General features: G+C 43.5%; 8 protein-coding genes and 1 pseudogene across 18 annotated transcripts; 3 read left to right on the top strand and 6 right to left on the bottom strand.

Annotated features, from left to right (window-relative positions):
- Window positions 1–4,043: 4,043 nt before the first annotated feature.
- On the bottom strand, window positions 4,044–19,779 carry LOC309805374 (uncharacterized protein; the record flags this gene model as incomplete). The annotated part of the gene is made up of 5 exons (XM_082623297.1): window positions 4,044–4,506; window positions 6,835–7,050; window positions 17,743–18,092; window positions 18,951–19,184; window positions 19,648–19,779. The coding sequence occupies 5 exons, from the start codon at window positions 19,777–19,779 to the stop codon at window positions 4,413–4,415; spliced, it is 1,026 nt and encodes a 341-aa protein (XP_082479423.1). The 3' UTR covers window positions 4,044–4,412.
- Window positions 17,939–26,996, top strand: SHROOM1 (shroom family member 1). 2 transcript variants are annotated; one of them, XM_082624025.1, is made up of 8 exons: window positions 17,939–18,030; window positions 21,482–22,492; window positions 22,584–22,639; window positions 22,810–23,073; window positions 23,274–23,831; window positions 23,920–24,061; window positions 24,142–24,414; window positions 24,515–26,996. In XM_082624025.1, exons 2-8 carry the CDS (start codon window positions 21,524–21,526, stop codon window positions 24,845–24,847), a joined length of 2,595 nt encoding a protein of 864 aa, XP_082480151.1. In that variant the 5' UTR covers window positions 17,939–18,030; window positions 21,482–21,523; the 3' UTR covers window positions 24,848–26,996. The 2 variants fall into 2 exon arrangements, with proteins under 2 accessions (XP_082480151.1, XP_082480152.1); XM_082624026.1 differs by having other exon boundaries at window positions 22,864–23,073.
- Window positions 26,997–32,100: 5,104 nt separating this feature from the next.
- On the bottom strand, window positions 32,101–33,810 carry SOWAHA (sosondowah ankyrin repeat domain family member A; the record flags this gene model as incomplete). The annotated part of the gene is made up of 1 exon (XM_082624031.1): window positions 32,101–33,810. One exon carries the CDS (start codon window positions 33,808–33,810, stop codon window positions 32,101–32,103), a length of 1,710 nt encoding a protein of 569 aa, XP_082480157.1.
- A 27,820-nt stretch (window positions 33,811–61,630) lies between these two features.
- On the top strand, window positions 61,631–88,195 carry SEPTIN8 (septin 8; the record flags this gene model as incomplete). 6 transcript variants are annotated; one of them, XM_082624036.1, is made up of 10 exons in its annotated part: window positions 61,631–62,106; window positions 73,420–73,540; window positions 74,590–74,785; window positions 75,134–75,314; window positions 76,318–76,479; window positions 77,050–77,146; window positions 77,344–77,512; window positions 77,716–77,848; window positions 77,950–78,140; window positions 87,039–88,195. In XM_082624036.1, the coding sequence occupies exons 1-10, from the start codon at window positions 62,077–62,079 to the stop codon at window positions 87,202–87,204; spliced, it is 1,446 nt and encodes a 481-aa protein (XP_082480162.1). In that variant the 5' UTR covers window positions 61,631–62,076. The 6 variants fall into 6 exon arrangements, with proteins under 6 accessions (XP_082480162.1, XP_082480161.1, XP_082480163.1 ...); XM_082624035.1 differs by having other exon boundaries at window positions 61,636–62,106; window positions 75,128–75,314; XM_082624033.1 differs by lacking the exon at window positions 61,631–62,106 and adding an exon at window positions 62,708–62,777.
- Window positions 88,196–95,504: 7,309 nt separating this feature from the next.
- KIF3A (kinesin family member 3A) lies at window positions 95,505–172,029 on the top strand. Of its 4 annotated transcripts, none has more exons than XM_082624028.1 (17): window positions 95,505–95,672; window positions 98,926–99,199; window positions 117,344–117,488; window positions 117,620–117,704; window positions 134,418–134,523; window positions 138,676–138,815; window positions 139,446–139,643; window positions 139,948–140,122; window positions 145,045–145,143; window positions 159,838–159,994; window positions 160,240–160,420; window positions 161,184–161,294; window positions 161,655–161,780; window positions 165,783–165,836; window positions 166,200–166,268; window positions 166,860–166,984; window positions 171,382–172,029. In XM_082624028.1, the coding sequence occupies exons 1-17, from the start codon at window positions 95,667–95,669 to the stop codon at window positions 171,389–171,391; spliced, it is 2,061 nt and encodes a 686-aa protein (XP_082480154.1). In that variant the 5' UTR covers window positions 95,505–95,666; the 3' UTR covers window positions 171,392–172,029. The 4 variants fall into 4 exon arrangements, with proteins under 4 accessions (XP_082480154.1, XP_082480155.1, XP_082480153.1 ...); XM_082624027.1 differs by lacking the exon at window positions 171,382–172,029 and adding an exon at window positions 168,933–170,016 and having other exon boundaries at window positions 95,507–95,672; XM_082624030.1 differs by lacking the exons at window positions 95,505–95,672; window positions 171,382–172,029 and adding exons at window positions 95,905–96,046; window positions 168,933–170,016.
- LOC309804946 (14-3-3 protein beta/alpha-like) lies at window positions 112,623–113,671 on the bottom strand (annotated as a pseudogene). The gene has a single exon. The product of its transcript is annotated as a 14-3-3 protein beta/alpha-like (transcript).
- On the bottom strand, window positions 156,296–157,204 carry LOC309805707 (proteasome subunit alpha type-3-like). The gene has a single exon (XM_082623845.1). It carries the CDS (start codon window positions 157,151–157,153, stop codon window positions 156,386–156,388), a length of 768 nt encoding a protein of 255 aa, XP_082479971.1. The 5' UTR covers window positions 157,154–157,204; the 3' UTR covers window positions 156,296–156,385.
- Window positions 172,030–177,011: 4,982 nt separating the features above from the next.
- IL4 (interleukin 4) lies at window positions 177,012–185,695 on the bottom strand (the record flags this gene model as incomplete). The annotated part of the gene is made up of 4 exons (XM_082621282.1): window positions 177,012–177,104; window positions 179,786–179,911; window positions 185,241–185,288; window positions 185,561–185,695. The coding sequence occupies 4 exons, from the start codon at window positions 185,693–185,695 to the stop codon at window positions 177,012–177,014; spliced, it is 402 nt and encodes a 133-aa protein (XP_082477408.1).
- An 11,030-nt stretch (window positions 185,696–196,725) lies between these two features.
- IL13 (interleukin 13) lies at window positions 196,726–198,822 on the bottom strand (the record flags this gene model as incomplete). The annotated part of the gene is made up of 4 exons (XM_082621698.1): window positions 196,726–196,833; window positions 197,181–197,285; window positions 197,522–197,575; window positions 198,649–198,822. 4 exons carry the CDS (start codon window positions 198,820–198,822, stop codon window positions 196,726–196,728), a joined length of 441 nt encoding a protein of 146 aa, XP_082477824.1.
- Between the last annotated feature and the right edge of the window lie 27,100 nt (window positions 198,823–225,922).

The raw sequence follows: 225,922 nt of genomic DNA on the forward strand, positions 1-225,922 counted from the left end.
ATTGACTAGCAGGACTAGTATTAACTACCTGCCAATAAATAATCTGAAGTTTTGTCTAAATGTAGGAAAACTGAGTTCAACTGTACCTGTAGAAAAGGGAAAAACAAGCTTAAGAGTTTATTAAAGTCGAAATAAAGGTGAATGTGCCTAGCTTCCATTGCATCATTTGCTAGGAAAATTTGTACTTCAAACCTTGCAAATCATTGCATGATTGGAGAAGAAAGTAATCAGGATCATAAGTTTTCATTGTGTTCATACCCTTGACCATTACCAGCTTGTGAAATATTTGTAAAGGGCTAAGGCAGGGTTGTGGAGATTAAGGAATCTCGGGGATTTTCTGAGTTGATGTCACACATTGAGCACTTCCTGGAATTCATGGCTTCATCTTATCCAGCTCCTTCTCCATCAAAACTATAGGCAGATGAGGTAAAAAGAATCCCCAAGAGAGCAGTACTTGGTTTATTACTACTCGTCAGATCATATTCCAGAGAGGACAGTAGGCACGCCCCAGGGAACAGAGCATGAGTTCTGGAACCACCCTGGCTGTAACTTCAGGCAAGTGAGTTAACCTCTGTGAACCCAGTTTCCTCATCTGTAAAATGGGGAAAAAAGAGTACCTATTTCATAGGGTTGTCGTGTGGATTAACTAAATTAATACATCTAAAGAGCTTAGAACAATGTCATGCAAATAGACTCTCACTAAGTGCTGCTTTTATTAATACCACCATAACTAAGATGCTCCGAAGCTGTGCTGTCCAATACAGTAGTCACTTGCTACGTGTGGCTATTGAGCATTTAAAATGTGGCTTATCAAAACTGAGGTGAGCTGTGAAGGTAAAATACACACCAGATCTCAAAGACTTAGTATGAAAAAATGTAAAACACCTAATTTTGTTATATTAGTTACATGTTGAATATATTTGGATAAATTAAATATGTATATATATTTAATATATATTAACATTTATTTCACCTGTTTCTCTTTTACTTTTTAATGTGGCTATTAGATAACTTAAGACTACATTTGTGGCTCATTCTATGTCTCTTGGACCGCACAACAGCCTCTTCCTCATGTGATTTCACTCTAAACTCCACCCTGATATTGCCCCCACCCCAAGGTAGAGTTCCTGACACTCATAAAGTACACACATTATTCAGTCAACCCTCAGTATGGATGGCGTTCTGCACCTGGATTCAACCCACCTCGGGACGAGCAAACTGTGGATAGGGAGGGCTGACTGTACTACACTGCTTTATATAAGGGACTTGAACATCATGGAGTTTGGTATCCGCAGGGGGTCCTGGAACCAATCCCCTCGATACCAAGGGACGACTATATATTTATCACTTAATCTGATACAGTTACTCCTCCTAGCTGTCTTTTGAATAATGATACTTGAATGTACTTCTTTCCCACTATGGAACTGCCCAATCCTGGTAGAATCACTGTTGGTAAAAGATGAGTCACAGCTCCCACTGATGAGAACAGTGACAACAACTTGAGGAGAGAGGCACAGATTGAAATGTACAGAAGCTTGCATTAATTTTTTGTAGCTACCTTTGGAGTATAGTTCTCAGGGTCTGTCTGATTATCTGCCCCATCCAAGTCAGAAGAACTGATAAACTCTGTCCACCAGAAAGACTCTGGACCTAGCTCTGCTGATGTTCTCTTTCTTTGAAGAAACCACACGTGTGAAGCTGAGAACTACCATGTAGATACACATATGGTGTCAGGATTGGAATATGCCTTCACTTAATAGGTCCTGACAATAATTTAGGTATTCTGATTATATTTTCAAGTCAGATCAAAATTTGTTAACAGGTAGCACTAGGCTATATACTTTTATATACTTTTAAAAAATATATTTATTTATTTATTTAGGTTGCCCCAGGTCTTAGTTGCAGCATGCAGGATCTTTAGCTTCGACATGTGGACTTCTTAGCTGCAGCACGCAAACTCTTAGTTGAGGTATGTGGGGTCTAGTTCCCCGACCAACGATTGAACCTGGGCCCCCTGCATTGGGAGCATGGAGTCTTACCCACTGGACCACCAGGGAAGTCCCTAGGCTATATACTTTTGATCAGACTCCTTTTGTATTGCTGCTAAAGACTCTTTTAAAAAAAAAACTAGTAGACTTTAATTCATCTTCAATAGTAATTTAAGTCATGTGACATCCATGCATGTGAATATTGAGACTTGTGGCCCACAGATAAACCTGAGATCTCCTGGCATGCAAGATAGTTTTAGGTCTGTGAGCAGATGGTGCTCTGAGCTAGTGGGTAAATTAGTGCAAGAATACATGAGCTTTCTTTCTGCATTTAGGGACACACACTTAAAATGTCAGAGAGGTTACAGCCCTTAGTAAAGACCATTTCTTGCTTATATATGAAGATCTTGAGCAAGAATAGGCCAATGTCAGCAACAACTGTTAACTCTATGCGTACATTGTGCAGCCGTACTACATACACATACAGAGAGAAAAATTCACATACCCTAAAATTCATCACTTCAAAGCGTACACTTTAGTGATTTTTAGTATACTCACAAGGTGGCACAACTATCACCAATATCTATAATAATTCCAGAATATTTTCATGGTCCCCAAACAGAACTTCATACCAATTAATACACACTCCCCACACCCACTCCTCTAGCAGCCACCAATCTGTTTTCTGTCTCTATGGATTTGCCTCTTCTAGACATTTTGTGGTTTTTTGTTTTTTTAATCTGGTTGCCCCAGGTCTTAGTTGTGGCACGTAAGATCTTTAGTTGCTGCATGTGAACTCTTAGTTGTGGCATGTGGGATCTAGTTCCCTGACCAGGGATAGAACGCAGGCCCCCTGCATTGGGAGCACGGAGTCTTAGCCACTGAACCACCAGGGAAATCCCAATACATGGTCTTTTTGTCTGGTTTCTTCCCCTTAGCATAATGTTTTCAAGGTCCATGCTTGTTGTAGCATGTATCAGTACTTAATTTCTTTTTATGGCTAAAGAATATGCCATAGTATGGATATGCAACATTTTGTTTATCCATTCATCTGTTGATGGCCATTTGGGTTGTTACCACTTTCTGGCTATTATGAATAATGCAGCTATAAACATTCATGTACACGTTTTTTGCATGAAACATGTTTTCAATTCTCTTGGTTATATACCTAAGAGTGGACTTGATGGCTCATATGGTAACTATGTTTAATTGTTTGATGAACTGACAAAATGTTTCCAAAGCAGCTGCACCATTTTACATTCCCAGCAGCAGCGCATGAAGATTCCAATTTCTCTACATCCTTGCCAACACTTAATGTCTGTCTTTTTGATTATAGCCATTCTAGTGGATGTGAAGTGGTGCCTCGTGGTTTTGATTTGTATTTGATGTTGAGTATATTTTCATGTGCTTATTGGCCATTTGTATATCTTCTTGGGGGGGATGTCTTTTCAAACCCTTTACCCATTAAAAAAACTGGATTGCCTTTTTATTGTTGAATTGTAAGCTGTTTAGCATGCTAAGGTGAATCTAGTTTAGATAAAGCCCTCACTGCTCCAGGAAGACCAGAGGGTTGCAGTTTGGCTTCATTTTTTTTTTTTTTTTTTGGTGGTACGCGGGCCTCTCACTGTTGTGGCCTCTCCCGTTGCGGAGCACAGGCTCTGGACGCGCAGGCTCAGCGGCCATGGCTCACGGGCCCAGCCACTCCGCGGCATGTGGCATCTTCCCGGACCAGGGCACGAACCCGTGTCCCCTGCATCGGCAGGCGGACTCTCAACCACTGCACCACCAGGGAAGCCCTGGCTTCATTTTTAATTCTTTTCAGGCACTTACTACATTTTCCAAAAGAACCTCTGTTCACAGACTGTGAACTAGGACTTATTGCCATCACTAGTAAAGATTATTAATCTACTTCTAAGAACCAGTGCAAAGGATTTGAAAACCCAAATGAACTCTTAGAAATCCTTGCTTCCATCCATGGCAGCAGCTCCCAGACCTCTGTTTGCTGTGCTCAAGTGAGTGACTGAAGCAGTCTACTCTGAAAAGAAAGTAGCCCCTTCTAATATGGTAAGTGACATCGTTTAGTTAAAACCGCCAACAGGAGAAAGTGAAACAAGAATTGTAGGTAAACTTTAAAGCGTGCACACACACTCTAATCACTGAGTCCTGGGGACCAAGGCTATCCTTAGGATGTTGCTACCAGCTGTGAATTCACAGAAAAGAGGAGTGACTCAGATGTTCACGTGGGGTCAGGTCTCCCACTTGCATTCATTCAACAATCACTGATAGTAGTTCTGAGCCTGGTACTGCCAGGCATGGTAATTTCCTTCAAGAGTTCACAATCTGTTTTATGGGGCAGACACACAAGTAAATGAGTATATATTCTACAATATAATGTTAGGTGCAGGAGGGAACAATGAACTCTGCCTAGGGATAACAAGGATGTTTCACCGAGGAGGCAGCACTTGGTTCAAGGGTTGTATAACTCAGCATCACGATGGGTCCTTCCCACGGGCGTTTGCTAGTAGGAAAGGGAAGAAAAGAAGAAGCTTCAGCATACGCCTAACCCTCTATGGGGGGGGTGGCTATGGGACGGGAGCCTATGCTTCAGGGTCTCCAGCCAGGCCCACCTTGGCCTGACATCAGCTTAGTCTTTTGGTTCATGCTGGTGTTTAAAAAAAAAAACGAACAAAAAACAGGTAGAATCCAGGTCAACTCTCTTTTTTTTTTTTTTTTTTTTTTGCGGTATGCGGGCCTCTCACTGTTGTGGCCTCTCCCGTTGCGGAGCACAGGCTCCGGATGCGCAGGCTCAGCGGCCATGGCTCACGGGCCCAGCCGCTCCGCGGCATATGGGATCCTCCCGGACCGGGGCACGAACCCGTATCCCCTGCATCGGCAGGTGGACTCTCAACCACTGCGCCACCAGGGAGGCCCTAGGTCAACTCTCTTTAGTGTAGGAATAGGAAAAAGCAACCAACCGATCTCCAAATTTTCTTGTCTTTGATTTTATGTTTATCAAGGGAAATCTTGTTTTCATTTTCACAGCAAATGTATGACTTTGAAGCAGGAACTTGCCTGCCTTGTATTTCTCCTGTGCTGCTTTATCCTGTTTCCTGAGTTGCTAGTTTTGAGCTTGTGTAAGCCTTGTTAGAGGATCTCCAGACACATCAAAGGGCAGGGACTGCATCCCCTTAGCCCCAGAGCAGCTATGGGAGATCTCTCTTGCCCTCTTGCCTAGCGGTTGCTTCTTCCAAGGAAAGAGTACCTCTGAACACCCAAGTCTGCCCAGATTTTCCTCCAGTCTAACATTGGCATCCCAGTATTAAAAGGTGTCTTGGCTCTATATCAGAAACTTCTTAGGTTCAGGCAGCAGCAACCAGCTCTTGCAACTCAAAAAAGGGATGCACTGGAAGGAGGTCTGGTGGCCCACAGAACTAACTAAAAGGCAGGAGGACCAGCCTATGGTCCTCCTCCTCCTCCTCCAAAGGAGGCTGTATAGCAAGATCAGGAGACAGGTTAGGACCACCACCATACACACCCCCAACTACTGATGGTTTCTCACCTGTCCCTACATCACTATGTCACTCACATGAGAGTCCCAGTCCCTGGCAGGAGCATCACATTGGTCAAGCCAGGTCTGAAGGCTTGCACTGTGGCAAGCTGGCTTTCAAGTGGGAGGAGGGGCTCTGTCTCCCCAAGACCTACACAACGTGGGTTCCCCCAGGAAGGAAGAGTTCAGATGCCCACCACGGCCCTGTCTGGGGGAGCAGTAAGCAAAGCTTAGGAGAGGACCAACACTCATTGGAGACCTCTGGTGTATAAACCAATCCTTAGAGATAAAATTGAGGCTGGAATTTAGTCAAGATTGTCTTCCCTACAAGAGAAGCTGAAGTGAGGAATTATAACTAACACCACTTATTGATGGTCTCCTGTGAGCCCACTGCTGAGTATATCTGATGAAATCTCATTTAATCTTTACCTGCCAAACATATAGTAGTATCCATTTTACAGATGAGGAAATGAAGGTTCAGGAAGGTTGGGATATCTCCAGGGTCATACTGGCATTCATACTTAGGTCTGCCAGGCTGTGGACTCATGCTTGCTTTCTCACTGCTGGTTTTCTTATACCTGGGATACAGTGAACTGGAGAACAGCTCCCTGTCCTCCTTTCTTAAGCTTCTCTTAATACTTCCCTTGAAGCACAAAAAACTGCCAACTAGATTGTATGTGTGTGTGTGTTGTCACATTCACTCCTGGCAGGGTCCCAAAAACTCATGAACCATGATGGATGACAGACATACGCACCCTCAGGTTTTAGAACAAAGTCTCTTCCATGTGAGTAACTGACCAGACACATCAGTTAAAATCAGCAAGATTTTCTCAGTGAATTTTAAGAACATGCATTATCTGCTTCCATAGCCAATGACCAAAATCCATCCCACGTACATGTGGCATGCTGTGACCCAATCCTGCACTAACGCTTCCGTGTGCAGCCCGAGGCCCAGAGCTCTAGAGTTAGAGTGGCCTCCCGTTGCAAATGCTGATCAGATGGCTCCTTGGTGAGCAGAGACCTGGTGGATTTAGCTCAAACAGAAGGCAGTTTTAGGAGAGGGGCCTTTGGAGACCATCTCATCCCTTTGTTAGTGCCTGAACACAGAAGGGGCAGTTTGGCCATTCCCAGGCTTGAGCCAGCTGTTGCCCTCCCTGGGGATGCCACTGGGGGTCTTGTTCATAGTCTTGAGTTTATTTCTATTCTTGGGGACCAAAATGAAGCATAAGAGACATTTTCCATCTGGGTCCTGGGAGGCCAGCAAAGCAAAGTGGAAAAGCTCACTTGGTTACCACTTACGTGTCTTGAGTCCACTGGAGTAGGTAGAAGAGGAGAGAGGCCTGCATCCAGCTATCTCCTTGAATGTCTCTTGGCCAGGGATGTGTCGGTAACATCGGAATGAGGGAAGACCAGGAGGATGGAATGGTCCCAGGCCTGGAGCTTGGGGCCAGGCTAGAGAAGAAAAGCTGAATTCTTATGGCCAAATCAAACAGAGGCTGAGGAGTCACCCAGTGTCTGTAGGGAAAAGGTGATATATGTGTACTCAGTAGGAATGTGACAGCCCAGCATTCCTTCCCGGGAACTGCTGATCTCAAAGGGAACTTCGGTTCAATCCCTGGGACATCCAGTCCCTACCCAGGCTCGCCCAGAGGCCTTCCTGCCAGATGCCCCCATAGAAGAGGGGGTGCTCCATTCTCCCTGTACTTTTTCTTGTGGCTGCCTTCCTATTTATAGGAACAAGTGTGGTGAATTCAGTGCATAATTAAAAAGCAAACAAACTTGCTCTAAGGGAACACTTACCATTTAAGTAGACACTTGTGTAAAAACAATGCTTCGTGCTTTATTGGATTTCCAAAAATAGACAACATGATTTGTTGAATGATTTCTGGCCTTTAGTGTATTTTAACCTATACATGACAGTCTCTGAATTATCAAGACAGCTATGTAGTTACTGTCTACAAGAAAGAAACATCTTTTGCCTCAACCACAGGTTATAAATTCACTGCTACCACAAACAAAGTCAAAAGATACAAACTTGGGAAAATATTTGCCACATATTAAAAAAAAAAGTTAATTGCCTTAATATATAAAGAGATCTTACAAGTCAATAAAAAAGACCAATAGAAATACAGCTACACGTGGAACAACTCCTACAGAACACCTACTGAACGCTGGCAGAAGACCCCAGACCTCCCAAAAGGCAAGAAACTCCCCACATACCTGGGTAGGGCAAAGCGGAGAGATCCGCACACAGAGGATCGGTGCCGAGCAGCACTCACCAGCCCGAGAGGCTTGTCTGCTCGCCCGCCGGGGCACGCAGCGCTGGAAGCTGAGGCTCGGGCTTCGGTCAGAGCGCAGGGAGAGGACTGGGGCTGGTGGCGAGAACTCAGCCTGAAGGGGGCTAATGTGCCACAGCTAGCCGGGAGGGAGTCCGGGAAAACTCTGGAGCTGCCGAAGAGGCAAGAGACTTTTTCTTCCCTCTTGGTTTCCTGGTGCGCGAGGAGAGGGGATTAAGAGCGCTGCTTAAAGGGGCTCCACAGACGGGCGCGAGTCGCGACTGAAAGCGCGGAGCCCAGTGACAGGCGTGGGACGCTGGGGCTGCTGCTGCCGCCGCCAAGAAGCCTGTGTGCGAGCGCAGGTCACTGCCCACACCGCCCTTCCGGGAGCCTGTGCAGCCCGCCACTGCCGGGGTCCCGGGATCCAGGGGCGGCTTCCCTGGGAGAACGCACGGCGCGCCTCGGGCTGGTGCAACGTCACGCCGACCTCTGCCGCTGCAGGCTCGCCCCGCACTCCGTGCCCCTCCCTCCCTCCCGGCCTGAGTGAGCCAGAGTCCCCGAAGAGGCTGCTCCTTTAACCCTGTCCTATCTGAGCGAAGAACAGACGCCCTCCGGCGACCTACACGCAGAGGCGGGGCCAAATCCAAAGCTGAGACCTAGGAGCTGTGAGAACAAAGAAGAGAAAGGGAAACCTCTCCCAGCAGCCTCAGAAGCAGCGGATTAAAGCTCCACAATCAACTTGATGTACCCTGCATCTGTGGAATACATGAATAGACAACACATCATCCCAAATTGAGGAGCCCGGAGTCAGTGCTGTGCCTCTGAGGTGGGAGAGCCAACTTCAGGACACTGGTCCACAAGAGACCTCCCAGCTCCACATAATATCAAACGGCGAAAATCTTCCAGAGATCTCCATCTCAACACCAGCACCCAGCTTCACTCAACGACCAGCAGGCTACAGTGCTGGACACCCTAAGTCAAACAACTAGCAAGACAGGAACACAACGCCACCCATTAGCAGAGAGGTGGCCTAAAATCATAAAAAGTCCACAGACACCCCAAAACACACCACCAGACGTGGACCTGCCCACCAGAAAGACAAGATCCAGCCTCATCCACCAGAACACAGGCACTAGTCCCCTCCACCAGGAAGCCTACACAACCCACTAAACCAACCTTAGCCACTGGGGACAGACACCAAAAACAACAGGAACTACGAACCTGCAGCCTGCAAAAAGGAGACCCCAAACACAGTAACATAAGCAAAATGAGAAGACAGAAAAACACACAGCAGGAGAAGGAGCAAGATAAAAACCCACCAGACCTAACAAATGAAGAGGTAATAGGCACTCTACCTGAAAAAGAATTCAGAATAATGATGGTAAAGATGATCCAAGATTCTATTTCCCAGATACAAAATCTTGGAAATAGAATAGACAAAATGCAAGAAACAGTTAACAAGGACCTAGAAGAACTAAAGATGAATCAAGCATCGATTAAAAACACAATACATGAAATAAAAAATACTCTAGATGGGATCAATAGCAGAATAACTGAGGCAGAAGAACGGATAAGTGAGGTGGAAGATAAAATAGTGGAAATAACTGCTGCAGAGCAAAATAAAGAAAAAAGAATGAAAAGAACAGAGGACAGTCTCAGAGACCTCTGGGACAACATTAAACGCACCAACATTCGAATTATAGGGGTTCCAGAAGAAGAAGAGAAAAAGAAAGGGACTGAGAAAATATTTGAAGAGATTATAGTTGAAAACTTCCCTAATATGGGAAAGGAAATAGTTAATCAAGTCCAGGAGGCACAGAGAGTCCCATACAGAATAAATCCAAGGAGAAATACGCCAAGACACGTATTAATCAAACTGTCAAAAATTAAACACAAAGAAATCATATTAAAAGCAGCAAGGCAAAAACAACAAATAACACACAAGGGAATCCCCATCAGGATAACAGCTGATCTCTCAGCAGAAACTCTACAAGCCAGAAGGGAGTGGCAGGACATACTTAAAGTGATGAAGGAGAAAAACCTGCAACCAAGATTACTCTACCCAGCAAGGATCTCATTCAGATTTGATGGAGAAATTAAAACGTTTACAGACAAGCAAAAGCTGAGAGAGTTCAGCACCACCAAACCAGCTTTACAACAAATGCTAAAGGAACTTCTCTAGGCAAGAAACACAACAGAAGGAAAAGACCTACAATAATGAACCCAAAACAATTAAGAAAATGGGAACAGGAACATACATATCGATAATTACCTTAAATGTAAATGGACTAAATGCTCCCACCAAAAGACACAGAGTGGCTGAATGGATACAAAAACAAGACCCATCTATATGCTGTCTACAAGAGACCCACTTCAGGCCTAGAGACACATACAGACTGAAAGTAAGGGGATGGAAAAAAATATTCCATGCAAATGGAAACCAAAAGAAAGCTGGAGTAGCAATTCTCATATCAGACAAAATAGACTTTAAAATAAGGACTACTAGAAGAGACAAAGAAGGACACTACATAATGATCAAGGGATCGATCCAAGAAGAAGATATAACAATTGTAAATATTTATGCACCCAACATAGGAGCACCTCAATACATAAGGCAAATACTAACAGCCATAAAAGGAGAAATCGACAGTAACACACTCATAGTAGGGGACTTTAACACCCCACTTTCACCAATGGACAGATCATCCAAAATGAAAATAAATAAGGAAACACAAGCTTTAAATGATACATTAAACAAGATGGACTTAATTGATATTTATAGGACATTCCATCCAAAAACAACAGAATACACATTTTTCTCAAGTGCTCATGGAACATTCTCCAGGATAGATCATATCTTGGGTCACAAATCAAGCCTTGGTAAATTTAAGAAAATTGAAATTGTATCAAGTATCTTTTCCGACCACAATGCTATGAGACTAGATATCAATTACAGGAAAAGAGCTGTAAAAAATACAAACACATGGAGGCTAAACAATACACTACTTAATAACGAAGTGATCACTGAAGAAATCAAAGAGGAAATTAAAAAATACCTAGAAACAAATGACAATGGAGACACAACGACCCAAAACCTATGGGATGCAGCAAAAGCAGTTCTAAGAGGGAAGTTTATAGCAATACAATCCCACCTTAAGAAACAGGAAACATCTCGAATAAACAACCTAACCTTGCACCTAAAGCAATTAGAGAAAGAAGAACAAAAACATCCCAAAGTTAGCAGAAGGAAAGAAATCATAAAAATCAGATCAGAAATAAATGAAAAAGAAATGAAGGAAACGATAGCAAAGATCAATAAAACTAAAAGCTGGTTCTTTGAGAAGATAAACAAAATTGATAAACCATTAGCCAGACTCATCAAGAAAAAAAGGGAGAAGACTCAAATCAATAGAATTAGAAATGAAAAAGGAGAAGTAACAACTGACACTACAGAAATACAAAAGATCATGAGAGATTACTATAAGCAACTCTATGCCAATAAAATGGACAACCTGGAAGAAATGGACAAATTCTTAGAAATGCACAACCTGCCAAGACTGAATCAGGAAGAAATAGAAAATATGAACAGACCAATCACAAGCACTGAAATTGAAACTGTGATAAAAAATCTTCCAACAAACAAAAGCCCAGGACCAGATGGCTTCACAGGCGAATTCTATCAAGCATTTAGAGAAGAGCTAACACCTATCCTTCTGAAACTCTTCCAAAATATAGCAGAGGGAGGAACACTCCCAAACTCATTCTACGAGGCCACCATCACCTTGATACCAAAACCAGGCAAGGATGTCACAAAGAAAGAAAACTACAGGCCAATATCACTGATGAACATAGATGCAAAAATCCTCAACAAAATACTAGCAAACAGAATCCAACAGCACATTAAAAGGATCATACACCATGATCAAGTGGGGTTTATTCCAGGAATGCAAGGATTCTTCAATATACGCAAATCAATCAACATGATACACCATATTAACAAACTGAAGGAGAAAAACCATATGATCATCTCAATAGATGCAGAGAAAGCTTTCGACAAAATTCAACACCCATTTATGATAAAAACCCTGCAGAAAGTAGGCATAGAGGGAACTTTCCTCAACATAATAAAGGCCATATATGACAAACCCACAGCCAGCATCGTCCTCAATGGTGAAAAACTGAAACCATTTCCACTAAGATCAGGAACTAGACAAGGTTGCCCACTTTCACCACTCTTATTCAACCTAGTTTTGGAAGTTTTAGCCACAGCAATCAGAGAAGAAAAGGAAATAAAAGGAATCCAAATTGGAAAAGAAGAAGTAAAGCTGTCACTGTTTGCAGATGACATGATACTATACATAGAGAATCCTAAAGATGCTACCAGAAAACTACTAGAGTTAATCAATGAATTTGGTAAAGTTGCAGGATACAAAATTAATGCACAGAAATCTCTGGCATTCCTATATACTGATGATGAAAAATCTGAAAGTGAAATCAAGGAAACACTCCCATTTACCACTGCAACAAAAAGAATAAAATATCTAGGAATAAACCTCCCTAAGGAGACAAAAGACCTGTATGCAGAAAATTATAAGACACTGATGAAAGAAATTAAAGATGATACAAATAGATGGAGAGATGTACCATGTTCTTGGATTGGAAGAATCAACATTGTGAAAATGACTCTACTACCCAAAGCAATCTACAGGTTCAATGCAATCCCTATCAAACTACCACTGGCATTTTTCACAGAACTAGAACAAAAAATTTCACAATTTGTATGGAAACACAAAAGACCCCGAATAGCCAAAGCAATCTTGAGAACGAAAAATGGAGCTGGAGGAATCAGGCTCCCTGACTTCAGACTATACTACAAAGCTACAGTAATCAAGACAGTATGGTACTGGCACAAAAACAGAAAGATAGATCAATGGAACAGGATAGAAAGCCCAGAGTTAAACCCACGGACATATGGTCACCTTATCTTTGATAAAGGAGGCAGGAATGTACAGTGGAGAAAGGACAGTCTCTTCAATAAGTGGTGCTGGGAAAACTGGATAGGGACATGTAAAAGTATGAAATTAGATCATTCCCTAACACCATACACAAAAATAAGCTCAAAATGGATTAAAGACCTAAATGTAAGGCCAGACACTATCAAACTCTTAGAGGAAAACATAGGCAGAACACTCTATGACATAAATCACAGCAAGATCCTTTTTGACCCACCTCCTAGAGAAATGGAAATAAAGACAAAAATAAACACATGGGACCTAATGAAACTTCAAAGCTTTTGCACAGCAAAGGAAACCATAAACAAGACCAAAAGACAACCCTCAGAATGGGAGAAAATATTTGCAAATGAAGCAACTGACAAAGGATTAATCTCCAAAATTTATAAGCAGCTCATGCAGCTCAATAACAAAAAAACAAACAACCCAATCCAAAAATGGGCAGAAGACCTAAATAGACATTTCTCCACAGAAGATATACAGACTGCCAACAAACACATGAAAGGATGCTCAACATCTTTACTCATTAGAGAAATGCAAATCAAAACTACAATGAGATATCATCTCACACCAGTCAGAATGGCCATCATCAAAAAATCTAGAAACAATAAATGCTGGAGAGGGTGTGGAAAAAAGGGAACACTCTTGCACTGCTGGTGGGAATGTGAATTGGTACAGCCGCTATGGAGAATGGTATGGAGGTTCCTTAAAAAACTACAAATAGAACTACCATATGACCCAGCAATCCCACTACTGGGCATATACCCTGAGAAAACCATAATTCAAAAAGAGACATGTACCAAAATGTTCATAGCAGCCCTATTTACAATAGCCCGGAGATGGAAACAACCTAAGTGTCCATCATCGGATGAATGGATAAAGAAGATGTGGCACATATATACAATGGAATATTACTCAGCCATAAAAAGAAATGAAATTGAGCTATTTGTAATGAGGTGGATAGACCCAGAGTCTGTCACACAGAGTGAAGTAAGTCAGAAAGAGAAAGACAAATACTGTATGCTAACACATATATATGGAATTTAAGAAAAAAAAATGTCATGAAGAACATAGGGGTAAGACAGGAATAAAGACACAGACCTACTAGAGAATGGACTTGAGGATATGGGGAGGGGGAAGGGTAAGCTGTGACAAAGTGAAAGAGCGGCATGGACATATATACACTACCAAACGTGAGGTAGATAGCTAGTGGGAAGCAGCCGCATAGCACAGGGAGATCAGCTCGGTACTTTGTGACCGCCTGGAGAGGTGGGATAGGGAGGGTGGGAGGGAGACGCAAAAGGGAGGGGATATGGAAACATATGTATATGTATAACTGATTAAATTTGTTATAAAGCAAAAAAAAAATAAAAAATAAACACTTTATTTTGGAATATTAAAAAAAAAAAAACACAGTTAGTAAAAAAAAAAAAAAAAAAAAAAAAAGACCAATAATTTGATAGAAAAATGGGCAAAGAAAGTTAACAGATCACAGAAGTTAATACAAATGGCTTTAAATGTACAAAATGATATGCAATTTTATATATAAAAAAGAAATGTAAATTAAAACATATTATTTTCACCTTTCATATTTCAGAGGTCAAAAGTCTGATAATGTACTGTGTTAGTGAGGATGTAGGAAAATGGGCACTCTCATATATATTAATGGGATACAAATTGGTACACACTCATTGTAAGAAATTTGAGATTAACCAAATTTGAAAATTTACATACCCTGTTACAGTTATCTATTACTGTTTAACAAACAACCCCAAAACTTAGTGGCTTTCCCATTTACAATTATTTTCCTTGTGAAATTGAGGAAGGGCTAGGTTGGGTGGTGGTTCTCTGACCCGTATAATGTCAGCTGAACTCTCCCAGGCCTGGGAAAGTACTGAGATACTGAGGGGCACAGGCATGTCTTTTTATGTAGTAGAAAAACATGACTAATATGTGCACGTGTCCATCTTCTCCATGGCCCCTGCTCCCCAACTACTGCCACCACTAAAGGAGACTCCAACTTCACAGCAGTTTCGTCCCCTTCCTGCCCTCTAAGATTCTTTGGGCTTTTGCAATAATGAAATGCCCTCCAGTCAAAGACCCTGAGGAACACACCTATAGTTGAAAAAAATGGAGTGTATTACTTGTTACAGTGAGGGGAACACACAGGATGGGGAACCATGGAGCATTTTGGTAAGAGGGCATTAGAGGGGACTTACAGGATTTGGGCTTGTATTAGTGATTTTGGAGAGAATTAAAGAAGCAGGACTTTTCTCAGTGTTTGATGCTGTCGGGAAGCAAGAGTAATTCTATGATTAGGTACCTTAAACCTTATCTAGAAAAAGGAATAACTAAAGCAAAGTTAAAGCTGCAATTGGCAAGGAAACAGCACTCGCATATTATCCAGGATAGAAAGACATTTGGTCATTTTGGGGACTTGGACAACGTTCACGGTTTGTCTGTGTTTGGATATGATTACAGAATGGTCTTGTTTTTGTCTTGACCCATCATGGTTACAGATGGCCTTGTCCGATGTTGATGTCCTGTGAAATAGTTTATGTGCAACAGGAGAACTCCAAGGCCTTGGCTGTTGTCAGATCAATTTCTACAACACCAAGGTCTAACTGATAGTCCCAGGCCAACATCCAGATGTCAGGGACTGCTTTCTCTTTCTCAGACGAGAAGAAGAGGCAAGCAGAGAAGTGGGTGGGCGGGATTTCAGTTTTGGAGGAGTTAGGCAGAGAGTTTCTGCAGCGTGTGCAAAAGAAATTAAGGGGGCGGGAGGAGGAGCGGGTTAACAAGAATTGCTGTGGACACTGTGTCCACTTCATGGTTGTCAAGAAATATACTTTTTAGGGACTTCCCTGGTGGCGCAGTGGGTGAGAGTCCGCCTGCCGATGCAGGGGACACGGGTTCATGCCCCGGTCCAGGAAAATCCCGCATGCCACGGAGCGGCTAGGCCTGTGAGCTATGGCCGCTGAGCCTGCGCGTCCGGAGCCTGTGCTCTGAAACAGGAGAGGCCACAATACTGAGAGGCCCGCGTACCGCCAAAAAAAAAAACTTTTAAAAAATATAAATTAAAATCTTGAACAATTTTGAATTGGCTTTTGGTTGCTGGATTGTATTCCCTCTATTGTAATACTGCTCTGAGACCAACCATGCGGATCAGGATCTTAAAAGGGCAGGTATTCAAAGCCAAGAAGTTCTGAGCCATTGTCTTAAGAGTCCAGAGCTCCAGCTCAAGCTGAAGCTGATGCCTGGGTCAGGATGGTGTTTGAAGAAGAACCAGAGCCAGGAGGGTGCCAATCAGAAGCCAGGCTCAGGTGCCTGCGGCCTCCATCCCCTAGAAGACCCAAGCATTCAGAGCTCCCCAGGCTCTTAGTGCCCCCAGAAAGTGGCAGCCTTGACCTCCGGTCTGGGTTTCTTCCCCAGGCTCTTAGTGCCCCCAGAAAGTGGCAGCCTTGACCTCCGGTCTGGGTTTCTGGGTCCTGGTTTTTACCATAACAAACCTTGTCAGCCGAGGATGCAAATATAGGGGGATATGGTCCCTGCCCCCAGGCATGCTGATTCTGTGGGAGAGTGAGGGCAGCCACAGCAATAGCTGGGGCTCAAGACAGACGAGCACTGAAGGCCCAGCAAAAGGCCCCCAGCCCCTTCCAGGGAGGGAGCATTTCTTGGCAGAGCCAGTATCCACAGGATAAATGTTTGGAAAGCAGGGGCAAGGAAGGCTGAGGACAGAGCAGTGAGGAATGCACAGTGACAGATGAATTCAGAGCATTCTTTGGAGCCTGGAGATCCCCAAAGGTGAAAATCTCAAGAGCCAAACTCTATGGCTGGCGTAAATCCTATCGAGGCCGCAGGGGATACGCATAGTCCAGCACCTAAAGGACCCACTGAGGGTAGCAGGAGTGAACACAGACGTCAGCAGAGCCTCCCCTCTCCTTCCCTTCCTCTCCCTCCCCTTTCAGGTGGCTGGCCAGAAGGGCCCAGACTATGTGGGGTAGTGGGAGAAATGAAAAGAAAACGGGCAAACATGGGAGAAGAAGAGCCCACACTGGGAATCAAAGAGCTGGAAGAGTTCTGGAAATGGAGTATCTGGAGGGAGAGTTGGTCAAGGGATGATGCATTAGCATCCGAACTGTACTCAGAGGGACAAGGACAGTGGCGGGTCTGCTTACTTGGCCAAACTTTCTGAAAGGAATCGGGTGCCCGTGTGGGCACCCGGCCTGGGCTTTCCCACAGAAGGGGTGGCCTGGACCCTCGGTGCTCGGGCCCGCGCGCTACCGGCGGTAAGAACGCGCTGGGCGGAGGCGGGCGGGCGAGCGCCTTGGTGGCCCTTCCCCTACTTTCCAGCTTCTTCAGCTGGAGCAAGAGGTCTGTGCCCGGCGGGGGAACGAGCGTCCAACCCCTGGACCCAGGTCTAGGCCCGCAAGCGGACACTACGAAGGGGCGGGCGGCTCCCGGGGCAGCGCCGCCGTTCCGCGCTCCCGCCCCCGGGAGCCGGACGTGGCGCCTCCCCCGCGGCAGCGGGAGCCTGGAGGTGGGGTCGGGAGCCCGAGGCCGGGACTCTGATGTCACCGCGCGGCCGCGGGCGCCCGGGAGCGCGTCTCGGGTTGGAGCTCAGGTACTCGGTGAGGCCGGGGGGGCCGGACGGCCGGGAGTGGGCGGCGGAATCGCCCTTCCCGGGGGCGGCAGGGCGAGCCCCGCCGCTAGGAGCGGGTGGGGTGGCTGGGGCTCCGCGGAGCAGCCCGCGCCTCGTTGGGTCTGGAGGGGTTGGGCTCCGCGCGGAGTCTGGTCTGCGTGAGTCAAGGCCCTGCGCGCTTGGCCCCTTCGCAGAGGGGTGGGGGGCGCAGAGCCGGCAACAGCGGGAGCTGCTGGGGAGCGCGCCCGGGGGACCCGAGCACGCAGTGGGGTCTCACCCTGCAACCTCCGGCTCCCGCCTTTCGACCGCGCAGCCACTGGGGAATCCTGGCCTCTCCGGTCCACGATCGCGCGGTCCCCTCCGCGCGTTCTGAGCCCTCCTTCCCCGACGGTGAACCCAACCAACAGGAAAGGCCGAGAAATGCGCCGGCCAGGGGCCATCCGCTCTCCCAGCGTTCCCGAGGCCTCGCTCTCCAGCCGCACCGCGTGACTTTGTCGCCCCCTGTGGCCGCCAGGCCTGCGCCTCTTTCTTCCCTGGAGCGCCTCGACTCAGCTTGAAGCCCCAGGTATGTGGTACGATCTGGACCGCGGCTTCCTCTCCCCAAGTGCCGCCAACATCCCGGGTTTCCTGACCGTGGCACAGAGCTAGAGTCTACGGAGACTCTACGTGTGCGCGGGAGCGAGCTGAGAGCAGACGCTTCGCGACGTGAGCTGTGGTGCTGACAGGCCGGGAGAATGGGGTGCCGGAGGGAACTGGGAGAGCCACGGAACTTACCAAAATGCCTGCCCTTCTAGACCTGGTCTGGAGTGGTGGAATTCAAGACACGGCCCAGGACCTAGAAACTCAGTCCGGCAGGGAGACTGCCATGCAGGCAGCGCGGCAGTCTCCCTGCCAGACCATCCAGGTGGGGTGGCCTGGACAACCTCTCCATAAGAGAGGTCAGACGTGAGGTGGCCTTTGGGAAAGATATGATTTAATTCCTGATCATTGTTGATAATTTGAGGTTGTCTGCCTTTCTGGTCACCTTACCTGGATCTGCTTCCGTTGCCTTTGTGTGATTTTACCCACTGGAAGCTGTCTTCGTGGATTTCCCCACGAACCTCTAATTAAAAACCTGGGTCTGCTTTCTTGCCTGGTCCAACCTCTCTCCTGAGGTCCAGACACACATCTCAACTTACCACCTGCTTGCCAGACTTGCCACAAACACTGCAAAGCCCACAGGCCCCAGACTGAGCACTGGATCCCTTGGCTAGTCCCCATCTCAGCTTCCTCATTCCTGGGACCAGCACCTCCACCTCCCCAGCCCCTAGCTCTGAACACGGAAGTCATCCTTGTCTCCTTTTCCTCTCTTGCTCTTTGATTCAGGTGATAAGTTTATCGCAAATGACCCCAATCTGGTGGTTTTCTAGCCGGGATTCCACTTTGCTCCCCCTGCTCTGACGGGGCTTGGCAAAAGGTTCTTTGAGTTCTAGCTTCTGGACTTACATTCAATGCAGGCACTGGCTCTGCAGCCCAGCCCACAGCTGACAGTAATGCTGATGCTAGGGCTCCTGGGGTGTGGCTACCCCCAGCCACAAGGACTGGCTGAACTGCAAGAGGCTCCCTGCAGCCAGACAAGTGTGAAAACTCTTTGCTCTTTGGGCTGAGGTCCCAAAACACACTAAAGGAGCTGGACCCTCCTGGCATAACAGGTTCTACAAAGGGCACAGTGTGAGCATCCTGCATGGGTATCAGGTGCTTGGGTTACAACTGCAAAAGCATCCTCGAGACAAGTTAAGGTCAATAAGAAAATGTACACACATTTTAGTTATCCATTTGAGCTGTTTTTATTTGGTGAACTCAGAATCCTTTATCAGTCAGTAACTCACAAATAAGATAGAATTGTCAAGGCCTTTTTTGAGGAAACATCTTTGTATTAGAACAGTTACCCATGCCTATAGATGCAGCGAAAGTCAAGAATGGGTGGCATGAGCCAGGGTAAACAGTGCTCCCAAGCTGGGCTCAGAAGGATAGGAAGAGAGAGAGCTATTGTCTGGGTGGCTGGCGGTGGGGGCGGGGTTTACCAAGAGGAGGTGACTGTCCTCCCAGGGGCTGCTACTCAGAGTAGCTTCTTGTCTTTCTGAAGTTCAGGGAGTATAAACTACTTTGCAAAAATGGTCCCCAAGCCTGAGTGAAGACCAACCTGCAGGGCTGGCCTTAGTGGGCACAAAGATGCCTCCAGGTGGGTGATGTCAAGATGTTCTGGTACCAGGTCAGCTGAGATCCCCTCCTGGGAATGTTGGAGGTACTGCTTCGCCCTTTTAGGAAACATCATATCCTCCCACCGCTAACCTCCCTACCTGCCCTATCCAGCAATCTGTAGCATCTGGGGTCTCAGGGAATGGGGTAGAGGGTGATCCTGAGCTCCAAAAAGTGTCTAGAGGCTCACATAAATCTGTTTTTCAGTTTCCACCCAACTGTGGGTCACCCTCCTCTGAAGTCCCAACCAAGCAGCTTAGGAAAGGCAAGCCCGCCCCCCACCCCACCCCCAAAGTCCCTATAGCCCATAGGGAGCCCTCAGTTCCCAAGACTGAAAGCTGCTTTCACCCCTGACCCAGGCACACCCACCTAGCTCCTCCCCTTGCTCCCCCTCCTGCCACTGGGGAAGTATTGATTTCTGGCCATTCCTGTTCCAAGCTGTGCTTGCCTGCGCTTTTGGTTCCTAATAACCTGAGTAACCTGGTCAGTGTCCATGGGTGGCAGCTGCCTCACCCATTCTGTCCCCTTTCTCAAAAAGACTAATAGGGAGAGAAGAGTGGGTGGAAGCAAAGAAGCCCTCAACCTTCTCCACCAAAGCCACCCCCATCTACTCCCTGAAAGGCTGCTCCTTTCCTTGTCATTCAACAAATACTTAACATCCACTACGTGCCTGGCACCGAGGGTACAGAGATGAGTAAGTGCAGGGCCTGTCCTCAGGAAGCTCAGGGGTGGGAATGGGGAGAGGGAATCAAAGCAAGCCAACAATCACAATGCAGGGCGATGAGTGCGGTGATGCAGGAAGCTCAGGACACTGTAGGGATCCCAAAGGGTCAGAAGACCTCTAAGCTGAGCCCTGTAGGAGGAGCAAGAGTGGCAGGACAAAGAGGGGGTGAGCCTGTGATTCCTAGACAAAAGGCAGAGAGTCTCCCAAGCAGGGGCCATATTATCCTGGAATCTGCCAGTATTTTGGAGGGATGGGGGCGATTGTTTCCCATAGTGGAGGCTGGGCTTTGTTGGAGGCTCAGGCCCCTGGCGGCTGGGGGTGAACTGGCTTTCAGCAGGGTTTGCTTCTAGGAAATTGATTCTGGCTGCAGTAAGCTTGGAGGCAGGCCCAGATTCCAGGCAGGGCTCCCTGCCCCTTACCAGCTGTGTGCCTCTGGGCAAGTCATTCCCCCTTCAGAACTTCAGTGTCCTCATCTGTAAAATGCAGACAGCAGTTGTGCGGTTCAAGACAAATATTTATTCAAAGCACCTGGAACATAACTGGCCCAGAGGGAGGGAGGAAGGCTGTGAAGCTGCCCCTGCCACCTGACCTGGGTCTTTCCCCCTCCTTTCTTGTCTCCCCTGTGATCTCAGACCGTTCTTGACCATTGTTTATCAGGGAAAGATCACATGGAGAAGCTAACAAAGCAGCCAGGAAGCAGCCAGGGTGGGACAGGGTTGGGGAGGGCAGGAGCATGGGTACATTCTCAGAGCTCCAGGAGGTGCCAGGGTAGAAGCCGGGGCTGCGGGCCAGAAGAGCCCCAGCGGGGGATGCGCTAGTCGCCAGTTCCTTCCCCTGAGCTAAGGCCCTCAATCTCCAGAGTTGTTCCCCTGGTCCTACTGCCCTTGCCATTCCAGACTAGGGAGGTGGGGGGTGTGTGTGTGTGTGCCAGCGCTAATAAGGGTCGTGAGACTAGGGAGGGGATGTGTAAGCATGTCCGTGTTGGAGGTGCCAGAAGGTTGTCCTAACCCTAACCCGGAGCGCCTCACCCACCACCCCGTCTATGCTTTTCCAGGCCCCACAGAGCTGGCCAGCCTCCGCCCGCGTCCGCGCAGCCATGGAGGCTCTGGGTCCTGGAGGCGACTGCGCCTCGCCGGCCTCGTCCACTCGCAGCCTGGACCTGCGGCGGCTGTCCGCGCGCGCCGACTCAGCCTACAGCTCTTTCTCCGCCGCCTCCGGCGGTCCTGAGCCGCGCACACCGTCGCCGGGGACCCACCAACTTCCCTACCTGGACTGGGACTACGTGCGCGTGGTGTGGGGCGGCCCGGCCCCCACCGCCGGGCTTCGCGCCTCCCCGCAGCCCCGGCCCGCGGCCGCCGCACGCAGTGGGCCTCGTCCCCCCGAGATCCGGGGGACCCCGGGGCCGCTCAGCCGCCAGACCACTCCGCTGCTGTACGCGCTGGCGGCCGAGGCGGAGGCCGCGGCGCGGGCAGCCGAGCCGCCCAGTCCGCCTGCGTCGCGGGCCGCCTACCGCCAGCGGCTGCAGGGCGCGCAGCGGCGAGTGCTCCGGGAGACGTCCTTCCAGCGCAAGGAGCTCCGCATGAGCCTGCCCGCCCGCCTGCGGCCCGCGGCCCCCGCGCGGCCCTCAGCCGCGCACCCTCGCTCTGCCTTGCTCAGCCACCCCGGCGGGGAAGCGGAGCCGGCGCGCCCCGGGGCTCCCGCGCCGGGAACCGCCGGCAGGGGACGCCTCGCCAACCAGCAGCGGAAGTGGTGCTTCTCAGAGCCGGGAAAGCTGGATCGCGTGGGTCGGGGCGGTGGGTTGGCGGGGGAATGCTCGGGGGAGGCCTGCTCCAGCTCTGGCCTCGCCAGGCCGGAGCCCCGGGAATGGCAGCAGCGGACGCTGGCAGAGTTCGAAGGTCACCAGATCAGATGGCTGCCTGCGACCCAGCCCCGAAGCATAGAGGACCCGAAACCCCGGTCCTTGAGGCTCAGCAATGCCTATAGGCCTGCCGGTCGGAGTCGGAGCGCTTCGGGGGAAGTCTTGTCCCCCTGGGGAAGTCCAGGAGGGGTCATGCCCATTGCCCAGGTATGGAAGATAGGGGCTGCAAGCTTGGCTTGGGGGCATCCAGAAGATTGAAAACTTGAGCAACATTTCATCCAACTGCTTGCCTTTCCAGGCTGTTCCCAAAGGAGCAGAAACCCCCAGACCATTGTTTCAGACCAAACTTTCCAGGTGAGAGACATGGACCACTCTGGGGACTGAAAGCTGGGGGAAGGCAGCTTTCATAGCTCTTGCTCAAGAAAGAAGAGGGCCTCCCACTCACCCTCAGTTGGAGCCTTCTGTCTTTTGCAAACCACATCCCCTAATCCCACCCCCAACACCCTACTGTCTGTCTGGTGCAGAACCAGAATCTTCCTGCCTGGTCCCTGTGGTCAGTGTAGGGTCCCTGCTTCCAGGTTCCTGACTCAGAAGGAAGTTGCAGTGGTGTGTTCTGCAGAGGGCCCCCAGAGCAGTCCCTCTGACTGGGAGCAGAGGGCCTCAGAGAACTGCATTGTGTCTGCCCGGCTCCCATCCCTTCCTGATGATGAAGTTTTCCTGGAAGAAGCCCCGCTGGTCAGAATGAGATCACCTGCAGACTCCCATGCTCCTCTGGGGCTCCCAAACAGGTGAATTCCCTCAGGCTTTCAAGCAGAGTGAGATACCCCCTTCCCACACACATCTACAAAATGCTGGAGGGGCAGGGAACCCTCTCCTGGCTGGTGGCTGGGAGCCAGGGGGGTGAGGTGGGGGAGGTGGATGGCCGTTGGAGGCCACCATTTATCTTTGGCCAGAGCTTCTTCTGATTTAGTGTCTCTTCCACTTCCAGTGTCCATGCCTCTGACCAGCAATATGGAGCTGGCTTGGGTCAGAGGGCTGACCAGGCTATAATCCCCTCGGAGCAGCCCCTTCATGAGCACCCAGAGACTGCAAGGGCGGATGACTGTTGGTCTGTGAGTGTCTCCAGGCCTACATGCTGTAGTCCCCCTGGGACTGCAAATGGTGACATTGCAACCTTTGACCCCACTGGACTGCTGACCACTGATCCCCCCACAGCTGCAGAGACTGACCCCCTCAAACCTCTCCCAAGTGATGCCCTGAGACCCCCAGGCAATGATACCCTGGGGCCTTCTGACCACACTGCCCTGGCTTGGGGCACTGGCCAGACTGGTTCAAGGTCAACATGGCCCAGTCCACGCCTCGAGGAGCTGGTTCAGGAGCTGGCCAGATTGGATCCCTCTCTGAGTGACACTCTCACCTCCTATCCCAGCCCAGAGCCATCCCTGGGCCTGCTGGATGGGCTGATTCCTTTAGCCGAGGTCTGGGCTGCAATGAGGCCAGCCTGTGGAGAGGCTGGAGAGGAAGCAGCTGGTACTTCTGCGTCAGGGTGAGTGAGGGGTACCAGGGACTCAGGGGATTCTAAGCCCCTGCAGCCTGGGGCAGGACGACCCAAGGAACTCTGGTTTTGTCCCCAGCTCTTACCTACTTAACTCCACCCAGCACCTGCCAGCTTCTCAGGAGGAGACAAGGCCTGAAAACCTTACCACCCACGCTGTGCCTGACAAGCCATGCGGCCCGGGTCTCCCCGAGCCAAATAACAGCATCCAAGCCAAGAAAGTGAGTGTGGAGGGGCTATTAGAGGCTGGGCTAAGTCAGGGCCCTGCCTCCAGACTTAAGTACCCACGCCCTCCCTGCAGGTGGAGCTGGCGGACCTCCTCCAAAAGACGCTAAGGGAGCTTCAGGCCGAGCAGGAGCAGCTGCAGGGAGCGGCCCAGGCTTGGGCCAGGCGCGGGGCTGCCCTGGAGGCCTCTGTCGGCCAGGCCTGTGCACCCCACGAGCTCGAGCGGTTCAGCCGGTTCATGGCCGACCTAGAGCGCGTGCTTGGCCTCCTGCTGCTGCTGGGCAGTCGCCTGGACCGCGTGCACCGCGCCCTGGCCCGGGCGGGCGCAGACGGCGACCCTGACGAGCAGGTAACGGGTTTGGGCTGGGGGAGGGCGGGGCGGTGAGGGGCCTGCGGGCTCCGGCTGGAAGCCTCCCGCGAGCGGCGGCGCCCTCGCCCCGCGTCTCCAGGCCTCTCTGCTGCAGCGACTGGGGCTCCTGCAGCGGCAGCAGGAAGACGCCAAGGAGTTGAAGCAGCATGTGGCACGGCGCGAGCGGGCCCTGCGCGAGGTGCTGGCGCGCGCACTGCCCGCTGACGAGCTGCGGGCCTATCGCTCCCTGTTGGTCGGCAAGGCCGCTGTCCTGGCCCAGCAGCGCAGCCTGGACGAGCGGGTCCGCCTCCTTCAGGACCAACTGGACACAGTCAGGACCGACCTTGGCCGTCGTCCTGCGACTCCCAGGCCGGCCTGGCCCCCAGGCACCCGTCCTCCGGATAAACCGCCCTTCCCCCCTCCCCTCATCTAGTTACAGGGGTGTGGGGATGAGGAGCACTGCCCCTGCCTCTCACCCACGTGATTGGGATGACGCTGGTTTATTCGGTGCTTTTCCCTTGGGGTGGGGAAGACCCAGGCCCGGCCTTCCTGGGGTACTTTTTCCAAGTGTTCTCATGTGGCCTTACCCAAGTCTTAGGAATTATTTGGTAATTAACTTATGAATTTTAAAGTCTGCAGTATTCCCCCTTTTCGGTCAGGGTTGGTTGGAGGGAGAGGAGACAAGTCAGAGGAGCACTTCAACTTAAGATGCAAAATGGCCATTTTTTTCCCTCAATAAAAAATTGATGTGAGAAGTGTGCGTATCACCTGGAGCCTGGCTTGGAGGAGGGATCTTGTTTGCAAACTACAGACACCTGCCAGACTAGAGCAGAAAAGAGATTTGTTGGAGGACATCACTCGGGCCTGGGGATCCCTAGAAAGACTGAGGAAACAGGCTTGAAAACTGGAGGGGCCAAGCAGATGCTGTCACCAGTAGTCCCTAACTATTCTGGTGACTGCATTATTACCACGGAGGCCTAGGCCTGATTGGCTGAGGCCAGGTCTCTTTTGCTGGTTTTTACCCAAGCCCCCGACATGAGTAGTATAGTGGAAGTGGGGGACTGCCTCCCTTCAAGACTCAGGGATAGGGAACTTCCCCAAATGGAAAATGGATTCAGATGCTTTGCTGCCTTAAAACCCTGATGAATGTCGAGTACACTTGGACATTTGGGGACATTCATTCCAAGACCCAGAAAGAACTTTCTTCCTCTTCCAATTATGTTGGATAATTGGATAAACTGAATTTATCCACCTTTCCTTTGGAGTTCCCACTAGGTCACCCAGGCTTAAGGAGGGCAGTTGGGGGGATGGGAGCTGAAGGTGAGTCATGGGGGACCTGGAGACCTATTATTGTGGGGGTGGTGCTGAGGAGCTGCAGAGGCAGCTTTTCTTATGTTCTGGAGATGCCAGTTTGGGTATGGGCTAAGGTTGGGAGTTAAGGGCTAGAGTGGTATGAAACAGGACACACATTCCCCTCTGTGTGTCAGTCCTGTGTACATAGAATCAATGTTCAGTTCTCAAATATACATTGAAAATCTGCCTTAATATTTGTAGCTGCTAAGGCCAGGGACAAGAACATTGTTCATGTAAATGTTCAGTGTATTTTTGGAAGCTGGGCACATTAATAGGCATGTGTATGTGTATCTAAAGCCAACAGACCTCAAAGTGAGAAATGTCTGCTTCTGGGCTCGTTTTCTGATGCATATTGTCACTAAGTGCAACTGGTTGGGAATTTTAAATGGTCGTATTCATACCAAAAGCATTAGTTATAACAGTCGCGCTATTGAGCACAGAACAATGCTCACATTGTGCCTTTTTATAAAAAACATATGGGGCTCCTGCTGATTCTAACATTATGTTTTGCTTTTCTCCTTTGAACGCTGTGGGCGGGGCCTCCGCTCTAAGATCCTCTGCCTAGCAGGGCAGCTCTCTTCCAGACGCGTTCTGGATGGAATCTACTTATTTCTGGCTTTTGCCCTGTACAGTCCCCATTGCATTCTCCCATTGTGATATACTTAGAAACACACTTAACGTCGTCCATTAGGCCAGTGAAAATTGTGTATATCAGACAAAACACTCCCAGCCCGGGATAGGTATGAGAAGCAGCGTCTGCCATTGTCTGGTTAAACTGCACTTTGGTTCTTTGCTGGTTTTTGCCATGGGGAAATATGAGGCTTCTGTGCTTGTCTCTACCAGATCGAGAGAGCCCACAAAAGTAGGGCCACAACTCCTGCGCCTGTCCTTCCATTTTGCCTCCGTCTCCTTCCTGCCCCAGTTTATCTCCCTTCCACACCCCGTTATTCCTTCAGAGGGCAAGAATGAGCTCAGCATAGGTGTTCTATATTGGCAGCACGGACTAAGACTAGGGGTGGGGTGGGGGCCAGTACCAGAAGTCCGGTGAATTCCATCCTCCTGGACACTGCCAGCAGAGGGCACTGTTTTCCTCATGATGAAAGCTGCTAGCCACGCTTTACCACCCGCCGCCTCCCCAGCTACCAGGCCCTCTGGGCTAGCCACAGGGACGTTGCCTTGTCCTGAGCAGTGTCCCTGTTGGACCTGAAGGCTGGGGCTAAGCATTTGTGTCTGTCGGAAAGAAATCCTGGCCCGCCAGTTATGGGAAGGTTGGCTCCCTTTCCTTTGCCACTAGGCCTTTGTTCGAAAGTCGTTGGCTAATGAGGAGTGGGGAGGGGGAGGCTGGGGGTGTTGATCTCGAGGATCAGTATCAAAAAGAGCCTTACGTAGTTCCCCACGGTGGAAAAGAAAGTTTCTTGGGCCTCTGTTGGGGTTCCTGTCCGCACCTCCCCAAGCCGCCTGCGCCCGCCGCCGCCTGCTGGTCCCGCCCCCAGCCCTGAGGCCTGCAGCGCCCCGCCCCGATTGAGCAGAGCGCGGTTGTTGCCTGGCAACTGGCAGCCCCGGGGCCTCCCTCCTCTCCTACTCGCCTCGTCCCGCCCCCCCCCCCCCCCGCCGTTCCTAATATGGATGTAATTAGTGCACTTTTTACCTTCTGACTGTAAATTGGAAACAGAGTAGGGAAGCAGGGTTCCGTGGTGCCCAAACCGACGCGCAGTCTGGCTGGAGCAGCCGGCTCCTCACACCACGTACCTCGGCGAGCGGCTGGCGTGAGCCTCAGGAATCCTCACGAGAACAAGTTACCTTGCTGTTCAGTCACGTGTAATTCAGAAGCTTATGAGGACATTTAGGTCAAATGTGGTCGAGGACCGCAGAGAGAAGAGGTGAAGTGCTGTAAAGCAATCCTTCCAACGACCCCGTAGCGTTACTGTCACAGCCTAGCTACAGTTTAGACAGTCATGATGGGTGTTTACCTGTTGTCTTTGAAACTTAAGTCAGCACTGACTTCTCACTAGGAGGACTTTTTCCTCCCCTTCTTGAGGAGAGGTCCAGACATCTCTCTCTCTCTCTCCCCTTCTCCTCCCTCTCTCACTATCTCTTCCTTATTTCTTCCTCCCTGCAGTAATATCTGAGGCCACCTCTGCTCCACAGGTTCAAGTCCAGAGGTGTGGCAGTTCTGGAAAGGTGACGCCAGCCACAGAGGTTCAAGGCAAAAAGCTATCTGGAGAGCGACAGAGTCTATTTATTAAACCATTTTAAAAGGTCAAATAATTTCTTCCAGGAAAAGGCAAAGAAAAGGGGGGAAATATGGGTCCTGGGTAGGCCCAGCTTTAAAACCATGTGTGGAGGGGTGCTCTCAGTCCAGAAGGCTGAATGACTGCTTGTTTAAGACTGGAAGTTGGGGGGGGGTGGGGATGCTAGAGGAATGTGCATTAAGAAAGGCATTGTGGGGCTTCCCTGGTGGCGCAGTGGTTGAGGGTCTGCCTGCCGATGCAGGGGACGCGGGTTCGTGCCCCGGTCCGGGAGGATCCCGCGTGCCGCGGAGCGGCTGGGCCCGTGGGCCGTGGCCGCTGGGCCTGCGTGTCCGGAGCCTGTGCTCCGCGGCGGGAGAGGCCGCAGCAGTGAGAGGCCCGCGTACCGCAAAAAAAAAAAAAAAAAAAAAAAAGGCATTGTGATATTTTAAATAAAGTGATATTTCCCTTTTGTGGGGAAACATTTTTCCTAGTAGAGTCACTGTTGTTGTTTATATATACAAATACTAACATGGTAAAAGAATGGTGATCATGTAGAGCAACGTCACGAATCAGAGATATTTGGTTTTGGAATGCAGCCAGATATCCCTTTGGGACCAACTCGGCACTCCTGGTAATATTACAGGATGGTGTTGCAGTTCACAGACGACTTTACCTACTCGTTCCCTGTGTTCCTTCCTCCCCACAGCCTGTAGGGTATGTACTGCCAGTTCCACAGAGAGGGAGGTGGAGCTTGGAGACTTGGGTCACTTGCCTAAGGTCACTAAATGAATAAAGAGCTGAGATGAGACCACCTTGCTTTTCTGCAACAGGACACTGTAATGGAAAAGAGCAAGAGGATGCCATCCTGACTGTGAGAGTTACTAGCTGTGAGGCCTGTACAAGTTACTTACAGTTTCTCTAAGCTTCAGTTTCCTCACTTTAAAAATCAAGATACTAACAGTGCATACCTTGTAAGGTGGTAGTTAATACCTGCAAAGTGTTTACAACTGTGCCTGGCACTTAGTAAACACAGGTCATATGTGTGTTACCCATACCCTGGTCTCCATTAGGTAGGTAACACATGCTCAAGAACAGCCTCCAGGGACTTCCCTGGTGGTCCAGTGGGTAAGACTCCACGCTCCCAATGCAGGAGGCCCAGGTTCGATCCCTGGTCGGGGAGCTAGATCCCACATGCAGGCTGCAACTGAGAGTCCACATACCGCAACTAAAGATCCCACATGCTGCAGCTAAGACCCAGTGCAGCCAAAATAAATATTTTTTTTAAAAAAAGAACAGCTTCCATCCTCCTTAGAGGAAATGTACAATTGTATTAAAAAGCTTGCTGTGGGGGCTTCCCTGGTGGCGCAGTGGTTAAGAATCCGCCGGCCAGTCCAGGGGACACTGGTTCAAGCCGTGGTCGGGGAAGATCCCACATGCCCCGGAGCAGCTAAGCCCGTGCACCACAACTATGGAAGCCTGCATGCCTAGAGCCCGTGAGCCACAACTACCAAAGCCTGCGCGTCTGGAGCCCGTGCTCCTCAACAAGAGAAGACACCGCAATGAGAAGCCCGCGCACCGCAATGAAAAAGTAGCCCCCGCTCACTGCAACTAGAGAAAGCCCGCGCACAGCAACAAAGACCTGGTGCAGCCAAACAATAAAAATAAAAAGCTTGCTGTGGACATGACTCATACACATCTACATCAGCAATTAACTCTTCCCGCATTAAGAGGAGTGATTCTCTTCCCTGTGATAATTTTAACCAGGTAAATTAGCTTAATCAATGAATAACTATTTTTTTTGTCAGTTGTTGGAAATATCCTTCCACAGGTGTACCTCCTCTTAGTCAGATATTGTTCTTGAAAACTTTCCATATGCATATCAACTGTAATTTCCTACTGACTTACAGTTTCAGAAAGTTTTAGCCTGCAAGGAAAAAGCAGTGGTTTCTAACACCTGAATTTTAGGCTTATTGATCCTAAACTCTTGCCAAATGTTTTTACTTCACTGGGCAGGCTTGCAGCACACCCTTCTGAAACACAAAGATTCATCTGGCGGTTCAAGAACCCTCCTCTGATTTAAGTGTGCCGTAAACATTAGTTATTGTTATTACTACTTTGCTGGTTTACATTTTGTCTTTCTCAAAGCTGGTCATACCTGTGTGTGTGACCTTTGTTACCCGTCTCAGTCAAGCCTCTCTTTTACCATGAAAAATCTCTAATATTTTATCCTGTCCTAGACCTTCAGCTACTGAGGTTGCTTTAATTATTGCCTCCTGCCTTTTATTTTATTTTTTTGCAGAGGCAGAAGACTTTAATTTTCATTTTGAAATAATTTATGCAGCTTAGAGTTCCAAGCTAGGAAGGTGGGAGAGGTCAGATCCAGGCCTATATTTACCTACAGTTTTTGGCTACCATATCCATGTTTAGTTGACTCCTTTTTTTTGCAGAGAAATCCAAATTCTTTCAATAGTAGAATGCTTGAAAGAGGCAGAAGGATGAGGAGAAAAGAAGTGAAAAGAAAAGCAAAATACAGTAGCAAGTGCTGTAGAATGTTTAAGGGAAGTACGTCATTACACAAGCAAGAACAAAATGGGGGACTTTATTTCATTGCTTAAATCAAAACATTCCATGAGAGACTGCCTTAAATAATTTCAGAGGCCTCACTGATACATACATGGGAGGGGAGCCCCAGTACCCTGTGCCACAAAAACTATTTGGTATGACTAATGACATGCAAACCCAATTTGCAAAAGCAGAGCATTATTACAATATGATATAAAAAGGTTGGTTGAGCAAATAGATTCCACATCTTTAAAATGGGAAAAGAGCCATTTTAATTACACTGTGTTGAAACTGGGAAATCTTGGCAATACTTAAAACCTTCTCAATTACAAATAGGAGCAAAGATACAGATGAATCAAGCCACCCCTCTCTAAGGTCACTGAGCAAAGAGATTCTGCATTTGCTATTTTGGAATAAGTTGTTTGCTTTCAGATGGCTTTTTAAAATGGATATCACGTACCTTTTGCTTGCACAGAACTTTCATATAAAATAGTTGCTCCTTAATTGTATCTGTTACTATTTAACCAGAGATTTTTCTAGTGTTTTGCTATGACATTTTTTTCTTTGAATGTTCACCTACTGCACTGAAAGGCTCAGCTGGTTTGAAAGCCACAGATTCAGAAACATGGCACAATGGTGCAATTCACAAATAAATCACACTTTAAAAAATTAAATATTCATGCCATATCAAAGTAGCCAGCCACCAGTGCCAAAGACACATGTTTATATTTCACCATAAAGACAACCACAAATTAAAAGTATTTGCCAAAGTGTCTCTTTTCTTTTCTCTCATTGTTAAATCACTTTTGCTCCCAAGATGTACTTGTTTTCTAATATTTAGCATTCTCAGTATAACTGAAATTAATTACATTCACAATGGTCACATTCTGTATTCAAGACTCTCTGGAATCTTGATTGCCTAAAATGAGGTAGATAACCATTCAAGGGTTTTGTTGGTTGGGACTAATTTCCTTTAGATTTTGATCATCTTTTTTTTTTTAAATAGAATTCCAAAATATTTAGCAAAAGATTGAAAATGTCTGAGCATTTTGGAAAAATATACTTTCAAAAGTTTTTTTTTATGAAAGTTGTTTTACCTCATTTCAATTTAAAAACAGGATAAAAGCATCAAATTACAAAAGCACTACATATCTTAAAGCTGACAATCCATCATCACACAAAGCTCTAATTCTGGCTTGGGAGTATATAGATGCAGAGGCATCGGGTTAAATCATTCAGGGGCCAGACCAGCTGCTGCCCCTTAACCTTTGATCCTAAATTTCAAATTTCCTCCAAAGTTCAATCCTGACTTCTGTAGTTCTTCATAGGAGGCTCTCACTGAGATCTTGAATCCCATCTCTGGAGAAAGATCAAGCTTCAGACAGAAGCTGGAAACGTAGGCCCACTTGGGTAAAACAGGCTGCAGTGGACAAAGTTGGAAACAAGATGGAGCCGAAGGTGTTGGACCGCCGTCTTGGGCAGGCTTAGACTGTGAGAGGCAGGCCCGATTAGAGCAGCTAAGCCGTAGCCTCAGGAACCGTCAGGTGGCTGGGGGTAGACTGGGCACTAGACCAGCCAAGGGCCCCGGAGTGGGTCGACGGGAGATTTCTGAAAAGACCTGCAGACTACTACGGGTTTTTGTCTTTTTACGAGGAGCCATGGGCGAGGCACCCAAGAATTTGCTTAAGGAGCCTGACTTCCTCATGCCTCGAGCCAGATCCTGGAGCATCAGGTCGTCGGCCAGGACGCCCAGAAACGCGCTGGTGGTGGAACTGAGGATGGTGGCGGCCACCTGCACCGGGCGCCGGGCCACAAAACCGCCACTACCACCACCGGTCGCATCGGGCTCGGTAGAACTTCGCAGGCTGGGGTCGCCAAGTAGGCGGCGCAGCGCGTACGAGGCGCCGCACGGCAGGTACTGGTAAGCGCGCCGCCCGCTGTGGTCACGCACGTGCACCTGCGCACCCAAGCGGACCACCAGCAGCACAGCTGCATCCTCGTGGCCATGCAGAGCCGCCAGGTGCAGCGGCGTGTAGCCACCGTGTGAGCGCGCGTTCACGTCGACCCTCGCACCTCCACGCCGCGCGATCTCCACCAGCTGCTGCACCATCTCGAGGTCGCCACTCTTGGCGGCCCAATGCAGGGCCGTGAAACCAGACATGAAGTCGCGTTTGGCCGCCAGGCCGAGGTCGCGTAGCAGCAGCCCGTGCAGCTGGTGGGTCCAACGGCCCCCGGCAGCCCGCACTAGCCACTCGTGTTCGGCCGGCTCCAGGGGTACGGCGGACGGCGGCGGGGCGGCGGGCACCTCCTCGGTGTCCGGGCTCAGCAGGCGAGGGCCGGCGCGCGACAGGCGCCTCAGGTGCGGGGAGCGGCCGGGGCCCAGGCTGAGGCCCAGGCCGGACTCCTCTACTGAGAGCCGCCGCAGCAGCAGCGGGGAGCTCCGTGGGCTGGGCTCCTCCGACAGCTGCCGACGCAGGCCCTGCTCCTCCGCCCGGATCCGGAGCGCCGCAGGGCCCGGGACGCAGCGCACGGGCAGCATGCAGGGCTTTTGCGGCAGCGCGCGCGGAGGGGGTGGTGGCGGCCCTTTTATCAGCCCAGGCGCAGGTTCCGGGTTTGGCGGTTCTGCATGGGGCAAAGCTGCCTCCGACGGTGCCATGGACGGTGGGGCCACGTCTGCAGAGAGTCCCTCGGGGGGCTGGGCCAGCTCAAAGGCTGTAATCTGGGGGTCCGACGGCATCCCTGCCTGCCGGGCTGGGACTAACAGCAGCCCCTTTGTCAGCTGAGTGGGCTCAGAGGCCGGAGCCCCGGGGGTGTCCTGTGGCTCTGATGGCGGAGCCGGGTCCTCAGGTGGTTCCACCGCCCTCTGCGCCGAGGCCAAGGATGGAGCCCCCGAAGCAGCGGTTTCCCCCTGTGAGTCGGAGGTGATCTTCGACGGCGGGGCTGATGCCCCCAGGGTGCTCGGGAAGCAGGAGGGAAGGGACTCTGGTCCCTCCTGGGGCCGCGGCTTCTTCCTCAGCACCACATATTTGACGCCGTCGAGCTCCTTCACCACGGCCACGTCGTTGACAAATTGCTTGAAACGGTCCCTGCGGGCGGCGCGGCCGCGTGGGTCGCCGGCATCCAGCAGCGGCTTGAAGCGGCTCAGCAGCTCAGAGTTGCGCACCTTTCCGCCGTTCTCCTGCAGAAAGCCCAGCACTGCCGCCTGGCTCACGCCGGCGGCCGCAGCGGCCGCGGCCGCGGCCAGCGCCATGGTCAGTCCGGTCCCGCAGGGGAGCCGGGGCCTCCCCCTCCCACCGACCAGCTGTTCCCGGTTGCTGGGCAGGTGGACGTCGCGGTGCCAGCTGGGACGCACTGGAGCCGGGGTACCAGGAGTCACGTCCGCCTCGGCCAGGCTCACCTGATCGTTTTCAACGAGGCGTAACGGGCGTGTCCCTGAAGCTGGACCTCGGTCACGCCCGCGCCGCGGGGCCCGGGAGTCTCCTGGAAAAATGAGCTGGGGGCCGCGGCGCGCGCGCCCCGCCGCCGCCCCGCCGGGCTCCCAGTCTTCGGGGGTAGGTTTCTGCCTTTATATTCTGTCCAATGGGCGCTGGGCTCCATCCCCCGTGCGCGGTGCTCGCCTTACCGGTGACAGCTGCCGCCAGGGACGCGGTGGGAGTGGGGGAGCGGAAATTCTCCACCGCCCCTCCCAACACGGGAATTAAAGGCGCAGTGCCAGGCTCGGCTCCGGGTTGCTAGGTGGGTGTGTTCCCCAGGGATGCCGCGGTCGACAGGCGAGGCAAGGATTTTTATTCCTTTCAGAAATATTTAACCACCACAAAATACCGGGCGATTGCTTAAAAGCAATAATTTATTTAAAGATCATCAATACCTCTTGAATTGTTGATTGCGTTTCACATAGGAAACCGGCTTCATGCAACTTGCAGTAAAGACAATTTGCTGTGCGTGGCAATGCATGTCACCCGAGGTCTGGAATTTTCTTATGATAAAATAATACATTTTCACATTGAGTTTGGGGAATAAAACCACAGGAAAACATAAAAAAGGAAAAATATCACCTGAAATCACCATTAACATTTTGACTATTTTTCTTCTCCCTCCCCCGTACACATGCATATACATGTTTATGCTTTAAAATACAAAAGTAAAATTGGAATCATGCTATGTTTTTAACAGTTCACTTACTCCACAAGTATTTGTTGCTCACCTAGTTTGTGCCTGTACTTTTTCAGATTGTGATACATCGATTAGCAAGACAGATAAAAACCCCTGACCTAATGGTGCTCCCATAGTGGGCTGGGGGGAAGGTGGAGAGGGACAAAGAGAAGTGATATGGTAATCTGAAAATTGTATAATATGCTAGAGAAATACTATGGAAAAAATAAAGCAGAGTAAAATAGAGGGGCAGGTTGCAAGTTTGAACCCTGTGTTTAGGGGGTAGGACTCACTGTGAAGGCCACAATTAAGCAAGGACTTGAAGAGATCAGGGACTTAAGTAGCTGCATAGGAGAAGCTTTTTCAGCAGAGGGACCAGCCAGGGCAAAGGTGGGATCAATTTCTTAATTTACAAACAGTACTACAAGTATATAATCAGAGGCACCGTAGTACTTGAAGAGAGCAAGACTCTGGAATCTTGCTCTCTTACACTTTTTTTAAAAATTAATTTTTATTGGCGTATAGCTGCTTCACAATGTTGTGTTAGTTTCTACTGTACAGCAAAGTGAATCAGCTATACGTACACATATATCCCCTCTTTTCTGGATTTCCTTCCCACTTAGGTCACCACAGAGCACTGAGTAGAGTTCCCTGTGCTATACAGTAGGTTCTCTCTCATTAGTTATCTAGTTTATGTATAGTATCATAGTGTATATATGTCAATCCCAATCTCCCAATTCATCCCACCCAAAATGCCACACTTGAGTCTTAGGTCTACATTGAGCTACTTGCTTGACCTCTCCGTGCCTCAATTTTCTTACCTGTGAAGGGGGAGAATGACAATAATTACACTTACCTCAACAAGTTGTTGTGAGGATTCTGTGAGAAAGTAAACATAAAGCACTTAGAACAATGCTTGGCCCACAGTAAACGTTCAAATTATTTGTAGTAGTATAGCCACTACTATTTTTCTTACTCATTGGAAAAAAAAAGAAAAGAGAGAGAGAGAACGGTCTTCCCTGGTGACGCAGTGGTTAAGAATCTGCCTGCCAATGCAGGGGACACGGGTTTGAGACCTGCTCAGGGAAGATCCCACATGCCATGGAGCAACTAAGCCCATGTACCACAACTACTGAAGCCTGCGCGCCTAGAGCCCGTGCTCTGCAACAAGAGAAGCCACCGCAACGAGAAGCCCGTGCACCACAACGAAGAGTAGCCCCCGCTCGCCACAACTAGAGAAAAGCCAGGGCGCAGCAACAAAGACCCAAAGCAGCCAAAAATAAAAATAAATACATAAATTTATATTAAAAAAACAAAAAGAGAGAGAGAACATGTGAAAGGTCCTCCTCTCCCCAATCCCATTTCCTAGAGGTAATTTCTGTCTTTTTTTTTTTTTTTTTTTTTGGCTGCATTGGGTCTTCATTGCTACTCATGGGTTTTCTCTAGCTGCAGTGAGCAGGGGCTAGTCTTCGTTGTGGTGCGTGGGCTTCTCGTTGGGTGGCTTCTCTTGTTGCGGAGCACGGGCTCTAGGCGTGTGAGCTCAGTAGTTGTGGCACACGGGCTTAGTTGCTCCGCAGCATATGGGATCTTCCTGGACCAGGGCTTGAACCCTTGTGCCCGGCATTGGCAGGCGGATTCTTAACCACTGCGCCAGCAGGGAAGCCCAATTTCTGTCTTCAGTTCTGTTTCCAGAATGCATTCAATTTAATCTTCTTTGTAACCTCGTTTTATACTATATTGTGAACATTTGCCCCAATGACAGTAACTATTCTTTAAAAATATATACGATTTTTTAAATGACAGGATCACGTATATATAGTAATACACTATTTTTTATCTTTTTAACATCTTTATTGGAGTATAATTGCTTTACAATGGTGTGTTAGTTTCTGCTTTATAACAAAGTGGCTCAGTTATATATATACATATGTTCCCATATCTCTTCCTTCTTTTTTTTTTTGCGGTAGGCAGGCCTCTCACTGTTGCGGCCTCTCCCATTGCGGAGCACAGGCTCCGGACGCGCAGGCTCTGCGGCCATGGCTCACGGGCCCAGCCACTCCGCGGCATGTGGGATTTTCCTGGACCGGGGCACGAACCCATGTCCCCTGCATCGGCAGGCGGACTCTCAACCACTGTGCCACCAGGGAAGCCCTATCTCTTCCCTCTTGCATCTCCCTCCCTCCCACCCTCCCTATCCCACCCCTCTAGGTGGTCACAAATCACCTAGCTGATCTCCCTGTGCTATGTGGCTACTTCCCACTAGCTATCTATTTTGCGTTTGGTAGTGTATATATGTCCATGCCACTCTATCACTTTGTCACAGCTTACCCTTCCCCCTCCCTATATCCTCAAGTCCATGCTCTAGTAGGTCTGTGTCTTTATTCCCGTCTTACCCCTAGGTTCTTCATGACCTTTTTTTTTTTCTTAGATTCCATATATATGTGTTAGCATACGGTATTTTTTCTCTTTCTGACTTACTTCACTCTGTATGACAGAGTCTAGGTCCATCCACCTCACTGCAAATAACTCAATTTCGTTTCTTTTTATGGCTGGGTAATACTCCATTGTATATATGTGCCACATCTTCTTTATCCATTCATCTGTTGATGGACACTTAGGTTGCTTCCATGTCCTGGCTATTGTAAATAGAGCTGCAATAAACATTTTGGTACATGACTCTTTTTGAATTATGGTTTTCTCAGGATATATGCCCAGTAGTGGGATTGCTGGGTCGTATGGTAGTTCTATTTTTAGTTTTTTAAGGAACCTCCATACTGTTCTCCATAGTGGCTGTATCAATTTACATTCCCACCAACAGTGCAAGAGTGTTCCCTTTTCTCCACACCCTCTCCAGCATTGATTGTTTCTAGATTTTTTGATGATGGGCATTCTGACTGGTGTGAGATGATATCTCATTGTAGTTTTGATTTGCATTTCTCTAATGATTAATGATGTTGAGCATTCTTTCATGTGTTTGTTGGCAATCTGTATATCTTCTTTGGAGAAATGTCTATTTAGGTCTTCTGCCCAATCCAAAAATGGGCAGAAGACCTAAATAGACATTTCTCCAAAGTAATACACTTTAATTGTTTTCTTACATTTAATAGTCTACATTGTTTCTGGTTTTTAATTCTTACGGATGGTGTTGCTTATATATAAAACTTTGTGCACATTTCTGATTAATTCCTTAGGATAGAATCCTACAAGTAGAATTACTAGGTCAACGGGAATTAATTATTTTTTAAAACTCTTGGAAACTTTTTGCTGAGTTGTTTTCCAGAAAAGTTACAGCCCCATGAAATTCCCTTGTCTTCCCCTCACTGACACTGAGTAATATCTTTTCGTTTGTCATTTTGAAAGTCAAAAAATTTGTATCTTATTCTAATTTCCATTTATTTTATTACTAATGAAGTTAAACTTTTCCCCTCGTATTTATTGTCTTTGTTCTTTTGTGACTTGCCCTTTTCCCCATTTACCCATATTTTCTTGTTAATATGTAGTTATTAACCCTTTATTATATATGTCGTAAATATTTTCCCACTTTGTCGTTTGTCCTTTAATTTTGTTTTCTGATGACACTTTCATTTTTAGACAACTAGTTTTTAATTGCAAATATTGTATCCTTTTAGCTTAAGAATATAAGTGAAAAATATGAAGGTACATCTCCCTTTTAAAGAACTTTAAAAAAAAATCAATTAATTAATTTTTTGCAGTATTTTGGCCTCTCACTGTTGTGGCCTCTCCCATTGTGGAGCACAGGCTCTGGACGCGTAGGCTCAGCAGCCATGGCTCACGGGCCCAGCCGCTCCATGGCATGTGGGATCTTCCCGGACCGGGGCACGAACCCGTGTCCCTTGCATTGGCAGGCAGACTCTCAACCACTGCGCCACCAGGGAAGCCCCTTTTTAAGAACTTTTAGCATCAGTTTACCCTGTAGCATCAAGCAGTCTACAACAGAATGACAACAATGTCCTTGGGAAAAGTCCTTGTGTTCTTACCATAGAATTATAAATGTAATCAGCTATCATTTCTCTTTAAATATTACCCCTTCTTTAAGCCCAGCTCAAATCCCACCCCAGTCAAGTCTTCTGCAACTGCCCCAGGTGTATCACCCTCTTCACTCTTCTGTAGTTTATTTCAATGAACATCTATTGGCTATCTTTGGGTGCAAGGCAGTGAGCCAAGTCTTCTGGGAAGAAGACACAACCTTCCTTTGAACAGCTTACTGCTTAGTGGAGAGAAAAACACAACTAGTTGTGTTACGTGTACAAATGAAATGAATGCTCCATGTGCTTTCTAGCAGGTAGATTCTAAGAGAGGCACCTGGGAAAATCTTCAAGAGACAGGCTGTGAGAACAAGATAGGGGAGGGCTTGGAAGTTGGACTGTGAAGGCTGAATTCAGGGTAAAGAGTGTCTAGTGTGTTTTCTATTTAGGGTATGTGTCAGAGACACAGAAGAAGATAATGTTTGAAAAGTAATCTGGGGTCATGGATGGAGGACCTTATATGCTAGTTTGGACTTTATCCTGTTTGCAGTAGAATGCCATGGAAACCTTTCTTCTTTTTCCTTTTTAAAAAGTAGCTTTAATTATTTCCTGATTATAACATTAATAATGATGTTTTCCCAATTCCCAGTAGTTTCCAAAACATGGAAAGAACAGATCACATGTTAGAGAGAACCACTCTTAATATTTTTTGGTTTACTCTCTGAGGTTTTCTATTTATATCCATAGATATATAAACAGCCATATATACCATTCTACACAGATAGAATTAGACCACTAATTGTTCCATAACCGATGCTCCCTTAGCCTGTTGTAACCAGTACTGATGTGGTGAATGGGTGGAGGAGGGGGCTCTGGAGAGGTGATGACAGGGTCCCTCTGAGAGATGGTGAGGGTCATCCAGCTAGGGCAGAAAGACAGGGATGGGTGACAAAGAAGTTTCAGGAGGAGAACTTGCATTATATTGCCTGTTTTCATTTTTAAAGTCACATTTCCTTCGTTGCCATTTTCATGTCAGTAGCTACTTTTTATGTTTTATTTTCTTAGCTTTTTCAGGACAAATTGTTGCGTCCCTTGGAAAAATCATTTCCATGATCTCATAGGTAGTGGAGCCTCAATCAACTTGGAATTTTGTTACTGCCCCCTCTCTCCAAGGGGAGGAGGGAGAAGATGCCCCCGTTAAAGATCATTATTGACTTTTGTGGTTTGAACTCATTCTGACTATGATCACTAAGAATAGGCAAGAGATTAAATACTTTGCTTGTACTGAATTGCTGGTACAAGCCAAGTTTACTGACAATGCTTAACAGGCTTCAGGCTCTGAGCTATACAAAGAAATGTGCCCAAGGTCACAGTTAATCATTGGCTGAGCCCAAACTCGAACCCCAGCTTGTCTGATTCCAAAGCTCATGCTCATTCACTGTGCAAAATTGGATCACCAGTACTTAAAACTGATGTCCTGTATGTTTAATAAATAAAGTAGGGAAGAAGTCGTCAGGTAAAAATCTAGCTTAAACCTTTATACCGTGCATCTGAACGTACTCTGCTTTAATATTTTAAATGATTAGTTTATAGTTTGAGGAGACATTAGGATGAGGACGTCAGTGGCATCCAGTTCCCCAGGCTGCTTTTAAGGCCATCGAATCAATTCTTCCAGTGACCCAGAAGTTTGCCAGTAAACATTAGGAAAATCAAACGTAAAATGTATATTTATAGCAAGGGTAAAATTCTATAATGTGTTTTGAACATGGGAGAAAGCAACAAGGACATTTTTTTCCTATCTCAGTAACTTAAATTTGGAGGAGGTCAGGGAAGATGGCCCTTTGCACTTTTAAAGGCACATTTAAAAAAATGTATAAAATTAAAACCCTTCATAACTGTATTATATTATGTTATGTTACATTGTTATATTATGTTATATTGCACTGCCTGTTCCAACCCACAATCTGCTCTGAACCACACGTCTGAGTCCCATAGAGAGCCGTAGTGGAGGCTTTATGTTTCCAACTGTCTTGTCCCTGTCATGGTGGTGTGAATAGGCCCCTTCCATTAGGCTTAGTCCACCACAGCCTGTCTCTTCTGCCCCCTGCAGGCTCACCAATGCCTGTAAGGAAGAGGAGTGTCTAGGTCTCCACCAGGCAGGGACACCAGGGACAGAGGGGGATGGGCTACCCAGAATGGCTGTAAAGGGACTTTGTCCGGATATCAAGCTTTTGCAGTACTGACTTCAGGAACAAATCATGTTTTGTTCTTGCTTACCAGCCCAGGGGAAGCAAGAGGGCCTCTTTTTTCTCATGTCTGTGACTTGTTAAGCCAGTCCTCTCTGAGGTCAAAGGGACTTTCTTTATGTCTAAATCTTGGTGACAAATGTCAGATCCTTTGCCTCTGTTATAAACTGAGTTTTCCTATCTGTGATTCATTTTTCAGGCTTCTTATCTGACTCCTCAGACTGTTGCTTGGTTGCTTGATAGGGAACAGGAGACTTGGTCCGTGAAGACTTGGAGAGCTGTGTCCCGGTCAGGTGTAGCACAAGAGGATGCCCTTTGCTGCCTTTCGTCATCCCTTCTTGGCCTGTTTTATTCTCATAGACAAGTTTTGACTTAAAAAATTATATATTTTTTTAAACCCCCGGAGAGACCTTTTGGGGCTTTCACCTGGGTCAATGTCTACATTAGGACGGCTTAGTTTGAGAGGCCTGCAAAATGTTGTTTTAAACAGTTCCTTAATTGTAAAGTAGAGTCCCTGCTTGGGTCAGGGTGGACAAATCAGCAACCCGGAGGCCGGCCTTCCATTCTATTATGGTTACCCATTCAGATGGGCTTGGAGATGACAGCACCAGATGTTTGGATATGTGAAATCTACCAACAGCGTCTGGCTTTAGAGATGGACGGGTGGCAATAGCTCAACTCTTCCCTAAACTCTTGTTGTACTAGCATGCCGTGTTTATCTTGCCTTCCATGTGGCAACGTGGGTAAAGGGAGAAAGAATCCTTAGATATCAACTTATCCAACTTCCTATTCAACGTTTCTAAGAGCTCATTAACAGAGAGCTCAAAATACAATAATTTGAAGTAAGTTATACGAAAAGGCTGAGAGTTATATGTTGATGGAGACCCTCCCTTCTAGAGGGAATGTGTTGCGGGGAGGAGTCTAGCTGAGGTCTGTGTAACAGAGGGAACAGCAAGAGGTGATGTGGGCAGGCAGTAAAGGGCTAGTTCCAGGTCCTCAGAAGATCTGCTTGCTTGCCACTTTGAGACTATCAGCTAAGTAAATATTGAACAGTTTTATTAACAGCCCTCAGAGTAATAATTCGTGACACTGAACAAGGAGAAAGAAATGGAAGATGAGCTGTGCCTCTGAGGCTGTGTGGTCTGGGGAAGGAGTCGGTAGCAGTACTGGTTTTACTATTTGATGAAACGTCAATAAAACACCAGCAGTGTTAACTGAAAACAAGGGTGATATAGGCCTCTCTTCATCTACCTATTCCCACAATGGCTCAAGCTCCCAGGAGCAAGATGCTGTGTCCTCATCAGTTAGGATATAGCTCTATGTTCAATTAATATTGATAAGGATAGAATAGCAACAGTTTGTCACTAATAGTGACTTTCATTGCTTTGATTTTTCTTTTTCAGAATGGGCTAGAGGGCACTGTCTACAGTCACTATTCAGTAGTTATTCAATATGTTCAATAACTACTGATAATGACAAAACAGTAACGATTTGTCATGCGGTAGTGACTCTCATCACTTTGTTCCTTCTCAAAAATGGTGTCAGTAAACAGCTTGGATATGTTACAACAGGTTACCATGGTTCAATAGCCTCATAATTTCAGGAGCTAGGAGTGAGGCCATGGAGAGGTCTGCCTTCCTGGACTTTTCTAAATGTAAACTTCTGGTTACCTTCTCAGATGTTGATCAAACGGAGGTGAGCACAGCATAGTAAGCAACAGAAACATCTATGCTGACCCTGTAGGACTTCAATTCCACATAGAATGGCTGGAGCAAAAGCAAGGAACAAAAATACAGAGGAGCTTGGGGCGCTCAGCCAGATGAAAGCTTCTGCATTCCCAACCAGTCTCTGAAACACAAACTATTGGGGGTTTCTCTCTCAGTGGAAAAAGGATGGAGTCTGCAACTTGGCTCTTCACACATGGCGCCGTGTTCCTTCCTCTCTTCTTCCTCTTCCATCTTCTCTTCTTTGGCAGAGATGATAGAATTTCCTGGACAAAATAATCCTTTCCTTTTTAAGTGGAAAACTTTTGGCAAAATGTCACAATGTCCTAATGTCCTCGGAGCTCAACATACTGGGCCTTAGAAAGTTTCCAGGGCAGAGACAATAAGACCACAGTCTGCACAGAGCCTTCTGTGTGGCTGCGACAGCGAAGACAAAAACCGTCATGTTCATGTTGTTGTTTAGGATTGGGCTTTTTTGCTGCTGCTTCTCTGTGGTAGTTTTTCACTATTCAGTCTAAATTTTTAAAGAACATTGTGTATGTCTCCATTAAGACAAATTGTTTACATCTCAAAGTTAACAAATTCTATGTCCTCTTTGTTATTTTCTATTTAGAAGATGTAGTGGGTTGAATAGTGGACCCCGCCACCAAAGATATGTCTACATCCCAGAACCCATGAATGTGACTGTAATTGGAAAAAGTGTCTTCGCAGATGTAATTAAATTAAGGATCCCAAGATGAGAACATCCTGGATTATCCAGGTAGGTGTTAAATCCAGTGACAAGTGTCCTCATAAGAGACAGAAGTCACAGAAGAGGAGAAGGCTATGTGAAGACCGAAGCAGAGATTGGAGTGATGCAGCCAAGGAAGCCAAGGAATGCCTGCAGCCCCCAGAAGCTGGAAGAGTCAAGGAAGGATTGTCAAGTCAAGGCTCCCCTAGAGCTTTGGCGGGGGGGGCTACAGACTAATGACACCTTGATTTCATTTATTTTTTTTATTTTTTATTTTATTTGGCCATGCCACACAGCTTGTGGGATCTTAGTTCCCCGACCAGAGACTGAACCTGTGCCCTCAGCAATGAAAGCGTGGAGTCCTAACCACTGGACCAGACGACTGGAGAATTCCCGACACCTTGATTTTTAGACTTCTGGTCTCCAGAGCCGTGAGAGAACAAGTTTCTGCAGTTTTAATCTACCCAGTTCATGATAATTTGTTATGGCAGCTCCAGAAAACTAATACAGAAGGATAGGAGGACATGGGAGATTTATCCAAATATTACTGGAATGGAAGATTCCATCCTGAAGTAGCATTCCTCAGGTTCCTAGGTCTCAGATAACCCAAGGGTATGACAAGATCTGGCCTAGGCACGTCTCAACTAAAACCCATGGCTGTAGCTGCATGTTGGAGAGTCCTGATGTGTACATCAAATTTGGGGAGCAAAAATTCCTTGACAGTATAAAGGTATCCAGACCCAGAGGAAGACTCCTCATTCTGTGAGGTATTTTATGTGGCAAGATGGTAGACCAGCAGGGTATTTTCACTCTGCTGGAGAGGTGTGTTTCTTGTTAGTTCATTCACTGAACTGGTTTCTGTCTCCTCCACCCATGACAGACTTTCACTGTCCCAGAACCTGCCACCACCTTGCAGTGCCTGCATCCCTTTGGAGTCATCTGCAGTGTGGCATTCCATGTTGTTATCACCAAGCTAAGAGTGCTGGTAAACAAGACGAAATATCTTCATACTTCTAGTTTAAGAGATAAAAATATAAAGATAATAAGTGACAGTTCCCCTATACTATAAACTGTAGCCTGGTGGGGAAGATAGACATATAAACAGACATATAAATGGAGATCTATGGGAGGATGTGCTTAGGGCCAGACAGAGATCTTCTAGCCTCCTGGGGCACCCAGGGGAGGGAGCACTTCTTCTTGGGAGAAACTAAAAGCTATTTGAGCTAATGACCAGGAACTCTGCAGGCTGAGAAGGGAGAGGTAAGCATTCTCAGAAGAGGCATCAGCATAAGCAAAGGCATATAGTATGTTTGTGAAATAGCAGGAAGCTCAGGGTGGCCAGAGAATGGGGGCGGTGGTGGTGAGAATGGAGGTGAATGAGTGCAGACACAGACTGGAGAAGGTAATTGGGGCCAGACTATTAAGGGCCTCACACAACCTCAATAACTCAAACCAATGTGTCTAAGCTGAACTGGTATCTTCTTCCCTAACCCTTCTGTCCCTCCCCCATAAAAGGGACAATCAACCACCCGGCCGGGCATGCAACGTGATTCTTCCTCACCCTCTTTAGTACTTCTTCAATCCATCCAGCTCTCTCCATTCCTATGCCAGGCTGCCATCATCTCCAGCCTAGATGTCTGCAATGGTCCTCTCGTCCCCTTGCACTCGATGTCCTTGGCTCCCAGTCGGCCTCATCTCCATTCCATTCTCTATCTGCAGCCAGAGCAAGCCATTTAGAACACAGGTCTAATCACATCACTTGGCTGTCTTTGTAAAATGCTAAACTATTTTAAATGGCTTGCAAGACCCTCTACGATATAGCTTCTAATCAACGCAACACATGCACAGAGGAGCTTATAACGGGAAGCACTTGTACCCTGACATGGCATTCCCCATCCCCAGGCCCTCTCCCTACAGAAACTCTTCCGGCTAGCTCTGGGTTTTGGTACTTCTGGTGGTCACATCCACATCCCAAGTATTATGCTTGTACTGAAGTCTCCTGATTTATCAATCTTGAATATCTTAATAGAATAAATAGGGGTTTAATTGACTTCTATTACTTTTTGTCTCCCTTCTCCATCCCCAGATTATTCCTAGTTCCTTCTCAGGTCTGTTCTGAAACCTCAAAAAATATACTTAAGCCCTAATTTCTTTCTTTATCAATCTAGGGCAGATTTACCCCTAACTTACGGCTTTGTAAGATGGGAACATTAGTGCTCCCATCCTACCATCCGCCTTCCATTGCCCAGCCATTCCTTGCCTATACCTTGACTTATACATTTGCATTTTGATGACATTTATATTCCATTTAACCATAGTGAAATCTTCCATAAGTGCTTTCTAAATTGATTCTAAAAGGCAAAACACTTTTTATTTTATTATAACCATGAAAACCCATTCACTGCAACTCACCTCTGTGCTATGTTTTATTTTGCTTCATATTTGAGTCCTGCCTTTTTGTCTATTTTTGTTTGTTTGTTTGTTTTCCTGGGAGTATAATTGCCTTTCTTCTTCTTCTTCTTTTTTTTTTTTTTGCATTCTGTGGGTTTCCCAGGTCATCAGTCATACTCTCAGTCCTATTGGATCACTCCCACCAACCTCTCTCTGAGAGCCCTCTGATCAGTCTGGCTGGTGGCTCCAGGCTTGCTGCACAGCTGTCAGCCCTTATCCCGGGACTCTCCTTGACTGCTGTCCTGGCTTGGATGCACTGTTTCTGAATGTCATATCTTTCTCTTTCTCTTGGTACCTGCTGAAGCATGCTATCAAGTAACTTCCTAAGAAAAGAAAAGATGCTTAAGCAGTAATTTTTTCTTACCTTTTTGTTGTGGAAAACTTTAAACACGTATAAAAGGAGAGAAAATAAAATAATGAACCCTCATATACCCATCAACCAGCTCCAGTAATTGTCAACTGATGGTCAATCTTATTTCACCTATATTCCTAGTTACTTCCTACTACTCCCAGATTATTTTGAAGCAAATTCCAGATATCATATCACCAGTAAATATTTAAGTATACATCTTGAAAGGTAAGGGCTCTTTTTTTTTTTTTTTTCCTCAGCCATGTCACGTGGCTTGTGGGATCCTAGTTCCCTGACCAGGGATCAAACCTGGGCCCTCAGCAGTGAGAGTGCAGAGTCCTAACCACTGGACTGCCAGGGAATTCCCAGGTAAGGGCTCTTTTAAAAACCATAATCACTATACCATTAACACACCTAAAAATTAGCTATAACTTCTTAGCGTCATCAAATAATCAGTCAGTGTTCAAATTTCCCTGGTGTATATAAATGTTTGCTGGTTTGAACTGAATCCAATTACAGTTGTTTGATATGTCTGTCTCTTGAGTCTTGTTTAATCTACGGTTCCCCTGTCTCTTTTTTCCTTACAATTTATTTGTTGAAAAAGAACTTTTTTTGTTTTTCTAGTAAAGTTTCCCACAATCTGGATTTTGCTCCTTGCATTCCTGTTGTGACGTTTGACATAGTCCTTTACCTCCTGTACTTCCTGTGGATTAGTAATAAAATCTAGAGTCTTGAGCAGATTCAAGCTTGATTATTGTGGATGCACCTTCATGCGTGGTAGCCTCTGCTTCCAAAAGGAGGCACATCATGTCTGCCTTTCTCTCTTTTTTTTTTTTTTTCGCGGTATGCGGGCCTCTCACTGTTGTGGCCTCTCCCGTTGCGGAGCACAGGCTCCGGATGCACAGGCCCAGCGGCCATGGCTCACGGGCCCAGCCGCTCCGCGGCATATGGGATCCTCCCAGACCGGGGCACGAACCCGTATCCCCTGCATTGGCAGGCGGACTCTCAACCACTGCGCCACCAGGGAGGCCCTGCCTTTCTCTCTTTTATAACGTGAGTGAGCAGCCATTGATGATCCTTGCCTAGATCCATTATTTTATTGGGGATTACAACATGGTGATATTTTGTCACTCCTTCATTTACTAGCTGGAAGGTTTCTATATTAGAGAGAAATTTCCCCTCATTTACTATTTAGTTACCCTGAGGTTTCTATGGGAAAGGTTGAATAAATTCCCTTTCTTTACCATTTGTCAAAATAATGGGTCCCTAGCATCTTCCAAAGACAACCTGTGAGCTTTACAATTTTTACTCATGAATTTAAATGTATTTGATGAGTTTCAATTCGTTCCAGTTATTATAGTTAACAATGCTCACATTGTCTCTTATTTGCCAGTGGAAACTTTGTTCAGTTCGCTCCTAACCCTCTTGACTTCATTCTTCCATGATGTCTGAAATAAGATGTTTCAGTTTCATCTTGTATATTTCCTATCCTAGACCTGGAGTTAACAATATCTCATTGTTACTGGATTAGTCATTTTTTTAAGCTCTTTTCAGTAGACAGGGCTGGAAATACATTTTTTAAAGAGAAAAAATACATCATAAATTCATACTAGAACTTCTAAATCAAATTGAAGACTGAGGAATTTTACTTAACCTCATGGATCTTTTATCTCCTTTCTCTCACACTCAACACGAGGTAAGCATCATACCTTTTACAATGTCTGAACACTTCTTTATTCTCCCTTTCATTGAATTGACAGCTTCGCTTGTTACAGAATTCTGGGTTGAAAATAGTTCTCCCTGAGAACTATTGTTGCATTTTCTTCTAAGCAACCAATGTTGCTAATGAGATGTCTAATACCATTCTGACATTTTTCTTTTGTGTGTTCTCCTCCTCCTCCCCCCTCCTCCTCAAGGAGAAATCCTTTCTTTGCAGATATCTTCTCCTCTTCTTTTCTGTAATGTAGCAGAAAGAAATATACATAAAAATTTTCCTTACAATTATTGTACATTGGAAAGAGATGGTAAACATGGACTGGGAGGCTCGGCATTGTCCCTCACCACTCTTCTTCTGAGCTTTAGCTCCTCTCAGTTCCTGGAATGGGTCTCTCTTTCTCTAAATTCTCTTTCATAATCTTGGGATATTCTCCTTCCCCACCTCACAGCCCACACAGACTTTGTGCCTGGTTAACTCCTGTTCATCTTCCATCTCGACCCCTTCCTCGATGTGGTCTCCTTGGAGCCTTTGCTAGATCAGGTGCCCTCTTATTTGTTCCCCTCACAGTCTGTACTTTCCCCATCACCACACATCCCTATCTACAGTCATTGCTTGTTCAGTGCCTGTCTTCAGACTCTGAGCCCCTTGAAGGCAGGAGCTCATCTGCCTTGTTCAGGGTTGTAATCCTGTTTCAGAGAAGTTCTCTGTGGGCAGCCAGGAGTCAATGTGTGGCCAGCGTGGCTCCTAGCAAGCTATCTGGTGGCAATGTGGGTGATGAGCTGGAGAGAGCCAGGTCAGGGAGACCAATGAGGAAGCCACTGCTGGAGCCCACAGGAGACGAAAAGCTCTGGACTAGGGCAGTGACAGAAGGTGGAGAAGAGAGCCTGGTTGAGGAGATGTTTCTAAGGCACAATCAGGATTTGGTGACCCTACAAACAGAGATGAAGGAATATGAGTATTCAAAGATCATTCCACAGTTTCTGTCTTGTGAGAAGAGGAAAACAGTGTCACTGTTAGTTGCCACAGGAAGATTAAAGAAGGGGAAGGTGCAAGCTGAGTTTGGACGAGTTGAGGTTTTAAATTAAGAGGTGTTTGTGTGTCACTTGGAAGGTAGCTGCGAATGAGGATCTGGAGCTCAAGAAGATGTCTGGGCTGGAGACACAGGAGTGAGTCATGAGCTTCTAGATGATGGATGACGTGAGGGTGTGGGTGAGCCCATCTAGGGAGAAGGTGTAGAAGAGCAGGAACGAGTGGGTGGAACCCTGGGGAATCTCAATCCTGAAGGGGCAGGTAAAGAGCAATCCATGGAGGGGAAGAGGAAAGAATGGACAGAGAGGCAGGAAAGCCAAGGGAGGAAAGGGTTTCAAGAAATAAGGACATAGGGAAATGGCTAAATTGTAGTGTGGCCATCCCTTTGGAACACGAACGAAGAAGAGATGTATGTACTGACCAGGAGCAAAGTGCATGCGTGATATTTGTTAAATGAACCCAGCCACTTTATTCATTCAACCAACATTTATTGAGGAACTACTAAGTGTCCAGGGACTGTTCCAGGCACTGGGGATTCATTAGTGAGCAAAACAGTCAAAAATCCCTGTCCTCATGGAGCTCACAGTGTATGGGGAATACAGATGACAAATAAGAAAAATGAAATACATGGTATATTAGGAGGTGGCAAAAGAGAGAGGAGAAAAAACAAAGCAGGGAAGAGAGATATGAAATATAGGAAGAGCTGAGACTTCACATAAGGTGGCCAGGGAAGGCATCACTGAGAAAAGACTCAAAGAATAAGGAAGCAAGCCACATAGGTGTCTGGGGGAGGAGCATACCAGGTAGGGAAAGGAATGGGCTAGGCATGCTCTAGGGATGATGAGGAGTCTAGTGGGGTTGGTGCACAGAGAGCAAGAGAAGAGGTCAGAAAAGTAGTGGGGGGCTTATATCACATACAACCTTGCAGGCCATGATAAGGACTTAGACTTTTACTCTGAGGGAGGTGGGAGCCATTGCAGGTTGATGAGCATAGCAGTGACAGGATCTAACTTGTGCTTCAACAGGATTGCCCATTAAGCAAGAGAACTTGCATTGAGAGTTCATGCTTTGAAGCCCAACGCAATGATAGATAAGGAGCAGGAGGAGAAAATTCAGAAGTTGGAGCTGCACTGAAACAAGATAAACTTTTCCATGGACCAGAAACAGAACATAAACCCAGAGACTCAAGCCACAGGCCTGATGGATTCAAAGTCCAGATGCAGTGGAGATACTCAGGAGCTTGGCTCTTGTGAAGTGCCAAAGGGTAAAAAGAAAACTTCTCACAAGTTTGGGGGGCTAGAGCCAGGCCCACTGTGGGAAATCAGTGCTGGGATGGAGCTTGTAGAATGAGACATAACAGTTTCTCATGGGTTTTTTTGTTATTTGTCTTTTTTAAAATCCAAACTCTAAATGTGCATGAATTCTACTTTTGTTTATACCTGGGCAAATATTTGGAAAGCCATGCATCAACCCAGGGAGTGGAGTGGGAGGCTGGGACAGGGGCCTCCCACTCTTTCCTTTTTATGTACTTCTGATAAATTTGGCTCTTTTGCTCCATGAGAATACACAATATCACAGAGGAAGTAACAGGAGCCCAGCGCAGTGGTGGAAGAGTAAGATCAGAATGGAAAAGAAGCCACTGGGTTTGGCCATTAAGAGGTCAGTGGTGGCCTCTACAAGAACAGCTTCCTTGGAGATGTGGAGATGAAAGACAGACTGACAGGAGACAAAAGACACATGAGTGAGTTGAAAAGTAGACTGTTCCTTCAAGACGTTGGTCAGGAAAGGGAAGGAGAGAGTAAGCAGGGGGCACGAGGCAGGAGGGGGGTCAAGACAGGCTTTTTTATTTTATTTTTTTATAAATGTATTTATTTGTTTTTATATTTGGCCACGGTTGGGTCTTCGTTGCTGCATGTGAGCTTTCTCTAGTTGTGGTGAGCGGCGGTATTCTTCATTGTGGTGTGCAGGCTTCTCACTGCGGTGGCTTCTCTTGTTGTGGAGCACAGGCTCTAGGCACACGGGCTTCAGTAGTTGTGGCTCACAGGCTCTAGAGCACAGGTTCAGTAGTTGTGGTGCATGGGCTTAGTTGCTCTGCGGCATGTGGGATCTTCCTGGACCAGGGCTCGAACCCGTGTCCCCTTCATTGGCAGGTGGATTCTTAACCACTGCGCCACCAGGGAAGCCCCAAGACAGGCTTTTTTAGATGAGGAGACTTCTGGGTGTTGGCTGGAAAAGAGGGTAGGAGAAGGGAGGGAGAAGAGATTTAAGACGTGAGAAAAGGAAAGAATAGCTGACACTATAAAAGGGAATGCCCCACGAAAGAGTTGGGGCCCTACTGTCTTGGATCCCAGAGGGAAGGTGGTCCAGGCATGATTGGCAGACATGGGTGTTGGGCTGGGTGAGCGCTGGAGGCTGGGGCTGCGGTAGGGCCTTGGAACTGGCAAGCAGCCTCCCTTGCGGTGTAGCCTGTCGTCTGCCCCTGTGTTTCTCTGACTCCACTGTCCTGAGAGGGCAGGAACCGCACCTGATTAGTCCCCATGGCTCTAGCACACTGTAGACCTTTAGTTAATGTTTGTTGACTGAATAAATGGATTTGCTTTGTAAAGAAAAGGTCACAGTGTCAGCTGAGTGTGAAGGGGGATGGAGTAGGGAAGAGCGATCGCTATTTGGAGTGGCTGCCATGGGGAATGGGCCAGGGTGTTGACTAGGTACAAGCACAGGATTTCTAAGCAACTCTGGGCGGTCTGCTGAGCATGGAACCCTCAGGAGCTAGTGCTGTCAGGCAGCTAGGCTTGCGATACTTTTTTCTCTTGTACAGTTCCAAGCAGTGCAGGAGCATGCTGAGAAAGCAGATGGATTTTTTGCTCTCCTCCTCTCAGTGGAGGCCTGGAAGAGCTAATGTAGCTCCCCAAGGCCCTAGCTTCATTCCTAGAGAGTGTGCTTGTCTAGGGTGGGCTCATTCTTTGTGTTAGTAGCTGCTGTGACCAGAGCAAATTCGTGTGTCTGAATGTCATCCCTGGAAGACTTCTCCTTCCCTCTCCATCCTCGAATCCTCCTCTGGATCCCTGGCATGGGGTACCACGAGTCCCACTAGGAAGCCTGGGTTGAGGGTGCAGTATCTGCCCAGGCAGAGAGCATGCTGGGAGGGCAGGAGCCAGACTGAGCCATCAGGTGTCCACTAGCAGGCCTTCAGTAGGATTGCCAAGCCAAGGAGAGCAGGAACAATGGCATTAGCCAGGACACAGGGCTCTGGAGGACAACAGAAAACTAACGCGCACGTCACAACGGGCAAGCCAGGTGAGTGAGACAAATATAAATGGGAACAAGGTGGAGGTTGGCAATGAGAAACTGGAGCATGTTGCTGGCACGAGGTGGCACAGGCTTTGGGCTTCATGATGCTGGTGCTTGTGCCTTTTATTGAACTCCCAACACGTTTTGCTTTGCTGAGGGCAGATTCTTAAAGGGGTGGACAAGTTCGGCTGTATATTATTTTCATAAACACTTTTTATGTTTGCTTTCCTATTGAACTCTGAACTCTGGGAGGCAGTAATTGCGCCTGATTATCCTCATGCCCATGGCACACAGGAAGTGCTCAGGGAATCTTTATTGTGTGAAGGATGAAATGACCTCAGTATTTAGCCAGTCTAGGAACTTATAAAATCGTAATAGCCTGGACCAGCAGGACCCTGAGAGGTGAACCAGTCCTTCCCTCCAAGAGGATTTCATAGATGACAATAAATTATAAATCATCTATTTCACAGATGACAATAAATAAAATATATCAGAAAAATAGACTCTATCTCAGATAAACTCAGTGTATCTGACCTGGAGTCAGAAGGCCAGACTAAGTGAACTCTTGTGACTTCAGACACCTGACTTTAGCCATTCTCCCCTTCTTTCTAACAGGACTACAATTTTGTTTAGATAGCAATGCACCCAGCACTAGGGGATGAATCATTATTATTTGTCATGTGGGAAATTATCTTGACTCCGTATAGCTTCCAAGTGCTCTATTGGGCAAGCTGTCCAGAGGTCATGAACAGAAGGGCTCATAGACCAATTTAAGATGGTCAAATTACCCAGCTTAAGGAAGCAATTAAAGCTTGCAGTAATAAACAAGGGGAAAGAAGTGGGGTAGGTGAATTCACTTAAGGTATGGTGTATGCGGAGTGGAAGGAGCACACTGTCTGAATCCTGTGTTCCACAGTGTTCACATCTTCTCTCTCTCTCTCCCCCAGCATCCTTCCCCACTTACAGTGTGGTTATGAGAACCAGAGTTGAGATTGAACAAAGGTGCCTGGAGCCAACACATGCTCTACCAGAGAAACACAGGCAAGTACCCCTGGCTACAACCATAGCACGTGGATGACCCTCTGGGCAGCCGGGGAAGAGCACAGAATAGGATCATAATGGACGTCACCAAGGGGGCTAATTTGGGGATGACAGCTGTCAATCTGGAATTAACATGATCCTTACCTTATCACTTGCTTTTTCCATCCTTTTCTATCTACAAATAACACTCCTGTGTTCTTGTATCCTTCTTATCTATGTTCAACATCCATGTTTCATTTATTCTATGTCTAGCATGTCTCACAAGTTACCAACTTACTACCTGTACTTAACAGATCTTATGAATTTTGCATGGTTGTTGTTGTTGTTTTTCTTGCCTTCTACAGCAGATTTAAATTCTCAACAATACAGCCAACACATATTACATTAGTGTGAGCCAAGCTTTGGCAATCCCAAAACCTCTGTGTGGCTATGTGACTCATTTCTGGGGTCAATGAGACCCCAGGGGGAGTTTTTAGGGGGCCATCTGGGAAAGAATTTCTTCCTGACAAAAGACAAGAGCAATGGAATGGATTGGAGGAGTATCCCCTTAAACCTTTGCCTGCTTTCTTAGAATCTTCTGTCTTGTCCCCTCCCCCCACCCCAACCTGCCCCACCCTGCAAGCAGAGTATGAATACGTAGTAAAACAGCAGTCAGAACTAAACAGCTGAGTTATGGGGCCTTGGCCTCTTGGTCATCATTTCATCTGGATTAGGTTCTATGCATTAATCAAGTCCTTTGTCCTCTCTATTTTCATTCCTCAGCCAGCTGGCCCCATCCTTCTGTGTGTGTTTTCTTTATTGCTAATTTACTCTTATTTCTACTCCCAATTCAAGTTATAGTAATTTCTCTCAGCTCCTTTGGATTCATTTTTCCAATCTCCCTGGCCAATCCCTTGGTTCCAGGTAAATCTCTACTTCTCAGCTATCTTAACTCATACTCAATTGTTTCCTTGGATCCCACCACCAGCAGCCTTTTCTAGACCCATTTTGTCTTTCTGAATAAATTCCGCCCAGAGATGTGGTTTTCAGACTTATTTTTAGCTGCAGAAGAATCCTTTGTTGAACCGAAAACCCAATATATAAACCAGATAGAATGGAGCCATTTAGGGGAGGGGCTAGAGACCTTCTCTTCCCCACTTTCCTCATGGTCCCTCTGGGCCCAGTTTGAAAACTATTGCTCTGCAGACCTCTCCCACTTTAAGCCATGCCCTGCCATTTGCTTCTCCTGAGTTAACTGTCTCCTTTCCTGAAGGCTTCCTTTGGCACCTTGGCCAGAGTGAAGCATTCTTTCTCTCTCCACTTCCCACATGGTCTTTGAAAGTCATATTTTTCCAAAACAGCAAAACATTTTAACTTCCTCATCTCTACCTAGCTTGTCACCATGTGGAGCTGCCTCTCACCTGCTTGTATCCAACCTGTTCATGGCTGCAGGGATGGAGAACATGCTGAAATGGTCTGGCCACCAGCTGCACATCACCTGGCCTCTCCATCTGTGAGCATCTTAAGTCTTCCATTTGTATAGATTGTAGCTCTCTAGTTACTGGACAGTCCACACATTTTTCCCCAGAGAATTCTTTTTGATCACAACCACCTTGGAGGAGCTGAAATCCTACCACCGTAGGGCGACCTGTGCCTGTTGTGGGGAGGGGGTGGGCTGGGGGCAGAGCCATGGGCAGGATCTTCTGACAAGTCACATGGAGTCCCTTGTAAAGTTGGTATCAACCCCTTTCTTTGGGCCCTCCAGGCCAGGTTTGGAGTGGGGTTTCCTCTGCCTTGGGCAGTTCTGGGCCATGGAGGTTGCTTCAGAAGTCCCTGTAGACTCACGGACTAGGCAGCCATGGGTGTCTCTGTGGCCCATTTACTAAGGACACCCTGGACCTCCTGAAACACATGAAGCTCAAGATTCCAGGCCTCTCACTTGCATGAGTACCTTACAAGTCCTGTTCTTTTCTCATTCTAAATAAATAATTACTTCCGTACCCAATCTTGTATTTATAATTGTGTATTCTTTTTCTCAAAGAAAGCCTTCCAAATTCTATAAGCTTCAAGCTCTACAAAACCTCCCAGGATGTGTTCCTGGGAGCCATGGTCTTGGGGCTCTCTCAGGGGACCCAGGGACTCATGTGCTATGGGAGGCTCTTCTGTTTTAAAAGGCAGAGATTCCCATCTCCAGGGCTATCCAAGGCATTCCTAGTACTTTGTGTATAAGACATCCATGCCACATGCTCTGGTGGAAGGCAGGGAGGCCTAAGTTTTGACCTGCTTCCTGTCCCATCTGCAGCATGCAGTCTCCACTGTGGAACTTGAGGCGGAGGACAGCTGGAAACCCATGAGGCCAGGGAAGGGCTGCTTTCTGCTGGTTGTTCTCCCTGTGCCACACAGCTCCTGCATCCAGCCTTGGTGCAAACTCTGACTGGTTTCCTAGAAGAAATTGGAACATGGTTCCTTCTCTCTGGGAGATCTTTTCCATCAGGCCAGGACTCCTGGTCTAGGCCTCAACCTGGCAGTACTGCCATTTGACTATAATTCCTAAATCTGGCTTTTAAGAGTCATGTTTTGCAAAATGGGAGAGTTTGCCTGCCTGATTGGGACAACTTGGGACTTGTGAACTCAGTGCCTAAGACCCAGGAGGCTCCTTGGATGCTCTTGCTTTGGATCATTTCACAGACCTTGATAACAAGTCAGATGTAAAAGCCAGAGATGGCCAATGCTGTTTTAAAAATGTGTAGGGGCACTTCTAGATGCAGACAGTGAATGAAATCCTCCCTACAGGATTTCTCTTTCTCAATTCCTAACAAAATAAAATAAAGTAGATAAAAATCACAGGGGAAACTTACTATCAGCACCCATACAGTAAACCTCAAATTTGGCATCCAAAGAAAAATACAGAAGATTTTGGAGTGGCAAGGAGTGGCACAGCACATCTCTGCTCTCTACCCTGTCCTCAACGCTCAGAGATAGACAAAATCTTGAACATCCTCCCCAGTGCTCCTGAATCTGAAAAGAAACAGATATGAGTCATGCACTTATATTCTTCCTTTTCTGAATGAGCAGTATTACAAAATGTGCTGGGGAGAAATGAGGGAAGCTTAGAGCATGATCCATGGAGCTGACACAGCCAATGAAAATAAAGTCTTCAGAATAATGCTCCAACTTGAGAAATTGATCCAAAGCCTGAGTTATCCTCCTTCCTTGGAAAAGGTGTATGGTATCCCCCTCTCCATCCCCAATCAGGTGACATGAGCCTTGTGCTGGATGTTAATCAGAACCTCAGGACAGGAGCATGCACAGCTGTTCCAGCAAAGACTGCACCCTGCTTTGGCTGAGTGCTCCTCTTTCCCCTCCTCCCATTCAGACTACCAAAAAGTGTACAAGCTCTAAATCCCCAGCTTAGGTCAGAGGGAAAAACAGACTGGTCTCAAACCTGGGTAGATGGTCAGTAAGCACCCCTCTCCAGCCATCATGTTATAGCAGCATAAAGAAGTTCTGGACACAGCCAGCAAACCAAGATGAAAAGAAATGGATGCAAACACATGGCAGCAAATTATAAATGATAAATAGAGGGAAAACAGTGGGCAAAAGACAAGGGCTCCTCCCCTCGCCCACAAAAGGAAATTTCTTACAACTGCTTCATATATAAAGCAACTTAATAAGAACATGAATTTATTAAATTGGAGGCTCAAAGATGGGATGATAAAACAAGAGAATTGATGGAAAGGAAACAAACTGAGGACAAAAACAACATCATTATAGAACAAATAAATAAATAAGAACTAACAAGAAAGAGAACTGACCCCACTGAAGCTCAAATTACTGAATTGGGGCAGCTAAACAAGGTAAAGAGATTTAAGAAATAGAATTAATAGAAATGGAATACAGACAAAGATGATCCAATATAAGGATTAATTGATATCCCTGAAGAAGAGAAACCAAAAATAGAGCTAAAAAAGATGTTTAATGCAGAAAAAGTGAAACTAAAACTGCAGGTTGAAAGACATTATGTTCCAGAAAAGCTTTGTTCAGAATGCTTATTACTAAGCTATGTTTTAGTTGAGTTATTGAACTGAAAAAAAAAAAAAGATGAAGAGTGACTTCTTTAGACATACAAGAAGGAAAAAAAGGCCACCCACAATGGGGAAAATTTAGGCTGGCCTCAGACTTCTTCCCAGAAGAAAAAGGAGCAAAACCTACCACATTCTATGGGAAAGAAGGTGAGACCCAAGTATATTTTATCCAACCAAGATATGGTTCCAGTGTAAAAGCAACAGACAGACGTGCTTAAACATCCAAAACGCTTCTTGAGAAAACAGCTTAACAATGAAATTCAGCCCATTAAGAGAAGAATTGAAATAAAGACCTTGCAAATGGAGAATCCTTGATAGAAGGACCAGAGATGAGCATCGAATTTATTAAGCCTGGAATGTATACCAAGAAACTAGAACAGAATATGATTATTTTCTTTTTCTTTTTTTAAAAAATTTATTTTATTTATTTTTGGCTGTATTGGGTCTTCATTGCTGCGCATGGGCCCTCTCTAGTTGTGGTGAGCAGGGGGCCACTCCCTGCTGCAGTGCGTGTATCTCTCACTGCGGTGGCTTCTCTTGTTGTGGAGCACGGGCTCTAGGCACGCGGGCTTCAGTAGTTGTGGCACCGGCTCTAGAACACAGGCTCTGTAGTTGTGGCACACGGGCTTAGTTGCTCCGTGGCACGTGGGATCCTCCTGGACCAGGGATTGAACCCGTGTCCCCTGAACTGGCAGACGTATTCTCAACCACTTCGTCACCAGGGAAGTCCCTGATTATTTTCTTCTAATGCTTATTTATTTATTTGGCTGAGCCGAGTCTTAGTTGCGGTGTGCAGGACCTTCATTGCGGCATGCGGGACCTTTAGTTGCAGCATGCTGGATCTAGGTCCCTGACCAGGGATGGAACCTGGGCCCCCTGCATTGGGAGTGTGGAGTCTTAACTGCTGAACCACCAGGGAACTCCCCCAGAACATGATTATCATAAATTTGGACAATGTAACAATAATAAGTAACAAAAGTGAGGAGGCAGGGTCAAGGGAGGTGGAAAGATGGAAAGAATCATGAGAGCTAATGCACACACAGATACCCAAGCATGCAATTCAAATGCATAATTTTAAAAAATTGACTCCAACTTCTTCATGTTTTTCACAATTTTTGTTTACCCTCAGAGGTATCTTTTAGGAAGTAATATCTCTTGTGGTCAAGAAGCATTACTCGAAGTTCAACTATTGCTTCAGTTTCACTTCAACTTTTAAATTCAAGTAAAATTAAATTTAATAATTTTAATTAAAATGGCACCTGTATTATTGTCCAATTCTTACAAAATATCTCTACGATATTTTCTCCTGTCTGTAAATATGCACAGAGAGCTTTCTGGAATGATGTAACATAATGGTCATTTCTGTGGTTGATTCTGAAAGGTGTATATAGCTGATTATTTCCTTGCTTGTCATTTTTTAATATTTTAATTTTCTAGTAAATAAATTAAAAAATTAAGCATTAGAAAAAAAATTTCAGGCATCTTACTGAACAGAATAAATTGTTCAAAAACAGACTATAGCAGAGATTGCCTCTATCTCCCAATGTCTACTCTTCTAACATTTTATGGAATTTTTAGCTTTTCACATGGTGGCCAAAATAAAGACCCCGTTTCTCAGCTGTGGCCAATAGGATATAAGCAGACGTGCCATGTGGCAGTTTCTGGAACCATCTGAGAGTGTTTGCTCATTTTCTCTTTATTACCTTCATTCCCTCCTGCTGTCTGGAATGCTGATTTCACCACATGGGACCATGAGGTCAGGGCTTTTCAAAGCAAAGCAACATAGGAGGTGTGCACACAATGTCACATCACCGAGACTGCCTATCTGGATAATGTGTGAAAGAAAGAAGCTTCTATCTTGTAGAAGCAACTAAATCTTATCCTAACTGAGCCACAGGCCTACACACACACACATAGAAATTTAGCCTCTGATACTATTTGCATTGTATATCAGTGATGATGAAACAATTGGTTTGGCATGCACATAAACAAATCACTGATGGGCCTAAACGTGAAAAAAAAATTTTAATGTTTTATAAGAAGATACAAAGAGAATATCTTTATGAATCTGAGACAGGGAAGGGTTTTTTTTAAAGGAGATTTTATGGTGAAAACCATAAAGGAAATAACAGGTAAACTTTACAACATCAACATTTTGAACTTTTGCATGACAAAAGAAACTATAAACAAAAGTAAAAGACAAGCAACAGTGAGGCCTGTCAAGTTCAGTGTGATGCTAGGTTTGTATGTGGGGTGCGGGCAGGGGAGTGGTCAACTAAGTTTGAGGAAGGCTGCATATTCCCTTTACCTCTCAGACAGTGACAATGCATATTACCTTAACAAAAGCTCTGAGAACTTCTACAGAAACCTTTTCCTGTATGGAACTAAGTCTTCCATAATACAGTTATCTAACTATGGGACCACTGTGTGTGTGTGTAACAGCTATGAAGTCCTCCTAGGTGTATAAGGAACACTAGGAAATGCTGCCATGAGAAATAACGCTTTGCCTCCTGTGAGAAATGATTGTTGTATTCACCTTTGTGTCCCCACAGGTAACTCTCCCTACTTCAGTAATTCTGACCAGCAGCAGCACTGGAGAAGATGGGGGCAGAGAGGAGGAGAAGAGGAAGAAGAAGGAGAGGGAGAGGGGGAAGAAGAGGAGAAGAAGGGGGGAGGAGAAGAAGGAGGAGCAGGAGAGGGAGAGGGGGAAGAAGAGGAGAAGAAGGAGGAGCAGAAGAGGAAGAAGAAGAGGAGGAGGAAGGAGAAGAAGAGGAACAGGAAGGAGATGGAGATGGAGAAGAGGAAGAAAGAAAAAGAAATTTGGGGTTTCAGGAGTAGATGTAAATTTTCCTACTAGAGTGAACATATCCAAAGAGAAGGAAGTCTGCTGTAATCTGGGCTTTTCCTTCTCACAGCCAACAGCTGGGGCTGCTAGAAGTAGATCATTTTGAAATATGTCCAACTAGGGGGGAAAAGACCATTTTAAAGATGATGTAGGGCAGATCCCAGAGAGTTGTGTTGCAGAAAATGGTAGTTGGGACAGATTTCTTGCCAGTTACGGGAAAGAAAAAGGAAACAGCAGATCTGGTCTAGGACAATCAACTCAACATTGATTGACCACACACATACACTCTCTCTCCCTTTCTCTGGGTTCTGACATTGGGGCCTTTGTAGTCTAGAGAGGGAGATTTTATTAAGCATTTTATTTCAAGTATAGTTTAAAGCCTTTTGCTTATTTTATTGTGTTTAATCCTGTGGCAGAGGTACTATAATTATTCTCAATTTTGGGATGAGGAAAGGGAGGCACAGGTAAGTAAATTGCCTAAGGTTGAAAAGCTAGCAAGGGATGGAGGCAGGGTTCTAACCCAGGTGGTCTGCCGTAGGCTCAGCTCTGTTAACCACAGCTTCGCCCATTTCTTGTAGATAACTACAGTACGACGTGTGAAACACCACTATAGGGAGGAACAAAGTGAACACACTGAGTCAGAAAGGACCAGTGGGATGTCAGTTCACCTTAGTGAGTGTTTGCCCTGGAGAGAAGGGAGGGGAAAGCCACTTCAGGGTGAAAAGCCAGGTGTGCCAAGTCCAGATATGGTCTATGGGCATCTTCAGCCAGGACAATTTCCTGAGTCAGAGGGATAGGCTGGGTTGTTTCCGAGAGAAAGACAGAGGGAAGGGAAAGAAAAAGAGGGTTTCAGAGGATTTGGGGCTGGATTTGATACAGTCAGTGAAAAGGACTAGAGCCCCCTGAGGCCTTTGGCTTGGGCAGAGGTATTCGTTTCCTAAGTTTTGTGCACGTTTTGAGTAGTGAGATTAGCAGAGAGAATGTGCATGCACTGGGGGCCCTAGTCTTCTATGCACAGTGCCCAGACTCCATTAAGACATCGCCCCAAACCCTTGGGGGCAGGCAGGGTGACGGTCACTTGCAATGTGATGTCTTGACTGTCGAGCTCGTCTTCTATTGCACGAATCCCGAGCCTGAACTTCGCATCCTGAGCATTTGTTGAGCAAGAAGCTGAAGGCTGGTCCCTGGCCCGGGAAGGTCGCCCGGCCGGACGCGCGGGTCCCGCCCTGGGTGCCGCCCTGGCTCGGACCAGAGCATCAGGTGGGGCCCGAGGTACGGTCACCCGAGGCTGAGGCGGCCTCTCCTGGACCCGACCGGCCGCATGCAGTCCGTCGACACTCTGGCGGGTGATCCCGGTGCATTTACAAGCTCCGACCGGGTGGAGGCGGCTTGGTGGGGGAGACCCCTAGGGCGCACGCAGCACTCCAATCTCCTCCGCACGGAGAGGACTTCCTAGCGCGCGGGAGCGGGACACTCCCTCCTGGGCTTGGCCCCAGCCTCCCAGGGACACGCGGCAGGCCGGCAGGCACCGGCCCCAGCCCCTCGAGCACTGCCCTCCCGGTCCCCCAACTCGGGGACTACAAGTCCCAGCAGCCCCCGCAGCCGGCACCTCCCGCCTCGCAGCGGAGACCCCCGGTCATCCAAGCGGAGGGGCTCGGGCTGCGCTCGTGGCCGGGCCGGGCGGAGAGGCCGGTCCCGCGGGCGGGGGCGGGGGCGGCTCCGCGGCTTCTCCCGCCGCCGCCGCCGCCGCCGCCAAGGGGAGTTTCCAGGAAGTGGCCATATTGGATCCATTCAGCCGCAGCCGCACGGGCGGAGCGCGTCCCGCAGCCGGCTAGTCCCCATCGCGGCCCGGGTGCTCGCCCCGGCTCGCCCGCCTGGTGCGGAGCTCGCCATGGCGGCCACTGACCTGGAACGCTTCTCGGTGAGCGCCCTGCTGGGCCGCGGCGCGCGCGGGAGGCGCTGGACGCGGGGAGGGGGCCGCCCTGCAGCTGGCTGGGGTCGCGAGCCGGACTGTCAGCGTCGCGCGGCCGGGCCTCGACGCCGGGCTGGACGGGGGACACCGGAGCGGGCTCTTCACAGCGCTAGTCCGGGGTCCCAGGGCGTCGGGCGGGGGCGCCTTGCCGGGAGGCTGGCGGGGTCGCCCCCTTGGGCGAAGAAGAGCAGACCTCTTTCGCGGAAAGGAGCAGATAAATACCCGCCTGGTCCTGGCCAGGTCTGAGGACAGACTGGGGCCCCGGGGGCCAGAGGGGAGGATCCAGGATACTCCGGACCCACTTCTCCCTAGTGTTTCTGCACGGCTGGGGAGATTCCTAGCCGCGCAGGTGCTGTTGGATGGGTACAGCCGGTGAGGATGAAGCCATAGGGATCCTAGGGAGTCCCTCAAATGAGCCCAGGGCAGTTGCAGACCTGGGTCCTGAAGACCACGGCCTTCTTCTCCTTCCCGCTCCACCCCCCACCCCCCCACCCAAGCTCCCGGATCCTGGGTGCGATTCCAGGCAGGTCTGGCCTCAGTGGTCGGGTCTGAAGCAGCCATTCCCCAGGAACTGGAGGGATTCCAGATTCAGCCCAGTGGATGTTTGGGCCCCAGTCCAGGTATGCCTTCTGCAGGGCTAACGTCTCTGGTGGTCCCTGTACAGGTCTCTCTGGGCCTGAGCCAGCCAATAGCCAACTTCCCAAAGGCTTTCATAATTCACCCGGGGGAGAGGGGCCTTTTGGGGATTGTGTCTGCATGTCCCCTGATGTCTAAGGCTGGATTTGGGTGTGTCTGGGAGGTTGGGCTGTGACAGTGAAGGAAGCTGTGTCCTCTTGCCAGCATGTGAGGCCCTGGTTGGTGGTAAGGGGGAGGGAGGGCCCAGGGATGTTGGGGGTAGGGGGGAAATGCTAAATATGTGACTGATAAGGAATTGGTTCTGGGGCTAAATAAGGGATTCTGGACTTATGTAATTAATGCTATAAATATTGTCATCTGAACTTATATATGTAAATTTTCTCTTTAATCTAAAAATGTTGGTCTACTTTGGAAATATGCGTAATTAAAGCAGGAACTCTTGGTTTCATAATTTTTAGACTTGGGTGTTTTATTCCCATTGGAGAGGGGCCTGCGAGTCAGTTCAGTAAGTTTAAATACAGGAGGAGCAGATTCATCCTACCCCTGCACTGTAAGTGGGAATTTATGTACCCCAGGAGGGCTGTGCATGAATCCCAACAGACCTGCTGGTTAGCTGGAGGCCAAGAGAGCTGTGTGTGTTTGTACATCTCTGCCTGCGTGCCTGTGTGCATTTTCTGTGCCCAGCTGACCAGAAAGTTATGTCTGGGTCTTGTCTGTCTGTGGTCAGAGGTTACTCTAACAGTTGGTCTTGCAGGTGGGAGCAGTATGTAGAGTAACTAGAATCAGACTGCCTGATGTGAATCCTAGATTACTGCTTGTTGACCTTGTGACCCTGGGCAAGTTGTTTAACCCCTCAGTGTTCTCATCTGTATAATGGAATAAAAATACTACCTCCCTCATAGGGTTATTGGAAGGATTTAATGAGAGTATCCAGGCGAGGTGCTTAGAGCAGTGTCTGGCACATGGTAAAGACACAATAAATAATACATGTTACTTAGTGCCCATGTGGATGTGAAGACTGGCCCTGTGTGTAAGAAGGCAGCAGAGAATGAGCTTGCTCCATTACACGGTACCCTCCCTAGGGGCTCCCATCACTACACGCGTCCAGAGATTATCCTCAGAGGCTGAGCTGAGAGGCCTAGCTGCAGTGCCAGGCATTAGGCTGGAAAGGCTCTTCCCCTCAGATTCCTGTGTTTGCTCTTAAACCACATCTGCAAGGATTTCAGGTATTATTGCCATGGTGGGCCGAGGCACAGAGAGAGGATTGACTCAAATAAGGATGTACAGCCTGAGCTCAGGGGCCTTGGTTACTGTGCCAGGTTAAGCTGGATGGATGGACACCTTCCACACCCTTCACACTCTGAGCTGTCAGCCTCCTGGGAGGACATGGACACGGTTGAATTTGGGTGGAGACCTTGGGTTGGGTTTGGCCTGAATTTAGGAGTTTGGACTCCATTCTCCTCTCCTGCCTCGTCATCCCGGGAAAATCATTTCTTCCTTTATCTTGCTATAAAGTGGCAATAACCATACTGATATTCTTCAAAGAGTTTGTGGAAGATAATTGCAATCTATGGCATGTTTGGAGATATGTTTAGGTGTCTCACTTGCTGCAGGGTTGAACTGGGTGTCAAGCAGCGGCCATGAGGCTATAATCTGGTTGAGCTGTGGCAGGTTGACGCTGCCCCTCAAGCTAGCTCGATGGTCAGACCTGGAGCTTAGATGAGCATATGGAATGGTACTTTGAGGTCAGTGTGTGCTGCGTTCCTATTCTCCATGTAGCATGATATAAAGACTGCAGGCTCAGCAGCCTTTACATTTCGGCTGGGCCTTGCTCAATCCTAGATCAGCCATGGGGTTACGGTCGAAATCTCCTAGGGTGTGCATGTCTGGGACACCCCTCTGGGGAGTCTGTTGCCTCTTGCCCTCCTTGGGCAGCCAGACTCCTGTCCATTCTTGCTCTGCCCCTCCTCCTTAATTGGTCCCAGACTCTGGGCCTTACTCTTTGTCTGCCCCAGGGGCCATCTCCTGTAGTTTTCCTGTTAGAATCTCATGGGGCAGAGTTCAAACTCTATAGCGAGGGAGGATTGAGGGCCCAGGGAAAGTGGAGATCTGAGGGGGAGAGGGAAGAAGCGTGCGGCATGGCAGCCTCGCGCCTGGCACTCCTCCCAGCCCATCACTCCCCACACCCCCATCTCCGCTTTATCCCCAGCACCATCTGTCACTTCCGTTTTCACCCCTGTAATCTTGACTCTTCCCCAAGAAGCGGGCTATCCAGGGAGTGCCTACTCTGTCCCTGAGGCAAGAGCTGGTGGGAAGGAATGTGGGAGGCATCCCAGTGGGCCTGTCACAGAGTGGTGTCTCCCTGTCCTGTAAAAATGACCAGTAACCTCCTTGTTGAGCTATTCCGAGGAGAAGTAGGAGCTGAGCAAGGTACATCTGCGCAGCTCTCAGTGCCTGGTGGTGTGGAGGGGTCATAAGCGAGCGCCAACCTGCAAAGCTGCAGCTCCACCCCCTCCCCTTGGGAGGTGGGTCTGCCCTGCCCTGCCCCCCTCATGGGCATCATACTATGCTATGGGTGCTCACTTTAGAAAGGTCTGCCTGGGATCTGGACTGGAATGGGTCAGAGCAGGGAGACTGATGGGGAGGCATTGGTGATCCAAGGGAGCACATGAAAAGCGACTGAGCAGAGTAGGAACAGAGAAGGTGGCAAGAAGGAGACTGACCACAATGCCAATGATGCAGGAGAACTGATGGAGGCTTGGAGCACAGGGCCAGATATTTGTCAAAAGCTTTGGATGGCAGGGAGGGCACTGGATGCTTTGCATCCATCATCTTGTTGATGCCAGCAGCCCACGGTTGGGTGAGGTGCAGACTCTGGTCATTGGCAAGTTTGGGCCTCAGCCGCAACCTCAGCCCCCAGTACCCCTTGAGATGACAGAGAGGGTGGAGCCCTCTGAGTTTTGAGCCCTAGGATGGGCTAGGTGGAGGTACATATTTGGGGCAGTAACTAGCACAAATGTTTCTGTGGCTCCGGTCCAGCTACCAGAAGGAAGCCACTGCAGGATGACAGAGCAAAGGGCCTGAGAACTGGCTGGTCTCTATGTGTCCCCTGCAGCCTCTCCAGTCTTCCTGCCTCTGTGCTGCTAGGTTGGGTCTCAGAATCCCCAGTCATGGCCCCCAAGGCACAAGCTTTGCCAGACAACTAGATATGGAGCTATGCAGGCAGGAGGGAGACACATCTGCCAGGGGAAAGGATGCCTCCCAAGGTCAACATGCCCTCGTGATAGAGGTGTTCTTTGCTAGAGCCATTTGCATCCTCAGGGCTCACGTGAGGAACCATGGATGGGAAGAGGTGGTGGAGGACAGGGCAAGGGGCATCTAGGCTGTAACATCAGTTGCCCTGGATGGTATTGGGGCAAATTAGATATTCTCCTCCTCGGAACACATGGCTTCTAGATGGTTCTTGACCCTTATCTTGGAAGCCACATCAGAGGGACAGACCAGGGGAGGAAGGAATAAGAGCCTATTTCAGATCATAGGTGCTGGCCACTCTCTGAGGGGCCTCCTGGGCTTGGGCCACCTGAGGGCCAGGGTTCAGGAGGGGCTGTGGGCCATGGACCTAAGTCCACTCACCAGACCTGGCTGTGGGGCCTGGGTATGAGTCTGACACTCTGCCTGGTGCTGGAGTGAATGGTGCAAGCAACAGAGAAGTACAGCAGTGCTGCCCGAGCCTCTGCTGGCCCATGTTGGTGCCCATGTATTTCTCTGCCCCTTCCCAGCACCGGCCTCCATTCTGGGGTAGGAGGGGGGCATAGTCACCTTTGCTGCCTATATTCCTTTTTCCAAAGGTGGGGTCTCATTCACTGTGGAAAATAGATTGCCTCCATCCTGCCGTGTCCAGACTGCTGTGGCTTTCCCTGCTGTGGGGAGGTAGGGGGCTGCTGCTGGAGCCCCTGAGCCGAGTGGGAAAGTATGAACACCTGGGGTTCCAGTACCTTCTGTGGCCCAGAGTGCCTTCCCTATCTGCTCTGTGGTGGCATGGACCGTTCCCTCCCACGGGAGGGATGACACGACATTCCTGTGTCCTAGGCCTGGGGCGAGGTGGGTGGGCCCAGAGACCAGTAACTGTGCTCTTGGCTTCTTGGAAACCTGATTTTGACATGAGAAGCGTGAAATAAAACATCCCAAATTACTGAGTGACAGTCCTGCTGTCTGTGCAGAAAGAGGGAGGAAAGTGCCTCTTAGTGAGACAGGGAAACAGAGAAACTGGAGTATTGAGGTCAGGGCATTGGGGTGGCCTCGGTCTCCTGGGGGTACTTTTTTTTTTTTTTGCGGTATGTGGGCCTCTCACTGTTGTGGCCTCTCCCGTTGTGGAGCACAGGCTCCGGACGCACAGGCTCAGCGGCCACGGCTCACGGGCCCAGCCGCTCCGCGGCATGTGGGATCCTCCCGGACCGGGACACAAACCCGTGTCCCCTGCATTGGCAGGCCACTGCGCCACCAGGGAAGCCCTCCTGGGGGTACTTTTGCTCCCAAAGTCCCTTCGCTTCCCAGGATGGGGGAGAGGATGACTGGCCTTGAGAGAGTGACTGGTGATCTCCTCCTGGGGCCCAACTGCCATCTTGCCATTATTACCTCATCTGCCACCGTGCTGGCACCATGAAGGCTGATCCTGGCTTGCATCTTCTCCCCAGGTTTGTTGCCACCTTAGGAGAGAGATACTTTGGTTCTCAGGTGTCCTCTTGATTGGGGACAGGTATATTCTGCCTCTGTTCTTCCCTCCTGGCCCAGGATAGCAGCATTCCCACCCCCACCCTCCTATGTACATCCCTGTAGTTATTTCCCGTAACCTTTGACCTGGGCTTAGAGGCTTGCTGTGGAATCCTGGGACCAGAGCCTAAGCCTTTCCTGGGAAAATTCCTAGGATTCCTCTCGGACTCAAGGACAGTTGTGCTATGACCATGGGTTCTGGCCAGGGGCCTCTGCTCTGGCTATTTAAGGCCCAGGCTGCTGAGAGTAGCTAGAGCCAGGGGTAGGGTGGTTTGTGCCAGGAACACAGGCGGAGAAGGCTCCCAGTGGCGCAATGACTCCTGGGTCCACTGCACAAGGACTTTATAGGGCCCTCCCAGAGCTGGAGCTCTCCTGGGGAAAAGGCTTCCTGTCTGCCTGCTGGGTGCTCAGGACAGTGGGTACTAGGCATGGGAGCCTGGGGGGAGAAAAGCATCTGAAGTCCAAGGCACTTGGAGAGGACTCTGTGGAAGACCTGGGGTAGGGGCTGCTCTTTGCCTAGGATTCAGGAGCCAAGTACACTAATGGTGGGGTGCCATCTCTACTCCCACCCCAACAGCCAACTTCGTTTGGGAGGTTTGATCTCGGGGGCTTTTTTCACCCATAGCTTCCTTGGCTCTATTGGTTTAGACATTCAGCAGATTTCCATTTTCTTTTGGATAAAATCCTGTTTTTGTGGGCAAGTGCGAGACATGGTTTCCCCCCAGATCCCACCTCTCTTCTTGGTAAAAGGGGCAGCTCCTTTTGTCTGGTGTTTGGGGCTGCTCCAGAAGGCTCAGACAGCATTTCCTGGTCAGGAAAAGGATGTCCTATTTATCCACTGGGCTGCATAACAAAATGCCATTCTCTACTTTGTTCTGGACGACTGGGCATGGAGGAACGCAGTCAGCCTGAGCAGTTATTATTTTGGTTGTTGTCTTTGATGTGCCAAAGAAATGATGACATAGAAGCCCAGAGCCTGGCTTAGGAGCCAAAAGCTTGTTAGTGATTAGAGAGGGGCCCTGTGGAGTTTCCCATTGTGTGTGTAGAGCTCAGAGCTGCCAACTCTCTATCCTGGAGATCTGAGGACACTTTGAGCCCCCTGAGCTGGCACCCCTGGGAGCTGGGTATGTGGAAAGGGCCAGAAGCAGCTGGGTCCGCCTCTCACCAGGGTCCGAGTTAAGTTGTCCAGCCTGAAGTCTCCTCCCGCAGAGCAGTCTCCTGTGGGGCTCCATGCCCAAGAGTGCAGACTGGGTGTTTTGTCCTTCCAGGTCACCATTCTGCCAGACCCGGGGTTGCAGACTGTCAGACCATGGGTCAGGTCCACCCCAGACACATTGAGTTGGACCCTCGTGGTATTCTCCATTGGTAGTTGTTGCCAACCTTTGAAAACTAGTGGGTTTTGCCAAAAAAATCTGGATATCTGGATTCTCTTTAAAAAATTGGAAAATTTAGTAATGCTAGGTCTGCATTCCCACAGTTGGCTGGAGTCACAAAACCGTAGCCATCATGGACCGAGCACAGCCTCTGCAGTTCCCCACTCTTCCTGCCTCTCCCTGAGGGACCCCACACTCAGCCAAGTCACCGGGTCTTTCATCCAATAGGCGGCAGAGTGATGTGGCTGGAAGTGTGGGTTTTACAGTCACACCATCTCCATTTAGATCCTGGCTTCACCCTCCTGAGCAGTGTCATCTTAGCAAAATTACTTAGTGTCTTGGTGCCTCAATTGTCTGTTTCTGTACAGTGGGGATAATACACAGCCCACCTCATAGGGCTGATGTGTGGACTAAATGAGGTGAAATTAGAGTCACACCTGGTAAGCCCTTGTTAACTGTTAGATGTGGTGGTTGTTATTGTTACTGTCCTGCTCCCCTTCGTCCATTTACATTGCCTGCCTGGCTGTCACAGCCGTTTGAGTTTAGACTGAATTAGACTGAGCCCCTGAGGTTAAGGATCTGGTGTCTTCATCTTTTCATTAGTGGCTGTCCCAGTGCCTGGCACACAGTAGATGTGCCCAGCAAGCCTGTGCTGAGTGGCTGAATGAATGAGTTGGGAGCATAATAAGAGTAGGGGGTGCAGTGCAGCTGAGTGGTTTGGGGCATGGGCTTGGCTGCTCTCAAATCCCTACTCTACCCTGATTCGTTCTTTAGCTTCTGTGCACCTCAGTTTCCTTACCTGTAAAATGGGCATAATAACGGTCTCTGCTACACAGTGTGGGAAAGGGCTGCGTAGGAGACTGTGTAAATCACTTGGTTTAGTCTGCACAGGTGGACCTTGGTGAGGTGTTGGTGTCATCATTTGACATCCACTCCTTCCTGTGGTTGTAACACCACTTTTTCCTTCCCTGTCCTTACTCTCCTTGCTTTCTCCCTGTTCCTCTGCATTCAGAGTTTCACTTTGGGGACTGTAGCAGTCAAGATGCTTTCAGTTGCAGGTAATAGATAGCCCCATTCAGCTAGCTTAAACAGTAAAGGGGAGATGTGGCCGGGGTAAAGGGAAAAGCTCAGAGGTAGAGCAGACACTGGCTCTCTCTCCTCTGTGATTTTCTTGGCTTAGCCATCCTCTGTGAGTGGGCTTCAGTCTTACGCTGGCTCCCCTAATGGTTACAAAATGGTCATAAAGGCTCAATCTGGGTCGCTTGCCTGTGCCTGACCAATCGTGCGATCATGCTAATTGTCTCAGGACTATTAGGACCCAGCCCTGGAACTGGAGCTGAGGTCTTACCTGACAAATTGCAAGTAACCAGTGAGAGACCTGAAGTTCCTTTCTGAGTTGTGGTAGCTGAGATATGCCAGTGGTGCTTTGTAGGTTGCTGGCTTCTCCTAGGCTGAGACCTAGTACAGGTCAACGGAGACACCAGGGCGGGCACCTTGGAGGGAGTGTCGCACCTTGGATCACATGTTGTTGATGCCAAATATAGGATCGGGGAGGTTGGCATTAGTAAGAGTCGCACCTCAATAGAGCTGGGAGGTCAGATCAGTCTCCTGAGACCAGGGAACAACACTCTGTCCCCGTGAGGACCAGCGGCCATTCTTCTGTGTGTGGATGTGTGTGTGTGCACGCGTGCTCTGGAGATTGACACTCCCGTGGCCCCCGAGGCTCCTGAGCAGGATCAATTGCCCCAGGTTTGTGGCCCTTGGAGTGACAGAGTGTAGCCTGGGCAACAACTTGGGGACGAAGACCTCCCTGTACGTACACACTTCTCCAGAGAGAGCCCAGCTGTGTGAGTGAAGGCAGGCAGGGCTCGCTGAGCGTGGGTGGGTGGGCTTGTGTGAGACCCCTGAGTGCTGCTCTTAGCCTTTGGAGCCTGGGACTGTGAGAGAGTTGGGGAAAATCAGGAATAGAATGGCCTCTGATTCTGTGTAAGGACTCTGAAGCCGAGTATGTGTGTGCGCGTGCGTGGCTTCCAGACAGCTGACTGGGTGGGTTTTGGCGGCAGACTACAGGATGTTGGATTGCATCCTGATTGTGTCACCCTTGGAAGAAGAGGATGAATAAACACATAGCCTTCTCTGCAAGCACAGCACGCCTTAAATTTTGGAGATTTTCAGTCTCGCCTGAAAAGAAAGCCCTAGACTAACTGTTCTGTCCTCCATTTGATCCTCAAGCTGCCACGAGCAGGTGGAACAGAGACCGAATAATGAAGCTCTGTGTAAGGTGGGCAGATACCCCTGATGCTGTGGCAGTAAAGGCAGTGTTCAGTAATATATAAGTGGTAGTGTTGTCTAGCACATTGGACATAGTGGTGGGAGGGTGGAAAGTGGGAAGACTGACCTCCCCCAGCCTGCAGCCCACTTCAAGGAGCTCATGGAACAGTTGGAGAATCATGATGCATATAAAAAGGACAACTAATAGTGCAAGGAAATGGGGTCACAGCCAAGTGATGGGTCTGGAATGTGAGTACTTAGGGGCCAGGTCAAAGCAGGTGCCAGAGAAAGGTAGAGTGAGCTCTGGGGCCTGGGGAAGGTGTCAAGTTTGAAAAGTATATCCAGAGATAACCAGCTGGGCAGGAACCAAGCCTGTGAAAAAGGTCTCAGATGGTAAAGGGCTCGGAATGCCATGCTAGGGGGTTTGAACCAGACCCAGCACTTCCTATGCTCCATTTACTGGTTTTGATGTGGCTACCAGTGAGAGGAAGCTGCCTTTGGGCCTCTTTGTTGTTATGTTTGCAGCCCTGGGGGGACCTGGGCTTGATTGGGAAGGTTGTGACTCAGTCCCCTGGGGATGGGGGCAGGGAGAAAGGGTCAGCTATAAGAGCAGAGGCTCTGTTGAAAGAGGGTCATTGGAGGGAACCTCTTAGGGGTAACTCTGACTTGTTCAAAGGGATAGTACAGCTGCCCGGAGGGGCCACGTGGGGTCTAGGCTGCCCACACACACACTTGGGAGTCTTTGATGCAGGGATGCCATGACTGAGCTGGGGGAGGGGCCTGGGGGAAGGGGCAGGTAGGCATAATTAATGAAGAAGAGAGGGTTGGGTTTGAGTGCCAAGGGGCTCTGGTTGGGAGGAAAGAATGGTCAGAGGGTTCAGGCTGAGACAACAGGCTGCGGCTGCAGAGAGGTCAGGGGGAGCGCAGATGCTCAGGAGATCCCTGTGCTGGAGGGCAGGGAGCCAGGGCCCTACTCTCTGGTCCTCAGCCCTCTCTGCTCACTGTGCCTGTACCCACACAAGGGCTGCCACTGTCCTAATCAGTGCTTCTGGGACTGTCTTCAGTTGGGCCTGTTTCCTCCCCTCAGGAGCTGTGAGCTGGGTGGCAGGATGAGACTCAGACCCACTGTCCTGTCCTGTCCTGTCCTTGCTCTGTCTAGCTGGCAGTCAGGGCAGCGGGGCTTGGGAACAGAGGAGGCATGCTTCTGCCCTACACGGAGCTGTCTGGGGCCTGCCCTTGAGAGGACCCAAACCTGGGGAGGATGAGCCTGGGAACCTTCCGTCAGAGGACAGCATTCCACCCCCATTCCCAGGGAAGCAAAGAATCCACACAAGTTGGAGCCTGACCTTGACCCTCTGCTTTGGGTCCCGGTGGATTCTTTTTATAGTGCTGTGGGCCAGCTCACTGGCCCCTGCTCGCTCAGGACCTGCTGCCCGCCTCTCTGGGCAGGCCTCCACATTCTCATCCAGAATCTAAGCAACTAGGACTGGGGTGGGGCTGGGAGGATGGCAGGAGCCAGAGCCTGGGAGTCCCTACAGAGTACCACTGAGGCCTCAGAGTCACAATGCCCCAGAGACTGGTCCTGAGACCCAGTGGTGGGTCCGAGTGAGCGCCGGCCCCTTCAGCAGGGCCCACGTGTGCATTCCATGCTTGGGTGTGTGAGGAGCAAGGGGTGCCCGTGGAGGACTGTGAGCCCAGCCTGATAGGAGAGGCCCCCCCGATAGTGCGAGTGTGAGGGGGTCAGGCCAGACCTGCCTCTGCTTGGGTCCTGCTTCAGTAGGAAGGGGCCACAGGAACATACACACCTCTAATCTTGACCTTTTGAAATCTTCGTTTAAGATCCAGGGACCATCTGGGGCCTCCTCCTGGGCAGGAGGGCAGGTGAGCCCTCAGGTAGCAGCCGTAGGTCTTGGGGCCACCTGCCAGGAGACACCTCAGGCGTAGACATTCCTCGCCAGCCCAGGAGGAGCAAAGCCACAGGTGAAAGGGCCTTTTCCCAGTTAGAGTCATGGGTCCTGAGGCCCTGGGGCTCCCTCTGTGGAAACTTGGCCTGGACTTGGAGCTCTGATGCACTCACGATGCGTCCTGAGATGTGCTGAGAATTGAGACAAGGCTGGCGGCGGAGTGGTGGGGGGTGACTCAGGTTTAGCCTCCCCGCTACTTGACCCCTCTTCCCTAGTGGGCTCACTGCCTCTCTCCTCTCTCTTGGCAGAATGCAGAGCCAGAGCCCCGGAGCCTCTCCCTGGGTGGCCATGTGGGTTTCGACAGCCTCCCCGACCAGCTGGTCAGCAGGTCGGTCACTCAGGGCTTCAGCTTCAACATCCTCTGTGTGGGTGAGTGTCATGCCTGGCCAGGGGGCAGCCTCAGACAGAGGACGGATGCGGGTCTTCTGGGAGATGGGACGCTGCTGCCCTGACCACCTGTTGAGCTGCAAGGGGACCTCCCAGGCAGAGTGACACTTTGGGGGGTGAGGACGAGGCTTTGGTGGGTGTCTCTGCCAGGGTCAAAGATAGAGGTGGAGCCAGGGCCTGATTCAGTGTTGCCATGAAGAGTAAACTTGGAAAGAGTAAAAAGCTTGGAAGTGCTTTGAGTGTTTATCACAGTGGTTGGGATCCATTTGTTTGTTTGTTTATTTAAAAAACAGCTATTGTTGTTCCTACTATGTATCAAGGACACTATGGTAAACCAGACTGTCCCTGCATTACAGTGTTATGTAGTAAGTGCTCCAGTACACATCTACACAAATACAGCCCCCAACAGGGAGGCTCTGGAAGGTTCCATGTGCCTCAGGGCCTGGGGCTCCCAGAGGGGACAAAAAGCTCTGCCAGACCCTCTACAGGTGCCCAAGCCCTGGCATCTGCCAGGCTGTGGGTGCCCCTTGGAAAGCAGCCTTTCCTGAACCTCCCCCCTCCCATTAAAGCTTCATGAAGTTGGGGCCACCCACAGCAGGTGGGCTGAGCCACTGGTGGCTTCAGACCCTGGCCCTGCTGGCCCCATGACCTTCCTGGGCCCAGGAGGGATGGCGTGCAGAGCAGGTGACCAGGTCCCATTGAGGCCAGCAGAGGCCAGTGTCTAGTGGTATCTCACAACTGCCTGGCTTTGTCTCTTCCCCACGCTCTGAGGAAACACCTACACACACCCCACGTAGCCATGTCTTATGTCCAAGTCAGCCTTTTGGGTCTTCCTTACACATATTATTTCTGAGGCCACTGAGAAGGGATGGTTCATGGGGTTGGGGACAGTGGGGGATGGAGTGGGAGACCTGCCCCCCTCTCTTGTACAGAGGCCGAGGGTGCCTGAGCCCCACCTGGCTTACCCAACAGCCAGGGACAGCTCCGGTTCCAGCCTTTGACATCCCCTCTGCCCACTCCTTGCCCCCCAGGGGAGACTGGCATTGGCAAGTCCACACTGATGAACACGCTCTTCAATACGACCTTTGAGACGGAGGAAGCCAGTCACCATGAGGAGTGTGTGCGCCTGCGGCCCCAGACCTACGACCTCCAAGAGAGCAATGTGCAGCTCAAGCTGACCATCGTGGATGCCGTGGGCTTCGGGGATCAGATCAATAAGGACGAGAGGCAAGCGGCAGGAGGGGCGGCCCGCCTGGTCTCTTCCCCGTCCCCCCACGTCCGCCGTGGTTCTAACACTCTGCCCGAGTGGTCTGCACCCCTCGCTGCCCCAGACAAGTAACCAAGCCCGCACTCCATGGGGCCCAGGGGAGGGCCGTTAGGAGACTATCTAAGGTCCTGAGGACCCCTTGGGGGACCAGGAGAAGGGGTCAGCCACCTGTACCCAGACAGGAATCCCCAGGTAGAAGCTGTTCGTTCCCGCAGAGAGAAGGCTGGTGGGCAGCCTGGCTGAGCTCCAGGCCTTGCACCGCGGCTCTGCTGCCTGCCTTCCAGTGACGGAGCCGTCTGTAGTTACAGGCCCATAGTCGACTACATCGACGCGCAGTTTGAAAACTACCTGCAGGAGGAGCTGAAGATCCGCCGTTCGCTCTTCGACTACCATGACACGAGGATCCATGTCTGCCTCTACTTCATCACGCCCACAGGGCACTCCCTCAAGTCCCTGGATCTGGTGACCATGAAGAAACTAGACAGCAAGGTCTGGCCCCCCTCCAGCTGATTCTGTGGGCTCCCCATCTTCCACAGAGGCGGGGTGTGGTTGGGGGCTTGCAGACAGCCCCCTGGGCTTGGTCCTCTCTGTATCTTCTCTTGCATCTGTCCCTGTGGCTCCAGCCAGCCCCCATTGCTCTGGGCTCTTTCTCCAGATCTCTGTCCCCTGCGTCTGGCCCTGAGCCCATTCCTTCCACCTGAGTTGATTCTTATTCTCAGCCTGCTAGCTCCTGGCATCCTCCCCGTCCCCCTAGAGTTACCTCCCCACCTTGCCCCCGACCCTCTGCCCCTCTGACCCCACCTCCCCAAAGCATCCCAATTCTCTGCTCATTTTCTCTCTCTCAATTCCTAGTTTCTCTGCTGCCTTCACTTCCCCTGTCCTTCCTGCCATGGCTTTCCCTTGGGGTCCTCCTGAGCACAGTAGAGACAGGAGAGTTAAGCCCCAGAATTAGAGTGGGAATGAGGAGTGGGTATTAAAAGGGCAGCTTCATGGGAATGACAGGAATGGCATGGGGTCCTGGAGGGTGTGCAGCCCTAGAGTCACCTGTCAGCTCTCACATGACTGCTCCCCTCTCTCAGGAGTTAATTTTCACTGTGAACAATGGGATAACCTTGGCCTGGGAGATTTTGAGGTCTTCCTGTGGCTACTGCTAATGGGTCATCTAACCTACTTTGGGGGCACTCAGCCCCCTACTGCTGGTCCTGTCAGGCCCCACACCGGTTAAGACCTTCAGAGCACTCTGGGTCAAAGCTGGGTATGCCCAAGGGACTAATTTGGAGGTTTGGGGCAGCCAGGGCTGTAAGAAACACTGCAGCCAATTGTTACAACCCGTTACAATGGCCCCAGCTGGCTGGGTTCAGGCCAGGACACCCCTTAGGAGCAGCTCCATCTCTCTGGCTTCCTGCCCGCCTGCCCAGGGGTGTGGCCTGAGCAGGGCTCTCCACAGTCAAGGAGCAACTCACCTGCTGACCCCTCTCCTCAATCCTGGCAGGTGAACATTATTCCCATCATCGCCAAAGCGGACACCATTTCCAAGAGTGAGCTCCACAAGTTCAAGATCAAGATCATGGGTGAGCTGGTCAGCAATGGGGTCCAGATCTACCAGTTTCCCACAGATGATGAAGCTGTTGCAGAGATTAATGCGGTCATGAATGTGAGTGTTGGGCAAGGGCCTTGGGGCTCTGGGGCCAGAGGGCTTGGAACCGGCCCCAGGCCACTCTCTTTTCCCTGGGTTTCAACCTTAGCTCCCCAGGAAAGATGGGTGGGCCTCTGGGAGCTGGCCAGTCCTTCATCCTCTGGACAGGAGATGGGAAGAATTGGGTATTGGGCTGGTACCGGGGCTTCCCCAGGTTTAAGTTTCCCAAGGTACGAACTCAGGGCTGGGACCTGAAACCTGCAGGAGCAAGCAGGCAGGATGCCAGGGCTTGGGAACTTGGAAGAGAGCCAGGCCCACAGGTCGTTTGAGAGAGCTTCTGGTGGCCCCTGGGGAGCCCAAGGGCTGAAAGAACACCCTAGAACAAGAGGAAAGGGGTTGCGGGTTCAGCCCACTCCCTTGTGTGGAGGTTCCAGGATACTTCTCCAAAGGAAAGCCGGCAAGTGAGCATCTGGCCAGGCCTTGTTCAGGTCTGGGCAACCCCTCCCTGGGGCCCAGGGGCAGTGAGGGTGGGTCTGTCCATTAGCCTGTGTCAGCTCAGTGCTCATGCACACTTGGGCCCCTTTCCAGGCACACCTGCCGTTTGCCGTGGTGGGCAGCACCGAGGAGGTGAAGGTGGGGAACAAGCTGGTGCGAGCGCGGCAGTACCCCTGGGGCGTGGTGCAGGGTGAGTGTGGTGGTGAGAGCACAGCCCCGGCTGGGGACCCAGACTCAGTCCCCTGTCCTGTGTCCTCCCCGTGACCATCTGCTGCCTGTCCTCCCCCTGGAGTCTACCTCTAACACCCTAACCGCTGTCCTGTGCCCCGTCCTTCCTGTGCTGGTGGCTGGGAGCCTGCCTGATGCCCACGTGCCCTCTCCTTTCAGTGGAGAATGAGAATCACTGCGACTTTGTGAAGCTGCGGGAGATGTTGATCCGGGTGAACATGGAGGACCTCCGCGAGCAGACCCACAGTCGGCACTACGAGCTCTACCGGCGCTGCAAGTTGGAGGAGATGGGCTTCCAGGACAGCGATGGTGACAGCCAGCCTTTCAGGTGACAGCCTGCCTCCCCAGCCACAGCCAGACTTGCCACATCGGCATCTGTTCTGGGGGCTTGTGAGCTGGGGAGAGAGGCCGTTGGGACCCCAGCATCCTCTCCCCCGACCCCCTATGCCCACGTGATTTCGCTTCTCTGGCCCTGCCCACTCCGTTCCGCCATAATCTCCGCCTTGGCCTCTTTTCTCTGGGTCTCCACAGCCTACAGGAGACATACGAGGCCAAGAGGAAAGAATTCCTGAGCGAGCTGCAGAGGAAGGAGGAGGAGATGAGGCAGATGTTCGTCAACAAAGTGAAGGAGACGGAGCTGGAGTTGAAGGAGAAGGAGAGAGAGGTGTGTGCGGGGCTTGAGGGGTGTGGTGAGGCCAGGCCAGGGAGGGCCCGGGCTCCTTCTGGGCCCACATGAAGCCCGGCCTCCCCGCCTTCTGCTCCCAGCTCCACGAGAAGTTTGAACACCTCAAGCGGGTCCACCAGGAAGAGAAGCGCAAGGTGGAGGAGAAGCGCCGGGAACTGGAGGAGGAGACCAACGCCTTCAACCGCAGGAAGGCGGCGGTGGAGGCCCTGCAGTCTCAGGCCCTGCACGCCACCTCGCAGCAGCCTCTGAGGAAGGACAAGGACAAGAAGAAGTAGGTGGCGGGCTCCCTGCCCTGCGCTGGCTCGCTCTCTCTCACTCTCGCTCACTCTCGCTGGTTCACCATTTTGCTCTCTCCTTTCACTTGCTCTCCCACCTCATTCTTGCTCACCTTTCTTCTTTCACTAGTGATCTTCATATCTCAAGATATCAAGCATTCATGCCCACTCTTGTATTTGTGCATGAGTGGCCCCTCTTCCCTCTTCTACCCCACACCCCATTTCTCTCTCTCTCTCTCTCTCTCTGTCTTTCTCTCTCTCTCCTGCAGCCCCCTCAAGAGCTGGGTGGAGAAGGCTGGGCCACACAGGCAGGGAGTGGCCCCCGAGAGGGTGTAGGGTCTCAGGGAAAGTCTTTCAGGCCAGGAGACGGTCAGGGCCTGGGAATGTTAGCATTTCTGGGCAGATTCCAGTTTCTGGAATTCTGGTTTCTGCTTGGACAGCCATGGTGCCTCCCCCTCAGTCCTGAAGCTGTGGACGTGGGCCCCATATTGGCAGGCAGGTGGTGACTGAGGACAGTGGAGACTTGAGCCCAGCCAGCACTAACCCCCTGGACACTATGATCTTGACCTGCTAAAGGAAGGACAGAAGCTCCCTGTAGGGGCCCTGTGAATCCTACTGGAGAGGGGGCTGCCCCTCAAGTAGAGGCTGGAGTTGTTCCTCCGAGAGTACTCCGAGGAGAGAGAATTATGGGGGATGAGGCGGAGGCTTTTCCAGGAGTGCAGTCAACTTTTGGCCAGGTGGGGGCCACTCTAAGTCCCTTCTCCTTGGTGTTTTTCATAGCCTGTTTCCACACTCACATCTGGAGTCCAGATGCCCTGGCTCCCGGGGAGTCTCCCTCTCCCACCCCACTTCATTCAATGTCCCACACAGCATCACACCGTGGGGATCTCGTCTGTCCCTGCTTCTCCCTGCCCCTGGTCTGTGTCAGGTACCTTACTTCTCTTGCCAGGTGTACCCATCTTGGTCCTCATTCTTGTTCTTCTTGGAATTCCATTTCCTCCTGGAGTGTTTGGGAATGTGTATGTCCAGGCACTTCCTTCCTTGGTGGCAGTGGAGCCTTGTGGTTAGGGCCATGCAGCGCATGGCTAGCTGTGGCCCTGGGATGCTGCTTGTGGCCTTGGCCTTCCACCTGCCCCCCAATATTGTGCTCCCTAACACACACACACGCATGACACATGTACACTGTCTTACTCTCGCCTGCCCCATCACATACATAGACTCAGACACATATCTACTAACACACACAGTCCCCAAGGCACACACGCACAGAGGCACAGACACATCTAAGGAAAATAAACTTAAGGAGCTTCTGGGGGAGACCAGGGGGACAAAGCCAGGCAGTTAGGAACTGGATGCTAGTTCTCATTCCCAAGGCCTGCCTTCTGCTTTGGAATAGACCCTGTAGTTTCCCGCATCCTGCTGACTGGTGGCTCCACCCCAGCTGCTGGCACGGCTGCGACAGATAAGCCCCTGCTCGTCCCCAGGGAGGACCCCAGCCCCACACTCCCCTCAGCCATGTAAATTTCCCTTCTGCTTTGCATTTGCTTCAAGCCCTGGTCCCATGTCCAGGTCTTGGTGAGCTCAGTGAGTGTGAGGGCTCTGTGAATTGGAACCTGTGTGGATTTCAAGCTAGTGGTTCAGAAATCTGGTTTTTCCTGGGAGGGGGTATGCCACTCTAGGGACCACATGCTGGCTCCTGAATTGACTTTGCCGTGCTCCCTGCCAGCTTATCCCAGGCCATCTCGTTAAAAAAAAGGCAGGCAGAGTCCCCTAGGAAATGAGCTATGGAGAAACCCCTCAAAAACGGAAGATCAAGGACCCGTGGCCGGGTCAGGGGATGAGGGCCAATGGGGTGGGGTGCAGGCTGGCTGCAAGCACAGCTCAGGGTGGGGCTCATCACTGGTGTCAGGTCTCCCTGCTTTTTTCATGTGACCTGGGCCTGGAAAACAGGTCTTTTCTGTTTGCTGGACATTCCAGAAAGCTTCAGTCAGTTTGGCCTCTGGGAGAGAGCCCTCTCCTCCAATGCTGGCCTTGTGGAGGCCAGGAGTGGGGTAGGTGGGGTGGCTGGGAGCACCCCTTCCCCCTACCCTGGTCAGGGGAATGGGATGAGTCAGGAGTGCATTTGGGGGGACATTTTTTGGTGACCATTTAGTTGAATGGCTTTGATTGACTGTACTTATTCTTCAAATTTTAATTCATCTTTGCAAAATTACTTCCCTATCAGACCCTCAGCCTGGGATGCCATAAACTGAAGCGAATTCTCTGCTTTGCTTGTTACAAATGCCAAACTGACTGTCCTTTCCCAGTGTTCATCTTGCTGTCTTTTGCTTCTGTTTGATTTGGTCGTCTGTGTACCTTTTAATGTGTCTGTTTTTGTTCTGTTTGTTTTATTTTTATTTTTCAGTTAACGCACGCACAGACTTACATGTCAAGAGTGGACTTTAGACTTTCATGTGTTAAGTTGCTTGAGTTACACCTTGTGACCCTTCTCCCATAACATGGTGTGAGGACGGACTGGGAGCTGGTACAGACTCCAGTGTTTACAGCCTTGCTTTGTCCCCCGCCAACCCCGCCATCCCCCAGGCTGCCTGGGCCTGGCGGGCCGCCCTCTCTATGCAAACTCGTTAAAGCCATGAATGCTGGAATCCAAAACTGATGAGGTTTATTTTTTTCAGAGCCAGTGGCTGGTCTTCCATTTACAGTGTCACTATTCCTTGACGGAGCAGTTTTGTGCCACTCTAGCGAAGGCCCCAGCCGGCGATGCTCGGCCTAATTGTTCAGCGTCAAGATGGCATCTCATGCAGTGCCCTAGGTGTGGCCACGTGGTGTGGTATACATGCTGCAAATTCGCCTGATTCCCCTTCATTTTAATTTTTCTAACCTAGAGCTTAATTTCAATAATAACTTTTAAAGCACTTCTAAATTTTTATTTTGGCACGAGCATAAAGACAAATAATACCCTCTCCCATTATTTTCATAAGTAACAGATTCCCTGATTTTTAAAAACTAAAAATATCTCTAAACCTTTCTTATGTATAAAGTATCCCTATAAAATATAGGGAGAGATGGGTAATAAACATCCTGTAATGACAGTGTTTGGAATTTCTTTATGGATGAAAGTGGATCATGAACAAGACCACGTCCAGTGTTTTTACTGTGAATGTAAATGGAACAGCAGCCCAAAGCCATTGTCTCTGTGCCCCAGAGGTGCTACCTGTAAACAGGGACCAACCCCATGTGTGCGTGTTAAGTGTTTGACTCTGTTTAACTAAGACCCCCAAACCAATCCTGCATATTCCAAATGCAGAGAGTGTTCAGCAGAAACAGGTTTTTCTCCAGGTCATTGTTTCCTTTTTCTTGGCTGAGTCACAGGGAAAGAGATGAACGTGTCTGATGTTGTGAACAATTTAAGAAAAAAATACCAGCAGAGGAGCTTTTCCCCTTTACCAGCATTCTTAAAGAGAACATTCTAAGAAAGTACAAGCATTCTTCTATGTTCCTGTTGGTTTGCAAGCCATTGAGAATATCAGGGTTGAAAATATAGGCTGATAATATGGTACACAAGAAATGAATAGATGAGAGGAAGGATTTCATTTAATGTTGATGAAGCACTGTGCTGGGCACTGGCTACCCAGAGTTAACGCGCAGCTCTGTCCTCAAGGAGCTTACAGTCTAGTGCACTCCCTAGTTGGAAGACTTAGGAAGCTGCGCTAATATATTGTTGGATTGGCATTTTGTTTTTTACGTCCTTCATCTTCTCTCCCATCGTTGTTTCCCTCTTTCTGCCTTGGCCTGCTTTACTGATTTCCAGGACAAGGTCCTGGCTCCTTCCTGCCCTTCTGAGACCATGTTCCATTCAGAGAGGGGTGGAGGGTGAGCTGTATGTATCCACTGAGGCGTGACCAGGAAAAGGTGGTCTTTTTCTCCTCGCCAGGAGCAGAGCAGGTTTTATTGATGCTCAAAGTGAAAATTCTCCAAAGTTATGCCATGACCAGGGGTGGATACAGGTTTTTGAGGGGCTCGAAGCTTGAACTACTTGAGAAACCTTTTTTTTTTTTTTTTTTAAAGAAGGATATGAGTATAAAATTAGGTACAGGGCCTTGGAAAGGGCACTGAGAATTAAGCTTCATTAGCTTCAGAGTAAATCCACCTCTGGCTATAACTGATGTTTCAGTGTGGTATCCAAAAAGGTAAATCAGCATATCTAAGGCAGATGTGGACTGCGAGTGGCTTAACTTTAGGGTAATTATATGTCTGAAAATGTATTTAGTTGGGTGGAAGTATGACCTTTAAGATAGCCTCTGTCAGCTAATGTATTTCTGAAGACGAGGCTCAATGACCCAGCAGGTTCACTGGTTATATAAGAAATGAGGACTCCTGATTCATGGGCTAATCTGGGGACTCTTGGAGTGGGCAGATTCTGCCACCCATCCACTGCCGCCTGCAGGCTGCACCCAGGGCATACTTGCGAGGCCAGAATTATGGCTGGTTATCTGCCTGCGGGCCCAAGCCTTCCCAGAATCTCGGGGAGACCTGTCATTGTTACATTTTCTGGGGTCTGAGCTGCCTCCACAGGACCCACTGACTTCAGCGAGCCTTACTGCACTTTTCTCCCATGCTGTTTATGTTTGGAATTTTGTCATTTTTAGCTGAGACCAAATTAATCCTTGGTGCCCAAGGTGGGCTTAGAATTTGCCATTATTTAACAAGCTCCCCGTCACGGAACGTGCCCCCTGTCTGCAGGATATCATTACCCCTCCTTTTCTGTCTCAGTATCATCTGTTGGCATTTAGGACAGTCAGTGGGATCACGCTGGCATTTACTATCATTTCTTTCATGAACCAAGTTGGTTTTGGGTAGAATCACCGTATAATTTATTGCCCAAACTGAGACTTTTGAGAGTGAAAGGAAATGTTATTTATAATTATGCCAAGTCAACAGGCATAAGCCATGACTGTCTCAGGCAAACTGGGATGTATGGTCACCCAAGTTATGGGTAACCTGAGTCTAGGTGGTCTGCACTTGTGCAGACTAACTCCATGTATGTTTGTGTGTATGTCTTTGTGTGGGTTCCCTGTTAAGTGGGGCTCGTATTACTGGATAAGAGGCCCAAGGGAAGTGTGGCTTGCTAGTCTGTTACGTTAACATGCTTTTCTAAAACTGCTTCACTTGTTAATTCATTTACTCCTTCATTCATTGACAATTTTTGTTCCTTTCCATTCACTTTGTACTCATTTCTTTCCCATTAAATTTTGCATTTATTTTGAGTTTTTGTGGTGTCTTTTTTGGGCAGTGGCTTTTCTGATTTAATGTTTCCTAGCCTATTAACCTGCTACACTTGTGGTAAAATACAGCTTGTCTTTTCCATGAACTTTGTGGGGTTGATCAGCTTCTATAGGAGTTGTGTTTTAATAGTGAATCCTGCTATGGGCATCTGTGAAAGGCTCTTGAATGGGTGTGGGATGGAGGAAAGATAGGAAAGAGAAGACGCAGCCTGTGGTTAATGAATCTTTATCAGGTGACTTTATCCAGCAGGACATGAGAGAAGGAAGACCCTGCCCTTGAAAAGTTTACCTCCTTGTTGAGGAGGCTTGACATACGACAACTAACATTTGAGTTCTTATTGTGTGCTAGTCATTGGTCTAAAGTGCATTACATGTATTAATTCCTCTAATCTTCACAATAATCCTATGGTTAGGTACCATCTTCCCCATTTTATAGGCAAGGCACAGAGAGGTTAAGTAATTACCCAAGGTCACACAGCTCGTAACTGGAGGAATTGAGGTTTCAATATTGGTATCCTGGATCCTTAATTCCTGTGCAGCTTGACAGTGTAGGTTGGTGGACCTGAGATGGTTTTGTAGAGATGGGATGCCCTGGTAAGTAGGCAAATGTTTGGTTGAGGAAGGGCAGACTGGTGGTTGAAGGAAGTGATGGCAATCTCCTGGGCCCATTGTTGAGGTGCTTTCTCTGTTGGACACTAGGCTAATCTCTGGGAAGACCAAAATGAGGAGATGGGGGACTAAGGTGGGGAAGCTGACAGCCCAGCAGGGAGACTGGCATGCAGGCATCCCTACTCTCCCCACAGGGAGGCAGGTAGCAGGGAGGCAAAGTCTTCATCAAGCTTAGAAGGACAGAGACTCTCTAGGAAGCCAGGGGGAATAGGGCCACACTGATGGAAGGATCTTGGCTCACCCAATTGGGGGAGGTGATATTTGGACAAATTTAGGACAGGTCTATGATGCTCATCCACCGTGCTCCTCTCTTGGCCCATCTGCCTCTGAGCTCTCTCCCATCTCTGTTTTCTGCAGCCACAGTCCTTTACCAATCCCTGCCCTCTGCAGATGGGGACAAATGGAAGATGGATGTGTCTTTATTTCTCCCACCACAGTGATCCCCAGTCTCTAATCTGAGGTGGGATATGAGTTCCTAACTGTAGGAAAAAAATGTTAAAGGAGAGTAGGATGGGACCTAGGATTCCAAGGCAAGCTTGAACAGCATAAAACTTTAAAAACAAAAAATCTCACAAGTGGTATTTTGGCAATACAGAAGTTTGCTTCCCCAAAGAAGGGGAATATTATTTACAGAAAGATGAAGCAGCAAGGCTGTCCCTTATCCCCATACTGTGGCTCACAGGTCTACCATCTCCTTTTTCCAAGAGACTGAGAGTTGGTTTAGCTCTGGGGATGCAGCTTACTTAGTTAAGGGGGTCCAGATGCCTCTCAGCAGTTTCCTGAAGTCAGAGACAGCATGAGCTGGTGTGGGCTCTCAGGATGAGCCCCTGCCCCACCAGTGACAGTGCCCACTCCCGATGGAAGGAAGGAGGCAGAGGGAGCTGTGGCCATGAGCAGCAGGCTGCCCCTCAGCATGTCCCTCTGTGCTGGACTAGAGGACAGTTACTGACAGGGCTCGAGAGATGTATTTCAAGTGTATTTGACTCTATCAACTCTAAATGCAAGGTATCTAATACATAAAAAATAAGACTCAGACAGGGCTGAATTCAGGAATTAAGGTGTATTTTAACAAAAGCTCCAACAAGCAAATTTGTTTCAACAAAAGGTAAGAGATTTGTGCTGACTACAGTACAGACACTATTATATATATCTAGTCCTCGGCTATTTTGCAGCTGGTAGCAGATCACACTCTGCATGGCTTAGCACGTTTACAAAAAACTGTTCACAGTGGAAGGACTTCACAAATTACCTATAAATGTGTGGTTCAGTCATTCATATCCCCAGCACTACTTACACAGCCCCAGTGGGCATCGCTGCCAGCTGGACTCCACTGCCTAGAGAATGGCTCTATAGTTTCACCTCCCTCAGCCACGCTAGTGATCTCTCCCTCCTCCTGGCATTGGTGGAGGCGGCCTCAGCCTCAGCACCTGCTCACCTCAACCAAAAGCTCTGGGAGCTGTCTCTCCCCATCACAAGGGTCACCTTGAAGTGTTCTGCTTTAACACAAGAATCCCTCTAGTTAAGCTAATAAACTACTTTGCTTAAGAGTAACAAAGGAGAAATTGGCCTAAAGCTTGATCAAGTTGCTGTACATTAAATAAAGCATACTTTATAAATCGAGTCCTTATGAAGAAAAGACTTAAATCCTGGCCAAGTCGAGGTAAATCTATCTGGAGAGACTATCCCATTTCTGCAGGGGTGTACAGAGTACTTGGGACTTGAAACCTGCACATGTTCTTGGTACAAGCCTGGGAAGCTGGAAGGACCTGGCCAGCACTGGCAGGTGGAGCAGCAAGAACTTGTCTGTCAGCACCAGCCCAGCCCTTCGGCCCTGAGCAAGGCCTACCTCTGGCCTCATAGTCCAGCTTCTTAGGGGCTGATACAGCCCTCGCTGGAGAAGGAAGAAAAAGCAAGCTGCAGTATGAGCATTTACTCCTTCTCCCTGGTCTCGGGCCCAGGGCTCAGAGGGAGGTGGGGGTTCAGTTTGTCAGATTACCCTTCCCTTTAGGGACCCTGACCTGTCTTTTTTGCCCCCTTATTTTTTTCTGAAGACAGGAATGTTTTCTCAGTTGCTCTTTCAGGGCCGCCTTCTTTTCTTGTTATAGGATCCATAAAGCCTACAATATAGAGGAGTCCAAGCAAGGAGGGATTGCCATTATGCTCTAAAGGGCACTGGGGTAGGGGCACAGAGGCTGGCAGGTGAACCAGAAAGTTGTCTGTGCAGGAGGATGACTAAAAACTTGTCAGCTGCTGCTTTACAAGTTCTTTGCAGTGGTTCCACTGCCTAATACCGACCTGTAATTAAAACAGAGTGGTCATCCTTGAGGCAGAATCATTTTACATTCTAAAGAATGAGCAACTCAGTGCCGAAATATTAGCATGGAGCAATTTCAGGAAGGTCCAACCACCCAACTTAAGAAAATTAACCCCACCATCTCAGGAACACCCATCTTCAGCCTCAGCAAAAACTGTCATTATTCTAACTGCATTCCATCTTACCCTGTCCATCCTGAGTGATTCTGACCTCCTATTGCCTACTCAGGGTATCCTGGTGCCTGGTACCATATAGAGGGTGAGGGGTCTGAAATTTACACTCCCTAGTACTAAGCTCAGGTTTGCTTCCTCCTGAGTTAGACATGTCCCCACATCCTCTTGACTACAAGGGCTGCTACTGAGATAAAGCTTCACTCGCTGTCAGAGAAACCCACTCTGGTGAAGGGAATGTGTATCTAATACTCAAGTCCAGAGGATATGCCATGTGTGGAAAGCCTAGCCCTTAGGAAGACTCTTCAGAGTCATCATGGCCAGAGCATCTTCTGGAGCCCACAAGGGCCAAGAAGAGCCACAGGTACCCTTTTGGGGGCAGAGTGCATCAGCTGAAGGGGCAAAACTGAGAGCCTGGTCTGGGGCAAAGTTGATGTCTACCTGTGCTTTCTTTAGCAGATCAGATATAGGAGTACAGCAGTCGGGCATGAGCCTCTCCAACTCTAAGGTGATGATGACCAAGGCCAGTGTGGAGCCCTTGAACTGCAGCAGCTGGTGGCCCGCCATACAGTGCTGCAGCTGCCTGGTCAGGGACGCGACGTGGAGGGAAGGATTCCTCTGAGGCAGCAGCTCCTTCACATGGGGCCAGCCCAGGACCACCAGGGCGTGGAACTGGAGACCGTGGTTTTTAATGTTAGAACAGAAAAGCCCATACTTTTCATATATCAATGACCAAAAGTGCAAACAATTTAAATTTTCATCAGGGAATATCAAATGTTGCCCAACCCTTTTCATTCCCGTTCATGGCCCCCCAAGGGGCTTGAGGCTTAATACCCACTCTGTGGCCAAGCTCAGCTTCAACCCTGGAGAGAAAAAGACAGTCTGCTTTGTGACATGCTCATTAAGAGCCTAAAGTACCCAGATGACAGTGTTTCAATTCTGAAAAATAGAAGCATACGACTCAAGATTAAGGTAGCAGAAAAGTTACTTGTATCTGCTTGACATGAGAGGAAACTCTGCAGCTTGGTAACAGTGCCCAGTTTTCATACTGATACAGCCCTTAGTGATTTAATCTTCATGCTTCATAACAGACCAAAACCCCATGACATTTCCACATTGCATAATTTTGCCTTACTAACAGAATCATATTCTAAAGGTTGACCATCATTCTCTAACTAAAACAAATACAAACGAATACGACATTTTTAAGTGCCAGATCAATATGGTCTAAAGCCTCAATAAGGATTGTGTGTAGGTGAATAAAGACAGCTAAGTGAATGTGTGTAAAGTGTAGCAAAAGCAGACAGATTTTTATGTACAGTATTCATAGAATGGAAAGTTAAATATTTTTGCAGTGTGTATTTAAAAGAGAAACTCACCATAATAGTGCCATCTAAATATCTTTGTAAAGTTAATTTAATGTCCTTTAGAAGTGGGAGTCTGGTGGAACTGTGTTGGATTTAAGACAACATTTCACTCTTCCATATGTTGTGAGCCTTGTGGGTCACCTCACTGTGCTGCATATGCAAGGACGTGTGCTTTGCCATCCTATGTTGTGAACAGCTTTTCTAAAGGCACAGTGAGTCCAGGGTAGACTCGTACTTACTATGGTCAAGAAGTCCAGCGGTGTCCCACTGTAGAGGTCCCAGTGAAGTTTGTCCAAAATAGCCAGCTCCATCCTCAGCAGCTCATTCGGGGAATAGCCAGAGCCATAGTGCTTTATGAATTCTCTTATGCGTGGAATTAACTGTAAAAAGAAAATAAAGAGGCCAAAGCCCTACACCATGTCATGGTAGCTTTTGTTTTCTTATCCCTGGGGACTGGGCATCCATGACCCAAGTAGAGTTGTCTTCCAGTGACCCACCACAGAAAATGCTTCTGAAAGAAAGACCAAACCAGATCTTGGCTATCTGTCAAGTCCCCAGGTATTGTGACAATATGTAGTGAATGTCACATGGTCACCTGCTGCCAACAGGTCTTGATCCCCAACTGCACTCCAGCTCATACCTGAAGGTGCTTTGGAGGCTGGGGCTGTGCCGTCTCCCCCATTCAGCTGTAAGAACGCACTCAAAGCTTTCCAGCTGTGGGCTCCACCCATTCCCTGTTCCCAATCCCTACCATGATTCCTTGTCATAGAGAGGAGTATGCCTTTGAGCTTCCTGGTCTGCGTCAGACAGACTCATTGATAAAACCTCCCATGGTTTTGGCAACACCATAGCTGCAAGCACATTCCTCTCAGCCCTTATTGAAGGCAGTTCAGTTCTGGAAAAACTATGACTTTTCCCCAGAGAAACTAATAAGGCTTGTCTATGAGTAAACATGCAAGTACCAAGTGCACTGAAGACTTGGTCCTACTTTTTTAGATAAAAAAGTATTACTATATAACTGTATAGTAGTATTACTACTGTAACCTCTAGAAATATTTCTTTTAAGGGTTATTTACTTGATTTTTAGTTGGATAAAAGCATCTTTGGGGGCACAAATTATATTCTCATAAACAGGGTTAAAATAAATTTTATTGAAGGTTTGGAACTGGACACACAAGTGACTTTTTCTGCCCCCATGGACCCTGAGATCAGCCAAGGGAGACCTTGTAGAAATGGCAGTGGTTCCACTATCCCCCAAAGGGGGACAGGTTTGGGGGGAGGGAGGAAGGAAGGGAGGTCTGGGAAGGATATTGGGAGAGGATCTTCTGAAAAGAAGCCACAGTGAAACTGAGAAGTTCAAGCAAGCCTGAAGCACTTATGGGGGCTTCTCTTCCACCCACTGCACGTGGCCCTCCTGCCCCTCTTGGAGAAGGGTCCTAGAGTCCCTGAACACGTTTCTTTGACACAGCCAAGTCCTTAAGTCTCAAGCAGCTTTCTTAGATGTAGTTTCTGGGGGTGGTCATTAGGCCATATGGTTTGGGAAGCCTTTCTCTTCTGCTTAATGGGAGGTGGCATGTGGCGTCAACCAATGAGGCAAGATTATGTCTGCTAGGAAGTCAGACCTCTGGGTTTGCTGGGCCAGGACAATTCTGCTGTTCTAATTACCCATTTGTGGGGTCCCAAAGTCTGACAAGCCTAAGGAAGGGACAGCAGAAATCCTGGAAGGTATGACTTTTCCAAAATGCCCATTCCCAAGGCCACAGACCTTTCAGGAAACTTGAGTGTTTCCAGTGTTACACACCCCTGTACCTCAAAAGCAGCCCTGAATGAGCTTCCAGGGATGCATACCTCCTCTTCTTCATTAACTTTTGCAGCAAGTCTCAAGGAAGTAATTGTAACACAATGGAGTAAACACTTTTTTATCTGCAGTATGGAAGAAACACATATGATCAGAATATGAATGCCAGAAACTAACTGTAAAGCGTCTGTGGTTTTTTTTTTAAGAAATTAAGTTTTGCCTTTTTAACTTTTTTTAGAAGACTGATTGTATTTATCCACAAGGAGGTTACCCCCATTTTTAGATGTGACAAGTAAAAACCTCCTGGTTTCAGAACCACAGCTAACTCGTCAATAGTCCTTTGTTAGAGGACTGACTGGAGGTGGGAAATATGGCACCATCTCAGGGAACACACAGTCCCATCCTGACCTCAGGCTGCATTGTACTGGTCCAGACAAGCACACCCCACCTCATCACAAAGGGAGTCCTTTCCCAGCTAGGTCTTCTCATGCTCCCCAAGTCGACCCCTGACGGCCACACAACACAGAGTCAGACAGGCAGATGGTAGGATGTTTCAATTCCAGTTCTACCACTTGGAGCCATTTACTGAATTGATGAGGCTCAGTTTGAGCACCTGGGATGGCTCACCTCTTAGGCAGCAATGGGAAATAGAGGTCAGTTTGCGCCCCCAACATCTGTCACCATCCCTCATAGACTTCCCTACCTTTACTGAAACTATGAGGCGGCTGAAGATAGTGAGAGCCAGGTTAAGAGTAGTCTGGGAGAAGCCAAAGATGTTCTCAACTCTCAGGAGCCCCAACACGACTTCCTGGAAAGCTTCGCAAATCTCCACCTGCTGGAAGGAGGAGGTGGGGCAGAGGAGGGAAGGTCGCTGGTGGCCAGTCTCGGTCCATCAGTGGCTGGACGGTCTGCTTACGGTGACCAGAGGGGCTGTAAGAAGCCTCTTCACCTTAAATCGCTGTCGGATAAAGGGCCTCTCTTACCCAGCGCCTCCCCCATTCAGACCCTCTCCTTCCTGTGCCCGTTTTTTGGTCTTCAGCAGAGTTCCCCAACTCAAGCCCTCCTCCAAAACACCTACTAGAGAAGTACCGTCTCAGTGAGAAGCTGGCGAATCTCGACTCTTGCCTCGTGCGGGGGACGCACCTGGGGAAGGTGCGTGCTCCAGGGTGCGGCTCACCTGATCGCGGGTGCAGGTGGAACCCGGCCGCGTCCCGTGCGCGCGTGAGGAGGAGGATGAACGTGCTCTCGGGAGGGGCCCCCGCGGGAACCGGTACCTGGAGTCGGCCCCCCAGCCACAGGCGCGCCTCGCGGCCCTGAGCCTGGGTCAGGTGGGCGTCCAGCTGGCGCTCGTCCAGGACGCCTCCCCAGTCGCTCCGCACCAGCCCGGGCCGGCTGGGAACTGGGGGCGGCGGGGGCGGTGGCCCCAGAGCGGCGCCGGGGGCGGGGCGCGCAGCTGGCCGAGGCCGCATTGCCCTCCGCATGGGTCTGGTCCACGACGGCTCCGGGAGACTGACCGCTCCGCGCAGGCAAGCCTCCGGGAAACTTCTCCGGATCGCCGCGGGGAGAGAGACTTTCCACGCAGGCGGCGGGAGAAGACAGCGAAGGACTGTTTCGCCCAGACTTTCGTCCGGACTCTCACATGGACGCCGGACGGATCTTATCTCCAAGGCGGACGTCTCCGGCGCGGGCCGCCCGCCGGAAGCCATGGCAGCGCCAGATCCCGGGTCTGGGTCCCGGCTTAGCTCGGCTTTTTCTAACCCAGCGCCCTGGACTTGCAGCTGGGGCTGCCACGGGACCGGGCGGGGCGGGGCGGGCTCTTACTCCACCCCCACATCCCTCCACTGAGCGCCTCTTTCCCCACCCAAAGCCCGCGCCCCAGGCGCAGAGTCCCGAGCGGAGTCCCTAGCCCGGGATGAAGCAGCTGGTGACCACGCCATCCTTGAGAAGGTAATTTATTGAAGGCGTGCAATGCGTTAGGCGCTGGGACATAACAGTGGATAGAATAGACGTGGAACTTATATTCTAGTCAGGAAAGAGACAACAAACACGAGTAGAATATATGGAAACCCCAGCAAATCCACTCCTAAGTAAATGTCCAACAGAAATGCATGTGTGTGCACCAAAAGACACCTACATGATGTTCACAGCAGCACTATTTGTAATAGCCCCAAACTGGATACAACCCAAATGTCCATCAGCAGTTGAATGGGATAAACACGGATAAACAAATTGTGGTATATTCACACAATGGGATACTACACCACATTGGAAAAGAATGAACTGCTATACCCGATAAGGAACAATCTCACAAACAATATTGAGTGTAGGGAGACAGATACAAAGAATTCATACTGTATGATTCCATTTATACAAAGTATAAAGAAGGGAACTATAATGTTAGAGTCAAGGTAGTGGTTACCCTTGGGGGCATATTTCTATGTTGAAAACTACAGACATCACAGAAAGAAATTAAAGAAGACCTAAATATAATACATGGAGAGACATTCCGTGTTTATGAATTGGAAGATTTAAATTGTTAAAATGGCAATACTACATGAATTGATCTATAAATTGAACATAATCCCTGTTAAGTTTCCAGCTGTCTTTTTTGCAGAAATTGGCAAGGTGTTTCTAAAATTTCTATGAACATGCAAGGAATTCAAAATGGCCAAAACTATCTTGGAAAAGCAGAATAAGATGGAGGCTTCACAGTATCTGATTTCAAAACTTACTACAAGGCTATAGTAATCAAGACAGTATAGGGACTTCCCTGGTGGTCCAGTGGCTAAGCCTCCGGGCTCCCAATGCAGGGAGCCAGGGTTTGATCTCTGGTCAGGGAACTAGATCCCACATACCACAACTAAGAGTTCACATGCTGCAACTAGGAGTTTGCATGCCACAACTAAAAGATCCGGCATGCTGCAACTAAGATCCGGCACAGCCAAATAAATAAATAGATAAAATAAAATTAAAAATAAAAAAATAAAATACCCAATCCTTAAAAAAAAGAGACAGTATAGTATTGGATAGACATATAGACCAATGGAATTGAATTGTGAGTCTGGAAAACAGCCCTCATATTTATGACCAATTGATATTTGACAAGGTTGCCACAATAATTCAGTGGGGGGGAAAATAGTCTTTTCAGCAAATGGTGATGGGACAGATGAATATTCACATGCGGAAAAATGAAGCTGGATCCCTATACCATATCATATACAAAAATAACTCAAAATAGATCATAGATCTAAATGTAAGAGCACACAGAACAGCATCCAGAAATTAAAAAGACAACACACATAATAGAAAACGTGTATATCATATATCTGAAAAGAGACTTGTATTTAGAATATATAAAAAATTCGTAACAACTTAATAATGAAAAGACAGATGAAAAGCACAAAGAATTGACTAGACATTTCTCTGAAGAAGATATTCAAATGGTCAATAGCACATGAAGTGATGTCCAACATCATTAGTCATCAAGGAAGTACAAATAGAAACCACAATGAGACGCTATTTTATACCAGTAGGATGGCTGTAATAAGAAAGGTAAGACAATAGCAAGTGTTGGTGAGGATGTGGAGAAATTATAAACCTCATACATTGCTGGTGGTACAGCCACTGTGGAAAACAACTTGGCAGTTCCTCAGAATGTTATTTAGAGTTACCAAATGATCCATCAATTCCACTTGTAGTATATACTCAAGGGAAATGAAACGTTCACACAAAAACTTGTAGCAGCATTATCCATAGTACCAAAAAGTGGAAACAACCCAAATGTCCATCAATTGACAAGTAGATAAAAATGTGGTATATCCATACAATGGAACATTATTTAGCCATAAAACATAAAGGATTACTGATATGTGTTACAAAAGGGATGAATCTTGAAAACATTATTCTAAGTGATAGACGTCATTTCACAGAAGGTCACATATTATATAATTCCATTTATATGAAATGTCCAAAACAGGCAAATCTATAGATACAGAAAGTAGAGTAGTGGTTTCCTAGGGCTGGGATGTTGCAGCGGGGGAAGGAGGAATGATGGCTATGAGTGTAGTGTTTCTTTTTGGGGGGATGAAAATGTTTAAAATTGATTGTGGTTATGGTTGCACAACTCTGTATATAGTAAAAATCATTGAATTGTACAATTTAAATTGATGAATTGTATGATGTGTGATTATATCTCAATAAAGCTGATATATTTACAGTATATCAGAGAGTGATAAGTACTATGAAGAAATATAAAGTAGGGAGGGGAGATAAGAAGACTGGGGCTGAAGGTTGGAATTTTAAATAGAAAGATCATTGGTAGGGTTCACTGAGAAGGTGATGTGTGAACAAAGATATTCTGAAGGAGGTGAGGGAGTCAAGCAGATATCTACAGGGGGAGCTTTCCGGGGCCTGGATTTCGATCTGGGCTTTGTCATTGCCTGTAGGTATGACCTTGGACAAGTTACTTAATGGCTCTATGCTTCAGTTTTTTAAATCTGTGAAATAGTTACTCCTGTTTTCTATTAAAATGACTAATAGTACCTATTTCAAAAGGTTATAATGTAAATTAAATTAATAATTTAAAAATGAATTAAAGCACTTAAAACAGTATGCTGACACTAAGTATTTTTATTAGCTCCTACTGCAAGCATAAAAGCCCTTGTATTCTAACAGGAAACCATGCCTGCAATGTCAGATGGATCAAGGAGGCCAGGTGGAGCTGGTGCAAGGGGGATAGCTTGCAATAATGAGTAAGAGAGAACATTGCAGGAAACCGGGAGAGGGCCTGTGACTTTTATTCTGTGAGATGAGAAATCATTGGCAGGTTTTGAATGGAGAAAAGACAGTATCTGATTCATGTTTTAACACCAGCCCTCTGGCTCCTGTGTTGAAAGTAGACTAGGATGGCAAGGATGAACAGCAAGGAAACCAGCTCTGAGCTGTTTAGTAACACAGGTGAGAGATGGTGGTGGTAGAAGTGGTTGGATTCTGGTTCTATTCTGAAGATAGAGACAACTAGTTCTATAGAAAGATTGGGTATTGAGTATGAGAGAAAAAGACTGTGGTTTGACCTGAGAAATTGTCAGAATTCAGCTTACATTTATTGCGATTAGCCTTTTAAATTACTTATTTATTTATTTTATGTTTGACAGGGGTGATGTGGGTACTACCAGGGGATGGGAAGCGGGAATCAACGTTTCAATTTTGGACACGATAAACTTGAAATGTCTATTACATATCCAAGCAGAGTAGTGTTCAGAGACAGGTTCGGACAAGAAAGAGGATAGATCATTCTTTCTTTCACGAATATTTATTGAAAACTTACTCTGTGCCAGGTCGTATTCTAGGCTCTGGAGGTAATTGTGAGAATACCGACAAAGTCCCTCACGACCTCACCTAATGGTGAGACAGGTGATAAACAAGTCGGCAATCAAGCGCAATAATGTATGTAAAGTTTTTGGCTCTTCAGAGGGGACACAATGTACAATTGCTATTGTTGTTTTTAATATTCGGAGTATTGCAAGTGCTAGAAGATGGGCATTGCCGGTCTAGGATTGCCTCCTCCTCCCCCCCGCCGCGGTGGTAGGCAGGTCTCCCAGCCCAAAATCAGGCCAGATTTCCAACACAGTAGAATGGCGGCATTGCGCAGGCGCAGCCTCAGTCTGGCGTCCTAGGAGACGGACTCCGAAAGTCTCGGCGCAGGCGCAATGCAAGAGACCGAAGACGCCTCGGGCAAGGGGATAGGGCGGGGCGAGCTCGGAGTGCGCCTGCGCACAGCGCCCTCTCGCCAGAGGAGCCGCAGTCTCGGGAGCGCCCAGGCGGTGTTTCGATAATCTCTGACCCGCCTCTCCTGCGAACCCGGCGTCCTTGGACTGCACCCCGGGCGGGAACGTCCGCCGAGTACGGGAGGAAGCAACGATGCCGGTGAGTAGGGTCACTCAGCCGCTGGGGTTTCTCCTCATCCCTGCGGCCTGGCCGGGTGGCGCGGCCGTTACCATGGAGGCGCGGAGCAGGCGGGCGGCCGGGGTGGGGCGGGGCAGGGCAGGGCAGGGCAGTGCCGGGCGGACCAAGCGGTTGGGGAGCCAGGCCGGTGGGCCCTGGACTGGGGGGGTCCAGCCGACCCTGGGAGGGGCCCGCGGCAGGCCTTGCGGTCTTCGTTGCTGCTGCATCCCGCAAGGCCTGGGCTGCTTGACATAAAGGCACTGTGCCAGAGGATGCGCTCTCGCTCCCAGCCCTGTCCTCTGGGTAGGGCCTCTAGGAGCAACCACGGAGGGTCGGGTTTTGATGCCTCGCACCCCGTGGGGTCTCTACGCCGAGGAGCCAAGCTCTGGAAGGCAGCAAAGCACGGGCTGTCTGCCTGTACCCCAGGCTGCTGACTAGAGCTGTCATTCCTCTCGTAGCGCTCTAGCTTACAGTGCAGAATGTAACCCGTAGGTGTCTTTGTATGTGAGGGGAGTGAGTGGTGGGTGGCGGTATGTTTGTCTTGTAGGATTTCACAGACTATTAACTTGCACTTAATAAGGGGCCGTCGTGGGCTTCCCTGGTGGCGCAGTGGTTGAGAGTCCGCCTGCCGATGCACGGGACACGGTTTCGTGCCCCGGTCTGGGAAGATCCCACATGCCGCGGAGCGGTTGGGCCCGTGAGCCGTGGCCGCTGAGCCTGCGCGTCCGGAGCCTGTGCTCCGCAACGGGAGAGGCCATAACAGTGAGAGGACCGCGTACCGCAAAAAAAAAAAAAAAAAAAAAAAAAAGGGGCCGTCGTTAAGTCCAATATAGGGTCATGGAGAACACTTGAGTTGTGGCCGGCTATTTACGTGAGGGGGTGAGTGGTGGGTGGTGGTATGTTTGTCTTGTAGGATATCACAGATTGTTATCGTCCACCTAATGAGGAGGCGTTGTAAGTCCATTATAGGGTAATGAAGAACAGTTGAGCAGTGGCTGGTTATTTACTGGTTGCGAAGCCTTGGATAATTATTTAATCTTTCTGGGCCCTTCGTTCCTATGTAATTAAACTTTTCCTTCTGGGGTTATCAGGCAGGAGACTTGAAGGACAGTGCTTGACTTTTAGCATTAAATGCTTAATATTTGCTACTTGTTGCTTTCTATTTATTTATCAATTCATTCAACAGTTATTGGGCACCAACCCCATGCTAGGCACTGGAGATACAATATTGAGCAAAACCAGCCAGGTTCTTGAACTTGAGAAGAGAGACGCCTTCTAGGGCGGAGGTGAAAACCATACATACATACAGGGACAAAGACACTTAACATTAATGAATGAAGTGGATGGGTGTCATACAATAGATAGAAATAGATTCTGGTGAATTAAGTGTTGCCATGTAGGAATGCTGACCTACAGATGTCAGATCATCTATTTTTTCCAAGAGAATCTAGAAATTGTTATTTTTGTGAAATTTCTCAATTTTTAATTTTTAGCAACTAATTCAAAAGATTTTTAAATAATATAAGCCAAGCAAAAGACATTTGTGGGCTGAATTCAGCCCCTTGACTGACTACCAGTTTGGAACTTATAGGTTAAATAGAGACACAGACATTAATCAAATAAGGAGCCAAAAAAAAAAAGTAAAATTTTAACCGACGGAGAAGGAGAGAGAAGGGTGTTATCAGGGCCTATACAAGGATTTGACCTAATCAGGAAAGTCTTCCCAGATGAAGGGGCTATTGAGCTGAGGTCTGCAGGGTAAGTGAAGAGGAGGGTGGGGGATGTTCTAGGCATAAGGAACACACCTGGGAAGGAGTGTGGTGAGAGGGATCATGGGGACAAGAAAAGGCCTAAAAGAAAACCGGTGTGGCTGTGGCTAAGAAAGCCAAGCTTGTGAAAGAAAACTGGAGAAGTAGACATGGGCCAGAACCAGATCTTACACACCACCTGAAGGATTTCGATCTTCATCCCAGGATCTGTGGGAAACCATTGAAGAGTTTTAAGTAGGAGAGTGATATAATTAGATTTGTGTTGAAACTGACTGCCAAGTAGAGAACAGACTATAGGGGAACCTAATTAGACACAGTAGTACAGGTAGGAGTCTCTTATAATTCGGGGTGAGATAATGGTGACCTAGAATAAGGTGCTGAAAGTAGAGATGGAAAGAAGTGTGTTGAATTGATATAATCTGTTCCTTGTCAATGACAGTGGCTCACGTTTGTTTCTCTAATGCTTAGAAGAGTATCTGAAACAGTAGGAATTTAATATCTGTTCAACCAAACTGTTGAACTTCTTCACTTTAATAATTGTATTTTAATATAGATTCTTAATCATAAAATTTCAAAATTTGAAACTTTACATATTACAAATGTTCATAAGGTTAGAGTCAAGCTAAAACATTTTTCTGCCATTGGGCTTTCTTTTCTGTCTTTCACTTGTCTTCTATAGAAAAAGTAGACTATATGAGGATATATTATTATTATTATTTTTTAATTAATTAATTTATTTTTACTTTTTGGCTGCATTGGGTCTTCGTTGGGTTTTGCGGGCTTCTCATTGCAGTGGCTTCTCTTGTGGAGTACGGGCTCTAGGCTCGAGGGCTTTAGTAGTTATGGCTCTCAGGCTCTAGAGCACAGGCTCGGTTGTAGCACACGGGCTTAGTTGCTCCCCGGCATGTAGGATCTTCCCGGACCAGGGCTCGAACCCGTGTCCCCCACATTGGCACGCAGATTCTTAACCACTGTGCCACCTGGGAAGCCCTGCATATATTATTTGATAAAAAATTTTTTTACTAATGCATTGTAGAAAATATCAATAACACTAAAAGTCTCAGGGGGAGCAGAGGACCTATTACTAGATTCTTGATTAAAGTTATTAACCATATTCACATGTGTTTTCCTACAGGCAGGAAACTCAGAGCAAGTCAGGGACTTTGCAGAAAGACAAGTCTCTAATATACTTTCTCATTTTCTGCCTGAATAGCATTAACTGTAAATGTAAATAAGATTTCCTCTCCCCTCATTTGTATTGTAAAAGAACTATTTTCATATCTTTTTAAATAAGCTTTTTCTATATATCTGTAAGATCTTTAATTGCATTTAACAACTATTTATGGAGTGCTTAATGTATGCAAGGCACTAGGATGCCAAAGTAGCCTTTTTCAAATTTTAAATTTAATCTGTTGAAGGTAAAAGTAAATGTTCTTTTCATTGTTTGTAAATATTTTCTCCACCAGATCAATAAATCAGAGAAGCCGGAAAGCTGCGATAATGTGAAGGTGGTGGTTAGGTGCCGGCCCCTCAATGACAGAGAGAAATCAATGTGCTACAAACAGGCTGTCAGTGTGGATGAGATGAGGGGAACTATCACTGTACATAAGACTGATTCTTCCAATGAACCTCCAAAGACGTTTACTTTTGATACTGTTTTTGGACCAGAGAGTAAACAACTAGATGTTTATAACTTAACCGCCAGACCTATTATTGATTCTGTTCTTGAAGGCTACAATGGTGAGTACTTTATATAGTTTACTTTTTTTTTAAAATAGATCTTTATTGGAGTATAATTGCTTCACAATACCGTGTTAGCTTCTGTTGCACAAGAAAGGGAATCTGCCATATGCATACACATGTCCCCGGATCCCCTCCCTCTTGCGCCTCCCTCCTATCCTCCCTGCCTCACCCCTCTAGGTCATTGCCAAGCACAGAGCTGATCTCTGTGTGCTATGCTGCTACTTCCCACCAGCCAACTGTTTTACATTCGGTAGTGTATATACGTCGATGCCACTCTCACTTCACCCCAGCTTCACCCTCCCACCCCATGTCATCAAGTCCTTTCTCTATGTCTACCTCTTTATTCCTGCCCTGCAACTAGGTTCATCACTACCTTTTATTTTATTTTTTTTAGATTCCATATATATGCGTTAGCATACTGTATTTGTTTTTCTCTTTCTAACTTACTTCACTCTGTATGACAGACTCTAGGTCCATCCACCTCACAACAAATAACTCAGTTTCGTTTCTTTTTATAGCTGAGCAATATTCCATTGTATATATGTGCCACATCATCTTTGTCCATTCATTGGTCGATGGACATTTAGGTTGATTCCATGTCCTGGATATTGTATATAGTGCTGCAGTGAACATTGTGGTCCATGTCTCTCTTTGAATTATGATTCTCTCAGGGTATATGCCCAGTAGTGGGATTGCTGGGTCATATGCTAGTTCTATTTTTAGTTTTTAAAGGAACCTCCATACTGTTTTCCATAGTGGTTGTATCAATTTACATTCCCACCAACAGTGTAGGAGGGTTCCCTTTTCACCACACCCTCTCCAGCATTTATTGTTTCTAGCTTTTTTGATAATGGCCATTCTGACCGGCGTGAGGTGATACCTCATTGTAGTTTTGATTTGCATTTCTCTAATAATTAGTGATGTTGAGCATCTTTTAATGTGCCTCTTGGCCATCTGTATGTCTTCCTTGTTGAAATGTCTACTTGGTCTTGTGCCCATTTTTTTAACTGGATTGTTTGTTTTCTTGATATGGAGCTCCATGAGCTGTTTGTATATTTTGGAGATTAATCATTTGTTGTTTCATTTGCAAATATTTTCTCCCATTCTGAGGGTTGTCTTTTTGTCTTGTTTATGGTTTCCTTTGCTGTGCAAAAGCTTTTAAGTTTAATTAAGTTCCATTTGTTTATTTTTGTTTTTATTTGTTACTCTAGGGAGTGGGTCAAAAAAGATCTTGCTGTGGTTTATGTTAAAGAGTGGTTTTCCTATGTTTTCCTCTAAAAGTTTTATAGTGTCTGTTCTTACATTTAAGTCTTTAATCCATTTGGAGTTTATTTTTGTGTATGGTGTTAGGTAGTGTTCTAATTTCATTGTTTTACATGGAGCTGTCCAGTTTTCCCAGCACCACTTATTGAAGCGGCTGTCTTTTCTCCATTGTATGTTCTTGCCACCTTTGTCGTAAATTAGGTGACCGTATGTGTGTGGGTTTATCTCTGGGCATTCTATCCTGTACCATTGATCTATATTTCTGTTTCTGTGCCAGTACCATACTGTCTTGATTACTGTAGCTTTATCGTATAGTTTGAAGTCAGGGAGTCTGATTCCTCCAACTCCGTTTTTCTTTCTCAAGATTGCTTTGGCTATTTGGGGTCTTTTGTGTTTCCATACAAATTGTAAGATTTTTTGTTCTAATTCTGTGAAGAATGCCATTGGTAGTTTGATAGGGATTTCATTGAATCTGTAGATTGCTTTGGGTAGTATAGTCATTTTCACAATATTGATTCTTCCATTCCAAGAACATGGTATATTTCTCCATCTGTTTATGTCATCTTTGATTTCTTTCATCAGTGTTTTATAGTTTTCTGAGTACAAGTCTTTCGCCTCCTTATGTGGGTTTATTCCTAGGTATTTTATCCTTTTTGTTGGAGTGATAAATGGGAGTGTTTCCTTAATTTCTCTTTTTGATTTTTCGCTGTTGGTGTATAGGAATGCCAGAGATTTCTGTGCATTAATTTTGTATCCTGCACCCTTACCAAATTCATTGATTAGTTCTAGTAGTTTTCTGGTGGCATCTTTAGGATTTTCTATGTATAGTATCATGTCATTGGCAAATAGTGACAGTTTTACTTCTTCTTTTCCAATTTGTATTCCTTTTATTTCTTTTTCTTCTCTGATTGCTGTGGCTAGGACTTCCAAAACTGTGTTAGATAAGAGTGGTGAGAGTGGACATCCTTGTCTTCTTCCTGATCCTAGTGGAAATGCTTTCAGTTTTTCACCATTGAGTATGATGCTTGCTGTGGGTTTGTCATATATGGCCTTTATTATGTTGAGGTAGGTTCCCTCTATGCCCATTTTCTGGAGAGTTTTTTATCATAAATGGGTGTTGAATTTTGTCAAAAGCTTTTCCTGCATCTATTGAGATGACCATATGGTTTTTATTCCTTAATTTGTTAACGTGGTGTATCACATTGATTGATTTGCATATATTGAAGAATCCTTGCATCCCTGGGATAAACCCCACTTGATCATGGTATATGATCCTTTTAATGTGCTGTTGGATTCTGTTTGCTAGTATTTTGTTCAGGATTTTTTCATCTATGTTTATCAGTGATACTGGTCTATAATTTTATTTTTTTGCAATATCTTTTTCTGGTTTTGGTATCAGGGTGATGGTGGCTTTGTAGAATGAATTTGGGAGTGTTTCTCCCTCTGCAATTTTTTGGAAGAGTTTGAGAAGGATGGGTGTTAGCTCTTCTCTAAATGTTTGATAGAATTCACCTGTGAAGCCATCTGGTCCTGGACTTTTGTTTGTTGGCAGCTTTCTAATTATACTTTCAGTTTCATTACTTGTGATATGTCTGTTTATATTTTCTAATTGTTTCTGGTTCAGTCTTGGAAAATTGTACCTTTCCAAGAATTTGTTCATTTCTTCGTGGTTGTCCATTTTATTGGCATGTAGTTGTTTGTAGTAGTCTCTTATAATCCTTTAGTATTTCTGCAGTGTCAGTTGTGATTTCTCCTTTTTCTTTTCTAATTTTATTGACTTGCCTCCTCTCCCTTTTTTTCTTGACGAGTCTGGCTAAGGGTTTATCAATTTTGTTTATCTTCTCAAAGAACCAGCTTTTAGTTTTATTGATCTTTGCTACTGTTTTCTTCATTTCTGTTTCATTTATTTCTGCTCTGATCTTTATGATTTCTTTCTTTCTACTGACTTTGGGTTTTCTTTGTTCTTTCTCTCGGATGGAAGTGTAGGGTTAGATTGTTTATTTGAGATTTTTCTTGTTTCTTGAGGTGAGATTGAATTGCTATAAACTTCCCTCTTAGACCTGCTTTTGCTGCATCCTATAGGTTTTGGGTTGTCATGTTTTCATTGTCATTTGTTTCTATGTATTTTTAAATTTCTTCTTTGATTTCTTCAGTGATCTCTTGGTTATTTAGTAGGGTACTGTTTAGCCTCCATATACTTGTTTTTTTTTAACAGTTTTTTTTCTTGTAATTGATTTCCAGTCTCATAGCATTGTGGTCAGAAAAGATGCTTGATATGATTTCAATTTTCTTTAATTTTCCAAGGCTTGATTTGTGACCCAAGATGTGATCTGTCCTGGAGAATGTTCCATGTACACTAGAGAAGAAAGTGTATTCAGCCACTTTTGGGTGGAATGTTCTATAAATATCACTTAAATCTATCTGGTCTATTGTGTCATTTAAAGCTTGTGTTTCCTTATTTATTTTCTGTTTGGATGATCTGTCCATTGGTGTAAGTGAGGTGTTAAAGTCCCCTACTGTTATTGTGTTACTGTCGATTTCTCCTTTCATGGTTGTTAGCATTTGCCTTATGTATTGAGGTGCTCCTATGTTGGATGCATAAACATTTATAATTGTTATATCTTCTTCTTGGATTGATCCTTTGATCATTATGTAGCGTCCCTCCTTATCTCTTGTAAGTCTTTATTTTAAAGTCTATTTTATCTGATATGAGTATTGCTACTCTAGCTTTCTTTTGATTTCCATTTGCATGGAATATCTTTTTCCATCCCTTCACTTTCAGTCTATATGTGTCCCTAGGTCTGAAGTGGGTCTCTTGTAGACAGCGTATATATGGGTCTTGTTGTTGTATCCATTCAGCCAGTCTGTGTCTTTTGGTTGGGGCATTTAATCCATTTACATTCAAGATTATTATTGATATGTATGTTCCTATTACCATTTTCTTAATTGTTTTGGGTTTGTTTTGTTGGTCTTTTTCTTCTCTTGTGTTTCCCACTTAGAGAATTGTTTTTAGCATTTGTTGTAAAGTTGGTTTGGTGGTGCTGAATTCTCTTAACTTTTGTTTGTCTGAAAAGCTTTTGACTTCTCCATCAAATCTGAATGAGATCCTTGCTGGGTAGAGTAATCTTGGTTGTAGGTTTTTCTCTTTCATCTCTTTAAGTATATCCTGCGACTCCCTTCTTGCCTGCAGAGTTTCTGCTGAAAAATCAGCTGATAACCTTATGGGGATTCCTTTTTATGTTATTTTTTGTTTTTCCCTCCCTACTTTTAATATTTTTTCTTTGAATTTAATTTTTATTAGTTTGATTAATATGTGTCTTGGTGTGTTTCTCCTAGGGTGTATCCTGTATGGGACTTTCTGTGCTTCCTCGACTTGGGTGACTATTTCCTTTCCCATGTTAGGGAAGTTTTCCACTATATAATCTCTTCAAATATTTTCTCAGACTGTTTCTTTTTCTCTTCTTCTTCTAGGACCCCTGTAATTCGAATGTTGGTGTGTTTAGTGTTGTCCCAGAGGTCTCTGAGATTGCCTTCAATTCTTTTCATTCTTTTTTCTTTATTCTGCTCCTTGGCAGTTATTTCCACCATCTTGTCTTCCACCTCACTTTTTTGTTCTTCTGCCTCTGTTATTCTGTTATTGATTCCTTCTAGTGAATTTTCATTTCAGTTATTGTGTTGTTCTTCTCTGTTTGTTTGGTCTTTAATTCTTCTACATCTTTGTTAAACATTTCTTGTATTTTTCTCAGTCTGTGCCTCCATTCTATTTCTGAGATTCTGGATTATCTTTACTATCATTACTCTGAATTCTTTTTCAGGTAGATTGCCTATTTCCTCTTCATTTATTTGGTCTTGTAGGTTTTTACCTTGCTCCTTCATCTGTGACATATTTTTTGCCATCTAATTTTTTATTTTTTTAAGAGTGGGATTATGTTCCTGTTTTACAGGTTGTTTTGCCTGAGGCTTCCCAAACTGTAGTCTGTAGGCTATTGGGTAGAGCTGGGTCTTGGTGCTGAGATGAGGAACTCTGTGAGACCTCACTCTGATGAATACTCCCTGGGGTCTAAGGTTCTCTGTTAGTCCAGTGGTTTGGACTTGGAGCTCCCACTGCAGGAGCTTCCCCCTGACCCCAGGCTTGCAAATCAAGATCCTGAAAACCACGTGGGTGGCAAAAAAAAATTTTTTTAAAGAGAAAAATAACAAAGTAAAAAATAAAATTAGACTGGGAAACTAAAAGATATGTTAGAAAGAATATAAAAATAAAAATATAGATGAACCAACAACCAGAAGGTAACTCAGTACCACAATAGTGAAAAAGGAGGAAGGAAAGAAAAAAAAGGGGGGGAGGGGGAAGGACTTGGCTGTGGAGAGTGGGGCCTATCAAGGGTGAGGCTTGGGTGGTGGGCAGGGCCAGTGCTCAGGACCTATGGGGCTGGAAAAGGCTCTGGGGCTGTGTGGGGGTGGGGCTTAGGCTCAAGGAACAGAAGGGAGCCAGGCGTGCCCCCCATCCTGGTCTTAGAGGGCAGGGGACCTCACCTGGGAGCCTAGCAGGCTTCCTGGGCTCGAGTCGGTGGGGCAAACACCCTCTGCTCCTCTCCTGCTTCTCAGTCTGGGTTCTGGGAGGGCCCCTCCCGCCTGCCTCTCCTGATCTCCCCAGCCTCCCTCCTATGCCACCATGACCCATGCAGCCTGGAGCGGGCTTTGGATTGGAGGGGACTGGCCTGGGCACTCAGCAGGCTCCCCATGCCCAAGTGGGCGGGGCAGTTGCGTTCTTTTTTGCTCCTCCTGGAGGGCGCCTCCCACTTGCCTCTCCTGATCTCCATGGCCTCAGGGGTGCTGATGCGGTCTGGCCTCCACTTCTCCCCCCTCTTTGGTCCCTGTACGTCCTACCGGTTCACTTTGGGGTTCCTCCTGTCTCCTTGGGTGTCAGAGTCCTCCACCAGCGGCCAGCAGGTGCATTAGTTGTGGGGAGATGCTAACTCTGTGTCTTCCCACACTGCCATCTTGACTCCTCCCCCTGTAGTTTACTTTTTTTTTTTTTTTTTTTTTATTTTTGCGGTATGCGGGCCTCTCACTGTTGTGGCCTCTCCCGTTGCGGAGCACAGGCTCCGGATGCGCAGGCCCAGCGGCCATGGCTCACGGGCCCAGCCGCTCCGCGGCATATGGGATCCTCCCAGACCGGGGCACGAACCCGTATCCCCTGCATCGGCAGGCGGACTCTCAACCAGTGCGCCACCAGGGAGGCCCTGTAGTTTACTTTTAAACAACTTTTATCAAGCTATTAATAATACCCAGTGAATTCACCCATTGTAATGGTGCAGTCGAATTGTACAGTTTAAGTTTTAGTAAATACATACAGTTGTGAAACCATCAGTTTTATCACCCCCATAAGTTCTTTTATGTCCATTTGCAGTCCCACCCCCAGGCAACCATGGACCTGCTTTCTGTCTACAGTTTTGCCTTTCCTCAAAATTTCGTATAAATCAAATCAGACACTATTTTGTCTTTATCTGTTTTCTTTGACTTAGTGTAATATTTTTGAGGGCCATCCATGTTGTTGCATGTATCAGTAGTTCCTTTTTACTGTTGAGTTGTATTCCATGGTATGAATATACCACTTTTTATGATCTTTGATGGGAATTTGAATGATTGCAGTTTTTTGGCTATTAAGAATAATGCTGTTAGGAACATACTTTTCTTTAAAATATTTATTTATTTTTTGGCTCTGTCGGGTCTTAGTTGCAGCACATGGGCTCTTTGTGGTGCATGGGCTTCTAGTTGTGGCATGTGGGCTCCAGAGCGTGTGGGCTCCGTAGTTGTGGTGCGCAGGCTCTCTGATTGTGGCACATGGGCTCAGTAGTTGTGGCGCATTGGGCTTAGTTGCCCCACAGCATGAGGGATCTTAGTTCCCCGACCAGGGATCGAACCAGCATCCCCTGCATTGCAAGACCAATTCTTAACCACTGGACCACCAGGGAAGTCCCAGGAACATTCTTTTATAAGTCATTGTGCAGGTACGTTTCAAAGTTTCTCTTGGATAGATACCTAGGAGTGAAATTGCTGGGTCTTATGGTTAATGTATGTTTATCTTTTGAAGAAACTGCAAAACCGTTTTCCACAGTGGTGATTGTACTACTTTTTTCCCAGCAGTATGGTATGAGAGTTCCAGTTTCTTCACATCTTCACCAACATTTAGACTCTAGTTCTTTTTAATTATAGCTATTCTAGAGGATCTGTAGTGGTATCTCATTGTTTTAACTTGTATTTCCCTAATAATTAACAACATTGAACATCTGTTTGTGTACTTATTGGACATTTGTATGTCTTCTTGGTAAAATATCTCTTAAAATATCTTACCCATTTAAAAAATTGGTTGCCTGTGTTCTTATTATTGAGTCATGCTCTTTATATATTCTGGATTCATATCTGTGATCAGATATGTGATTTGAAAATATTTTTCCCAGTCTGTGGCTTGTCTTTTCATTTTCTTAGTGGTGTTTTTTTGAAGGGAAAAGTTTTGTATTTTGATTCAGTTCAGCTATCAAGTTTTCTTTTATCACATGCTTTTGGTGACATAGCTCAGAAATTTTTTCCAAATCCAAGACCACAAAGGTTTTCTCTTATGTTTTTATCTAGAAGTTGTAAACATTTTAGGTCTTACATTTAAGTCTCTGGTCCATTTTGAGTTAATTTTTATATATGGTGTGAGGTGAGGGTCTGAGTTTTTTTCTTTCTTTCTCCCCCCTGCCCCCTTTTTTTCCCTTGTTGCCTATGGATATCCAGTGGTTACAACACCATTTATTGAGAAGACTGTTCTTTCCCTATTGAATTAACTAGGTGCTTTTGTCAAAATTCAACTGACCACAAATGTGTGGGCTTATTTCTGGATTGTTTGTTTTATTCCATATTTGTTTGTTTATTTATTTATTTATTTGGCTGTGCTGTGCTGCACATGGGATATTAGTTCCCTGGCCAGGGATCAAACCCGTGCCCCCTGCATTGGGAGCATGGAATCTTAACCACTGGACCACCAGGGAAGTCCCATAGAATTCTATAATATATAATGCAGTTTACTGTGCATTATTCAAATGTAGTTTAGCTGTAACTGGACTCTAAATAACAAGTACGTAATCCTTCTACCATTTAAAAAAGTTTTATTTAATTAATAAACTATTTTTAGCGCAATTTTATGTTCACAGTAAAATTGAGCAAAGTACAGAGAGTTCCCATAGATCCCTAGTCCCCAGAATGCACAACCTCCTCCACTGTCAACATCCTGCACCATAATGGTTACATTTGTTAAAATTGATGACCCTGTATTGACACATCATTATCATCCAGAGCCCATAGTTTACATTAGGGTTCACTCTAGGTTTTGTACATTCTGTGGGTTTGGACAAATATATAATGATATCTATCCACCATTGTAGTAGCATACAAAATTGTTTCACTCTATATAGTGTGTTGCCTTTTCAGATTGATAACTTTCACTTAGTAACATGCACTTAGGTTTCCTCCATGCCTTTTCATGGTTTGTTAACTCATCTCTTTTTATCAGTGAATAATATTCCATTGTCCTTATGAACTGTTTATCTGTTAACCTGCCTACTGAAGGACATCTTGGTTGCTTCCAAGTTTTGGTAGTTATGAATAAAGCTGCTATAAATATCCACATGTAGGTTTTTTGGTGGACCTTCTGCCATTTTAAATATATAGTTTGGAAATGAGGAGACTGGGTAAAATCTCAGGTCATTTTTAGTTTTTAAAAACTAACATTTTAAGAGAAGTTCATATTGAACAAAATGATAGCATTAGATTTGTTAAGTTTGGCATTTAAAAACTAGAAATTTGGACTCTCATCTCTGAAAATAAATGAGATTCTTTAATTTTAGGGGATTCCTGGTCCTCCTTTTTCAGCTCTAATATTGTAAATTAGTAATCTTTTTATTTAAAAATTTTTTAGTTTAATTTTTATTTTATATTGGAGTATAGTTGATTTACAATGTTATGTTAGTTTCAGGTGTACAGCAAAGTGATTCAGTTATACATAGACATATATCCATTCTGTTTCAGATTCTTTTCCCATATAGATTATTACAGAATATTGTGTAGAGCTCCCTGTGCTATACAGTATGTCCTTGTTGATTATCTATTTTATATATATAGTATATGTATATGTTAATCCCAAACTCCTAATTTATCCCTCCTCACCATGTTTCCCCTTTGGTAACCATAAGTTTGTTTCTGAAGTCTGTGAGTCTGTTCCTATTTTGTAAATAAGTTCGTTTGTATAATTTTTTTTTAGATTCCACATAGAAGTGATATCATATGATACTTGTCTTCCTCTGACTTCACTTAGTATGATAATCTCTAGGTCCATCTATGTTGCTGCAAATGGCATTGTTTCATTCTTTTTTTATGGCTGAGTAATATTCTATTGTATATATGTAACCCATCTTTTTTATCCATTCCTCTGTTGATGGACATTTAGATTGCTTCCATGTCTTGACTATTGTAAATAGTGTTGCAGTTAACATTGGGGTGCGTGTATCTTTTCAAATGATGGTTTTCTCTGGATATATGCCCAGGAATGGGATCACTGGATTGTATGGTAGTTCTATTTTTAGGTTTTTTTTTTTTTTTTTGATGTGGACCCTTTTTAACATCTTTATTGAATTTGTTACAATATTGCTTCTGTTTTATGTTTTGGTTTTTTGGCCACGAGGCATGTGGGATCCCAGCTCCCTGACCAGGGATTGAACCCGCACCCCCTGCATTGGAAGGTGAAGTCCTAGCCACTGGACTGCCAGGGAAGTTCCTATGTTTAGTTTTTTAAGGAATCTCCATACTGTTTTCCATAGTGCCCGTACCAGTTTACATTCCCACCAACAGTGTAGGAGGGTTCCCTTTTCTGCATACCCTCTCCAGCATCTACTGTTTGTAGACTTCCTGATGATAGCCATTCTGACTGGTGTGGGGTGATACTTCATTGTAGTTTTGATATGCAATTCTCTAATAATTAGCAATATTGAGCACCTTTTCATGTACTTTTTGGCCATCTGTATGTCTTCTTTGGAGAACTGTCTATTTAGGTCTTCTGCCCATTTTTTGGTTGGGTTGTTTTTTTGATACAGAACTGCATGAGCTGTTTGTATATTTTGGAGAGTAATCCCTTGTTGGTCACTTCATTTGCAAATATTTTCTCCCATTCTGTAAGTTGTCTTTTTATTTTGTTTATGGTTTCCTTTGCAAAAGTTTTTAAGTTTCATTAGGTCCCATTTGTTTATTTTTGTTTTTATTTTCATTGGGAGGTGGATCCAAAAAAATCTTGCTGCAATTTATGTCAGAGTGTTCTGCCTGTGTTTTCCTCTAAGAGTTTTATAGTACTCAGCTTTACATTTAGGTCTTTAATCCATTTTGAGTTTGTTTTTGTGTATGGTGTTGAAGAATGTTCTAATTTCATTCTTTTACATGTAGCTGTCCAGTTTTCCCAGCACCACTTTTTGAAGAGACTGTCTTTTCTCCATTGTATAGTCTTGCCTCCTTTGTCTTAGATTATTTGACCATAGGTGCATGGGTTTATCTCTGGCCTTTCTATCCTGTTCCATTGATCTGTTTTTCTGTTTCTGTGCCAGTACCATACTGTTTTGATCACTGTAGCTTTGCAGTATAGTCTGAAGTCAAGGAGCCTGATTCCTCCAGCTCGTTTATTTTTCTCAGGATTGCTCTGTCTGTTCGGGGTCTTTTGTGTTCCTATACAAATTAAAAAATATTTTGTTCTAGTTCTGTGAAAAATACCATTGGTAATTTGATAGGGATTGCAATGAATCTGTAGATTGCTTTAGGTAGTATAGTCATTTTGACAATATTGATTCTTCCAATCCAAGAACATGGTATATCTCTCCATCTGTTTGTGTCATCTTTGATTTCTTTCATCAGTATCTATAGTTTTCTGAGTACAGGTCTGTTGGCTCCTTAGGTAGGTTTATTCCTAGGTATTTTATTCTTTTTGATGTGATGGTAAATGGGATTGTTTCCTTAATTTCTCTTTCTGATCTTTCATTGTTAGTGTATAGAAATGCAAGATTTCTGCGAATTAATTTTGTATCCTGCAACTTTACCGAATTCATTGATGAGCTCTAGTAGTTTTCTGGTAGTATCTTTAGGATTTTGTATGGGTAGTATCATGTCATCTGCAAACAGTGACAGTTTTACTTCTTCTTTTCCAATTTGGATTCCTTTTATTTCTTTTTCTTCTCTGATTGCCATGGCTAAGACTTCCAAAACTATGTTGAAAAAAGTGGTCAGAGTGGACATCCTTGTCTTATTCCTGATTTTAGAGGAAATTCTTTTAGCTTTTCACTGTCAAGAATGATGTTAGCTGTGGGTTTGTTATACACGGCCTTTATTATGTTGAGGTAAGTTCTCTCTGTGCCGACTTCTGGAGAGTTTTTATCATAAATGGGTTTTGAATTTTGTCAAAAGCTTTCTCTGCATCTGTTGAGATGATCATATGTTTTTTTTTAACTGATAAAATTTTTTATTTCACTTTTGAGTTTTTACACTTTTCCTGATTATTCCGTGTAAGGTGGAAACTAGAACTGTTTAAAAGACATACACAGATCGAGTACATCAATAACCAGGGTTTTTTCTTTTTTGCTATTACTATTTTCATAACCACAGGTGTGCTTGCTAGGCAATATAACCATCACAGAAGCAAATGTGAGGCAGAATACTGGTGAGGAAAAAGCGAGAGAGAGCTACCAGATATACAGACAGGCTTGTTCTACATTCACTACTGTGTTTTCAAGTGCCAAGTATTAACTGCACATTTTTGTTCAGCTAGAAAGAAGAGGGATTTTTTTCTTTTTCTTTTTTTCCCTTTTGGTTTGTTTGAAATCAGTGCATGAATGTTTCTCATTTCAGCAGATGGACAAACAGATGGACACTACGGCTATGGGGAATGTTCAGGGGAGGGAGGGGGATATTGTGAGACTGCTAGGCCTGGCTATTCCCAACTCTCTTCATCACAGTGTTCATGCAGCTTCCCTGCATTTAGGGTCTTGTTGAAACGTGTTTGTGAACTTGATGGGATGGGTACACTTGGGAGAGCTGGTGACAGGTGCTAACAAGCATTATCAGGTCTGGCTGCAATATAAGGAGAAACCATGGATATTTAAAAATATATTTTTGAGTCAGATCTTGGTGTGACTGAAGAGGAACCACCGTTCTGAGAACTGGAAGAAGACAGAGCTGAGATGCAGGAAGCACTTTTCAACTCTCTATAGCAAGGCTGACTCACCGAAGTCCTCACCAACGTCCCTCACCCCCTCCAGGCCCCCTGTCCCTGCTCATCTAGTACTAAACCATGAACAAAAGGCAAAGGGAATGCACAAAGAAGAAAATGTAAGGAAGAAGAAGGACAAATTTAGAGAGAGAAGAGAAAATCAAAATCGATAGTCAAAAAGGACAGTGGGAAAGAATGTTTAGATTTCAAAATTTTAAAGCCCCGAGCTAGGAAGAACCCAAAGACTGAGTACTTACTCCTCAAGTGAAAGGCAATCTCTGCAGAACATTATTCTTAGAGGTGTTACCCAGGAAACAGATAAGGCCATTAGTAAGATACATGCCTTTTTTTTTTCCTTCTTGAGCTCGTGGTTACAGGGAAAACAGATTCCACTACGGAAGCGCAAGCTGCCAATCAGTAACATGCTGATGTAGGAAAGGGGTTGGAGTCACGTGTGGTCTATGAGCACTGGACCTTTGCATGGTGTCATAACCCAGTTATCTGCCACCAAGAATGTTAATTTCTGGCTTCGACTTTCCTCAGAGGAAGACACTGTGGCCATCCGTAGTCATGAACTTTTGAGTGGCAACAGCCCCAACAGGTCAAGTGTCTACAAGCCCTGAACAGAACAGGCAGAATCACTGTGAATTACCATGAAACTCGAGTGCCAAACTAGAGGTTTCTCACTCCAAGTCCCAGTGTCACAATATAATCTCTATAACTTTCTGTACTTTACAATGGAACTGTATTTCAGTGACTGTTTTGAATTAAACTTTCCGAAAAGTTACACATAATTCAGGTCTATTTTGTTTTCTACCAGTAAGAGTTCTGCTAAATTACAAAACCCCATAATCACAGTGTTGTTTTTTAAAAAAATTAAACACACAGTATTCCTGTCAATGTTAATCAAAATCAAAACTTCAGAATGCTGTGGCATTTATGTGACCAATCTGAGTTTTAGATACAAATACCAGCTGCTTATCCCATGGACCATTTTTGCTAGACTGAGGCTGTGAAAAACTGAAAGTTGACATACGATTCTTTTTTTTTTAAATTCCACAAATGGATATACGTGGAGGGTACAGAGTGACACTTAAGAGATCCCAGGGCATGACAGACATTAGTTCTCTCCCTCCCCAGCATCTCCTTCATCTCCCTGGTTTTCCTACGTCCACAGAGTGAGATTGTCACTAAGCAACTGCATGATCAGGATGCTGTCTTTGTAAGACTCTTCATTCAGTGTGTCCAGTTCAGCAATCGCTTCATCAAATGCCATTTTTGCCAGGCTGCAAGCCTTTTCAGGAGAGTTTAGAATCTCATAGTAAATGATGGAGAAATTAAGTGCCAGGCCCAGTTGAACTGGGTGTGTAGGCTGCATTTCTTTCTTACTAATTTCAAATGCTTCCTGGTAAGCCTGCTGGGAGTTTGACACAGTGGTTTGTTTATTGTCTCTAGATGCCACCTCAGAAAGATATCTAAAATAATCGCCTTTCACTTTCAAGTAGAACACCTTACTTTCTGGTTGTGTAGCATTGGGAATAAGGTATTTGTCCAACAGCTCCAGAACATTGTTGCAGATGTCCTGCAGCTATGCCTTGATTTTCTCACGGTATTCTTTGCCCACCTGCTGCTTCTTCTCGTTCCTCTCTGTTTTCTGTTTGATGCTGGAGATGACACACCAGGAAGAACGGCGGGCACCGACCATGTTCTTGTAGACAACAGACAGCAGTTTCATCTCTTCATTGGAGAGCTCGTGCCCCTGCTCCATGACTGCCTTCATGGCCTCAACCATGTCATCGTAGCGCTCCGCCTGCTCGGCGAGTTTGCCTTTCTGTACCAGCTCACTTTTATCCATGGTCATTCCTGTGGGAGGACTGCAGGGGACAAAGACACTTACTAGCGGAGCTCCGGGCATGGTGACCGCTTCCTTCCCAAGCCCACTCCTCCAGCATCGGCTGCAGTGGTGGCGGCAGTAGAATCTGCGGCTGCAGTGGCAACCTCAGCTCCGGAATTGGCAGCTGATCATATGGTTTTTATTCTTCAGTTTGTTAATGTGTGTATCACACTGATTGATTTGTGGATGTTGAAGAATACTTGCATCCCAGGGATAAATCCCACTTGATCGTGGTGTATGATCCTTTTAATGTATTGTTGGATTCAGTTTGCTAGTATTTTGTGGAGGATTTTTGCATCTACGTTCATCAGTGATATTGGCCTATTTTTTTTTGTGTGTGTGGTATCTTTGTTTGGTTTTGGTGTCAGGGTGATGGTGGCTTCATAGAATGAGTTTGGGAGTGTTCCTTCCTCTGCGATTTTTGGGAAGAGTTTCAGAAGGATAGATGTTAACTTTTCTCTAAATGTTTGGTAGAATTCACCTGTGAAGCCATCTGGTCCTGGACTTTTGTTTGTTGGCAGTTTTAAAATCAGCTTTGATTTCAGTACTTGTGATTGGTCTGTTCATATTTTCTGTTTCTTCCTGGTTCAGTCTTGGAAGGTTATATGTTTATCCATTTCTTCTAGATTGACCATTTATTGACATACAGTTGCTTATAGTAGTCTCTTAGGATGCTCTGTAATTCTGTGATGTCCGTTGTAACTTCTCTTTTTTCATTTCTAATTTTATTGATTTGAGCCCTCTCCCTTTTTTTCTTGTTGAGTCTGGCTACAGGTTTATCAATTTTGTTTATATTTTCAGAGGAACCAGCTTTTTTTTTTTTTTTTTGCGGTACGCGGGCCTCTCACTGTTGTGGCCTCTCCCGTTGCGGAGCACTGGCTCCGGACGCACAGGCTCAGCAGCCATGGCTCACGGGCCCAGCTGCTCTGCAGCATGTGGGATCTTCCTGGACTGGAGCACGAACTCGTGTCCCCTGCATCGGCAGGCAGACTCTCAACCACTGCACCACCAGAGAAGCCTGGAACCAGCTTTTAGTTTGATTGAACTTTTCTATTGTTTTGTTCCTCTCTGTTTCATTTATTTCTGCTTTGATCTTTATGATTTTTTCCTTCTACTAACTTTGGGTTTTGTTTGTTCTTCTTTCTCTAGTTACTTAATATCCTTTTTAAATTAGTAATCTTCATATATTTAATGCATTCATAGAAATTGCATTAGGTATTAATTTTGAGCTCAAAATTTTTTTGGGTCATTACATACTGGTAAAAAACATGGGCTATGGAGCCAACTGGAGTGTGTTCAGATCTTGTTTCGACCACTTACTATGTCATTGAGCAAGTAACTCAACCTCTCTAAGCCTTTGTTTCCTCAACTAAACTGTGGGAATATAAACATTGCCTAGCTCTTAGGATTGGGGTGAAAATTAAATAGGAATGCATGTAAAGTACATGACATAGCACATAGCAAATGATCAGTAAACAGTAGCTGTGGTGTCTTTTCTAAAATGCCGTATATGAGTTCATGATATTTTCAGCTCCTTGGAATGCAGTAAGTTATATTCTTAATGCAAGAGTTTGAAATATTTAGTGAGTTAGAAAAAATTAAGACTTTTAAATTATTCCCATGTATAAAAATGGTTTCTGGGCTTCCCTGGTGGCGCAGTGGTTGAGAGTCCGCCTGCCGATGCAGGGGACACGGGTTCGTGCCCCGGTCCGGGAAGATCCCACATGCCGCGGAGCGGCTAGGCCCGTGAGCCATGGTCACTGAGCCTGCGCGTCCGGAGCCTGTGCTCCGCAACGGGAGAGGCCACAACAGTGAGAGGCCCGCGTACCGAAAAAAAAAAAAAAAAAAAAAAAAAGAATGGTTTCTGTTGTGATTAATTTATTTTCATACAAAGTCCAAAAATGATGACACGTTGTTGTTAACTGAATAGAGTGGTGGTAGTTGAGAAACCTTTTTCATTTATGCTGTCACTTTCTAGGCTATCTTCTCATACTGTACTGTCTCCTGAGGAAATCTCATCCACCTCCATGGCTTCAGTGGCAAATGAATCTCATCCATCCTCCTGCTTGCTTGACACATCCATGTGGGTGTATCGTAGACTTAAAGCTCAGTACCCCCAAACTAAATTCATGATCTTCCCTTTCAAACTGTTATTTCTTCTAGTGTTGTTCACCATCTCAGTACATGGCATAGCCATACATCCCTTTGGTCAAGCCAGAAATTGAAAGTCACACTCAATTCTTCCTTTTCCCTGGTCCCCTTACGACTAGTTGTTTTCCAGGTCCTCTTGATTCTAACTGTTAAATATCTCTGACATCCTACTGTTAAATATCTCTGAAATCCTTCTACCTTTCTCATCCCCTTCTATTTATTGTCATCACCATCTCTCATCTGGCTAACTACTTCAGCCCTCTAACTTATTTCTTCACGTCTCCTCTTGCTTTCTTCCAATTCTTCATAGACAGTATAGCCAAAGTGACTATGATGTCACTCCTCTGATTGAAAAATCATTCTATGGCTTCACTTTGTTTTTAGCATAAGCTCTAAAAGCCTTAAGATGTTCTTCATCGTCCTGTGTGATTAGGCCCCTGTCAATTTCTTTAGCTGTATCTGCATCCACTGTCCTTTTCCATCTCTGTTTCTTCCATTCTGGTCTCATTACATTTCTTCAAAATCTCCATTCTATTTTTTGCCTCTTGCTGTTCACTCTGTTCCTATCTAACTCTTGCTCATATACCAGATCGTATCTTAAACCTTACCTCTTCTGGAAGGCCTTCCCTGACCTCTTCCCCTTTCCTCCTGCATCAGTTCTCCTGCCCAGATTATGTCCCTTACTCTCATCTAGAACTCCGTGTTTCTCATTTCCCAACACTCATCCTGCTTATAATTATTTGGCTAGTATGTCCTCCCCAAGATGACATATCATAAGATTAAAGATTGTGTTTGTCTTGTTTGTCATTGTGTCCCCAGTGCCTAGCACAATGCCAGACACAGGTGTGTAGTAAGTATTTGTTGAATGAATGAATTTGGGTATTTAGAAAATTTTAAGTTGTATCTGTAATTACTTGTAATAATTGTATTGTCACCTTTTTTTGTTAATTCCCCCTATTCCTTACAACTGTTACTTAAAACATTTTATTTCGAAATAATGTACTTATTTTAGGAATAAGAAGAAAAAACTACCATTTGCCAGGTGTCATGTTGGTCACTTGAAATAAATTGTTTCATTTGGTTCTTACTATCAATGTAGAGTATTCATTCTTATCCCCATTTTGCCATTGAGGAGATAATCTCTGGGTATATACTTTCTAAGGTCAAGTCTCTGAAAAACGGCAGATGTGTGGATTCACGTTGAGGTCTTTCTATTCTAGAACCTGTGTTCTCTTGCTGTAATTATACTACCTTCTCCAATTTAACGTCCACATTAAGTAATTAATATACACATTTTAAGAAATTTCTTATGATTAGCTAAAGTGTCAGATTTTATATTTATCTCATTGACTCTAATTCTTGAACAGTGCTATGCTCATGTGGCATACAGTACATCTTGTAATTGCTGATAATAAAGGTGAAATTTGTACTAGAATAAACTTTAAATCCAGGCTAGAAATTGCATCACAGTGTCAAAGGAATTAATTTTAAGAGCTATTGGTCTGTAGCATGACTCTGCGAAGTGATTGATTCTCTTCATCATTTTCAGGGACTATTTTTGCATATGGACAAACTGGAACAGGTAAAACTTTTACCATGGAAGGTGTTCGAGCTGTTCCTGAACTTAGAGGAATCATTCCAAATTCATTTGCTCACATATTTGGTCATATTGCAAAAGCAGAGGGTGATACAAGGTAAAAGAGAATTCTTAATATTTTCTAATATTTAGAAGTACAAGCATAAGAAAGATGTATACATTTTATAAACACATTTTAAAAACTTCTAATATTTCACTGTTTTTTTTTTAATGATGTTTTATTTACAGATTTTTGGTTCGAGTGTCTTATTTGGAAATATATAATGAAGAAGTTCGTGACCTTTTGGGCAAGGATCAGACACAGAGGTTAGAGGTATGGATAATTGAAATTGGAGAATTTTCCAAAGCAATAGAATGTGTACTAAATTAAGCTCTTTTTTGAACAAAAGGTACTTTAAATATTTTACTTATTTTTTGACCAGATAATATAACATAGTTCAAAACTAAAAGTATTTTAAACATTTATGCATTGAAAAGTCTTGTTCCTACCTCATTTCTCCCAACCCTAAGATAACCACTTTCAGTATCCTTTCAGTGTTGTTTATGTAAATACAAACAAATACAATTTTATTTTTACTCCAAAAGTAGGACAGTGTATACATTGATCAGCACCATTTTTTTTTTTTTTTGGTATACGGGCCTCTCACTGTTGTGGCCTCTCCCGTTGCGGAGCACACGCTCCGGACGCGCAGGCTCAGCCGCCATGGCTCACGGGTCCAGCCGCTCCGCGGCATGTGGGATCTTCCCGGACCGGGGCATGAACCCGTGTCCCCCTCATCGGCAGGCGGAGTCTCAACCACTGCGCCACCAGGGAAGCCCTGCACCATTTTTTTAATTAAAATTTTTATTGAGATAAGTGTAAATTCATATACAGTTGTAAGAAATAATACAGAGAGATTACCCTTCACACAGTTTTCCCCAGTGGTAACATTTTACAAAGCTATAATGCAATATCACAACCATGATATTGACCTTGATGCAATCCACAGATCTTATTCAAATGCCCCCAGTTTTTCTTGTAGTCATTTGTGTTGTATACTATTTTATCATGTGTAGATTGGTATATCCACTACCACAGCAAGGTACTAAACATCTCAGATATGCCTTATGTTGCCCTTTTATAACCACATCCACCTCTCCTGTGACCACTCCCCTCTGTCCCCATCCCTAACCCCTGACAACCCCTGATCTGCTTTCATTTCTACAGTTTTGTCATTTCAAAATGTTATGTAAATATAAACATACAATATGTAACCTTTTGGAATTGTCTTTTTTCACTTGGCATAACTCCCTAGAGATTCATCCAAGTTGTTGCATGTATCGATTATTCATTCATTTTTATTACTGAGTAATATTGCATGGTATATTTAACCACTCACCTGTTGAAGGACATCTGGGCTGTTTTGGGCTATCATGAGTAAAGCCACTATGAACACACAGATTTTTTTGCAAATGTAAGTTTTCATTCTCTGGTATGAATGCCCAAGAGTACTCCGGAATTTATTTTAAGTCAGAAGTTTTTACAGTGTCAAAAATATAGGTATTGAGACTAATCATGAATGTAGTCATGAATACTTGTGTTTTCAGTCTTTCTTTTACCTGAAGGAAAAACCAAACTTTCTGATTGAGAAACTCTAGTTTGTTTACTTTTGGGTAATAGATTGGCACTAAAGACTACTTTCATCCAGCATCTTAGAAAAGGGAACTGTGAGATTATATGCATAAATGTCAGATAATCACAAAATTTGTGAATTGGTACATTATGGTTTTAACTGACAAGTATAGCTGATTCACATTCATTATTTTTTAATTGAGATATAATTTACATAGCATAATATTCATCCTTTTAAAGTGTACAATTTAGTGATCTTAGTATATTCATAAAGTTATGCAACCATCACCACTATCTAATTCTAGAACATTTTCATTACTCCAAAAAGAAACTCCATGGCCATTAGGAGCCACTCACCATTCCCCCTTTCCCTCCTGGTAACCCATAATTTACTTTTTGTCTCTATGGACTTGCCTATTCTGGACATTTCATTTAAATGGAATCATACAATTGTGGTCTTTTATGACTGGCTTCTTTCACTTAGTATAATGTTTTCAAGATTCACCCATGTTGTAGCATGAATCAGTATTTCATGTTTTTGTTTTGTTTTAACAGCCTGTACACGTTTCTATATGAATACACGCATACCTTGTTTTATGGTGCTTCACTTTATTATGCTTTGCAGATACTGTGTTTTTTACAAAATGAAGGTTTGTGGCAACCCTGCATCAAACAATTCTGTTCAACTCCATTTTTCCAGCAGCATTTACTTACTTCATGTCTCTGTGCCACATTTTGGTAATTCTGCAATATTGTAAACTCTCCATCAGCAAAAAAAATTATGACTCACTGAAGGCTCAGGTGATGTTAGCAGTTTTTAGCAATGAAGTATTTTGAAATTAAGGTACATACATTTTTTTAAACATAATGCTGTTGCACACTTAATAGACTACAGTATAGTGTAAACAACTTTTATATGCAACAAGTAACCAAAAAATTCATGGTACTAAGTTTATTACGGTGGTCTGGAACTGAACCTGCAATATCTTTGAACTGTATGTTTTTTCAGTTCTCTTGGTTCTATATCAGTGAATGTAATTGTTAGATAATGTGGTAACTGTTTTTTTAGGAACTGCCAGGCTGTTTCCCACAGTGGCTGTACCATTTTACATTCCTATCAGCAATGTAAGAGGAGTCCAGTTTCTCTGCATCCTCATCAACACTCGTTATTATCTGTCTTTTTTATAGCCATTTTAGAGGGTGTAAAGTGGTACCTCATTTGTGGGCTTGATTTCCATTTCCCTGATGGCTAATAATGATGAATATCTTTTCACGCCATTTGTGTATCTTCTTTGGATAAATTTCCATTCAGATCCATTGCTCATTTATAATTGGGTCTTTGTCTTTTTGTTATTGAGTTGTAATAATTCTTTATATATTCTAGATACAAGTTTGTTAACAGATATATGGATTTACAAAAATATTCTCCCATCTGTGGGATTGTCTTTTCACTATCTTGATGGTGTCCTTTGGAGCATAAAAATTAAAAATTTTATCATGTCTGGTTTATCTATATTTAGTTTTGTTGCTTGTGCTTTTTGGTGTAGTATCTAAGAAATCATTGCTTCATCCAAGGTCATGAAGATTTATGCCTTTGTTCTAAGAGTTTTATAGTTTTAGCTCTTATATTTATGTCTTTGATTCATTTTGAGTTAATTTTTTATGTACCATGTGAGGTAGAGGACCAACTTCATTTTTGCCTATGGATATCCAGTTGTCTCAGCACCATTTATTGAAAAGACTATTTTCCCCTCATTGCACTTTGCTTTTTTTTTTTTTTTTTTTTGGGCTACGCGGGCCTTTCACTGCTGTGGCCTCTCCCTTTGTGGAGCACGGGCTCCGGACGTGCAGGCCCAGCGGCCATGGCTCACAGGCCCAGCCGCTCCGCGACATGTGAGATCCTCCCAGACCGGGGCACAAACCCGTGTCCCCTGCATTGGCAGGCGGACTCTCAACCACTGCGCCACCAGGGAAGCCCCTGCACTTTGCTTTTTTCACTGAACAATGGATTATGGCAATTTTTCCACATCAGTACAGAGAAAGCTTCCTCATTCCTTTTTTTTTTTTAAAGGTTCATAATATCCTTTGTATGCACATAATTTTAATTTATTTAGCCAGCCCTCTGTTGATGAACACTTGGGTTGTTTAAGATCTTCTGCTGTTACACACAATTCTGTGCTGAATAGCCTTGTACATACAGCATTTCATACATGTGCAGGCATATCTGAGGATAAATTCCTGAAGCAGGGTTGCTGAGTCACGTGATAAATGATTAGTAACTATTGCCAAATATATTAATATAGTGTATGAGACACTAGATTTAGTGTATGAGACAAAAGGTTAGCCTTTAAAATATTAATATTGGAATTTTGATAGAAATTGCATTGTCAGTAAAATAATTAGAGAATAATGGTAAGAGTAGTCACCATTGTAGAATGGTGTAGAATACACTTAGAATAACAGCAGCTACTATTATTAAGCTTTTATAATGTGGCAGTAGGCATTCAGTACAGTAAATTGTGGTAGTAGCACATACTTTATTTCATTTAATCTTTCGCCGTTCAGTTTTGTTATTGTAAAAAATGAAACCTAGAGGGGTTTCCTGACTTGCTTGTGTCACAGGTAAGTGGATTAAGGATTAAAGGGTGATTTCTGAGGTTTTACCATCGTAGCTTGAATTCTGGCTCTGAGTTCTTAAGCAAGTTACTTACCCTCTATGAGCCTTAGCTTTGCCACATGAAAATGGAAATCATAAAAGTATCTACTTTATAGGATTATTGCCAACATTAACAAATTAATGCAAAGTTTTAAAATCATTGATTGACACGTAATAAAGTATTCAATACGTTTTAGCTTTTTTTTCTTTTTAAGTTTACTATATAAGCTGAGCTTTTGGAGCAGTATATTACAGGCTTAGGTATTATTTGTGTTTGTTGGACCTTAATGAAAACTTAATCTATAATGATAATGTGTAGACAGCAAACACAGAGATAAGTTTCATTTTTGCTAGTTGTCATCTTTGGTTTTGATGGATACTTTAATTCTGTGCTTTTTACCTTTTAAAAGTTTATTGTTTTATTGCCTAAATTATTAGAATAAAAATCATTTGGACAGATTTTCCATTTTTGTAACAGTAATTATAGATCAGATTTATTCTCAGGAACAGTCTTGTCAATGGTTCTCAACCACATTAGACCCAATGCCCCTTTTTTATAACATATATCTTGTAATGCCCCTTTGACTATCCTGAAATAAATTTCATAGATGATGAAATCTATCTACACACATAATTTAAAAATTATCAATATACTGCCCTATTATAATATAAAAGAGAATAAAATTAAAAAATAAAGTGCTTGTATTTCAATATATAAATGCTTAGATGTGATCATACTCAATGACATAATGAAGTAGTCAGAAGCATATATAATCATTATGATTGTAGCAGCTACAAATGCAGACTGTTATAAGTATATTGTATTGGTGATCTAAACACCTTGATTTGTGTTATTGTCAATGACATGGTCTTTTAAAATAGTAACTAGCTCTTGGTAGAGTTCTGAGGAAAATAAAGTAGTTCTTTCCTCAGTTTTCCTGCATTCCTATGTTATTATTATTACCATGGGAAAGCACTTTGTCTTCATATGTACAATAGAGTTAGGGTTTAGATTCAGGTAATTATAAATTGTTTTTTCACCCATGTTAATATCTGGTAGGACATTCAAAGTTGCATGGGATAATTCATTGACTGTGACCCATTTCATTTCAAGGTGTTTAGTATCCCAGGCCCCTGCCTATGAATACTAATAGTGTCCTCAAGTGAACCAGAAACTCCCCCACAAACTTCTAAAACATTCTGGGCAGGGGAGTAACTGCTGCCATTGAGATTCATTGTTTTGGTGTTATAAATTGTTACACAAATTAAATTTCTGTGTTTTTATGATAAAAATTCTTTGCTAGCATTACCATCCAATTTTTTTTTAAAACTTTCATAAACAACAGTAATGGACAGTAATACATACCACTCACTCACATTCACGTGCCTCATTTCTAGGTGAACTTGCTGGCACTGACTCAGACTCATGACTGAATTTAAGCTATTAGTTTTTAGGAGTGTCTAGACCACATTTAAGTTACCAGGACTCTCTAACAAAGGTAAAGACCAGGGCCCTCTAATGAGAGTCAATATCAGCGGTGTCTCTGAGAATGATTAATCCTTTAATTTCCTTTCTTTCCTCCTGGTGGGATCTCCTCCCAAACCAGGGCCAGGATCCCCTAATTAGGGTCAAAACCAGAGAGAAAACAGGATTCATACTAATGTACTAAGACACCCGAGATAAAAGTCAAACTAATTCCAGAAGGCTCACTTTGATACAATATCATAAAAGCCTATACATAAGGAATTTTATCCCATTTTCTTTCCCTTTTAAAAAACAGTTCTAGTTAAATATAGGTGTTACAGTCTAAAGACCACCAAGGGGCCGTTGTTCATCAGAGCCTAAGGAATATTGGGGCCATGTGGTGTTACAGTAAAATATTCTCTTTCTTTTCATGGGAGCATAGCTGCAGTTCTTCCAGTTTCGCAAAATCCACCCTAGGGGACTACAAGATAGAACAGAGCTCTCATTACCCATTGTTCTTTCACACGGCTGCTATTACCAGAAACAGACAGACTGGCAGATCAGTATCCAGAGTCTTCTCAGGGTCACAGTTTCGTAGCATGAGAATGGAAAGTTTCCTACCTACCATTCCAGACAGGGGTGCAGATGAGCCTTGGTCTAACAGGGAGTTTCTCAATTACTGCTCAGGCAGTGCTGGATGGCCAAGGGACTCCTTGACCCAGAACGGAAAGTCCAATTAAAGTGGTACTCTGCTCAAAACAAGATGACCATGTCATACACCTTCCCCCACAAAAAAGTAAAATTCCAATCAAGGCAACCCAATAGGGAAGAATGCCCTGCTGTCGTCACACACGAGGTTACACCACTTGCCAGAGACGTCTTATACCAGGACCAGAGCCTTGTTTCCTTTGCTAGGGAATCGAAAACACCATGGGCCAGTGCTGCCTGGTTAGTGGCAAGCACTTGGGGCTGTCCCTGAGACAGAAGCACTCAGGCACCTGCTGGACAAGATCTGTGTGCCAGTGTCAGCCCAGGGCTGATGTGCCATGAGTGAGATGCCACTCAAGATGGCTGTCCCTTCATGGTCACCAAAATTGTTACTGAACCAAACTTGGGTCTGCTTGCCTGCCACACAGCAAGGCATATTTACTGACACTGGGTTGTGTTGAAGGAAAGTACACTTTTATTGCAGGGCACCAAGCAAGCTCATGCTCAGAAGGCTCAAACTCCCTAATGGCTTTTTTTCAGGGATGGGTTTTTAAAGGCAACATTTGCGGTGAGTGTTGCAGGGTGCATGACTTCTGATTAGTTGGTGGTGAGGTAACAGGTGATATTTCGGGAATCTTAATCATCAACCTCCTGGTTTAGTCCAGTCTGAGGTCTAGTGCTTGTGGTCAGACTGTAGTCATCATCCTCAACCTGGATGGGGGTCTTGGTTTCTACAGAACAACTCCAAGATACACATCAGATTGTTTTATATATTCCTTGAGGAGGAACTAGAACTCTGTTTTATACCTGAACTATTGTTTCAGCTATAAAAAGCAGTTTTTTGACTGCTTTTCTTTTGTTTCTGCATTCCTTCACTTCCTTAGTAACTGCTTGACTCTGCTCTTTGGAATTCAGGAAAAGCCTGGGAGACTAAATCCTTTTTCTACAAAGAGAATTGGGGGACATGGAGGGGCTTTTTTTTTTTTTTTTTTTTTTAACCTGGGAGGGTCCTGCAAGGTCCTGCTTTTTTTAATTTTATTTTATTTTTATTGGAGTATAGTCGATTTACAATGTTGTGTTAGTTTCAGGTGTACAGCAAAGTGATTCAGTTATACATATACATATAATTCTATTCTTTTTCAAATCCTTTTCCCATTTAGCTTATTATAGAATATTGAGTAGAGTTCCCTGTGCTATACAGTAGGTCCTTGTTGGTTATCTATTTTAAATATATTAGTGTGTATATGTCAATCTCAAACTCCCAATTTATCCTTCCCCCCAACCTTTACCCTTTGGTAACCATAAATTTGATTTCTAAGTCTGTGAGACTGTTTCTATTTTGTAAATAAGTTCATTTGTATCATATTTTATAGATTCTGCCTAGAAGTGATATATGATATTTGTCTTTCTCTGACTGACTTCACTTAGTATGATAATCTCTAGGTTCATCTGTGTTGCTGCTAATGGCATCATTTCATTCTTTTTAATGGCTGAATAATATTCCATTGTATAAATGTACCACATCTTTTAAAAAAATTATTAATTAATTAATTTATTTTTGGCTGTGTTGGGTCTTCATTTCTGTGTGAGGGCTTTCTCTAGTTGTGGCAAGCGGGAGCCACTCTTCATCGCGGTGCGCCGGCCTCTCACTATTGCGGCCTCTCTTGTTGCAGAGCACAGGCTCCAGACATGCAGGCTCAGTAGTTGTGGCTCACGGGCCAGGTTGCTCCATGGCATGTGGGATCTTCCCAGACCAGGGCTCGAACCCGTGTCTCCTGCATTGGCAGGCAGATTCTCAACCACTGCGCCACCAGGGAAGCCCCAACCACATCTTCTTTATCCATTCTTCTGTCGATGGACATTTAGGTTGCTTCCATGTTCTGGCTATTGTAAATAGTGCTCCAGTGAACATTGGGGTGTGTATATCTTTTCAAATTATGGTTTTCTCTGGATATATACCCAGGAGTGGGATTGCTGGGTCATATTGTAGTTATGTTTTAGTTTTTTAAGGAAGCTTCATACTGTTCTTCATAGTGGCTGTACCAATTTACATTACCACCCAGAGTGTAGGAGAGTTCCCTTTTCTCCACACCGTCTCCAGCATTAATTGGCTCTAGAAATTTTGATGATGGCCATTCTGACTGGTGTGAGGTGATACTGTGTAGTTTTGATTTGCATTTCTCTAATAATTAGTGTTTTGTTTATCTAATAATTGGTGCTTTTTAGCCATCTGTATGTCTTCTTTGGAGAAATGTCTATTTAGATCTTCTACCCATTTTTTGATTGGGTTGTTTGTTTTTTGATATAGACCTGCATGAGCTGTTTGTATATTTTGGAGAGTAATCCCTTGCCGGTCGCTTTGTTTGCAAATATTTTCTCCCATTTTGTAAGTTGTCTTTTCATTTTGTTTATGGTTTCCTTTGCTGTGCAAAAGCTTTTAAGTTTAATTTGGTCCCATTTGATTATTTTTCTTTTCATTACTCTAGGAGGTAGATTGAAAAAAATCTTGCTGCAATTTATGTCAAAGAGTGTTCTGCTTATGTCTTCCTCTAAGAGTTTTATTGTATTTGGCCTTACATTTAGGCTTTTAATCCATTTGAGTTTATTTTTGTGTATGGTGTTAGGGAGTGTTCTAATTTCATTCTTTTAGCTGTCCAGTTTTCCCAGCACCACTTATTGAAGAGACTGTCTCTTTTCTCCATTGTATATTCTTGCTTCCTTTGTCATAGATTAAGTGACCATAGGTGTGTGGGTTTGGTCTCTTTGTATTTTCTATTTCTTCTTGGTTCAGTCTTGGAAGGTTGTACCTTTCTAAGAATTTGTGCATTTCTTCCAGGTTGTCCAGTTTATTGGCATATAGTTGCTTGTAGTAGTCTTTTATGATCCTTTGTATTTCTTTGGTGTCCATTGTAACTTCTCCTTTTTCATTTCAGTTTTATTGATTTGAGCCCTCTCCTTTTTTTTCTTGATGAGTCTGGCTAAAGGTTTATCAATTTTGCTTATCTTTTCAAAGAACCAGCTTTTAATTTGATTGATCTTTTCTATTGTTTTCTTCATCTCTATTTCATTTATTTCTGCTCTGATCTTTATGATTTCTTTCCTTCTGTTAACTTTGGTTTTGTTTGTTCTTCTTTCTCTAATTGCTTTAGGTGTAAGGTTAGGTTTATTTGAGATTTTTCTTGTTTCCTGAGGTAAGATTGTATTGCTATAAACTTCCCTCTGAGAACTGCTTTCGCTGCATCCCATAGGTTTTGGATAGTTGTGCTTTCATTTTCATTTGTCTCTAGGTATTTTTTTTATTTCCTCTTTGATTTCTTCAGTTATCCACTGGTTGTTTAGTAGCACATTGTTTAGCCTCCACGTGTTTGTGTTTTTTCAGTTTTTTTCCTTATAATTGATTTCTAATCTCAGAGCATTGTGGTTGGAAGAGATGCTTGATATGACTTTTTAAAATAAATTTATTTATTTATTTTTGGCTGTGTTGGTCTTTGTTGCTGTGCACAGCCTTTCTCTAGTTGTGGTGAGCAGGGGCTACTCTTCATTGTGGTGAGCGGGCTTCTCGCTGCAGTGGCTTCTCTTGTTGCTGAGCACAGGTTCTAGGTGCATGGGCTTCAGTAGTTGTGGCACGTGGGCACAGTAATTGTGGCTCTTGGGCTCTAGAGCACAGGATCAGTTGTGGTGCATGGGCTTAGTTGCTCCATGGCATGTGGGATCTTTGTGGACCAGGGCTCGAACCCATGTCCCCTGCATTGGCAGGTGGATTCTTAACCACCACACCACCAGGGAAGTCCTGATATGATTTTAATTTTCTTAAATTTACCAAGTCTTGCTTTGTGGCCCAGCATGTGGTCAATCCTGGAGGATGTTCCATGTGCACTTGAGAAGAATGGGTATTCTGCTGTTTTTGAATGGAATGCTCTATAAATACCAATTAAGTCCATCTGCTCTAATGTGTCATTTAAGGCCTGTTTTTCTTATTGATTTTTTGTCTGGATGATCTATCCATTGTTGAAAGTGGGGTGTTCAAGTCCCTCACAATTACTGTGTTACTGTCACTTTCTCCTTTTATGGGTCTTAACATTTGCCTTATATATTGAGGTGCTCCTATGTTGGGTGCATATATTTAGAATTGTTATCTTCTTCTTGGATTGATCCCTTGATCATTATGTAGTGTCCTTCTTTGTCTCTTGTAACAGTCTTTATTTTAAAATCTATTTTGTCTGAAATGAGTATTGCTACTCCAGCTTTCTTTTGATTTCCATTTGCATGGAAGACGTTTTTCCATCCCCTCACTTTCAGTCTGTATGTGTCCCTAGATCTCAAGCGGGTCCCTTGTAGACAGCATATATACAGGTCTTGTTTTTGTATCCATTCAGCAGTCTGTGTCTTTTGGTTGGAGCATTTAATCCATTTACATTTAAGGTAATTATTGATATGTATGTTCTTATTGCCATTTTGTTAATTGTTTTGGATTTGTTTTTGTAGGTGTTATTTCTCCTCTTCCTCTTTTGTTCTCTTCCTTTGTGATTTGATGACTAACTTTAGAGTTGTGTTTGAATTCCTTTTTCTTTTTTGTGTGTGTATCTATTGCAGATTTTTGATTTGCCATTACCATGAAGTTTTTTTGTTTTTTGGGTTTTTTTTTTTTTGCTGTACGCGGGCCTCTCACTGTTGTGGCCTCTCCCGTTGCGGAGCACAGGCTCCAGACGCACAGGCTCAGCGGCCATGGCTCACGGGCCCAGCCGCTCCGCGGCATGTGGGATCTTCCCGGACTGGGGCACGAACCCGTGTCCCCTGCGTTGGCAGGCGGACTCTCAACCACTGCTCCACCAGGGAAGCCCTACCATGAAGTTTTGATATAGTATTCTATATATAAACAAGATTGATTTAAGTTGCTGGTCTTTTAATTTCAAATGCATTTCTAGTATCCTGCATTTGTACTCTCCTCTTCTCATGATTGCTGGTTTTGATATCGTATTTGTGTGTGGATGATTTCCTACCTTTAACATATGTTTGCCTTTACTGGTGAGCTTTTCCATGCATAATTTTATGGTGTGTATTTACGTCCTTTTTTTTTTCTGCCTAGAGAAGTTCCTTTAGCGTTTGTTGCAAAGCTGGTTTTGTGGTGCTGATTCTCTTAGGTTTTGCTTGTCTGGCAAGCTTTAGATTTCTCCGTCAAATCTAAATGAGAGCCTTGCTGGATAGAGTATTCTTGGTTGTAGGTTCTTCCCTTTCATCACTTTATTTTTGTTTGTTTTCTTTAACATCTTTATTGGAGTATAATTGCTTTACAATGGTGTGTTAGTTTCTGCTTTGAATCAGCTATACATATATCCCCATATCCCCTCCCTCTTGCGTCTCCCTTCCACCCTCTCTATCCCACCCCTCTAGGTGGTCACAAAGCACTGATTTCACTTTAAATAGATCATGCCACTCCCTTCTGGCCTGCAGAGTCTCCGCTGAAAAATCAGGTGATAACCTTATGCGGATTCCCTTTTAAGTTATTTGTTGCTTTTCCTTTGTTGCTTTTAATATTTTTCTCTTTGTCTTTAATTTTTGTCAATTTGATTACTACATGTTTCGGTATGTTCCTCCTTGGGTTTACCTGGCCTGGGACTCTCTGCACTTCCTGAACTTGAGTGACTGTTTCCTTTACCATGTTGGGGAAGTTTTCAGCTATTATCTCTTCAAATATTTTCTCAGGTCCTTTCTCTCGCTCTTTCCTTCTGGGATCTCTATAATGTGAATGTCAGTGTGTTTAATGTTGTCCCAGAGGTGTCTGAGACCATTCTCATTTCTTTTCGTTCTTTTTTTTTTTATTCTGTTCCACAGCAGTGATTTCCAGTGTTCTGTCTTCCAGCTTACGTATCCATTTTTCTGCCTCATTTACTCTGCTATTGATTCCATCTATCGTATTTTTCATTTCAGTTATTGTGTTGTTCATCTCTGTTTGTTCTTTAGATCTTCTAGCTCTTTGTTAAACATTTCCTGTATCTTCTCAGTCTGTGCCTCCATTCTTTTTCTGAGATCTTGGATCATCTTTACTATCATTACTCTGAATTCTTTTTCGTGTAGGTTGCCTATCTCCATTTCAGTTAGTTGTTCTTCTGGGGTTTTATCTTGTTCCTTCATCTGGGACATAGTCATCTGCCATCTCATTTTGTCTACCTTTCTGTGATCGTGGTTTCCATTCTGCCAGCTGCAAGTCTGTAGTTCTTATTGCTTCTGCTGTCTGCCCCCTGGTGGATGAGACTGGTCTAAGAGGCTTGTGCAGGCTTCCTGGTGGGGGGAACTGGTTCCTGCTCACTGGTGAGTCGAGCTGGGTGTTGTCCCTCTGGTGGGCAGGGCCGTGTCAAGGGGGCTGTTTAGCAGGCAGCTGTGGGCTCAGGAAGACTTTAGGCAGCCTGTCTTCTGATGGGTGGGGCTGTGTTACTGCCCTGTTGGTTGTTTGGCCTGAGGAGTCCCAGCAGTGGAGCCTACAGGCTGTTGGGTGGCGCCAGGTCTTGGTGAGAAAATGGCAGCCTCCAGGAGGACTCATGCCAGTGAGTACTCCCTAGAACTACTGCCACCAGTGTCTTTGTCCGCACAGTGATTCATAGTCAACCCCTGCCTCCCCAGGAGACTCTCCAAGACCAGCAGGTAGGTCTGGCCCAGGCTCCTATGAGGTCACTGCTTTTTCCCCTGGGCACTGGTGTGCACGAGACCTTGTGTGTGCCCTCCAAGAGTAGAGTTCCTCTTTCCCCCAGTCCTGTGGAATTCCTGCAATCAAACTCCACTGGCCTTCAAAGCCAGATGCTCTGGGGGCTTCTCCTCTCGATGCCAGACCCCCAGGATAGGGAGCCTGATGTGGGGCTCAGAACTTTCACCCCTGTGGGAGAACATCTGTGATATAATTATTCTCCAGTTTGTGGGTCACCCACCCAGCTGATATGGGATTTGATTTTATCTTGATTGAGCCCCTTCTAATGTCTTGTTGTGGCTTCTCCTTTGTCTTTGGATGTAGGATATCTTCTTTGGTAGGTTGTAGTGTTTTTTTTTTCGATGGTTGTTCACCAGTTAGTTGTGATTTTGGTGTTTTCTTGATACAGGGTGAGCTCATGTCCTTCTATCTGCCATCTTGTCTCAGGGTCCTGCTTTATTTCAGAATCATATTCAGTTTCTTCATATTTCATGTCTCATTATCTACAATTAATAATTGAATATAGAATTAATATCTTGTGATTGGGAATGACCATAGACTTTGCTGACTGATGCCAGTTTGAAGAGTGTTTGTTTTCATTCTGCAATGAGATGAGAATAGTAAATGAAAGTACATGCTTAAAAACTTTTATAGCAATTTGACATTGTCATGGTATCCAAGTGCATGATTTTTGTATTTTTCAGAGATATCACTTTCCACATTAGAAATATATGTATAATTCTTTACCATAGATTTTTCTGAGAAGCATTGATATAAACCAGTAATATTCAAACATTTAAAAAGATTTAAAGCCATTAAACAGTTGAATCAAACCAAACCTTATGTGGAAGCCCAATCTATAAAATACATGAAAGTAAAGCTCTCTTTAGAACTTGTGTCTGGATCTGAGAACCCCCAAACTCACACAGTGGCCCTCTCATTGCCACCATGGACCCTCTAGTGCTTGTCAGAGCACAGTTTGAAACCCACTGGTTTATAGAGACCAACACATTTCTTTACTACTAGTAAAATTAGGGCTTAATGTATATCTCATGACAGAAAAAAGGTAATTTTTCCTAATGTATAAATATATCATAAAAGAGACTAAAGAAACCCAAAACCTCTAACTAGATTTAAAACCAACACCTAGAATTTAGAGTATTTGCCTTTGTGACTTTTGTTTCTGCTATAAACTTTTGTTTGTCGTCTTTGTGTGGTCTTACTACCTTTGGAATGGCTTGCCCCACTGGCAGCCACAGGCCTCTGCCTCAGTTTCACTTTATTCTGTTGATTTGTGGATGTGACTTCTAGGGCCTTGAAAAGTGAATTTTGTATTTCTATTTGTATTTTACAGATAGTATTAAAATACTATCTGTATTTTAAATAAATATATCCCAAATACAGCCTTCAAGTTGGGTAAAAGTTCTCATAAAGTTACTCATGGAAAGGTAATATTTTTACATGGTTACCATAGATCTGATTATTTCATTCAGCTGTGTGAAATACTCCAGTGGCTTCAAATTGCTGTTAAGATAAAGACCAATAATCAGAGAAGTGCAAATCAAAATTACAATGAGGTACCACCTCACGCTGGTCAGAATGGCCATCATCAAAACGTCTACAAATAACAAATTCTGGAGAGGCTGTGGAGAAAAGGGAACCCTCCTACACTGTTGGTGGAAATGTAAATTGGTGCAGCCACTGTGGAAAACAGTATGGAGATTCCTCAGAAAACTTAAAATAGAGTTATTATATGAGCTAACAATCCCATTTCTGGGTATATATCCAAACAAAACTATAATTTGAAAAGATAACATGCACCCCAGTGTTCATAGCAGCACTACTTAAAATAGCCAAGACACAGAAGCAACCTAAATGTCCATCGACAGAGGAGTGGATAAAGAAGATGTGGTGTGTATATATATATATATATATATATATATATATGTATATATACACACACACACACACACACACAATGGAATACTGTTCAGCCATAAAAAGGAATGAAATAATGCCATTTGCAGCAATGTGGATCAACCTAGAGATTATCATGCTAAATGAAGTAAGTCAGAAAGACAAATATCACATGATGTCACTTATATGTGGAATCTAAAATATGACTCAACTGAACTTATTTATGAAACAGACTCACAGACATAGAGAACAGACTTGTGGTTGCCAAGGCAGAGGGGGGATGGGGAGGGATGGATTGGGGGTCTGGGCTTAGCAGATGCAAACTATTATATATAGAATGGATAAACAACAAGGTCCTACTGTATAGCACAGGGGGCTATATTCAATATCCTGTAATAAACCATAATGGAAAAGAATATATATGTATATATGTGTGTGTGTATATATATGTATATACATATACATATATATAACTGAGTCACCTTGCTGTACACCAGAAACCAACAAATTGTATATCAACCTCAGTTCAATAATTAAAAAAAAAAGACCAATTACTATTCTTAATCTTAGCTCTGCCTCTTAATCTTATCTGGCTACCTCTGTAGCCAGATATCCCACCTATTTCCCCCCCTGCCGCCTACTCTTTCCCTGGCTTTTGTTTGTTTCGTTGGTTTTTATTTTTTTAAATACCTAGTTTTTAGGTTGAGAGCTGTTGTTGGGACCAGAGCTCACATCTCCTGGAACGCGGCCCCTGCACTACTTGCCTCCCCAGGTCATGTTCATAGAGCTCCCAAGCCAGGCTGGCCTTACTTCCAAGTGATTGATTAAGAGGAGGCAACCTCTGTCTTCGTTTAGACAACTTCCTGGTTTTCACTTCCTAAGTCATCCTGTTAGGTCATGCCTCTGAGCTTCACACTGGTTTTGAGTTTGAAGATTCCCAGTTCACAAACTGTTCTTTCGTGCACAGTAAACTCTTACAGAGTACTAAAAAAAAAAAAAAAAAAAACGGGCTTCCCTGGTGGTACAGTGGTTGAGAATCCATCCGCCTGCCGATGCAGGGGACATGGGTTCGTGCCCCGGTCCGGGAAGATCCCACGTGCCGCGGAGCGGCTGGGCCCGTGAGCCATGGCTGCTGAGCCTGCGCTCCGCAGCGGGAGAGGCCACAGCAGTGAGAGGCCCGCGTACTGCAAAAAAAAAACAAACAAAACAAACCTAGTTTTTTTCTCATTTCAGGATTCTTGCACATACTGTTTTCCTCTTGTTCTAACACAGATTGTCTGCCTCCTATTTCTTCAAGTCTTAGCTTAAACATCATCTTGGGGAACTTATCCTGTCCCTGCTTCACTAGCTTAAGTCTGTCTATAATGCATTCTTTTTTTTATTCATAAATCTATTTATTTTTGACTGCGTTGGGTCTTCATTGCTGCTCACAGGCTTTCTCTAGTTGCAGAGAGCGGGGGCTACTCTTTGTTGCGGTGCGCGGGCTTCTCATTGCAGTGGCTTCTCTTGTTGCGGAGCATGAGCTCTAGGTGCTCCAGTAGTTGTGGCACACGGGCTCAGTAGTTGTGGCTCGTGGGCTCTAGAGTGCAGGCTCAGTAGTTGTGGCACACAGGCTTAGTTGCTCCGTGGCATGTGGGATCTTCCTGAACTGGGGCACGAACCCGTGTCCCCTGCATTGGCAGGTGGATTCTTAACCACTTCGCCACCAGGGAAGTCCCTATGTTGTATTCTTATACTTTCCTGTATTTTTTTTTCTTCATGGCATTATCACAACTGAAATAAAATAAAATAAAATAATTTGTGTGTGTAATTATTCATTTGTATGTTCTCCCTGTAGATTGTTACCTCCACTAGTGTAGAAACTGTCTACCTTGTTCATCACTGTATCCTCACTGTCTAGCACAGTGTCCAGCATGTAGTAGATATTCAATAAATAACTGTGGAAGAATTATGGATATATGTGTAAAGTCTGTATGATTTTTTTTTTAGGTTAAAGAAAGACCTGATGTGGGAGTTTATATCAAGGATTTATCAGCTTATGTGGTAAATAATGCTGATGATATGGATAGAATTATGACACTGGGCCACAAAAATCGTAAGTATATTGCTTAATTGTAATTAAACATTTATGTGTGGAGTCGGCTCTTTTCGAAGGCAACCTGGTATGGCATTTTGCGCCGTAAGGATTGGATTTTTAGGTTTCTTGGAAACCCTTCCTCTTTGACTATTTACTATGTGGAAAGCATATATGAATGAAAGATATCACAGATTGCTTTCCATGCTGACCAAAATTTTGTTACTTAGCAATAGTGCTATATCTTTGAGACTCTCATATTGTTGTCTCTTGTTAGTAATAATAATATTGGTAACATTTATTGAGTACTTACTGTGTGGCAAGTGCTTGTGCAAATGCTTTATAAGAGTGATCTCTTTTAATCCTCGAAATGGACTATGAAGGTATTAAATTCCTATGTTATGAATGAGGAAACTGAGACTGAAAGTAAATTGTCCAGGTCATATACTAATTAATAAGTAGCAGAGTGAGTATTTGAATGTATACCATTAGTCAGCATTAACCAGGCACTATAATGCCTCCCTTTTGTTGACAAGAAAAGCAAACAAAATTAAATAAAGTGGCATTCTTTTTAGTAATCATTTCAAGTTTTTTCTAAAGAATAAAAAGTTTCAGCAATATTGCTGATGCCCCAGGCCCAGTACTAATGATGTTGCTAACAGCAATTAGAGATTAGAGGTAAAAGAAAAGAACATAGGAAATAACCTTTTTTTTTTAGATTTTTGTGACTAGACTAAAAATCTAGCAAACTCAAGGAAACAAAGCAAAAATTAAAAAAATTCAATTGTATTCTTGTAAACCAAATAATAGAAAAATACCAAAATTTTAACAGGAAAATGAGCAAAAGATGTTTATGACTATGTTGTTCACAGAAGAACTATACACAGCAGTAAGTGTATGAAAGGATGTTTGACTTCACAAGTAATCAGGAAAATGCATATTAAAACAACAGTAGGAGATGTTTTACCCATCAGTTTGGATGAAAGGATATCCAGGTTGGTGAGGCTCTAAGGAAATGGGCAGTGGTGATGGGAATATACAGCCTTTTTGAAGGGCAGTATAGTTGTATCTGTTGAAATTTTAAAGAATGCATTCCTTTGACCCACTGTTTCTATTTGTAGATATATATTCTAGAAAAATATTTTTTGGTGTAAACAAAAAAATACCTTATTACAGCATTACTTGTAATAGCAAAAAGTTTGACACAACCTAAATAACTGTCGATAAAACATTGGTTATATAAATTATGGTGCAAAAATATTATGGACTATAATGAAGCTGTAAAAAAAAAAAAAAAAAACAGTGAGTTAAATTTACATGTAGAGACCCAAAAGACTTTCCAGATATATATTAAGGGAAAAAGAAAGCTAACTAGCACAGTATGTAATGCATCATCCCATGTGTAAAAAAAGCCAAATTATCAAACTACATATTTGGGTATTTTGTGTGTGTGTGTGTGTTCACATGTATGTATGTGAAATACAAAATGAAAGGACATTTAATAGTGGTTACCTTTAGTGAAGGGGAAATAAGAGTGGGGGAAAGGGATATAGGGAGCTTTCACTTTATGTTTTTTGTATTTTTGAATTTTTTATACCAGGAATATGTTCATGTATTGCTTATTTAACTTAAGAAATTTTTAACATAAGATTCCACTCACAATAGTGACCAAAACCTTCCATTAACTACCTAAGAATTAATTTAACTTGGTATGTGAGATTTGTCTAAGGAAAAATGAAAAGATTCTAATGAGAGAAATAAAATGAAAGGAAGGTAAAGAGATTTGAACACCTAAGATAGAGAGGAAAATAGTCTTCATTAATAAATAGATTGAGTTCAAGAATTAAAGGTTTAGCTGCAGTGGGGGGCCTCCTGCACTGCTGGTGGGAATGTAAATTGGTGCAGCCACTATGGAGCACAGTATGGAGGTTCCTCAGAAAACTAAAAATAAGAGTTGCCAGATGATCCAGCAATCCCACTCCTGGACATATATCCAGACAAAACTATAATTTGAAAAGATACAAGCTCCCCTATGTTCATAGCAGCACTATTCACAATAGCCAAGGCACAGAGACAATCTAAATGTCCATCGACAGATGAATGGATAAAGAAGGAATATCACACAATGGAACATTACTCAGACATAAAAAAGAATGAAATAATACCATTTGTGGCAACAAGGATGGACCTAGAGATTATCATATTAAGTCAGAAAGAAAAAGACAAATACCATATAATATCAATTATATGTGGAATCTAAAATACAACACAAATGGACATATTTATGAAATGGAAACAGATTCATAGGTACAGAGAACAGACTTGTGGTTGCCAAGGAGGAGGGGGGTGGGGAAGAGAAGGATTGGGATAAGTTTTTCTGTACCTCCTTGAAAAACATAAAAATTTAATATTTTATTCCAAAATAAGTATTTTGACAAAAATTACAGCTATGGAAATGTTTTATTTCCGTTATGCAGTGTGTTAGGTTGGATCATTTAGTCTACTTGATTGCTGCAAGCTGTTCTCTCCTAGGGATTCTAAAGTTCAGTGTAGGTCACTTTTGACATAATGTCTGTTGCATTGCTTTGTTTTCATAACTGGAAATATAGAAAAATCACAATCATAAATAGCATGCTTTACTTATAATGCAAAAACAATGGGTATTAAAATATTTAATATGACTTTTTCAAATTATACTTTCTCTCCCACTCCAAACTGAAAAACACTGCTATAGCTTATTTTGATAATCACATAGCTATAAAACTATTCCTATCCTTTCATAAGGTAGTTCCAGTTTGGAAAATAGAACCCATTGTTATAATTCTAAAGAGAAAGAAAAATATCTGCTCAGAGATGCTCATATTAGTGTCCCTTATGAAGAACTAAAATAGGAAACAACCCCAAATATCTCCCAGTAAGATAATAACAAAATCAATTTTAGTAAAAATTTCAAGTTGGTTTTTACATGGAAATATATGTAGGAGATAATGTTAAGTGGAAAAAAAACAAGATAAAATAAGACCTACTACCACTCTGTGGAAATATGTATAGTGTGTTACTTCTGAATAGATGATTTGAAGTGGTGTCAGATTTATTAGTTTTTTATATTTTTGGAAAAAAATCATAAATTTGATTTTAAAAATTCATAACTTGATTTAAAAGAAAACGGAAAAGTATAGTATGATCCTTGCAGATCCTTGCATTTTCCCTCACTGATTTTCCATTTACCTTCTTTCATTGGGCTTTACTTTTCTTTACCAGTACAATTTACTTTCTAGTTATCTGACTTATAATATAGCCATTTGCTAATAAAGAGTACCCTTTTAATGTTTAAATTGTAAAATCACAGCTCACATGGAGAAGCTCTACATGAATATAGTAGGAAAATCATTTTGGCATTGGATGAAATTAACATACTGCTTTTAAAATACTTTGGAATTTAAGAAAAAAATCCCCAATACATGCCTATTGTGAAAAACAAAACAGATCTTTTTCTTTGTTTGCACAATATATTCATGTAAAATATTTATACACACTCAAATTCTTAGCATATTTTGAATGGATGCTTTTGTTTTACAGAAATGGGATTATACTCTATATTCCTCTCTTTTTTTCATATGTTATGGGTATCTTTCCATGTCATTCAGATCTACCTTATTTTTTTTAAAAAAGACTGCTTAGTAATTCATAGTGTGACTATTCTATAATTGACTAACCACTGTCATATTGGTTGTTTCTGATCTCTCACTGTTGCAAACAGTTCTTCCCTGAATATCTTTGTATCATCTAATGTATATATGCAAGTATTCCTGTGGTTGATTCCCAGAACATATCAATAATACTTTTTAGAGACAGCTGAAACAGCAGTTAATTTTTTGAATTATTTAACATGTATTTTTTAATGTAAATTAGTTAATTTTTTAAGCCAGCAATACTTGAAATTAAGTATTTTGTCCTCAAATCCCCTCTTTCATGTGAAAAAAATACAGTTTTTTGTTATCAACATAAATTGTCAGAAATTTCTAATAATGGCTAAATATACCTAAGTTTTTATGTTTTAGCCATGCTCTCTGGCTGTTGGCTCTGATGAAATTCAGTATTCTGGATATTTAATTATTTTTAAAGGCATTCCCTGTTGTTGTAGTTTTAAATAATTTCCTCCCTTTATTCAAGGTTCTGTTGGTGCAACTAATATGAATGAACATAGTTCCCGTTCCCATGCCATCTTTACAATTACTATAGAATGCAGTGAAAAAGGCGTTGATGGTAACATGCATGTCAGGATGGGGAAGCTCCATCTTGTAGATCTTGCTGTAAGTAACAGGATACTACTTAAGAATAACTCTTATGATTTCTTTTTATTTTATAAATCAATAATAATTCAAGTGAAAAGGAGTGATTATATAATTTTTAAGTTTTACTTATGTATGTGTTTAACTTATTATTCTTTTTTTAATATTTATTTATTTATTTGGCTGCATCGGGTCTTAATTGTGGCACGTGGGATCTTTGATCTTTGTTGCGGCATGCGGGATCTTTAGTTGCGGCACGCGAACTCTTAGTGGCAGCATGTGGGATCTAGTTCCCTGACCAATGATTGAACCTGGGCTCCCTGCATTGGGAGTGTGGAGTCTTAGCCACTGGACCACTAGGGAAGTCCCCTTAACTTACTACTAATTATGGACTATTTCAAACCTGTATAGAGTAGATAGAATAGTATAATGATTTCCCATGTACCCATCACCCAACTTCAGCAATTATCAGTTCACGGCCAGTCCTATTTCATCTCTACCCTCAGCCACTTCTTCCCTTCCAGTATTATTTTGAAGTGAATTCCAGATAATCATATTAGATTTTTTACTGTTAGAATACTTTTTTTAACTTTGGGAAGAATATTCTGTATTTTTTATTTTAGCTTTACTTCTATCTCTGTTTATTGTAAGGGTTCAGAAAGACAAGCAAAAACTGGAGCTACTGGGCAGCGCCTGAAAGAAGCTACAAAAATCAATCTTTCACTTTCTACCCTTGGTAATGTTATTTCTGCCTTGGTTGATGGAAAAAGCACTCATGTGCCTTATCGTAACTCTAAATTGACTCGTCTTCTTCAGGATTCTTTAGGAGGAAATTCAAAAACCATGATGGTAAGACTTAATTGGTGGTATAGTTATCATCAGGAAAATTTAAGATTCCTGTTTATGCCAGTAGTTAATATTCGTAACATTTTTTAAACTATTGATTATTTTACTTTTTAAAATTTGTGGTTATTTTTTCTAGCACACCATGTGTGCGAGTCTATAATTGTATTGTTTGGAAACCTATGTGGTGGTTCCCTCTTTTTCAGGAAGACTGGAATGGAAATATATTCCAAAATTCTTTTTGATATGTTCATAATGATAGTATTAATTTATGTCAAGTGTAAAACGTTTTGTATTCCTAATTCAACAGTGTGCAAACATTGGACCAGCAGATTACAATTACGATGAAACCATCAGTACATTGCGGTATGCTAATCGTGCTAAGAATATTAAAAATAAAGCTAGAATTAATGAAGATCCAAAGGATGCTTTGCTTCGTCAGTTTCAGAAAGAAATAGAAGAACTGAAAAAAAAGCTTGAAGAAGGTAACGTTTTCTCAAAATATTAATCTTAATGTTGGCTAAAAACATGTTGTTTAACCAGTAAGTGTTCTAATAAAAAGCCACCTATTAAAAATTCTCTGAACCTCTAACATTGATATTTAAGGGGCTATTTCTGCAAGGTAAATTGATACTTACATACTTTAACATTTCCATATTAAGCTCAAGTAGAATTATATAATATTTGTGTATTGATTTTTTTAAAAAATTCATTTAATTTAAACCTTCATCTCAGTCCCCATGATCTTTTGTAAAGATTTCATATGTCCACTTATTAAATAATGAATTTTTATTTGTCTCTGTATAAGAGCAAGTTCTACCATACATGTATTTAGGGAAAATGACCAGAGTTCTTTGTGATAGGTATCAGTCACTATTGTTTGAAGTAAACAAAGCAATCAGAGAGTCATGGGTAAACCTAGTTTACTCTAAGTAAAAATTCATTGCATGACCTTGAAAATATGCTTTCATGTTTAAATTTGAACATGAGATTCTATTTTGGAAATTCTTTTCTAACAGGATATAATGTCAGAAGTTTAGAAAATTTGCAGACCTTATTCATTAGGGCGAGAAATTTACCAACCATCATTAGGCAGTCAGTGACTCCCTGAATCTTCATGCTAAGAACTAACTGGCATAGGGCTCCTTTGCATACCAGGTGAATAAAGGGCTTTGAAATTGCCTCTTTTCAGTCTGTGGGGAAACTGGTTAGATCAGATATGAAATCCAGAGATGCCAGCATTACAAACATTTGGAGAAGGTGCTGATTCAATAAATCTGAGTAAGATTATCGAGGAAAAGCAGTAATTGAGCTGCCTCTTAGATAATGGAATTTGGTATTTTAAATGTGACCACTAGGTGGTATTTATAGTCAGTATGTTTTAAAGATGTAAAGTTTCTTAGATTTCTTAATATTGAGTTCATATCTTTATTTTGCTTACCCTTTTTTTTTTACATTTTTTTTATTGTGGTAAAATATACATAACATAAAAATTACCGTTTTAACTATTTTTGTGTACAGTTCTGTGGCATTAAGTACATTCACATTATTCTGCAACCATTACCACCATCCATCTCCAGGACTTTTTAATCATCCCAAATGAACCTCTGTACCCATTAAACACTAGATCCCCATCCCTCTCACTCCCTCAGTCCCTGGTAACCCACTGTTCTACTTTCTATTTCTATGAACTTGACTATTCTAGGTACCCCATGTAAGTAGAATCATATAATATGTCTCCTTTTGTGTCTGGCTTATTTTACTTAACATAATGTCCTCAGTGTTCATCCATATTGTTGCATGTGTCAGAATTTCCTTCCTTTTTAAGACTGAATAATATTCCATTGTGTGTATATACCATGTTTTGTTTATACCTTCATCTGTTGATGGACACTTGGGTTGCTTCTACCTTTTGACTATTGTGAATAATGCTACTATGAACGTGGGTGTACAAATTCCTGTTTGAGTCCTTGCTTTCAATTCTTTTGTTCTTTCGGGTATATACCCAGAGGTAGAATTGCTGGTAATATGGTAATACTGACTTTATTTTTAATAAATTTCATTTTATTTATGCTCTTAGGACATATTGTTTTAATAATCCAGTTAATAGAGTTAATCATAAAAACAATTAAAAATAGGCAGAAACATTAAAAGAATAATTTTTTAACTTTTTATTTTGAAATAATTTTAGGCTTACAGAAAACTCACAAGTATAGCAAGAAGAGTTCTTATATACCTATTAGCCAGTTTCCCCTAATGTTAGCATCTTACATAACCATGGTTCAATTATTGACACCAGGAAATTCACAGTGATACAAACATATTAACTAATCCACAGACCTTACTAGACTTTTGACAGTTTTCTCTCTAATGCCCTTTTCCTCTAGTCCAAGATCCAGTTGTGGATCACACATTGCATCTAGTTGTCATGTCTGTTTAGTTTCCACCAGTCTCCAATTCCTCAGTCTTTATTTGTTGTTCATGATCTTGATGCTTTTGAAGAGTACTGGTCATGTATTTGTAGAATGTTCCTCAATTTGTATTTATTTATAGTTTTCTCATAATTATTCTGCAAATTTTCTCCACTATAAATCTACTGTTTTATTATTTTCTTTGTAATTAATGTGTATCTTGTGGAGAGATATTGGGTTGGCCAAAAAGTGCCTTCAGTTTTTAAGTAAAAATAAAAGACACATTTTTCGTCTTCACCAAGAACTTTATTGAACAACTTTTTGTTCCAGTACCTTCTGCCATTGTTCAGGCAACTTCATAATTCCATCTTACCAAAACTTTTTATCTTTTTGAGCAAAGTACTGTTCCAGGTGCCTTTTATAGTCTTCCAGGGAATTGAAATTTTTTCCACTAAGAGAATTTTGTAAAGACCGAAATAAATGGAAATCCGAAGGTGCAATGTCAGGTGAATATGGCAGATGAATCAGAACTTCCCAGACAAGATGTAACAGTTTTTGCCTGGTCATCAAAGAAACACGCCGTCTTGCGTTATCCTGATGGAAGATTATGCATTTTCTGTTGACTAATTCTGGATCCTTTTCATCGAGTGCTGCTTTCAGTTGGTCTAACTGGGAGCAGTACATGTTGGAATTAATCGTTTCGTTTTCTGGAAGGAGCTCATAATAGAGGACTCCTTTCCAGTCCCACCCTATGCACAACATCACCTTCTTTGGATGAAGACCGGCCTTTGGTGTGGTTGGTGGTGGTTCATTTAGCTTGGCCCACGACCTCTTCCATTCCACATTATTGTACAGTATCCGCTTTTCATTGCCCACCACGATTTGTTTTAAAAATGGAATGTTTTCATTACGTTTGTGTAGAGAATTGCATTAGGATATACTGTCAAGAAGTTGGGTTTTTTTTCCGCTTAACTTATGTGGAACCCAAACATCAAAGCGATTAACATAACCAAGCTGGGGCAAATGATTTTCAACGCTTGATTTGCATATTTTGAGTATGTTGGCTGTCTCCCGCATGGTATAACGTTGATTGTTCTCAATTACTGTCTCGATTTGATTGCTATCCACTTCAACTTGTCTATCAGACTGTGGAGCATCATCCAGTTAGACATCTCCAGCACGACCCTTCGCAAACCACTTCTGACACATTTGATCAGTCACAGCATCTTCTCCATACACTGCACAAATCTTTTTTTGCATTTCAGTTGTGTTTTTACCTTTCTTGAAATGTTAAAGCATAATATGCCAAAAATGTTCCTTTTTTCTTCCATCTTCAATATTAAAATTGGTACACAAAAATTCACCAGCTTTGATAAGTCTTTTTTTAAATACACATTGATGTGACAGCTGTCACATACAATCTAGCAAAATTGTTTAGAATGAAGTTAAAGACAGCTAAGTGCTACTAGAGACATCTTATGGAAAAAAACTGAATGAACCTTTTTTAAAATTATTTTTTTACTTTTTAAATTTTATTTTTTATACAGCAGTTTCTTATTAGTTATCTATTTTATACATATTAGTGTATATATTGTCTATCCCAGTCTCCCAGTTCATCCCACCACCACCCCAACCCCCGCTTGGTGTCCATACGTTTGTTCTCTACATCTGTGTCTCTATTTCTGCTTTGCAAACCCGCCGAATGAACCTTTCGGCCAACCCAATACTTTGAGACTATACAAAGGTCCTGTTTCTCATCATCCTTTCTTCCACTAATGTTAGCATCCAGCAGTAGTTTGTGCATTTGCTCAATGGTGGCATTCTCTTCCCGTTGTTCCTTCTAATGTTTAGTGTTTGGAGTGTTTGGAATTCTACTGTAAGGAAAAGCAGTCTCTTCTCCCCGACTTGTTTATTTATTTGAGTATTTTTTATGTCAGTATGGACTCATGGATAATTATTTTAGTCTGTGGGTTTATAATACAATAATATTATTTATTTTATTGTTCAGATTGTTCCAGCTTTGGCCATTAGGAGTTCCTTCAGGGTAGTTCATATATCCTGTCAGCACGCTCCTATCAGTTTGTTTGTTTACTTGGTTTTTGAGCACTTCCTCACTTTCTGGCACCACAGATGCTTAGAGCTCATTTTTAAATTTTCCCTACCCTGGCCTTAAAGTCATTTATTTCTCCCTGGCTCCTTTCATTGGAGAATGGTATTTAGAAACCAAGATTTAGGCATTAGGTGTGTTCATTGCTACCAGGGTGTCATTGTTTCTAGGCTTAAAGAACAAAATATGTTTAATGAATTTCTTCTCCCAAGACTCTGTGATTTCTTTCCATCTTTTATTTGCAGGTTCAAATATTATATTATGATTAGTGTATATTTTACTCCTCCCCCAGTTACCTTTATTTTCTTAGACATTTCATATATGGACAGTAGTAATTTTAAATAACTACTTTGAAGGTATTATAGCACTTATTTGCATTAATATTAGCTTAATCCTTTTTAAAATTTTTTAAGTTAACATATTTGTGTACAAATAAGCCCTTTTTCTTTTTAATTACTTCATGTGATATAGTCCTAAAAGTGGGATCATTGTGTTCGATGACAGTTTTATGACCCTTAAAAAAATAAACAGATTGAATGAATTTAAAATCTTAAACAGAAAACTAAGAAAATACTCCCCAAAAGTGATCATATTTTTTAAAGACTGAAATAATAACCCTAACATGTAACATTTAGAACTGTACATAAACTAATCACTTTAAATTTTAAACAGATCAGAATCTAACTTCTCTTTAGGAACTTTAAAAATAAAGCCTCTGTGTAAATCTATCTGTTTCTGAGGTTAGCATATCTGATATACTGTCTAGGAATATTAAAATAAGGTTTGTTTAGGGCACAAAAACTTAATGTAGAAAGTTTATATAGGCATTTCCTAAATAGCCAGTGACCTGGCACAGAATAAACATCTTTGTATTAAATTTCTATTTAAGGGGAAGAAATATCAGGCTCTGATATCAGTGGGTCAGAGGAGGAGGATGATGAAGAGGGTGAGGTTGGAGAAGATGGAGAGAAAAGGAAAAAAAGAAGGGGTAAGTTCATTTTAGTGTTCTGGAAATTAAATGAGATTGCTGCCTGATGATGGTTTAACATTCCTAAGGCTGTCGAGTGCATGCCTTTTATTTTGCCATTTTTAATTGTGGTAGCAATTAGAGGAAGTATGCCATATACCTGGTTAACTTTGCATTATTTTTTCCTCCTATACTGATCTCCTATTTCTAGATGAATTAGCATATAATATGTTCTGGTTTTGTTTTGTTTTTTTTTACAATTTAGAATTATAAAAATCTGTGATAGTGGATATACCATTTTAAAATTTCACATGGGGTTTTAATTTAATGTGAGGACTTTTATCTATGTTAGGAATCTAAATTTTTAGGAAATTAGGATAATGTGGAATTTTTTTTTCAAACATGATTATGCTTTAATCATTGAATTTTTAAGTAATAAATTTGTAGAAGGATTGTATTTTTAATAGAATGTAAAATGTATTTTCTTTATAAAATGTACTCTCATTCTCACCTGTTACACTGGGCACTTGTTGCTAAGTATGAATTGAGACTGTGTTCTTTGTGATAAAGATATAGATGACATGCAAAAGAGAGAGACATATTATAATGGCCTACATTTCAAATCCTTTAACCCTGAATATTTATTTCAGAACTCTCTTCCATTAATGTGGATCATTGTTTTCAAGCTGGTGCATATTTTGCTTGTCTTATTAGAATGTTCTTGCTGAAAATAAACCCATCGCTGTTTGATCAGGTGTCCCAATTTTAAAAGCCATAAAGAGTCCTTCAAAAGACAGGAAAAATATAATTTAGAGCAAGAGTTGGCAAGTAGTCTGCTGGCCAAATTCAGCCCACCACCTGTTTTTGTAAATAAAAGTTTATGAAACAGCCATGCTCATTTGTTTACATATGGTCTACAGCTGCCTTCACATGCCTCTGTATGGCCTACAAAGCCTAAAGCACTTATCATCTGTCCCTTTACAGAAAATGTTTGCTGACCCCTGATTTAGAGAAGTGGTTTTGTGTTCACATCTATTTTTTCAGAGTAAAGTATTCAAAGTTAAAGCAGATGATAGATTTGTTAAAAATAAAGTTTTAAATAGAAAAAAATGCCACTGCTTAATATGTTAAAATATTTAATAGTAACATATCTTCCTTCCAGGCTTAGAAATTTTAAAAATTTCAGTAAGCCTTTCAAAGTTTTGCTGTGAAACCTTAAACATATATAATCACATCTGATAGTCTGATGTTTTGGAGGTGAAAGAGTGAAACTGAAGAGAAACCAAACTGTATTAAAGGGTAATTTATCATTCCTGTAATTTTAATTGTTCGTGACTTTAAAATTTAAAACTCAGTTCTTTTAGCTTATCAACCTAAATGGTTTAAATAGACTTAAATGTCACCAAATGATTTGTTTATTTTTATTCTTTTCATTCCAACCCTCTGAATTACTATATTTTAAGTGAATAGTGGGGTTTGCCCACAGTAGATACTTAAAGGAATAGACTTTCTAATACCCCTGTATGGCTTTGTAATTAGAGAATACTGCATAGACTACCAAGACTGGTTTTAAGGGAAAGTAGGTTTTGGTTCTTTAATACAAAGCTTGATTGTCCTTTAAAATTCTTTCTTTGGAATTGAATTTGTCTCTGTGTATGTGTTCATTTTCTTGTTTCCTCTTTCTTTGGTTCCCGTTGGGCTCATTTCTTTGTCTTCCAGGCAGTAGCAGCAGCAGTAGTTCAGACTCCACATGTTCTGTCATAGAGAAACCTCTGGATAAGTTCTTGCCTAGTGAGTGGTAGCTCTTAAATTCTCTAACAGAGCTTTGGCTTTTCCATAACCCATGGGCTTCATTTGAGAAATGCTGCACCGCTCCCTGTCATTACTAAAGAATACGTGTTGGACTTCTTAGTAAAACAAAGCATGTGATGACTCTAGCTCCCCTCTTCATTGCTTCCAGTTAACCATAATTGTTAAAACATATGCTTACGCTTATGTTTGAGACAGTGGAAGAGAGAGTCATGCTTTTGCAGTTGAGATAATGTAAAGAGAGCTAGTAAGCTGTATAAGAGAATAACTCTTGGTTCCTTTTTATGTTTCATGATACATCCTAGTCAGGTAAGGGACCTGTAATAACAAAATCCTGAATTTCTTAAGGTACACCTTATATTTGGAAGTACACCAGTGCCCTTTATAACATGTCTTATAGTTACAAAGATTTTACTCCTTGGTGTCCTGTTCTTAGGGGTAGCTTAAGATTGAAAACTCCCTAATAAAGAAAAATGTAAAGTTTGAAGCAAGTAAAGATAAATTGAATGGTATTTTATTTCAAATGGCCATTTATCCCTATTTCTGAATTACCTGATTGATTTTAAGAAACTTTCTAAGGTGTGATTAGAGAATTCAGATCCACATGAAATTGTTATGCAGGATCTATCTAGACTTATTTCAAACCTAAAGGCTTTTTCTTAAACTGTAATTTAATAAATTAAGTTGAAAAGTATTATTAATTGTATTTATATTTTAGTTTTCAGAAGAAAAGAGAATTGATGCTTTCTTGTACTAGTTTGCAGCTTACTGCTTTTTAAAGCATTATCTGTATACCTGCCTTTCCAAAACTAATAACAAAAACATTTGGTTATTGTTCTTATGCTTTTAGCTTGCTAGAGGAAGACTTCCAAGAATATTAGGAATTATTTTCTCTATTGCAATTCTTACATTTTACCAAGACAATTAATTTCATAGACTAACCTATAAAATACATGAAATTGCTTTAGAAACCATGCAGAAGTCTCATTTTGTATTACAAACTGCAAAATATAGAAAATATCTGAGTGCGTGGCATTATAATTTAATTTTCTGTTTTAAAATTTTACTTTAATCCTTAGAAAGTAGTTACATCAAAGTATATTAAGAAATGAGTTGTACCTTGTTCAGTTCAAGCAGTTTTAGTTACTCTTTATATATCTGGCATATAACATTGAATTCTTTTGTTGCACTGTGGATGTGTTGGTGAAGTGGAGAGATGGTTGTCCCAGCATGTGGTTGCTGTGCGTACCTTTCCTTTTAAAAATATGAATGGCCTTTTTTTTTAAGGTGTTCTTTGTTTGAACTATCAGTTGATCATTTACTTCTATAGAATCATTATTATAATTACCCTTAACAGTCTACTAATAGGTTGAATACAAGTTTGTTATTATACAGGTGTACTTCACTTTATGCAATAAATGTTTTTTCCTGAAAAAGTTGCTTATAAATCAAGTTGGGAAATCAATTGTATTGGGAGAACTTGCTGTCTTTAAAAATTCTTTATTAAATGCTTTTGTTAATCACATAATCACTACAGATTACTCTAAACTCTAGTTGGTGGAAGTTTTTGTGTTGGATTTTCTTAAAGGGGGCACACCTGTAATGTATCCTATTAGAAGGTCATTGAATTGGGAAATTTTGAAAATGAACAATGTGACTTTTGCTACTTTTAACTTATTAATATTTAAAATTGGCTTAATTTTCTGTTTGCCCTTTTAGATTACTTCCCAGGTCTTAGCAGGTTCCCAATTCCATGTCCACCATTTGTTGCTGAACTGTTATGTTTGCAGGAGTTTGGTAGTCAGTGTGAGCTCTTAAGATTGATTTGAATTGTAATCTTACACTAAATCTTATTATCTTGCTTAAATTATTATCTTTGATTATGTTGAATATACTTTTCTTTTTGCATACAACTGCTCTATTTCAGTTTTTATAATGATTTATCCTATACTTATACTATAAATAAACGCTGTTATACATTTTTCTTTGTTTTACAAAAGAAATAATGTTTTTTCTTTTTTTCCTCCTCATCTCTGTGCATATGCTTCCTGTCTACGGTTTGCTTACTACTTCTTACTGAAAGATCAAGCAGGTTGGTGTGATTGATTTGCACTCCATGTGGTACAATTATTTAAACTATAAAAAACTTTGTTGTTTAATCACATTACATTTTTTTTATTTAATGATTTTTTTTGCAAGGTAAGTATCTGTCTTTGTATTTTAAAATATCTTTCAACTTTAGCTTTTTTTAAAAAAAAACTTCCTTTTTTACTAAATTCTTTTTTAAAAAATTTATTTCAGTTTTTATTGAGGAAGGTTATTAGGAACTTTTTTTTCAATTTTATTTTATTTATTTTTTTATACAGCAGGTTCTTATTAGTTATCCATTTTATACATATTAGTGTATACATGTCAATCCCAATCTCCCAATTCATCCCACCCCCCAGCACCACCCCCCACCACTTTCCCCGCTTGGTGTCCATATGTTTGTTCTCTACATCTGTGTCTCAATTTCTGCCCTGCAAACCAGTTCATCTGTACCATTTTTCTAGATTCCACATATATGCGTTAATATACAGTATTTGTTTTTCTCTTTCTGACTTACTTCACTCTGTATGACAGTCTCTAGATTCATCCACGTCTCAACAAATGACCCAATTTCATTCCTTTTTATGGCTGAGTAATATTCCATTGTATATATGTACCACATCTTCTTTATCCATTCATCTGTCAATGGGCATTTAGGTTGCTTCCATGACCTGGCTATTGTAAATAGTGCTGCAGTGAACATTGGGGTGCATGTGTCTTTTTGAATTATGGTTTTCTCTGGGTATATGCCCAGTAATGGGATTGCTGGGTCATATGGTAATTCTATTTTTAGTTTTTTAAGGAACCTCCATATTGTTCTCCATAGTGGCTGTATCAATTTACATTCCCACCAACAGTGCAAGAGGGCTCCCTTTTCTCGCCACCCTCTCCAGCATTTGTTGTTTGTAGATTTTCTGATGATGCCCATTCTAACTGGTGTGAGGTGATACCTCATTGTAGTTTTAACTTGCATTTTTCTAATAATTAGTGATGTTGAGCAGCTTTTCATGTGCTTCTTGGCCATCTGTATGTCTTCTTTGGAGAAATGTCTATTTAGGTCTTCTGCCCATTTTTTGATTGGGTTGTTTGTTTTTTTAATATTGAGCTGCATGAGCTGTTTATATATTTTGGAGATTAATCCTTTGTCCATTGATTCATTTGCAAATATTTTCTCCCATTCTGAGTGTTGTCTTTTAGTCTTGTTTGTAGTTTCCTTTGCTGTGCAAAAGCTTTTAAGTTTCATTAGGTCCCATTTGTTTATTTTTATTTTTATTTCCATTACTCTAGGAGGTGGATCAAAAAAGATCTTGCTGTGATTTATGTCAAAGAGTGTTCTTCCTATGTTTTCCTCTAAGAGTTTTATAGTGTCCGGTCTTACATTTAGGTTTCTAATCCATTTTGAGTTTATTTTTGTGTGTGGTGTTAGGGAGTGTTCTAATTTCATTCTTTTACATGTAGCTGTCCAGTTTTCCCAGCACCACTTATTTGAAGAGACTGTCTTTTTTTCCATTGTATATCCCTACCTCCTTTGTCATAGATTAGTTGACCATAGGTGTGTGGGTTTATCTCTGGGCTTTCTGTCCTGTTCCATTGATCTGTATCTCTGTTTTTCTGCCAGTGCCATATTGTCTTGATTACTGTAGCTTTGTAGTATAGTCTGAAGTCAGGGAGTATGATTCCTGCAAGTCCGTTTTTTTCCCTCAAGACTGCTTTGGCTATCCGGGGTCTTTTGTGTCTCCATACAAATTTTAAGATGTTTGTTCTAGTTCAGTAAAAAAAATGCCATTGATAATTTGATAGGGATTGCATTGAATCTGTAGATTGCTTTGGGTAGTATAGTCATTTTCAGAATATTGATTCTTCCAATCCAAGAACATGGTATATCTCTCCATCTGTTGGTATCATCTTTAATTTCTTTCATCCGTGTCTTATAGTTTTCTGCCTACAGGCCTTTTGTCTCCCTAGGTAGGTTAATTCCTAGGTATTTTATTCTTTTTGTTGCAGTGGTAAATGGGAGTGTTTCCTTAATTTCTCTTTCAGATTTTTCATCATTAGTGTATAGGAATGCCAGAGATTTCTGTGCATTAATTTTGTATCCTGCAACTTTTACCAGATTCATTGATGAGCTCTAGTAGTTTTCTGGTGGCATCTTTAGGATTCTCTATGTATAGTATCATGTCATCTGCAAACAGTGACAGTTTTGCTTCTTCTGTTCCAGTTTGTATTCCTTTTATTTCTTTTTCTTCTCTGATTTGCCATGACTAGGACTTCCAAAACTATGTTGAATAATAGTGGTGAGGGTGGACATCCTTGTCTTGTTCCTGATGTTAGAGGAAAAGTTTTCAGGTTTTCACCATTGAGAATGATGTTTGCTGTGGGTTTGTCATATATGACCTTTATTATGTTGAGGTAGGTTCCCTCTATGCCCACTTTCTGGAGAGTTTTTATTATAAATGGGTGTTGAATTTTCTTTTTCTGCATCTATTGAGATGATCATATGATTTTAATTCTTCAATTTGTTAATATGTTGTATCACATTGATTGATTTGCGTATATTGAAGAATCCTTGCATCCCTGGTATAAATCCCACTTGACCGTGGTGTATGATCCTTTTAATGTGTTGTTGGATTCTGTTTGCTAGTATTTTGTTGAGGAGTTTTGCATCTATATTCAAGAGTGATATTGGTCTGTAACTTTCTTTTTTTGTAGTATCTTTGGTTTTGGTATCAGTGTGATGGTGGCCTCATAGAATGAGTTTGGGAGTGTTCCTTCCTCTGCAATTTTTTGGAAGAGTTTGAGAAGGATAGGTGTTACCTGTTCTCTAAATGTTTCATAGAATTCACCTGTGAACCATCTGGTCCTGGACTTTTGTTTGTTGGAAGATTTTTAACCACAGTTTCAATTTCATTACTTGTGATTGGTCTGTTCATATTTTCTATTTCTTCGTGGTTCAGCCTTGGAAGGTTATACCTTTCTAAGAATTTGTCCGTTTCTTCCACGTTGTCCATTTTATTGGCATAGAGTTGCTTGTAGTAGTCTCTCAGGATGCTTTGTAATTCTGCGGTGTCCGTTGTAACTTCTCCTTTTTCATTTCTAATTTTATTGATTTGAATCCTCTCCCTCTTTTTCTTGATGAGTCTGGCTAATGGTTTACCAATTTTGTTTATCTTCTCAAAGAACTAGCTTTTAGTTTTATTGATCTTTATGATTTCTTTCCTTCTACTAAGTTTGGCTTTTGTTTATTCTTCTTTCTCTAGTTCCTTTAGGTGTAAGGTTCGATTGTTTATTTGAGATTTTTCTTGTCTCTTGAGGTAGACTTGTATTGCTATAAACTTCCCTCTTAGAACTGCTTTTGCTACATCCCATAGGTTTTGGATTGTCGTGTATTCGTTGTCATTTGTCTCGGTATTTTTTCATTTCCTCTTTGATTTCTTCAGTGATCTCTTGGTTATTTAGTAACATATTTTTTAGCCTCCATGTGTTTGTGCTTTTTACGTTTTTTTCCCTGTAATTGATTTCTAATGTCATAGCGTTGTGGTCTGAAAAGATGCTTGATATGATTTCAATTTTCTTAAATTTACTGAGGCTTGATTTGTGACCCAAGATGTGATCTGTCCTTGAGAATGTTCCATGTGCACTTGAGAGGAAAGTGTAATCTGCTGTTTTTGGATGGAAAGTCCTATAAATATCAATTAAATCTATCTGGTCTATTGTGTCACTTAAACCTTGTGTTTTCTTAGTAATTTTCTGTTTGGCTGATCTGTCCATTGGTGTAAGTGAGGTGCTAAAGTACCCCACTATTATTGTGTTAGTGTCGATTTCCTCTTTTATAGCTGTTAGCAGTTGCCTTATGTATTGAGGTGCTCCTATGTTGGGAGCATATATGTTTATAATTGTTCTGTCTTCTTCTTGGATTGATCCCTTGATCACTATGTAGTGTCCTTCCTTGTCTCTTGTAACATTCTTTATTTTAAAGTCTATTTTATCTGATATGAGTATTGCTACTCCAGCTTTCTTTTGATTTCCATTTGCATGGAATATCTTTTTCCATCCCCTCACTTTCAGTTTGTATGTGTCCCTAGGTCTGAAGTGGGTCTCTTGTAGACGGCATATATATGGGTCTTGTTTTTGTATCCTTTCAGTGAGCCTGTGTCTTTTGGTTGGAGCATTTAATCCATTCACATTTAAGGTAATTATCGATATGTATGTTCCTATGACCATTTTCTTAATTGTTTTGGGTTTGTTTTTGTAGGTCCTTTTGTTCTCTTGTGTTTCCCACTTAGAGAAGTTCCTTTAGCATTTGTTGTAGAGGTGGTTTGGTGGTGCTCAGTTCTCTTAGCTTTTGCTTGTCTGTAAAGCTCTTGATTTCTCTGTTGAATCTGAATGAGATTCTTGCTGGGTAGAGTAATCTTGGTTGTAGATTCTTCCCTTTCATCACTTTAAGTATATCATGCCACTCCCTTCTGGCTTGTAGAGTTTCTGCTGAGAAATCAGCTGTTAATCTTTTGGGAGTTCCCTTGTTTGTTATTTGTCGTTTTTCCCTTGCTGCTTTCAATAATTTTTCTTTGTCTTTAATTTTTGCCAGTTTGATTACTATGTGTCTTGGCGTGTTTCTCCTGTATGGGACTCTCTGTGCTTCCGGGACTTGGGTGGCTATTTCCTTTCCCATGTTAGGGAAGTTTTCGGCTATAATCTCTTCAAATATTTTCTCTGGTCCTTTCTCTCTCTCTTCTCCTTCTGGGACTCCTATAATGCGAATGTTGCTGTGTTTAATATAGTCCCAGAGGTCTCTTAGGCTGTCTTCATTTCTTTTCATTCTTTTTTCTTTATTCTGTTCTGCAGCAGTGAATTCCACCATTCTGTCTTCCAGATCACTTATCCATTCTTCTGCCTCAGTTATTCTGCTATTTATTCCCTGTATTTTTCATTTCAGTTATTGTATTGTTCATCTCTGTTTGTTTGTTCTTTAATTCTTCCAGGTCTTTGTTAAACATTTCTTGCATCTTCTCGATCTTTACTCCATTCTTTTTCCGAAGTCCTGGATCATCTTCACTATCATTATTCTGAGTTCTTTTTCTGGAAGGTTGCCTATCTCCACTTCATTTAGTTGTTTTTCTGGGGTTTTATCTTGTTCCTTCATCTGGTACATAGCCCTCTGCCTTTTCATTTTGTCTGTCTTTCTGTGAATGTGGGTTTTTGTTCCACAGGCTGCAGGATTGTAGTTCTTGCTTCTGCTGTCTGCCCTCTAGGAACATTTTTGTTTCCAAATAATCTCCTTAAAGGAACAGTTCAGAAATAATTAGATTGATAGTGACAAACACATTGGATATTCTAGACCTAATTAACAAAATAGACAACAAAACCACATGGCATAATCATTTTTCTAAATTCTTAAAGACCCAATAAGCCAAATTTTAGAAATACAAGTATAAGTGATTTCATATTCAAGCATTTTTCTCCTTTTTTTAAAAAAATAAATTAATTAATTTTTTTTAAAAAAGTGTTGTTCTGAGTGGGAATGAGTGTCCCTTCATTCATACATAGAAAGTAAAATCTGTATGAATATAGAGGTGAGTGACATGACACACCTGACATGACTGTGTCAAAGCAGTCCCTCCTGCCCTAACTCAGAGCAGCTCCCTTTCCAACTCTCCAATCAGCGTTCATGGCATCACTGCCCTTTCCTTCACCGGAGCTCACAACATTTGCTCTGAATCTTCCCTTTTCTTGCCAGTCTCTTCCCATTTACTATCAATTTTTCATACAAGGTGCTTCCCAGGAATGTTGCTGCTTCTTCATAAGCCTAGCCATTTCTCAAGGATAATACCTCAACCCCTGTACAAGTGTCCATTCTGGTCTTCCTGCTTCCACTCAAATCTCCTGGGCTCAGAAGTGCTGGCGTGCTCTTCTTCATCTTTAATTTTTATCACACAGTTTACTGCTTGAGAAATAGCACTCCAAGGCCCCTATTATCTGACTTACCCTCTGCAAACTCATAGCTCATTACTTTAAAAAAGATATTCTGTTACAGGTCCCTTTAAGGCTGTATTGTTTACCATACCTAATGCTAAGTTTTTTTGTTTTTTGGTTTTTTTTGCGGTACGCGGGCCTCTCACTGTTGTGGCCTCTCCCGTTGCGGAGCACAGGCTCCGGATGCACAGGCTCAGTGGCCATGGCTCACGGGCCCAGCCGCTCCGCGGCACGTGGGATCTTCCCAGACCGGGGCACGAACCCGTGTCCCCTGCATTGGCAGGTGGACTCTCAACCACTGCGCCACCAGGGAAGCCCTAATGCTAAGTTTTGATGGAAATCCATCGACATGGTATCATACTCATCCCTGCCTTCTTACCAGAAAATAATGACCATAATTTCACCATTAATCTTTCACTTAACCTTTTACTTTTTTTTAAAGCGAGGAATCAAACGTCTGGTTATGTAAGCTCATGGGTGCTCGTATAATGAAAATGAAATTAATTCAGTTAACACTTCCTGAAATTCTTCTCTTTAACTTTACCTTGCCAAAGTTCACCTTCACAGTTTTGGTTAGAGCACATGGTAGAGGAGAAGTTAAAATATTACCACTCTGGTTTGGCTCAATTAAATACTCTATGACATTAAAATTCTTTTTAGATTTTTTTTACCTGAAATTTTGTGCTGAAAATTTACACTTTTAGAAAAAGAAAGTGTTTTTTTTGGTTGGTTGGTTGATTGGTTTGGTTCATTAATATTTTTTTAAAATCTTAAAAAAAACCCGGTGTAAAAGTAACTTTTCATGATACCATGTTTTTAAGTGCCTGGTTAGGAGAGTTGGTACCTATTCACATTTAGCTTAAAATATTATTTGGGGAGAAATATGATTTATCAGACTGATTCTGGCTAAAATAATATGTTACTTGAATATCAGAGTTTTGAAACTGAACCTAGCTATTTATATGCATGGTCATCTTCATGAAAATGGTATGAGAGCACAATAAGATTTTTGCTGCTAAAACATCAGTTTGAAAATATTACCTGAATGGTTTTGAATAACTAATGCAATTCAGGCATAGTAGTAATTCATCAATATGCATGTGCTTTTGTATTTCTACCTATAAATTTTTATTTTACTGCTTCTTAATGGGTTTGGAAACTGTATGTTTTTAACTAACAAAACAGTTGCAACCCTAGGAACCTAAAAAATTAATGTACATGTGTCAATCAGACCATTTACTCTATACCCCTATGATTTTCACACATACTTTTTTTTTGTTTGTTTGTTTGTTTTTTTTTTTAGTCGTTACAAGACAAAAGTTTAATGAAAGTTGGTCAGTGGGTATGTATTAATCCAAAGGGCTAAATAGTTAAATAGAAGTAAATGAAGTAAATGTTACATGTTATCATCATCTGATTCGTCTTCTTCCTTCAAAGATTCCTTGGCATATTTCTCTGCCTCTTCCCTTATATCTTTTGGAACAATTTCATGTCTTCCGTTAGTTATTTCACCAACCCAGCTAAGCTCTAGTTCAAAGGCTTTATCCTTAACTTCATCATGTACTGTGTAAATTATTTTTGCAACTTCTTTAACAACATCACAGCAGGTCATTTCTTTCATCTGAAGCTTTTCGATTTCTGTCTTTGCAGCTTGTCTGGCTTTGCCAATGGCACAGCCCCAATAACCATATGAAACACCCGATGGGTCAATCATGTAGAGTTGTGCACCATCATTCACACCGTAAGACCCTAACATGAAACTGCAGCCAAAAGGTCTAACAGCACTGTAGAGTGTATAGGCATGTACATACATGGCCACTCTGTCTGCAAGATGTTTTAGTGGAATGTTATATCCAAAGTTAGATCTAAAGTTGGAAGCCTCTTCTCTCGCAATGTCTGCTAAAGAACGAGCATCTGCCAACAAACCTGCTACTGCCATTCCGACATGCCGATCAACATTAAAAAGTCGTTTGTTAGAACCTTCTTCATAAAGTTTAGAAAGGACTAATTTTTCTACCCCAAAGACAACGCCATCTTTACATCTGATTCCAATAGCTGTACTACTATTTTCCACAGCCTTCATAGCACACTCAACTTGAAAAACTCTTCCATCGGGAGAGAATGTAGAGGCTGACAGGTCATACCCGGTGCCGATTGAGCTCATCGCGCTAAAACCCACTGCAACGCCTAGTTCTTCAGGGTCTAAAGCGATCCCCTTACCTCACACATACATTTTTTAATCTTAACATATTTGCCATTTTTTCTTAAATATTTATAATTTTGAAGTGGAAAGGAAGTTATAATTTTTTAGTGCATACACTTTATACCTGAACTTATACTTTCCCCCCTCAAATTTCTAAGAAATAGTATTACTAATGGGAAATCCTTTCTAGGAATTCGTTGGGAATAGGAGTTAGATTACTTTTTAAAATTATTTATTAATAGTGTAATTCAGAATGTTCAGTATAGGTGATTGTGCCAAAGAATCCAACAGAGTCAGGTCTACGGCCTGACTTTGGGATTGCAGTGAATCACACCACACCAGAGCATGAATTTGGATCAGTTCTTTTGTTTACTCTTTTATTTAACTTACTTGTTTTGTGGCTTTAGTTTGCTTTGGACTTTCTTGTATTTCTATAGAAGTGAAGGGTAACGTATTTTAAACCTTTGGGGGTTTTATATGATTTTAACCCAAAGAATTAAAGCCTGTGAATGATTCATGGTCTCATGGTTCCTGAAAGAGTTTATTCAGATATATATCTCCATCATCTTTATTTTTCAGTTCTCGTTCCTTGTTAGCATGAGGGTTTGGCTTTTGGTGGAGACATTAACAGTTTATAAAAAACTCTTCTTCTTTACACTCTTCTGTGGTCCTCTGGGAAGGAAGTTAAGAATGACAGAAAGCTTTCAGGAGAGCCTCAGACCAATTCTACGAAAAATTTGATTGTTTTTCTGAAGGAAAGTATGTTTCAAAGAAATTGTATTACCAGAAATGAATTATCTTTGATTCAGTTTCATAACCATTTTAATAAGCTAGTTTTTCTTTTCTCTTTTTGGTTTTTCATTTTAATTTCATGATTTTGAAATTCATTCAATAAAATTTATTGAATGTCTATTATATGTACATAAAACACTCTACTATACATTATAATCAAAATAATCATTTTGAAGCTGTATTTCTAGCTGCATTATTTTGTAGTATTTCTACTTATATTTGACACTTGGAATGTTTAATCTGACTTAGGGAGATTTAGGATCCTGAGTTTGACATCATAACAAGCTATTTTAGTTCATTTAAGGTATGATGATATATTGTGACAGCAACTGTAAAATGCCTGGTTAATTCATATGTAACTGTTATATAATTAGTATAGAGTTACTTCCTTTAAAAGTATACTATGAAATAAAATACTTTCAAGTAATTTTATCAAACACAATTTTAGAAAACTTCTGAAAATATATGTTAAAAACTACTTATAAATTCTGCCTGATATTTTTATCTGTACATTTTATACCTATATAGGGCTTTTTTTTTTTTATAAATTTATTTATTTATTTATTTTTGGCTGCATTGTGTCTTCGTTGCTGTGCGTGGGCTTTCTCTAGTTACGGCGAGCGGGGGCTATTGTTCTTTGTGATGTGCGGGCTTTTTTTTTTTTTTTTTTAAAGAATCAATTCTGTTTATTTATTTTTGGTTGTGTTGGGTCTTTGTTGCTGCACGTGGGCTTTCTCTAGTTGTGGTGAGCGGGGGCTACTCTTTGTTGCAGTGTGTGGGCTTCTCATTGAGGTGGCTTCTCTTGTTGCGGAGCATGGGCTCTAGGTGCGTGGGCTTCAGTAGTCATGGCACGTGGGCTTAGTAGTTTTGGCTCACGGACCCTAGAGCACAGGCTCAGGAGTTGTGGCACATGGGCTTAGTTGCTCCGCAGCATGTGGGATCTTCCCAGAGCAGAGCTCGAACCTGTGTCCCCTGCCTTGGAAGGCAGATTCTTAACCACTGTGCCACCAGGGAAATCCCTTTTTAAAAAAAATAAATTTATTTGTTTATGTATTTTTAACTGCGTTGGGTCTTTGTTGCTGCACGTGGGCTTTCTCTAGTTGCGGAGAGCAGGGGCGACTCTTCATTGCGGTGCAAGGGCTTCTTATTGTGATGGCTTCTCTTGATGCGGAGCACTGGCTCTAGGTGCGCGGGCTTCAGTAGTCATGGCATGCGGGCTCAGTAGTTGTGGCTCGCGGGTTCTAGAGCGCAGGCTCAGTAGTTGTGGCGCACAGGCTTAGTTGCTCCACGGCATGTGGGATCTTCCCAGACCAGAGCTTGAATGCGTGTCCCCTGCATTGGCAGGCGAATTCTTAACCACTGTGCCACCAGGGAAGTCCCTTTGTGGCTTTTATTTATTCATTTATTTTAATAAATTTTGTGGGGAGGTGTTTTGAGAAGCCACTTGATTTTATACCTCGTTATCAGAAAAAAGTAACTAAATAATCATATTGCTTTTTTGACGATGTGTGTTATTTGGGGACATACAAATATCTTTGCTTTTTTTTATTTATTTAGTTTTCCTGTTTATCTTTCTCTTTTTTTTCCCTGCTAATCTCTTATGCTTCTTTTTCACTTACTTCTGTTCTTAGTTATCATTGCACAGTTGGACAACAGTTTGAATTTAGCAGTTAGTTAAAAAGATCTTCTAGGGACATAATAAATACAAATAAAATATATTATTCAGTTGACTTCCTTAAAATGTTGACATTTGATTTTCTGTTCATGAGGAATGTATCTTTTATATTGAAGATAATTTATGTGTCTGAAGCATTGACTCTGAAGTGACTGTTGGAATTAAATGACTCAAATAGGTAAAAAGAAAGTTTCCCCAGATAAAATGGTTGAAATGCAAGCAAAAATTGATGAGGAGAGAAAAGCACTTGAAACAAAGCTTGACATGGAAGAAGAAGAAAGAAACAAGGCTAGAGCTGAGTTAGAGAAACGGGAAAAAGATCTTCTTAAGGCCCAGTGAGTATTACTGAATTGAGATGGATTTGTGATTTAAATTTCCTGTTTTTTCTCATAGGATGTATAAGCAAGAAAATTGAATAGTAATAAAAAGCAATACTACACAGCTGTGTAGTTTGCTAGAGATGTTACATAATTATATTCCTATTTTGAAATTTTACATCCAAATCCTTGTTAAATTTGGGGAAATTTAGTAGAATAGTAGATAATTGATGGATACAGATTGTTCTCATTTTAATTAACAGACAAGAGCATCAGTCTTTGCTAGAGAAATTATCTGCACTGGAGAAGAAGGTAATTGTTGGTGGTGTTGATTTGTTGGCAAAAGCTGAGGAACAAGAGAAACTTCTTGAAGAATCCAACATGGAACTGGAAGAAAGGAGGAAAAGAGCAGAGCAACTTCGCAGAGAACTTGAGGAAAAAGAGGTAATGTAAATTTTTGTTTTTGGTTGATGCTTCACCTAAGGTATTTAACTTTTCTAGTGAAAAGCTGAATATCTATAATCTTAATAAAAATTTTTTTAATATATTTATTTATTTATTTTTAGTTGTGTTGGGTCTTCGTTGCTGCGCGTGGGCTTTCTCTAGTTGCGGAGAGCGGGGGATACTCTTTGTGCAGTGCACAGGCTTCTCATTGCAGTGGCTTCTCTTGTTGCGGAGCACGGGCTCTAGGCACACAGGCTCAGTAGTTATGGCATGCGGGCTTAGTTGCTCTGTGGCAGGTGGAATCTTCCTGGATCAGGGCTCAAACCTGTGTCCCATGCATTGGCAGGTGGATTTTTAACCACTGTGCCACCAGGGAAGTCCCAGGTGCGTAGGCTTCAGGTGGCTTCTCTTGTTGTGGAGCATGAGTTCTAGGCATGTGGGCTTCAGTAGTTGTGGCACATGGGCTCAGTAGTTGTAGCTTGTGGGCTCTAGAACGCAGGCTCAGTAGTTGTGGTGCACGGGCTTAGTTCCTCCGCAGCATATGGGATCTTCCCACACCAGGGATTGAACCCATGTCCCCTGCATTGGCAGGTGGGTTCTTAACCACTGTGCCACCAGGGAAGTCCCTTAATAAAAATTTAAAGCATATCTGTGGATTGCTTTGAAAGATAATAGTTGCTAAACATTTATGTCATTTGTTAAATAATTAAACTTGTGATTTAATGAAGAAAATTATTCTGAAGTTTATCACTTTATGTCATAGCAAGAACGCTTGGATATTGAAGAAAAGTATACCAGTTTGCAAGAAGAAGCACAAGGAAAGACCAAGAAATTAAAGAAAGTTTGGACTATGCTGATGGCTGCGAAGTCAGAGGTTGGTCTTTTAGAAGCTACCTATTATTGTAGTTTGAATTTTTTAGAAAAGAATTTCTTTGATTAAGTATGATTAAGAATCCTAAAGGAATCATAATGTGTGCTTACAATTTTAAAGAAATAAAATTTTTGCCTTTATTTGCAATTTTTAATTTCAGCTGTTAAGCTAAATTGTTTATTTCCAACCTTAACTATTAACATGGAATAGACAATGATAGATAGTGTTATTCTGTCCATTGTTTTTGTGAAAGAACTGGGTAAGTTCTTACAAGGTTTCCTAGACCACTGCCCTATGTCAGATGGAATTGTTTTGTATTTAAAATCTTGTTTGTCCTTAGTATTTTCATTGATTTTCTGTTAGATGGCCGATCTCCAACAGGAACATCAGAGGGAAATTGAAGGCCTCTTGGAGAACATTCGACAGCTTAGCCGGGAGCTTCGACTTCAGATGCTTATTATTGATAACTTTATACCTCAGGATTATCAGGTAATTGGGAATTTCTCTGTCTTAGGTATTAGGTCACTTGGCTCGGGGTTAAGGACTAAAGAAATATAATTTCTAATTTAATTAATGGTAAATATTTACATTTCGGTTGCTGATGATAAAATTTTCTTGAACTAATGGCCATCACATTTCACTTCAGCTGTTAACTGTTCTTAATACATAATTCTCTGTTTGAGTAACTAAGTATCTGAATAAGAGTTTCTTAGTCCTGGGAGGAAGGCCAAATTCATGTAATTCATGTAAAGGTATAGGTCCTGTTTATTCTTTCAACATTCTTTATCCTATAATTAGAATAAACAAAACTGTGCTAACCTTTTCTCCTTGTTTATGGATGCTAATTCTGTGTGTGTGTGTGGGCAGGGGAATGGTAAAACATACATAAAATTTACCATTTTAACTTTTTTTTTTTTAATCTTTACTGGAGTATAATTGCTTTACAATGGTGTGTTAGTTTCTGCTGTACAACAAAGTGAATCAGCTATAAGTATACATATATCCCCGTATCACCTCCCTCTTGCATCTCCCTCCCACCCTCCCTATCCCATCCCTCTAGGTGGTCACAAAGTATTGAGCTGATCTCCCTGTGCTATGTAGCAGCTTCCCACTAGCTATCTATTTTACATTTGGTAGTGTATAAATGTCCTTGCCACTCTCACTTCGTCCCAGCTTCCCCTTCCCCCACTGTGTCCTCAAGTCCGTTCTTTACGTCTGCATCTTTATTCCTGCCCTGCCACTAGGTTCATCAGTACCGTGTTTTTAGATTCCATATATGTGCGTTAGCATATGGTATTTGTTTTTCTCTTTCTGACTTACTTCACTCTGTATGACAGAGTCTAGGTCCATCCACCTCACTACAAATAACTCAATTTCGTTCCTTTTTATGGCTGAGTAATATTCCACTGTATATATGTGCCACATCTTCTTTAACCATTCATCTCTTGATGGACATTTAGGTTGCTTCCATGTCCTGGCTATTGTAAATAGTCCTGTAGTGAACTATTTTTAAGAGTACAGTTCATTGACATTAAGTACATTCACACTGTTGTGCAGTAATCACTACCATCCATCTCTAGATATATGCTAACTCTAAATACTAGTAAAATTTTAAAATCTCAGCCTCTATTATTCTTTTCCCCAAATTTCTGTCTTTCCAGTATATTTTAGTAAACTTTAACATTGATTTTTTTTAACATCTTTATTAGAGTATAATTGCTTTACAATGGTGTGTTAGTTTCTGCTTTATAACAAAGTGAATCAGTTATACATATACATATGTCCCCATATCTCTTCCCTCTTGCATCTCCCTCCCTCCCACCCTCCCTATCCCACCCCCGTAGGTGGTCACAAAGTACTGAGCTGATCTCCCACTGCTATGCGGCTGCTTCCCACTAGCTATCTATTTTACGTTTGGTAGTGTATATATGTCCATCCCACTCTCTCACTTTGTCCCAGCTTACCCTTCCCCCTCCCCGTATCCTCAAGTCCATTCTCTAGTAGGTCTGCACCTTTATTCCCATCTTGCCCCTAGGTTTTTCTGACCATATTTTTCTTTTCTTTTTTTTAGATTCCGTATATATGTGTTAGCATATGGTATTTGTTTTTCTCTTTCTGACTTACTTCACTCTGTATGACAGTCTCTAGGTCCATCCACCTCACTACAAATAACTCAGTTTTGTTCCTTTTTATGGCTGAGTAATATTCCATTGTATATATGTGCCACATCTTCTTTATTCATCTGTTGATGGACACTTAGGTTGCTTCCATCTCCTGGCTATTGTAAATAGAGCTGCAGTGAACATTTTGGTACATGACTCTTTTTTTTTTTTTTTTTTTTTGTGGTACGCGGGCCTCTCACCACTGTGGCCTCTCCCATTGTGGAGCACAGGCTCCGGACGCGCAGGCCCAGCGGCCGTGGCTCACGGGCCCGTGCTCCGCGGCATGTGGGATCTCCCCGGACTGGGGCACAAACCCGTGTCCCCTGCATCGGCAGGCAGACTCTCAACCACTGTGCCACCAGGGAAGCCCGGTCCATGACTCTTTTTTTTTTTTTCTTTTTGCGGTATGCGGGCCTCTCACTGTTGTGGCCTCTCCCGTTGCGGAGCACAGGCTCCGGATGCGCAGGCCCAGCGGCCATGGCTCACGGGCCCAGCCGCTCCGCGGCATATGGGATCCTCCCAGACCGGGGCACGAACCCGTATCCCCTGCATCGGCAGGCGGACTCTCAACCACTGCGCCACCAGGGAGGCCCCATGACTCTTTTTGAATTATGGTTTTCTTAGGGTACATGCCCAGTAGTGGGACTGCTGGGTCATATGGTAGTTCTATTTGTAGTTTTTTAAGGAACCTCTATACTGTTCTCCATAGTGGCTGTATCAACTTACATTCCCACCAGCAGTGCAAGAGCGTTCTCTTTTCTCCACACCCTCTCCAGCATTTATTGTTTGTAGATTTTTTGATGATGGCCATTCTGACCAGTGTGAGATGATATCTCATTGTAGTTTTGATTTTCATTTCTCTAATGATTAATGATGTTGAGCATTCTTTCATGTGTTTGTTGGCAATCTGTATATCTTCTTTGGAGAAATGTCTATTTAGGTCTTCTGCCCATTTTTGGATTGGGTTGTTTGTTTTTTTGATATTGAGCTGCATGAGTTGCTTGTATGTTTTGGAGATTAATCCTTTGTCATTTCATTTACAAATATTTTCCCCTATTCTGAGGGTTGTCTTGTCGTCTTGTTTATGGTTTCCTTTGCTGTGCAAAAGCTTTTAAGATTCATTAGGTCCCATTTGTTTATTTTTGGTTTTATTTCCATTTCTCTAGGAGGTGGGTCAAAAAGGATCTTGCTGTGATTTATGTCACAGAGTGTTCTGCCTATATTTTCCTCTAAGAGTTTGATAGTGTCTGGCCTTACATTTAGGTCTTTAATCCATTTTGCGTTTATTTTTGTGTACGGTGTTAAGGAGTGTTATAATTTCATTCTTTTACATGTAGCTGTCCAGTTTTCCCATCACCACTTATTGAAGAGGCTTTTTTTTCTCTACTGTATATTCTTGCCTCCTTTATCAAAGATAAGGTGACCATATGTGAGTAGGTTTATCTCTGGGCTTTCTATCCTGTTCCATTGATCTATATTTCTTTTTTTGTGCCAGTAGTATACTGTCTTGATTACTGTAGCTTTGTAGTATACTCTGAAGTCAGGGAGCCTGATTCCTCCAGCTCTGTTTTTCTTTCTCAAGATTGTTTTGGCTATTTGGGGTCTTTTGTGTTTCCACACAAATTGTGAAATTTTTTGTTCGAGTTCTGTGAAACATGCCAGTGGTAGCTTGATAGGGATTGCATTGAATCTGTAGATTGCTTTGGGTAGTATAGTCATTTTCACAGTGTTGATTCTTCCAATGCAAGAACATGGTATATCTCTCCATCTATTTGTATCCTCTTTAATTTCTAACATTGATTTTTAAAAATTTATTTTGAATCTATATACAGCTTTAAGAAATTTGTCTGAATATAAGCCTTAGTATTTTTTTTCCTTTGGACCTCAGCTGCACAGAATTAGTATTTGGTTCACAATATACTGTCCTTGATGGTCCTTGGATGGCCTACTTTTGTTTAGTTAGTTATTTTGTAGTGAACTTGTCACCCAAAACAAAAGCTAGGACCATGGTAGTGACCTGTTTCTAACCAAATGGTTTCCCTCTAGCCTCTTCTATCCCTTTACCTCTTCAAACTCAAGGTAACCACCATCCTGAATGCCATGTTCTTTATTTCCTTGCTTTTTATTTTTATACAGTTTAATTGAATCTACATATATTCCTTGAAAGTATATAACTTAAAATATATAAAAGGGGCATCATGTAGCATATAATGTTTTGAGACTTAACTTTTTTTACTTACTATATTAAGATTTTAGTTCCATGAATATTTTTCAGTATTTTAAATGTTATTAAATATTAAAAGTAGATCATCTCTGACTCTTTTAAAAGGAAATGATTGAAAACTATGTCCATTGGAATGAAGACATAGGGGAATGGCAACTAGTGAGTATTAACCTTCATCCTTTCATGAAATACTTACGGAATACTTCCTGTAGACTGGAATTGTACTGGCTACAATGTGGAGAAAGGTGGTCCAGAGGATGAATCAAATGAGAAGCCACTGGGGTGGACAGGATGTTTTAATAATTATGTTATAACACACAGAATATTCTGTGTGTTATACGTAGTAGAGATGGTGTAGGTTGGTGTATAGGACTGAATGACCTCTGGGGTCCCTTTCTATTCCAGCATTCAAATCATGTTTTATGAGTGTACCATCAGTATATCTCATAGTAATTTGCCTCATTCATAGTATTAATTGCTAATTAAGATAATTCTCCTCCCCTTCTTTTTTCCTTTTTTGAGAAATGTGTTGCCTACACAGGAAATAACATGAGAAAGCAGACTCCAGTTCCTGATAAAAAGGAGAAAGACGTAAGCGTGCTTTTTTAAAACAAAAAACAAAAAAAACTACAGTTGGTTCTTTATAGGAATGTGGGTCACTAAATTGTGTTATCATCATGATATCTATTAATCAGCTCAGCTGAAAAATAGGCTACTATTTTGAGAATAGAGGCTCTAGGATGGGGTGATTATTAGGACAGTTCTGTTCACCTTTAGTTGTGATGGCAGACATTTCTACGACAAGCGTGACATGTAGTTCTCTTTAGAGGCTCTTTTCACCATCTCTCTGGGCCTTGGGGATTTGGTTAGAGACTAGATTAAGTCTGTCCTTTTCAAAGCTGGTCCTAGTCTTAGGTCAACAAGAGGAAGTAGCAGCTTTAGGGAAAACAGCAACAGTTTTTCTTTACTGCTAAGGAATTTATAGTGTGTCAGGGCTTCTTCACCAACACTTAGTGAATACATTTGAGATAAATGGCATTAGAAAAAGATATCTTTAGATATTTATTTGGTTTTGTCTTTGGCTTTTTTTCCTAAGAGTTTATTTAGTATTTTAAATCTTCCCCCAAATCTGGTTTAAATTCTTCTGTAAGAATGTCTTGTGTTTATTTCCTTTACATATAGCCCTTTGAAGTGGATCTTTCCCACGTGTATCTTGCCTATACTGAGGAGAGCCTACGGCAGTCCTTGATGAAATTAGAGAGGCCACGGACTTCAAAGGGGAAAGCAAGGCCAAAGACAGGGAGAAGGTAAGAACTGTCTTTGAGTCCCATGAGCCAAAGGCAGTGAGATTTTCAAATTAAGTACATTTAAAGGAAATTTAGTTAATATGATAAGTATTTTGTCTGATATATTTAACTAAATATTGAAGTCCTATGTAGTTACGATTTGAGTAAATAAAATCTGACTAAAGAATTAAGGTCTTCCAACTTCTTTAGCCCTCCTGAGTAGCAGAATTTATTGTTAATTTACTTTGTTCTTTCCAAATGTATAAGTCATTACTATTTTAATTCCTTAATCCTTACACTAATTATTCTAGTGAGATGCTAATTAATTTGCCTCGTTAGACTCCCAAGGTATTGTATTCAGCTGATTCATTTTTCTGTCATGAATACTGCCCCAAGAACCTTGATTTCCTCAGTCACCAGTTAAATAAAACTTCTCTGTCTTTCCCTCTCTTTTGACTATTGAGTAGTCTATATGTATTGTAACATAGCCCAGAGAAATGAGGATGTGAAAGCCCTGGGCTGGAGCTTATTTCTTCTCTCCCTTCCCTACATTAAGTACTGTTCAGCTTATTTAAACTGACTAACAGACTTTGGGGCTCCTGAAATGATAGGAAATAATAAGCTTATATTTTTCCCTACTTTGAGTACCTAGACTTTTGAGCTACATGTAGGGTGAAGTCTAAGTTTTAATATTTTTGTGTAACATAATCTCATAGACATAACCTAAGTTTTATAAATTTGGGGAGGAGGAATCAGTAGCATATTAAAAGTGTACAAATTTTTACATTCTTCAGCATTTAGATGTCAGACATTAAAAGCATTTCATATGCCAGCAGAAGCCATGCATGTAATGTTAATGAATGAAGCAAATCAATTCAAAGAAACACCAATTCCTCTATGTCTTTGACTTTTCCACTTTAATGGAGGTATTTTCCTCTTAACTCTGCAGTTAGTAAGAAAAGTAACAGTGCAAGTATGATGATAAATGGTAAGACAGTTGCTCTCAGTGTGGGAGAAAAATAGGCAGTGGTGTGGGCTGGGGCAAAACAGAGCGTGTTCTGTCTGGAGTGAGTGGCCTGTTACCCTGCTTCTAGTTAATTTGGGGAAAGAGGGCCCATGGTTTCTGGATCTTCTTGTTTCAAAGGAGAAGCCAGAAATCAGGATTATTTACATGAGATCTCCGTCTTTAGTCACTTTTTAAAAGCTATGTGGACCTAAAACAAACAAGCAAATAATTTGATAAGGTATTTGGATACAGTTTTCAGAATGCTTATTTTAAAATATATACTTTTTCGGTTTAATCTAAAAAAAAAAAAATGTGAGCTAACATTCGACAAGCCAAACCCAGCATCTCTGTGTACCAGAATTAGCCTGCTGTATTATGAAAACAGTAAGTGGCCATAATTATAGACAAATATACACAATAAATGGTTTATTGATACTACATTACATTGCTTGACAATGTTCAATGTGATATTCCTCATTAGAAGCACATATTTCAGTGTGCTAATAAGCAAAACTGCAATAAACATGATAGATCAATGGAACATTTCCATCATTTCCTACACAGTCATCTGTGAGTTGTTGCTTCAGATGATTTGTGACTCTGATTTTCACTGAATAAGCCGGCATCTTTAGCATACCCCAGAAGAGATAATCAGGGGGTTCAAATCTGGCAAGCATGCAGACCCCTTGGCCTGTCCACATTGTCTAGTCCAGTTTATCATTCACTCACTCCTTCATCACTGTGGGTGGTGGAGTGGAGGGCCATGCTCTTGTGCTCACTCTAGGTGACCTTTCCCTAGCCTGAAAAGGCAGACGTTAATTGATCTCATGGTCAAGCATGTCAAACCTTGGCCTGTTTCTAGACTCTATGGCTGCCTGGTATTATCTACTACATAATGTAAAGTGTTTGCATTTCAGTCTTTTAGGAAGGCATTCATGTTTTCTTTTTCTCTTCTCCAAACAGAAAGCGTTCTGCAAAGCCTGAAACTGTAATTGACTCTTTACTTCAGTAAATGTTAGACTTAAAGTCAGAATAAAAATTAGTGATATCCTCATGCCTGGACAAAACCTTTAATTAAAACACTGAAGACTTTTGTGTTATTTCAAATAATGGAAGCTGTAGATCATGCAGTAAGACTGGAACTAATAATTTGCCTAATAACTTTTAGTCTATATATATTAAGTTAATATAACATTAAAATTGTACAACTGGTAATTGTTCAAATTGTCATATTAGTTTTCAACTTATACTGTGCAGGGAAGTTGAGAGAGCAGCTTATACTATAGAGAGTTGCAGTTTAAATGTATACATAAATCTGCTAGTGATTTACTCAACTACTGTATATTTAGATAACCGGATATTCAAAATAGAAAAAAAAAATGTAAGTCATGTTTTGCACATAGAAAGTTGCAGGTCTAATTGTCCTATGTTTTCCTGTTATATATGAATGTATGGGCTGCAAATCTAAGAAATGATTCTATCCTAACACCCACCTGGCCTTTTAAAATATGTTCAATTTTTATACTAACATTCATTGCATTTAAAATATGAGATGGGGGATCTTATTGATCTATAGAAAATTTTATAATTCGATAGTCAATCTTTAGAAGTATACATGTTTAAAAAACAAAAGTTGAAGATATGTTTCATCTGGACCTCTCTTGATTTTTTTTTTGCCACTTTGACCTCAAGTCAAATTTTTTGTTTGTTTGTTTTGGTTTCATGTTTCTTGAAACATTGAATCTGTACCTGAATATAAAGGAGTCACAGCTGCAGAAAATTAAGAAGCTAAATACTGGTCACTAATATTTGCCTCTATGGGTATTATTTTTTTTTAATTCACTTTGAAACATGATTAACTGATGCTTTCCTGTGTCTGAGTTCTAAATTTTGATGAAAATTGCTCTGTTTCTCCCAACTGAGAAAGGTCTCTGTTTTCTAGAAAATACAGACAAAGCAAGAAAAATATCTTTTAATTGTTTGCTTTTAAAACACTTTGTTTTGTCTTTCTTCTTATTTTATAAAGAAAATATTCTTCCCTGAATTTCTTCCATTGACAAATCCAGTTAGACCATACCTCTAAATAAAAATTATTTTTATTTTATAGTAAAAGAAAAAGTCATAGAATTGTTTGTTCTTTTGTTGACTGCTTACAAAATTTTTATTTTTTTAAAGTTATGCTACTCCAAAACCACTATATATATATATATATATATATATATATATATATATATATATCTTTTATGAGTTTTAAAATTTTGTAATCAGCCCTGAAACACATTGGCTACAAGTTTTAAGACTTCATAAATGAGTATTTATTAAGTTAACATTATTTTAGTAAGTTGGTTCAATATTGGTTTATAATTACAAAGATGTATATAGAATGGGAGTGAGCGAATGTAGCGTTATTTGTGAGGTGGTGGTAAAAATGTGTCCATAAATTTAAAGTACATTCCAAAGGTGATGTACTAAATATCCCGTGTATGGTGAATATTTTCTAGGTAATAAGAATTGCAGTTAACTGGCAGCATTTTCTTTATAACGTGTAAGATAGTTAGACATTTATAACTTTGTGGGGCATTGTTTAGGTACCGTGAAGACTTGTGAATTTATGTCTTGTAAAAGCTTTGTGTAAGCAGAATATCTTGGCAATTGTAGATGCATATTTAACTCTGTTAATAATAACTCTAGAGAAATCTTAATTTTACCAGTAGGAAAAAAATATGACTACTTCTTCTTTTTAAAAAATGCACGTGTGTACCCTTTAACCATCCAGTTAATAGAAAAGGAATAACTTTAGAATTAAGCTTTAAAACATTATAGAAAATTTAAGCCAGTATGTTAGGTTTTTTTTTCTTTTCCACGCCACAGCAGTAACAAAACGAAATCTATAAAAAGTCAAAATGTTGAGAAATTTTAAAAACAGGCTACTTTAGCAGTTTTTTTTTAAACATTTACATTAGAACTGATTATACCAGATGGGCATTAAATATTCATCTTATATAATACCAAGATTAGATATTGGAGCCAGGCCTGAGTATCCATGTGAAAACATGGGAACCTGACTTTAGAGCTCTTCACTTAGCTATAATCATAGTAGTTCTATGGTTTCTTCACAGTTACTTTGTGTCGTTGTCCACAAATGAAATATTTTGTAACTTTGGTGTTAATTTCATGAAAGGCTATAGATGAACAAACTTGCTCATTATTTGATATAAGAAGCAGATTTAAGATGAGTGTCACATATAAGTAGGTTATTGAATGGCTATTTTTCTCTTTAATTTAAAAAAGTAATATTTATTAAAAGGAGCCTTGGTAGAATGTTGTTTGTGGTATGTTCTTTAGTAAACCTTGCAATTACATGTAGTAATAATGATATTAAAATATAATAGTATTCCCCATTTTTGTCTAGATTCTTGTGAAGTATAAGAGTAATCAAGGTGGCGGGTCTACATCTATGTGTTCGTTCCACAAGTAGAATCCATTTGACATGCTGTGGCATCTACTTTCTGGGAAAAGGGGACTTTTTTTTGCTGCAAGAAATTTAAGGTTACTTTGGGGGAGAGGGTGGTGCTACTTCAACTGTAACATGTTTTTAAAATTATGATTATAGGTTTAGGTTGTTTTGTTTCTTTCTAGTCTTTTAAAAATATTTTTTCCCTTAACCCTTATCTTAAGGAAAGTCCCTCCCTTTCCTACAGGGCTGTGAATTAAAGAACGGGTAGAGTTTACATTTAAGTATGCCAGTGTCTGCCCAGTTTCTTAATGTATGCATTTGTTTTCCTTTTTAGTTATTCTTTGATCTAAAATGCTAGAAGAAGACATAGATCTTCCTAGTGCCTTTGAACTTATACTGTAGTCTAATTTAAATCATTAATAACTTCAATAGCATTACTACAATACTGTATACTGGCCAAAATTACAAATCATATGATAAGTTTGTCGTATTAATTTCAAAAGCCAACTTTCATTGTATTTTATGTATATATTGTATTTGTTCAAGTTGTATATATTGATATTGTATGTATACATACAGCATGGTTAAATAAGAAATAAAAATCTTTACCTAATGCTTGTAATAGTGGTCTGCTTCTTTACTGAGCTATTTTTGTGTTTATGTCCATCCTGATCTTAATAGGCAGGTTCTTTGTGCTTGGCTCTCAGTTTCATGAGGTTAAGAGAGACCTGTGTAATTTCACACCAGAAACTCTTAATGTTGTGGGCCTTTAAACAGAAATCATCATTATACAGAAACCTGGGAGAGATGTTTTTTAAAATGCCCCTTCTCATTGATAAAATTTATTTTCACCAAAAATATTTTAATCCCAAGTTTTGTTATCCTTGTCATTAGGTGTTTGAGAACAGAAACTCAAAGAAGTCTGTATGGAAAATAAAGGTAAAAGGAGACGTTTCTTATTGGTAACGATATCATGATCTCTTTCAAAAACTTTTAATGAGCTTAAAATATCTCCAAAACAATAACATTGCTCGGATTATTGTTAATCATGTGTTGTTTGGACAAACATTTATTGATTACCAGGCACTGTGCTAGGCAGCCTCAAGAAGTTCACAGAAGACATTGAGAAGTTTTGGTTTGTCAGCAAGTTTCAAAGGATTTCAGTCTGCTTTTTGTGTAGAGAGGAGACTTCTCTGGCCATTTCAGGTCTTGCTCTCTTCCTCTTCCCAACTGCTAGCTGGCGTAAAACTCCTACACATGTTTGTAGAATATGGAAATAAAATTAGAGGCCTGCCATAGTGTAAGCAAGATAAGCAATAGTTCACCTTCCCACCCACTGCCCCTCCTCCCCAGTTGAGTTCTGGAGCTGTGGTACTATCACCAAGCGACACCGCTGAGGTGCACCCTCAGGGAACCTATTAGTGCCTGTGTTGTCAGGATGCTGCTGAGGTCGTTGTCCATCCCACCTTCTTATGAAGACCCTCAAGAATCTCTTTTTAAAACCAAGTACCAAAAAACACAAAATAAAAACCCCAAGTACCAGCCTAAGGTAACACGGTTAGTATGTGCCTGCAGGAACTGTTCACACGATTCTGAAGCTGCAGCCTAAACTTAAAGCAAGCTTGGAGGAGCCTTCTAAGCACATGTTATAACATTATCTGAATGTCTCATTCTTAAGCTTTTTCATTTGCAAAGCAAATCAAGTATTCAGTCCTCCTTCGGAAGTTGAACAAATGTGTGGGAAAATGATTATGAAGAGGCTACTTCAAAAAGAACCTGTTTCCTCTCAGCATTTATCTTGGGCTTCCTGTGACCCAGTCTTCAAGTTACTTTTATCAACGTTATCAGAACATCACTTTGTCTTACCCGAACACGTTTATGGCTCTGACTAAAGAATATGACAGATCAGACATTCTTCTACACCTGCTCCCCTCCCCTACCCCTTTTGAGAGGGCTGGGGAAATTTTAGTTTTTAATCAGAGCCTTTATTTCTCCAGTTTTACAAAGGAATTTAACTGGGACTTTACAACTGAATAAAATATTTCTCAGAGTTGATACCAATCTTCACAAGAGGATATTGCCTAACCCGACCTACCAGAGTCATTACAGAAATACTATGTTTGCCTTGATTTCTACTCCATCATGAGTTATGCCACTCAGTCACCAGGTGTCTTCTGTATTTACTGTGGACCCATGCTGTGCTGAGTAGAAGGTCCTTGCAAAGCTCATGACCATGTAAGTGGAGAATGACAGTGCAGCATGTTGAGGGCTGTAGTGAAGGAGAGTGAATGGTGAGCTACCAGGCACAGCATTCCTTCCTAGCAGCTGACACGGTGTTAGAGACTGAACGTTGAACTAGGAAGAAGTTGACACGAAGGATGGATTAGAAGAGAAACACTAGAGAGCTGAGGAGAGAACATCTGAGTGCTCGGGGCAAAGACAGCTGACTAGGAGGTTTTAGTACTCCACCTGGGAATGGAGCTCCAGTTGAACTGATGACTTGAACCAGGAAATCGGCTCCGAGACTAGAGAAAGTGCTTGCCTTGCCCTCAGTGGAAAGTGGTAGGAACTGCGAGGCTAACCTTGTATGCTGGGAGGCCAGGCCATGAGAAAGCTGCACCTTGTACTCTGCCCTGAAATTCCCCATTCTCAGATGATTTGGGCACCCTGAGAAGCCGATCAAGATGACATGCAGAGGAGGGTGGGAAACCTGGACAGGGCACTGGCTCATAGCAACAAGAGAGCCCCTGGGGCATTTTTATCAGAGGCCGGCATTTCTAACTTGCCCAAGAATGTTTCAATGAAAGACATTCAGCCATAGATTTGAGCAAAATGTTTTTTTCTTTCATTCGTTTATTCAATAAGTATTTATTACCTACAAATACCAGTTAGAGATAGAATGTATTCATAGGTAAAAGGTGGAAGTAGCTGATAGCAGGGAGGGAGGGGATCAGCCTTTGCTCTCAGTGTCACACATTCCATGCACAGATAAGAGGCACGTCCCATGAAGTAGGTATGGGCTGTAACTAAGTTTCCTAAGTGAATGTGCTTAAGCAACAAGCATCTCAACTTTCACTTAATCCTGAAGTTTCTTCGCTCCTTCTTCTTATGTATGTCCTCCTTGATGCATGTTCTCTCACTCCCTTGGTAAACTCCAGGGCTTACTGTTGGGTATTTCCGTCCATGGCGGACCTGCCTGGAGCCTGCATATGTCCCTTCTATGGCCTGCTCTAAATCTTTCTTCCGACTGCCTTTCCTTTTACCATTCTGGCCTCATACACAAACTATAACCCACAAGTCATATCCTGTGGCAGACTACAGCTCACATTAGCCATTGAATGCAAATGAGTCTCAATCAAAGAAGAAAGGAAATTAAAATTTTCATTGTGGCCTTAGAAGGCTCCATGACTCTCTTAGTTACTTGTTGCCCTTGGCATTTTATGTGGGCAGGGTGAAACTGGCTGTGGTCAGGGTGAGACTTGAAGCTTTTGATTTGTTCCCTTATTTTGAAAGGGTTAAAAAGATGTTGCATGTTTTGGTATAATTTTAGTACTAGTATTAATTTTTGTCATACGTGTGTGAGCAAGAATGAAAAGAGAATGCTCATTCACTGTTACTAGATCCATATTCTTGCAGAGAACATGTCTTTAAAAGGCAAATTTTAATGACTTGACACTTGTTTTTCTCCTTTAATTTTTTAAAATAACAGCTTTACTGAGATATGTCACATACTATAAAATTCATCCTTTTAAGTATATAATTCAGTGGTTTTTAGTATTGTCACAGAGTTGTACAACCATTATTGACTATCTCATGTCAAAACATTTTCCTTGCTCCCAAAAGAAACCCTATGTCTATTAGCAGTCACTCCCTCTTCCTTCACCCCCGCAGCCCCTAGCAACCAATATTCTACCTTTTGCCTCTATGGATTTGCCTTTTCTGGGCATTTCATATAAATAGAATCATGCCATATATGACCTTTGTATCTGGCTTCCTTGATTTAGCATAGTGTTCCCAAGGTTCATCCATACTGTAGCATGTGTCAGTACTTTTCTTTTTATTGTCAAATAATATTTCATTGTATGGCTATACCACGTTTTGTTTATCCATTCATCAGTTGATTGACATCTGGGTTGTCTCTACTTTTTTGCTATAAATGAATAATGCTGCTATGAACATTTGTGTAGAGGTTTTTGTGTGGACATATGTTTTCAGTTCTCTTGGTGTAGATACCTAGGATTAGAATTACTGGATCATATAGTAACTATGTTTAATCTTTTGAGGAACTACCCCACTGTTTTCCAAAATGGCTACCATTTTCCAATCATACCAGCAATGTGTGACAGTTCTAGTTTTTCCACATCTTCACCAACATTTGTTATTGTCTGTCTTTTTAATTTTAGTACTTTAACTTTTAAAAACATTTTATCACTTATGCACATGGTCACACTCACAGACTTTAAATGGAAAGCCAAAAATCTCCTGCCCTGCTTTCACTGTTTCTTATTCCAAGTCCCATTCCCAACAGCCCACCCTCCCTTTTTTGTTTTTAATTTTTCTGGTGGTTACCATTATAATTCCAAAGATTTCTTGATTTACTTACTATTGGTTTTACTTTATTGGTTTTTTCACTTTTTATTATAAAAACTTTCAAACACGTGTAAAAGCAGAGTAATCAACCGTCATGTACCCATCCCCAACTACAACATTCATCAATTCATGACCACCTTGCCAACTATTTTTTTTATCAACTTTAGATATTTTGTATTGATTTCCCCATTGAAAAGTGAGAGTTTACCTTATTTATACTGCCCCTTCCAAATTTTTTATAGTAAGTTAGTTTTAGATCTTCTGTTACGTTTCCAAGTTTGAATAAATACTTAAGTCTCTTGTTCTTGTTCCATCAACCTTAGACAGTGTTGGTGCCCCACCTCTCTCTCTTTCCTTTTGCTTTTACCTCTCAGTCATTTTGAGCTACTCCTTTTCTGTTGTCAGTTTGATAGCATTTAGTCTGTTCTGTAACCATAATTAAGTCTTCCATGCTTTGTCTATTGGTTGGTTCGAAGGCTTGAGAATCAAAAGAATTTACATTATTAGGACATTAAGTATTATTGTTCACTGCAGTGCCAGGTAGTGTGCTAGAATTATTTCCCCACCGTGGACTCAATATAGCAACCCTTGTGCCAATGGGAAAAGAATGTTCTAAGCATCCAGTTGACACTTTTTAAATTCAGAATTACTTGATAGTCAGTGGGACTTAGGGACCCACTCTGCAAGCTCTTTTAATTATCATTTACATCTTGTGTGGCCTTGTATTCTTTAATCATTTCATGCATTATGTCTCCAATGAGAGAGGGAACTCCTTGAGAGGGAAGTGGTCTTTCCTTTTTAATTCCCACACCAATTTTAGTCTCTCAGTAAATTAAACTGGTTTTCCCAAAAGTAGGCAAGTAAATATAGTCTGTGCCATTAAAATGACATCATGCTGTCAGATTCTGCATATACTTTATTTTATGATGAGTTATAAATATATAAATATTTTAAAAATAAGGCTATTAAAAACTCATAAATTAAAATATTCAGCTTCAACACTTTGAGTATTTCTCCTTCATAATCGTCTTTAGCCTTTCCAAGAAGTCTTTCAACGTACTCTTCTTGGCTTCATTCACAGAACAGGTCTACAAAAGAAACATTTCATTAGTTTGCATTGCTAAGTATTTGAGTCTTGCTCATGCCTGTCTACCTGGGTCAAGCCTATGCTGCCACTTGCCACCTGAACAGTGATCAAACCAGGGCCTCCAGTCTGGCTTGACTCTGCCACTAGGCCAACAGGGTTTGCCTGTTTTTGGTGCATGCTACTTACACTCCTAGAAATGGCCACTGTACTATCACTAACTGTCTGCCTTCAGGGTGTGGCCATCCCTGGAGAGGTGTGTCACAGCTAGGTTCTGCTCAGGGGCGTAACATGAAGGTGGAGGCTCAGACCTGCCTGCTGCCATCTTGAGCCCGTGGCCATCTGGACTGCTGAGAGAGAGATTCAGTCCATTTGCCCCCCTGCCCATTAACCAGAAACATCATAGCTTGGCAGCCCTTCAGGTGGAAAGGATTCCTGGTACCTACCACCAGGCCACCGCTTCAGTTGGAATCTCAGCTCTACCAAATTATTAATTGCATTGCTTAGGACAAACTACTTCGTTTATAAAAGCTTCAGTTTCCTCCTTTGTAAAAGGGGAACAATAGCGCCTACTTCCTAAGATAATTAAGAGGCTCAAAAGAGACAGTGTAGTGTCATCTCCCTGTTCTATTACCTTGTAAAGAAGGCATGGTGGGGGGGATGAATGTCCCCAGTTCCTCTACTTGGCGTTAGATAACATCCACTCTTGACTCTGCCTCTTTCGTACCATCAGTTCTCCCCTCTTACTGGATCATTCCCACTGGTATACTAACATGCTCCATATAGACCTCACCTTAAAAGAACTTCCTTCACGCCATACCTGCCCTTCAGCTATTGTTCTATTTCTCTGCGACGTTATAGAAAAGCACCTCGAAGGAGTTTTTATACTCGGTGCCCCTTTCTTTTCACTCCTCCCCAGCCCCATTCTCTATGGAATCCACTCTAGTCAGGCTTTCATCCCGAATCTCCATTTATATCAGCATCACCGGTAACCTCCCTCATGACAAATCCAGTGGCCATTCTCAGTGTTCATCATTCTTGACCTTTTAGTACATTTGACACAGTTGATCACTCCCTTCTTCTTAAAAGTTTCTTCACTTGCCTTCTGGGGTGCCACGCATTCTTTGACTTCTCCTACTTCACTGGTTACTTCTCAGTCTCTTTTGCTGGACCCTCCTCTTCCTGACCTCTATATGTTAGAGTGCCTCTGGGCTCAGTTCTTGGATTTTGTTCTTTCTTTATGTAACTTTATTTTTTTAAAAAAAAGCCTCCCTGCTTTTTTTTTTTTTTTGGCTGCGTTGGGGCTGCATTGGTTCTTCGTTGCTACACGTGGGCTTTCTCTAGTTGTGGTGAGCAGGGGCTACTCTTCCTCGCAGTGCGCGGGCTTCTCATTGCCGCGTCTTCTCTTGTTGCGGAGCACAGGCTCTAGGCATGTGGGCTTTAGTAGTTGTGGCTTGCTCTAGAGTGCAGGCTCAGTAGTTGTGGCACACAGGCTTAGTTGCTCCGTGGCATGTGGGATCTTCCCGGACCAGGGCTCGAACCCGTGTCCCCTGCATTGGCAGGCGGATTCCCAACCACTGTGCCACCAGAGAAGTCCAGGCCTGTGGCTTTAAACAACATCTTTCTAAGAACTCTTCACTTAATATCACAAGTTCTGATATCTCCCTTAAGCTTCAGACTTTTTCAACAGTCTTATCAACATCTTCACTTGACTAGTCAGTAGGTACCTCAGACTTACTATGTATAAAATTCAACTCCTGACCTTAAGCTCAGCCTCCAGCCCTGATCACCCCCGGTCTTTCATATCTGATAACAGCACCAACCATTCCCCAAGGAGCCCAGGCTAGGAACCAGGAGCCCACGTTTTACTCTTTCCCTCACCCCCACAACAGATGTGTCAGCAAGTCCTTCTGGCTCTATTTTTGGTTATATCCCAAATCTAACAATGTCTGCCGCTTCCACCCTGTCACACCCACCATCATCTCCAGGCTGGAATACTGTGGTAGCCTCTCAACAGGCCATCTTACTTCTATGCTTACCCCTACTCAGTCTATTTACTGCACAGTAGCCAGAATGATCATTTTAAAAATTACATAAATCAGATCGTGGTCTCTGCCTTGCTTAAAACCCTGTGGGAGTTTCCCACCATGCTTGGGGCAGAATCCATAGGCCCTGTGTGATCTCCTATTAAAATCCTCCTCCCTCACTCTGATCCAGGCCCTCCTGTTGATCTTTGAACACATGAAGCTCATTTCTACCTTAGGGCCTTTGCACAGCTGTTCCCTCTGCCTGGAATGTTCCTTCCAAATTAGTAACATGGCCGGCTCTGTCACTTAATTCAAATATCTGCTCAGATGATGTCACCAACTACTAAATCGGCCCTCTCCCTCATGACCCCTGTATGTTCTTTATTTCTGTATTTTTCTTCATGGCACTTATCACTACTGGAATCATATGCTTGTTTGCTTTTCTCACTCACCCATTACAACATTCTGTAAGCGCAAGAACTGTATCCCCAGTGCCTAGAACAGTACCTGTAAGCAACACTCATGGAGCCTCAACAAATATTTGTCGAATGAATGAATGGGTTGATTAACCAAGGGTACTACTATTCATAAGGAGAAATATCTTAGAAGTAAGGCTGCCATCCATTGGAAGGCAAGCTCTTGGCATAATGCAGCTTACCATGTTTGCCATGCTGCTGAGGTTCCTGTGAAGTCCACTCAGGGGTTTGTTCAAGCACTTGTGGTATCTGTAGGTATGCCGAAGCACAGTCGCGGCCCTGCAGAAAGTTTCCTTCTCGGTTGTGTTCTAGAAAGAGAAATTCCACAGGTAGCCACTGCTAGCTTGATTTTGAACATTGGAGAGAGATGTTTCCTTCTGGTTTCTTCTTTCCAGAAGGACAAGTGGAGGTGAATTTGCTCAACTGTGGATCAGGTATTCAAGTATTCCTGCCATGTGAATGGAGGCTGCTCGTCACAGTAAACAACCTCTTCCAGTTACTTGCAAATGCAGCAGCCTTTTCCTGAAACCTCCCAATTTCTTTTCCCTTGGAGGGTTTTGCTGAAGGGGTACCTGAATCAAGTCACTCAACGAAGTAAATGGGAGAGTGGGGATTTGCATGCAGGGCCATCTGTCTACAACCCATGTCTGTTTCTTTACCCCATGCAAGCTCTTTTTTCTGTGGATGCAGTTGTATGTACATCAGCTCGTAATCAGAGTCTGCTCTGTCTTATTCCCGTAATTTATAGTTTTTGAATCCAGGTTCCCTGGAAATCCCACGTTTGTTGAATAAATGAATGCCCATCCTTTGACCTAGACAGTGCCACTTTGGCCAGCACTCCATTTAACCCTCCCCATGGGAAGTAGCAGTGTGAGGAGATAAGACATGTCCCCACATAGCTAGAGGTGAGTGCCAGGATCAGAGCTAGGTGCCCCAGGAGTGTGACCTGGGGACATGAGGGGCAGCTTCAGAGAAAGGGTGCTGGGCCTTGGACAGAGTTTCTGTTAGGGGCTTCTAGCCTCGAATGTGCAGGGTCAGAACCTCCTTGGAATGCTGGCAGCCCTGGTGTGAGTCTGGACACATGGCTCTTCCTGGGGACCTTTGAGCCTCAGAAGAGGGCTTGTACAAGTGGGGAACCAGCTCTTTTTGAGAACCTGGGAGAGAGAATGTGTCTCAGCCTGGTCAGGCCTGGTGTGTCCTCTCTCTCTCCACTGAAGAACAAAGGCCCAGAGCCTGGAGGGTGTCTTAGCTTGAGCCCAATCCAGCTCAGATAAACCTGTCTCCAGCCTCTGCCAGGACCTGCTCTTGTTCCTTGCCACTCAAAATATGGCCCATGAAGCAGCAGCGTGGGCGTCACCTGGGAACTTGTTAGAAGTGCAGAATCTCAGGCCTCCCTCTGGACCCACTGAGTCACAATGTGCATTAACAGGATCTCCAGGGGATTTATATGAAAAGCACTGTCCAAGCAGCTTTTTAGGTTCTTCCGTATTTTTTCTGATTACCAAACTTTTTACTATAAAATTAATATACAGGGGGCTTCCCTGGTGGTGCAGTGGTTGAGAGTCCGCCTGCCGATGCAGGGGACACGGGTTCGTGCCCCGGTCTGGGAAGATCCTACATGCCGCGGAGCAGCTGGGCCCATGAGCCATGGCCGCTGAGCCTGCGCGTCCGGAGCCTGTGCTCCGCAACGGGAGAGGCCACAGCAGTGAGAGGCCCGCATACCACAAAAAAAAAAAGTAATATACATTCAACAAAAGTGAATTCACTCATTATCCCACTAGCCAGAGAGAACTACTGTTAAGATTTTGGTAACTATCTCTCCAGATTTTTTTAATACTTTTTTTTTTTTTTTTGCCATAGGGACCAGCTATTGATACTCTTTTATAACCTTTTTACACTTAACATATAGTACTAGCAATTTCTTAAATCGTTCAGTAATATTTAAGAACATGTGATTGAGAGCTGTGTAGGAACCTAGGGCATATTTGTGCCATAGTTGATCAATCCTCTATCACTGCAGTTTTTTGCTTCTGTGAATAAGGTGGCAGCAAGTCATCTGTATAAATCTTTGTGTTCATCTCTTACTTCTTTAGGCTAAATTCTAGGAGTGCAGTTCATATTTTAGGGTTTTTCCAGGAAGATCTTGACCCAGACCGAGGCGCCAGAATCCTAGACTACGAAAGCTTCCCCTTTCCGCTGTGGAGCTTGATGGCTCATGGGCAGGGCCTTTGGAAGGACATGTATGTACTTAATGAAGTACATGTCCTTCCAAAGGGCATATACTCTGGCTGGAAATTTAAGAGCAGCACCAGTATCTCTGGGCTCTGGGAGTCAAGAAACCTCCCATAAATCACCATACCTCTGGGGGCGCTTTGTGGGTGAGCAGAGGTGGGGAGGCCAAGGTGAAGGCAGACACTAGCTGAGTATGCAGATGGAGGCAGATGCCTATGTTGCTGGAGAGAGAACAATGAGGTTCAAGAATGCCAAAAGGAGAAGAGATCCTTTGCTTATTTTTCCATCAAAATTTGATGAGCCTTTTCTAAAACGTTGGCTAGGAGCTTAGAAATTATACTGTCTCAGTTTTGAGTATGTAGCCATTTAAGGTAGGAAAACACCCTCTAAAGATATTTTTCGGGGACTTCCCTGGCAGTCCAGCGGTTAAGACTTTGCCTTCCAGTGCAGGGGGTGTGGGTTTGATCTGTGGTCAGGGAGCTAAGATCCCACATGCCTTGCAGCCAAAGAACCAAAACATAAAACAGAAGCAATATTGTAACAAATTCAATAAAGACTTTAAAAATGGCCCACATGAAAAAATCTTTAAAAATAACTAAAAGATATTTTTCAAAAGGCTTTCTAAAGGTGATTAGGGTAAGTATAGAAAAGAGTTTGAATCAAATGGAAAACTTTTAAAAGAAGGAATTCTAAAGGCAGTTTTAGTTAAAGACCTTAATGTTTTAGTTCCATTGGCATTGTGGCAACAGGATGACACTCTGACCACCCACTTTTTCGACTGCTTGTCTAGCTTTCGCTGCCTGAGTGTGTCTTGCTTAGCTTAGCACACTTTGAGGAGCCGTGCGGACTCTGCAGTTCAGAACTGCTCAGGAAAGAGGCTCAAAAGGGAGGCCTGGTCTCCTGCCAGAAAGAAGCCCACCCCTCATGGGAATACAGCAATGGTGGCACACCATTTGGGAGACTTCTTCTGTGCAGGGATTCTGCTAGAGTTCTAATGGGTCTTGACTAGCTTCATTTAAGGACATACAGATGCATCCTATATGTATTGTATTCATTATCTCCACTTATGCCCAAATTTAGTCAGCAAATGTGATGTATGAAAAAATCCTCTACTTTCGCTTTTTAAAAAAAGATTTGAGGGTTGGCATAGAGCTCTCTGAAAAATTATGGACTTTTGCTCCCTTTGGTAGTAGGAAATACCTCCAACTAATGGTCCACCAAGAAGTCCTTCCTAGGCCAGCCAGCTTGCTTGCTTTCCACCTTTCTCTTCCTCAGACTACCTAACTTCAGAGACACTCGGGAGGCATTGCATGTGGAACCCAGGATTTAGATCAGCACATTCTTCCAGCATTTGCCAAGAGCAAGATGCCACCCAATTTGGGCATAATGGAACTGTGGATCCCCAAAAGCACTAAAATGAATATGCTGGATTTTGGAAAGATGTTCTTCTTGAGAACACAAAGAAGTAACTTTTCCTCCCACATAGCATCTTTGTGGGTTTTTAAAATAACAACCTTTCTTTGTTCTGAAGTATCTTAATAGATAAGTAAGCAGTGCTGAGTCTTTGAGGAAAAGAGAAGAATGGAAAAATGAGCTTGTTAATCCAGGAGGAATAGAAGCAGTTCGGGAGAAGACGTGAGATAGGTTAGAGTGAAGGAAGGCAGCGGGGACTAGCCTGCACCTGGGCGGGGGTGAGGGCTGGCTGGGTCTTCTAGAGCAGCCCAGGGTGGGGTCGCCCTAGGCTCGCAGTCATGGATTGTTTGATCATTTCCTAACGCTGGCCCCTTTCTTAGAATGATTGCTTCTCTACAACCAGTTTTTGCCTTTAATCAAGAGTTATATCATACAATAACATTTTCCACTAACTCAAGAGTTGGATTCCAACCAACTTTCAAAATTGCTTTCAAATCTTCAGATGTAGAAACTGAGGCACAAAGAGGTGTGGAGACTTGCCAAAGGCCACATAGTTAGTTAATGGCAGAACTGGGGCTAAAGCCACAGACTGTCTCACTTCCAAACCCTTGGCACTTCTGCTGGGGCCCTGCCCTTGGCTTTGGTTGCACCCTCCCAGCAGTGCAGCCAACCTCTGGAGAGCCCAGAGCACAGCTCAGTGGACTCTTGGCTATTTTATTTCTATATATATACAATATTAATATATGAGATATATAAAGTATTAATACATTATATATAATATACAAATTTATATATATATAAAATCTCCAAGTCCTTCCAACCTGCTGATGGACAGATACAGTCTGATATGGGATGAGATTCTGAAGGATAAAATTATATAATATGTATTATGTAATATTACGTATTATACGTTTATATTATATACTATTATATAATTACATTACAGTATTATATATCATTGTATATCAGACTCCTGGAATAATCTTTAATAAAGTGAGATAGTCCAGATAAAGGCCTGAAGACCAGCTTTGCTCACGAGCAGGACAGGCCTGCCCTGTGGCCTGGATGCTGGGGTGTGGCCCTGCCCAACACATAGGGCTTCACTCCTGGCCAAGTTACCCTCTAGTACATGTGGAAAGCAGGTGGTTAGGAGACCACTGGTAAATTGAAGCTTTGGGTTTTTCATTCTCAGTCGTGTGTTTCCATGAAAACAGGAACTGATGTGCAGAAAGCTATTGATATGGCTGTAGTCATGTGTTTGTCAGAGAAAAATGCACTATCAGCTGTCAAATCTATCTCCTCCCACTGCAGATCGGGGAGTGGGGGTGAGATGCAGCAGGAGGAGGAAAGGTGAGATGCTCTGGCAGGAGCAGCCGGAGGCAGGGATATGTCGGCCCCTGTCCAGCAGGACGGTTCTGGACAGGCCCGAGGGGAGTTGGCAGGACAGAGCAAGATGAGGGTCTCTGGACAGCCATGCCCGGAGCCGGTGGGCTGTTAGGTGACCAGGCTGCGGAAGAGGAGGGGCTCTGTCGATACCTTTTCTGTTGCCATAGGAAGTCTCTTAGACAAAATGAAAGCTCTCTCAATCTGTAATCTCAATATCTGTTTTTGTGAGAATATTTGGTTTTTCAGAAATGTATGGGCCAGAAAAATTCTCTCCTTCAACAGCATTTATTGAGTGCCTCCTATATTCCAGGTACTCGACCTGGGTTGGGTAAATCCTAAAGAGCTTTTTCCTGGACTGGGATCTGAATTATAACTACAAAACCCAAGCTTTCTATTATACATCTTCTAAATCAAGTGAAACCAGAAACACCAAAATGTATTTGAGAGTAAAGATCAGAATTCTCAGTCTTTGAAAACGTTTCACCCATTATAGTTAATTTGGGCCTGTTCCCTTTATGTTAAAAAAAATTTCTTGTTCGAACACTTGTGGATGGCTCTCCTCCCCAAGTCACCCATCTGCCAAAGCAGACCCGGGACAGCTCTTACCTTTGGGGTGGCAAAGACGTCTTCTACAGGCAGCTCCATGCACGAGTTCTTGGCCCAGGCAGGAACGAGAGAGCAAGAGACAGAGTTACCTCCAACTGCACAGGGTAAGCCTTGCTGAGCAGCTCTGACTCCCTCAAACTGAGAAAACTTCCTGTGGTCCCTCGGGGGAAAAAAGTGCCAGGAGAAAAGTCTCCACACTGCTCCCCATCCTATCACCAACTACCAACTCTCTAGAAGCTGTTATGTTCTTTTCACAGTCTAAGAAATATGCACAACATCACCAGAACATCTGGAGAGATGGTGCCAGATAGCTTACTCACCTTTCTTGCTGTGAGGATGTTCAGCGTTTTGATGATCTCTTTTAAGGTAATATCGCCCTTGTGTCCATGGACGAAGTTGCTGGTACATGCCAGTAAGCAGACTAGCATTGGGATCAGTTGGGAGGTGAGACCCATTAATAGATCTCTATTTGCACTGACAATGTGAGACAATCAGTTTACTGGGAGAAGTTAACAATGCAATTCTGACAAAGATATCTCTATATATAGATTTAAAATTGCTGAAACTGAGGGAAAATGTTTACATTGGAAATTTTCATTACACCAGGTTGTCAGTCATGTGGGACCAATCAGCACCTCTCTTCCAGGAGAAAAAATGCCTCACAAAAACAGGTAAAATGTTCCTGTGAAATCAGACCAGTAGGAAAATGAAACCTTTTTTTTAAAAAATTAACTACAAAGTATCAGCATAGGAAATTACACCATAATTTGCTCTTTAGGTTAGTCTTATCAGCTTGGGGTTGCTGCTGGCTTTTTGCTTTGCATAGAAAGAGGAGGCCACAGGTGTCCGAATTTGTTTCAGTGCAGCCCTCCTGGGGAAAGATAGAGTAATATCAAGAAAGTTTGACTTGATTAGTATTTCAACCTGGCTTCTTCCAAGTATGGGTGGCATCTGGGAAACTCTCCTTTTGTGGAAAAGCTGATCTGGGGTTCTTTCTCTGGGTAGAAGGAAAGTAATAGGCACAGATTCTCTCCTGTCCTAGCACTCAGGCATGCCGTTCTTCCAAATTTAGGATTTTGGCCAAGGACTTGTAATATGAGGTGGGGCTTAGTTAGGGTCACATCAGGTCCATAGGTCTTTAACAATAAGGAGGCTCTAGGCAAAGTATGCCTATCCTGAGTTTTCAGGAATGACCACTTTGAGGGACTTCCCCTGGCGGTCCAGTGATTAAGACTCAGCACTTCCACTGCAGGGGGCGAGGGTTCGATCCCTGGTCAGGGAACTATGATCCCACGTGCCTTGTGGCAAAATAAATAAATAAAAGATGAAAGAGTAATTAAAAAAAAAAAAGGAATGACCACTTTGAAAATGGAATTTAAATACAACCTTAGCTAATTAGGGGAAAAGAGCCATAATTTCACAGATTTACCAGTCAGTTGTCCTGATCAAGTTGCCACCACTTGCCCTGGTGCTTCAGTCTAATGTCTATGGACCTGGTGAGGCGCTGCACGCCCCATTGTTCACTCAGATGCCTGCGCCCCAGTATGCAACTGCTTATTCCTCCCTGAGCCTCTCCTTCTCTTTCCTCTCCACTTCCCTTCTCATGGTTTCTGACCTTCCTTTCCCTACTGATTTCCTCTGGAAGGTCACACAGAAAAGATGATGGCTAAGGTCCTTCCTGCGTTTTGGCTCTTATTGCAGTGATTTGTACTCCATGAAAGAAAGGATCTGGATAGTTGTATCAAAAAGGTCCTTGGACCATATTTAGGATCCTTCCGTTGGGACTGTGCAGGGGATTTGCCGGACTCAGTGCAGTGACTTCTGATACCAACTGTGTGGAGTTGGGCCAAACCTCCCAGGTTAAGGGCACAGCCTCCACAAGACTGCCCTCACTTCATACACTGGCTGAAAATTTGGGAGTCCCCAGTCCACCTTCACTTCTGGCCAACTGGCTACCAGTTTGAGCTCCCACTATCCTCTCAGGTTCAATAATTTGCTAGAATGACTCACGGAACTCAGGGAAACACTATACCTAAGGTTATAGCTTTATTACAGCAAAAGGATACAAATCAGACCCAGCCAAAAGAAGAGACACAGCGGGTGAGGTCTAGGAGGGTCCCAGGCATGAAGCCTCCTCTGTCTTCTCTCCCTGGAGTCACAACATGTTGCTTCCCCAGCACCTTGATGTGTGACTACACATAGAGCATGCCAACCAGGACAGCTCATTGGAGCTTTGGTGTCCAGTTTTACTGGGGTGTCATTCAGTAGGCATAACTGATTGAATCCTTGGCCACTTGATTGACCTCATCCTCCAGCCCCCTCCCTGGAGGTCGGGCTGATATCACAACAGCTTAATGGTGTGACCAGTCTCCACCTTGAGTGGCCTCATTAGCATAAACTATTAGGTCCTGCCACAAATAGCAAAGATACTCCTATAACTTGGAAAATCCCAAGGATTTAGGGGCTACCTCCCAGGAACTGGTGACAAAGACCTGTCAAATTCTTTGTTTAAGGGGTTTGGAGGTTACCTCCCAAGAGCCAGGACAAAGATCAGACCTCTCTGGGTAAGTTAATTCTTTTTTTTTTAAATAGCTATTTCTTTTTTCCCCCAGTTTTATTGAGATATAACTGACATACAGCACTGTATGTTTAAGGTGTACAGCATAATGATTTATCTTATATATCGTGAAATGATTACCATAAGTTCAGTTAATATCCATCATCTCGTATAGATACAACAACAAAAAAAAGAAAAAAATGTTTTTCCCTGTGATGAGAACTCTTAGGATTTACTCTCTCAACAACTTTCAAATACACCACACTGCAGTGTTAGCTACAGTCACCATGCTGTATGTTACATCCCCAGTTCTTATTTACAACTGGAAGTTTGTACCTTTTGACTGCCTTCATCCAGTTCCCCCTCCTTCCACCCCCCACCTTTGGTAACTGCAAATCTGATCCCTTTTCTATGAGTTTTGTTTTTTTAGATTCATATGTGAGATTGTACAGTATTTGTCTATCTGAGTTTTCACTTCAGTTTCTACGTTGTCACAAATGGCAGGATTTCCTTTTTAATGGCTGAATAATATTCCATTGCACATATACCACAAGTTTTTTATCCATTTATCCATGATGGACATTTAGGATGTTTCCATATCTTGACTATTGTAAATAATGCTGCTATGAACATGGGAGTGCAGATATCTCTTTGAGTTAGTGGTTTTGTTTCCTTTGGGTATATTCCCGGAAGTGAAATTACTGGTTTGTATGGTAGTTCTATCTTTTAATTTTTTGAGGAAGCTCCATAACTGTTTTCCACAGTGGCTGCACCAATTTACATTCCCACCAGCAGTGTTCCCTTTTCTCCACATCCTTGCCAACATTCTTGTCTTTTTGATGATAGTTATTCTAACAGGTGTGAGGTGATATCTCACTGTGGTTTTGATTTCCATTTCCCTGATGATTAGTGATGTTGAGTACTTTTTCATGAATTTGTTGGCCATTTGTATATCTTATTTGGAAAAATGTCTATACAAGTTCTTGGCCCATTTAAAAATTGGATTATTTGTGTTTTTGCTGGGGTAAGTTTTTTCTTCGCTACACAAATGGGGGGGAATCAATAAGAAAGGGTGGCCTTCCTTCCAGGATAACTAGAGACTTCAAATCCATATTAACTATTATTTGGAGTAAAATGGTGCATAGTCCTTTTTTAAGGAAATGTTCAAGTTACAACGGGAGTAGCCTTGCACGTGCGGACACGCGGGACAAGAGTCTGGGGTGCAGAGCACACCTCTCACAGCCTTGAGGGTTGAGGTGGAGCTGGCGAGGGGGAGAGGTCGGCAGAGTCCCAGCCTGCGTGGGAGGCAGTAGAAAAGCGATCTACGTGTTGAACAGTTGTTTTATGAGCCTTTGCTGAGGGCCAAACCCTGGGCTTGGGGTTCTGGGGGCAAAGATGTGAGTCAGAAAAGGAATATAATTGGGGATCCATAGCTCAGAAGCAGAATACAGCTTCTTTTTTGCTTTGTTTCAATGGTTGGATGAGGCCAGGGGAAAAAAAGGATAAACTCTCCAGACTGTCAGGAGTGACCAGAAGGTCCCCACCCTTCCTGCAGGGCGACACCATGGCAGCTGTGCGTATGGCTGGGTGTTCAGAGGCCAGGAAGGTGGGGACCTGCCTGTCAGGGACGGCAGCCAGCACCCAGCCACATGAGGACAGAGGCGAAGGAGCCTCTCCCAGCCTGCGGGAGTCACGGGCCAGGATGGCGAAGCAGGTGGGGCGGCACTAAAGCTCAGAGGGAAGTTGAAGACTGCTGGGCCCTGGCTGGGTCAGTCAGAGGCTCCCTGAGCCCTGCTCCTCTTCTGTCAGCTGTGCCAGACAACACGCAGCAGAGCCCTTTCCAACTCCTCATGGGCTTCTTCATGAAAAAAGTAATACTTCTCCAAGGGAGTGATACTTAGCAGAGATTGGAATAGATCGGGGACTGGCGGTGGAGGGGGGGAGGTTGGTGCTAGGGCAAGGGGGCAGCAGTGGGAGGCCTAAAGGGGGGAGCTCCCCGAGGAACCAAAGAAAGCCAGTGGGCCTGGGAAGGGAACCAGTTAGAACACTGCGGCTGTTCTGTGAAGGAGGGAGCTGGTGTGGAGTGTAAGGCAGTCAGTGCTGTGGGCCTAGTGTTACTTAGCAGCAATAGAGGGACCTGGAGTCAGTGGGACCTGGCCGTTCTGAATCCCAGCTCTGCCACTTACTGTCTGGGTGACTTGGAAAAGGGTGACCCTGTCCAGGCTTCTGTGTCAAATTAGGCTAATAATAGGGGTGTGGGAAGATGATCGGATGTAATGCGTATAAAGTGTTTGGTGTGCCTGCCAGGTAGGAAGCCCATAAATGCCAACTGTCATTATCACCATTATCATTGTTATCATCATCATCATCATTATTATTAATAGCACTTAGAATTGGCTGAATATGGGGGTGAGGAAGAGGACCCCCAGGTTTGTGGCTTGGGGAACCGCCATTCACAGAGATGGCCTTTGAGGAGGGAAGGAGGTTGGCGGGGGTGGAGCATGAACTGAGGCGCCTGCAGCTCTGAGCTGAGGAGGGTCTGCGTTGTAGACAGAGGACGAGGGGAAGCCAAGGGAACAGTGTGGTCCTGGATGGGAGGATGAGGGAAGAGAGGGAACAGGAAATGACTGCGGCACTGGAAACACAGAAGGAAGGAGAGGAGGCAGGCAGCCAAGAGCCCGAGAGGGAACCCAGGCGTGAGCCTCTGAGGACAAGTGAGTGGTCAGCAGCGTCACATGTTCCTCAGGGTCAGGTGAGATAGGGGCAGAAGGGCTTCTGCTGGGTTTAGTGATGGGAGAAAATCGGTGACATCACTGAGGGGGCTTCTGGCGCACAGTAGGCTCACGAAATGGAAACAGTGGTGTAGGTGCATTTCGGAAGGCCAGCTATGTTGGGGTGCTAGTTGCGAGGGGTGGGGGACCACACACGATCAATAGTTATTTTTTAAATGGGACACACTTGAGCACAGGCTTCCTCAGCTCTGTAAATGGCAGCTCCATCCTTCAGGGTGCTCACATCATGGTGCAAACCTCCCGTGCCCCACACCCAGTCTGCCGCCAAAGACTCTGCCTGCAGAGTGCAGCCCTGCTCGGAAGCAGGGCAGATGGGGCAGAGATGAGTTGCTAACTGTTGAAGTTGGTCAATGGATACCTGGGAGTTACTAAGACTTATATGGGTAGAAAAATTAAATATACGTTTAGTATTTATATTTATGTATTATATACATATATTTACAATGATTATATATCATATATAATGTTGATGTAAATTATGTATACAAATACGTGTATATTATATAGATGACCCAGATATCTCCAGAATCTGACCACATCCCACCCTCCACTGCCACGTCCACTGTCATTTCCCACCTGGGTTTCCACAGGAGCCTCCTGACTAGTCATTCCGCCCTACCCTTGTCTCCATGGTCTGGTCTTCACACAGCAGCCAGTGTCGCTTCATCACACCTAGAGCTGGAGCAAAGCCCAGTCCTGCCCGTCCTCTGCTCAGCCACACGAGTGCTTGCTATTGCTAAGACTTTGACACTCGCTGTCCCCTCTTCCTGGACGTTTCCCTCTGTTGTGTGAACAGCTTTCTCCCCGCTCCTCCCATTTCATCCAGATCTTGGTTCTATCCTGTCTCACCAGAGGGACTTCTCTGACCTCCTCTCACAACATGGCAGCAGCCTCTACCTGCCCCCGACTGCTCCGTTGCCCTCTGCAGCGCTCACCGCCCCCTGCACACCCTGCATTCTCTTGTTTGTGCATCCTGTCCCCCCACTAGAAGTAATCTTGTTTTTTTCACCATGTGTCCCCAACACCTAGAACAGTGTCTGGCACCTAATAAAGGCCTCAGGAAATCCTTGTTGCATGAATGCATGGAGCTCCATTTCACAGAGGGGCAGCTGAGACTCTGCCTGAGTCACAACAGGGGAAGTCAAGGGGACAGCTGGGACTTGAAGCCAGGGTGGTTTGGACCCTGAAGTCCTTGCCCCGAGCCCCTGTAGAAGGCAGGGGTAATAGGATTCTGGGCATAGACGCAGGGAGGACCGCCGACATGGAGACGAGGGGACAATGGAAGGAGGGAGCTGAGACAGGCACGGCTGTGGACTTGGGCTTTGCCAAGCGGAGGGTAAAGTAGCTTCTTCTCCTGGAAGAGAGGGAAGCTGGCTGAGGAGTCTGCAGGAGCTGTCCATCTACCCTCAGGGCATCCATGTCTCTTTAGCTTCAGAGCTGGGCTGGCGGCCCACCCTTTCCCATCTCCTGCCCCTCTGATCCCCCTGTCCCCACCTCCAGGCAGGTCAGGTGAGGTAAAGACCCCCAAGAATAGAACGTCTTCTTCTCTCTTCAGAAACACAGGATCTGATTGGCCCAAGGAGGTCCAACCCATGAGGGGAATAGTACAGGACCTCCTGCGTCCCAGGCCCCTACAAAGGCCCACCTCCTCTTCTGAGACAGCTGATCCCAGGGAGCAGTTAGACCTGAGATGAGGGGTCCTGGGCTCGTGCCTCCCAGGTACGCTGCTGGCCCTTCCCAACCCCAGTTTTGATCAGCTCCCTCCTGCCTCATGGACCAGGTGTCAATTCCATGTTCTGTTGCTTTATTTTTTTAAACTAAATTTGTCTTTGTCCCCCAGTGGGAAATGAATGTATGCTCATTATTCATAGAAAATATGGGAAGACAGAGATTAGAAGAAAGAGAAGACAATGAATGAGAAACTGCTTTTCTAGTGAGGTGACTCCTTCTGGCCTAGGCCCCTCTGGTCCACCAGAGGCCATCAGCTTGGGTCTACAGGGATTGCCACAGCCAGCTCGGGCCTTCTCACCTTCGTGGGTTTCAGGAAGAGCCCTCGGGCCCCACGCTTGTCCAAGTGATGCAGAGAGCGGAACTGATGAGAGTTGCTATATTTAATTATGGCGTCTGCGTCACTGGCGACCACACAGCAGCATCTGCCCAGGCAGCACGTGGGCTGGGGGTGTTTCTGAACGATGCTTTGAGAGAATCACTTTCCACAAGAGAAGGCACTCAGGAGGGGAAGGGAGAGGGTGCAACAGAAAGTGAGGTCGTAAGTAGAAAATCGCTTCTGGGATTTCAAATGGCTTCGTCATGGGGCCCTCCCTTGCTGCTGAGAAATCAGTTGATCGGGGAAAGTTTGTTGCAAACCCTGTGCTCTGTTGCTTTTGGGTGGAGCTGAGAAATGAGTGAAGATAATGAGGCTTTGTGACTTTTATTTTTCAGAGTAGGAGTGGGCAACGTGTGGGAGGGGTGATACAGCCACCAGTTCTGACACCGGCTTGGACCTCTGGAAAGGCTGGGTGCCTGGCCTGTGTGTCCCAGGCCAGGCTGCCCTGTCTGGACGTGGTCAGTCTAGACTCGTCTGGGTCTTCTAAGACTCCCTTAGAAGGGAGTCAGGTCAAGGGAGGAACAGGATTTGAGTTTGTTCAAACTGACCAGCTAAGTTAAGATCATAAGCAGAAGGCACTGCCCCGTTGATCGTAATGAAAAAGCGATAAGCTGTTGCATTCGATAAACCCCAGCCTTCAAGCTGCTCGGTCACAAGGAAACAAGATGCAGGCCCTTGTCCTCCTGGGTCCTGAGCAGTTCAGACCAGCCTCAGAGAAACCCCCGAGGTGACTCGGAGTGTTTTCTGACACCTCATCTGAGCGGCAAACAGAGGTGTTTGGCGCCAAGTTCACTGGAAACCTGAGTGTGTGTCTCACTTCTCACTTGAGCCCCAGCCCCTCTTCCAGTGAAACCTCCTAGGCCTGGGGTTCCCGGTGGGCCAAGGGGCTCCCCACCCTGGGCCCCATGACCAGCATCTCCCTCCCACTCACCAAGCCTTCTGTCTCTTCCTGATGCCCCTTCTCCCTGGGCCCTGTTTGGGGTTTGCCTTGTGCATGAAAGAAGTGAGACCACATGGCTAGAGAAAACTTCCAGCATATACCTGGAGGGGTCAGTCCCCAGGTGGTGATATTCCAAGCCACAAGAGCTGACACATACCTTTTTTTTCCCCTCTCTCTTCCTTATCTCTCATTCCTGACTGGCCCCCTTTCCCACTGCCAGCAACAGCGGCTTGGTTCTGTGGCTCTGTGAGGTCTGTCATCCCTGGAAGGCCCCCAGCCCCCTCCGGCTCACTGCACACGCCCCCGTGACCACAGGCTCCTCTCTAGGGACAGTCTCCGGTGAGGCGGAGGCGCAGGCAGGGAGCTGCGGGTGGCTGAGGATGTGGTGCGCTGCAGACCCCTAGTGGTGGGGTCCAGGCGGCATTGTCGGCACTGTGCCCCCAGCAGCAGGGCCCTCCTGACTATGGCTTGGGAAATCCTAAGGGGTCCTCCCTGAGGCCAACCTCAATTCCAGTCTTTGTTCTTGAGAAATTCACAGGGAATTTCACCGGAAGCCTTTCCATCTTCCTTTTGGACAGACAGACCAATGCCCTGCTTGGGCAGAGAGAACGTGGGTCAAAGGTGATGCTACCAGAGAATGGATAGCTAAGTTTTGTGTTAAAGAAGAAGAAAAATCAATCTTCCATAAATATTCTTCTGACCTTAAAATCCTCGAATCTCTGGATGGAGGAGGATAGCGGAGATCTCACTCCTACCCTCACCCCTGACATTTGAGCTTCCCACCCTCCCAGGGTAGAACACCCTTCTCCAGACCCCCCCTGTTTAAAGACTTCTTTCTGCTGCTAAACTTTGAGTGCATGTGGTGTCTTGGTCACCACTAGCCCAGGCAGCTGGTGCAGTGCAGGCCTCAGGCAGTCCTCAGCAAATGTAGTGGGACTTAACAGGTTCTGAGACCGTCACTTCCCACGCTGGGCAGCCCATGGGACACTCAGCTCCCGTGCCTCCTCCCAGGTCTTCCCTTCCTGGGCTGAGCATCCCCAGATCCCTGCACAGTTGACTGTGGCTTCTTCCCTCACATCTGCCTGGGTGGAAATGAGGGGTTCACTCCATTTGAGAGTGGTCCCTGGAGCAGTCTGCCGCAGTCATCTGCACCCTGGACAGGTCCTGCCGTGGCCTCTGCTGCCTGAATCACACACGGCATGAGCTCTCACTGCTCCTGAGTGGCTGCCTCCACTGACTTGTGAGCATCGCTATAGATGTTCCCACAGGGCTCTGGGCTCCCCCAGGGAGGGTGCCTGCCTCCCACTCAGCATTTGAGGCTGGTCTCTGATGACCCACCACCCATTGCAAGAGGCATCCTGCCTTCTGAATATTCACAGTGTAAATAGTGGCTAATGGGTGTGCCCATTAGCTGTGGCTTGCTGAGGCTTGCTGCTTTCTGCCCTCCACGTGCTAGCCTTGACTGAAGGAGAAGCAAAAACACCTGCTTGGAAAGGAGCAGTCTGATCAGGGCCCTGTGACCTTGGCTTTCCACCCCAGTCACTCCACAGTCCAGTGGCCACAAGTCACTGGTGCATCTTTGTTCACAGAGGTGGCGAGTGTGCACTCTCTTGTGATGAGAGGTGTCCAGACATTGAATGGGCTGTACCTAGAGAGCAAGTAGTGAGCTCCCCATCAGGGGAGGTGCCCACACAGGCTGGTGACAGTATTACAAAGGTCGTGCATTCAGGCCAGATGGCATTTGGACAGAGGGAGGCAAGGTGGTTAAGTGTGTGAGCTTTGGAGTTGGAGTGAGTTTGGGGTTCAAATCCTGGCTTTGCTCCATACCAGCTGTGGGACCTTGGGCAAGCCACCTTCTCTTCCCTGAGCTTTCTATGGGTGACACCAGCAGGTGTGTGGGTGGTGCCAGACACAGGCTGGCCACTCATCCAGGGCTGTCGTCATGAGACCACTTCTGAGGTCTCTACCTGCTCCAGACACCTTCCTTGAACCCCGACACCCTGGCCCATGCTTCTTCCGCCTCCCTGCAGGTGGTGGTGGGGAACTCCTCCTGGCCAGGTCCCCTCTCCCCAGGCACTGGCTTGCTTTTTTTTCAGCCCAGGTCTTGTACTTCACTCCCCCTCCACTCCATCCTAGGCCCCCCTCCAACTGCCCTGCCTCCCAAACGCTCCTCAGAGTCTTCAGAACACAGGCCCACGTCCCCAAATGCCAACATAAGAGGCAAACACCATCAGGTCTCTTGTCACCATCTTTATTTCTGGCTTCCAGCTTGACAAAGTCAATGAAACAACTTATCCAATGGCCCCTCCCCACAATCCACACCACATGCCGTGTTCTAGGCTGCTCTCCTATATATTATTAACTCTTTGATAACATATTTTAATACTTAACTTTAAATACAAGGAAAAACAATAAATTACTCGGCTGAGGGCCGAATGCTGGCCGTCAGACAAGAGTGGCTACTCTGGCCCTCTGACCTGTCCCCTGCCCCGGCCCCAGGACCCCAGTGAGGTAGCAGAAGTTTGCATACAGTACTTATTGCCAGGGATTTCTAATGCTCGCTGCTTTAGTGCTGGAGCCCCAAGTCTCCAGGCCCTTGGCTCCAAGTTCTGGCAGTAACAGTCCCTCCCTATCCCCACAGACAAAAACACTTGTTTAAATAACACACAATAATAAATAAGGCCAAGAAGAAATGTGCCTGGGCTGCTCTCTGCCTCAGTTGCCCCCGTGTAAAGCAGGTGGCTCCTCCACTGGCTGTCTGACGAGGGTGGCACCCATTGTAATGCTAGTTTGTTCTGAGGAGGTGGAGGTCAAGTGGGGCAATGTCCATCCTTGTCCACCCAGCTCAGAGCCCCAGATGGAGGAGGCCCACCAGGCTGAGCCCCGGGCACCAAGGCACAAGGCAGGTGGGATTGGCTGGGCTCAAGGCAGGCAGCACAGGCTCAGGTCTAAGCTAAGGAAATCTTACCCCCCTCCCTAACCCTCCTCCAGTCTCCCCAAGAAATTTTTGACATCTGAAAGAAAAATAAATCTGCAACTTAGATGGTCAGGGTCTGCCTCTGCAAATAATAATGCTAGCTCTTCATGCTTCAGCTGAATTTTCCATAGCGAAAAATGTTCCTTGAATGTTTGAGCAGGTCTTTTAAGAAGTGGGCCACTTCAATTTTGGTGTCTCGGATGTGATCGCTGGAAACCTGCTGCAGGGCAAAGAGGCCAGCATGTTAGTGGAACGCCAGAACCAGGACGATCAGCATCTACCAGGGGCTTTCCGGGGACCGGCTGGTTCAATCCCCACAAAAGCCCCCATGAGGTGAGTACTGTTATTACCCACATTTTACAGATGTGGAACTGAAGCTCAGGTAGGAGTCAGGAGCCCTCAGGCCACGTCTTGGAAATCCCAAAGGCACGCCCCTGCTTCTACACTGGGCCCACCGCTTTGTGGACACATGCCTCAGATGCTCAGCCAGCTTCCCCTGAAGCTCCCAGGGTGAGCCCAGGCCTGGGAGAAGTGGGTGCAGGGTCGGGGTGGGCAGGGGGGCCTTACCCCAGCTGAGGGCTTGTGAAGACAGAGTGCGCTCAGCATCCTCTGGGTCCTTTGGATGGCACTGCAGTTGGAGACATTGATCAGGGCTTCCAGGGCCGCACAGTACTGTGGGGACGAAAATGGGGCGGGGGTCAGGCAGCACATTCAGTGAGTTTGCAGGAGGGAGGGGGCTGGGAGGCCTGGTGGAGGTGGGTCTGGGTGGTGGGGAGCCCAGATGATGAGGGGTGGAGAGTGGCTCTTGAAGCCTGCCTGGAACCGCCACCCGTGTGAGCAAGGCTCAGAAAAGACGAGCAGAGGGCTTCAGCCTCAGCCACCTCCCCCCAGTGCCCAGGGGTCCTCACCATGTTGGCTGTCAGGTTGACACTCCACACCATGCTGCCATTGCACAGGGGTGCCTGAGGGAGCAGAGGACAGTGAGCTGAGTGCTGGCAGGTTCCCAGACCTGCCCAGCCAGCCCAGGCCAAGTCTCCACAGGGATCAGGCCCCACAGGCATCCCCATAGAGCAGGGGCAGGCCTGGGACCTTCAGTGTTCCTGAGCTTCAGTTCCTGCTCTGCACAGCGGGGGAGACCCATTGTACCGGGTCTTGGAGCTGAGAGAGAAAAACTGAGTAACACAGCCAGTGAGGGACAAGCCTTTTGCGAAGCTTGCCATAGCCAGGGCAGGAGGACAGATGACACAGGCCAGTCAATCAGGGGCCTGCAGGGAAGGTCCAGGGCAGCGTCAGGTGAGGGAGGGGGTGACCAGGCCAATCAGATGAGAGGCCGTGTGGGTCTAGTGTGTAAACAGCCCGCCTCCGGAATTGAGGATACCGCAGTTCGGAGCATGGGCCCTCTGGTGTCGTCCAATACTGGTTTAATCTGACTTTCGTCAGTTAACCTCACTGACACTTAGTCAGTAGAATGGGGTATCGTACCTGTCTCTTAAGGTGGTTGGCAGCGATGAAATGAGATGTAAAGCCCCGGCAGTGGGCCTGGTACATTATTAGTGCTCAGAAAGTGTGGGCCGTCACCACTGGGGAGAGGAGCTGACTCTACTGATGGATTCTTCCGTAAGAATGGGCTTAACTAAGATGCTGTGAATGACGGCCCCATTATCACATTCAAAGCCAACTGGCAAATGCCAAATAGTTCTAGGAGGTTGCCAGCCCTTCTCTGGTCTCCTCTGTTCAGAAACGGCTGAGTAGGAGCTGGCCGTGGCAGGCAGGGCCAGGCCAGGGGAGCAGGTGATCTCTGGGGACTCTGCCACATTCCTTCTTGGGTCCGCCCATATTACTGCATCCCCCACCCCAACCTGGCTCCCCTCCCCCATGGCCAGGCTCATCCCCTAGTCCTTGGGGCTTCTTCCTGACCTACAGGCATCTTAGGACCAGGCCCAGCCTTCATGGCCCAGACCATGACCAGTACCCTTCCTGAGAGTCCCCCACCCCTGCACCCCCAGAGCTAGGACCCTGGCCAACAGGCACTCACCTTCTGGTTCTGGGTGATATTGACCAGCTCTTCAATGAGCTCCTTGAGGGCTGTAGAGGGAGGCACAGGGCCCAGGGAGGCGAAGCCACCAAAGCAGGTGAGAGCAATGACCACAGTCAACCAGAGCGCCATGGAGCCTAGATCCAGCACAGGAAGAGTGAGAAGCAGACGCATAGGCTGGCCTAAGCTGAGTATCTTGTGGCCTTGTCCTCTTGTGGCAGCTTTTATAGGCCCAAGTGGTGATGCCTCACACCCTGGTCTCCGCTTTGTCAGGCACTATCTACAAACCACATCTTTACTCATCTTGATTTTACTTTGTGGAAAATCCAGCGTCACATAAAGGAAAGAATTTGATTTCTTCTAGGCTTATTACTGAGAGGGGTCTGGGGCAGTTTCCAAGATCTGGATGAGCTTACTGGTGGGGTAGGTGAGAGGGCCCTGAGGGCAGCCTGGTGTCAACTGTGCCAGCTAGAAATCCAGCACTTTTGCCCAGTGTCCACCCTAGGTGCCCACCCAGCTCCTGTCCTCAGATCCCTTTAGGTCACCAGAAATGCTGGGCAGACAGTGCTGTGACCACAGTCTATCAGATGTGGGAATCTGGGGGTTTTATTTTTTTCAGTGAACTGGTCTGTTACATTACCAAAACAAAACTTGCTCTGGGTACAGAATTCAAACAGGATAAAAGGAGAAGAGTGAAGTTCACTTCTTTTGGCCCACCTGATTCCCTGTTGGCCCTGCTGTGGGAAGGACCATGGAAGTGCAGATTCCCAGGTCTCCATTGAAAGATCCAGTCAGACTCAGGGATCCTCCTGGGATCTTTCCTTTGAAAAGTTGTTTGGCTGATAACTCTCAGCATGCGCAGCCTGGACACTGGGTGCCCCACCCAGCCTTCAGTGTGGGTCCGTCCTGCTGGGAGACCCTCAGTGGGTGGGGCGGGCAAGAGGTGGACCCAGCCTTAGCCCTGGAGACTCACTGTTCCCACTGCCACTTGAGACCTGGGGCGACCACCTCTGCCCTCTGAGGCCTCAAGTTTCCCTTGCAGATTGAAGGCTGTGGAGTGTGACTCCTGGGCCTGCCCCCACTCCAGGGTCCCCTGTGGGCAGCCCACCCCCTGCAGGGACACTGGCATGTAGCCATTTCCCTGCTTTTCCCTCATTCCTCCAGAAGTCCTCCAGAAACCCGTGCAACTGAGGCCACAGCATTTGCCTCTTGGGTGCTGATGTCAAGTCTCTCCCTCACCCACTTCCTCCCCTAAGCCAGTGCCTCCCCATCTCGGCCCCCTCTCTGTCTGCTCAGGCTGCCTCTCTGTCCAATGACAATGGGGCTCAGCCTCCTCACAAGGGTCCTCCAAGGGACGCTGGGGCTGTCACCCCTGCTTAGAAGACTCCCAGCCTTGCCCACCCTCTCCTCTCACTGGTAACATGATTCCCACCCTCTCTTCTCTCCCAGCCCCAAGTTTCCCAGCACAATTGCAGGCCCTAACGCTTGCAAGCTGGGCCCTGCCCCTCCTGGCTCCCCAGTGCCTGGAGTGCCGCCGCCTGCTTCTGTGACCTCAGTTTCCTTATCTGCAGACTAGGGTCAGTAGAATCTCCCGTGGGGGTCCCTGTGTTGGCGGAAGGAATGGGGAACCACCGTGGGTTGCGTCAAGATGAGTGGAACGCCTCCCTCCCCCTCTAGGACCAGCAAAACCAAGCGGGGAGCGGTGGGTAGGTGCGCCCCCGCGCGTGGGAGAAGGCCCGCGGTTGTGGCGATGCCCTGGAGATAGGCGCCGCCTTATGTAATGGGAGATGGGGCTGATAAACGGGATCCGCTCAGGCCAGGCTCCCTCCGTGGCCGAAGGCTTCGGCCGGTGAGGGAGGGAGGGGTAGGAGTGCAGACCCGCTTCTCGGAGAAGCGCCCACGCCCGTCCCCGGCTTGGGATTGTGCGGGTCAGAGGCCGGGCGAGGGAGCTGCAAGGGCGGGAGCGAGCGGTCCGAGCGCCCTGCAGGGCCAGGGCGCCTGTGCGCACCAGCGAGGGGATGTCGCGTTCTTCCCCCGGGCCCGGGGATCCTGCGGCGACACGGCAGAGTTGCCCACCCCTCTTCCTGCGCTGTGCTCTGGAGACCCGCTCTGGCCCTCAGCCCCGAATGAGCCCCCGCTGGCTAGTCAACTGGACCATGATGCTTTTTTTTTTTTTTTTTTTTTTCCAGCGAGGCTTGGTTCACATCCCGGATCATTGCAATCAACACAGCTACAAAAGTGCTGCTCCGGGCACTTGACACACGTGGCTTGCATCTCTCCACCAGCCACGGCGTTGGGCCGCCCCATCCGGGTCTTGCAGGTGCAGAATCGGGCGCTCGGGGCGTATGGAGCCTGCCCCGATGCGAGGCCAGGGCCAGGGAAGGGCGGGCTCGCGGGCCTCACCGCCTGGGTCTCAGCACAGATTGGACAGCTGGGGTTGGGACCGCCCTTCACTAGGGCCAGCCCGCCCTGCACGAAGTTTTGGAAAACTTCCTTTTCCAATTTTTTTTCCCGACTTTGGCTCTCCATTGGAAAGAAGAGATACCCAGTCAGTAGGAGTGTCAGGCAAGTTGTTTTAATAACGTAAAATTCCTAAGTAAATTTTCATTTTTTTAATGAAAGTTATACGTGCATGTAATTTTTAAAAAATCAAATAATTCGAGGAGGTTTATTAAGAAAAGCATCACTTTTGAGAATTCCTCCATTGGTCTTCACGTCTCGTGAGTGAGGCACTGACTGCCCTACTTTGTTCCCTACAATCTTTTTCGACATGTTTGCATAGCAAGCAACCTTGGAAGAGACAGCATCTTCCTCTGAAGCAAAAAGGCAGGCAGGCTTACTGTCCATTATGAGCAATTCAGGCTGTCTCAGCTCAGGCCTCTTCTCCTGTGCTTACACTGTGTGTACAGGTACCAGCTGGCTCTCTTGGCACCACTCTGTGAGAACCGGGGTTCAGGGAACCAAACAAAAGACAATACTCCAATACTACTAGTGCCGGTCTAACAATCTGTTCTTTGTCTCTGATGCAGGAGTCTTGTGTCTTCTGCCAGCCTCCATGAAACTGTGGCAAGCTGACTGGTTAGCACGCAAGTGGGATAAAATCTCAGAGCCTTCAGTTGTTGACAAGCAGCTCCCCACCCCTACCCCCTTGGCCTCTCCTCCAGAGGAACCACGACCGTAACTGCTTCTTTTGGTATTTACCTCCTCCATGTTTCTGGATTTCTCGATTTTCAAATGCAGGCAGTATCTGTGGTTTACGATGAATATTTAATTCTTCTCCTCCTTGCTGTCCTTCTTCCACTGCATCTTTCCTTTTTTTCTCATTCTACCAATATGCGTAGATCATAATTTGGGTTGGCCAAAAGCTTTGTTTACTGTTTATATAATTAGGCTAATATATTCTCAGCTGAAACATATAGTTACCTAAGATTAATTTTCCCTCAAAACTTTTTTCCTAATAATTAATAATTGTCTTATTTTTCCATTTGCTTAGTTTTTCTATGTTCCTCTGTGATTTAATCCTAAATTCTCAGCCACTTACATAAATCTCCTTTTAACAGATTTGGGTAAATCAGTTATTTTCACAATTTCATCTTCCCAAGATAATCTCCCCTGGAGCCTGTTGACCTGCTCAGACATGGACAGCTGCCATCTGACAACTTCTGTACAGCTGTCGTGCTGAGGACTCCTGTCATCCTGCCATGGGAGTTCCCTTCTCCTCTTTCCTGTGTGGCTCTCCTACTCCTTGCATCCCAGGTCTTCCTCTTTCTTGCGGGGAACACATCCACGTACACACAGAATTTCAGGCAGGAAATAGTTCTCCTTCAGAAGTTTGAATACCTCTGCCATTGCCTCCTATCTTCCAGTATCTCCTGTCTGCAGAAGTCCAAAAGCACTCTGTATCCAGGTCTTTTCTAACTCTCTGGAAATCTGTAGGAAAATTTCCTGGTTCCCATGCCCCAAAGTTTACAGTGATGTTTCTTGGTGTAGCTTTGTTTTCATCTATGATGCCAGACACAGTGGGCTCTTTCAAACAAACATGTCACTAAGTTCTGGGAAATTTTCTTTCTTTAAAAAAAATTTTTATTGAAATATAGTTGATTTACCATATTGTGTTAGTTTCAGATGTACAGCAAAGTGGTTTGGTTGTATATATAATCTTTAAAAAAATTCTTTTCCATTATAAGTTATTTAAAGATATTGAATATAGTTCCCTGTGCTATACAGTAAGTCCTTGTTGTTTATCTAATTTATATATGGTAGTGTGTATCTGTTAATTCCATACTCCTAATTTATCCCTCTCCCTCCTTTCCCTTTGGTAACCATAAGTTTGTTTTCTATGTGTGTGAGTCTGTTCCTGTTTTGTAAATAAGTTAATTTGTACTGTTTTTTAGATTCCACATTTAAGGGATGTCATAATCTTTGTCTTTCTCTGACTTACTTCACTTAGTATGATAATCTCTAGGTCCATCCATGTTCTGCAAATGGCATTATTTCATCCTTTTTTATGGCTGAGTTGTATTCCATTGTATATATACACCACATCTTCTTTATCCATTCATCTGTCCATGGACATTTCAGTTGCTTCCATGACCTGGCTATTGTAAATAGTGCTGCTATGAACATTGGGGTGCATGCATCTTTTCAAATTAGCTTTCGTCTTTTCTGGATATATGGCCAGGATTGGGATTGCTGGATCATATGATAACTCTGTTTTTAGTTTTCCATAGTGGCTGCACCAGTTTACATGCCCATCAGCAGTGTAGGAGGGTTCCCTTTTCTCCACACCCTCCCCAGCATTTATTATTTGTAGACTTTTTTGATGATGACCATTCTGATTTTAAAAAAAATTTAAACCTCTGTTATTATTTTATTTAAAAAATTATTGTAAAGCCATTGCTTTTTTAAAAAATAGATTTTTTTTAGATTCAGAGCAATATTGAGTAGAAAGTACAGAGTTTCCGTATACTCCCTAACCCCACATATACATAATCAGCATCCCCCAACAGAGTGGTACAATTGATGAGCCTACAGGAACACATCAGTATCACCCAGAGTCCATAGTTTACCTTAGGGTTCATTCTTTGTGTTGTACATTCTATGGGTTTTAACAAATGTGTAATGTCATATATCCATTGCCATATATATATATATATATATAGAGAGAGAGAGAGAGAGAGAGACGAGAGAGAGAGACAGAGAGTAGTTTCATTGCACTAAAAAATCCTCTGTGCTCCACCTATTATTCACCCTACCTTCACTCCTAACCCGTGGCTACCACTGATCTTTCTACTTTTTCCATAGTTGTGCCTTTTCCAGAATCATATAGTTGGAATCATACATTATGTAACCTTTTCAGATTGGCTTTTTTCACTTAGTAATATGCATTTATGTTTCTTCCATGTCTTTTCATGGCTTGACAGCTCATTTCTTTTTAGCGTGGAATAATATTCTGTTGTCTGGGTGTACCAAGTTTATTTATCCACTTATCTACAGAAGGATATCTTGGTTGCATCAAGTTTTGGCAGTTATGTATAAAACTGCTATAGACATCCATGTACAAATTTTTGTGTGGACATAAGTTTTCAATTTGCATAAGTACCAAAGGATGCAATCACTGGATCATACGGTAAGAGTATGTTTAATTTTGTAGGAAACTGTCAAAGTGTCTTCCAAAGTGACTGTACCATTTTGCATTCCCACCGGCAGTGAATGAGAGTTCCTGTTGCTTCACATCTTCGTGAGAATTTGGTGTTGTCAGTGTTGTGGATTTTGACAAAATGGGTATGTAATGGTATCTCACTGTTGTTTTAATTTACATTTTTCTGATGATATATGGTGTGGAGTAGCTTTTCATACGCTTACTTGCCGTCTGTGTATTTTCTTGGGTGAGGTGTCTGTTAAGGTCATTGACCTCTTTTTAAAATTGGGCTGTTCATTTGCTTATTGTTGAGTTTTAAGTATATATTGGATAACAGTCCTTTATCTGATGTCTTTTACAGATATTTTCTCCCAGTCTCTGGCTTGTCTTTATTCTCTTGAGAGTGTTTTTTGCAAAGAAGAAATTTTTTATTTTGATGAAGTCCAGTTTATCAATTATTTCTTTCATGGATCATGCCTCTGGTGTTGCATGTAAAAAGTCATCACCAAACCCAAAGTCATCTACATTTTCTCCTATGCTATCTTCTAGAAGTTTTATAGGTTTGTGTTTTACAGTCAGGTCTGTGATTCATATATATATATAAGTATATATATATATATATATATAACATTTTATTTTTTATTTTTAAAATTTTAATTTATTTATTTTTGGCTGCGTTGGGTCTTCGTTGCTGTGTGCGGGCTTTCTCTAGTTGTGGAGAGCGGGGGCTACTCTTGTTGTGGAGCACGGGCCCTAGGCACATGGGCTTCAGTAGTTGTGGCACGTGGGCTCAGTAGTTGTGGCTCGTGGGCTCTAGAGCATAGGCTCAGTAGTTGTGGTGCACAGGCTTAGTTGCTCCACCACGGCTGTGGGATCTTCACAGACCAGGGATTGAACCCATGTCCCCTGCGTTGGCAGGCAGATTCTTAACCACTGTGCCACCAGGGAAGCCCTATTTATTTATTTTTTGCCGGCGGGTATCCAGTTCCTGCGTTTTTTGTTGAAAAGATTATCTTTGTTCCATTGTATTCCCTTTGCTCCTCTGCCAAAGATCAGTTGACTATATTTATATGGGTCTATTTATGGGCTCTCTCTTCTGTTCCATTGATCTATTTGTCTATTCTTTTACTAATACCACACTGTCCTGATTTTTGTAGCCTTATAATAAGTCCTGATGTTGAGTAGTGTCAGTCCACCAATTTTGTTCTTCTTCAATATTCTGGATCTTTTGCCTCTCCATATAAACTTTATAATCAGTTTGTTGATATCTTCAAAATAACTTGTTGGAATATTGATTGGGATTGCTTGAATCCATAGACCAAGTTGGGAAGAACTGACATGTTGACAGTATTGATTCTTCCTATCCATGAACATGGATTATCTCTCTGTTTATTTAGTCCTTTGATTTCTCTCATCAGAATTTTGTAGTTTTCCTCATATAGATCTCATACATATTTTGTTAGATTTATACCTAAGTATTTCATTTTGGGGGTACTACTGTAAACAGTATTTCAAATTCCACTTGTTCATTGCTGGTATATAGGAAAGTGATCGAATTTTGTGTATGAAACTTATATCCTGCAACCCTGCTATAATCACTTATTAGTTTCAGGAGTTTCTGTTGATCCTTTTGGATTTTATACTTAGGCTCTCATGTCATCAACAAACAAAGTTTTCTTTCTTTCTTCCTAATCTGTATTCTTTTTATTTCCTTTTCTTGTCTTGTTGCATTAGCTAGGACTTCTAGTATGACGTTGAAAAGCAGTGGTGATTGGAGATATCCTTGCCTTGTTTCTGATCTTCGTGGGAAAGCTTCAAGTTTCTCACCATGATGTATGATGTTAACTATAGGTTTTTGTAGATATTCTTTATCAAATTGAGGAAGTTCCCCTCTATTCTTAGTTTACTGAGAGGTTTTATCATGAATGGGTGATGGATTTTATAAAATGCTTTTTCTGTATCTATTAATATGACCATGTGATTCTTCTTCTTTAGCCTGTTGATGTGATGGATTATATTAATTGATTTTTGAATATGAAGCAGCCTGGCATATCTGGGATAAATCCCACTAGGTGGTGCTGTATAATTCTTTGGCTACATTTTTGCATTCAGTTTGCTAATATTTTGTTGAGGATTTTTGCATTTTATCACAGATATTGATCGGTACTTTTTTTTCTTGTAATATCTTTGTCTGTTTTGTTATTAGGGTAATGCTGGCCTCATAGGATGTGTTAGGAAGTATTCTCTCTAGTTCCATGTTCTGAAAGATATTGTAGAGAATTTATTTAATTTCTCTCTTAAACATTTTGTCGAATTCCCCATGAATTCTCGGCCTGGTACTTTCTATTTTGGAAGGTTATTAAGTATTATTTAATTTCTTTGTTAGATATAGGCCTATTCAGATTGCCTGTTCTTGTGTGAGTTTTGGCAGATTGTATCTTTCAAGGAATTGGTCCATTTTCATCTAGGTTATCAAATTTGTGGCCATAGGGTTGTTCCAATTTTAGTATATGTGCTGCCGAAGCGAGCACTGTAGGGTTGTTCATATTGTTCCTTTATTATCCTTTTAATGTCCATAGGATCTATAGTGATGTTGCTCTTTCATTTATGTTATTAGTAATTTGAGTCCTCTCTTTTTCCTTAGTTCACCTGGCTATTATTGATTTTATTGATCTTTTCAAAGAACCAGCTTTTGATTTTGTTGATGTTCTCTATTGATTTCCTGTTTTCAGTTTCATAGATTTCTGCTCTAATTCTTATTATTTCTTTTCTTCTGCTTACTTTGGATTTAGTTTGCTCTTCTTTTTCTAATTTCCTAAGGTAGAAGCTTAGATGATTGATTTTAGATCTTTCTTCTTTTCTACTGTATGTTTTCATTGCTATAAATATTCTTCTAAGCACTGCTTTCACTACATCCCACAAAATTTGATGTTATGTTTTCATATCCATTTAGTTCAAAATATTGTTCAATTTCTCATGAGATTTCTTCTTTAACCCATAAGTTATTTAGACATATTTTGTTTAATCCCCATATAGTTGTGGGGGGGTGTTCCAGCTTTCTGTTATTGATTTCTAGTTTAATTTCCTTGTGGTATGACAGCAGGCATTGGTGTCTTGGTGTTCTTGGTGAACTTTTTGTGCGAGCTTGAGAAGAATATACATTCTGCTGTTGTTGGATGAAGTAGTCTATAGATATTTATTATATCCAGTTGATTGATGGTGCTGTTGAATTCAACTATGTCCTTACTGAAGTTCTGCTTGCTGAATCTTTCCATTTCTGATAGAGGGGTGTTGAAGTCTCCTAGCTATAATACTGGATTCATCTATTTCTTTTTGCAGTTCTATCAGTTTTTGCCCCATGCATTTTGATCGTCTGTTGTTAGAGGCATATGCATTAAGGATGGATATGGCTTCTTGGAGAATTGACTCTTTTTATCATTATGTAATGCCTCTTTTTATCCCTGATAACTTTCCCTGGTCTGAAGTCTGCTCTGTCTAAAATTTATACATTATTAGTGTTAATATAGCTACTCCTGCTTTCTTTTGGTTACTGTTATCATAGTATATCTTTCTCCATCAATTTTATTTTATTCTATATATGTCTTTATATTTAAAGTAGATTAATACTTAGGTCTTGTTTCTTGACCTGCTTTGAAATAATTGGTGTATTTAGGCCATTGATGTTCAAAAGGATTATTGATATAGTTGAATTAATGTCTACTGTAATTGTTACTGTTTTCTATTTGTTCCTTGTTCTTTGTTGCTATTTTTGCCTTTCACTTTTTTTCTGCCTTTTTGGTTTTAATTAAGCATTTTATATGCTTCAGTTGTCTCTCCTTTATTAACACATTAGTTATACTTTTAACTTTTTTTAGTGATTGCCCTAGAGTTCGCAGTATGTATTTACAATTAATCCAAGTTCATTTTCAAATAACACTATACCACTTCATGGGTAGTGTGAGTACCTTATAATAACAAAATAATCCTGATTCCTCTCTTCCGTCTCATTTCATTGTTGTCATTCATTTCACTTATACATAAGCATGTATGTTTATATATGTGTGCAGTCATCCCTCAGTATCCACAGGGGATTGGTTCTAGGACCCTCTTCAGATACAAAAATTCACAGATGCTGAAGTCCTTTACAGTCGGCCCTCTGTATCCATGGATGCAGAACTCGTGTATATGGAGGACCAACTGTGTGTGTGTGTGTGTGTGTGTGTGTGTGTATTGATATTTATTTATAAAAAGCATATATAATCAAATACATTGTTGCCATTATTACTTTGAACAAATTATTATGAGATCGATTATGAATAAGAAAAAATAAATGTTTTTTATTTTACCTTCACTTATTCCTTCTTTCTTTCTTTATGCAGATCTGAGTTTTATCATTTTCCTTCTCACTAAAGATTTCTTTTGTCATTTCTTACAAGTTCAGTCTACTAGCAATAGATTCCCTTAATTTTTACTTGAGTAAGTCTTCATTTCTCCTTCAGTTCTGAAGGATAATTTTGCAGGGTACAAAATTTTAGGTTGGTGGTGTTTTTTTTTTTCTCTTAGCATTTAAAATATTTCTCTCCACTCTTTGCTTGCATGATTTCTGAAGAGAAACAAGCATAACTGTTATCTTTATTCTTCTATAGGTAAGGCATCCCTCCCACACCCCACCCCCAGCTTCTTTTAGAGTTTTTTTAATTGAAGTATAGTTGATTTACAATGTTGTGTTAATTACTGCTGTACAGCAAAGTGACTCAGTTATACATATGCGTATTCTTTTTCATACTCTTTTCCATTATGGTTTATCACAGGATACTTTAGATTCCACATATAAGTGATATCATATGGTATTTGTCTTTCTCTTTCTGACTTACTTCACTTAGTATGATCATCTCTAGTTGTATCCATGTTGCTAAAAATGGCATTATTTCTTTCTTTTTTATGGCTGAGTAGTATTCCATTGTATATATGTACCACGTCTTCTTTATCCATTCATCTGTCAATGGACATTTAGGTTGTTTCCATGTCTTGGTTTCTATGAATAAATTGAGTTTTTTATCTTTGACTTTCTGTAGTTTGAAAATGATATGCCTATGTGTATTTGGAGAGAGGGGTTGGGGGTGGGGCATTTATCCTGCTCAGTGTACTCTGAGCTTCCTGGATCTGTGGTTTGGTGTCTGACGTTAATATGGGGGATTTTTCCATCATTATTGTTTCAAATATTTCTTCTGTTCCTTCTCTTTTTCTTCTTCTGGAATTCTGATTATACTTATGTTACTCCTCTAGTAGTTGTCCCATAGTTATTGGATATTTTGTTCTTTTTCTCTCTCTTTTATTCTCTTTGCTTTTTTTAGTTTTGGTGGTTTCTAATGAGATATCCTCAAGTTCAGAGATTCTTTTCTCAGCTGCATCCAGTCTACTAATAAGCAAAACAAAGACATTTTTCTCATTGTTCTTGATCTCTAGCATTTTTTTTTTGGTTCATTCTTATAATTTCCTTTTCTCTGCTTACATTGCCCATCCATTCTTGCATCTTGTCTGTTTTATCCATTAAAGCCTTTAGCATCTTATAGTTGTTTAAAATTCCTGGTCTGATCATCCCAACATCCCTGCCATATCTGAGTCTGGTTCTCTTGCTTGCTCTGTCTCTTCCAACTGTGCTTTTTGCCTTTTAGTATGTCATAATTTTTTCTTGATAGCCAGATATAATGTATTGGGTAAAAAGAACTGCTGTAAATATGCCTTTGTTAATGTGATGGTAAATTGTGTATGTTGGGGGCGTAGTTTTCTGTAGTCCTATGAGTAGTAGGTCTTAGTCTTTTAGTGAGCCTGTCCCTCTGGACTATGAACTTCACACATGCCTCTAAGTTCCCTCACCCTTCAGTGGGACAGAATGGCTAGAGCCAGCTGGAGCTGGGTGTTTCTCTTCTCTTAGGCCAGTCAGGCTCTGATAAAACTCCAGCAGATTAGGCTTTAGTTAAATAGTTTCTTCTGGGCTTCCCTGGTGGCGCAGTGGTTAAGAATCCACCTGCCAATACGGTAGACACGGGTTCGAGCCCTGGTCCGGGAAGATCCCACATGCTGCGGAGCAATTAAGCCCATGTGCCACAACTACTGAGCCTCCGCTCTAGAGCCCGCGAGCCACAACTACTGAGCCCATGTGCCACAACTACTGAAGCCCACGCGCCTAGAGCCCAGTGCTCTGCAACAAGACAAGACACCGCAATGAGGAGTCTGCACACTGCAACGAAGAGTAGCCCCCACTCACCACAACTAGAGAAAGCCCGTGCACAGCAACAAAGACCCAATGCAGCCAAAAATAAAAAAATAAATTGAAAAAATAGTTTCTCCTGAGGGCAGACTTGTTAAGCAGAATAGAATGCTCTGGCATGTTTCAAAATATTTCATTTCCCTTCCCCCTGCCTGAAGCATGAGGTGACTTTTCTCTGATATTCACTGTGAGGACCTGGTGAGATCCTGGAGGCAAAACTCACAAAAGTGTGCCCCCCATGACTGGGTCCCCTGGAGTTTTTATCTCTCAGACTTGACCATGCTGAGTCTACAGCAACTCATCAGTTATAGTTCAAGTGTCCCTACCACAACACTGGTTCCTGCAGAGTAATTTTATTTTTACTTCTAATTTTGAATAGGTATTCCATTCACATGGCTCAAAAATCAAAATGAAATATATGAAAAAATTCAGTGAAATGTCTCAACACCCTCCCCCCCAAATAACTATTTTTTATTAAGTTTTTGGTGTATCCTGAGTTTATATAAATATAAGCAGCTATGAATATATGGTCTTATTTTTATCTTGTTTCTACACATGAGGTAGCATCCTATATACATTTTGCACCTTGCTTTTTCTCACTTTTTATAAGAAGATATTTCTATATTCACACTTAGATTGGGATATTTTTTAAATATTTTATGACTTTTCCCTCTATTCTATCTCTTCCCTCTTATTGGAACTAACATTTTTTTGGATTATATACCTCATGGACTAGTGCTCTGATTTTATCTTTTTCTCTTTTTTTTTTTTTTTTTTTTTTTTTTTTTTTTTTTTGCGGTATGCGGGCCTCTCACTGCTGTGGCCTCTCCCGTTGCGGAGCACAGGCTCCGGACGCGCAGGCTCAGCGGCCATGGCTCACGGGCCCAGCCGCTCCGCAGCATATGGGATCCTCCCGGACCGGGGCACGAACCCGTATCCCCTGCATCGGCAGGCGGACTCTCAACCACTGCGCCACCAGGGAGGCCCTCTCTTATTTTTTATTCAAAAATTTTCTCTTCTCTGGGATATTTCCATAACATTATCTTCCATCCCAAAGGTGTTATACTTTTCTTTGAATATGCATGTGTCTAATTGCATCAAGTTCTTATTTCATTGATGGATATCTTTTCTTAGCAATCTGAAATTTTTACTGATAATTGGTATTTTTAAAAAGTTTCCTTCTCCATACATAGTCTCTATTTCCTCCATGTTTTTTCTTTTAAATTTATTTTGATCTTTTTCTTTCATGTTATGGACTTTCCTTGGATATCATGTGATCCGGGATTCCCTGATCATATTTAAGAGTGGAGGACTAACAGTAGATTGAAAGCCTTGAGTGTGTGTGTGTGTGTGTGTGTGTGTGTGTGTGTGTGTGTGTGTGTGTGGTGGTGGTGGTGTTTACTAGAGGGCCATTGGCTTGTTGTTTCATTGGGGGACTTCCCATACGAGCTTCTTTAGGTCATTTTGTGGCAGGTGGGGCAACTTCCCCAGAATAGAATCACCATGTCTCCAGCCTGGCTGACAGCATTTTGGCAGCCAAGGGTGCGTAGAGGGCTGGGCATGGGGGTCCCAGCATCTGTTAATTATTCACTTAGTGCCCTGATTTTAGCACAGCTAGGCCCCTCTCAACTGTGCCTAGTGTTTCTTGGTCTAGTTACCCTCTCCAGAGAAAAAAACACTTCCATCTTCTGTTGGAGTGGGGTCACTCATCTTTGAGGAGTGGAAATGGGGATTTAACTGCTCCTTAAACCAAGTTCCAACTTATTTTAACCACTCCCCATCCAGAGGTACTTGGTCTTCTGCCTGTTCCTGAGCATTTGAGGAATCTATACATCAGAATAGGTCTCACCTTCTCTATGGCTGGTTTAGGATTCAGTTTTGGGGGGTCAACCAAGTAGTCTGTCTGCTGTCAGCCTGCTTTCTACCCTTCAAACTGCTGTTGCTATTGTTCCTTTCTCCCATTTTGGTGAGTTTAAACCTTTAAAGATTCAGTTACTCTCATCTTACTGGGTTATCAGGTGGGAGTTTATGTGTTCATTCCCTTGTTTTTACTTGGAATATATGTTTTTAATGTAGAGAATTTATTAAAGAGACAAGCAATGAGAAGGAAACACTAACCTTGCACCTCTTTGACCTGACACTGGTAACACCTCAGTATCTATTAACAGTCCTTTTTTATGTACGTTTATATTTTGTTACAAAAATGGGATTATATTCTACACAACTTTTACCATCTTTTTCTTTTCAGTCAACATATATGAAGAGCATTCTCTAATATCAGTATTTTGCGTTTTAAAAAATACACAAAAATGTTGTGTAAAATGCAGATGTGCAAAGAAAAACCCCCATAATCTCAGCATCCAGATAATAATCATTGTAATATCTTGGTATCTGTCACTCTAGGAGGTGTATGTATATATGATAAGTACTTCATTCCTAAACTAAAAATGAAATCTTTGCCTTTGTAAATATTCAGCCTAGTGTGAAAGACATGTTTTATGCAAATAATTCACACAACAATCTGTGTGTGTGTATATCATATTGTATACAATAATCATAGTGCAATTATAAAAAAACAGAAAAATTGGTTTACTAATATAAGGTAAACTACAGACCTTATTCTATTTTTATTAATTAATTTTATTTATTTTACTCTTGGATGTGTTGGGTCTTAGTTGCAGCATGTGGGCTCTTCATTGCAGTGTGTGGGCTTCTCTCTAGTTGTGGCTTGCGGGTTTTTTCTCTCTAGTTGTGGTGTGCGGGCTCCAGACTGTGTGGCCTCTCTAGTTGAGGTGCATGGGCTCAGTAGTTGTGGCACGTGGGCTTAGTTGCCCCGCAGCATGTGGGATCTTAGTTCCCTGACCAGGGATCAAACCCACGTCCCCTGCATTGGAAGGTGGACTCTTTAGAGTCCCCAGATCTTATTCTGATTTCAACAGTGTTTCCACTAATGTCCTTTTCCTGTTCCAAGATCTAACTCAGGAACCCACATTGCATTTAATTATTAGTTCTCCTTAGTCTCCTGCAGTCTGTAACAGTTCTTTAGTTTTTCTTGTCTTTCATAACCTATGACACTTTTCAGTATTGATCAGTTATGCTGTCAAATGTTCCTCAATTCCAATCTTGATGTTTTCTCGTAAGTGAAATAAAGTTAAACGTTTTTTGGCAAGAATATCACAGAAATGAAATTGTGTCCTCAGTGCACATCACAGGATTCCTGATGCCAGTATATCTTATTTTGGTGATGTTGACCTTTGTCACTTGGTTAAACTGGTTTCTACGAAGTTTCTCCACTATAAAGTTACTTTCTCTTTTTAGTTAATAAATATATTGATAGTTTGAGACTATATGAATTCTGTTTCTTTTCAAATTGTGCCCACTAATATTAGCACCCATCAGTGGATCTTATCTGAAAAAATTTTTACTGTGGTATTTGCCTAATGGTGATTTTTCTATTTGCCTCTTTTCTTCTACATTTGTCATTTGTAATTCTACTGTAAAGAAGAGCTGTTCCTTATCCCTCTTTCATTTGTCTAATTAAGCACTTGTTTATATCAGTATGACCTTATGACTTCAGTTGTTTTGGATATGGACCCTGAAATGGAATTGCTGGATCATATGGTAATTCTATTTTTAATTTTGGGGGAACTGTCATAGTGGCTACACCATTTTACATTTCCACAAACAGTGCCCAAGTGTTTCAGTTTCTCCACATCTTCATCAACACATTTTCTGGTTTTTTTGATAGCCATCCTAACAGATGTGAAGTGATACCTAATCATGGCTTTGCTTGCATTTCCCTAAAGATTACTGATGTTGGACATCTTTTTATGTGCTTATTGGCCATTTGTCTATTCTCTGGGTTGTTATAGCAGCATCTTACTCTTGGTACTTATTTCTGTCTTAACTGCTTTGGGCTGCTGTTAAAAAATATACCATAGACTGGTATTTTTAATACTAGAGGGTGACTTAAACAAGAAGAACTTATTTCTCAAAGTTCTGGAGGCTGGGAAGTCCAAGATCAAGGCACTGGCAGATTTCGTGTATGGTGAGAGCCAGCTTTCTGGTTCAGAGATGGCCATCCTTTTGCTGTATCCTCACATGGTAGAAGGGTCAAGGGAAGCACTCTGGGGTCTTTTTTATAAGGGCGCTAATCCCATTCACTAGGGCTCCACCTTAATGACCTAATAATCTTCCAAAGGCACCACCTCCAAATACCATCATATTGGTGATTAAGTTTCAAATATGAATTTTGGGGGATATAAACATTCAGTCTGTAGTAGGAAGGTTAGGTTATTGATTTGAGATCACTTTTACTTTTTTTTTTTTTTTTTTTTTTTTTTTCCGTACGCGGGCCTCTCACTGTTGTGGCCTCTCCCGTTGCGGAGCACAGGCTCCGGATGCGCAGGCTCAGCGGCCATGGCTCACGGGCCCAGCCGCTCCGCGGCATATGGGATCCTCCCAGACCGGGGCACGAACCCGTATCCCCTGCATCGGCAGGCGGACTCTCAACCTCACTTTTACTTTTTTTTTTTTTTTTTTTTTTTTTTTTTTTTTTGCTGTACGCGGGCCTCTCACTGCTGTGGCCTCTCCCGTTGCGGAGCACAGGCTCCGGACACACAGCCTCCGCGGCCATGGCTCGCGGGCCCAGCCGCTCCGCGGCATGTGGGATCCTCCGGGATCGGGGCATGAACCCGTGTCCCCTGCATCGGCAGGCGGACTCTCAACCACTGCGCCACCAGGGAAGCCCCTCACTTTTACTTTTTAAATGGAGGCATTTACAGCTGTAAACCTCCCTCCAAACACTGTTTTCACTGCATCCCATAAGTTTTGGGTGTTGTGTTTTCATTTTCATTTATCTCAAAATCTTTTGTCTTTTCCCTTGCAATTTCTTCTTTGACCTATTAGTTATTGAATAGTGTATCTTTTAATTTCCACATATTTGTGACTTTCCCAAATGTCTTTATGTTACTGATTTCTAATCTCACTCCATTGTGGTAGGAGAACATATTTTTTACAATTCCAATCTTTTCAAATTTTTTGAGACTTGTTTTATGGCATAACATATGGTCTGTCCTGGGGAATGTCCCATGTCACTTGAGAAGAATGTGTATCTTGCTTTTGTACATGAAGTGTACTACAGGCATCTGTTAGGTTTAGTTGGTTTATAGTTTTGTTCAAGTCTTCTGCTTCCTTGTTGATCTTCTATGTGTTCTGTCTGTTATTGAAAGTGGGTTAATGAAGTCTCCAACTATTACTGTTGAAATGGTCTACTTCTTCCTTTAATTCTGTCAGTTTTTCTTCATATATTTTGCATTCAGATATCTATTGTTAGGTGCATACATGTTTTTAATTGTTATGTCTTCCTGATGGATTGACTTTTCATCACTATAGAATGACCTTCTCTGTCTTTAGTAACAATTTTTGTCTTAAAATCTATTTTGCCTGATACAGTACAGCCACTCCAGCACTTTTGAGTACTGTTTGTGTGGAATTTCTTTTTCTGTCCTTTTATTTTCCACCTATTTGTGTCTTTGTATCTAAAGCATGTCTTTTATAGACAACATACAGTTGGACTTTTTTTGGAAAAACTCATTCTCCTAACCTTTGCTTTCTGATTGGCATCTTTAGTCCATTTACATTTAGTGTAATGACTGATAATGTAGGATTTATGTCTGCCATTTTGCTATTTTTTTAAATTGCTATTTGTTTTCTGTCTGTCTCATGCCTTTATTGTTTTTCTTAGTCTTCCTTTACTCCTTTCTTTTGTGTTAGGTAGATAATTTTGTGTATACCATTTAAGTTTCTTTGTTTCTTCTACTATAGGTTTTTTGAATTATTTCCTTTGTTATTTATTATTTCCTTAATTATTTCCTTTGTTATTTCCCCAGGTTGCCCTGGGGATTACAAATTAGCATTTTAGCTTAGATGAATATCAACTTAATTTCTATTTCAAAAGCTTCTATATAGGGCTTCCCTGGTGGCGCAGTGGTTGAGAGTCCGCCTGCCGATGCAGGGGATACGGGTTCGTGCCCTGGTCCGGAAAGATCCCACATGCCGCAGAGCGGCTGGGCCATGAGCCATGACCACTGAGCCTGTGCGTCCGGAGCCTGTGCTCCGCAATGGGAGAGGCCACAACAGTGAGAGGCCCGTGTACCGCAAAAAAAAAAAAAAAAAAAAAAAAAAAAGCTTCTATATAGCCCAGTCTCCCCCCTCCCCCATACTATTATTGTCATATAAATTACATCTTTATTCATTATAAGCCCATCAACAGTGTTTAAATTAATTCTTAATGCAGTTATCTTTTAAATCAGATAGGAAAACTGAATTATAAACCAAAATACATTTATACTTCTATATTACCTGTGTATTTACCTCTACTGGAGCTGTTTTTCATGTGGATTTAAGTCTAGTTTTATTTAATTTCAGCCTGAAGGATTCTTTTAGCATTGTAGGGCAAGTCTGATGGAGACAAATTATCTTAGTTTTTTTTTATCTGAAAATATCTTATTTTCTCTGGATTTTGAAGGATAATTTTACTGGATATAGAATTCTTGGTTACAGTCAGCCCTTTTAGTATGTCATCCCAGTATGACTTTTGGTTTCCACTGTTTCTAAGGAGAAGTCAACTGTTAATTTTATTGAGGCTTTTTCACTGCTTTGTCTTGCTCCTTCCAAGATTCTTTTGTTTTTTGACCGTTTGGTTAGGATGCATCTAAGTGCTAATCTCTTGAGGGTTTTTTTTTTTTTTTTGAGGTATAACTGGCATATAACATTATTATTAGTTTCAGGTGTAAAACATAATGATTCAAAAATTGTATATATTGCAAAATGATTACCACAATAAGTCTAGTTACATCACCATACGTAGTTACAATTTTTTTCTTGTGATGAGAACTTTTTAAGATCTAGTCTCTTAACTTTCAAATATGCAAATATAGTGGTTATGCTGTACCTTATATCCTCATGACTTATTTATTTTACAACTGGAATTTTTAATCTTAGGATCTCCTTCACCCATTTCACACACACACACACACACACACACACACACACACACACACACACACACACACACACACACACACACACACACCATCCTCCACCTCTACCAACCTGAAATCAGTTCTCTTCATCTATGAGCTGTTTTTCTGTTTGTATTTTAGATTCCACATGTAAGTGAGATCATACGGTATTTGTCTTTCTCTGTTTGACTTATTTCACTTAGCATAATGCCCTCAAGGTCCATCCATGTCGTTGCAGTGGCAAGATTTCCTTCCTTTATGGCTGAATTATTCACATGTGCACACACACACCCCACATTTTCTTTATTCACCTATCTGTTGATGAAGATTTAGGTGGTTTCCCTGTCCTGGCTATTATAAATGATGCTGCAGTGAACAATGGGGTACGTATATCTTTTCAAGTTAGTGTTTTTGTTTTCTCCACATGAATACCCAGGAGTGGAATTGCTGGATCATATGGTAATCCTATTTTTAATTTTTAAGGGAACCTCCATACTGTTTTCCATAGTGGCTGTACCAATTTACATTCCCACCAACAGTACACAAGGGTTCTCTTTTCTCTGTATCCTTGCCAACACTTGTTATTTCTTGTCTTTTTGATAACACTCATTCTAACAGGTATGAAGTGATATTTCATTGTGGTTTTGATTTGCATTTCCCTGATGACTAGTGATGCTGGGCACCTTTTCATGTACCTGTTGGCCATCTGAATGTCTTCTTTGGAACAATGTCTTTTTAGATTACCTGTCCATTTTTAAAATCAGACTGTTGTTTTTTTGCTATTGAGTGGTATGAGTTCTTTATATATTTTGGATATTAACTCCTGATCAGATATATGATTTGCAAATATTTTCTCCCATTTGGTAGGTTGCCTTTTCATTGTGTTGATGGTTTCCTTTGCTGTGCAGAAGCTTTTTTGATGTGGCCCCACTTGTTGATTTTTGCTTTTGTTGCCTTCATTTTTGGTGTCAAATCCAAAAACTCGTTGCCAAGACTGATGTCAAGGAATTAATCACCTATGTTTTCTTCTAGGACTTTTTTGGCTTCAGGTCTTATGTCCAAGTCTTTCATCCATTTTGAGTTAATTTTTGTGTATGGGGTAAGATAGTGGTCCAGTTTCATTTTTCTGAATGTGGCTGTACAGTTTTCCCAACACCATTTATTGAAGAGACTGTCCTTTCCCCATTGTATATTCTTGGCTCCTTTGTCATAAAATTGACCATATGTGTGTGGGTTTATTTCTTGGCTCTCTGTTCTGTTCCATTGATTAATGTATCTGTTTTTTTTTTTTTTTGGCTTTTTTTTTTTGGGGGGGGGGCCACGCCACATGGCATGTGAGAACCTAGCTCCCGACCAGGGATCAAACCCACATCCCCTGTATTGGAAGTGCAGAGTCTTAACCACTGGACCACCAGGGAAGTCCCATGATGTGTCTGTTTTCTTGTCAATACCATACTGCTGTTTTGATTACTATAGCTTTGTAATACAGTTTGAGATTAGGGACCATGATGCTTCCATGATGCTTTGTGGTTCCATACAAATTTTAGGATTGTTAGTTCTATTGCTATGAAAAATGCCATTGGAATTTTGATAGGGATTGCATTGAATCTGTAGGTTGCTTTGGGAAGTATTATTATTATTATTATTATTATTATTTATTTATTTATTTTTGGCTGCGTTGGGTCTTTATTGCTGCGCGTGGGCTTTCTCTAGGTGCACAGGCTTCAGTAGTTGTGGTTTGCAGGCTCCAGAGTGCAGGCTCAATAGTTGTGGCACATGGGCTTAGTTGCTCCACGGCATGTGGGATCCTCCTGGATCAGGGCTTGAACCCATGTCCCCTGCATTGGCAGGTGGATTCTTAACCACTGCGCCATCAGGGAAGCCCTGGGAAGTATTTTAACAATATTAATTCTTCCAATCCATGAACATGGAATATTGTTCCATTTACTTGTGTCATCTTCAATTTTCTTTCATCAGTGTCTTATAGTTTTCAGTTTAAAGGTCTTTCACCTCCTTGGTTAAATTTATTCCTAGGTATTTTATGCTTTCTTGTTGCAATTGTAAATTGGATTGTTTTCTTAATTCCTCTTTCTGATAGTTCATTATTAGTATATAAAAATGGAATAGATTTTTATATATTGCTTTTGTATTCTGCAACTTTACTGATTTATTAGTTCTAACAGGTTTTTTTTTAATGGTGTTCAGGGTTTTCTATTGTTATAATATCATGTTATCTGCAAATAGTGACAGTTTTACTTCCTCCTATTTGGACTTCCAATACTATGTTGAATAAAAGTGGCAAGAATGGTCACCCTTGTTTTGTGCCTGATCTTAGGGGGAAGTTTTCAGCTTTTCACTGATGCGTATGACATTAGCTGTTGGGTCTTTGAGTTTATTCTGTTGGGTAGGCCGAAAGGTTCATTTGGGTCCTTCAGTTTGTTCAGTTTCTTGGATATGACGATTAACATTTATCATAAAATTTCAGAACTTTTTGGCCACTAGTTCTTCAAATGTTCTTTCTGCCCCTTTCTCTTTGCTCCTTCTGGGATTCCTGTGAAGCTTGGTGGGCTTGGTATGTTAGTATGCTTGACAGTGTCTCATAGGTCTCTGACTTTCTGTTCATTTTTCTTCATTCTTTTTCTTTCTGTTCCTCAGACTGGATAATCTTAATTGAGCAGTTTTCAAGTTCACTGATTCTTCTGTCAGTTTAAATCTGCCTTTTAGCTCCTCTAGTGAATTTTTATTTCAGTTATTGTATTTTTGAACTCTGTATTTCTATTTGGTTCTTTTAAAAATAATTTCTTCTTCCTTAATGATAGTCTCCATTTGGTGAGATGTCATTCTCATACTTTAATTCTTTAGACATGATTTTCTTTAGTTCCTTGAACATATTTATAAAAGCTGATTTAAAGTCTTTATCTGGGCTTCCTCAGGGACAGTTTCTGTTGACTGCTTTTTTTTTTTTTTTTTTCTGTGTATGGGCCACATATTCCTGTTTCTTTGCATGTCTTATAATTTCTTGTTGGAAATTGGACATTTTAAGTAATATGTTTTGGGCTTCCCTGTTGGCGCAGTGGTTGAGAGTCCGCCTGCCGATGCAGGGGACATGGGTTCGTGCCCCGGTCCGGGAAGATCCCACATGCCGCGGAGCGGCTAGGCCCATGAGCCATGGCCGCTGAGCCTGCACGTCCAGAGCCTGTGCTCCACAGCGGGAGAGGCCACAACAGTGAGAGGCCCGCGTACCACAAAAAAAAAAAAAAAGTAATATGTGTTAACTCTGAAAATCAGATTACCCTCTCCCCAGGGTTTGTAATTGTTGCTTTGTTTAGTGACTTTCCTGGACCAATTTTGTAAAGCTGTATTCTTTCTCATGTGTGGTCACTGAAGTCTCAGCTTAGTGGTATATTGATGATTGGACAGAGATTTCTTTTAATGCCTTGAACTAATAAATTTCCAAGCTTTTGTTGAAGAGCTTTGTCTGTGTGAGAGACAGTTTGTTCAGCCATGTCAATGCTGCAGAAAGCAATTTACAGCTGGGCCTTTGCCTTCACTTCTTGCACAAGTAGTTTCAAGGTCAGCCAGAGGTCAGTGCTTAGGGCCTTCTCAGGTCTTCCCTGAGTATGCACAAAGCTCTGACATACACACGAACTTCTGGACTCCTAGGAACATGTTCAAGCTTGTCAAAGCTGCCATGGACATCTACTTCCCCTATGTTTCTCTTTAAGTTTCTTGGTTACTCTCTTGTTGGCCTTAGTAATGCTGCCTCAGGCAGCTGCAATATTAACTAATCATCACTGATTGCCTACAGCAGGTAGGGCTGTTTGCACAGTGAGCTGGAGTCAGGTTGAATAAAGACCAGCCATGAGGATGGAGATTTTCAGTGAGCTGCCACACAGGTCAAACAGTGGCAATTCTGTGGCGCTGAAGATTTCGGGGAACTCCATATCCATTCTGCTCTCTCCGGTGGTTGCTGCTTTCACAGGTACTGTAGTTATGGTGCTTTTGGTCTTCAAAGCTACCATAAAGACAGGGCGAGGGGAATGGGTTTAGGGGAGGTTAAAATGCAAATTGGCTTTTCTCCCTGAGATTCAGCTGTTTTCCTTGAACAAACAATCCTTGGCTTGTTGCAAGCCTTTAGTTAATTTCCTAAGTTCTGAAAAAATTTTGACAGTTTTTGCCATTGTTTTCATTGGTTTTATGGAGATTTTTGGCGGACCTTACTCTTCCCTTATTCCCTATCTTCTTCCCACTTTTTCCCTTCCCTTACATCCCTAAAGGAAGTAGAACACCTTTACATACTAAACCCATAAATTTACACTGATATTTGGATTCAATCCAACACTACAGGGTTCTTTTTATAGCCTTTCCCCTTTCTTGATATGCAAACATCTTTCTCTAACAGTGAGAAACTCAGTTATTATCTACAATATATGTATGGGTTTGATTTTACTATGTAAAGTGGTTTCAGAACTACTAACCCAAACCCCTGTGAGAAACACATTTATTTGATTTACTTTTAAAAAGATGACTGACTGCTGGGTTAAGAACAAATTGTGAGGGGCAGGACCAAATTAGTGAGAGCAGTTAGGTGGTTACTCAGATTATTTAGGTTAGAGATGATGATGGCTTGGACCAGAGCAGTGGTGGTTTAGATGGTGAGGTATGGTCAGATTCCGGATATAATATTAAGTTAAATCCATAGTATTAAGCTGATGGCTTGAATGTGGGATATGAGATAAACAGAAAAATGAAGGAGATGTCAAGACTTTTTCCTGAGCAATTGGAAGAATGGAGTTATCACTCTTCCAAAGCTATGGGAGGTGCAGGTTCTGGGGGAAAGTTTCTGGGTCATTTTAAGTTTCAGATGTCTATTAGATATTCAAGTGCAACTAGATATCCAGTAGGGCAGCTGAATATGAGTTTAAATGAGTTTGGACTGGAGACACATTTGAGGAGTCAGCACCTACAAGACTGTTAAAGGAGCTGTCAGTGCCCTCCGTCTGTCCCAAGAACTTCCAGTGTGCTCCAGCCCACTTCTAGCTGCTGCTGTTATCTATACCTCTGTCAAAAGGCTTTTTCTTACCCTTTTCTTTTCTTTTTTAAAAAACTGTGGAAGGCAGCTCTGTGGAAGATGCACACGGAAAGCCAGTAGCTAACATGCCCTGGAATAGCCCTCAGTTAGTGACTCTTGGGACTTGGTATATATTGATAAATACCCCCAGCTCTCTTGCTCCTCGGGTGGGATAATTTTGATGCATACGTTTTGCCAAATTTCCCACGTTCCCTGTGGGATTAAACTCCAAATTGCCTACTACAGTAGCTGGTTTAAGAACACACTATTCATTGGCTCCCTTCTCTTCATTATAATTCCCCGTATCCTACTGTTTACTTTTGCTTGAATCACTGTTTCAGGTTTTGCTTCTGGGAGAACTCAAACTAAGGTAATAATTTTTTTGCACTCTTATTTTTTTTAATAGATTTATTTATATTTTTTGGCTGCGTTGGGTCTTCATTGCTGCACACAGGCTTTCTCTAGTTGTGGCGAGCAGGGGCTACTCTTCGTTGCAGTGCGCGGGCTTCTCATTGCAGTGGCTTCTCTTGTTGTGGAGCACAGGCTCTAGGTGTGTGGGCTTCAGTAGTTGTGGCTCGTGGGCTCTAGAGCACAGGCTCAGTAGTTGTGGCTCATGGGCTTAGCTGCTCCCTGGCATGTGGGATATTCCTGGACCAGGGCTCGAACCCATGTCCCCTGCATTAGCAGGCGGATCCTTCACCACTGTGCCACCAGGGGAGTCCCAAGATAATTTAAAGTTGTGAGACTGGAAGAGGTCACCAAGTAAGTGAGTGTGAGAAGAAAAAAGTACAGATGCAGACTGGGCACTAAAGCAGGGCAACAACAAAAGGTGAGGGAAATATGGAACCAGTAAAGGAAACTGCATGTTCAGGGAGAAGGCAGAGTCCTATTTAGCCAGGGTTGGAGACTGTGAGAAAAGTTTGAGGGCAGAAGAGGGACAAGACAGTTGAGGGTCTATGCAAGACAGTGATATAAGGATGGACCACGGAATTTAAGCTGTAAAAGGAGAGAAGTACAGGCATGAGGGAAGTGAAGAACTGAAAAAGTGGTAGAATCAATGGATTGACATCCTGGAGGGCTCAAAGAATTGCTGAAGCTGGAGACCCCAGGAGTGAACTGTAAAGATACGAGAGGTTGTTGGAGTGAGATACTTAAAACGGAGATATGGAGGGTTGCAGTTATTGTTGTTAAAGGACTGGACTCTGGAGTAAGACTATGGAGTGTCTCCTCACTGGAGGAAAGAGCAAGGATCTGAGAGGCCAGGGGGGTGGTATTAGATCATCATTTGGATTCTGAAATCACCAATGATTATGAAATTAGTATTAGGAGAATAATTCTCAACTGGGAGCTAAAATTGTCAATGAATAAGCAGGAGTGACCAGGCTGGGGGCTAAAGATAACTGCAACAAGAAAGAGTAAACTGATGATATGAGGCTTTTCTTGAATACACACATAGCACATTTACGTGCCAGGGAGTTCTAAGCAGTTTTAAAAGTCACTTAATAAACTCAAAATGGATTAAAGACCTAAATGTAAGGCCAGACACTATCAAACTCTTAGAGGAAAACATAGGCAGAACACTCTGTGACATAAATCACAGCAAGATCCTTTTTGTGACCCACCTCCTAGAGAAATGGAAATAAAAACAAAAATAAACAGATGGGACCTAATGAAACTTCAAAGCTTTTGCACAGCAAAGGAAACCATAAACCAGACGAAAAGACAATCCTCAGCATGGGAGAAAATGTTTGCAAACGCAGCAACTGACAAAGGATTAATCTCCAAAATTTACAAGCAGCTCATGCAGCTCAATATCAAAAAAACAAACAACCCAAACCAAAAATGGGCAGAAGACCTAAATAGACACTTCTCCAAAGAAGATATACAGATGGCAAAGAAACACATGAAAGGATGCTCAACATCACTAATCATTAAAGAAATGCAAATCAAAACTACAATGAGGTATCACCTCACACCAGTCAGAATGGCCATCATCAAAAAATCTACAAACAGTAAATGCTGGAGAGGGTGTGGAGAAAAGGGAACCCTCTTGCACTGTTGGTGGGAATGTAAGTTGATACAGCTACTATGGAGAGCAGTTCCTTAAAAAACTAAAAAGAGAACTACCATATGACCCAGCAATCCCACTACTGGGCATATACCCTGAGAAAACCATAATTCAAAAAGAGTCATGCACCACAATGTTCATTGCAGCTCTATTCACAATGGCCAGGACATGGAAGCAACCTAAGTGTCCATTGACAGATGAATGGATAAAGAAGATGTGGCACATATATACATGGAATATTACTCAGCCATAAAAAGAAACAAAATTGAGTTATGTGTAGTGAGGTGATGGACCTAGAGTGTGTCATACAGAGTGAAGTAAGTCAGAAAGAGAAAAACAAATACCGTATGCTAACACATATATATGGAATCTAAAAAAAACCCAAAAATGTTCTGAAGAACCTAGGGACGGGACAAGAATAAAGACGCAGACGTAGAGAATGGACCTGAGGACATGGGGAGGGGTAAGGGTAAGCTGAGACGAAGTGAGAGAGTAGCACTGACATATATACACTACCAAACGTAAAATAGATAGCTAGTGGGAAGCTGCTGCATAGCACAGGGAGATCATCTCCGTGCTTTGTGACCACCTAGAGGGGTGTTATAGGGAGGGTGGGAGGGAGATGCAAGAGGGAGGGGATATGGGGATATATGTATATGTATAGCTGATTCACTCTGTTATACAGCAGCAACTAACACAACAATGTAAAGCAATTATACTCCAATAAAGATGTAAAAAAAAAAGTCATTTAATCCTCATAACAATGCTGCAAGATAGGCACCATTTTTAGATACTTTTACAGATAGGGAAACAGGAGCAAGAGGATAAATGACTTGCCCAAGGTCCCAAAGCTAGTAAATGGTGGTGCTAGAATTTAAGTCTATGAGTCTGGCTCATATTCTTTACCTCCATACTGCAATGCCTATTCATCTCAAGTGTGTGTGGGGGGGTTAATGGAGGATGATGTAGAAGCAGCAATGAAAAGCTTAAAAATGGCACCACCACCACCTCCAAGCCCACTGATACAAGGGAAATGGGAGAGAAATCCACTCTCAAAAGGGCTGTGAGGGAAGTCACATCGTCAGGGGAAACCAGACTTGAAATTGGGAAGTCTGTTTTAATTTGTAAATAACTTTGTTTCATTTGCCTATATCTTGTATTCCTTTTTGTCATTTCTTGTTGCAATGGCTAGAGCTTT

Source organism: Mesoplodon mirus (genome assembly GCF_964341445.2).
Source record: "Mesoplodon mirus genome assembly, chromosome: 5".
In the NCBI taxonomy this organism is placed as follows: domain Eukaryota; kingdom Metazoa; phylum Chordata; class Mammalia; order Artiodactyla; family Ziphiidae; genus Mesoplodon; species Mesoplodon mirus.

What these genes read in the sequence shown, in the direction of transcription:
- LOC309805707 (XM_082623845.1), bottom strand. Translation starts at nt 157,153, where the DNA reads ATGAGCTCAATCGGCACCGGGTATGACCTGTCAGCCTCTACATTCTCT.
- SHROOM1 (XM_082624025.1), top strand. Translation starts at nt 21,524, where the DNA reads ATGGAGGCTCTGGGTCCTGGAGGCGACTGCGCCTCGCCGGCCTCGTCC. An exon ending in ACAGCATCCAAGCCAAGAAA is followed by an intron (nt 24,062 to 24,141) that starts GTGAGTGTGGAG and finishes CCCTCCCTGCAG; the next exon opens with GTGGAGCTGGCGGACCTCCT. An exon ending in ACGGCGACCCTGACGAGCAG is followed by an intron (nt 24,415 to 24,514) that starts GTAACGGGTTTG and finishes CCGCGTCTCCAG; the next exon opens with GCCTCTCTGCTGCAGCGACT.
- KIF3A (XM_082624030.1), top strand. Translation starts at nt 95,963, where the DNA reads ATGCGCTCTCGCTCCCAGCCCTGTCCTCTGGGTAGGGCCTCTAGGAGC. An exon ending in ATCAGACACAGAGGTTAGAG is followed by an intron (nt 117,705 to 134,417) that starts GTATGGATAATT and finishes TTTTTTTTTTAG; the next exon opens with GTTAAAGAAAGACCTGATGT. An exon ending in GAAATTCAAAAACCATGATG is followed by an intron (nt 139,644 to 139,947) that starts GTAAGACTTAAT and finishes CTAATTCAACAG; the next exon opens with TGTGCAAACATTGGACCAGC.